Source organism: Stegodyphus dumicola, chromosome 4 (genome assembly GCF_044657685.1).
Source record: "Stegodyphus dumicola isolate Sdum_Otavi_A_Nest chromosome 4, ASM4465768v1".
NCBI lineage: Eukaryota > Metazoa > Arthropoda > Arachnida > Araneae > Eresidae > Stegodyphus > Stegodyphus dumicola.
Window position 1 is genome coordinate 213,587,306 of NC_140771.1, and position 288,358 is coordinate 213,875,663.

The following is a 288,358-nucleotide window of genomic DNA, read 5'->3' on the forward strand; positions in this document are numbered from 1 at the left end:
CTGCTTCTGCCCTTAGGAATGGCCAATGCCGTTATACGTAAGTGACCAGCATTGGAAAAAAAAAGAATATGTAACAAAAAAAGCAATTTTGTAACTAAATAAAGAAGGGAATGAAATAATTATTGTGTTGTCTGTCGCAAAATTTCTGAAGAGGTTAGATCCTAATCAGGAATTATCTCGGAGAAGCAAGCAGACTTTGAATGCACGCAAAATGTGAATAATTTGTAGGGGGTTAGAATGAAGAGATCTAAAACACTGTTGCCGACAAATTGAGGATGTTTTGCGATACACAGTAATACTGAAGTTACTTTCACTGCATGTGATATGAACGTCGAGGAGAAGAATGATAGCTTGAGTTCAGAAATGAACTGCAAATTCCTGGTTGCTGTTCTTGGTTGAGAAAACTTTAATAAAATCTTCTTTATCGCCATCAAATAGAGAACGTCATCAACATAGCCGTACTTAACTGAGAAATTCAATATTTTAAACAATTATCATTTATAATAATGATCGTAAATATCAGCAAGGATATACTCTGAGAGGTATCTCCGCATTTAAACCTCCATTCCATTACTTTAGAAAACAAAACGTATCTATTAAAACAAAGCTGAGTAAGTGAAATTAACTAATCAATTTCGATAAACACGAAAAATGAAATTCCCGAAATCTATGATTTCTATATAGGGGAAAGTTTTTCTATCGATGGGCCACTTTTACAAAAGGATCCTTAAAATCGTCAAATTTGGCAATATTACACATATCTAGGAACAGACATTACTACAAATATCTACGAATAGACGTTATAATTATGAAATTCCAGTAAATATTAAAAAAATAAAATTAAGTGCCACTGGCCCCAATGAAAGAAACCGATAGCCTTCATTGAGCCGAGGAGTTTCTGTTGATGAGACAGCAGCTATTTGCTTATTTGCTTTTTAATACAGTATCATCTTAATAAAAATGAATAAAATGTTTAAAACTATTTTGAGCATGATACGTAAATATAAAATGTTGGTTAGAAATCAATACAGACCACTAAAAATACGTTGAAACGTATTGATAGCTTTGCATTATTCACAAAGAATCAGGAATTGGATTTTAGTTTAGTCTTTATAGTCAAAACATAGGTCTACTAAATAACGTTGAATTTCGTTTATTAGAAACAATTTAATGAAAATGAGAATTTTAGGATAATTTATAGTTAGGCTAGTATAAAAAGAACAATAACCATAACTTGAAAACTTTCAAATAGCGTAAAATAATTATTAAGCCTACTATTAATAGTAGATCTTACACAAATTACTGCATCAATTATTCGCTCTTGATGAGTTCAGTTGCATTTTTCGCAATAATACATTTTGATCCGATTTCTGACACCAGCACACTTCTCATGAACCAACATTATGCACAATAGACATTAAATGATGTCTTCCTTGAAGTCATCACAACAGATAACAGAGAACCATGAATCCTCGTTGGAATGGATAGGCCTGTTTACTGAAGGCAATGAAAGTTTAGCTTATGCTGTCTTCTCCGATCCAAAAGTTTGGAGTCGTCTTTTCACAGCGGTGCGTCTTCTCCCTTTTTTTTAAGCCTCTTCCAGTATCTGCTTGTTATCAGTATTGTTTTTTCAGCTTTGTTGGAGCTTTTTCCAACTGATAATTTAGATAGAATCGAAAAGATTTCACTCAAAGATACTTTAACTTTTGACAACAACGTTGATGCACCAGTGACACTCCACTAGTAGAAGCAGTTAGGCTTGTGTCAGAAACTTCTACAATAGAGACATTATTTTTCTCAAACTGCACTGCTGCAACAAAGTTAGAGTCTTGAACTATATCTCTGTTCACTGGGCAAACTCCTGTTTTAGCAAAACCAATCATTGCAGTCCCTACTATTGCTGCGTGTCCACACGCATTCCAAACAATCTTCTTATATGGAACTGAGTGACAACTTCTAATTTTCCTTCTCTCCAAGTTCTCTCTCCATCGGAAATTGTTTCTTAATCTATTTATTGTACAGATACAATTTTGAAACTACAAATAGGCATAAATTACGCAAGAAGTAATGAAAATCATTACTACAATTTCAATAAAATATTCATTTCACACCCGAATTGAGGATACTCTGGTTTAGATTAAAATTAGATTAATAGCTCTTAATTATTTCTATAACAAAGAAAATGAGATCATTATCTAATTATATATTTAATTACTCCTGATAGCTTTTTATTAAATCAGATACAGCATCATTTCATTATTCAACTTGCAAAAGTTACAAAATATTACCTTCGATATGTTTTCCATTGCTGAGCCACTAACCCATTCATAGCAACGCTGGCTGGCTCATTGAAGGCGCCTTGCAGTCGGTATGTAATACGTTCGTGATTTCAGTTATAACTAAGTAAACAACTATTATTAATGTAGCCAAAAATAATGCTGATTTTAACACAGTTTTAAATGTTATCAGTAACAACTAAAACACTGTTAACATCTCAATGATATCTATACTTTCTTTGCATTGATGAATTAGAAGAAAAGTACAAAAATCTTACTTTTTTGTAAATCAATCTTGTTTGAGTGTACAACTTTGGCGGTTTTCAAGTTTTATGTAGCGTACTAAACAGCCAACAGGTAATTGAAAATTGGGAGCAGGATCCGAACACTAAAGGCTGAGTCAACTTTGCCCAGCCCGAGGATCGAACCCAGGACTTCTGGTGTAGCTGCGCGACCGCTAGCCACTTCACCACCGGGCAGTCGAGTCAACAGGTAACGCCTACTGTCCAAAAAGAATAACTAGAAAATAATGGAGGTGGCTCAACGAAGGAGCCGGCCCGTCGATAACAACCTTAACCTATATTTCGGCGCACCTTCCATTGAAACATTGATCAACAATAATTAAACTTTAGCAGAAATATTTTTTTAATTTATTAACAAACTTTGGTGAATTTTTTTAATTGTATTAAGTGTTCTTGATCAGCAAAGAAAACAATTCTGGGAATTAAATGCTTAACTAACAGAGAAGATCGTCATCACCATAAGAAAGGCTACGGCGATAGGCTGCAGCTCATAGCTTCGAAGCAATCTGGAGAAATGGAATATTGTTTCGAAATTTTCGAAAGGGCATATATAACTTACCAGGATTTATAGAGGATGTAATAAATGTCTTTTGTAACTGAGTTGGAAGGAGTTATGAAGATTAATCTCATCTTTTGTTTTTGAGGGTTCCTAAAATCAAGATTCTTTAGGGATTAGATCATATGGACCTCCATTTAAGAATTCAGCGACGCCTTCAGTCTAAGTATTTTTGTCCATGACAACTACCTGACCAACTTTATTGATCTTGTAAATAATAATATCTGGATCATATTGAATATCATATAAAGGGAGCTTTTTCTTTTTAATTTAGATTAAGATTTAATGAGAGAATCTACGAAGATGTAATCGAAATCTTGATTTGTTAAAGGTGACGGAAGTCTAATCCCGTTTTATCAAGAGTTAAATTTTTAAACTAGTAAAAATATTAGAAATCAGTGATGTTTTATATTAATCTGTATATCGGAAATCCATCATGTAGACGAAGCTTTCCTGTATATTGGCTTCTTTATAAAACTTGGTGCATTTTGATGCCAGTGCAAACGCCACATCCTGGTATTACCAAAAAAAAAAAAAAAGTTATATTGATTTTATGTCTTAGCGGTTGTTTTGTTCTTCGATTTAAAAAAATAGATGAGTTTTAATTTTACTGGGGATTCGTGCAATCAAGCAGAATTACGTGATGATTATTGGTTAAAAGCAAGTACTGCCATCGATGAATATTCAGTGTTCTCCTCCCTCAAAACCGTTAAATATTAAAGGAATTTAGATAATTTTGCTCAATTAAATTTATTTTTACCCGCTTATATGCAAAGTTTTCACAAGTTATAAAATAAACTTTGTTTAACTTTCTGATTACACATATTCTTATGAAAAAAGGAGCAGTGCTTATATCTTCGAAGACCTCATTTAATTTCTCTGCTGTGATAATATTGTCACTTCTGAGGAAATCCTCTTTGTTTCCGGATTTCCTGCCAAGCGTCTACTTTGTCCTTTTGTTCTAGTATTAAGCACAACCCAAAATAGAAAAGGCATTTTTCAAGCGGCCAGTGAGCAAGATATGATCGCAAAATGGATAAAACTGCTGATTATTCAATATTATTACCTCTACCATGTTAGCATGTAGTTTGGAAATACTCTAATTTTATTCTTAACGCTTAACGCCTAAATTTCTTCTATTGTTTAAAAAGAAGGTTCTAAGGAAAACGATTCATATTCATGTTTTGCATGGGGAAACCTATCAAGCATTCTTTTGTTGGGTTTCGAACTCAGATAAAAAAAAAACCCGGTATTAGAGAATCTTATACAATCAGTATTCTATGGGTTGACAAATATTTGTTTTTTCAAACTCATATGAAGAGCAAAAACTACATGTTATTACCACATGCCATGTGGTAATAACATGCCATGTAACCTGTGCACATGACATGGTAATAACAGCACCCCCTATTTTGAAATTGGGAATTACAAATTTGAAACTGTTGACAAATTTAAATATTTAGGATCAGAAGTTAATACTCTCAATGATTTAATGCTGAGATCCATAGTAGAGTCACAGATGCTAACCGATGTTTCTTCAGTCTCAAAAAATACTTGAAGCTTAACTTCACTAGCAGAAAAACGAAGATTTTAATTTACGAAAAGCTTAATCAGACCCATTCTTACATACTCTGCTGAGACCTGGGCAATGACAGAAAAAGTTAAAAGTATCATTTCTGTCTTTAAAAGAAAATTTTGAGAAGTATTTTTGGTGGCATAAAATGTAACAATATATGCAGAAGAAGAACTAACTCTGAACTCTATAAATCCTTTAAAGAAATAGATATAGTAAAATATATAAGGATTCAGAGAATTAAATGGTCACAACACCTGTGCAAAATGGATGAAAATCGAGTAACTAAAAAGATCTTCTCTGTCACACCATTCGGCACCCGAAAAAGATGGAGACCTAAACTTAGGTGGCTCAATTGTTTGGAAACAGACTTAAGAATTTTATAAATAACAAATTGGATGTCCATGGCCAGGTATAGAAGAACTTGGAATTCGATTCTGAGAAAGACAAGGGCCCATCCTGGGCTGTCTGGCCATTGAAGAAGAAGATGATGAAGAGCCTTAACCCCGTTTATAAACCTTCAGTTTACTGTAAAGTCAAATTTAAGTTTTCTTTTAAAATTCAACCTACAACCCTTTTTTTAATTCCTACGATGTTCTGTTTTTATGTGATATAGCATTTACATTACTGTAATGATCTATGATATATTTTAATAGATGTAATGGAAGTATACCAGTTGAGCAAAATTCAACCTTAGAAGGTGTTCATTTTAAGGAAACACTGTATTTATTTGTATACTTTCCTCCTCAGCATTTTAGGCCGTGGTTCTGATATTATTTTAATTTTTTTAAACTTCCACGTTATTTTCCTTTAAGGTGTTAGGAAAGCAAGCTTCCCTAAGTTTTAAAACGGATTTGTCCATGTTGTGATTGTTTTCCAACTGATGTGGTCGTAGAATTTGGGTGCAAGGGTTCTGACTGATGAAGTAAGAAAATGGGAACGTCTGATGCTCCTCTTGGTTTTGTAGATCGTTTCACGTGGGAAGACAAACTTAACGGTGACGAAAATGATGACAGAGATGACGAGGACTACGATCTGCAAGGTGTGCCACACAACATAGACAACAGTCAATAATTTGAGGCTAGAAAATAGTACTGAACAACAATAAGTGTGGATTAGATTCAACATACAGGCATTAAAAATGAAGATATCTTATTAGATATTGGTGACTATAGTACTGCTATGTAATCTTATTGGAATTTACGTTTCCTTTAATTAAATACCAATGGGACAGCTAACAGTAATTTATCTATGAATACTTTTCATTTTTTATGTTCTTAGTATTGTAGATACATTAGGTTGTGTCGAAGCAGGAGAGATGAAAATGAGCAATGCCCTCGTCGGGTCTCAAACCGCGGACCCCTCGAATACGCGCTGAGTGTGCTGACCATTACACCACGAAGGCATGCCAAGAAGGCGGGAGAAATGCCTTATATAATTCCCATTGTAGAGAGCAACTGGGGATGAGGGAACCCAGTCGCTAAATCCTGGTGGTGGAGAATCATCATTCACCACCTTTTAGTTCAGGCGCCACTGTAGAAACATTAGGATGTTTCAAAACAGGAGAGATGATGGAAAATGAGCAATGCCCTAGCCGGGACTCAAACCACGGACCTCTCGAACACGCGCCGAGTGTCCTGAATGCATGCTAAGAAGACGGGAAAAATACTTTTACTATAACCGTGTACTTCGGAAATTAAATTATTCGAATGATATTTCCGCTCTCGATTTTCGTACAGCAAAACGAATAAAATAACCTAATCCTTCGGAAATCAAATATTTCTCATAATTTTCCCCTTTGGATTTTCGTTCAATAATATTAGTAAAATAATGCGCGCGTTACGTTATTTTACTAATAATACGCGAAAAGTGCTCCTTCAAAAATTCTAACTTTGACGATTTACCGATCAACACATCCTAAAGAAATTTAGGTATAAGCAATATATCACAACCGCAAAATTTTCTGTTACTAAATACTATTATGTGAATCCACTCCTTCACGGCTATCAATCATCATGGGAAACGGAATCGATCCACTGGTAGAAGCTCTAATTTGTTTCAAAGACCATCATTTTCTCAGGTCGTTATCTCCTTTCTAGATAGACTTTCAAACATCTTCACAATATTTAAAGCTAAATTTCCTAATCTAAGACTTCATAAAGTATTTATCGTTACATTATCGAATTCTGCTTCATAATTTCATATCGATTGTATAATTTCTGATTCATTGTCATAGTTCTCCGTTGCTAAAGTATGCTTAAATAATGGTGAGTTTCACTAGTTTTAATAGCATCCGCCAACAGATTACTAGAGTGAGTATTTTTTTATCAGAAGTTTTAGCAAGTTTCTTAGTTTTAAGAACTGAGAACAGTGTACTCTTCCATCGCACGATAACTGACGCGCTTCTTTTTAGTCTACAACGCGTTCATAGCTACATGTTTACATTCAAAATTTTGACTTTTTTCTTTCATATGAAAACATTTTCCAGCATTTATTTTCTCTAATACAGTTTCTACTTTTCCTGCTGAAATTTTTGCTATCAATAATGCTTTTTTTAATTTTGAATTTACTATCTGTCATCTGTTTTTAATTATTACTTCCAGTGCCCAATATACAATTGTTTTTACTTATCTCATATTGGTTTGCACAACCCATTCCTTTGATAAATCATGTCGGGAAATGAGTTTATTTCACTTTCATCATAAACGTGCCAGTTTCGATAATATGATTATATATATGCTTGTTTTGTCTACAGTAGCCAAGCTACAGCTCAGTTCCCCACAGTCGAGCCTACTTTTTTGACTGTATATTGCAACTGTTTAATAAACGCAACCTCAAACCGATTTTATATACACGTACCCCATGTAGATGACATGATCATAAACTTTCAATCTTTATTCTTAGATTCAAACTCAAGGTTATCGCGTCTGTCTAACTATAATTTAATTAACAGAACTAGCTAGCTATTAATGCATTGAAACTATTGTCGACACTTAATATGCAGTATTCTCTGAAAGCCTCAGACAGTCATTGGTTGAGCGAAAAAGAATTACAGAACACTTAACTACGTAGCTTTTCTCAAGTGTAATGCGGATACAAATCAGTTTGTACTGTAAAGTTCTCCTCGGAGGTTTACTTGTAAGGTTCATTTTAATTTATAACCCGTTATTTTATATTGATTCCCTTGCCTATCAAGCCTTGTTTCATTTTCTTGCCAGAATGCAAATTCTTAGCGCGCGTGATATTCAAATCAGGTAGAAAAAAGGAAGTGTTTAAAGGAAGGTTTTGGAGGGTGAAAGCAGAGCGTGCTCTGTCTGCTTGAAGGCTACGTTGCTAATTTTGATTTTCTAGCGCAGAGTTTCTTAAACTGCGGGTTGCGACCCCCGTGAGGGTCGCGATACCTACAGCAAGGTCTCGTCAAAAAATTTTAGATATTTTGATATTTCTTTAACTTATTATATTATAATAATTTTACAATTCCCAAATATTTTAAACTATATATCTGAAAATAGATAAACACTGATAGCCTTCGTATTGTTATTTTTCGTTTACGCAATTAACAAAGTGAACTTAATCTAACCCTAAAGTTTCAGTTTATGAGACATTTTTGGCCCTTTTCTTTAAGAAAAAAAAAAAAAAAAAAGGTATCTTAAAAATTAACCACACACTATTTTTTTACGTGTGTGTGTGTAATGTATGTATAATACTTTTTCTAGCTTCAACTGATCCTAATTTGAAATTCCACTTCATCTTTGTAAGAAAATAAGAGACATAAAGACCTGTTTTCTTGAATATAGAGGAAACAATTTTCAAGATTAATACATTAAGATACAAAACAAGCCACGGTCCTAAAACTAACTGCGATAATATCATATACTTCCAATGCTTATAAAATGTTTTTAACGTGAAAAATGATCTTATATAGGATCATCTAAAAAGAAAGCCCAGCTCATGCAAGTCTTGTTCTAGAACTGCTGAAAATACTGAAATAATTCAAATGCTCGATTGTGACAAAACAATGTGTATGTGGTGAAACTTTGATGTAAATATATTAAAATAAAATCGATCGTTGTATGAGTCAACAAAAGTAGGCGAATTTAGTTCTGGTTAGTTGTTGCAGTTTGATAAAATGCCTTTGTTTCATCCAGCACTGTAGAAAAGTTTTAGGGCGTGCTATTTTAACTCGATAAATTTATTCTGCAATAATAAACGAAGAGCATTGTATATAATGATGTGTTACGTCCAAAATCTACCGTAAAGAAATACAACTGTAATTTTGTGGGGATCGAATACGTTCCAAGTTTGCTGAAGACTTGAATAAATCTTTAAAGGTTTTCGTGGTCATCTGGTTGCTGTAGGAAAAAAATACCAAAACCTATAAAGAACTGCGGCAATTCTCTGTGCTTTTTCTCGAGATAGCATGTCTAGCTATCAATAAAAAATCCATGGTTTGAATCACAGAAAGGAATAGTTGATACTTTGTGGCCTACTCCGAAAAATATCCTAACGTTTAAACCAAATTCAAAATCTTAATTCTAATATTTTGATTTCATTTATAAATATGTTTACGACGTTTTTTCGATGATACGATATTTCCTACGAAAATTAGTCTACCGATGCCAGATGCAAAATCAGTTTGTTATTTTTACTCAGTTAAAGTTTGTCCAAGATGTCTTTCTTCGGTAAAAAAAATATACAAGCTCGAAATACATGCATACAAATTTAAAGGTTAGAAAAAAATATCATTTAAAAATTCGACAAGTTTATAAAGATTATAAAAAATTTTCAGAATCTCTTTCTCAATATTTTTCTGCAGGACAATAAGTAATAAATAGCCTTAAACCATGCGTTTCTAAATGCAAAATCTGTTATGTCTTCCAGGAATCTTCCTTTCTTTTCTGCAATTTTGGATCAAAACTCCTCTTTCGCTACACATTCAAGAGAGAAGCATTAAATATTATTGCATGCGTACACGTTCGTAATGGATTGAATGCACTCACGGCTAATGATAGCTTCATAAAATTAATTTTCACAAAACAAACTCATAAAATTTATTTTCTCAAAATTAGTTCTAGAACTTTCCACAAAGGTACTCGTACAGGTCTTCTCAGTATGACAGAGCACAATCACTAGTTACCACTTCAACCACTAAGAAAGTTAAACACAATGCCAATACAAAACGCATCTAAAGAGCAAAGCTCGCTGGAAGATCTCTCAGTATTCATTCCAAAGTAAACTCTGAAATAAAAACTTCAGAACTGATACTCTCTGAGGTCTTATATACTAGTTTTCTCGCAGCCGCCAAGAAATTCCCGGTAACTTGGATTTCTCAAGATTGTTAGAGGTCATACATAGTTACAATTAAACAGGGCCGGATATGGTTACAGTTACATATACGGATCAGACCAATTACTCTTATACAGGCATCGAACCCAAATGTCGCCAAATGCTCGCCAAGATTGGCGACTTTTGGAGATTTTTCGACTAATTTGGCAACAAATAATAGGTTTCAAAACCATCGCCAGCTGGGTCCTATCTCGCAAATTTAGCGAGAGAGCCATTTACCTCAATATTAAGTGGACTTGCCCCTGTTACCTTATTTTTCTAGCTTAGCTTCTTCAATTGTTCAGGCATTTCATGTTAGATTATACATGAGATACTACAATTTCACATATAATTTCAGTAAAATTGTTGACATATATACAAGATTCGTAACAATATGCACACTATTGTAAGAGACTATCCTTTCTCGATTAATGGGCTCCTCCATTTCTATTAAACTTTGCTTCCTAATACTTTGCTCAAAGAATTTTACATTTAATCAAATGTTTCTGGAAAGCTTTTGCCATTATTCAATTATTTATTGCAAAGGTGTTCCTGCCTGAGAAAAGAAATATCTGCATTGAGGATTTCCAAAAAAGTTCGACTCGTTATGTTGTAAGTGTTATTTATATTCTTACGAAATGCAGGCCGAAAACTATCTAAAGCCTGCTGGTACGCTAAGGAGTGTCTGTTTCGTAGTCTATCGAATCGATCGCGAGTCTATTAAGTGTCTCGTAATCTATCGTGTTGATCGTCAGTCTAGTGTCGAGTTTTTCGTCGAGTAAATCGCGAGTTGGTGCATCCAGAGTGTGCATCGTTGAGGCTATCGAGTGTACGGTTGAGTGCATCGTGTTGTAGCGTGGAGAGTCTCAAGAGTATGTTAAGTTCTGAGAACGACCGAATCGAGTCGAGAGCTGTGCTCTAGTGCTTTGCCGTGAAGCTGTCTTCAGCGTTATAGCCTGAAAGCCTGAAGGCTGTTTTGCTGATTCTTTCAGCGTGTTTGTCGTAATTTTTCGATGACTTTAAACGCATTTTTGGAGCTGTTCTGAGTAATACTTGGCTAATAAATTGTGTTTTCATTCTTCATCAAGTGTTGTTCTCAATCACTCCAAATCCACGAAGACGTTCAGAAACGCAACAGTATTGCACATAGGAAATACTGAGAAATATCTATCTATACAGCCATCACATTCAACCGCCTAAGAATCTGAACTTGATGAAAACTATCAGTGTTTCATTGTTTTAACTACTCGATAACTAATTAATTCTTTTGGAAAGCATTTCGAATTCAAGAAATTCATTACTCCTATTTCTATACCTTCCTCTTTACTTCCACAAACATAGATGATTCAAAACGTTCTGAAATTGAGTGACAAAGTGGTGCTAAATTAAATTATCTTATTTCTCCTTTTAATTCTAAACTTCAAAAAACGTCAAATTAAATTTCCTATTGACCCAAACATAAGATGAATTATTTCCCTTCAAAATGCTTTATAAAAATGTTGTTACGAAATTTTTGTAACGATCAAGAAAAAGTGTCAGCAGTTAAAGATTAGAGACGCGCTGAAAATGTCCATCAGCTGAGAAGTTTCTTGGGGCGTTGCACCTACCCTCCGAGATTCGTGAAGGACATTTCTTTCGTCGTCAGACCCCTTTACAAACTAACAGAGAGTAAACAAATGTTCTTGTGGACAAAAGGGTGCGATGACGCATTTAACAAACTGAAAGAAGCTTTAACATCTACGACAATCCTGACGTATTCTCAGCTAGACAAACCACTTATTCTCGACACGGATGCGAGCAATGGGAGTGCGTGTCATACCGAAGCAAGTGCCTATCTAAACCGAGGAGGAATTACTGTGTCCGCAGGAAAGAGTTGCTCGCAATAGTTAAAGCCGTAGAATATTTCATCATTATCTCTACGGCAGAAAATTTTTACTCCGCACGGATCATGCTTCATTGACCTATCTTTTAAATTTCAAGATTCCTATAGTCCAAATAGCCAGGTGGATACAGAGACTCCAGGAATAGAACATCACTATCCTTCATCGGAAGGGATCATCACATGGAAACGCCGACGCCCTGGGTAGAAGACCCTGCGAAGAAAGCAGCCGATATTATTCCAGGGCCGAAGCAAAATACGAGCTGCTTGATCCGGTCATACTTCAAGTTACGAATTCAATTTCGTCAAACAGAAACAGGGCATGACGAAGAAGTCAGGAAAGACCAGCTGGAAGATTGCCACAGTAAACTTATGAGTGAATTAATGGAGTCTTCAAATAACGAAACCTGCAGGACATCTCGACCTATAGTTCTAAGACAAAACAATATTGGGCCCGGTGGAGACTCACTCCATATTTGAAGCGGTCTCTTGTATCGGAAATTCGAATAGGGTGATGGAAAGGTCCGATGGCAGCTGAAACTTCCAAGATCCCGGATCCAGGTCATCCTTAAAGCGTTGCATAGTAGGATAACTATAGGATTTGGGCTGCCCTGCTCCGGGAACTTAATCCCACTACAGGTCTACTCTCCCTTTGGGCACGTCGTGGAGGTTCAACCTCCACTATTACCCTCCAGAAGAGCAGCGCACCACCTGGGGACAGGCCCCAGGCAGCACCGGTCGTCTAATGCTCCTACCAGTCGCTTGGGCGAGCCCGTCGCAGCGGGACATTACCCAGCGACCCCGGGGGGAGACCCCCGGGTTACTAGTACCACGCCGCGCTAGGACGTGCCAGACTCCGAGGCCAATAAGTGACCTTTCCCAGAGCCTTCAGAACCACCAAGTTCATAAATTTTATACCCCCGTGGCCGAGACTGCCTAGGTACAGATCCTAGCCAGTAGCTTCGCGGAGTTCTCTACGTCGACCCCCGGGGGGGCGTTGCATAGTAGTCCAATATGAAGCCACATCGGAATAATGAAGAAGAGAGCGCTTCTACTGCAGTAACGCAAGGGAAGACGTGCAAAAATGGTGCCAAACTTGCAATGCCTGTGCGGGTCGGAAAGGACCGAAGAAACGCAGCCGAGGGAGGCTGAAGCGATACAATGCAGATGCGCTTTTTGAATGTATCGTCTTTGACATTCTTAGACCTTTGCACGAAGTTATGATGGCAACAAATGCATCTTCGTTGGCATTGATTACTACACCAAGTGCCCTGAAAAGTATTCTATTCCTAATCAAGAGGCTATCAGGGTAGCATAGGTAATGATGCAGTCCTGTATTTCCAGGTTCGGAGTGCTCTTCAGTTACATTCCGATCAAAGAAGAAATTTTACATAGGCTGTAATTAAAGAACTCTACCAGCTACTGGGCATCGACAAAACCCAAACGACATCTTTGCATTCCGAGTCGGATGGCATAGCAGGCAGGTTTAATCGTACTACCCTTAATAACCTCTCCTGGTGGTTTCTAGAAACCAAGAGCGCTGGGATTAGAAATTACCACTGTTCTTATTGCCCAATCGCAGTGCTGCCCACGAGACTACCAGATATTCCTCATCTCAGATGCTCTTCGGTCACGGTCTTCGTCTGCCTTGTAATCTCTTGTTCATTTGCCCTTCGGATGCGCCTTCATTGCCAGAGAAGTGCATCCAAGATATCCAGGCCCGGTTTGAAGTGATGCACAATTTTGCACGCGAGCGAGTCAGCTTCACGATGGAGAAAGTCAAGACACGACACGAGAGCTTCACGACATCGATTTAACGAAGGTGACAAGGTATGGTTATGGAATTCGATTCGACGGAAAGGAGTTTCTACTAAACTACTCACCTTGGGACATTGGGACGTCCCTTTCACAGTCCTAAACAGGCTGAACGACATCATAGCTCGGATCCATAAGTCATCAAATTCTAAGTCAGATAGTTCGTTACAATAGGCTAGCCCTTTACTATGGCCATACTGCGTTGTCCCCATAGTGTATATAATGCAAATACTCTATACTAAGACAAATGTTCTGTTTGTATATACATTTGTTAATTTTCGCACTCATAGTATTTCTTGATTTGGTGTTTGATTTGTTATTTATTGAAATTATTCTTTTATTATTTTTATTGTCGCACTGATTTTCCTTAGTTGTTAGCATCGCTTATAAAGTGACGCAGTCACTAAAGTCAGATACCAAGGCGATGCCCTACGCTGTGTGTAGCAGATGAAAAATGTTTTAGGCATATCTTTTCTTGTGATAGTATAGTCCAATGAAGAGTTGGCAGCAGAGGCGTAGCTAGAGGGGGGGGCAAGGAGGGCATCTGTCCCCGGGCGCAGAATCCAAGGGGCGCCAAACTGATGTTACGACATTTTAGAATTAAATGTTTTACATCCTTGGCAAGCAGTAGGGGGCGCGAAATCTTCAGTTGTCCCTGGGCGCTGAAAACCCTAGCTACGACTCTGGGTGGCAGAAATTTCGTTAAATGAAGAAGTAGAGAAATATCGCAGTCTTGTAAGTGAAAGCAATTATAGGCATGTAGCGTCGAATACTGAAGTATGCATAATGTAGTTAAAGGCATATCTTGAAATTAATTGCGATACACGATAAGATTGATTTTGCAGAGCTCGAGAAGCATAGTCACTGGGCTGACGTCTGTCCCTGCATTGAGAGAACGTTCAAACTGCCACTAAGTCCAAGAGGTCATGTGGTCTAGAGATAAAGCTATTGGGGGAAAGAAGAGAGAGTACAATGTAGTCAGACTATCAGCAGGGCATTTGGGGGGTAGGGCCATACATAATTTAGAGATTGGTTGAGCCGAAACGGGGGGGGAGAGGCTAAGAAGTCATAAACAACCAATGTTATGCTAACAAAACTTTTTTACTTTAACTAAGTGCAAAAACAACTAATTTAGATTCTCTTTCAATATCTGTTTCAAAGAAAAATTCAGGGATTTTTGTACAAAGTTTTCAATCAGTCGTCGGATATAAAATTTACTGGGATCTGATGTTTTCGTTTATGGTAGTTTCACAGTTTTCAAATAACTTTTTTATAACAATATGCGACCTTTAATTTACATGTCCTATCATAATAATGAACGCAGATACTTGAAAGTCATCTTCGATTTCAAAATTCATTTATTTTGCATAAGATATGCTGAGGCCGCTTACTGTCGTTGTAAAATATGTGTAGATTATATATAGAGTCTAAATAGTACAATAATGAAATATTTAGTGTTAAGAATTTGGAAATGCTTAGTTTTGGAGTCATACATCAATTTTATTTTTTATCATCATTTTAGTTATATGAAATTCCGGTTCAGAAGTTTGGTGAAAAGAAATTTGAATGGTCGCCATACTCAGTACAGTATAATTTAATATGAGGTTATAAGGTATTTCTCCTCCTTCTTAGCATGCCTTCGTGGTGTAATGGTCAGCACGCTCGGCGCATATTCGAGAGGTCCGAGGTTCGAGACCCGGCGAGGGCACTGCACATTTTTCATATCTCCTGCTCCAAATAACCTAATGTCTGTACACGGTAATAAATTACCAGTTACCACTTCTAATCAAAATTATTTCAATATTTGTGATTTTATAAAAGAAATGAATATCATTTATGTGTTCGTTTTTTCTTGATAAGTTCTTGATGAGTTCTTATATAAGTGGCTGGCTACAGAATATCTTTACTGCCATTATTCCCTTCCTTTCTTTCTTTTTTTCCTATATTCCTCTGCGTTCTAACTTTGAATTTGTTCTGCTGTAGTTACATATCGTATTTTTAAAAGCTATGCCAATTTCCACAAAAAATCTTATTGTTGAAACATATATCAAAGTCCGGAATAATGTCCATGTTGTCTAACTTGAAAATAAGTGTTAACTTTGCTTACTTTAAAAGCTTAGCTAAGTTTTACCATCAAACAATTCTTTTCTGGCAGTTTTACAAATTGCAACATTTTGTTTGAACACGATTTCAAAAGTTAACGGGAAAAAAAATGTAGAAAGATGCGTAGAAGTGCGTCACAATGCTTTTGTTGGTTGACTGCACATTTCAGTGCGCGGCTCAGTCACGTGTTCTTTTCAGTGAGAAGAAGGGCTTTGACTTCTTTTGCATATCGCCACTAAGTTACTCCTGTGGCTTTTCGCATCACAATTCTCAACGAACAGAATAAAGCCAGATCACAGAAATATAAATTAATCTATGACTCATGCAGAATATCTGGAAGAGATAGGGGGAAAAGCTGCAAATTCTGGCGTCATCTTCTTCATCTCCTCTTCTTTGGAAGAGGAAGAAAAACTATTCTGGTAACGCTCAAAATAACTGAGATTTAGTTGAATCCTAGCCTTAGAAAGAAAAGCTGAGGGTGTGCTAGAAATAGTACAGCACCTGCCTTCAGTCGTAACGTTTTACGCAAAGCGAGTCCCCTGGTTCGCGGTTATGTGGGCCTAGACACCCACAGTCTTAGACGATTGCCTTGATGCATTCTGGCATTTCAGTTATCTTTCCTGTAGTTGGATTGAGAATGCTGGCACGCGGCCAATTAGATGTTGTTCCAAACCTTTAAAAATCTGCAGCAACTCTCTGCATATTCATGAGCGATAATAACTAGCTGCACATGAAATGTAAACACTATGCATTTAGAACACTGAAAGGTACGAACAATCGACTCATTTGATACCAAGTGTTTTCTAAATTTAAGGATTTTAAATACTGCTTATCAAGGGAAGGTGAATTGCAAGATGGCAGCATACATATTAAAAGCTAATTCCATGAGATATCTTTTATCGTGGCCATTTTCTAATTTGAAACTATTTGAAATTAAAATATACGTTCGAAAAGCTAATTAACGAAGCAGTACAGGCAATTTTTGAAATAATTTTCCTTGAAGGAAATAAATCCTATTTAAGTAATTTACAGAATTTAGAAAAGGAAAATATATTCCGTTAAGTGCTAATTTTATTTTTATAAATGATAATTAAGGTCAAAAACGTTACTCCTTACTAAAACAAAGTGCTTGAAAATGCAAAAGTATAGAAACCACTTTCTGCTTTTAAGTTGTGTAGCATACATTGCTACTACATTTAAAACTTAAAAGCATTTAAATTAACTTCAAGATAAGTACACTAAAAATAGACAAAAATAAGATCACATGTTGCAGTAATAAAAATTAAATTTTTCTTTTTTGTCTCTGTGGTAAATATTCGTGAAGAATAAGACAAATAATAAAATATTAACTATTCCTGTAAATAATTTCATACCTTTCTTCAAAATAGAGGAAAAACAATCAACTAGAAATTTAAATATAAATAAATCTGAACAAGATGTATAAAAAGCTACGAAAATGATCAACAGGAGTACAACTGTGTATGTTTATTCAAAGTATCAGTGCAATCGGACTCATGTTATTTTTTTATGATACACTTTTCTAGAACACTGAGAGTATCAGAAAAATATTGGATTTATCTATCTCTTTTCCTTGCGTTATGTTAACATTCATTTATCAAGCTTATCTTTGGAAGGCAAAATTTTAATACTAGTATTATCAAAAGATAATTTTTTGCCTTTAATTTCTACCCTAACGCACGGCTGAACAGCTTACTACTACGATCAGCTTTATGAATAATCAAAGTGGGGTTGAAAAAAAGGACTTGTCATTGTACAAAGGTTTAGCTTCTGGGTCGCTGCCCAAAGAACATTTTTGGTCGACTCTAACCAAGTTTTCACCGAGAATCCTTCAAGATAATGAATTCCAGATTTCTAACCCCTTTCTCTACCGTCAACATCTTGAGAGAACTTTCGGACTGACACATTTGAATTGTCACGTTACGCAAAGGTATTATATAGCCAGAGATAAATTCTCTTTTAAGTCCTGTTATTTAGCAGCAATTCTTTACGCTTTTTTTCCAGTATTTGAACTCTATCATACAGATAAGGCGGCAGGTGTCCAGTAATCATCAAACCATTCGGAACGGCTGTTATTTTTGGAATATTCCCTTTTATATCTTTTTTAAGCTTTTTAAAGAAGTGTGAAGAATGATCCCGAGAAAGAATATTTTGATTGCAAAAGTTTTCAATACAGAATCATTAAATTTGCAATAAATGTAGAAACATTTAGCAGAAAAAGATCTAATTTTGCAAATTAAGTTAACAAAGTTTGTGACTCGAGCGAAAAGAATTTGATCTTGCTTAAAGACTAAAATTTTGTAATAAATTAAAAAAAACCGTTCATATTTCTGTGTATCCAAGGTTATGACATCTAAGTAGCTCGAATAATAAATGAGTATAATGTTTCAGAACTCTATTACCCACGTATATAATACCATCAATAAAACTATAAAGAATTTAACAAATTTAAATCGCTAACTAAGCTTTCAGGAAATGTAACAGTGTAATCATATTTATAGCATAGTGGTCTCTTTACTCTAATTTTATTCGATGAAGCTCATTTTATTCTTATGCATCTTATTTTTATGTTTGTAGATGCAGCGCGACAGAAATTTTGAACGAGTTCAAGAAATAAGTTGTTCTTCATGTAACTCGAGAGGAAACATCCGACTTATTCGAAGGTCATCAACTTCATTAATAACGAATCCGTTACAAGAGAAAAGAAATTCGTACAAATAGTTGGCAAGTAGTAGGCAATTTGGATCAGTAGTTAATAGTAGCAGCCCACTCCCTTTTAAGGAAAACTGAACTGTTTCTTTGACGAGTTTAACAACAATAATAAATTATTAAATTAAATACAACAGCAGTACTGTTGTATTTATGGCTAGAATGGCTGTACTGGTTAATTTCATTTTCATTTATCATAAATGCCAGCTGCTACGCACACTTCCAGCGTTTTATATTGTTTGCTTGGGTGGCTAGGTATCGTGATTCTTCTACAACAAGATGCACTTTTTTAATGTAAATTGTTACTATTTTTCCTGCGCATGAGAAAGAATGTATGAATTGGCTCGAAACTGCCACATAAAATAAAAATGGAAATAAATAATAGATTGAAAAAATCTATAGCATTGCTACATAATTTGATAACAAAGTTCAACATTCAAAATAATTCTTTAATACTTGCTGAATAATTTTCTAGATTTTAAATTTATGATGTAGTGCCCAAATAAATTCATTGGTGAAGAATTTATGTATCAGTTACATTTGGTAGTTTCAAAAACAACACTATAGTTTTCTCTTAGTTTACTGTACTACTCTCCAAGGCCAGAAATCATTCGATGTATGATATCACTAATTCATAGTCTCTTCCAAACCAACTACTATGTACTCCCTTTGTGTTTTCGTTTCGCTTATTTCTGGAAGTCAAGTGACGTCATTGAACTCAAGCGTTGAGAAGAGCGTAACCTTGTTTGTCGATTGACCTTGTTTTTCTCCTTTTTATTTTATGCAGATGGTACTAAAATAGATGGAGGGAAAAGTAGGATTCGAGTTATAATCGCTTTCGATTTTCAAAGGGTTCATTTCCCACGTGATTATAATTAAAACGGTTCGCTTAAAAATTCGAATATTTAATCATAATCAGTTATTCTGCACGTGGGAATAAATAGGCAAGGACAGTTAACAACTACTGGATGTCCTTGCCCCTGAAAATAGGCAAGGACATCCAGTAGTTGTTAACTGTCTGGAATTCGTAGGATCCGTTTACTAATAAGATGAGTATTGTTTTTCTTTTAGTTCCTTCTCTTCTAATAAAATTGTTCTACGCATTTTGTCATTACACTCCGTAGGTTTACTGATGTTTTTAATACGAACTGTACAGTTGTACTATTCGTACACAACGTGTTATGTGAGATGGAACAAAAGAAAAAATTCCAACGCACATGAACCATTTTAACATTGCTGTATATAACTAATTATGCTGAAATACCAAAAACGTCATTAATATTTAGTACGTCTGATAATGATTTGTGCTTTGCTGCTGTTCCTATGTGACAAACAGCGAGCCTCCTGGCGCTGATTGGTGCAGATGGTAACGTGAGTTTAACATTCTGTCATAAAATGGCTCATTTAATCCCGTTATGTGAGAAGCAGTGAATCACAATATGAAGTGGGGTACAGAAACCAAGTGTTTAAAGGGTGCGATAGAAAATAATACACGTGGTAAAAAAATGGACTGCATGGTTTCTTTCGAAAGAGAGGCAATCAGCAACACAAATTTGTAGGATGATAGTGGTTGTATGTGAGGAGAAAGTTTCTGTGTGAAGCTCAGTAAGATGGATTAGGAACTTCAGCATGGGAAATGAAAATGTAATGAAAGGAATGAGTAATAATAGATAGATCACTAGCGAATCGTACACCAGGCGATCCGCCTAACCGAGATGGTGGTTAGTGACTCTGACTGCCGTACCGTAGAGCCTGAGTTCGAATCCCGGAGATGGCATGGATGTTTGTAAATGTATAGTATCTGTACGGCATGGTGACACTGTAACATGCAGCAAGCCAAAAGTCCTCTCGAGAGGTTCTTAGTAGCGAAAGAGGGGCATGTGTTCAGAATTCCCAATGCAGTTGGCATATATTTTTATACTTTTTTCAGTCTTTCCTCAGTTCATCATATCAATATTCAGTAACACGGCTAAGAAATTCTTTTTTGCCTTTTTATTATTAACTTTTTATGTGTTAACTAATTGATAGTTAATAGATTTAATTTGATCTGTTAATTAATTAATTTAATTTGCTAAGTATCATGATACTTACGCAACATAAAATTCAATTCAATACCAAAATCATAAACTGTTTTAAAACAGCATTTTTTTAGAATTTCCGACATCATGTTAGAGATTGCCGTACGTACTTTTATATTCTCTATATTATTTTTTAAAAAACTGATTTAAAAAATAATTACGAGGGGCTGATTACCATACAAAATAAAAGTTATGTAATTTTTCAATGAGTCCAGATGGTGTAACTTTAAATGCATTGAATATATTTAATTAGATAACTCATGTGCTTATTTAAATCAATTTTTAATACGTGTTTATTTAAATCAATCACATTAAAACGAAGAAAAAAGTGTTCTTAAGAATTAATTTATTGCTTTTAAATCGCTTAGTTTATTATTCAGTAACTTTCTAGATTAAATTTGAAAGTATCTTGGGTTTTACCGAACGGCAACATATTGGGTATGGAAGATAAAGTATTTTATTTTTGGCAGCGAAAACACATTGCTTTCATAAAGCCGAGTTTGTTAGTTAAAACTTGAAAGAATGACAAGGTCTTTTCCGAATGACAAGGTCTCAAAAATTAATTAAAATTATATAAAACATGAAATAAATAATAAAAGTTTGAAATTCAGAATTTAGGCTTCCAGGGTCACATGTTCGGACTGCATTATTCAAAATTTGATGGCTCTAGGTACAGTCGTTGTTTCATAGTGTGAGGAACATACAGATATGCAAATCCTTCATTATTTAATTTGTTTAAAAATAATACAGGGCGATAATTTTGGTGACAACAATTTGAAACGTTATACTCCGTTTATAGTGAACCAACGTCAAAACCAATTTCGAGACTAGTAGCCCCCTTTTGGGCTAAAAATAAAAATTAATAAATAAAAATTTTTAAAAATCTGAAAGTGTTCAGATTTTAACGATCGCTCAGAAGTATTTATTAAGGTTTTTTTTTTTTTGTACGCTCTCACTGAGCTCGAAGTCTACCAGTCTACTTCTGTACTCACTCCTGCTAGCTGTATTAAGCACCGTTTAATTCGTACTTACGACGCATACAATTCGATAGCAAAACTGCAAAAATTTTAAAAGAAGCAGAGCAACATATTTTTAGAATTCTCGGTGCAGTGTTTAAGTGTTAAGCTAAGTTTTTCTTTTTTTTTCTTTTTTTTTTTTTTTTTTTTTTTTTTTTTTCAGTCTTTTCTCAGTTTATTATATCATATCAATGTTCAGTTTTTTTGGTAAGATGGCTTGCAAAACTTCGTCTTTTGTCTTTTTATTATTAAAATTTTTGTGTTAATTATTAAATATCACATTCTTCGTACTTGCGCTACATAAAATTCAGTTCAACAGCAAAATAACAAAATATTTAAAAATAGCATACTTTTAGAATTTCCGACAAACAGTTTCACCTGCTGGAGATAAAAGCATTTTATTTCGCACAGTATTGCTACTGCTGGCTTTCAGATCGTTGAATTTGTTAATGAAAAATTCATTGACGTTTTGCAAAATATGAAATATAACATTCGAAATTCAAAATTCGAGCTTCCAGGTGTACATATTCGGGTGGAGGGCAAAGTTATTCAAAATTTAATGGCTCTAGTGCTGCCGTTTTTTCACAGATCAAGCAGATTCTTTATTATTTAGTTTCTTTCAAGAACTGACAAGACTATAGTATTTGATAGCAACAATTTGAAAAGTGATTCGTTTATGGTTGACGACGCAAAATCCCGTTTGGAAACTTATAGGCGTTTTGGGCTAACACCCTTTTGGACTAATAAATAAAGAAATAAATAAAATTTCAGCAATGTGTCAGAATTTGTACAATAAACTAAATTAAAAAGTAAAAGGCATATTAGAAACTGCTGTTGTTAATTCTGACCCAGTTCAATGAATTCATTTTATTTCAGTGAATGAAGCTACCAAAATCACTGATGGACAAAGCTATCAAAATGGCTTTTTTGAAAGGATTACTATTATATTCACGTCTAAACCTTTAGACATCAGTTCACACTCTGAGATACATACCAGAATTTATGCATCAGCAGTCTTTAATGCAATAAATAGATAAAGCAAACTGATAAAAACCTGAAAATCTGTGCTTTAAACTGCAAGGAATGAATGATTTTTTTTAATAAAAAAAAAAAGTATTGGATTGCAAAGCAAAATTTCGTCTAAGTGATGTCAGTTAATTTTTATTATTATTATCATTATTGCTTATCGCATTTAGAGTGAAAGAAGTGAATAGTGTAAAAAGTTGTAAATATTTTGTCTAACTTGAAATTCTGAGAAGCATAACGGAAGTGAAACATTGCACCGAGGATAAAAAAAATAAAACAATGATTCTCTGTCCGTTAAAATTAGCGTGCAACTAAACTAGTACTAATCTAAAAAGTAAGTTGAAAGCAAATCGCTGTTATAAATACAGCATGTAAAGCAAAACTAACAAATTAGAATATGGATAGTGATAACAACAAAAAAATGACGAAGAAAAAGAAAGAAATCCGTGGTTTAGGTAGCTCAGTGGTCGAATAATGAGGTAATGATTTAAATAGCCTATTGATATACAGATTAAAGAAGTTTCGCAATAGATCTTGGATGCAGCAAATTCTTCACATTAGATCGACTACTAAATAAGAATTGTGCCTAATGTAGGCCAACTTTCATTGACATTTTATACAGAGCCTAACCCACCCAGATTTACATTAGCAAGCAAAATGTAAGGGCACTGTGCCAGCTAGGACAAGGAGAAGTTAAAAAGGAAATATAAGCGCCTTCAAAAGCTTAAAAGTACTTTTGCTTAGTGAGAAAGACAAAAAAGTGCATTTTCCTACTGAAACAAAATTTTTATGAGCATCTACGATAGGCTTGTTCAAAAGTTTAAATTCTAACAAAACATAATGGCAGGGCAGGACTTAATTTCTAAAATTATAAGTGCTGTAGCCTTATGGAAAGCTGTTAGGAAATGTGAACACAAATAAATAAATATATATATATATATATATATATATAAAAATTAAATCTGAAAGGCTTCATATTTTAAATTACGTCCAAAGAGGCGTTTTTTTAACATTTTGTGTGTTACCTTTATTTCTTGAATACCATGGTCTTCGCACTTAAACCATAAAATTATGTTCAAGAGCAATATCGCAAAATAATTTTAAATTGAGCATATCTTTAGAATTTGCGATACACAGTCTCGCGCCCTAGAGATAAAAATTTATTTTCTGTACAACGTTGCCATTACTCACTTTGAAATCTTTGAGTTTGTTAATCAAAAATTCTTTAGACTTTCACAAAATATGAAATCGATAATAAAACAAATTCCATATTTAAAATTAGGGCTTCCAGATGCCCATATTCGCAGTAGGATTACATCATTTAAAGTTTGATGGCTAGGTATTGTTTAATCACAATGCGAGAAACTGAAGAAATAAATGAGCCTAAATAGATTGTAATATCAATGAACATTTTTAATGACAGAAATTAAACATAGTTGCGTACAGCAGAGCAAAAAGGCGAAGAAGTAAGAATGGTATACATATACATACATACGTAATAAACAGTTACGTCATCATTCATCACCGCGCGGATAAACGCGAACGGCGCATGCGTCAGGAGAAGCTCTCTTAAGCTAAACGTCGTATTATAATTTATGATACAACAATCCCCCTTTCGACGTTTGGCGGCTGAAAAGAAATAAACATTAATCATTTACAGTTATTCCAATTAATCATTTACAGTTATTCCAATTAATTTACAGCACTTAGAATGTTTCGAAGCAGTCAATGTTTTTGTCAGTACATCTGCAGGCATTTTCTCTGTTGGCACATATTTAACGTCTATTTCATTTCTTTCATAAATTTCACGAATGAAATGATGTCTAATATCTATGTGTTTAGTGCGTGAGTGATAAACAGCATTTTTCATAAGCTTCTGTGCACCTTGATTATCACAATATATAATGGTTGGATAATCAGCAGTAAAATTTAATTCTTTAAGAAAACGACGTAAATAAACTGCTTCTTTGGCACTTTCTGAAAGACTGATGTACTCTGCTTCAGTACTTGATAATGCAACAGTTTGTTGCTTTCGTGATTCCCATGTTATCGGATTTCCAGCTAGCTTGAATAGGTAACCTGTATACGATTTTCTAGTATTAATGTCAGACGCCCAGTCGGCATCGGTATATCCAATAAGTGCTTTTCCAGTCTTTCGAAATTTTAAACAATAATTTTTAGTTCCTTTTAAGTATCGAAGAACGCGCTTTGCAGCCAACCAGTGTAATTTTCCAGGATTGTTATTAAATTGGCTCAGGTGACTGACGGCATATGTAATATCTGGCTTTGCATAGCCTTATGCCATTCTTCAGCATATCTTCCATTTAATGCTTCTTCTAATGTCGGATTTGTATCTTCTTCAGCAATTTGTGCTTCTTCCTTTTCTATGTTTATATTGTGGTACTCCTTTTTTGGTCTTCCTGGCTTCCCAGTCTTGACATTCTTCGGACGACCTGGCCCCCTTTTAATCTGCATTTCAGGTATTGCTTCGGAATCAGAATCTTCATTATCAGATGATTCAGCAGATGCTTCTGCCATATTTGAGGGGTCTTCTGTTATTTCATCAGCCGATATTTGATTTACATTCAGAGGTTCTTCCTTCTTTTTATCAGGAATATTTTCGAGAAATAAAACTTCTAAATCTTTATCATAATTAATACAGTTTTCAAATTCATCAATGAATCTAACATCTCGGCTTATAACGATTTTTCTGGAATTTTTATTCCACAGCCTGTATGCTTTCGATTCATTTGAGTATCCTACAAATATATGTTCTTCTGAACGAGGATCGAATTTCCCTTTAGACCTTTTATTAAGTACAAAACATTTCTGTCCGAATACTTTGAAGTGAGATACAGTTGGCTTGATGCCAAAAAATAATTCATAAGGTGTTTTGTTTACTCCCAGGCTTCGATTCGGGCAACGATTACGAATATAAACAGCACAGTTCAAGGCTTCAGCCCAAAAGGATTGGGGAAGATTACTTTGTAATAACAAACATCTGGCCATTTCAGTTAAAGTGCGGTTCATGCATTCAGCTCTCGAATTCTGTTGAGGAGTCATTGGTGCAGAGAATTCTCGTTTAATCCCGCATTCTTGAATATATTTATTAAATTCTTCTCCGCGATATTCGAGGCCGTTATCAGTCCGAAGGATTTTTATTTTCTTTTCTAGACGATTTTCGACCGCAGCTTTGTATTTAATGAATGCATTTTTCACTTCATCTTTAGTTTTAAGAAAACTGACTTCGACATAACGCGATTTGTCATCTATGAAAGTAACAAAATAACGCGAACCAGCATGGGATGGGACTCTCATAGGTCCACACAAATCTGAGTGAATCAAGTACAGTAATTCATAACTTTGAAAATTTGATTCTTTTTGAAAAGGTTGCACAGTTTGTTTACCTCTGATACAGACTTTGTAGTCTTTTAGAGATTCAGTGTTATTAAAATTTAAATTTCTAACCATGTTATCAGACTTAAGTCTTTTCAAATCAGACTCATTTAAATGACCTAATTTAAGATGCCACTTTACAAAATCACTTACCTGTGCTATTGCAGCTGTTTCAGTGCTTGGATGTATATAATAAAGATCACCATGACGAATAGCCTGCACTAGTATAGATCCATTTGGTTCTATTATTCTAGCATGTCGTTCTGTAAAAATCACTGAACGATTATTTGCAGTAGCTTTAGATGTTGACAGCAAATTACATTTTAATTCCGGAACACATAACACATTTTTGAGCGTAAGTTTAATTGTCTTATTTCCGTTAGGTACTGTTATAAGGACAGTTCCAATTCCTGTAATTTTTGCTGTTTTGTCAACTGCTAACTTTATGGCTGAATTCGTTCGAGGGTGAAATTCTGAAAATAACCTTCTGTCATTGCACATGTGAGATGTACAGCCACTATCTAAGCACCATGAGGAGGTCTTCTGATAAGCATTGTTTACTGCTAAACTAATCTGCTCTTCATAATTAGAAGCCATCATAGAACCTTGATTTCCCTTATTTGATTGTCCATGTTTTCTATCAGCTATTTTCTTTCTGCATTCAGATGCCTTGTGCCCAATTTTCGAGCAGTAATTACACTTCAAGTTTCAAAAATTTCTTTCAGCTGGAAAATTTTTGTTTGAATTTACCTTCCATTTTTCATTTTTCTTCTGTTCTTGATTTCTTCTTTTATAATCAGTATAGTATGCATTCTGTGAATCTTGAGATGTCTTCCCTTTTCTTGCTTCCCATTCTTCTAACATTTTGATTTTCAAAGATTCGGGACTAGGTAACTGATCTCTTGATTCGATGGCGCATCTAAAATTTTCAAAATTTTCTGGAATACTATAGAGCAGAAGAATCGATAATAAATCATCAGCTATGTCAATTTCCATTTGTTTAAGCTTATCAACCATTTCGAAGAAATTATTCAAATGTTCAGACATCGTTTCGCTTTCCACCATTTTTCTAAATAAAAGCTGTTTTAATAATGTAGCCTTCTTCGCAGGTCCTTTCGATTCATATACGGCTTTGAGTTTATTCCACACAGCATTTGATGTCACACAATGCTTTATATGACACAGTTCACTAGGATTAATAGCAAGAATTATATCTGCGCGAGCTTTTTGATCAGCTTGGAGCCATTTCTTTTCGTCTTCGGTTCCTTCAGCAGGTTTTAGCACTTTACCGGTTACATAATCCCAATGGTCGTTTTTAATCAATACTGCTTCTATTTGTAATTTCCAACTGTCAGAATTATCTTTTCCGAGCTTTTCTATAGTAGTTAAATGCGACATAATGTAATACAGTCTCTCACAGCCAAAAAACAAGATTGAGCGCTATAAAAATAGGCTTAACTGAACGTTGATCAGTTCTTACCGTTGATTAGACGTAACAGTTTTTGCACTGAATTAGGCTTAAGAGTTCAATGCTCGAAAACTTCAAAATGTTCATTTTAAAATAAGTATTTTGCTAATTAGGCACAGTTGAAACGTTCCTGGGCCCATAACCATTGAAGAAATAAATGAGCCTAAATAGATTGTAATATCAATGAACATTTTTAATGACAGAAATTAAACATAGCTGCGTACAGCAGAGAAAAAAGGCGAAGAAGTAAGAATGGTATACATATACATACATACGTAATAAACAGTTACGTCATCATTCATCACCGCGCGGATAAACGCGAACGGCGCATGCGTCAGGAGAAGCTCTCTTAAGCTAAACGTCGTATTATAATTTATGATACAACAGAAACATATATACATTTATGAAAATATTTCATTATTTAATTTTTTCAAATATAATGCCGGGCGATAGGATTTGGTGGCAACAGTTTGAAAAATGAAACGGACATTCAGAATGATTCCATGCAAATCGCAAAACGAAAACAAAGTCCCTCAGGTATAAAGCCCCTTTGGACTAAAAATTATTAAGAATTAAAATTAAATAAAATGGGAAGAGATAGGTAAAAAATAAATTAATTAAATTAAATTAATGACGAGCAGTTAAGTAATAAATTAAAGTACAAAAGCTCATCTTATTTCAGGCTCCGACCGGAATTATTTTACTTGGAAACTAAGAAATACTGGAACCGGGTTCCGATAAAAATTTAAGCCTGGTCTTCGGAGATTTTTTTTTTTTTTTTTCCTTTTCTTTTTTTCATTTATAACGTTTTCGTTTATTTATTTCTCGGTTATTCATTTCACTGCAGCTCTCTCGATTCTTTCTTCCTTGATTATTTTAAGATTCCTTTTCATAAAAATGTTATATCAAGATAAGAAATTTCTGTATGTGCTAAATACGTTTTAAAAGTGCTTTTAAAACAGTTAATTATCCTACATTGATATTCATTTAAAATTTAAAATGTATACACAACTTTTCAGTGTAGATATACCAACCGAATGAATCAATACAACATTGCTGTCAGATAAATTAATTCTTAAACTGTTATAATTAAACTAGTATATAAAGACTTCTTGGAAAATTTTTAATTTACAATCTTATATTAGAAAAGGGCGAGAGAGGGGGGGAAAATTGTGCGTTGCGTGGACGCACTCAACTGGTGTTTATATTTAATATTTTTACTCGAAACATTGTGTATTATGAAGTTTTCGATTAATTTCATATTTTTTTTTGTTAGCTTTACTGTCAATATTGCGCAAAGTATCAGTAATAAAATAAAACAACAAATAATTTATCAGTCTTTGTTGTTTATTTATTATATAACTTCGTTTAAGCTTATCGCCAAGTTTCAAAATGTATATATAACTTATAGCTGTAGTTGTATATATATATATACAACAACAACTATAAGTTATATATATATAATGTATATAGTTATAGTTGGATTTACTTTCTACTTTGTAACTCTCCTATTCTCATTGCCATGCATTTCATACGAGCCCCACCTGCGGCCTAACGCTGAAGTTCGGTCCGGGCTTCGAATCCGGCAATCAGGCTGGCTGCATGGGCATTTTCGTGGTCTTCCTCATGTATAATGTGTATACGAGCCAGCATCCCTTTGAAAGTCTTCCATGAAGGCATCTCTCCCCGAAGAAGATAGCCTTCGAGTACTTTGCCATAATTAAACTCACCAAACCGCACCGTTACAAGGTTCACGCGTTCGCTTATTCGATTCGTCAGAGAAGCGGAAGCTTACTAGTAACTAATATAAATCATACGAACCGTGGTTCAGTTGTCGATCTGTGGTTTTTCCTTTTGTAAACAAAATAATTTAAAATCTGTAGACAAATTTAAAGACTGAGGGGACAGGGATGCATTGTACATACGAAGAAAACAGTAGAAGGGCATTTCTACCCTTTCGTTGGCATTTGAACTGCAGCCCGACATATTTCTTAGGGTCTAAACTGATTTAGTACTAAATCGTATAAATGGTGACTTCATTACAAAAAATCAAAGTTTTCAAATAAATTTGTATTCATTTACATCAAAATACTGTATGGTTCTTCTAATGAAATGTACAATTTTAACTAATCCCTATTAATAAAAATTAATTAAATCCTTTCAAAATTACCAATTATTTTTAAAGTTACATACAACAATGAATTTAGTCTTCAAAACCATACCCTTAAAATATTTCAAATGTATATTGCATATAGCAACTTAAATTACAAACTTTCTAGTCGAAATTTCCTGAAACCCTCAGTCCAAAAACTTCCTCAATGAATACTATATGTTTGCACACTAGGAATGATGGCAATACCATACCCGAAAGGCGATAAGAAGCTTAAGAGTGACTCAATAATAATCCCAAGTTGAAATATAAAAGTGGGGGAAAATAAATACAGGAAATCGAAATTTCGTTCGCCCTCATTTTATTCACGTTCGATAGGCAAACTCTACCTACACCTCCTAAAAAGGCTATATGCCCCATAGCAATATCTGATTGGGTCTCATTTTTAAAGCAACCGTAGCATGAAACAACGGCGTTGTTCGGCCGCTGACTCACCTAAAGAGGGAGTCATCTCTTACTGCAAGACAGCTTCAGATAGCTTACATAATATAGTGCGCTTTCATTTTACTTTTATTATACAAAAAATCTCAAAATAAAAGTTAATAAGTAATTCTTCGGGTGTTAAAATTTTTATCACTAGTTTTTAGATAACTTTCGCAAGTTTACACAACTGCGTAAAAGAGGCGTTGAAATGCAAATACACTATCACCTAGATTTTTGTAACAAACGATCTCATTGGATGAGATCAGGAGCTCGCCACTTAAACGTTTTGATTTCGCAAATGACGATGCGCCTGACATTCTAGGAAAACTGCGTGCGTAAGGATACAGTATTCCAGCACCTTGCTGAACCCTCCCGTGTCTTGTGTGAAAGAAGCCGGTGAAAATTTTGTCTTCTGTAATTTAAATAGCTTGTGGGGTATTTAAAAAAACACCATGGTGAGTTAAGTTGTTGATTTTACAATGCATAATTTGTTTCTTTACTAGGATAGAAATTTATTTGTTCATGCATTCTGTGTATTTATTAATTTACGAAAAATTTGAGTTCTGCCGGTGTTGCATTAAGCCTAAATCGTACCATTGCTTAGCACTTGGATGATTTCTTAATGCAGATTTCATTTGAGAAAGTTCACTGTGTTTGCTGATTGATGACTACATCTTCTCTCTGAGCTAACAAAGACTAAAGTAAATAAGAATAGCTGTTTATTTCTTGTTTTGGTCGCTCGAGCTATATTTAGAATCGCGTGCGACTGTTTTTCAGGGCTTGGCCTGTAGTAGTTTCTTTGGCAAGCGTTAGGTGCTCTGCTCAGGGAAATTTTAGATCTCTTCACCAATCTTAACTTGATCCAAAAGAGGGCAGTGCAATTTAGCTCACGTCTGCATTGCGTTTCAAGCATAGTTTTCGTCTTGGAAATATATAACGGATTCTAAATTATGTGTTTTTGATTGGGAAACATAAGTTATTCTAAATTGTGTGTATGAAAAATTTCAATATCATAAGCTTGGAGTATAGTTTATTTGCCCACTGGTACGTGATTGACATGCATTTGGACCTGGATAAATTATAACAAAGGATTAACCACAAAAGAAACGGAAATATTACCTTTTATGTCATCTAGCTGTCTAAGGATTACTTAATTCATTACACCTGTTAAGACTGCAGTATATGATTTAAATTAGCCATGCCAGGTCCAGTACGTTAAATTCTGTGTTATTTGTCGTTTAATTATATTTTTGATTTTGTCCTGCATCTGTTCATAGCATGAAATAATGCCTGGATATATATTTGAATCGGTGGTGCTTTTGATTTGCAGTCCATCAATATGAAAATCAATTAGAGAATTTTAACTGAAAAACGTTAAACTTCTGAGTAATACCTTTGTATGCTATTCACGTTTGTTCATACGTACACCAGTACAAGGATAACACTTCCATAAACATAACCACATAAGTAGGTTAATAATTTTGGTATAATGAGGAACATAACTTAGCTCTCAGTTATTTATTTCTATTCTCATTAGCCCATTAAGTTTTACTAAACATATAAAGTAACTTTTGTGGAAAGTTTCAGATTTGATATTGTTCACTTAATTAGGAAAACTAGTCCCCCCCCCTTTTTTTTTTCTTCTATGCATCTTTATCCTGCATATATTTACAACAAATTTTGGCCCAAGATTTTAGACTTGTATGAAATTTTCATTATTAAAAAGTAGAAATGAATATTCTAAAAATGGTAGATCAGGTTTTTTATCTGTAATCTAAGTAAAGTTATATTTTCTAGACTTTGAAATAAGTATGATTTTAAAAAAATAAAAAAAAATCTTGCTATCTGAATGATTTTTCTGTTTCGGTTTGAGATCTGATGTGACATTTATAGTTTTCATTTTTTTAAAGTTTGTAACACAATCTTGTATTAATATTTTTATAGTTATTTTACTTTTCTATATCGTTTGTCTTCATTTTCAAAATAGCAGTTGCTTGCATTCTCATAATCAGTAGATCAACCACCATATATTTAAAAATTTTTACAAATACTGAAATAAAAATGGAGTTAAAGTATTTTTTTAATGAAGACTTCCTAATTATTCATGAAGAGGAATTATATGTCACTATGATCTATTTTGTTATTTGTCAAATTGAGGAGATTAAAAAGTTGATTTCAAACTTGTAACATTATAGATGAGGCTGATTGTGAAATTTGTGATGTTTTATTAAATTTATTTCATAGGACTATAATGAATAAAATTTCAATATAAATGAAATTTCCTTCTTCGTGAATAAAAGTTCATTTAATGAACTGACGTAGCATTATAATAGCTTTTGTAGAATCGCAGTAAATAAAATAATTGCATCGTTCTTTTAAAGAACTGGTGTTATGTTTTAAAGCAAATCTGATAATGATTGGGCATAATTGGTGATTTCTTCAAAATGTATCAGTTGAAATTATGCTCAGCAGTGTTCTGCGTTGTCATAATTTTGGGGGGGGGATGGGCCTTTCAAAGAAGAGTGCATATAATTACTAAAATAAATACTTATGATGAGAGTAGATGTGAGTCATTTTGGTGTAGCGATATTTTCAAAATCGTCGTATACTAGGATTTTACCGGGCTTCCTTTTGATTTTATACTAATGTATGCTCTAAGTATTCATTTGCGGAATAATTATAGCTGTGACGACTTTTCTATAATTAAATCAAGAATTGTGAAAGGCTTGCTTATTAAATAATATTGCCCAAGTAATTCTTCTCCTAATTTCATTCAACTGGAAAAAAATTAATACCATTGAAAAAAACAAGATATGCATATATTATTGAATTAATTCAATGTCATGTTTATTTAAAATTGCAATTTTCCTTTCCTTTTGCTAATAAGAAGTACACTTAATATATTCATGCACATATTATGTACTGTGGTGATAATGACAAGGCAAATTGTGTGTTTATCTACAGTTGTGATACAAATGTGTTAAGCACAGGAAGCAAGTAATGTTTATTTAAAAAAAGAGATTAAAACATATAGTTGTGTTTTCCAGTGGTTTAAGATCATTAAATGTTTCTAGTTTAATTCAGTTTGAATCTTACTGAATTATTGCATGAATGTTTACATGAAATGTGAATGTACAAGCTATTTCCACATTGCGAAGCGAGTCGGATATCTTTCCTAACAGTTCATAAAGAAAATCATACTGCCAAGTTCTCAATAAAAGCATCCTTCTTAAACATGTGCTCCTCAATTTCTTTGCTGCAATCATTTAAGCAGTTATATTTGTTGTAATGAATTTGTTAAATATACAGTAACATAGCACTAACTGTTAAGAGAAGGAATTTCTTCACATTAAGATAGCATTTGATTTTTCTAATTTAACATTATTAAAATTGTCTCTATTTGTCTGGAGTTTTGCTGTGTGTTTTCAAATAATATTTTTAATTATAAAATATCAATTCAGAGGTAGCATCATTGGCTGTTTTATATAGATATGTTTTACATTAGGTATGTGATTGGTTTGGCATGTTGCCAGATTTATGATTTTTGTTTAAGTATAAGAATACAGGCAAACTTTTTCATGTTTATTTAAAAAGGAAACTTTTTTAGATGCTAAACATATTTCCGTTTAACAAAAAAGTTAGTATTTGGAGACTGAGATGGGTATGTACAGAAAAGTTTTGACGTAAGTGTAATGAATCAGTTATCTTTGCTTAATATTGTGAATACAGTCAAAAGTCGTTAATTCGGACACCTATAATCCGGACCTCAAAGCTAAAAAGTTTCTGCGCATGCGCCGCGTTGGCACAGGTGTTTTACGCGTGCGCGTAAGATTTTGACTACTGCGCATATGCGTGTGCGCAAGTGCAGAATACGTTTTCGCCTGCGCGTTTAATGTATAACGGACGGTGTAAGCTAAAATTATCTAATTATCTATTTCAGTTAATATTAATGATTGCATTGTTCCTTAATCTTCGAATTGGAACCCGCTTATTATTTTTTGCAGACTGTAAGAGCAATTTTATAAAAGTAAACTTAACTTTCGATTATGTCAAATAGAATTTCCGATGCTGGAACTTCCAAAGGATCTACAAAACGAAAGTATGTTTCGATGTCCAACAAACAAAAAGTGGAATTGCTGCAAAAAATGGATAAAGACATGAAGAATGTGACAGGTTAATAAAAACGAAAAAATTTCGATTGACAAGTTAGTCGGTATTCTCGGCACAGCAATTAACGGGACTTGAACAGCGGAACTTTGTAACTGAACAAGAAATTATGTCTTTTTATAGAATTAAAGAGAAAGTATTATCACATAAAATGAAGCAACTTAAACAACTTACATTGAAAGAAATGTTTGATAAAGTAAATAAATATTAAGCTTTTTTTTTTTTTTTTTTTTTTTTTTAAATTTTGATACCCTTTAGATCATAATTGTTCTTTATTTCATAAGTTACGGTTTCATATTTTTAATTTTAGAATTTCTGCATGCCATCTTACGAGATTTAAACTGATGATCTATAATCCGGAAAAATCGATAATCCGGAATCGCCGAAGTCCCGACGAGTCCGGATTAACGACTTTTGACTGTAATTGGCAATCAAGTTGAAAATTAAATCCACCTGTCAGTCATAGATGATTTGAAATATTTAGGCTATCTGAAAAGAACTAATAATAATGAAACTTAATTTTGCGTAAATTTCATTCCCTTCATCTCTAGTTATATTTTGCATAATTTTTCTTTTTAAATTTTCCTTGTTTTACTTTAACATTTTTAGAATTTCGTATGAAGATTCAACCAAATGTTTAAAGTAACTATTTATATTTAATTTTATATTAATAACATTTTTGGCAAACTAAGCTCTCAATTTTTCACATTTCAAAGTTGGCAGTAAGGTATGTTAGCACCTTTTATAATTGGTATAGAAATAGTAACATAATAAATGGTGTAGTGTCTGAATAAAATGTTAATTTCCTAATAACAAAATTTCTAAATGAACAATTATTAATTTACGATCTTTTATCTTGTAAAAATTGAAATGTGCATATTTGTCTTAAAATACATACTTTAGTTCTCTAAAACTAATCATTAAGCAGACGTATGGGAGAAACGTATATTAGAAAAGCATTCGTCTTCTATTTGCTGATAAATGTTGTGAATATCTGTATAGGGTTGCCACCCTTTTTGTTGAAATACGCTTCATGCAACATTGTGAATTTTAAGAATGGATTTAAAAAAATCCTGAGAGCAATTGTATGACTGTCAAGATCCCGTATGAAATTGCATCTTTGGCTGCAGCCTGAAATTGGGAGTTGTTCTTCATGTGTATTATCAAAATTAATATTGATTTGTTGCTGAAACATCATTAGATCCAATTTATAACATTTGTATCAAAGAAATTTAAAATTTGCTGTGTGTTAATATTGGATGCTGATATGCTGAGGTTAAAACTAGGAATTCTCTTGATTTATCACAACTTTAGCCTAAATTGTCGTTATGTGACAACATTTCTCACGTTGTTGATTCCCATGAAACTTTTATGCTTAAATGAACAACATTCTTTACAAAAATCCTCGTTTGTTAGAACTGAAGGTAGACTTTGAAATTAAATTTGACTTGTCCAGTGTAATGCGAATAATGCTCATATGTTCATTTTGCTATTATGAATATGTAGATGTTATTTATAATGAAGAGATTCATTAAAATTTTTTAATTTGAGAGGATAAGATTTTTTTGTAGTACTCATGATTAACTTATGCCTTCTTTAAATTGTAACTACAAGTGCTAGAATTGCATGAAACAATTCTACAGAATTAACCATTGACTACTAACATTAGTGTTAACTCTTTGAAGGGCAGGAAAAGGCAATTAACTTTTTCAGTAAAACTCTTGTCTTATTTACTTACTCGGGTGTTACAATGAAATTATTTGCGACAGTTACACATATTTTGTTCAAGATGTGTGAAAAAATGACCACTTCTTGTGGTTAGTGTCAGTGACCACTGCCCACAGACTCCTACGGATCAGTCTCTGTAGCAGTGCTCCGCAACCTTTTTTCACCTGCGACGCACAAAAAATCTTTCTGGAATTTCATGGCACACCAAAGAGTTCCGAGTTATCAAGGAAGTGCCGAAAAAATTCAAATGCTGACACACTTACAATCACACACACAACCACACAACAGTGAAATATATAAAAACATTTAAAATAGACATTATTAAGGGAAAAAAATTGTCATTGTGTATTAAATACATGATAAAAAATTATAAAATATCAAATACATGTATTTGATTACGGCACACCTATATCCTACTCATGGCACACCGGTTGCGGAGCACTGCTCTATAGCACTTGTGCAAACAGTTTTTCTTTTTCAAGCAGAGTGAAACTTTGCATGTGCTGCATTCCCATGCTGTTCTTACAGGCTTTTTCTTGGTGCTGCAGAGTGCTCATGGTCATGATGTCTTTGATGGCTGATGCTTATTTTCTTGAAGACGAATTGCTGTATTAATTATTGGCATATGTTTCTTGATTGCCATCTAGTGAGCTACTAGAGAACTTCAGAAATAGTTGGTTTTGAAAACCACTCATGCGAGTGAGTAAGATGTATTTTCTTAGGAACCATGAAATCGGCATCATATTTTTGTAATGGTATAAACAGTTTCTTCTACTTCCTGTTCATTAGGTGGTAACAAATCGGAAGTTTTTTTTTTTTTTTTTTTTTTTTTGCTTGAGTTATCAATGTAATTTCCCTTTTTGGTGAATGTTCAGTTGAAGAAAACTGGTTATCTGCTATTACATTTATGTTAAGTATTATGTAATGGGTTTTATTAAGTAAACAAGTGGAGTTTGGTTATCTTTCCTGCTATCTTGATAATAAATTAATAAGGCTGTTAATAAAATTGAAATGCTCAAGACACAATTCCTCTAAATATCCCCTTCTGATGTTCTGTTGTGTTGATTTTTGTAAAATTAGTATGTCTGATTTTGCCTTTTGTAATTAACATTGCGTTGTCTTATTTGTTCAAATTGGTGTTAACTGACACATAAACAGTTTGTTAAAAAATAAGACTGTTCTGATCATCAATATGTGCTTGTGAAAGAGTGAGTATTTGAATTATTAATACATACAAGAATGCAGGGACTTAAAAACCTTTCTATTAATGTCTTGTTTTAAGACTTTTGGTGTCAACAAAAGAGCAAAAATATCTCATTATCCCAAGAAAAATTTTTCATTTTAATACATCTTGTGACTGTTTAAGAAAGGAAAGCATGAAATGCTTTTTTTCTTTTTTATTTAAAAATTTATTTAAAAAGGCCAAACTACAAATCCAAAGGTGATGCTCGGAACTGATGTATTTTTTTGTTATGGATTCAGCCTTCAATCTTTCAGGCACATCACAACAAAATTGTTTTCTTAAAAGTTTATTTGTAGTTCATGTTGCTGTAACTGAGTTTATATCTCCGTGTATAATAGATCACTGCTAACTCTTCCGTTTTTCCTAATTTACCATTATCATATGGGTAATGAAAGTAGGTGATGTTGTTATACTTATGACTACATTTTATTTTTGCTTTTGGTTGTAGAATCCTGTGAATAATTTGTTACTGCTCTGATATGTTAAAGTTGTATTTAACAAAGTGAGTTATGTGATTTATACTTGATTATTTCCAATGGGATTAATCCATACTTCTTGAATTTATGATAAGTCTTAAACATAAAATATCTCTTTTTAGGCTGAGATTTAGATCTCGCTGTGTAGTGTTGCTATCATTAAAATATAAGACCTTCCTGTACCTCTTCCCCAAAAAAGAAAGTGCAGTGCAAAAATCAAGAAGTTAAAACTAAAAGCAAGAGTAGGAGCCATTTTTATTGGTATTGAAGTTATGTTGTTGATATTAGATTATAGAATTGTTCAGAGATTAACTTCAAGCAAATAGGTTTTTTTTTATCTCATTAATGACCACACTATTATAACTTTTTAACTCATTAATGACACACCTGAATTAAATGAAAAAGCTTATTTTTTTGACATATTAGTCTAAGAAAAATATAACGAGGAAAAAAAAAATTGTTGAAGATACAAAATGTTGTGAAAACGCAGTGTATATCAAAACCAATTACTTTTGGATAGATAGAAATCTGGAAGATATTTGTTATACTAAGGCCTATAACATTATTACAAACAGTTATCATTTGACTACCACAGTATTTGCATCTTTTAGGTTTTAGCATTTTACGTGGAATCACTGTAAGCGGCATATCACATTTCAAACTGTTGCCACCAAATTTTAGAGCCCTGCATTATATTTAAAGAAATTAGAAAGCCAAAATTTGGAATTTGTTTTATTATCGATTTTATATTTTGTAAAAACTTAATTTTTTATTAACAAACTCTATGATTTCAAAGCAAACAATGGCAACACTACAAGGGGAAAAAAAATTTTATCTCCAGCACGCCATCTATATATTTGTTGCAATTTCCAATGAGTTTAGGTTACTTTACGGATACAGGTTTTTTCTTGAATACCTAATGGTCACTGAAGGTAGATAAATTGCATTAAAGTTAGTTGTCATCGCTATGACCAAACTGTCGTTCTATCAAATTATGCAATACCATTCTCTATATCCAATGCACTTCATATGTTCAATGTTCTTTTATTTTCCTCCATTTTGTTAACAGGTATAATAGGACCATTTCTTAATCTGTACTAAGAATTGCTTCAGCCACATGAAATTTCAGCTCATTGAATTTTGACAACCACTTGCATTATGTAAAATGTTGTAGACATATACGTAATGATTTGAAGAAACTTCCACTACTCGTAAATGATTTGTTACATCTCTACCTAATCCAGGATCAGTCAGATTTTGAAATTTTTTCTAAATATGTATCAAAATGATACAAGTACTCTTCATAGGAACGTAAAACAGCAAATTTCATATTCGAAATGATGGGGTTTTCCTTCGAGAAGCATTTTGCATGGATGTCTACCAGAATAAGGTATTATTTGCTCATCTATAGGAAGATCTGTTGAATCATGTGGCATAAAACTGGCATTTAAAATATTTAAAGAGACTATTCCTGGCCAGTTTTTTGGTGTTAACCCCAATTCTTCATAAATTAGAATGCTTCATTCAACGTTAAAATTGTTGTCATGAATATTCGTTATTTTGAAGCAGTTGTATTATGGAATCTGTAAAAGAAAATACCACTGAAAATCTATATGTGCTCGCAAAGATATTGCTTTGAACTGACGTGTTTTCACAACATTTAGAAAACATATTTTACACTAACAGAAATTAAATTATTATGTAACCTTTTGATGCCATTAATACAACCAAGTGTTTCTAGAAAACTGGTGTATCTTCATAAAATTGTTTGATTGCTTATGCTTTTTATGAGATGTTCAAATTAAAAGAAAAAGAAACTGAAAAAAAAAGTGGAGAAACAACAAAGTTTTATTTGCAACATATGAAAAAAGTTATAGAAAAAAACACTATACAGAAGACTTAAAAAAATGAAGCAGATTTGAAATACAAGTGTGATATTACTTTTTCAGGTCTCGTACTGTGTGTTGTTAATATAATCTCGGGGATTTAATCAGACAGAAAACTAGCTGAAAATTTCAGTAGAATATGGAAGTTGATGTGTAAGTGACAATTCTTGGGTGTTGCAAATCTGAAATTTTATACATCATCACATAACACTTAAATTGTGGTCATGCGAGTTTGTATTGACAGTTAATGCTGTGTCATAGAAATAAATTGAATCCATATGCTGACTTACGGATTATAAAAAAATAAGATTTAAAAGAGGTAATGTGTTGAATTGATTGATACACATTGATTACTAACCCTTTAAGCATAGAAATGTATCACTACGTGCCAGTGCATGATTGGCACTTTGAAATAAAGTTACTTCTGCAATGTTGTATTACGTGCTAGCATATGACATTTAAAGGTGAATCAAAGTAATAATAATGTCTTATTTTGGTATGAAACTTATCACGAATAAATATGTTTTAAATGAGTGTATTACAAGATAGTTATAATGGTATTATTGCAAACTGTATATATTTCAGAATGTTATTCATTTATGATCTTTGCTCAAAATGAAACTTTGTTTCCATTCCATACTGCGTACATTCGCAACTAGTTTCTAACCTTCACTCCACGCCAATATCAGCATATATATTCAAAACATAATGCCAGTTAAATTTGAAAATAAACAAAGCGTTGCTTTTCTCACACCTGTACGTGACCGAAATCACACCATGTCCAAGAGCATAATTGGCTCTTTAGCAAAAGAGCCAGTACATGATCGGCAGCAAATATGTTAATGTGATCATATTTGTCCAGGAATGTTTTATGAAAACAATATCCTACAAAATATAAATTGGATTTAATGAGTTTAATATAAATATAACTAGAAACATAAATAATTACTTTCACAGTGTACCCAAAAGCTAATTTATGAACTGTTTATATTCGTAATGTTTTTGGAAGTTTTTTAACCAGTGCTATACCCCAAATTTTTATACATGTAGTGCATCTTCATTTGGTAAAAGTTTACAATTGGGTGCCCCTTGTTTATTGGCGATTCTTTTTTTGACGCCAGGAAGGCACAATTTCAAGGTGGCTGCTCACAAAACCAAAATAAAAAGTCAAAGAATTGCACAAGATCTGTGTCCATGTACACATTGATCTGTTTTTACTTAAAAAAAAAATCCTAGAATTGCACAAACTAGGCATTGCGCACTGCCTTAAATATGTCCATGTACACATCAATCTATTTTCATTTAAATAAAATCGGGAAGCTAAAACAAGGTTAAAACTATCGTGGTAACCACAAGTGAGGTTTTATCGGCAAAATTTTTAAAAAATTGTCGCCAATCGAATGGGCACCCAATTCTACACTAGAGCCCTTCATTTTCATGGGAGAAATTGAGGCATGTTATATTCAAGAGCCACGTTTTGCTGACTGGAAGTTTGATATAGCAGTGAAATTGATCTTATCCCTTAGATCATTGTGCTTTTTGCTAGACTGTGATAAAAATGTTTAGAGAGAAAAAAAAAAAGATAGTATTTCGTATAACAGAATGTTCATTAAAATTCAGCTTAAAACAAGCAATGAGATTGTGATTCAAAAAAGCAAAATCATCTAGAAATTTTACCTTGTTTTTTGGTAATTCTATATTGCCACCTGACCAAAACTTGGAAAACGCTTTTGTGCGTGCTTCCCTTAAATCAAAATCAAAAGCTGCTTCATGACAGTCTCTGTCATTTGGCAATTTCTATGCTGCATTTCGACGTTATTTATCTACTATAATTCAGCTTTTTTAAAAAAAAAAATCATTCTGTAATGATTTTATAACATTAACCAACTTGTTGCTCACAGTGAAGGATGTATTTTTTCATATTTTTATATGCAAATGGGCAGAACTTCAATAATTTGATAACATTTAAAGGCACCAACTGTATCTTATTTTCTTTCTATATTTAAAATGGTAAAAATATAGTGTTATTCTTATGCAGTGAAAGAAATCCTTAGATTAAATAAATAATAAATGTAAATATAAATAAAATTAAATAATAACAGTAAAAGTTTAACGTGGCATAAAATTCTAATCAGAATGAAAAAAAATTAACAAATTGATTTTTTGGCATAAATACCGTATTGAAATGTGTGTATTAGTTTTTGTTGCTGTCATTCTTTTTTCTTCTGAAAAAATGTACAGGCATCAAGGGCATTATATGTAATTAACTTGCATTTTTTTTTTTTTTTTTTTAATTCAGAAACTTTCAGTAGAAAGTATTTAAAATGTTAATTGTTTAGCTGAGAAACGTAATGTTTTACTGAATAATTTGTGCATCTCTTGTTATACTTAGATAATTATTGTTTTATTATATCTGGATAAAGTATTCATAAGTAACATACTGCAAAAGTTAAGAGAATGTATCTAAACATGTCAAAATTATTTCTCTTGTGGATTCATTATGGCAATAAAATATCTATATACTGCCAATTAAAAATTTACTTTAGTAATCTTCCTTAGTAAAATTATTGTAGGATTTATATAGTTTTTATTTTGTTTCTAAAATCATGCCAATTTATAGTATAGCTACCAAGTTTATAGAATTTGTTAATAATATTAATGCATAAAATTTGTAACGTACTTTGATTGCCTTTAAATGGTACTTGTTTTCTGCAGTGGCCTCAGCAAGAATTTTGGCACAATTCTGCATTGGCAAGAAAAGGCTATAGATTTGTGCATGGGTGAAAAACAGACATCATTGTGCGGTCAATATAGTGGTTTTTTATTGCAAAAATGCTCATTCTGCTTTTTATTTTAAATGAAGTGATCAATTAATAAGTATTAATTATAATACACACTTTGTTAGTAGTTTATTAAAAAACATACTTGCTAGAAAATTAATTTTTATAAGCTTGTTTTAGTGGGTACAACTCTGCAATTGTTGCTAATAATGCTTTAAACATGTTAACAGGGCTGTGACTTGGTGCCTGAATATGAATTCTGCTAGATAAGAGTCTGGTGATGGCGAGCCATACCTTTTGTATATTACATTACCAAATGGTTTCTTTTCCAGTATATAACTAACTACGTGTTATGTCTATTTCCACAAATTCTTTCTTTTGGTAAAATGCATTTTTATCATAAAAGAACATGAACTTCATTTTCAGTTGATGGCCAGTCAAAAATAGTAATAATCATTAAGCATGATAAATATTTTCAATGAAAAACTGCTGGGATTTAAAAGTTAAAATTTTTATTAGCTGAAAAAAAATTTGAACTATGAACACAGATTAAAAAGTCGTTATATTTTAAAATTAAAGAGAGAAGAAGTACATATGCATGCATATTTGAAAAACCACTTTATTTTAAAAGCAAAAATTATTGCTAGTTATACATGTATATAGATCAGTAACTATAAAAGTTTGTTTCTCGCCAATTCAGAAACATGACAATTCATTTTCAACAAGACAAGTACCTTTTAAATTTTCAATCCAATGTTTTTAATATATGCATAAATTAGGGGAGCTTGCTGTGCTTTTTATGGTATTGTTATTGAATAATTTTTCCTACTTTTTTATTGCAAATGTAATTTAAACATTACAAATGCTTTGCTAAAACTTTTATTTTCCTGCCTAGTCTTCTGGAGTAACAGTATCAACAGCTGCCAAGACTGTTTATGAAGAAGTGAAGAAAGATAAAAAGTACAGATACATCATCTATCATATTAAAGATGAGAAGGTGATTGATGTAGAAGTTACTGGTCCCCGTGAAGCTACCTACAGTGAATTCCTTGAGCAATTGCAGAAATACAAGAATGAATGCCGATACTGTGTATTTGACTTTCCAGCTAACATTCCTGTTGAAAGTGGAGGCCAGGAAAAATCATCCATGTCTGTTGATAGGCTTGTTCTCATGACATGGTATGTTTAAGTTTCTTTTGTTCAGTTTAATAACAGAGTAACTAATACAGTAAAGGTGATTTTTAACTTCGTGTATTTTATTTGTAACTTCATGTACTTGATATTTTTAATGTTTGGAAAAAGCTGATTTTCTTTTAATTGTTGCTGATATTTAGCAAATTTGAGCCATGAGTTAACTTTTGATTATTAAAAGTAACCACTTCAGTATTTAAAAATTGCTTTTTACAGATTTGGCAGTTAAGTTTTTTAATTTCAGCAACTCTGTGGCTTCTTTATGAGCAATAGCAATTATTTTTACTGAAACTGTGTATTTTCAAGTAACGCGTATGACAACAGCCTGCCCATACGTGAGCATACTACACATTTATTTGAGTATACAGCCAAAAGTCTTTAATCCGGACATGTCAGGACTTCGGCGATTACGGATTATCGTTTTTTCCGGATTATAGATCATCCGTTTAAATCTGGTAAGATGGCATGCAGAAATTATAAAATTAAAAATATGAAACCGTAATTTATGAAATAAAGAGCAATTATGATCTAAAGAGTATCAAAATTTACCCAAAAAAAATCATTATATTTATTTGTTTACTTTATTAAACATTTCTTTCAATGCGTGCATGTGTAAAGCATACATTAGGTGTGGTCAAAATTAGAAAATTGCAACCAGAAAATTATTTGATGTGTATTCGTATAATGACGAGGAATTTGATTTAAATCATATCAAAGACGTAGTACATAGAGAGAAATACTACATTTAGTAAGGAATTATAAGCCGAATAAAATAAAAACATTTGCCTTGAAGATAAGAATGACAGATCAACTTCCAGTTCATTGCGTGCCACGTGTCCCCCCCCCCACAGCAGCTTGAAATTGATAGACATATTTCGGAATGATTACAGAATCAAAGGATATGCCTTTATCCATTTTTTTCAGCAATTCCCCTTTTTGTTTGATGGACATCGGAACGTGCTTTCGCTTTGGTAGCTCCAGAATCGGAAATTCTTTTTGACATAATCGAAAGTTCAAGCTTACTTTTAGAAAATTGCTCTTACAGTCTGCAAAAAATAATATGCCGGATCCAATTAGAAGATTAAGGAACAATGCAATCTGCAACATTAACTGAAATAGATAATTTTAGCTTAGCTTATACCGTCCGTTATACATTAAACGCGCATGCATGACGCATGCGCAGAAAGTTTGTAGCTTTGAGGTCCGGATTAAAGACTTTTGACTGTATATGAATTTGCATGCTTTATAATCATTTTGTTTTTATTCTTTTCTTATTTTGCTGACAGTTTAGATTTAAATTTTTTCTCATAAAATTTTGTGTTTCTTATAAAATGCTTCTTTTTATAATTTTTATGAATATAAGAACACTCTAAATAAAGATAGCAATTTTTTTTTGCTGGTGCTGATGATCAGAAAGTATCCTTCTCTGTATAAAGTGTTTTTTTATCTTGTAAACTTTTTTCCAACATTGAAATTACTTATTAAAAATGATTTCAAATGCAAAATTTTTTCTAGGAGAATTTTATCAAAGTGTTGGGTACTTATACCGTCCGTATATTATTTATTATAGCAGCCCTTAAAATTTAAATCATTTATCAGCTGAGATGTGACATGTAGCAAGGAATAAGAACAACGGGCAAGTTATCTCAACTGATTAGCGATTCAATCCCTTGCGAGCCACTATAATAAGGAAGAACAAAGTGTTGAGTTTTGGCTGTTGAGACTATATTTATTTTTTAACTTTAATACTGTGGACCGACACCAGCCAAACGAAAATTCAAGTGCCAGTCCCCAGGCCACGCAGAAAGTTCACTGCTGGTCCCGAGGGACCGACGCTGCACTCAACATGTTAAAGCTTCTCATGATGAGGAGGCTGGATTTAGGGCTGCCTGTTGTTTGCCTATAATTTATGAACTGTTTCATTTGGGGTTGATGCTTTGGTACAGTTCATTAACCAGGGAGCCTTTGTCACCATTTAAGTAACTAAAGGCCATAATAGTTACCATTTATATGGATATTATTGTAAGTGCAATTATGACACAATTTTTATATATCCTGTTTTCTGTGGGTGAAATATGAGGTAGGCAATCCTCTGAGATGCTCTGATTTAATCAATCTAAAATGCACTTTTCTAACGTGACATGTCAGAATATCATGTGATTAATTTGTGTAATTGATGTTTTAAACTAAGATGAAACTAATATATTTTTATGTTTTGGTTAGTTAAATCATATTTTGGATAACTTTCTGAATAGCCTTCCATAAAATTTAAGTGTAGTTATAGTAGGATACATTTGTATTATACAGAAGTCAGTTGTGTATTTCTTAAAGAACATAATTGAATTAAGACACAATAACACGCCGAATAAATACTAATTCAGAAGTCAAACAACAAAAATCAGCGTTATATTTACAAAATTTTCACAGGACTAGTTTCGATGGTTTTACTGAACCACCATCCTCAGCTGCAAATGAATTTCATTTGCGGTTTTGCAGCTGAGGATGGTGGTTCGGTAAAACCATCGAAACTAGTCCTGTGAAAATTTTGTAAATATACAGCTGATTTTTGTTCTTTGACTTCTGAATTAACATAATTGAACTTTCAATCAGTTCCCCCCTGCCTTAGTTATAGCTTAATTATACATGTCTTACTCGGAAGTTATTGATTACTTTAGCTAGCTGTTAAAGTTTCCATTTGAATTTTATTATATGAGAGAAAATGTGTGGTTTTAATGAGTCCGGTTAGTGTGATTTATAAAAACATTAGACTAAAAAGTAGATAAATTATTAAGAACTGTGTATATTGCTTTTAAATTCTTTAGTTTGTTAATTATAGCAGACTGATTGAATTTGAGAGTTAAATATCTTTTACTCATTGTGTCGGCACACTAGAAGATAAAAGTATATTTCAAGCAGTCGCCAGTTGCTTTAAATTGCTGAATTTTTTATTAAGTTGAAACATAAGTATCTTGCATTTTGTCGAAGTGCAACAGTCTAGTACGCTAGATATAAATGTTTTATTTCATGTTTGCATTTAAATCCTGGAGTTTATTAATCAGAATCTCGCCAAATATGTACATATAACATTCTAAGAAAAAAATTCAAAGTTTTGGCTTTAAGATGCACATGAACAGGTAGAGGACTAGAAATGTGTAGAATTTCGTCGCTGTTATTCCACAGTACAAGGAACATGTATATAGGTTCTTTGTATTTAATAGTAGGAAGTGGTCACCATGAAAGAAAATCTCCGAGCTGAAAATGCATCAAAATAGAAAAACGCTATAGAGAACTCGATAAAATCGCATTTATTTCTTGCGTATAATTTCTCACTTATATCTTCTATATGATTTCTGATGGCTTTCTTGTGTAGTTTCTGTAATCGTTGTTCATATGATATCAGGTTTTTCATTTCTTATGTAATTGTCTCCTTGACTCCTTGAGTTCTGTTAACTGTGATCCCAAGTTATGTTGAGCTGTATCTGTATTTTTTCAATCAAAGGGCATTTTATCTTGTAATCTAATATATAAAAATGATCATCAAGTTCACTTTACATCACTGATAAAAACAATCAGAGATGCAGAGTTGTAAGCTCTACGAATATTCTGTGTATCTTTCCAGCATAAAAACATGCTTAAAATTGTGTAATCGGGGTTCGTACGGTCCTTAATTTTTTGGAATTGATTTTTGGTCCTTAAAAGTCCTTAATTTTGACCAAAATCAGTAGAAGGTCCTTTACTTTAATCATCTGAAATTTTTGCCTGTTTTTACAACTGCCATTTTGAGTGTGAATTAGCATTTTGGAGGAATATTTCTGGCAATTTACTGACATATAAGGGTGAGTCAAATGAAAGTGAGCCAACCCCTCCTCAGCAAGAATGGTTCGGTCCATCACTCGCGGCGCATGCGAGTTGCACAGAGACAGCCTTCATTTACGAAAGTGGCGGGAAAATGTGAGGTTAAAGTTCTTTAAGGCGCTCTTACACTGGGTTGAAGACGGTAGCGTGACATAATGGACGCTCCAAAAGAGGAACAGCGTGGTGTGGTCAGGTTTTTGACAGCTGAAGGTGTTTCCCAACATGAAATTAGTCGCCGTATGACTGTTGTGTACGGTGAACATTGCATCGCATTGGCCACTGTGAAGCGTTGGAGCAAACGGTTCAGAGAAGGACGTGAAAGTTGCAAAGACGATCCAAGACCGGGCCAAAGCCACCTTGCAATCCCTCCCGACACAATTGCACAGGTTGATGAGCTGATTAGACAAGAATGGAGGATAAGCATCGATGAACTGGCAGAGCGTGTGGACATCAGTCACGGTTCGGTTCACACCATAATTCATGATCATCTCGGTTATCGGCTTTTGTGTGCTCAATGGATGCCCAAGATTTTGAACGACCGCCAGAAGACGGAGAGGTTCGGCGCTGCTTTAACTCATCTCGTACGGTATCACAATGAGGGTGACGACTTCTTGTCTGCAATTGTGGAGACGAATCATGGTGCCACCACTACGAACCTGAAACACGCCGGCAAAGCTTACAGTGGAAACATTTGAATTCACCACCCCCGAAGAAAGCAAAGGCTGTCATTTCCTCGGGAAAGATGCTATTGACTTTTTTTTTTTCGATCGTCAGGGGCCATTACTGATTGAATTTGCTAAACGTGGAGAGATTATCAATAGTTCGCGATATTGTGCAACGCTGGATCGGCTGTGTGTCGCAATCAAGAACAAACGACCTGGAAGATTGACGAATGGTGTGATCTTGCTACACGACAATGCTCGTCCCCACGTCGCTGATGTGGTTAAGACACAACTGGAAAAGTTCAAGTGGGACACGCTGCAACATCCTCCATACAGCCCAGATTTGTCGCCATGCGACTTTCACATTTTCGGGAAACTGAAAAAAACATCTCAAGGGTACCAGGTTCGTGTCGGACAACGCCGTGAAGGAGTCGGTTACAGACTTTTTGAATCGACAGCCCGAGGAGTTTTATGAGACGGGGATCACGCGGCTCATTTGTCAATGGGATAAATGTCTCAATGTTCATGGAGACTACCTTTAAATAAAGTACTCTGTTTGTCATATATTCGCATTGGCTCACTTTCATTTGACTCGCCCTTGTATATGGTTATCTTTTGAATGGGTTCATGGGTTATAATTTGTTTCTATTTCTAATATAAGGGATGGGATACTAGAGTTTCTAAGCAAGAAGTGAAACATAAGCATCTCGAAACCCATTTTTTTGTAATAAAGAACTCTTAAATAATTTTCACTTTTGGGAATGTGAATTCTTTTATTAAACGGTTCTAAATTTGGCGATTTGAAGGTCAATTTCTGTAGAAAATTTTTAATTCCGAAATCTGAGAATTTTTCGATTTTTTTTAAAACATCATAACATTGATAAATTTCATTAAAATAATGGTTAATATATTAAAATTATATTTGAAAAATAACATTAAAATAAAGCATTTATATATTTCGCTCTCATTATAAAGTTTCATTTTGGCAACTTATACAATATTTTGAATCTGAAAAATAATCAAGGTATAATGCTAAAAGGCATAATTTACGAAACAGCTCTTAGCAAAAGCAAAATTAGCTGTGTAATTAATTAAAAAGTCTTTTTTTCCATGTAATTGTCTCGGAATATTCAAAATTCTCAGAATGTGCATCAGTTTTCTCTATAAAATTAATTTTGCACTCCTCCCCTCCCAAATATTTCTGGTTTTTTGCTGTTACAGAATTGGTTGGGATAATTTTTCTTTGGTATTTTTGACATTGCAGCTTGGAAAATTTAGAAGGATTAAGGCAAGATTTATAAACCCACAATTCTAGAAGATTTGATTCTATGTGAGGAAAGGGAAAATGTCTCCATGTTATCAACACGTTAACGGATGTATTTTACAGAAAGTTTGCAGTGAATTTCTTACTTTTTAGAGAACGTCTGGAAGAACAATGAAGACATAATATTTGAAGGTTTTACTCCTGATACTAGAATCTTTTTTCTTAACATGTTTATCTTCCTTTATTTTCTTTACTTTTCACTAGACACAAGCATGGAAAATATCAAAAATGCTTCTAATCTTATCACTTGGGCAGGCATTATAGAAAAGGATTTTTTTATTAATAAGGAAATTGAAAACTTACAATTTAAAAGATCCATCTAACATGTCTTAATGCATCACACACAGAGCTGGCACTAGGCATTTTCCCATCTGATGCAATATCTGTGGATCCTAAGTTCGACTGTATAGTGCCTTGTAAGGATTATGTTAATTTTATTAACAGTAAAATTTTGAGTTAAACTTCCTTTCCTATCGATTCTTAATTTCAACTTACCACTTCCGGCCAGAATGTAGTTTTAGAATCACGTCTGAATGCCAGTGAGGAAGAGTAGTATTTAACCGCAAAGTTCTACTGTCTTAGTCAGAGAGATACTAGATATTCTGGCTAGCACGTGTCTGCCCTTTTAGGTTACTCTCTCGTAAGCTGTTACGCTCAGCTGTACTTTAGGCCCTTGATAGCTTCGCATTAATTCTTTCCAAGTTTCTTCAATCTCGCGAACTGAGGCGATTATTCGCTTACTAGTTCTTAAGATTCTTCACTTTTCACTGTAACTTAGAATTATACAGTAGAGAATCCTACAGCCTTTTTAAATTCTGCTTCCAGTGCCTGCTTTTAAAAAAAGTTTTGCCATTTTTAGATTTTGTTGTTTGGTGTTACTAAATTCTAAAAATTCTGCCACACTAGCTCTGTAATCGGCCTTTACAATATATATTTCATATTTCTTCTAAATTTCATATTACTAAAGAAATTAAATTAGTCACCTTTTCTATACATTCTAAATGTCTTTAGTGTTTTTAACAAAAACAGAAATCCTTAATTAAATCCAAAAGTTCTAAAATGAAAAGGAAGCATGCTGAAGGGGAAAAAATATGAATACATAAAGAAAATTATTTTTCAAAGATATGTGCAGTTATGTAAATTACCCAATTGTTTATGATTTCAGCCTTTACTATAATTTTCCATTTTTATTTCCTCATATGATAGTGAACCAGGTTAAATTAAAATTAAATTGAATAATCTTTGACCACTAGTTCACATTTTAGTTTAAATTTGACTGTTTAATTACATCATCGTGAGATGTAATTGACTACTTTGTTAGCATCAGAACATGCCTTTATGTTTGTTCTAAGTTCTTTTTAAATAAGAGGCTTATTTAAACCTTTGTCTGATATTGTAGTTACTTTCAGATGTAGTGATAATTTGCTTCATGTCTATCGGAGGTTTTGGACTACAGTCAAAAGTCGTTATTTCGGAATGATCTATAATCCGGACCTCAAAGCTAAAAACGTTCTGCGCATGCGTCGCGTTGACACATGCGCATAGGCGTTTACGCGTGTGCATAAGACCTCTTATGAGTGCACATTTGCGTGTGCGCAAGCGCAGAATACGTTTTCGCGTTTTATGTATAACAGGTGGTGTAAGCTAAAATTATCTAACTATCTATTTCAGTTAATGTTGATGATTGCGTTGTTCCTTAATTTTCGAATTGGATCCGGCTTATTATTTTTTGTAGCCTGTAAGAGCAATACTATAAAAGTAAACTTGAACTTTCGATTATGTCAAATAGAATTTTTGATTCTGGAGCTCCCAAAGGATCGTACAAAACGAAAGTATGTTTTGATGTCCATCAAACAAAAAGTGGAATTGCTGCAAAAAATGGATAAAGACATGAAGAATGTGACAGAGAGGTCAGTGAAAACGAAAAAGTTTCGATTGACAAGTTAGTCGGTATTCTCGGCACAGCAATTAACGGGACTTGAACAGCGGAACTTTGTAAGTGAACAAAAAATTATGTCTGTTTATAGAATTAAAGAGAAAGTATTATCACATAAAACGAAGCAACTTAAACAACTTACATTGAAAGAAATGTTTAATAAAGTAAACAAATAAATATTAAGCTTTTTTTTTTTTTTTTTGTAAATTTTGATACCCTTTAGATCATAATTGTTCTTTATTTCATAAATTACGGTTTCATATTTTTAATTTTTGAATTTCTGCATGGCATCTTACGCGATTTAAACTGATGATCTATAATCCGGAAAAATCGATAATTCGGAATCGCCGAAGTCCCGACGAGTCCGGATTAACGACTTTTGACTGTATTTAACTTTTATCAGATCAAGTAAGCCCTCATAGGTATATTGTGGAGAGGGTTGACAAGTTAGGAGATAAAGCACGCAGAAATTAGCAAGAGCATTGGTTTGCATATTGAGACAAATCTCAAATTATTGTTAGAAAAGATGCTTAAAGAGAAGAAAATCGATATAAACTAGCTAAAATGTTTGGGAAGGCGTCAAACTAAAATGACGGATAAACATTTTATTGAGTGTTGTTACAAAACATAAATGTTTTGTAGCTTTTAATGTGTAATTATTCTGATATCGTTTAAGAATCAGTGTCATAAATTACATGTGTTTTAAACTGTGCAATTTTATTAGATTTTGATTTTAATAGGGCTTTTTTTAACAAATATTGTTAAAGAAATATAATTTAATAGTTGCCATTTAAATCCATAATGACTGAGGTTACCTATTTACCTAATAACTAACTGCTTAGCCTTAAAAATTATCTCTACATATTAAAGTTGAGTTATTGCCTTTCATTTATACTCACTGTGGTCACAAGATAACACAAAAAGGTTTAAATTCAAGTAAAACTTATTCTTTGCATTTAGTGAGACTTTAAATAATACAAAACTTATCACCTCTGGTTCTTTAATGGCTTATTGGAAACTGAAAGTATATTAACTGGGTTACAACCCCTGGAACTCTACGCAAAGCTATGACACTAACTGTATCAAACAGAGGCTAACTTTCAACACTTGCCAACCCTACCTACATCAGGCCTTTCAATTTTGTTCTGATCAGCAGGTCTCTCTCTAGACAAACAGCAGTGGTGATAACATTCAGTCTTTTGTTATGAATCATGCTGATTATGATCTTGCTTCTTATTATAACCTATGTCGTTTGACATAAAATCTACCTGCTATTTATTAAATCTCTAGACCAGTGGTTCTTAACCTTTTGACTAACGTGTACCATCTAAACAAAAACTGGAAACCTTTAGTACCACCACTTTTGAACAAAGTTCAGATTGCATAAATTTGAGTGTTAGCGAAAAACAGTTGGGATGTTGGGGTTTTAATTTTTGAAATATAGTTTGAAATACTTTGCTTCTTTGCGTACGACCTATTTTTTCTTGTGTACCACCGGTTGAGAACCTCTCAACATATTAATTTATTCTCAAACTTATTAATAATTGTTAATTCATGTTTAGTTATAATGCATACTACTTAGGGATCTATTTTATTCTTAGGATGGTATTACAGAAGTGAAATTTAGGCATAGAATAATATTTTTATTGAATTTATTCAGTTTCCATATGCTCATTGGTCCTTAATTTTTTTCATTAATGCTCCTTAAAATGACTCAATTTCCGTGTGCAGAAATGTGTACGAACCTAGATAATCCTTTCCTTAGAATTTAGTGTCAAGCTTTCTACTGAACAAATCATTCTTTGCATCTAATGTTGGAATGAGAAATTAAGTTGCTCTAAAAAACTGGATGTATTTTCAGTACTTTTAACCTGCACTGCGAAAGTTGACTTTGTTAGTAATATACATAGGCAAAGTAACATTTTAAGTAGCAGTTAATTTTATGTTTCACATCTGATGTTTTAATGTCTGGATAATTTTTATTGCAAAACTATACTTTTATATGTAGTCATGACTGGATATTTTTATAAGTGGTAAAACAAGAAATGCAGATACTGTGTACGTTCAAGTTATTTCTGTAATTTGTTGAGTAAATATGTTAACTGTTATAAGTATCTTCTTTCTTGCATTAAAAAATGCATTTAAAACGAAAAAGTATTTTGTTTAAAACAGATTGCAAAATGCACGTATCTAATAATTTAGGAATACGAGAAAGAAGATGCAAACAATCGTAATAACCGATTATTATAGATGATGCTGACGTAATTGCATAGAAAAAGAAACTTGCAGATGTTGAATACTTTGTAGATAACAAGATGCACTGCATCACTGTGGGTGAGACAAGCACTCCACAATTTTAGATACTTTTCACGTTTTTAAACAATAGGTCCTAATCAGATTCCTTTAATTTACGACATTTATCTGTTCAGAAATTAACTATCCAGAAGAATTGCAGCACATATTTAAAAAGCCATATTTTATTTATTTCCTTTATAATTAAAGTTAAAAAGTTTATCACTTTAATCCAAAATGAAAATGTATTAATGATTTGCTTGGGAAGAAGCTTCTGAATCTGACTTGTATCTGATCCACCTCAAATTTGATAATTTTAATTTTGTTCAAAATCTGGGCCAAAATAGGCATGTCCCATAATAATAGTAGCAAACGAAAATATAGAACATAACATTTATTATCAAAAACTAGATTAAATTTAAAAAAATGACTCCTAATTTTTATTTTGAGTCTTCAAATAGTACCTGGATTTTTCAGTAATTTTGTTGCTGCATTTTAAACTTTTAGGTTTCCAGCATAACCTGAAGTGACCGAAATGTATTATCTAATATTTTGGGAGAATTATTATTCAAAGGTTATATTTACTGTTTCTGTGGTGCTTCTCTTAAGAGGAATAAGTCTTAAGTTTTTCAAGTTTTCTGCATAATTTTTGCATTTATGTATTTAGCTTTGCTTTTTCAAAGAATTAACAGCATAAGATTCATCCTGACAATTATTTTTGGAAGCACATTTCCAAATTCTTGATATGATCGTTCTGTTGCACTTGTAGTTATTTTGCAGCTAACCTAATTGCACCTTTCTACAATCTTTCGCTTTTCTTTCAATGTATCAAGAACTGGACAATCTCAACTCAAATCTTTGTTTAAAAACTAGTTTTTTTATCTTGTTTTTCAATGGGTTCATGTTAGCTGAAGTAAAACTGGAAAGTATGGTTTCAGTGAGCAGATGAAATTTATAAAACAGTTAAAATTCATAGTAACCTAAAAATTAAAAGGTGTGTCAAATAGATGTCAAAACAAATAAAATGTCATGAAATATTGATTTTGATTGAAGGCTTCGTAATTTTGCATTATAACATAACTTATAGTTGCACCCACCAATAATTCCTGTTCAAATATTCACTTGCTATTATTGTTATGGGTGAGGAGAAGTATAATATTTAAATTTTTATAAATTTTAAAAGGCAAGGATTTACTGTATTTATAAATTTTTCATAACTTTGTGTTAAAAAAGCTAAGGGGGATATGTGAGTAAATAGTGTGTGTATACATATATCCAAGTATATTGTATATCAAGATTTTGGAGGTAAACTGTACAACAGGGTTCGTAGCGGTCCTTTTAAGTGCTTATAAGTCCTTATATTTGAAAATAAAATATAAAGGCCCTTATAGGTGCTTATTTTTTCTTTAAAGCCCTTATGTTTTTGTTTTTAGTGCTTATTTTTTGCTTTTAGTGCTTTTTTTTTTTTAATGAACGCGTAATTTCCCCCTGTACCAAAGCCGAAACTAAATAAACAACTTTTCTTCTTAATATGGAATGTCAGATGGTGAATCATACTTCCGGAAATAGCTTTTCCCTCTTTCTCTGCATTAACATAAGCTTTGGTGTGTGCGGAGAGTACAGACAGGTGCCCGTCATTCTATTGGGCAAAGAATTGCGAAAGTGGTAGAAAATTCTGGTACATTCGGCATTCTTTATCCCACCCAAATACTACATATGTTTGAATTTCTATCAAGATCTTAATGATTTGCATTTTCGTTCCACTTGGTCAGTTCATATTCGTGTTTATTATGATCATTATGCTTATATTATGAGCATATGTATGAATGTTTATAATAACATAGTTGCAGTAACTGCTGAAGTATAGTAAACTTCCAAAAATGGTTGTGTTTAACACAGATTAGCTTTCTAAGGAATAATATTCGGAATGGCTTAAAGGGAAAGTAATCGAATAGTCAAAATAATTTAATTTTCTTAGCCAATACATTATACAGTACGAAGGTTGGGAGGTTCTCCCCTTTTTCCGCAAAATCTTGAATATTGAAACTGTTACAGGTCGCTGCAAAACAAGCAACGGACTTTTTTGTTTTGTTTTGTTACTTTCCAATCTGGATTGAATAGGACTAAAAAGTTCTGGGGTCTACCAACCCAAGCGAAGAATGATTCTACTCCGGAAATTTAACGCAGCCTAATGAAAAACACCCCAGATTTGTAAGTCTCTTTCTTTTCCTTTAATAGTTCTTTATTCTCCCAATACCAGCAGCTGTTAATTCCAATTGCGTAATATCACGTAGGGAAGAATTACGACGCACGTATTGCGCAATAACGTTTGCGATATTTTCCAGAGATAATATTAATTTTGATGTTCTGTCCGAGATTTGTTTATAAACACTTAAAAGAGTTTTACTGTGCTTGCTAAGCAGATTATTTTTCAGTTCCATTGGTTTATTTTTATATGATGCACATATCAAAATGTCAAAAGCATTTATTTAGCGGAAAAATCTAAAGAACGGCTACAGTCTACCCCCTCCCTCCACTCCTCTTTTTCAAGTTTCGCTCGACTGTCCGAATATTCGCCAATTTCCAAGTGTGCGAGTTAGTTAAGCTTTTACTGTTAAAGGATGACTGCATGAAGCAAATTTCTGTCTTCTGATTTCGGAAATGTTCCTCTTTTTTTACTTAAATTACTTGGCTTGCAATATCTGTTAAGGGAAAACTGATATACAATGAAAATGTAGAAAATGTTTAGAATTTAGATTTAAATCATTTAAATATCAATATGAGTTGAAAAATAAATTGTATTTATTATTAGGTTCCAAGCGAATATAATAAATATGCCTTATTATTATTTATTTTCTCTATTTTGAACTGAAATTTCATCATTAAATCTTGTAATATAGTTTAGTTCTGCATAGCTTTTCTTCTCTCATTGTAAACTAGTTCTGTAAATTTAACTGTTATTTAAAATTTAAAAAAAAAAAGTAATTATTTTTCATGGTTGAGGTAATGATTATTCTCTCTTAATTAGTACTGAATTTCTCATATTTTAAATTACAAGTCTAATTTTCAAGGTTATGTAGTTGTGTATAATGTAATTAGGTGCTTATTTTTTTCCTTAAAATGTGCTTATAGGTGCTTATTTTTTTAACTAAAATGTGGCTATGAACTCTGTACAAGTATATCTCCATATCTGGGTCATAATCCCGACAGTCGGAATACCGACTTCCGACAGGGCCGAAATCTTGACAACCCAAAGTCCCGACAGGGTCAAAATCCCAACAAGTTAATATCTAAATACAAACACTCAATTTAGCTTAATAAAATACAATTTTTAACTATTACATATTACTAATTAAAAGTTTAAATAAAAAAAAATCATAAAAATTATGTCATTACTTAAAATAATTTTTAACAAATTGAAATGACCGTTAAAATTTGAAATGAAGTTTTATAAAATTCTTTTTTTTAAGAAAAAGAAAACATCACTTACACATGCAAACGACACATTGCGAGCGATAGCACGAAGATATTCCATCACAGGTCGATTATCACGATTGTCCACAACAGTCATAATTCTCCTTTCTCTGTCATCATCTACCTTCCTACGTTTTGGTTGTTGTTCTCCGCGAAGAATGCATTCAACTTGGTATTCTACATGCTCCTGTTCTTTTTGAAATGATGTTATAAACGCCAACATGGGCCTGTCCAATTAAGGTCTCCCATCTTCTGTGCCAAGCCTCGACAGCATTTTGAGTGTGCAGAGCTCCCAGTTGTAGGGAATCAAACACGCTCCAGAGTGCTGGTGGGAACATCGGAGGAACGCGAACGGCAATGCCATTACACAAACAAACGGCGCCGCATTCTTCCACGAACGTAGTTGTCTTCGAACCACTGAACGACTTCTTGAGCATCGGGTGGCAAGTGAGGAAGTAAAGTGTCAAATGCTGCTGAAATTTCGTCAGCTGGTATAAATGCTAACGCAAATAAATGACGAAGCATTAAACTAAATCTCATCTGTGCCGTAGTGAGAAGCCAATCCACTCGATTGAATTTTTCTCCAACCACACTGACACAGATGGAAAAAACAAGCCTTATTAATAACGTCAGGGAACTCTGATTTTGAAGCATTTATAGCTGCCTTTTCTAGATCACTAATGATTCTAGATGGCCTCAGTTCAATATTATTTTCTTCAGCGAAATCAATTAAATCTTGAAATAATCTTTTGTAATTTTCTTCAGATTTGCTAGTCATCAAAGCGTATACTAGTGGAAGAATTCTAAAATTTTGAGATTCAACAGGTGCGTGAATTGTATATAGCTGGTAAAATATTGTGTGCACCGTTTTAAATGTGCCGTCCATAATCCAATAAGGTGCCTGTGATAAATGTTTAACATTTGCAACTGTTGTAAACATTAGAATTCTCTCATCTCCAACTGCAGAATCTCTCACTAAAAATAATTCACCAGTTAAAGTATTTCTTAAAGTAGCTGGAATATCAATTTCATTCAATGTTTTTGGTTCTGGTGGCCTTTCGTTTTGCCTGACCCGTTTAATTTTTTTTTTTGTTGCTTTGAATTATCTGACACGATTCACTTCACGACTGACACGATTCACGTATGCCGAGCATCTTCTTTCAATGGGCTAATACATTTTGCGATAGCTGCTGCACTCGCTTGTGGAGCATGGTTATGCTGAGTAAATTTACGGAGATGATGTTGTCCATTCAGAAATATTGTTACTCGACCTTTGCACATATTGTATTTTCTTTTTTCGCAACACCAAGGCCCACTAGCGGCCAAGCGGTAAAGTCGCTGAACACTGGTAGTTCGGTTCGAGGTTCGAATCCCGCGAACGTGCTGGCTGCAAGGGCGTTTTCGTGGTTTTCCCCATGTGTAACGTGTATATGAGCTAGTTTCCCTTAGAAAGTCCTCCACGAAGGCATCCCTCCCCTTAGGCAGATAGCCTTAGTGTGCTTTGCCATAATTAAATACACACACACACACACATTCACAACACCAGTAATATAAATCGTCGCGATTCTTATTTTTCACCATTAAATAACCACATGCATTAATTTTATTGCTTCCTTTTTGAGACGGAACAATTTCACAAATTTCAGCCATATTTTGGAACAATTTAATGAGCAAAAAATAAACCGGCAAGTGAGCACTGTCTATCTCGAGGCAAACGTAACCCTATAGCATGTAGAAAGCCTAGAGCTGTATCATTCCGTCATTGTGAAATAGTTCCCTCTTTTTCCTATTCACATAGATTATAAAAGGCCTAAAAGATAAGAAACCAGTAAGAATTCGTTCCAGAAGGTTCTCCAACCATCCATGGAATATCACAAATTTTGTCGCCAAATGTGGCAACCCTGCCTTCCCTTGCTATGCTATTTTATGGCAACCCTAAAACTGCTTTGCAGGGAAGCTATCTTACCGCTCCTGTACATTTCATAACAATATATATTCTCCAAGAAACTTTCAAAAGTTTTATAGCCAATTTAAGGCTTAACTCGCTTAATTCCATCACTAAATACAACTGCATTTCCATTCATTTCTTTTTAAATTAAATTTACAGACTAGCAAGTTAATTTTAATTCCTTTCTGGATTTGATTTAAAAAAAATATTTTTATTAACTAATTTTTAGGATTTTCTCAATTTTGATCTTTTGATTTTGAATTTACTTTTGTTTTAACTTTGTATTTGAGTTTGAAAATGAGTGTTAGGGATATATCTTCTGAAGTAAACATCCCTTTTAGTTGTTTCCAGTTTAGTTGTGTTCCTTAGTGAGCAACTTAAATTTAAAAGATCATTTACTAATATATTTTGTTTATAATTTCTTTTGGCTTAAATGGACTAATCTATTTTGATTGAGTTTTATTCATGACTTATGATTTGGCTCTAGCAGAAATATGATTTGATACATACTTGGAAGAAAGACTGAATGCTGTCGCTTATTTATTGTTAATTGATGGTAGATTGATCTCAAATTAATCGACTTATCAAGGGTATTAAACCAATGACAATGGCTGTTTTTTAATACTTAAAAAATGTTTTCTTTTGATTTTGATATTTTTTGTTTAAGGATTTTTCTTTTTAAAGCAATAGAGGTTTAGAATATGCTAATTTAAAATACTAATTATACTGACTAAAAAGGTTAATTTCAGGGTTTTAATTGAATTTCTCTTCCTTGGAGATGGTATATGAAAAGTTATATACAGTCACAAGTCGTTAATTTGGACACCCATAATCCGGACCTCAAAGCTAAAATCTTTCTGCGCATGCGCATAGGCGTTTTACGCGTGCGCGCAAGACATTTACGACTGCGCATATGCGTCTGCGCAAGCGCAGAATACGTTTTCGCGTGCGCTTTTAATGTACAACTGACGGTATAAGCTAAAATTATCTATTTCAGTTAATGTTGATGATTGCGTTGTTCCTTAATCTTCGAATTGGATCCGGCTTATTATTTTTTGCAGACTGTAAGAGCAATTTTATAAAAGTAAGCTTGAAAAGAGAATTTCCGATGCTGGAGCTCCCAAAGGATCTAGAAAACGAAAGTATGTTTCGATGTCCATCAAACAAAAAACGAATTGCTACAAAAAATGGATAAAGGCATATCCTTTGTTTATCTAACCGTTCCGAAATCTGTGTATCAATTTCACACTGCTCTGCGCGGGGTGGGGTGGGGACGTCGCGGTGCCCAATGAACTGGAAGTTGATCGATCTGTCAGCACTATCATTATCTTCAGGGTAGATGTTTTTATTTTATTCGGCTTATAATTCCTTACTAAATGTAGTATTTAATCTCGATGTACTCCCATCTTTGATATGATTAAAATCAAATTCCTCGTCATTATAAATATCACGAATACAAATCAAATAGTTTTCTGGTTGCAATTTTCTAATTTCGGCTATGCGTAAGGTATGCTTTACACATACGCGTGTTGAAAGAAATGTTTAATAAAGTAAACAAATAAATATTAAGCTTCTTTTTTTGTAAATTTTGATACCCTTTAGATCATAATTGCTCATTATTTTATAAATTACGGTTTCATATTTTTAATTTTATAATTTCTGCATGCCATCCTACCAGATTTAAATTGATGATCGATAATCCGGAATCACCGAAGTCCAGACGAGTCCGGATTAAAGACTTTTGACTGTATTGTACTGACTGATTGTAAGGTATAACAAAATACAATGGTGGGTTTAAAAATAATTAGCGACCTCAAAATTAACTATTGTAAGTTTGAGATCATTCTATGTTATATAACCTCATATTAAGCAATCATAGCTTGTCTAGAAATACATCGGAGTATAAATACTCTTGGCACAAAAAACGTCATTCTTCTCCTAGCTTCGCTACTGCTAATATATCCCTGCTGCTTTGCTTCCCAATGCCTATGTGGTTTTTTTAAGAACTCAATGTACATAGATTTAATTATAATTGAATAAATGTCTTCCATAATTGATATGTGTGAAAAAATATTGGTGATTTGTCCACTTTCAGTTTTATCTTCATCTGTAAGCCTTAACTATCAGCCATGATGGATATAAAAAGCTGTTAAAGGTTCCAGTTTTTTCTAGTATGCATTAATTCATTGTCGACATTAAATTTTGTTATCTTCATCTCTAAGCCTTAACCATTAGCCATGATTGATATGGAAAGCTGTTAAAAGTTTGTTTCCTTCTATGCATTAAATCATTACACACACACATACATATATATATATATATAATCTTTGCAGCAATGCTAACGGCTCTGTATAATGTGCACAATGCCAAATTTATGTACTTCTGCGATTTTTTTGTTGAGAAAAGATAGCTAGCTATGTACATGGCAATATATTTTTGCTTTTAAAACAAAAATTGAAGAACTTCATAAATTTGGCATTGTGCACATTTAAAACATTATTATATGTTTATATTATTGTTATTACAAGTGTGCCAGTTCTGATGACTAAATCTTCCAATTTTGACAACTGAGGAAGGCAGCAGTTTTAGCAAAGAACTGTTTGAATTTTTTTATTAATTATTCTTAAGCATATTATCTAGAACAGATTTATCACCTACTGGGGCTTACTTACAAAATGCATTTTTCATTTAGCTAAAATAAAACTGAAAAACAAATTGCTTGGAGACTACTTGGGTTGGTTTTCTTTCCATATGTACCTTTCTAAAAAGTTGCAGACTTTATATAACCATATATATGATAAAATAGGAACTCAAATCATACATTCAAAATCCACTGCTGCTTAAAAATATAATCATACTTCAGTATTTCAGAAAAATGTTTTAGTTTTATGGAGTGAACAATTTTATTTATAGCTGTAATAATATATAAAAAAATAGGATCTGACCTGTCAGAATTTTGTTTAAATGTAACAGATTTGTAAATAAAGTTCAGTAACTCACAGGGGGAGATTTTGTGCAGTTTATCATTTGAAAGTGTGTTTAAATAAAAATAAGTGTGATCATAAAAGAAATTAATAAAGTGAAAAAAAACATGATGTGTTGTAATACCAGACTCCTCATCTATGAAAATCCTTCTTTAAGCAGTTATTTGGCAGTTTACAAATTTGCACAAGTTTTCATGTATGGCTAGGATGGTATGGCATTTAAGTAGAAGCCGATTGCTAATCTAAAATTTCTCCCATAATTTCCAAACAATATAATAGCGCAGCAGGCCATGAGATCTTTTCTGTAATGAGTACTTATTTGAATACCATTATTGACTCAATTTTGCTCATTTTTGTTGAACTTCATGACCAAAATATTTTAATAATTGATAAAAATTTTGAGTTTACGAAGTCTTTATCTAGTAAAAAATTTCAAAGAAAAATGTCTGTTTTCACTGTTTTGGGTCAGTTTTGAGTAAAGTATATTTTCAAATCTTATTTAAGAAAATATAGTCAGTTTTTAATGTAGTTAAGCAACTTTACATACACTTGTCAAAAGCTAAATTACAACACTATGAAGGAATGCATAGTGATCTGAAAATAACAGTATCGGTAGAGGTAAAACACATATGCAGAGAATTAAGGAAACAAAGATCTAAAAAATTAAGCTGTTTATTCAGTACGAGATGAGGCAACACCACAGCCGACTCTATCATGGCCTTGAAGCGAAATCAGTTTCGGAAGGTCACGTGACCAAAATAGTCTATCTTTTTCTCTTCGCTATAAGCGCGAAACTTAACTTGCCAAAAATAATAGTTTTCTCTTAATATAAGTAAAATTAATAAACGTGACTAGGTCGCATGACTTACATTAAATTTTTCATAGTGTAATATTTTCACAGCCGGTAAAATGAATATCTTCAATAATTTTTAAAACAATTGTACTTTGTTTATGTAACTAAAAATATCATTGAGAATCACCAGATAAAAACTTTATTTCTGCAATTTTAATAAAAATGGAATCCATTTATGTAATCTAAATCAAATTTGTTTCCAAAATAATATAAAATCCACAAAAGGGGAAAAATTCAATAGGTTTATAGATGTAAATTTTATTTAGATTTTCTTAACACTAAAATAAATATTAAGAGCAGAATATTTTGTAAAAATTCATGCCGCTCCCATCGCATCAGCTATATAAATTTTTAGAATGCAAATATTCATAGTCATCTCTCATCACTTCATTCGCTAATAAAATCTTTAAATATCACAATTTTATCAAAACAGGGAAATAAGTTAAAAATTCCTTAAATGCTAGGAAATTTGTGTATAAAAACAAACTTACATGCATGTTATGCTATAAATAAATCTTTCAAGAAAATTTTGGCAAATTAAATGCTAATTACATTCACAAAAAGGACAACCTTCTATTTGTGCCAGCTCCAATTTTATGTTGTATCACTTTTTCCAAACCACCAAAGAGGTAAGTGATTAGGCTCTTTTTTTTTTTTTTTTTTTTTTTTTTTTTTTTTTACAGTGGTGTCCCCAAATTACAGGCCTATTCCACTATCAAAAATAGATTCATAAAACTTGGAGCTGTGCCATATACACACATCCTACATATCATACATCATTTATGCAGAAGCATACATAAAAACAAACAGTTGTGACTTATTAACTGAAATTAACTGGTAAATTTTTTAACTTTTTTATATGAACATTTTATATTAATTTTGTCATTTTTATATTCTGTAATTATTTAACATCATTTTACAAGTTATCAAACAGATATTTTCTAATCGGGTTTGCAAAGTCATTCCACAAATGCAAGAATCTGTTAAATTAAAGTTAATTCTACCTAACTGTATGCAAGATAACTTATATAAAATACCCAGTTGCTTTCCCGATATAAGAAATGTATCTTCCATGCTTTCGAGAATTCCACCAAATAAGAAATGTACAATTGAAGATGTTAGTAAAGCAACTTCAGACGGTAAAGTTAATTTCCCCTTATCTAATTCTTTAAGAAAACCAAAAATATCATCTGCTATATCTACCGAATGAACACTTTGCAACCAGTCCTGGCAAATACTGCATTTTACTACCCTTAATTCTTTCATGGAAGCATAACCTGAAATATAAACTAGCACTGGTAAAATATCAGAAGGAACATTTTCTGTAGAAAAATCATTAACTAGTAAATTTGAATAATCATCAATATTCACAAAGGTAAAGATAGAATCCTTATCATAATCTGGTAAAAGAGAAGTTAAAGGGATATTGATATTTGATGATGAAATTATAATATTGCTTTTAAAACGAAGCTTCTTCTCACTTTCTAATAATTGTAGGTAATTTATGTAATAATTTGAACCTGACATTTGCCGATACATTCCAAAACGTGATTCAAGAGCATCAGTTTGAAATTTTCCTAATAATATGTATTCAGCCTCATACTTTTGAAACAAATATGGAATCAATTGAATGAATGCATCTGTAGTTATTATCAATGCCTGAAATGTTTGTGGTGATAGTTTCTTTTATTGGAACAGACTGTTTCTATATCTTAAGCCACAATACTAGTTTCTTTAAGAAATTAATCTGCTCAACATTCTGAGAGTTAATAGCACCACGAAATTTATCATTAAAGCGCTTACTTTCAAAATTGCTTTTACAGTTTACAATTTTCCACCATGTTGTGAATACTGAAATAAAATCACAAGTTTCATCTGAGTTCACAAAAACATCTGCATGATCCTTTGATATACATTTTAATGCTGCTATGTTTTTTTCATTTAAGACTTGAAGTGCTAGTTTCACGTTTTGTTTCTGAATTGTTGAAGGATAAAGAGCTTTATTTGTAAGTAAATGGCCATATTTAACAATGGAAGATTTCTCTATATCATACATGATTTCCAAATGCTTAAAGTTAGCTTTCTTTAAAATATCATTATTTTCTAGATCAGGAAATGTAATTAATTTTTTGTTGCACCAATTATTGCGTACTGATTTTAACATATGAACTGTGTCAAAAAGAAAGAAGAGAAGCCTTGAATCATCTAAAGGGTGCTTAATATATGGCTGCAAAGTTTTATTAGGGGTCATTAGTTCAAATGCATGTTTATTCACAGCATTATTATCAGAAATCAAACAAACAACTTTAAATCCTATATTTTCTAATGCTATTAAAATCTGCTGAATCATATCTTGTAACTCATTAGCTTGCAATCCATTAACTGGAACAATACTAACTACATCCTTATATGAAGAAAAAACTGATGTTATCATGAAAACCTGAGCTGTTTTGGCTGCTAGTGCTGGTTTATCATGAGAACCTCCATAAATAGAACCACCTTTAAAGTTGAACATAGGCTGAATGTAAATTTCATCTAATAAAACATTTACTACAAGTTCTTGTTCATTAAGAAAACATTTTTTCCTCTCTAAATAATTAATGCTGCCAGCCAAACTTAATTTTGACAATGAATAACTACTAATTGCGTAAGACTCGAGTACTTGGAATGCACAAATAGTCGCAGTTTAGTAAAGCATTGTATGCCGAAGAAGATTGCACAAATAATGTTGAAGCTAAAATTAAAGTTTTATTACTGTAACGCCTATTATTTTTTGATACTCTTAACAATTTTAATTGCTCTATTATAAAAGAAATATGTTCAGAATTATCTAAATTACAATCAACAGAATTTAGTAACGTAATTGCTGATTCTAACACAGATGGAAATGTTGTATTAGTAACAGAAGTTTCAACATTGTTCATTAAATCATGTAATACTGAAATTGTATCAACAACGGGTGATTTTGAAAATTTCTTCTTACTTTCTTTCCAATTTTCAATGTATACTTCAAAATTCGTGTCAGTACTTATAATGATGCATCCCAAAATTTTTGGACAATTTTCATGAGCTGCATATAAACATAAGCGAATTATATCATCATCATCGTCACTAAGTAAAACCATTTATTTTTATATTTACGTATGTTTTCCCGAAAGTAATTGACCACATCTTGAGGACATTTTAATGCACTTTTTTCTAAATCAGCTTTTTGCTGAAGTAAACTTTCCTGAACGGCTTTCTTATAATTTACTTCTTCTACATCAACAAGTCTGCGAGGTTTGGATTTATTTGTACTTAAATATGAGGGAGCATTTTCAAATATACATGGCACAGTGCCTTGAATGAGACCAGGGATTTTTCTGTCATATTCTTTATATTCATTTTTATAGATTACACAGTCCTTTCTTATTATCTGTGATTCATCAAAATGCTTAACAAATTACGGGGTTTTTTAATTTGCTTAAATCTCTCGGAATTTTCCTCAACCACTGAGCTCTTCTTTTAGGTGATTTAGGTAAAGAGTAAGTAGTGACATTCTCATTTTTGTCGTAATTGGATTTGCAGCAAAATACACTGCAATGTCGAGGCATTCTGTATTCCAATATGTTATTAGAAACAAATAATCAAAAATAATAAAGAATTCCTCATTTCCAAACAAATAGTCAAACCAATACTACTCAAAATGTTCAAACTAAAGTAAATGCATTCGCTGTTAAAACGAAACACTTGCATAGGCTTGAAAACAGCTACATATTTTTCCAAATAAATCTAAAAATTAAAAATATATAAAACGAAATATAGATAAAACTATTATTTACCATTACATAAAGCTCACGTTATTTAAAATCACTTAGAATACCAAAATAATCTACTTACATAACACTAATGGCAAAATATATATCCACAACAGTTTCGTAGCCACACGCTACCATGAGAACCAAGGGCGTTAGAATAGACCTCTGACCTCCTTGGTCAGAACGAATCGACCATCTTGATCACGTGACTTTTGCGCTTCAACGCCATTATAGAGTTGGCTGTGGGCAACACCTTCTTAAACAGAAGCCCAACTACGAGATCGTGACGTCACAAACTGGCGGCTGACAATCGCCGTTGGTAACCTACTATCTGCCTTTAAAGTATATAGGTTTTTAAAGCTTTACTAACAGGAGGGTATTTTCTAATGATGTAGATACATATTATTTTTCATTTTTTACTTTATATATATTGAAAATATATATTTCCAATTCGTTTGCGGATATAATATTGGAAACATTTTCCTTTGCACAAAATATATATTATTAATTTTTCTATGATCTTATATTGTATGTTTACAGTTAAAATAATGCTTTAAAGTACTGGTTGACTTTTGATAAGTAACAGTAAGGTAATGTTGGAATCTCCCTCCATATTAATAATATTCAAGTCACTTAACTGCATAAAAAATATATAAGAAGGATGTGTGAAAATATTTTTAAGGATATTAAAAGTTTTTAAATTTCAGCAGGGTAGATTTATAAGCACACATATTACACGAAAAACCTAAATTTTGTAAACCTTTTATTATTTTCACAATATATCCATGCAAAAACTGTGGTGATAATGATTTTACTGAGACTATACTTATAACATCCTTATATGAAGATCTAATACTCTGCAACATAAAAACACAAGCAGAATTAGCAGCGTGTTCGCAATTATATTTTGCTACATTCCTATTATATTTTCACCGTTGAAATCTAAGAATGGCTTAATGTGAATTTTGTCAGTCATTAAAGTGACATATTATCATTTTCGTCTAAAAAGCGGATTTTTTCCTTAGCATAATTCAAGAAATTTTCAGGAGTTTGCTCCACTTTAGGATCAACATTATATTCAGAACACAATCTTTTAAATGTAGAAGGATGTGGCAAAGTAACATATGCACTATTTCTTAAAAATTTATAGCAATATGGAGAAATTGAAAACATCAAACTTGAGATCAAAACTATACCTATTATTATTTTTATGCAAAAAATGAGTAATGTCAGCTCTGCTCAAATATAAACTGAACTACTTTTCTTTTTATGTTCAGGGGCATTTTTTTTTTAACTCACGAAGGCCTTGAGTTACGAATAAGAAATTTTTAAAGTTGTTTTCATTATTACCACCTTTAATTTTTGCAACTTCTTTAAGCAATGAACAGAGATTATGCACATCATTAGTTTTTAAAGAGAATTCATGGTTACTAATTTTTTTAATGGAATATCTCTAAAATATGCTTCCACTTGCAGATCATCATGGATAATGACTGATGCAGATATAAAAGGAACAAATTCTGTGCTGGATTTGCTCCTTTTATATCTGCATCAGTCGTTATCCATGGATAAAAAATATACTATTTTCTTTAATCACAACTGTTAAATCATCAGGTATCTTAACAGTTTTTAGACATGATGAAAGCTTAATCAGATTATTATAATTACCTAATTACTAATTTTAAAGTAATAAAAGCAGGATTTCTAGTAATTTATATTTTAACAAAACAGGTAATAGCAAGCATATGCGTGTTTGTCTCCCACTCGGGAAGGGGGGGAAGAAAAGGATTCTCTTAGTGACATAAGTTTTAATAATATTTGAATTTTCATGCATTAGGAATTAAAATTATTTCTTGTTTTACGCAAAACTGTGCACTTTATATTACAATTTAAAAAAAACTATAAGCATATTTATTGCCTTCACAATTTCTTTAGAAAAACTTTTAAAACCAAAATATATTAAATATTAAGCTAAATAATTTCATTTGCTGCCATATACGTATGAAGTTAAAAGTTCCAAGTTGTAAAATTAATCAAAAAGTAAAAAATTGGACATTTTAAAAAGTAAGTGAATATTTAGCATGCAATTCGATACATAATTATTAACCATACAATTCGATACATAATTATTAACTATACAATTCGATACATAATTATACTAATTGATACGTAATTACACAATATTATACACAATGTATTCTATAAAAATGAAATTCCTTAATATTAACGTATCCATTCTTTTAAATGTAGAAGCAAATACCTTAATAAATTTAAAGTTGGGCTTAACTTACCCGAGAATACTTCGAAATGGTAAAATTTTCTCGCGGTATCGATTTGAACCATCTATGTAATACATCTTGTTGCCTAGGAAATCTGTATACTGATACTTTAGAACCATCACAATAATTTTCTCGGCATAACGGCACATAGCACTTTAAAGGCATGATTGAAATCGAAAAAAAATATCAGTATCAAATTAAGGCGACATGGTTCACGCGCCTTCTCACGACCAAGGACGAATTTCCCCTAACTTGCTAATGTCATCTAGATGACCTTGGTTTAGGGGCAATTTTTCACACCCCATTGAGAAGGCCAACAGTTTGTGACGTCACTAAACTACGAGCCTTCAGTAGGTAGGCTTGTGTTTAAGAAGGTGTTGGATGAGGCCATCATGAACTGAAATAACATGCCGAGGCCGGCCCGCACAAGTGGCCAAACTACAAGTATATAATAATAACTTATGTTATATACCAGTCCAATGTTAAACTGCCAGTAATGTGCACAAAGGTTGTCCTCTGTCGGAAGAACATGCTACCCAAACCATAAATCCCGGTGTGACAATCAACAGTATAAGCTGGCTGGTGACGTTCTCCGGGAAGCCGATACACATGTCTTCGATTGTCATTCTTCCATAAACAAAATCGGGATTCTTCTGAAAACAATACCTGATGTCATTCATTCCTCCATTGGCGATTAGCATTGATGCTAGGCCAGATAGGCAGAGCTGTGTCGAGTGGTTAAAGGAATCTCAGTGGCTGGCTGCCATCCACGCATCCTTTCCTCATGCTACATGTTACGAATGGTTTGGCAGGAGAGATGGATGCTACTTCTTATAGTGATAGGTAGGCTTGAATATGATTTGTCGTGGTGAATGGGTCCTTATGAAACATTTGCCAAATTTGAATATCGGTGCAAACTGACGTGCACCTGGACTGCCTCTTTGGCATGTTCTCAAATAGTCTGTACATTGTTCCACACATTACTGAACTGTACTTATGTCCCACCCAGTGGCGGCTCGTGGCTAAAATTAGTGGGGGTGCTGTTCCAAAAAATTTAACCTTTGTTTTAAAATTGTCTAAAAGGAATATGAAAAGAAAATTTATTTTGAAACTTCATGAAATCTTACAAGAAAAAAATTAAACATTTCTTAATTACTTTAACCAAAATTGTTACAGTTCAATCTTTGTCTATTCATTCAAAAACGAAATCCATTTTTCTTGTTTTAATTTGTGCGAAAAGATCAATAATTTTCTCCTTCATCTCTGGATGACAACTGAGGAAATTTTTCCTTATTGAAATCAATGCAAGCGCATTTAGTCTTTCCGAATTCCTAGAGCTTCTTAGAAAAGTTTTCATTCTTTTCAATGTTGAAAAGCAGCGTTCTGCCTCTGATATAGTCATGGGAACTCTCAAGAGAATTTTTATCAGTTTTGTAATTTCACTAAGAACATCATCTAGATTATTTTCAAAGATAAATTTCAGTAGCTCAATTAATTTGCAGTATTCAGACCTACAAGAGAATACTTTTAGCTCAGTTTCAAGCTTTTTTTTTTGGTCAATCATTGGATATGCTTCAGTGGTCAGTACTATTTCTTCTGTAGAATGTTCATTCTTAAAACTAGCGAAGCATTTGTTTAACAATTTAGCAGCTGCTAAGTGTTTAGTGGAAGAATATCTGTGCATTATATCAATTCAATACATAGTATGAAGTCGCATAATCCTTAGCTTCTGCCATCAGTGTCTTTCGAAAATTCTCACAGTACTTTGAGTTTCTTAATTCTAAAAAAGCAGTTTTGAAATTTGTTATATATCCGTTAACTTTAAACACACTAATTTCTCTGGATTGCATTTAGTTGTATATTATTTTAACATGAGGCATTTGATAAAAAAGCTCTAACCAAAACTTGAAATTATCACCATTTAGATATTTTATAATTCTTGTTGCTTTTGCAATAGGAACAATTGTTTCATTTGTTTTTGTTGTTTTAAAGGTTGCAAATTTTCATGAACTCTGTTTATGGTCTGTATGATGAAGTTCCACCTTGTGGAGAAATACCACACGCGTGGAGTAAAAAGAAATCATGTTTCCAACAACATGCCAGAATTTCTGCACTGCAAGAGCGACAGTGCTATTCTCTCTGCCTGCCTTGCGTGCTGCTTTCTATGTGCGCATGCGCAGAACTGCCAAATACTATGTCACTGGAACTGTGAAGCGTGCACAGTTCCAAAGACTTTCGTACCTTTCTCACAAAGTGGGGGATGGCTACTGACATTAAGCATAAGGATTATGTATTGCAAAAGTATAAAGAATTAAAGACTAAAGGGCACATTATATTAAATATTAAAAATAATAACTGGAACAATTGGCAATGGTGTGCATCGACAAACTAAGCGTATGCAGTTCTAGGATATATCCTCGTTCTTCGGGCGGTAACTGTTGCTACCTCCAAGGCATTTTCTACCTTTATTCTATAGTTTTGTTATAACAATCTGTCATTGACAGCATATACAGAGCAAGCCAGCTACTGGCTTTTATAGCCTGAAACTGATAACCATGTGACCAGATGCACGTGTGAATTTAATCATTTGCGTATGTCTGCAATATTACTGATGCTGTTCTTTTTAACATCTCTACAAAACATTCCTTCGTGGTATCACAATTTCATGTTTGGCAATTGTACATAAATTTAGAAGTATTTTGAGTAGTACTCTGTTACCAAACTTAAGTGTTATTAGTTTTCCATTACAGAATAGCTAATCTTAAGTAGTTAAGTAATTTTAAAATATAATTATCACTTTTTACTAAACTTTTTTTCACTTAATTTGGGTTATATTCCTATTTTTGGAAATCGGCATCTAAAATTGTAAAACATTGGTAATTATTTCAAATGATACAACATAGCAACAAAATGCATTTGTTGTTGGTGGTGGTCAGTGTGCATAGTTCATCACCGGGCGACTAAATTATACACACAAGAAGTTTCAGATTTTATTCTTGCCACATTGGGCTTTTTATAACTTTTCTGTGTATAGTTTAAATGTTAATTTCCCAAAATCCTTTTTAAAAGCTTCTGTATTCTTTTACTTTGCTGTAAATAATCAGTGCAGTTTAATTTTTCTTTTGCGACTTCTCAAGATGAATTTTTCTTAGTTTTCTTTCTTCTTAGAGGTGATAAATATTTTAGTTTTCTTTGCGTAGTACCAATTAAATTTTCAGTATTCTTTTTGACACTTTTCATATTTAATATTCAGTGATTGGGACATCTTTAAGTGGTATTTTAGCAAAAGGAAATATTTTATGGCATTTAATAAAAATAAATATGAGAATCTTTGTTATTAATTTTTTTGCTGGAGGATTCAGCAATTTTATCTTTGTGAGATGTTATGATTGTAATTAATGGCTATTAATTGCCAGAACGCTTTATTTATACAATTTACTTATGTTCAAAAGTCTTGACAGTGTTTACCCTTTTAGTCGAGTTATCTTCAGCATGATTGTTTCTATGGCAGACTTGGTATTGATGATTAGTATATTTGATTATCAATGAGGAGGAAAATTTTGCATTTAATTTTTGTACAATTTATCAATTAAAAATTGAGAAGTTTACAGTTCTTAAATGTTATTCTTGGAGAACATGAAATGTAATGAAAGCTATGAAAATGTAATTTAATTTTTTTAATTGATCAACTAGAATAAGATCTTTTAATGTAACATTTCAGAATGCAAGTGCTTTCAAATTGATATATGTAAGGATCTTCCATGTTTCTTAAAAAATTTTCCTTTTTGCTAGGTGTCCTGAGAGCTCCAAGATCAAACAGAAGATGTTGTACTCTAGTAGCTATGATGCTTTGAAGAAGGCACTAGTGGGTGTATACAAATACGTCCAGGCGTGTGACTTTGAAGAAGCCAGTCAAGAAGCAATTGAGGATGCTTTCAGGAAAGGCAAATAGGATCACCCATTAAACATCAGTCTTTATGGTACAAGAGGAGCGATTTATCGCATTGCCTCTTGGCACTTTAAAGTGATCCCTCTTCCATGCTTCTGTTTTCAAAAGATGTGACTGGGATGCTCAGTGCAACATCGTATTCAGTATAAGGAAAAAATTCGGGAAGTGCTTGTAGAGCATGTTGATATATATTATTTACTGTACTGTATTTTTCATGCGACTATTAATATTAATGTGAAACATTTGTAGAAAAGTTCCTTTTTTTTTTTCTCTTTCTAACTAGATATTGGCAGTCATAGGAAAATCACATGGCTCTTCTGTTTGCTACAAAAATTTTTAAGTGAACTAATCTTTCGTATTTAAGAATTTTCTCGCATTGTTTGTAACTTAAGAAATGTGAAAATTTATCTGAAATTGTTAGTCACCTGGTTCCATTGCTGTGCAAACACTTCCGGTGTCTACATGAATAATTTATGTCATATCGTTTCCCTGTGTTTTTCATATGACTGTATTTGTATGTAAGCACTAAAAATAAAATAAACTTGATTTTTTTCAGCGAGCTTTCAAATGACTTGTGTCAGCTTCACTTCTTTCATCTTTTTTGATAAATTTATCATACATAGAGCATATTTGATACATTTTTCTCAGTAGCATGTAGTTAGTTTTATATTCACAGATTTCTTTAAATAAACTGGGATACAAAATTTTTATAATGTGACATTACGCTCATTATGCAGAATAAAGGTGAATACTTTCTTGCATATGGTTTTGATTTTATAAAATGTATTTTGGAATGAACCGAGGCAAATGGCATTTTAAATGTTTATATTGAATATGTCGATCATACTTATTCAGCAGAAAAATATTTGAAAAGCTACTATAATTTAATGAAAAGAAAGCCTATTAATATTTTTTATTTAATAAATTTGTTTTGTTCCTGTATTTTTAAAATGAATTTTTTTCTCTCTTAAAATATGTGAATGCTGCAAGAAAGTTGTATAATTTTGGGTATTTGTTAATAATTCACTCAGCATTTTAAATCTTCTGTTAAAGTTGATGAAACAGAAGCACAAGCATTCTTACTAAAATTTCTGCATTGAAGTCTAACAGTATTTGAACAATTTTTATTGGTTGAATATAAAAATAAATTTATATAAAAAATTAAAATTATAAATCATTGAAATTTTGTTCATCTGAATGTTTGTAAATCATAAGTTTTGCTGTTGAGTTTTAAATTATGTTATATTTGTAAAGTTATTCTTGACTCTTAATTTAAATCTGCGAAATAAATTCTAAGATATATATGTTGTGTCATTGTTAGAATTATCTTTTTATTTATTGTGTAATAAATAGCTAGGTGATACAAAAACTCATTGTTAACTACAATATAAAAGATAATTTTTAGTAAAACTGAAGTCATTTTCAGGAATGTAAGGAGTGATGTATTAAGAGAGGTACATTTGAGTTGATCTTAATAAATACTTCAGTGGTATTTATAGCCTTCTCGAAACTTTGTGTAAATTTTAAGTGTCGTGACATTTTCTGCAGTTTGTCAAAAAATTTGTGTCGTTCATAATATTCGGGAATATTATTAGTGTACATTATAAGGCTTTAAAATTAATATATTTGAATTTGTGTACATATTAATAAAGATACTTCTTATTCTTTCTTCAAATGCAGTTTTGGTGACTACAGGAAACTACATTTGAGACTTCTCATTTTAAAAATTCTTCCTCTCCAAGGTTTTTAATGATCATGGGCTGTATTAATTTTTTATAAGCCAAGTGAAATATTGGCAAGTTGTGTACCTCTCCTCCACCTATTTTAAAAACCAGATTGTAAATATTTTTAGGCCTTTGAATAAAGGTATTATGAAGATTAAAAATTCTTAACTAACATAAATTGGAATGCTTTTTAATGTGTAAAAAATGTTTCCCATTATCAGAACTTGTGTAATTCATGTAGAACTCCAGTGATTTATTGTATGAAATTTAATCTTTTAAAATATCTTTCCTCAGAGATGACTACAGTATTGAATACCATGAGCATATGGTTCTGTAATCATGTTAGTCGCTTAAAAAGCATTTGTAAATGTTTTTAGCAAAAACTGAAATTTCCCATTACTTTCAGTTGAAGTGAGAACATTTAGTTTTTGTTTAGTTTTCCTTTCCTAATCAAAGTTCTAAGTTGTGCTAATGTAAAATCTATAAGTATTTTTAAATGCATCAATATAAATTTATTGCAGTATGCAAACTTCTCTAATGGGTGGAGGGGTTTATGGGATATCTTTGATAAATGTTAACATCTTTTAATTTCCATCCTAAAAATTCGCGACATTTTATATTTAATGCAATAATCGTTTTTATAAAATTTGTCTGTAAATAAAATCCTTTCTATGAAAATAGTACGTATATTATGTAATATTTGATACGTATAGTAGGAACTGCGAAATAATTATCTTTATGTAAAATGTTTTATCATGGACAAACAAAAAGGAGAGAGATTATTTCAGGATGTGGTGAAAGAGTATTCATGTATCGAACATGGTTAACAAATCGATATGTACTTTATGTGTAGATGTAGCTACTTCCAAAATTTGCAAATCTGAGTGAGTTTTTCAAAGCTTAAAAATGTAAGTAAAATGTCAAACGTGTATTAAATTTTGGAAAATAAATTAGTTTTGTTACCAGACATGATCATGCTACATCTGTCAGCTTTGTTAGAGCTGTTAGCATTGGTATCAAGGGATATGTAAATAAAGTGCAAGTATCAAAATCTATGAATAAAATGGATTTTGATACTTGCATTTGATTTACATATGCTCTCAGAATTTAAATGATATTGTAGATTAGTTCTCAGCAATAATTAATCATTTATTTGTTTGCATTAAATTTAATTAACTTTGAATTTGCGAATAGAGAATGTTAAATTCAAATTTCATTCCTTGCAGCAATGGTGCAAGATAATTATTTAAATTAAATTTAACTTTAGTATTTATTCTTTTGAAACCCTGTACATATATATATTAGTTTCACTTTTATGTGAATGTTTATACAGTGGTGGCCAAAATTGGGGACACTTTTGGAAATTTTTATGTTTTTGAACTTTGTATGCTTATAGAAAATGTTACGTTCCGCAAAATGCAAACTTGTATATATCATAAAGAGAATTTATTACTGAATTCAATACAAAACACAAAATTCAATTATTTGCAATACAAAAAAAGTTATATGTACTTTAATATAAATAAAAAGTACAGTTATGAAGTGGTTTGTAATGTCTAGCTTTCCTGGCCAATCACTGTTCTTGTTCTGAGAACCAATCAAATGTTAGTAACTGCCAGTAGAAGCTGACATGTTTACACTTGAAACAATTCATTATTTTGCTTTGTTCTGTAGAAAGAGGACCTGTTTCTTATACACTGCAATTACAAGTAGGAATTTTTGTAAAAATTTTTAATATTTAGTCAAGAAGCAATGACATCAAATAAAAGAGTAGATTGGACACCTAGAAAGAGATCTAATATTATTGTGTTACGAGAAAGTGGTCTTTCCTATGCTGAAATTGCAAGGCAGGAGAGTGTTTTGACATCTGGAGTCCGAAAGTTTTGTTTACGATATCAGGAGACAAATTCAATAAAAAAAAACAAAGAAGGAAAAGGCCGAAAAAGGTGCACCACATCTATTGATGACAGAAGAATAAAAAGACGGTGTCTCCAAGGTAGAAAAATGTCATCAGCGGCTGTCAGAAGTTATCTGAATGATGCTGGTGTTTCTGTCAGTTCAAGAACAATCAGGAGAAGATTAACAGATGTTGGACTGAGAGTTAGAATTCCATGAAAAAAGCCTCATCTTAATTTTCAGCAACGAAAAAAATGACTACAGTGGGTAAAGGAACGCATTAATTGGACAGATGATCAGTGGTCGCAAGTTATATGGAGTGATGAAACTAAGATATCGTTATTCAGTAGTGATGGGCGAAAATACGAGGGTTGGAACTTTAATAGTGAACTATTTATTTACAAGGAATACAAAAGTGATTCATGTCAGCATGTTTTACAGTCCTTCAATATAGTCGCCAGCATTGTGTACAACCCGTTTCCAACGATGTGGAAGTTGCAGAATACCTGTAGCAGCACCTGTTTTGTTGATAGTTTGAATGGACCGGTTTACTGCCGCAAGAATCTCGGGAACAGTTTGGAAGCGAGTGCCTTCATCTTAGGAATTAAGTCATAGTCACAAGGGCTTAGATCTGGGGAGTATGGTGGATGGTAAAACACTTCCCAGCCCCATTGCTTGAACAAATCAATCGCAGCTCACGCTGCATGCGGCCGAGCATTGTCATGCAAAATGAGAGGAGCGTTCTGCAGAAAGTGTCGCCGTATTTTTCTCAAAGCTGGTTGGAGATTGTGCTCCAAAAATTAGCAGTAATACTGCGCACTGATGGTCTGCTGTGGAGGAATGGTATGCGTTAAGATGACACCATCACAGTCATACACGAGAATCACCATAACTTTCACATTGCTGGGGTTCTGATGAAATTTCGAACGTCGCGGTGACCCGTGATGACGCCATTCGTTTGATTAGCATTTCAGTTCTGGCTGGTACGATCGGGCCCAAGTCTCATCCAGCGTAATGATACGGCGTAAAAAAGCATCTCCTTCGCGCTCATACCGCTCCAAGTGGGTTCGGGCAGCATCGTATTATAGCCATTTCTGCATTTCCGTCAATTGATGTGGAACCCATCGTGAAGCAATTTTTCTCATGGACAGGCGTTCCTTCAGAATGTGCTGCACAGTCGTATGCGCTAATCCTGTTTGTCCGGCCAGCTGACGAATCGTTTGGTGGCGATCACTGTCCATTAGTGCGGCAACAGCTTGCACGTCTGCATTGCTGACACTCGGATGACCTGGCCGCAGCATGTCTGCCACGTTTTGCCGACATTCATTGAATGCTTTCACTCATCTTGCTACGGTTCTGTAAGGCAAGGCAGATTCCTCGCAAGCCTCTTGAAGCCCATGATGACACTGTCGTGCTGTACGACCTCTGGCACATTCAATTTTTATTCAACATCATTGTTCTTGTTTTGAAAACATCCTGACAACCCTTACTTTAGACCGCGAGCTAATACAAGGATCCATTCTTCGCGTCACTCCGCATGCGCGTGACGTAGGCAGGACGAGTCTTTTTGCTGAGAAGTAAGTAAGGTAGGTATGTAGTTCACATGTGGTATACACGATATTCTTTGGTTTTGTTGCATAGCGTTTTTTCAGCTGTGTTGCCACTATTAAAGTTCCACCCCTCGTATGTAAGACGTAGAATAGGAGAAGAGCTACATCCTGACTGCATTCAAGCAACTGTGAAGAACCAAGTTAGTGTTATGATTTGGTCATGCATGTCAGCAGATGGTATGGGTCATCGATGGGACACTGAATGCCAGAAAATACATGGACACTATTCTAGAACCAAAACTTCTACCTTCCATCAGATATCTCTTTTCCAACAATGCTTCGTTTATTTTTCAGCAGGATTCTGCTTTTTGCCACACGGCCAAAATATCAAAATAGTGGTTTCGTACAAAGAGCATTAAATTGTTGTTATGGCCAGGAAACAGTCCTGACCTCAATCCTATCGAAAATTTGTGGCATCGTTTGAAAACTTGTCCGAATGAGGCGCCCATCAAATAAAAGAGAACTAATTGAGGCTATAATTGTTTTCTGACATCATGTAATAACGAAAGAAGAGCTTAAAACTCTTTTCAGCTTGATGAATAGTCGATGTGAAGCTGTAATCAAAAATAAAGGGTACCCTACTAAGTACTGATAACTCGCTGAAATCATCACTATCTAATGTATATCAATAACTATTATCGTTTATCTTTTTTTTTGTATTGCAAATAATTGAAATTTGTGTTTTGTATTGAATACAGTAATAAATTCTCTTTAAAATTATATATAAAAGTTTGCATTTTGTGAAATGTAACGTTTTCTATAAGCATACAAAGTTCAAAAATATAAAAATTTCCAAGTGTCCACAATTTTAGCCAACGCAAAAAAAATTTTTTTTTTAAATTTATTTCAGCTTCTATGGAATTAGTGATGTTCATAATATGTATTATAACCTTACTTATCTAAAAATTGCTAGCGTACTTTACTTTCACAGTTTATAAGCAGAAAAAAAAAATTTCCAATAACATGGAATTTAGCAAATAAAACTTTTCTGCATTTTACGTCAGGATCCATACCAAATCCAAAACAAACAATACTCGCTTAAGCGGGAAAAATTCAGGTGTTCAGTGTCGTAACTTGCGAACTGCTTGTTTGGCGCCAAAATATTACAGTGACACCTAGTGGCAGAAAATGAAAATATTCTATGGACACGCGGCAGTGGAAACACATGTACGGATGCCGTAGGCGTGTTTTCAATTGACGCAACACATTCGTACGCAGTAGTGGAAACAAGCCTTTAATCTTAAATTTCCAAGTGTTCATATGGAATTTCTTTTCATGCTTATTAATTGTGCATAAATACTATTTATTAATAATATATGGAAAACCAATTTTAAAGTTATAAGGAATGTTAATCAAATTTTTAAAAGTTTAGTTTCTCCCTTTTTAAGTTTGTAAATTTTTATCTTCACCTTCTTACTGTCTGTTATTTCACTTTACACTTAAATTGAATTTTCTAAAACTAAGGAAGTTGGTTTAATAATAAAATTTTAGAAGTAACTAGAGGGATTTAGTTTCTTAACATCTTCTAGGTCGGCATCGCATCTCGTACGTTCGGCGTTTTTGTCCCCATAAGGTCGGCATCGCATGCTATGTGATGAATGAAAAATTGTATCATTGAAACTGAATTTGTCACTTTAAATTTCACTATTATTGCTGTATTTCTGAATATTGCCGAGAGATTTCTCTCTGAATATCCACATGATATCTGTTAAAATTCCATTCAAGATATTTTTGATATTCATAACAAAGTTTTTTGGTACAGTAAGCAAAAAAAAATTTTTTTATTAAATTGGTTTTTGATAAATGAGGTGTTTATGCTTTGATGTCCAAGGCAGGTTGTAAAGCTGTTTTAACGGTAAGGTTGGGAAACCATTTTCTAAAGTATTTTTTACATAATTTTAGTAATTATTTTTATGTAGATATTTATGTTAAACACATCAAAATAATAGAGTTAATAAATATAGTATCACAGTGTATTTTTTTTTATTTATAACTTGGGTGCATTGCAGGGAAAACTGGTTATCAGCGGATGAGATAGCATATTTTACCACCTGTAAGTCCATCAAAAACTGCTTACTGTCAAAATTACTTTGCATTTTCAAATTTAGGATGGAAGATATACTAATTTTCAGTGGTAGAAAGAAGGCTTTTTCTATCAGAAATTTGAAAATAATCCATCCAAAAAGCGGTTAAAATACAAAATCTATCGGAAGTATTCTAACTTAATAAAATTGTAATAATTTATGAAAAGAAATTGTATTGATGAATAAGTGGATTGAACTTTATTTGGAATTATAGCTTCATTGTATAATTAATTTAAAATTAATGCACTACCTGCTGCTTATTAAGATGACTTCCATTCCAAGCATGTTTGAGTTTAAATAGCCAAGTTTAGTAGATGGCGATTTGTGCACTGAAAAATGTGATACCAGTTTTAATCTTATCTTGTAAAATAATAACTAAGCTAGTATTTAAAAATTAAACTATTTGTGCAATTTTGAAATTTAATTTTATAAAAATATTTTTAGAACTATATGTGATGAAATTTTAAGCTTTTTAACAAACAATTCTCTTCTATAGATCAGTTTTGTATTGTTCATCGACACTTGTATTCTCAATTTCGTAAAATTCCTGGTAGCTTTTGGTTAGGAGTTTTTCCTGGATTTGCAGTGTACTAGATGTTGGCATGTCATCACTTTCTTCTGTGTTACCTTCAGTGTCTTTCTGCAGAATTTTTAACACACACTGTAATATGGTCAGCTCTTACCCATATTTTCTCAATATTGTTATCAGTTGGCATGTATTCTAACAATGAATCTTCATAATTTCCCTTAGTGATTGCTCACCAGTGGCTGAGCGGTAGAGTTTCTGAATGCTGGTAGGTCAGTGTGGGGCTAGATTTGCAGTGGACAGACTAACTGCATGGTCATTTTTGTTGTTTTCCCCATGTGTAAAGTATGTAGGATCCAGTTTCCATTAGAAAGTCCTCCATGAAAGCATTCCTCCCCTTAAGCAGATAGCCTTTAAGTCCTTTGCCTTAATGAAATAAGCCAAATCCCTAGTGATGTTTGAAACATTAGCTGTTGCTTTATAAAGTATTACCAGGTCCGTAAAACTGAACTGACACTTTTTAATAAACCAACATTTATGTTTTATTCCATTTCTTATTCTACAAATTTTTAAATGCAATTTTGTTTTAAAACAGAAAGGAATACCTAGACGTAATGCATCTGCATACATGATCCTCATAATAGATGAATTCATTCTGGTTGCCACATTTATACGCTCTTCAAAAAACTAAATGTGTGTACAAACAAAAGTTTTGTCTCTAATTTTAGTCATAGTCATCGCCTATACTTAAGGCATTATAGTGTTATAATGGCACTCTACTTGCAAATGGTAGTACTAGTACTTCTGTCACTGAAAGCATTACAGGACTTCAGGTGGCTACACACTCAAAACATAAACTTATATTAGTACAAATTGGAATTATAAAACAAATAGAAATATTAAATACTTCAATCTCATTACTCAAAAGCAAAATTAATATTGAGAATAATAATACAGTACAAGAAATTAAATCTGAGTAACTTAAACATTATTCATGGTTTCTCAACCAAAGCCACTACTGGTGGTGAAAGGATTTTGGTCGTCTTGAGTATTATCTGTTACGTTATCTAGTTCCAGTTTTGTAGTAGTCTCAAGAACTCAGAATTATTGATTTTTACAAGAGCACCTCTTATGGGGCCGAGGCATCTCAACCAGGGGCTGTGCATACTAAATTCCATTATGCATGGTTTTCATTGTGATCCTCCAGCAAGACAATTTCTTACAGAGAGGTTTATTTTTGTAATTTTTGACAGATTGCTTCCTTAATTGCTCTAGATATAGAGAGCAAAATCTCACTCTTAACAATTCTCTCATTCTCTGGAGATATTTTGCTCTTTTACTTAGTTTTTCCACTGTCGATGTCAGGCACATTGGGCATGCAGAAATGTTTCAGGAGTTAAAGGTAAGGTATCTTCAATACCGTTAGACCTGTAGGTGAGGTCTTGAAATAATAGCTCTTTCACAGTTGCACAAATATCTTCATAATTCCTCATAGTCAAGAGAAGCAGGACCTTTAATTTTTCTTAATATCTGTTTTGCAATTTGAATTAAATGCTCCCACCAAGCTGTGGATAGATTAAATGTCTGTTGTATTTTTTTTTTTTTTTTTTTTTCCAGTAACTTTAGAGTAAAGACATTTCCAGTCAATAGTTTGCAGAAATCTATCTGCACCCACAAAATTTCTCCCATTATCAGAATATATGATGTAGGGGCTTTCACTGCATGTGATAAAATGTCTCAGAGACTGGTAAGATGATTCAGTTGTTAAAGACTTCATCAGTTCCATATGGGTTGCATGATACACCACATAGGTAAAAAGCAAAAGACTGCTGAATCATGAACTCTGTCATTTGGAAAATGCCTGGGATAGTCTCACCTCTTTTAGCCTTGAATCTTTATTGCACACTTTAAGAGCAGAAAGTTTGTGTATTCTTTTAATTCAGTCTGCTGCTTTATTATTATAGGCATTTTTTCTTCAGTGCAGTTGTAATTTTTTGCAAATTTGCTACTTTTCACAAATGTATGTTACTCAAATTTGTGTCTGTGATTTTGCAAAATTTTTGCTGCTCCATCATTTCCTTCTGCTACTTTTCAAGACTTAAAAAAAATTTTAATATATCGTAAAATGCTTATAAGTTAAGATAATGTATTTACTAAAATTATTTGTAATAAATAAAAACTTATTAAGCTTAAATAAAAGTTGACATCTGGCAATCTTGAAATCCTAAAGCAGGTGCAAATAGATTTCAGTTCCAGTGGCTGGTGTTTTTAGGTGTTTGATTAATTGCTTTGTTTATTCTTTAAAATTTGCCAATAAAGGAATGCACACCTAACACCAAAACCAAACATGAAAACAGAATTGTCTTTCAAACTCTTGAAGATGTCATTGGAAGAAAAAAGACATTTGCTGTGTTTACTTTGTACCTTACCAGCCATGCATACATATAGCTCAGGATATTTAAAATATGTTTTGGGGCTCATGGAGCAAAGGTTGTATTGCATGATTGATAGACAGGCGAATTAGGTGAAAACAGTAGTAATGAAAAAAAAAAGAAAAAAAAAACATATTACAGATGAGTGCAAAACAGAGTTATGCACCTTAACACTATGGTTTTATTGCTTTAGAAGTTTTGTTTTTAATTTGCTTTTTACCCCAGTTCTATGGTGATAACGAAGGGATTTGTAGCCTGAGTGTCATATATTGGGTACTCAAAGAAATGAAATTCATTCTCCTGATTATAATATCACTCAGAACTAGTCATGTGGTATGACTGAAAAATCAAATCAAAATGATTTTCTTTTCTAATTAACAACAGAAATTTGCTACTTTTTTATTCTTCTCCTGCTACTTTAGGTGAAAAATTTTCTGGCAGCACTGCTTCAGTGTCACAGCGAAGTTGTGTTTGCAGTTTACCTATTGAAATCTATAAGCTGTGATCGACCATAAATTGCTTGCTATCCACTTGTTGCCATTCCTGGTTTATACTATGTTTTGTTTAATGAGCTACACCATAATAGGGAAAAAGACTGCCGACTTCAATAGACTGAGAAAATACTGTTAAATATTTTATATAATTTACTTCTTGTTTACTTCAAGTATTGATGTTTCTACACAGATCTCGAGTATCGTATTTCATACAATGAAGTATTATTTGAGAGTATAAAATAATAAGGGTGCACTTTCAGTTTTTAGAAACTATTTATTTATAATCATAGAATGTATTACATTAGAGAGAACTGCAATACCAACATAGTTCTATTTTCATATATGTAGCCCAAGTTACTAAATATTAAATGTTGCCATTTACAAATTATTAAATATTACATCTTGCATTTTTGAGTTCAAAAGTTTGTTGTTGTTTTTTTAATTATTATTAAGCAGTTTAAAATCAATCCAAATACCTGGCCGGCTTTCTAATCATTCTCCCACTTATAGTTCTTTGCTCACCGTCCTTTGTTTCTGAGTTAACATATTTTGGTAGTTAATCTTTTAAACTTTGCCCTTGAGAATATCGTAAATCATATCCTTTTACATCTGCTTTCTATGCGTTAACTCCTTGTTTTATTCCTCATATATTCTCTTCAACAGCTAAGCTGTTTTCTTTAGTGTCTCTAATATCTTTTCAATACTGATCCACCTGATCTCAGTATATATGATCTAAGCGTCTTATATATATACTTCTACAACTGATGGTTTCAAGCGATTATCTTGATAAACCCAAACACAATCTCCTTTGCTTAGCGACGGTAATGTTTTTGTATGACGATCATAATATGATCACTTGGTTGTTTTTTTTTTTTTTACAATTTCGCAATTTGGGGTTGTAGTAATTTTCAGATGTAGGAAGAATCATTCTTGTTCTTCTACTCATAATTTGTTGAGCTGGTGATTTCTTGTTCTACTCATAATTTGGTGAGCATCTCATTAGTTTGAGTGTTCCTATGAGCTAACAATGCTAAGTAAGAAACAGTATCATCTGCTTGAGCTTTCTTCAACAATTTCTTCGCCGTTTGTACTGAACGCTCTGCTAGTCCCTTCGACTGTTGATGGTATGAACTGCTTGTTATAGTGTTACGAATTTGGTATTTAAAAAGCTAATGTTAATTCAATTATAAATTAAATGGTTTTATTTCTCGCGCAGTGCAGCGCGTGACGAATATTAAAAGAAAGCTAAGCTGGAAAATTGAAAATACAAGAGCGCGTGCATTAAATAAATAAATAACTCTTTTTGATTTCGAGAAAGTACTGGAAAATTCTAGCGCGTGATTTTAAAATATTATAAAAGGAGGAAAACATCTCAGTTTGTAGGAGTTGCTTAGTTTGTTGTTTAGAAAACTGCTTTTGTTGATTGTAGCGAATTCGCGGATTAGCGTTCTTTAGCTGTTTTGAATTACGTTCTATTGAACATTTGAGTAGTTAAAAGATAACTACTGTGAGATATTGTAATACTGCATGATAATTTGAGAAAATTTAAGCATTTTTGTTGTGATAATAATAAATTTTTGTTCATTTTTCATCGGACTTGTGCATTCATTTCGTAACGAACCTGTACGCACGCAACAATTTTTGGTGTCAGGAGTGGGGTTTGAATGCCAATCACAAGAGAGATGGAAGAGCAGTTAAGACAGCTGATATCAGCCTTTGCTGCATTTAAAGAAGAAATGAAAGATGAGATGAAATTTGGTCAGGAAAAGATGGAAGCTGGTCAGAAAAAGATGTGGAAGAATCCGTTAAAAAGGAAATGGAAGTCGTTCACGAAAAGTTGGAAGCTGGTCAAGTAACTTTTAAGGAAGGTATGAAAGCTGTACAAGAAAAGATTGAAGCAGGTCAAGACGAAATGAAAAGAGAAATAACCTGCGTAATAGAAAGTAAATTTGAGGCTATGGAAGACAGAATAGGAGCTGTCGAAAATAAAGTCGGGCAAATTGAAGAAAAGGTTTCTTCTGTCAAAGATGAAATAGAAGATAGAGTGTCGGCTGTGGAGCAACGAGTCGAAGGAAGAGTTTCGGCCGTCCAACGACAAATTGAAGAGAGAGTTTCTGCAGTTTCCAAAGAAATGGAAACTTCAAAAAAATTCGTAGCGACGGCAGGGAGCAAGAGTGATGATTTTAAATTCTTACCGATGCCTGCTCGTCCATCTCCGAAGCTAGCCACATATGATGGGAAGACATCCTGGCAAGTGTATAAGACCCAGTTTTCTATCGTTGCGGATGCGAATGGATAGGACTCCCAAGCTAAGGCCTGTCATCTCGCCGCTTCTCTGAGAGCAGACGCTTCCCGAAAATCAAAGGCTAGATTTCGAAGCTCTGTCCGGCGCCTTGGAGCTGCGCTTCGAGAAATGTTACTACAGCAGGCTCCAATTAAAATCCCGTCAACAGAAGCTCACCGAAACACTTCAGGAGCTCGCCACGGATGTTGAAAGGCTGTCACGTCACGCCTTTTCGGAGTGCCCGACAGAAACAAGGGAATCGATGGCATCCGGGACCCTGAAATACAGAAAGCACTGCGAATGGCGGATGTTAAAGATCTGAAAAGCGCTTTAGTGTACGCCATGAAATTTGAGGCAGCCCAGCAAGCCACTCGTAGAGACCGCCACCCAATCAGAGCTGCTCATGTCCAGGAACCAAGGGATCAAGTTACTGTTCGTCTAGACGATATAACCAGACAACTCAATGACTTAAGAAGAAATAGAAATATCAGTGAAAAGAAACCGACCTTAAAATGTTGGAACTGCGGTGCTGAAGGACACATACGACGAAACTGCAGAATACCCCAGGGTACGGATGTTAAGACCGCTCCTAACAAACAGCAGGGAAACTAATTAGTGGCCATCTCGCGGGGCGGAGGTTGACAGATAATGAAAAGCCGCAGTTTAAAGCGTTTCAGATTTCTGCAGTGAGAGGCGGCAGTAATGGACTTTTCATAATAGGACATATTAATGGAGGTCTCTGCAATATGACTATAGATACAGGAGCCAACGTTACCATCATCCGAAAAGATTTGGCTCAACAACTGGGAAACAAACTTATCTGGACGCCGCCCTGCGTTACCCTCCAGTCTGTGTCCGGTGAGAAGATCGACATCGACGGAAAAGTAAATGTTAACATCACGTTTGGAAGTGCCGCTTACTATCACACGGCATATGTAGCAGAGATCACTGATTCTTGCATACTCGGATTGGGCTTCCTAAGGAAATACAATTTTTCTTTGGACTTACAAAAATAACGAATTGCATTCTAGATCTGAGGACATAGCGTTATTTGAAGTTAATGATGAAGAAGTTAAATCTGTCCATAAAATCATAGCACAAGACAATATCACAATACCGGCAAGAACAGAAATTTTACTTCCTGGATCCATAGCCGAAAACAAATTTCCGCTACGGCATCATAGAATATCCCAATAACTGTAATAGCCCAAAAGGAGTACTAGTAGCCTCAACACTCGTCGACCTATCCAGAACGGTTATCCCGGCGAGAGTCGCCAATGTTACTGAGAAGGTGAGAATTATTAAGAAAGGTGAAGTGGTTGCAGCATGTACTCCAGTAACCACCGTTGAAAGAAAGAGTAACATTCAAGAATCCGTGTCTTCAGAAAACATTACATCAGAGTTACTTCAGAATGCGCAATAAAACGATGAAGAGAAGAATGCTGCCGATCAGATCTTCAAGTTGTTTTCTCCCGCTCGTCTTCTGACGTGGGTCGAACCAGTTTGACACAACATAGAATTGATACCGGCGATCATCCCCCGATCAAGCAACATCCAAGACGTCTACCGTTTGCTAAACAGGAAGAGGTGCGAACACTGTTAAAAGATATGGAAGAAGGCGATGTCTTCGAGCCTTCAGTAAGTCGATGGGCATCTCCCATCGTCCTAGTCAAAAAGAAAGGCGGCTCAACAACATTTTGCGTTGACTATCGCCGGTTGAATGAGGTTACGAAGAAAGACAGTTACCCTCTTCCTAGAATTGACGACATTCTAGACACTCTTTCTGGAAGCAAGTGGTTCTCAACACTTGATTTAAAGAGTGGGTATTGGCAGGTAGAAATACAGCCTGAAGACCGAGAAAAGACGGCATTTACTACGGGACAAGGGCTTTGGCAATTAAGGTAATGCCGTTTGGACTGTGTAATGCGCCGGCAACATTCGAACGTCTTATGGAGACTGTTTTGAAAGGCCTTGACTACGAAGCCTACCTGATATACCTGGACCACATCAGCATCGTCGGAAAGAGTTTTGAAGAACATTTAGAAAATCTTAGGAAGGTGCTTCAGAAACTGAAAGAAGCCAATCTGAAGCTGAGTCCTGCTAAATGCAAATTGTTCCGAAAGGAAGTGACTTACCTGGGACATGTCAGTCATCTCTGCAGAAGGTGTGCGCACGGATCCTGAAAAGGTATCAGCGGTTAAATCCTGGAAACGTCCCGAAAATGTCATCAGCTGAGAAGCTTCCTAGGGCTTTGCACCTACTATAGGAGATTCATGAAGAACTTTTCTTCCATTGCAAGACCCCTTCACAAGCTGACAGAGAGGAACCAAAAGTTCTTGTGGACAAAAGAATGCGAACGATGCATTTAACAACTTAAAGGAGGCTTTAACATCTGCTCCAATCCTGACGTATCCTCAGCACGACCGACCATTTATTCTCGACACCGACGCGAGCAATGAAAGTGTCGGTGCTGTTTTGTCCCAAGAAATAGACGGCCAAGAACGTGTAGTGGCGTACTTGAGCAAGTGCCTGTCTAAACCGGAGAGGAATTATTGTGTCACCAGGAAAGAGTTGCTCGCCATAGTCAAAGCTGTAGAACAGTTCCATCACTATCTATACGGCAGAAAATTCCTGCTCCGCACCGATCATGCATCATTGACCTGGCTTTTAAATTTCAAGAATCCTGAGGGTCAAATAGCCAGGTGGATACAGAGACTCCAAGAATATGACATCACTATCCGTCATCGTAAGGGATCATCACACGGAAACGCCGACGCACTGTCTAGAAGACCTTGCCAAGAAAGCTGCCGATATTGTTCCAGGGTGGAAGCGAAATACGAGCTGCTGACTCCGGTCGCAAGACAAATTACAACATCAACATCGGCTGATCGAGAACCGTGGAGTGATGATGAAGTCAGGAAAGACCAGCTGGAAGACAGAAGAACGCGACATTAAACCCATAATTGATTTAATAGAATCGTCAAACAGAAAACCTACCTGTCAGGACATTTCTATCTGTAGTCCTACAACCAAACAATATTGGGCACTCTGGGATTCACTTCACATTCGAAACGGCTTTTTATACCGGAAATTTGAATCGGATGATGGGAAGACGTTTCGATGGCAGCTAATACTTCCAAGATCCCGGATTCCTGCTGTCCTTAAAGAACTATATAACAGCCCAACAGGAGGTCACTTTGGAATAATGAAGACCTTGCAGAGAGTTCGTGAGCGCTTTTACTGGAATAATGCGAAGGATGACGTGCAAAAGTGGTGCCGATCTTGCGATGCCTGTGCAGGTCAGAAAGGACCGAAGAGACGCAGCCGAGGCATACTGCAACGTTACGACGTATGCGCGCCTTTTGAACGTATCGCCTTTGATATCTTGGGACATCTGCCACGAACTGCTGATGGCAACAAATAAATACTCGTTGTCGTTGATTACTTCACCAAGTGGCCTGAAGCGTATCCTATTCCTGATCAAGAGGCTGTTACAATAGCTGAGGTGATGATACAGCACTGGATTTTCAGGTTCGGAGTGCCTCTTCAGTTACATTCCGATCAGGGAAGGAATTTTACCTCGGTAGTAATCAAAGAACCATGCAAACTACTCGGCATTGACAAGACCCAAACGACGCCATTACATCCCCAGTCGGACGGCATGGTAGAGAGGTTCAATCGAATCATCCTTAATAACCTCTCATTAGTGATTTCCAGAAACCAGCAGGACTGGGACAAGAAATTATCGCTGTTTTTACTGGCTTACCGCAGTGCTGTCCAGGAGACTACCGGCTATTCTCCATCACAGATGCTCTTCGGTCGTGACCTTCATCTGCCTTGTGATCTATTGTTTGGCCGCCCTCCGGATGCTCCTTCATCGTCTGAGGAATATATTCAAGATCTCCAGGCCCGGTTTGATGTGTTGCACAACTTTGCACGAGAGCGAGTCAACTTAGCGACGGAGAAGATGAAGACCCGATACGACACAAGAGCTACTGAACATTCGGAAGCTGCCGAAATCATACTAGGGTCGAAAAGAAACGCAAGACTACCAGCTCTTCTCCAGCCCAGATGCTCTTCGGTCGAGACCTTCGTCTGCCTTGTGACCGCCTGTTTGATCGCCGTACGGATGCCCCTTCATCGCCTGAGGAACACATCCAAGATGTCCAGGCCCGTTTTGAAGTGTTGCCCCGTTTCGCACGAAAGCGAGTGAACTTGGCGACGGAGAAAGCAAAGACCAGATACGACACGAGAGCTACTAGACATAGATCCAACAAAGGAGACAAGGTGTGGTTGTGGAATCCGACTCGACGGAAAGGACTTTGTCCGAAATTACAGTCACCTTGGGATGGCCCATACACAGTTCTAAACAGGCTGAATGACATCGTGGTTCGGATCCGTAAGTCTTCGAACTCTAAACCTAAAGTCGTTCATTACGACAGGTTAGCTAATTACTATGGCCATAGTACGTAATGTAAATAATTGTGAATAGTATAAGACCATGGTCCTTTTTGTTTTTAAATTGTATTTGATTTGATTTGTATTTAGTATTTGATTTGTATTTGATAGCATTTGATTTGTTTTATTTATTGCATTTATTGTTCATGTTGTTTATTATTGTAATGTAATGCTTATTAATGCATTTATGCCACAGTTGTAAGTTTAGCTTCCTGTCCAGGGATTGTACTGCCCGGAACTTACAGTCCTTGGGAAGGGGGCAGTGTTACGAATTTGGTATTCAAAAAGCTTATGTTAGTTCAATTATAAATTAAATGGTTTTATTTCTCGCGCAGTGCAGCGCGTGACGAATATTAAAAGAAAGCTAAGCCGGAAAATTGAAAATACAAGAGCGCGTGCATTAAATAAATAAATATGTCATTTTGATTTCGAGAAAGTACCAGAAAATTCTAGCGCGTGATTTTAAAATCTTATAAAAGGAGGAAAACATCTCAGTTCGTTGTAGTTGCTTAGTTTGTTGTTGTTTAGAAAACTGCTCTTGTTGATTATAGCAAATTCGCGGATTAGTGTTCTTTAGCTGTTTTGAATTACGTTCTATTGGTCATTTGAGTAGTTAAAAGATAACTACTGTGAGATATTGTAATACTGCATGATAATTTGAGAAAATTTAAGCATTTTTGTTGTGATAATAATAAATTTTTGTTCATTTTTCATCGGACTTGTGCATTCATTTCGTAACGAACCCGTACGCACGCAACAATATGTTTAAATTGGTATTTCTTTGCAAATTCTTTACTTGCAAACTGAGGCCATTATCAGATGTCACTATCAATGGAATACCATATCTTGCAAAAGGAGATTTCATGTAACTGATCACTGTCTGACTTCGAGTATCCGGTAACTTGGAGATTTCAAAAAAATTGAATAGCTATCTACAATTAATAAGTATATATCTTTGTTAATCTCAAATGTAGCTGTTGCAACTTTATACCAAGGTAAATTGGGTTCTTCATGTGGTATCATAGGCTCTCTTATGTTTTTGTTCTGGTATTCATTACCTATAGGACATTTGAAATTTTATCTTCTATTTGCTTATTCATAAGTAGCCAAAACAAAACATCTCTAGCTCTTTTCTTACATTTTTCTATCTCAAAATGATCCTGATGAACTAAATTTAACATCTCTTTTTGCATAGATAAAGGAATAATTTCCTTTGAAAAATAAGTCATTTTCCACTATCAACTCATCTCTATAGTCCCAAAGTATTTTAACCTTGACGTCCACCTGAGGTTTCCTTTGTGGCCAACCTCTAAGAATAGATTTCTTTAAGTATTGTAGTGTAGCATCACATTCACTTTCTTTCTTCAGTTCATAAATTTTGTCATCAGATGCTGGAATCAGTACAAATTTCTGCATCTTCATCCTTACCTTCTTCTGTTGTATTCAAATATGCTCTACTATTAAGTGTCTGCTATTAACAAGTCTTTACCCTTTTTGTATCTTATATCTAGATCATATTTTTGTAAATTTAGCAGCATTCTTTGTAATCGCTGTGGAGCTTTAAAAATAGCTTCCTTAGTAATGCTTTCTAATGGTCGATGGTCAGTTTCAACTGTAATATGTTTGCCATTTGTGAAATTTAAAACATCCAAAAGTAATAGCTGAAAGCTCTTTTTCTATCTGAGCATACTTTTTCTGACTTTTCGTTAGAGCTCTGGAAGCAAAAGCAATTGGTTAATTTTCTTGCAGTAAAACAGCACCTAATCCTTTAGAACTAGCATCTACTGAAAGAGTTAAATCCTTATTAACATCATAGAATTTTAATAGAGGTGCTTTTACAACCAGTTCTTTAAGTGTTTCGAAAGCTTTTTGATGTTTTTCAGTCCAGTGCCAGAGAACATTTTTCTCAAGTAACTGTCTTAATGGTGCACTAACAGTAGTTAAGTTAGGAATAAATTTGGCTAAATAATTAATCATTCATAAAAATCTTTGTAGTAATAAATCTCTATGATACGGTCAACCGTTTCCATTATTCCTATTAATTCATTGTGAGACCTTTATAAAAGTCTTAAGAAACAGAAACTGGTTCATATTGCTGATACAGTGATCAAAAGTATTGATATGCTTAGTTTTCTTGTTAACAAAAAACAGCAATTGTGCATGTAATAGTCTAAAAAATAATGAAAATTAATACATGTCTGTATTGTCTAAGCAGAAATAATGCATGATTAAAATAGAATCTAGTGATTATATATGTACGATTTAAAATAATAATTACATAGAGCACATGAGGAAAAGAATCATTGAATTTTATTTATTTGAAAATTTCGTAATTGATAAACAACGTCCAGTTGCTTATCGATGATCGGTCTGTCTGTACCATCCGATCCGAAAAAGCGGCGAACCACCACTCTCTTCATCTGAAAGTAAAAGACGCCAAGTTATTACACCACAAGAAAAACATACAGATAGGGGATTGTGGTGTTGCTATGGGAATTAAACAACCAATAAGATGAAATGCTATGTTGCTATGCTATTCAGAAAAATCGAGAAAATACCAGAATGTTCTCGTGCATTTAAATAGCTTATAAAAGCGAGAGGAAAACATCTCACATCGGTTGTTTTACCTAATTCTTGCTGTTGATTGTAGCGAATTCGCGGTGAGATCGGATTAGCTTTCTCTGATATGAATTGAGTTCTATTGAACGTTTTAGTCGTTTAAAATATAATTACTGTTAGATATTGCGATATTGTACGAATATCTCTGGGGAAATTTAAGCATTTTATATTTATTGTTGAGATAATGTATTTTATTAACTTCTCGACTTTTGCATTCAATCCATTACGAACCAGTACGCACGCACCACTTTTTGGTGTCAGAAATGGGATTTTTGAATGCCACTCGCAAGAGCGATTGAAGAACAAATAAGGTAGTTGATGACTGCATTTGCTGCATTCCAAGAGAAGATGCAAGAGTCCTTCAACTCATTTAAAGAAGAAATGACTGTTGGTCAAGAATCCCTATAGGAGGAGATGAAAGTGGGTCAAGGAAAGATTGTAGCAGGACAAGAAGAGATGAAAAGAGAAATTACCTGCATAATAGAAAATAAATTTCAGACTCTGGAAGGCAGAATAGACGCGGTTGAAAACAAAGTTGGGCAAATTGAAGAAAAGGTTTCTTCTGTCAAAGAACAAATAGTGGATTTCGGCCGTAGAGCAATAAAGCGGTTATAGAGTTTCTACTGTAAAAGATCAAATAGAAGAAAGAGTTCTGCTGTGGAGCAACGAATAGAAGGAAGAATTTTTGCCGTCAACAACAAATTGATTGCTGGGTTTCTGCTGCCGTTGCCAAAGAAGTGCATAGCGACAGCAGGAAACAAATCTGATGATTTTAAATTATTACCCATGCCTGCTCGTCCCTCTCTGAAGTTATCCACATATCTTGGGAATACCTCCTGGCAAGTGTATAAGACGCAATTTTCAATAGTGGCGGAAGCGAACGGATTGGAACATCAAGCTAAGGCCTGTCATCTTGCCGCTTCTCTGAGAGCAGACGCTGCTGATATCCTTCAGACTCTTTCGGAAACCCAAAGGCTAGAGTTCTAAGCTTTATCCGGTGCGTTGCAGCTGCGCTTTGGCGAAAAATATGTAAAAGATTACAGCAGACTTTAACTGAAATCCTGCCAACAGAAACCCACGGAAACACTCCAGGAGCTCGCCACGGATGTTGCCGTGGCCTGGAAAGGCTGTTCCATCTCGCCTTTTTGGAGTGCCCTACAGGAGTAAGAGAAATGCTCTCCCTGAAGTACTTCATCGATGGCATCTGGGATCCTGAAATACAGAAAGCTCTACGAATGCCGGATGTTAAAGATTTGAAAAGCACTCTAGTGTACGCCATGAAATTCAAGGCAGCCCAGCAAACAACTCGTATAGATAGCCACCCAATCAGAGCTGCTTAAGTTCAGGAGCCAGGGGATCAAGTCACTGTTCGTTTAGACAATTTAATCAGACAATTCTTTGCCCTAAGAGGGAATATTACTGTGTCAGTGAAGTTCCTTGCAATATGACCATCATTCGAAAATATGTGGCTCAATAATTGAAAGGCAAACTCATCTTGACACCGCCCTGCGTTACCCTCCAGACTGTGTCCGGCGAGAAGATCGACATCGAGGGAAAATTAGACGTTAACATCACGTTTGGAAGTGCCGCCTACCATCACACGGCTTATATGTACGATATTACAGATCTTTGCATACTCAACTCAAACACAGGCTATTTTCGAGGAAGCTTACTTGTATGAGCTGGGATAGAAACGAACGGCCGTACTGACGTGTTTGTGATTGTTGGTAGTTCCACCACAGCCGTTCGATATCGCGACGAAATATTAAACACTTCTTGTGCATGCAATGGGTACCGACGTGATTTATGAACGATAATGCCCAACCGCAGAACTCGAGTAGTGCAGAGTTATCTGGAGAGTGAAACCTTTCCACACCTGCAGTGGCCTGGTAGATTTCAGACCTGAATCCCATAGAACATGTATGGAACCTGCTGGGATGACGGAGAGCAGGTCAGAGGGTACCGCCAGGCATCCTCCAAGTGCTGCGACATGCATTTATACAGGAATGGGCGCTGCTGCCACAACAGGCAATCAACGACAACTGTTACCATCTTGCCTTGCCGTTGTCCAAACATACATTATCTGGAGAGTGAAACCTTTCCACACCTGCCGTGGCCTGGTAGATTTCCGACCTGAATCCCATAGAACATGTATGGAACCTGCTGGGATGACGGAGAGCAGGTCAGAGGGTACCGCCAGGCATCCTCCAAGTGCTGCGATATGCATTTATACAGGAATGGGCGCTGCTGCCACAACAGGCAATCAACGACAACTGTTACCATCTTGCGTTGCCGTTGTCCAAACATACATTTCAACTAGAGGTTATCATACCTGTTCCTAGTTTGACGTTTCCACTGCATATTCTTCCGAGCCATTTAGTCTTTGGCAATGTGATGGTCTTAATATGTGGATTTTTGGATGTTTTTAATATGTGGTTTTTTGCATGTGGTTTAGTAACGCCACACCAACCTCTTGGATCAATTTCGCGTATATACATTAAATAGTTTTTGTTTGATTCCGTATTTTGTGTTTGTTGTTTATTTTTTTAGCTTAAGATTAATTGGAAAACCAGTTACAACAACAACATACATGCATAACTTATTCATGAAATGTCATTCTAAAACATTGTAACATATACCACAAGGTAGAACTTTGAATAACAATGAGCTTATTCAGGGGCGTAGCTAGAGTTTCCAGCGCCCGTGGACAACTGAAGAATTTGCGCCCCTTTCTGTGTGCCAAGAATTGAAAACATATCATTAAAAAATTTCGTAGCATCAATTTGTCGCCTCTCAGGTGTTGCGCCCGGGAACAGATGTCCCCCTTTGCCCTACCCTAGCTACGCCACTGAGCTTATTGGCCCCACTGCTGCTATTTCAACTAAATTCATTATTTAAAAAAACTAGGCTAAATTCATTACATTTGATGTAAAATTTAAATTATGTTACTAAGTTGTATAGAAATGACAAATCCATGTTAAAAGAGATTGTAAGATAGGCATATTTCATAATCCAAAGAAATGCATATAAAAACAATGTAGTGCTATTTACAACATTTGCCAAGAACGCCATAATGTAATACTTTAAAATATTTCAAAAGTACGAGATAAGTTCATCAAAACTAATGCATTTGAAAGCAAGGATATTTATACAAAAACCATGCTAAGACCTTAGGAAATCTTATGATCTTCCGAAATTTGCATAACTAAGAAAAGCGCGGTAATAATTTCATTTTAATTAAGTTCAATTTTAATTAAGAAAAGGACTTCTAAAAAAATTACTTACAAAACACATTATATAGTACAATGCTAGCCAATATGCTCTAAGCATCATTATACCACTGTTAATTGTTGCAATCAGTCATAAACTTAAACGGCTAGCCATAACTAGTTGTACGTCACAGCGTAATATTGTGATTTATAATAAGATCTGAGTTTTAATGTAATTATGTTTAAGTGACACATCCATCTGTCGAGATCATTGCAGCTTTGTATACCTTGTAATTATATAATCGATGTGGAAATGTTCAGCATTAATGTTAAGCATTAATGGGAAATATTTCACTGGGCCGGCTTTTAGTGCGTCCAGTACATACAGTAGTGCGGTGGAGCAATATCTGTAAAATCACCGACGAAGTTCTTTCCTTGTCCCTGTTAAAAAATAATTTTCAAACATGTAAGCTTTTAAAAATTTGCATTTAAATCTGGCGAAGGAGAAAACATGAAATTATACATGTTTTCCACCCCATATTTGCACTTTGGGAGGGCCAGTTCCTCCCCCATTTAAAATAAAATATTCGATAACTCTCCCAATTTCCTTCTTCTTCCTTTTTTTTTAAACCAAATTTCTCTCTGTTAACCAAATGTGTTCCTTTCGCCATCCCCAGCGAAACAGCTATTTTGATTTTACATCCTCTGAGCCTCAAGCAATCTAGGAGTCACAAAGACTCGCTATATGTAAAAAGTCACTTTCGGACGAAGTTTCCATTTGATTTTTCTGCGATTAAATTTATAGGGAGCCATAGATGTAGATATTCATAAGCCATCGAAATAGATGTTCCAGATAGATATTTTGAAGGGTAATGTTCAGAGAAAAGACTTGGTGATGGCCGTTGGGCTGTTTTTAAGATGTAAACTACCGTATGAGCTCTCTTGGCGCTGAACCAAATCAGTTTTATTGTTGAGTGTAAAATGAAATTATTCATCGTGAGAATGACATCATTTTTTGTAGATGGAATAATTAAAAGAAGTGGAGTCAAGAAAGGTTGCTTGGTATTTTATCTTTTGAACACACAATATAACATATTATAAATGGAGAAACTACTGAATGAAACGAAATTCAGATAGAGTCTCAAAATAACTAGTGACCCGGAGGACGTGATCATTTAAAATAAAAGGTACGTGTATTTTTACTAAAATAATTCTTTTAAATCTAAATAAAAATGGACATATTAGTTAAGAAACGAACAGCTATCAGGGTTAAATTTACTAGATCGTATACTGTTTTGATTGAAAAACTAAATACTGATGATCCTCAAGAAAAGGAAGTTAAACCGCTTTTCGCCAATCTGGAAAGGATTTATTCAACTTTGGTTGAATCAAGTAATGAATTATATAGCTTCGTGTTGGGGAATTCGAATAACGGAAAGTGTGAAGCAGAATATGCGGCAATCGAAGAGTACAACATAAAGTTATTGATGCGAAGGGTTAGTGTAGTCATATACTTGAATAAACTTTCTGTCTTGGAAAGGAGAAGCGTTGACACAGATTCTTTACAGATTAAACAAAAACTTAAACTACACCACCCCAAAAATCGAATTTAACGGGGAAATGGATAGCATTTTGGAGCTGTTTAAACATATTTATGATGATGATACATTAGAAAACGCAGATAATTTCAATATTGAATCCAGAACGTATGTGAAGGAACGAGAGCACATGAATTATAGCCAAGTTACCCACTGACAAACGAAAATAATTCTAAAGCAATAGAAAGTTAAAAATCGCCTTTCGGAAAAAATGATTTGCTTATTGAATACTAGGTTCGTGAGCTACTAAAATTAGTTATAATCAAGGTTACGGAAGCAAAAAGAAAACTAAGCACCTCACAAATTTATAATAAAATTAAGAAGCATACTTAAAAGCTTTAGAATCAATTGATTTAACATTTGACAAGTATTCGGCAATGCTTTTTCCACTCGTTGAGTCCTGTGTACTAAAAAAATACTGGAAGACGTTTTTAGAGTATGGTTACACAATCCTATTAGAAATTCCACTGATGACGCATCAAATAATGTTTATATTGAAAAAATAGTCTGCGCTGGCAACTTTAATTTCCTACAGACTCAAGTAAAAGCAAACCCCATAAAAAAGATAGATTTTTTTAACTTCTCCTTTTGTTTTTCGTTTAGTTAAGTGAAATATCTTGGTTCAATTAATTGTGAAGTTTTTAAAAAAATTTGCAGCGTTTCTGAGAAGAGGCCGCGATACAAAGTTTAGGAACTTTTGGAGAAAGTAAATATCTCTAAGAGATATAAGTATAAACAAAAATTACGAGATGACTTGAGACAAAGATTGCTAGAAGAATATTTAAGCATGTCACTACAGTGACCAAAGAGAAGTGAAGCGAGACGAATAAAATTGGGTTATATTGTTATAATTGAAAATGATTTTTTAAGCATTGGCGATCATCTAAATTGTTAACTGGTTTCCATTTGCCGTTGTTTAACATTGTAACATGATGTCTTCAAACATACGGGTCAACCAATCTGGAAGGTCGGCATAAGTATTTAAATTATGACACCACTGGTATTTAAATATTTATTTATATACCAGATTAAAATATCTAAGTACAGGAAAGAAACATATCATGATGGTACAAACAGAAATATGAAATATATATATATATATATATAAAAGGAAGATGTCTGTGTGTGTGTCTTTCTTTCGTGCTGCGCGTAAGCTAATAGACCCAGGGCAATGAAATTTGGTATATAAGTGCATCAAGAGACAATGTACCTCGAAGTGAATTCTTCCGCAAGACCCACTTTTTTAATTTGCGAATTTCCTCAAATTTTAAGGAGTTTTCGTAATTTTGCCACATAATAAATAAAAAGCAATCTCGAATTTTTCTGATTTATTTTGAAGTTTCGAGATGGTTTCCAATGTTTAAATGCTTTTAATATTTGCCGGCGACCTTGAACAATCCAGTTTCGAATACAAATCACGTTACATAATAGCAGATTAGGTCACCGACGACCGAGCGGTGACGGTGGGCCATCTGTTATCACTGATCACTGGTAGTCCGATCGGGATTCGAATAGCAGCGAGTGGTCTGGTTGTATGGGTGATTTCATGATTTTTCCCATGTATAGCATAGTACAAGCCAGTTTCACTTAGAAAGTCCTCAACGAAGGCATCTCTCCATTTATGCAGATAGCCCTTGTGTACTTTACCGTAATGAAATAAATAACCAAACCAATGATGATAAGAGATACCAAATAAAAAAATAATCTGTGGGGCGTATAACATATTAAATTATATTATCAGCTTAAATCAAGATCTTGATCTCTTGTAACAGTTCTATTAACACTGGCAAAGCTTGATTGTTTGAAAATAAATATAACTTAATGCGTCGTTATCTAACAGATTCTTTGAAAGAAAGTGTAACTGAAAATTCTCGGCTGCTAAATATTCGCCGAATTTCACGATTTATCTCTCAAGATGTTTCTTAATTTCTAATTATGCCATGCTTCCGGCGATGAAATAACTTATACTATGTGATGTAAGAAAACATATTGAAATATTAAACAAGAATTGTCGTATTGTAAGAATTATTGAAGAGGCAAAATTTATTTTAACGAATCTTGATATAAAATAACACATTATCCCTAATATTTGGAAACTATTGTAAATCCGTTTCAGTTATACTTATTTTCAATGCATTCAATGAAGTGCTGACCTAATATGTAATCAGATTATTAAAAATATGAGTATAATTTGAACGCATTCTTTTTCTATGATTAAGTTCTATAAATTACTCAATGTAAATATCAGTTCAGCATTCAAGATTTTACGTATAATGGTTCAAAATTGGTAACTGAGGCAGTTTTAAAGATATCCCTAACGCTCTCTGAAAAAATATCAAATGATCTTTCCACGTTCTCGCATAACTCTTAGCTGAATATTTATTAATAGTATTAGTCAAAGAATTTATAATTTGAATTATCTTTAGCGAACAGCCAAACATTGTTCTTGAGAAATTTTTCGTTGAATGCACTGACTCGTTATATGGTTTCCAGACTCTACAGAGGGCTCTTTATTGAGGGTTACTGAAAGAGTTCAACACTTTGTTGGCAATTGAAAGCTTTTAAATATCTGTCCTCCTAAATTGCTTGAGGCAGGAGGGTATATACATTCAAATCCTGTTCAGGTCTGCAGACGATCTGCAACACAGGAGTGAAAAAAATTCGCCAAATTTGCAATGACGTTACCGAACCTTTAGGTTTGTAAAGTATTTGAATATAATGCATGTATATGCACATTTTGTGCTGTAGAAATAACATTTTGATGAATGAATCGTGTCATGGTGAATCTGTAAATGTTACTTCGTTTCCTAAGATTAAAAAATTAACCATTTTAATGCAGAAAAATTAAATGCTTCCCCAAAATGAAAATTGACTATCCTCCCAAATGGAGTTGTGGCGCCCTCTATTTTTCAATATTGATACTAGTCGAAAAAAACACTAAAAAAACAAATGTGATATTCAGCAAATATTTATTAATAATATGATAAAGTAGGCTATTTTTTTTTATTTAGCAGAATTTTGAGGATGTATTCTATGTAGCAACATACTTTTTCAGTACATCAATGCATTTTTTTATGTGATAATACAGGGCTAAATTTGCTTATGTTGAAAGAATAGGCAGACATTTATCAACAAACCGCCTTAAAGGCAAAACTTTTTGCCCGAGCGGACAATCTTTCTATTTATACCATAGATATATGATTTATTTACTAAAGAAATATTGATTATATTATCTCCTAAGATTAATTTTAGTAGAATTATCTTAAAAGAGTGAATCCATAGTTAGTAAGTTCAATTCCGAAAATTGTTTTAAAGTAACTTGAATGTGAATTGTTAAAAATAAGGCTCCTCTAGGTATATAGGAGCTTTAGTTAAAAATGTTTAACGGGGACTTGAATTAAATCATGAATAACAAAATTTCAATTGTAAAAAGAAATAAATTTAATAAAAATAAAATAATTAAATTAAAAGCAAGTAATCATTGTCATTGATCGGAAATTTAGTTGACTTTTCAAGGGGAACAAACCAACTCCCGTTCAATGAACAATAATTAAGTAATAAATACGAAGGCGTCCTTTACTCAAGTAATAAGGCGATGCCAAACCTGCAATTCAAGCTAGGCCAAACATTTACGTGAATTGAAGGGATCAGAACCAATGCAGAGCACCAAAGAACTCATTCTGATTAAGTATTTTCGCTAATTCAATTTTGAGTGAAAAGCAATTTCTGCAGTAAAATTGATAAATTACTCGAGTAATTGTCCCCCGACACCCTCGTGTTTATGCATTTTAATTCAAAACTATTTGTAAAAATTAAACATTGGAAATTGGAATTATGAAATAGAACTCAAAGTAATTGAAATAAACATTAGAAAATTACGAAATATAAGAAATATAATGGAATCTTTGCAAAAACAAATCAAAAAATAAAAAATAAAAATTTGAAATATATATAATAGTGGGAAGTGGGCAAAGTGTTTTCTTCGCGTCTTACTCAGAAGAATTTATTTTCGTAATTTTCTAATGTTTATTTCAATTACTTTGAGTTTCCGAAATTCTTTATCGGCAACGGGGGCTTTGAATTATGTCAGTCGGTGAGACAATGCTTGAGGGACCTATGTTGTGGAGGGGGGAAATTACGGGAAAAAATCAGAAAAATTGTAGCTCATACAACATAGATTCAAATATAAACCACATCTTTTTCCCATTTTCAAATTACAGCATTTGGTTTTAATTCTTCTAATAGTAAGTTTAATTTAAAATTTAAATTTGTGTTATATTTTTATTGTTTAATGCAGATGCATGATTCTTCAGTGACAGTAGGCATGTTTACTATATGAAAATTAACTAGTTCTTGAATTATATAGTAATTAATAAGCCCATCTATCTACAAGCAGATAAGCCTGCTGAACACCGCTATCCCAGTCTCTCTTTAAATCCAGGTGAAAAAGCTGGCTGCATGAGTGTTTTCTTCATTTTTTCAATGTATAACATGAATACTAAGTTTTCCTTAGTCTTCCACGCAGGCATTCCTTCCCTTAGACATTCATTATGTGATGAAACAGTTAAAAGCAATTTTTAGATTTATATTGTACATCGTTGGGAAAATATAAAAATGAAATTAAAGGTATTTCAATGTAATACAATAAATAAAAAATTATATGAAACCCTGATAATTCTAATGTGATATTAATGTAATATATACATCCAGAGTAAAGGTTAATTTATAAATTATGCTTTGTGTTCTGCTCATTATATTGTGCATTTACAGTACACTTTCTGCCTCTTAAGTGAAAGTTTGGACCCATTCTCATTTGATATCAGTTATGTTCAGATTTATTTATTTCATAAAATTTCAAAAAACAATTTTTGGCTATTAAAAGCTACAAGTGCAGAAACATAAGCTTAATTTCTTTACTGTAACTGTGTCATGCTTCTCTGCTGATAATGAAAGTCGTCTTTTAATAAGATTTCTTTCATTGCATATATTAATTATATCCTTTACCATACTGGTTGCCATCTTTCATTGTGCATTCTTCGATATTTTTTGGTACTTACGTATTAACACAAACACCTGGATCAGTTTGGTGGTCTTTATAAATGAAAAGAGAAAAATACTTATCAGGAGAAGTACGTTGTTTTTGGAGCTTGCTTTTAGCATAAACAAACTATCAATATTTATCTAAGTTGGCAAAATGTTATCAACATATCAAAGGAAAAAACATTTAACAAATTTTAAAATACTAATTTGAATTATTAAATAAAAATTATATGATAGTTTAAAAAAAATACATTTTCCACAAATTTTTTGTCTAATTTTTTAGCACTTGTGCCAAGTGATCTGTTTTCACTTAAAAAAAAAAAAAAAAAAAAAAAAAAATCAGAGAATTACATAAACTTGATACTGCATGCCTTGTCTATGTACCAAATTCATCTCATAATTGTTTCCATTAGAAATTTTTGTACTAAAATGTTCTATTCCTGCAGAACTTTTAACACAGCTTCGTCTTTTGATGGTAAGCTCCACAAGCAGTATTTTAAATCTGAAATTAATCTAAAACAACTATTCGTATCTAAAATCCATTGGAACTTGAAATACAACATAAGAAACACATATGAAAATGGTGACATTGCTTGAATGAAAAATTTTCATGAGCATGTTACCTGAAAAATTTTGATACATAATCGTTGCCAGAGTTTGGCACATTTTTGAAAATTTGGTAACTTTTATTAAGGTGGTTTCAATAATATGCAAATATCTTTTATTCTTATGATTGCTTCATTGTATACTTTTTCCCTTTCCCTAGAGTGTAGCACAATACCACAAGTTTTCCAGCCAAATGCGGTATGCATTTCAAGTTTCTATACATTTATATAAATTTTAAGAGAGTAAAATATTGGCAAAAACTGCATTAAGTTTTCAACTCTTGTTTTGTTTTTCATTAAAAATTTGCTACCATTATGTATAATTCATTTTGGTTGATCTTTACAATATGGTAACTGGTAGTTTGGCGACATTTTGGAGGCGATAAAGGTTACTACCTGGCAATTTGGTAATAATGTGAGCAGTACTCAGTTCCGATTACGCATTATTTTGTGTGAGGAAAATGAGAGATCATGGGATATGTCATGTGATATTAATGGACGAATTACGGTTCTTTAATCGGAAAAGGGGGGAAATCGGGAAAAAATCTGGAAATTTTGTATTTGGCTTTATTCTGTGTTGTGTGAAACAGTGTTCGTGAATTTTTGGATCCCATGGCCGTAACTAAAGTGAATTCGAAATGGGTATTTATGTATGTATTAATTTAATGTATGTGCTCATTTATATTTTAAGTAGTGTTTTTGAATTTAATTATATTTTAATTAAATGATAGTTATTTTGTAAATTTTATGTTTGTAGGAATTTCGTATACGTTTTAGTTGAAGTAAACGTGCATGTAAATAATATAAATATCTGACATATATGTTCTTTTTACCGGGTTTAAAGATGGAGAAAATTGTCATGTATTTTCTTGAAATTTTTCTAATTTATGAGAAAAAAGCAGTGTACATGGATATAGTGAAGAGTGTGCGCAATGCCATTTTTGTGCAATTCTGGGATGTTTTTTTAAGTAAAAATAAGTCGGCGTGTACATGGTTTAGTGATATTTTAATTAAATGATAGTTATTTTGTGAATTTTATGTTTGTAGGAATTTGGTATACGTTTAAGTTGAAGTAAACGTGCATGGAAATAATTTAAATATTTGATACTAAGTATTTGTAATGCTTGCGGTATGAATTCGTTGGTGACGTGTATAATGTAATAGATGATTTAGAGGTAAAAGTTTTTGGATATTTTATTTATTTTATATGTGGAAATGTTCATATTTGGAAAGGGTAAATACTTTTTCGCGATCAGGTAATTTCATATATGTTCTTTTTACCGGGTTTAAAGATTGAGAAAATTGTCATGTATTTTCGTGAAATTTTTCTAATTTATGAGAAAAAAGCAGTGTACATGGATATAGTGAAGAGTGTGCGCAATGCCATTTTTGTGCAATTCTGGGATGTTTTTTTAAGTAAAAATAAGTCGGCGTGTACATGGTTTATGTGTATGTGTTATTTTGAAAAACGCGTAAGGAGTATGGTATTGTGCACGTTTTCCCAATTTTGCAGTGAATATTTGTCATGATTAAGCAGTTTTGTTAGATAAAATTTCTAGCATAAGTGTAATTCGGCTAGTAGATTGTTGGAAGAAGTGTTCAGTAGATAAAAAGAAAAGAAACATGTCTTTACTTCGTGAAGACAAAATGGCGGCGGGAAAAAAAAATAGAGGGTTGCTGTAGGAGAGTTGGTCGCCAAATTTTCGCCAAAAAAACGCCAAGTTACCATAATGTAAAGATCAACCCTCATTTTTTTTTTTAATGTAAATGTTTTTAAGTATTTGTAGGATAAAGGCAAATTACACTTATTCATTCTTTCTTTGATGTAATACATGTAGCTCTTTACCTGAAATCAATGTTTGTCAAATTATTATGCATAAATTAGAAGTACGCATGTTTTTCTTAAGTCAGTTATGTTTCAGGAACTATCTTTAATGAATTGTATAGAAAATTGTGGACAAGGTGTTAGGTGTACAGGAACGTGGTATATTATAAACATGTATAGTATCTCATAGTATATAAACTCATAACTTTGATTATGCAGTATGCTTTGTATATTATTTCTGAAAGCATGTATATTTCAATCAAGATTGTTGAGTAAACTTTTCTTGCTTTATGCTATCTCTGAAAGCATGTATATTTCAGTCAAGATTGTTGAGTAAATTGTGCTTATTTTATGCTTTTTTCTTTTTTACATTAGAAAATTCCACACCTTTATCACGAGGAAATCTGCAATGGCATTTAGGAATGACAAGTTTGTATCTATTACATAAAATCTAATGTTTTCTGGATTCTTCTTTTCCTTTTCCTCCCAACAGAAAAACTTTAATGGTATAAATCAGCGGTTTTCAACCTTTTGACTGTAGTGTACCATCTAAGCAAAAACTGAAAAACATTAATACTACTACTAATTTTACAATGATTATTTTTCAATTCCTCAATAGAAATATTAAAAACATATATATATATATATATATATATTGCCATTTGCACACTCTTTGTATTAAATATGTACACATAAAAACTATTAGATTAAAAACTGATGATTACTTAATTATCAAAATTAAATTTAATTAAATTAATTATTCACTTGATTATCAAAATTTCAGTTATAATACTTTAATATTTAATTTCTTTATGTCTGCTCTTATTTCATTTAATGGTAAATTAGGATCCACTTTTTTTTTTGGTGAGTATTTATATTTCAAATTTAACATGGAAAAAATCATTTTTCACACAAACAGGTTGTGCCAAAAGACAATACAAATTTGATAGCTTTATTTGAAATGCCTTTAAATTCGTTTTTTCGGTTCAGCCAAAAGTTAACAAGTGTGTCATTTTCTAAATCTTCAAGTCAATTTCGATCGAAGGAAATTTTTATTAACTATTCTTTTCTTTATGAGATTTTTGAATTTCATAGTTAAAAATATTTTGTTTCTTTGCATACCACCGGCTGAGAACCGCTGGTATAAATTAATTATAACAGATGTAAATTAATATTTCTCATACAAAAGAGCTATTTCAATTCTTTATTGCGAACATTATATACAGAGTATGTCTTTTATTAAGAACAAGATTTTAAGAATTTAAAATAATAATCATTAAATCCTCTTGATCTATAAACAGTCTTAAAAATTATAAAGGGGAAAAAATTGAAAGTTAAAGAAATCAATATTATGAATTGTTCCTTTTTAGAGAAGTTTCATTGTTTAATTAATTATAAAAAGTGTTTTACATTATGAAATAGAAAAATTAAGAATATTTGAATTTGAATGAATATTTTAAAATTTTCCCTCAGATAGAAGCTCAACTATTCGAAGCAGGAGACCGAAGAGAAAAAAGGAAGAGAGATGATATTACAGCTGCAGAAAAGAAAATAATTGAAACGCAGAAGAATATATTAATGTACTGTGTGAAATATGTGACTTGTATAAGCAATCAGTTGCAAATCAGTCTGCTGTCATAGAAAATCAAAATATAATTATTAATTTATTAAAAAAATAAATCATGCATTTCAAATATTACAGTGTTTTCATTCTTGTATGTATTTCTGCAGTGTGGGATTCATATTTTAATTGTAAAATTTACTACTTTCTTAATTTTATAAAATTTTGTGATTATAAAAATTATTTAAAAGAAATTCACAGATCCATTATATAACATAAACATTATAATAATTTTAATACCACTATTATAAGTCTCCTGAAAATATTTATGCATTTTACACAGCAATTATCTTTTTCCTGGAGGAAAATGGGAATAAGACCTGTAAGAATCTTTAGTCAATGTATTACAAATTTTAATTTTCAGATATAACACGAAATGAATTAAATTGTTTTTCAATTATGTTAATAAGTTATATGAATGAGATGTGGTATTAAAAATTTCACTTCTTTTTATCATTGAAGAAATAACATTCGATATCCTACAGCTCTATAACAATGGCAGATAAAATTGACATTCTAATTTCGAAGTTCTAAAAATACAGAGATGACAACTATTAAAGTATGGCTAATGTCTAGTTTACAATAACAATGTTGAGTCGCGTACTAAAAATTAAGTGAATCAAACTGTATTTATTTTCCCCCTTCTCTTTTTTTGGCTGAAAAACAATTTATTATACACTCATGATTTTACTTAAATGTATTTCTTTTAATGGCAAACCCACTGAGGTAAGTATGCAGTAAGTTATTATAGTGAATGCGTAATGATGATATAAATCTAAATTCAGCAAACAATCTTTCCCTTACTTTAATGTTTTAAAATCTAGAATTAAAAGAAAAATGTGTGTTCTTTAAATAATACAAGAGGATATGGAGGCATAAATCATAGGCTGTTTATTCTTTACATATTATGCTAATCAGGAATTGGAGCAAAACCCTGCTTAATAGAAGAATATGCTCACAGGAATGGTGAAGGAAAATTGAACTGTCCAATATTTGTTTTGCCCACCCCCAAGAAGACATAAACAGTATAGAGTGAAATAATTGTTTTTAGGAAATACATTTAAATATCTTTGACAGAATATGTCAGTTTTAATTTATACTATAATAAATAAGCATGAAGTTCTTACATTTGACTTTTTGGAAGAAACTGAATTTTGGTGCAGTAAATCTTATTGCTAAGTTTAAGATAAATTAAGTGCAATGCTAATTTATAGTGACTTACTATTGTAAATCATGACTGGCATACCAACACTAAAATATATATGTATCAAGCCTATTAAGTTATTTCTGGTAGTCAAGAGTTTTTAAACATAAATGATGGAAACAAGAAATTCAGAGGGAAGAACAATAATGATAAAAGTTGTCAGTATGCATTTGAAACCAGGACTAATAAAATTATTTAGGATTATTATTATCAATTAAAATCATTTAGGGTTGTGCATTTAGTTACAGGTTTAAATATAAACCATGGCTTGTGGGTCCCCAAGAATATATTATGAAAGTAATTTTTTTTATAATATATTCTTTATTATCCATGAAGGGGGTTTCACCTTTGCCAGAGGTTCATTGTTGCCCACTTTGGGTTTTTATTATCGAGTTTCAAAATTTAAAGATAATTCATTGTGCAATGCAATTTCAACATGCACTGACTGAAAACTTTCTGAAGGTACCAACTCATCATCTTCAAACACATCAATCTCAGGATTTTCAACACAATACCTTAAGCATATATTATGTAAAATGGCCACCAGATATGACCATTTTACATATTTTGCTTTGTGAATACAATAGTGTTCCACCAGTATCGTGCAGTACCCTAAATCTTGATTTGATCTCTATAGCTGCACGAACTTTTCTGTGCTTCTCATTATAGAGATGTTCCCGTGATAAAATGGGAATATAATCCACTATCTCCCAAAGATATGCACGATGCGACAAAATACTATCTAGATTTTGTTTCAGTCCACTCCATATAAATGCATCATGAGTATTGCCTGGCCATTGTCCTATAGCATAGAGAACCCTCAGACCAGCATTCCATACCTAGAGAAACATAAATCCTAAGTCAAAAGAAAGTTTCATCTGAAATTTTAATACACAGATTTTTAACATTAAATATAGTTGACATATTAATAAATCAGTCTTTTTAAGGAGTTTACTTTCCATGTTTAACAAAAATATGTCACTGTTTTTTCATTATTAAAAAATATGCAATAAAACATTAAAACACACACACACACAGAAAAAAAAAAAAAAAAAAAAATTACAGCTACCCTTTTTTCATTAAATTGTAGTAATTATAGTAATGAAACATTCTTGCAGTAATTTGAAATGACTACAATGTTATACTTATTATCATATATTTCTTACCTTTTCACCATTAATGGAAAATTTATTTTTCTGGTTAATGAAGACAAAACAAAAATTAATATCACCACACTTGCAACATCTGCGGTTTCATTTGTATGTAACCCAAAATAATTCTTGGTAAGCTAGGTAGAATCACATTTGTGATTGCACTCCAGTTCTTTTACAGCTAGTCGAAAGAATTAACATCTACTGTTTGTGGAAATAGCGAACAAAACAATAAGAAATTGGAACAATTACCTGTGGACAACTTGTATTCATAGCATTCTAAAATGAGCTTTTGGTAAAATTTGATCGCAAATAAAACGGTAGTAATGAACGAATGTTTTTTCACGAAGTGGGTCCAATACTTTCACAGCAGGGTTATTTCATGTATTCTGCAGAGAGACTGATGTATGGTTTGTTGTAACTGCTGTATACAAATGTCTGGCTCAGAATTCCACAGCAGTAATTAGCACAACTTTCATGGTTGATGGTATAATATGGAGGTACCAAAAATTAGTATTATCACAGTAACTGCAAGATGGCTTATATTTCTAAAACTCAGTTAACACATTTCATGCAGAAAGAAAATATTATCCAGTTTCATACTTAAATCAAGGTCACTGAAATGTGGTAAAAGCAATCTGCTTAAGAAAACAGATGCCTCTGTAGAGGACTTTCTATGGAAAACTGGCTTTCATTCCCATTATACATGGGCAAAACAATGTCATGTAATATAATAATCTATTAGTACAGTAAATACATTTAATTTCTTTGTATTTATTTATGTCATGCTGCTTTTCGTGTAATTTAGTATGATAACCTTATAAGTTTATTTAATTTTGATCATGGTCTACGGAAGTAAGGTAAGTCACCTGTTATCGAGAATATCAAGTTATTAATAGTTATGTGAAAGTCTGCAATAACTTTTCATATCATAAGAGATTTATGAATGTGTATATAACTTACATGTGTAGTTATTATGCAAGATCTATAGAAAGTATCCAAAATTACCATGACATTAATCACACTGTACGAACAGGCAAGACATTATACATTAGGAGAAAATTAACTAATATTTTGGGGGATGAAATACTATTTTACACATGGGAACTGTTTAAACAGCTGAGAAAAATTCATGCTTTTTCCCCCTACAGTTACAGAATATATATATATATTGTTTCATAAAAATAAAAAGTAAAGTTAAATTTAAATAATTCTCATGCGCCATTGCTGCAAAGAATGAAATTTGAATTTAACAAATATTCTCTATTCATATAAAGTTAAATTAAATTATGAAATTTTAATTGCATACATATCAAAGATTAATTATTGCTGCAAACTAATTTACTATATCACTGAAATTCTGATAGCATATGTAAATTAAATGCACGTATCTAAAACCATGAAAAATATATAATATTCCAAAAAACTAATCCCTAATATATACATATACATTTATATTAAAACGATAAATTAATGGTCATATTATTACTGTATTCCAAAATTCGCAGTAATTAACGATTTCGATCATTACTACGAAAAAAAAACGAGATGAAAAAGAAAGAATCCTGATACAATAACATTAAAAATTTGTGTGTTTACGTATAAAAATATATAATATTCTCAAATAGGTCATTTAAGCATAGTCTTTGATTCGGAAACATTTCCAGAAGTATTTCAGTTTTCATAATCTAAAGTAAAAACAAACCTGCTTTTGCAGAGAATATCCGTTGGCAGTTGCCTTCAGAAAAGGTTTCAGTTCATTGAAGAAAACCGATTTAATCTGAATCAACTGATGAATTCACGCTCCGATATTTCAAAAGCATTACGACTGTCTCTTAAATGCCAAGGAATTTGATCAGCATTTCTCTGATATCTTAAACGTCTGAGAAAAATCACTTCACCCATCTTGTTTACATTCGCTGTTAAGAGTTTGCGGCAGGTCAGGACAAGGAGGTTAGAATAGAAGGAGGGAAGGTTCAACTTAAACGGTGAAGCTGGACGGCCATGTTACTGTTATCGCTGTGACTTGCGCAAGGAAGTCTGTAATTGTAACATTTTTTTTTCCTTTTCTTTTTGAAGCTTGTCAGCTTATATTGCATATGGATGCAAAAATAGATTTTCGAAAAATATTCCTGGGATTACTGTTCATTCGTAAGTATTGATTTTCTTTTTTTTTTTTATGTAATTTTATAAGTATGTTAAAAAATATCACAATGTCATGTTGTTTTCTTTCCAGATGTGACAAAAATGACTTAATAATAATCGAAACATGTTAAATACATTTTAATGTTTTTGCTTACAGCTGGTATCTTCGTTCCTTAACATACAATGATATATGCTAGGATTTAAACTGTATAATTTGAACGTTTAGATAATTCGTTTTATAATTTTCATGAAAAGTAAGAAATCAATTGTTACCATTTTTATGAATTGTGAAGGTGTTAAATAAAGCAACGCTTTTCTTTATGTATTAATTACTATTCATTCTTAAGTTTTGTGAACTGTTACGGATATAATTTGTGCATTTGATCAAGATAAACTGTTCTGTAGTTAAAATGTTTTTGCATAAGCTTAGAAATTTCTGGGCAGTATAGCGATAAATGTAAGTAAAATATTTACACAATTGAACATGTGAAAAGATATATCCAAAAATTTATATAGGTATATTTCTGTAATTCAGCTTAATTCAAGGTAATATCTTTGAGATTCATAAATATGAAACGCGCATAAACTGAAATCATTGAATTCACATAAATCTGTTTTATTTTATTAATATTTATTTTCTTGTTGATATAAGTTGATTATTGGTTGTGAAAAGAATCGATTTAAAACTTTCATTAAAAAAAAAAAAAAAAAGCAACATGTTACCATTTTTTTAGATAATTATCTGTTATTAATTTCAGGTAAAAATGATTCTTTAATAAATTATAATAATATTGCGAATAAATCAGAAATATCACTTCTTAAAGAAACAATTGGAAAGTATAATACCCGAGAAGTTGCTAATAAAACCTAAGCAAATTCTTGAAATTATGCAGAATCATAATTTTTAAAGGCTTTAATGTTATGCACATGCATTAAGATTTCGAAATATTTCTTAATGATTTTTTGTACTTAGTAAATTACGGATATCATCTTTATATCTTTAAAACAAAAAACTAACAATAGCGAAGCATTTCATTATAAATTTACCATATTTTTACTGGAAAATGCATGCATAGAACAGCTTACAAACACGTACGTTTCACTGCCGTATTGCAATGTTTTGAAGTAACAAACATGGACGCTGCTTGTTCCGTGGAGTTTCATTCGACGATAGTGGAGGAAACTGCGAAGCCTCCCTCCTAAGGCTCCTATATACCAGGCTGAATCATCAGGCATTCGCGCTCCCAAGTGGGAGATTTAATGGCGGCTGTGTAGTTACGGTGCAACAATTTTTTGTGTTTCTTTTGTGTAAAATGGGCGGATGTACAGCTGTTAATTGTTCAAATCATTCACGGAAAAGTCATACATTGGTAAAATTTCCTAAAAATGAAGAAAGAAGAAAAATATGGGTAAATAATTGCCGAAGAGACAATTGGAAACCTGGTCCAGGCGCTGAACTTTGCTTAGTAAGTATAATGTTAATTACGCCTTCATTTAGAGTTTATATCTTCTCTGATGTTTATAATGTGCAAGTAAAGTGAAATTCTTGTGTACAATAACCTGAGTATTTGCTAATTTCTGTAATAATAGCTATAATTAAATTAGTCTAGGGTTAATGTACCAGTCGCCAAACATCGCCAATGTAGATGTTTTGAATGTGGAAAAGAAATTTCTCTTCTAATATACAGCGCGGATTTTGTTTTCCTGTGCTAATTGTGGAATTTATACTAATGTAACATGAAAATCATTAGCATATTGAAATTTATTAAAAAATAAATAATAATTTGGAAAGTCAAGATAAAATCTGAATGTTTGCTAAAGATATATGTAACATTACACTATAGTTGCAATATCGTTGGAATGATATATAATTTTTTCCTTTATTTTATAATCACTATTGTTAAAAAGTTAGATGAGTTGTTTATGCACGGAACCCACTACTGTTTCTTGGTTAAAATAACTTCCAGAATTTTGACATTGACATCTGAAGTCAATAGAATAAATTGAATAGTGTGAGACAAAATATATATAATCTGACTTCAATAATTGCAAGGATTGTGCAAGTTTATTTATAATCACAGTATTATACAATTTGGCAATGGAGTAAAGATTTAGAAATGAATGCAGAACATTCAAATTAGTATTTTCTTGTTTCTAATATATAGAAATATAGTCTATTTTCCAGTATAAAAGTTTTACTTAAAAGTATGGGAAAGCAGATTTGTTTCATGCATGATCTTTATAATACTGGTATGAAATGAATGAATTTTAATCTGTAAATAATTTTTTGTTAATATTGAAATGCGTTTCTTTGGGTACATTTTTAGGCACTTGTGGATCATGTCAGACAATATGCAATAGAAAAAAGATGTCCGTGTGCATAAATTTTCCCATTGTGTTACTTCATTTTATCTAAATTTCAAGGGTAATTCTTTTCATTTTTATATGGCATGTTATCAGTATAAAGGCTAGTGAAAATAAATTGGTATGTGTATCTGTTTTTGAAGTGTAATGCTTAAATAAAAAGATGGTGTGTGTTTCTTCATTTAAACAAAATTTCAAGGATAGTATTTTTCAGTGTTTGTTATTTCTCAATGTAAAGGGTAACAAGGGGAAAAAAACTGGTATGGTATATCTGTTTTTTAAGCATGATAATTTTATTTATTTCTTTAGTGATGCATATATAGAGAGAGAAGGTGTTTGGTCCAACTAAAGTTATAATAAATCTAATTTTACTAGATCTCTCCCTCCCCTCAGGTGTAGAAAATTTTCAAGTGCAGAAAGTTTATTTGCAGAATTAATTCATTTCTGATAAACTTATTATCATTAATTTTTTATATAACATGTTATTAAGTTACACATTTGACTACTGTGTAATAAAATTGTATTTAGGGCAAAAAATTAACTATAATTTTGCATCTGGTGACTAATATCATATGCTTCTAAGAATATTACTTTAACTTTTTCCATAATTTTTGTATTTCAGGAACATGAAACTGTTATTTTGATATACTTAAATAATAAAAGTGTGTATCTGAATCAATTAATGGATACAAATATTTTACAGTTATTTTTAGAAGATATTTGCCATATCGCTTCTAATACTTCATAAAATATGTTAAAATATAGGTAAATAATTTGGTGCAGAATTCAAATTTAGGGTTTAAAATATAGTGAATCATAAGACTAAATGATTTTTATTGTCATGATTTGCCTGGGCTTAAGAATGTACTTTTCGCCCGGTGGAAATTGTCATCAAACTGTCCTGAACAGGCTTTTTGTTGATAATAACTTCCAGGCTTATCAGTACCTCCTTTTGAGTGGAGGGTATGCAAATATAGTACCCAATTTAAATTACATTGTGATTGTAATAATATTGTGGTATTAAATAAGTGACTATAATTACAATTTAGATAATTGCATTGTAATTATATTACATTGTGTCTGTGAACTCTTAATTTCATTACTTTATGCAATTATGTTGTAAGTGCATAATCTAATTGCAATAATATAATCTATTCGCAATTACAAAATAATTATAAATGCAGTTACATCTTAAATAGAGGCCATTTTAATACTTTTAAATTTTCGCAAGATAACTTCCCATTAAGGTTCATTTGGAGGAAACTATGCAAATACTAAAAAAGAAGTTATGCTAAATTTACATATTTTGTACAGTACTTTCTTGTTATAATGCTGTTCAATATATCTTCAATACTTTTGTAAATTTAACGACATTCTTTGCAATCACTGTGGTGCTTTAAAAAGAAGTTTCTTAGTTATGCTTTCTAATAAGAATGGGTTTAAAATTAAGTATTATGTATAATAACTAGCAGTTAAAAAAACTTGACTGCATGAAAATGCTGTTGCTGTGTAAAATAAAAAATAAGCTTTCTTTTATGCTTTGAAATGAATTACATTTGATTAAGTCGTCCTTTTACAATTTAAGAATGTGGTTAACACACATTCTTAAATTGGACAGGTTTTATCTAAATTATTAGTATAAAATATATAAACTATGAATTATTTTGTAACATAACTCAAATTACAAAATTCATTCTATATACGTTCAAAGTTATTATCTTTTATGGAATAACTGTTTTTTAATTTAGGTAAAAATTGGATTTTTAGAAGTATTACAAATACAATGCAACACAAAGGTGATCTGATTGAAGAGGAAGGACTTTTTATTACGGTTTCAGCCTGGTTTAGAGGAGCCTTACTCCTGACCCAAGGAGGTTAGAATAGAAGGAGGGAGTAAGGCTCCTCTAAACCAGGCTGAATCACCAACTTTTCTCTCTTGGCGAGGGAGTGAACGCGCTGCCAATTTTGGCGCGTTTATCGCACACGCTGGCTGAATGTCTGCTGTTTTTTTTAAAGATTTATTTTATAGACGCGCGGCATTCAGCGCATATAAACTTTTCGGATAATTTATTAATTCTCGAATAGTATATAGACGTTTTCACTTAAATAAAAATTTCGCGTATATTTTGTAAACATATTCAAAATAACTTATTCTTTAGATGTTTCAGTTTCGTTAGCAGACTAAAATAAATAAGATATGAATAAAAACTTTCAATAGTGTCAAATGGGGAAATAGTTAAAGCGTAGAGTGTGCAAATAAATTTATCTTAATGACATTTTAACAAAAATTTCCATAAAAACACTGTAAATTCATACTAAAAAAATAGTTGTCATTTAAGTCTGAGGTATATGGAAATAATTGTGCAAGATTCTGAAGAAACACTTTCTTTTAAATGTGTGAAATATTTCATAACATATATGGAAGAAGAAAGTACAGCATTCTCTGTTTTGGATGCTTTTCATCAAATGTAATATAAATACGAACTAGAAACCGTAATAAAAAGTCCTTCCTCTTCAATCAGATCACCTTTGTGTTGCATTGTATTTGTAATACTTCTAAAAATCCAATTTTTACCTAAATTAAAAAACAGTTATTCCATAAAAGATAATAACTTTGAACGTATATAGAATGAATTTTGTAATTTGAGTTATGTTACAAAATAATTCATAGTTTATATATTTTATACTAATAATTTAGATAAAACCTGTCCAATTTAAGAATGTGTGTTAACCACATTCTTAAATTGTAAAAGGACGACTTAATCAAATGTAATTCATTTCAAAGCATAAAAGAAAGCTTATTTTTTATTTTACACAGCAACAGCATTTTCATGCAGTCAAGTTTTTTTAACTGCTAGTTATTATACATAATACTTAATTTTAAACCCATTCTTATTAGAAAGCATAACTAAGAAACTTCTTTTTAAAGCACCACAGTGATTGCAAAGAATGTCGTTAAATTTACAAAAGTATTGAAGATATATTGAACAGCATTATAACAAGAAAGTACTGTACAAAATATGTAAATTTAGCATAACTTCTTTTTTAGTATTTGCATAGTTTCCTCCAAATGAACCTTAATGGGAAGTTATCTTGCGAAAATTTAAAAGTATTAAAATGGCCTCTATTTAAGATGTAACTGCATTTATAATTATTTTGTAATTGCGAATAGATTATATTATTGCAATTAGATTATGCACTTACAACATAATTGCATAAAGTAATGAAATTAAGAGTTCACAGACACAATGTAATATAATTACAATGCAATTATCTAAATTGTAATTATAGTCACTTATTTAATACCACAATATTATTACAATCACAATGTAATTTAAATTGGGTACTATATTTGCATACCCTCCACTCAAAAGGAGGTACTGATAAGCCTGGAAGTTATTATCAACAAAAAGCCTGTTCAGGACAGTTTGATGACAATTTCCACCGGGCGAAAAGTACATTCTTAAGCCCAGGCAAATCATGACAATAAAAATCATTTAGTCTTATGATTCACTATATTTTAAACCCTAAATTTGAATTCTGCACCAAATTATTTACCTATATTTTAACATATTTTATGAATTATTAGAAGCGATATGGCAAATATCTTCTAAAAATAACTGTAAAATATTTGTATCCATTAATTGATTCAGATACACACTTTTATTATTTAAGTATATCAAAATAACAGTTTCATGTTCCTGAAATACAAAAATTATGGAAAAAGTTAAAGTAATATTCTTAGAAGCATATGATATTAGTCACCAGATGCAAAATTATAGTTAATTTTTTGCCCTAAATACAATTTTATTACACAGTAGTCAAATGTGTAACTTAATAACATGTTATATAAAAAATTAATGATAATAAGTTTATCAGAAATGAATTAATTCTGCAAATAAACTTTCTGCACTTGAAAATTTTCTACACCTGAGGGGAGGGAGAGATCTAGTAAAATTAGATTTATTATAACTTTAGTTGGACCAAACACCTTCTCTCTCTATATATGCATCACTAAAGAAATAAATAAAATTATCATGCTTAAAAAACAGATATACCATACCAGTTTTTTTCCCCTTGTTACCCTTTACATTGAGAAATAACAAACACTGAAAAATACTATCCTTGAAATTTTGTTTAAATGAAGAAACACACACCATCTTTTTATTTAAGCATTACACTTCAAAAACAGATACACATACCAATTTATTTTCACTAGCCTTTATACTGATAACATGCCATATAAAAATGAAAAGAATTACCCTTGAAATTTAGATAAAATGAAGTAACACAATGGGAAAATTTATGCACACGGACATCTTTTTTCTATTGCATATTGTCTGACATGATCCACAAGTGCCTAAAAATGTACCCAAAGAAACGCATTTCAATATTAACAAAAAATTATTTACAGATTAAAATTCATTCATTTCATACCAGTATTATAAAGATCATGCATGAAACAAATCTGCTTTCCCATACTTTTAAGTAAAACTTTTATACTGGAAAATAGACTATATTTCTATATATTAGAAACAAGAAAATACTAATTTGAATGTTCTGCATTCATTTCTAAATCTTTACTCCATTGCCAAATTGTATAATACTGTGATTATAAATAAACTTGCACAATCCTTGCAATTATTGAAGTCAGATTATATATATTTTGTCTCACACTATTCAATTTATTCTATTGACTTCAGATGTCAATGTCAAAATTCTGGAAGTTATTTTAACCAAGAAACAGTAGTGGGTTCCGTGCATAAACAACTCATCTAACTTTTTAACAATAGTGATTATAAAATAAAGGAAAAAATTATATATCATTCCAACGATATTGCAACTATAGTGTAATGTTACATATATCTTTAGCAAACATTCAGATTTTATCTTGACTTTCCAAATTATTATTTATTTTTTAATAAATTTCAATATGCTAATGATTTTCATGTTACATTAGTATAAATTCCACAATTAGCACAGGAAAACAAAATCCGCGCTGTATATTAGAAGAGAAATTTCTTTTCCACATTCAAAACATCTACATTGGCGATGTTTGGCGACTGGTACATTAACCCTAGACTAATTTAATTATAGCTATTATTACAGAAATTAGCAAATACTCAGGTTATTGTACACAAGAATTTCACTTTACTTGCACATTATAAACATCAGAGAAGATATAAACTCTAAATGAAGGCGTAATTAACATTATACTTACTAAGCAAAGTTCAGCGCCTGGACCAGGTTTCCAATTGTCTCTTCGGCAATTATTTACCCATATTTTTCTTCTTTCTTCATTTTTAGGAAATTTTACCAATGTATGACTTTTCCGTGAATGATTTGAACAATTAACAGCTGTACATCCGCCCATTTTACACAAAAGAAACACAAAAAATTGTTGCACCGTAACTACACAGCCGCCATTAAATCTCCCACTTGGGAGCGCGAATGCCTGATGATTCAGCCTGGTATATAGGAGCCTTAGTCAGGAGTAGCCGCAAAATTCCTCTATGGTAGTGACGTATTTTCAGTAGGCGTGTCCGAAAAGCGTTGCTCTTGAATCCGATTTTGCAATGCAAGTGCGATTACCATGACAAGCGTTGCACTTGAATTCGCCCCTTATACACAGAAAGAATCTGAAACTAATATTTTGCTATTTGGTAGTGGCAACGATATTTTGTTTTTGGTTATTCTGAAATATTTACTTGTTACCCGCGAGAAATTGATGTCGGTAGCTTATGTTAATATGTATACTAATGCATCTCCATAAAAGGAAGAAAAACTGAAGTAAGTTTTCTGAAAAATTAGACCGTAACTTAATTATTTTCATATATTTGTGCTGTATAAAACATCGTGTTTAATAATTAAACATGATTGCATTGACACATTTTTATTTCATTTTTGAAAAGCGGTTCAAACGTATTTCGTTAGATCGCGTTTGCGGTGTGGGTTAGGAATTAATAAATATTACTCTAAATTTATTGCTGTTTCGTTCAACCCCATCTTTTTTAATGTGAAACTTAAAGCCATTAGATTCATTGGCTCATTCAACTAACTGGCATGATTCCTTTTCGTGATATAAACTCATATTAGTATTATTTTAAATAAGTTTAAAGCAGATGATTTTGTTGTTTACGGAGAATAGGAAAGAAGCGAAGGATTGTTTTGTGGTTTTAGGAAAAAGTTTTTCATGTATTTATATCTTTTTAATTATTTTGCTTAATATCCTGTATAATTATTTTGAATATTTGGTTTTAAATGCATTTCCATTATAATTCAGGCTTTCATGCCTTGTTATAAATAATTTATCTAATTCCTTATTGGGTAGTATTTTATTAAGAAATTAATTTACAGTTACTGATTAAGTGTAATACTGTAACATACTAAGATTTCTTTGCACTAATCAGTAATGTTGATAAAGAAATATAAGTACTTTCTTAATCTGCTCTCACACCGAAAAGTTGTGTATTGATGATGCAACACATTAAGTTACCAAAGAATATGATATTTTCTGATTATTCGTAATTTCCACGTTCTAAATTCAATGGCCATTTTTTGGGATTATTATTTGTTAGATTGCGTGCATTTTTTCTCTTGTAATAAATTATAATGGGAGAGTAGAGTTTGCCAGTTGATGGAAGTATTGCATTTCTACAGAAATATGGTATTGTGGAGTAACAGCGGAGAATGCAAAAATTTGCATGATATGAAGTTGTGCTGAATGCAACCCCAGTCATTTGTTCATAAAAATAAAAATCCTCTGCAGCATTTTTACTTAATCAAAACAGCATTGTAGCCGCTTCTTAAAAGTAAATTCTGCCTTTTCATCCTAACATTCCAATGCATTAGCATTCAGAAATTCAGTAAGAGTCGTTAACTGAATTTGACATTTTTTTCAGTCATTGGGAAATTAAAATATGGCCATTCAAACCACGATCAGAATATTAGAAAACAAATGGAGTAAGTTTGAATTTATATTTGTTTCATTCGTAATTTCTCTTTCCTATATGTGAAATTTTATTGAACCTCCTTCACAATAAGTGATAATGAGTGACTATTTTGAAAGTTATTTTTACCTTTGGCAAACAGTGTTTGTTGTGTGTATATATTCCTAACTATCTGATTTTTGTTTAGACTAAAACGCTTCAAATCCTGTTTCTCATCAAAAGCTACTAAACCCAGCAAGTACTTTAAAATTTCTCTACGATACAAATCATCTATTAAAAGAACCTCAGAATAAGCAGAAAAGAAATTCTTGAGCTTTCCAATCTATAATTTGCATTGTTCATTTATTACATCACTGCCATTTTATTATGATTTCAAGGAAATATATTCAGAAATATTTTTTTGATTTAATTACATATGTAAAGCCTTCAAAAATTCAGGGAAATGATTACTTGGGATGATGCTTGACCTAATCAACATTATCATTAAACTTACTATTCACTAACTTAGATGCACAGTCTCTGACAACAAAGCACACTTTTCCTCCCATTTTTCTCCTTGTCATATTCAGCATTTAAAGGTTTTTCAACTTTGTAATATGTTTTACACAGTAGCTTAAGAACAGTCCTCTGCGTACATATAGCAAAGAATGGCAGTTACTAATGAACATACCATTTTCTTTGATCATGTATTAGCAGAATGGTTTTTTGCTCGAAAAGAAAAATATTTCAGAAGATTAATTATTGTCATTATTTAATAGAAAAAATTTTCTAAAAGATTTTAAAATTGTGATATCATTATCATCTATGAAAATATTTCATATATGTTCATAAATAAATTCAGATCATTTAAAGGGAGGGAAGCAAACATAACAATAATTTATGAAAGAATTATATTATTATTTTTTTATATTTGACATATGTTATACAGTACAAAGTCCGTAATCTGGACTCGTTGGGACTTTGGCGATTCCGGATTAGGGGTTTTTTCGGATTATAGATCATCAATTTAAATCTGGTAGGATGGCATGCAGAAATTATACAATTAAAAATGTGAAACCATAATTTATAAAATAAAGAGCAATTATGATCTAAAGGTTATCAAAATTTACAAAAAAAAAAAGCTTAATATTTATTTGTTTACTTTAGTAAACATTTCTATCAATGTAAGTTGTTTAAGTTGCATCGTGTTTTGTGCTAATACTTTCTCTCTAATTCTAATAATATAAACAGACATAATTTCTTGTTCAGTTACAAAGTTCCATTGTTCAAGTCCTGTAATTGCTGTGTCGAGAGTACCGACTAACTTTAACTTGTCAATAAAAATTATTTCGTTTTCAATAACTTTCTCTGTTACTTTCTTCACTATCGGAAGTGCGCATGGGCACTGTCTTTACTGTCTTTATGTGCATGCGTAGCGCATGCAAACGCGTCAAACGCGCATGCATAAACGCATTACATGTATGCGTAAGTTTGTGGCTTTGAGGTCTGGATTATAGATCATTCTGGATAATAGACGTCCGGATTAGAGACTTTGTACTGTATTATTTTATATTTCACAGTAGTGTGAATTTCTAGTTAATAATGCAACATATATTTAAAAGATTCAGAGCACTATTTATAAGGTATTCCAGATTTATTTTGAACTTGGGCATTTTGTAATAAAGAAATCAATTTATATTTATCTATATATCATTAATCAGTTGAAAAAAGTTATGTTCATAAATAGCATTTGCCCCTGATAAAGGAAATATCAAATTTGGTTTTATTGCAACATTTAAATAATAAAAAAGAAAAATAAGAAATTTCACTATCTGTTTAATCAGTTGAATGTGCTTTAGGATTTCTGTTGCTGACTACATTGTTAGAACAAATATATTGTTCCTCCAAACTCATTTCGGTAGTTTCTGATTATTCGAACCCGCAACGAAAAGTTGCAAAAATATATTCTGGCAACGCAGTATGTTGCCTCGCCCACAATGCTGTCAAAATGTATTTATGTGGCAAATCAAGTATGTGGGGTAATTGATAAATGTCTGGTTAAGTATATGTGGATGTGCACTTTTGAGGTCTAGTAATCATTTTCCTGATTAGTGTTTCTTTTTTTAATTGAGATATTGCCTAGTAAAGAATCATGATGGAACTCATAGTTAATCAGCTGATGAAAATGAAAGCATTACATTTCTACAGAAATATTATGTTTTTCCCCAAAACTTACTTTCTATGAAGTTGCACTTCTTAAACAACTGAATTTTATGGAAATGCAGCATGAAAAATTGTAAGCAAAGTATTACAATACAGGATAGAAAGTTTGCTGTTTCTCGTTTACAACAGTTATTGCTTTATTTATTGTCAGCTAGTATGCAATGTCAAAATTATACATGATGCCGAGTTTATGCAATTTTCTGATTGAAATTTCTGATGTTTTTGCTAGCGAAAATCGATTGCTGTCTTTATGGAAAGAATAAAACATTTTTAAAAAAGCATAAAATTTAGCAGTTTTATTTTTGATTTTCCCTGCCTTTTAAAAAATTTTATTGGTATTTCTTTGTTACAGTGGCCCCGAGATTGAGTCACCAATCAACCGAGATATCTTACCAAAATCTGGCTGTGTATTCTTATATCTCCATCACGTGATCTATATTAGCAACGGCTGCATGTACTTACTTATACTTCACTACATAATTGTGTATTAGTACTGTGTTGCATTTTTACTCTTGCTGCATGTTCTAGTATTATTCAATGGTTAGAGTAGATTAGAGTAGTGTTTTTTGTATAACAAATCAAAGAATTGCACAAACTCGGTGTCCATGTACTGCCAAAATCGCCAATTATCGCCAAGGGGCACCCGTAAATATATTTATACCTATTCATTTTCATGAGGTTTTTATGAGGTTTATTTAAAAATATATCCATTGCTTCTTTTTTATGATGTTAAAAATATTTTAATTTACCAACTGATGAGGTGAATATTATATCATTTTTTAGAGAAAGAAGTCTTTTTACCTGACAAACGAGTATGCTAAAATTGGCCGCAACGTGAAACTTTATGTTAACAATGAAACCATTTGGAGGTGCAGTGTTAAAAATTGCAAAAAGAAGAAGAGTCTCTATGGTTGAAATTGGTTCAGTGGTTTCAGAATATCATTTGTCACTGCTATTAGATATATGTAATTTTGGGCAGAGTCATTGACGTTCAGGAAATGGTGTAACAAACAGCTTAATATGTGTGAAAGGGCTGCAGTTTACTGGAACAGTTACATAAAATAAAATTATAATAATAAGGATTCTTAAAAATTCTTAAGAAATTATATGCGAGTATTATTATTATTATTATATATTGTGCTGTTTATTTTTACATTTGCATTTCACGAGGTGGGAGAAATTATAGCTGAAATCTTGGTACAAATCTGAAATTGCCAAATATGATTTGTGGGCTAACAAAGAAGTACAATTTTATTGATTGATCATGGTTTTATGAAATTCTTTATGCATTGGCCACTTTGAAAAGGGCTCTTGATTTTTTTTGCATTAACTTGGCGAAAACTCAGCCCTCAATGAATTATTGAATTCAAAGTTGCTGATAAATTTATGACTTTTTGGTAGGAGTGGGGATAATCAGAAAGTACCAAATTGTTTTTAACTTGCGAAATGCTTGCTTTACGAAAAATATCACACTGAATTGGAAGCTCATGTGCAAATTGTTATTTTGAGAGAACAAAGCATGAAAAAAATGTTTTTTTAGTGCTTGAAAGGAAATTTAGCCCTGAATTGAAAGGTGGAAAAAGTTCAGGTACCTTTAGTTTGAAAAATGTTAATCTTAAATTTAATCTAAAAGTATCTGATTAAATGGAAGAAAAAAAACTATAAATCTTATTTAGTCAGTCATAGTCCTCGTTGAGTAAAATATGAGCATTTGCAAACTGACTTACTGGTGGATGATTACTGGTTTATTGCAGTCATGCTGGTGCTTTATTCAGTTTGTTTTCCAGAAGAAACATATTTTTATGTGAAATTAATAATTTATGAATATATTTAGAATGTAAATTGAGTTTAAATTATAACTAATGATTTAATAAAAAAAGAATAGTTTAGATATTCATAAAAAAGTAAGATTTTTTGGTACTTTTCCGTTTCGCCGGCGCAAATCTCGCCAAGCAGACATTATTGGCGACAACATACAGTATACAAATAAAAAATGTTAACAAATGTTAGTTCTAAGACTTTTTTATTTTGAAGGCATAAATATTTTAATAGAGCTTAAAATTTTGTAAAAAGCCAATAAATAAAAACAATAAATTTGTAAAAAAGACATTAATTTAGGAATTTACTATGCTTTCATTGTTCAACATCCTGATTCACCGGTTCGTATCACGTGACCCCAAGAGATCTCATCTCACGTAAACTATACTACCGAAACCTAATTCTCTCAGTAATTATCTAAATTAATTTCAAGTTAAATCTTGTTTACAAATCTTGGAATACAAGTTTAAATGCAAGAATTATTTCAATTCGTACGAATAGCTTACTCAGAAATTATGTAAAACCGCAGTGCTTTACTTCGCTGGTGCATTAGAATTGCTGAATTTAACTCTTGACTTTGCCTTTACTATATTTTCGTCTTCAGTGAGTGGTGTGATAGCTTCCTAATTGACTTAATTACCGAGAATGGTCTTGGGTCATAAAATTGAAGTATCTGGTAAATATTCTATGTAATTTTATGCCAGTATTGAAGGAAAAAAAAAAAAAAAAAAAAAAAAAAAAATAATAATCTGATAAGAAATGGCTGCGACTTGTTTTGAAAATGAGGCGTAAAAGGTTACCAGTGAGGATATTCCGTTTGGCATTAGTTGTACCATTATTGGCGACTTTATCGCCTGCGCCGGCAAAACGGAAAAGTACCTATTTTTTTTTAATTACATGAAAATGTTGTCTTCTGCATTGAAATTGCAAGGTGGCAGTATGGATAAATATAGAGAAGGAAAGTTTTTTTCTTACATTATATGGAAACAAAATCAATAAAAAACAGAGGAAAGGAAGAAAAAGTATACTTCTAATGACAGAAGAATAAAAAAAGACGTGCCTTAAAGACTGAATAATTTGCTTTGAAGCTATCATAAATGACCTAAGTGCAATTGATATTCTTGTGAGTTAACAGCAGTAAGTAGAAGGTGATCAAATTTTGGACTTAGGAGTAAGATTCCAAGAAAACCATTTCACTTTCTACAGCAGTGCAAGAAAAGAATTCAGTGGGAGAAAGAACATTGATTGGACAGATGACCAGTGGAAGCAAATTATTTGGTCCAATAAGATGTCTGCATTTGGAAGTGTTGTTTGAGAATACATGTGGCATAGAGTAGAGAGCTACAGTCTAATTGTATGGCTTCGTTCAGATGAGGAGGGAGATTCATAAGGAGCATAAGCTGACCTTTGTTGCTTGGCAGCTAGATTGTGCTTTGTCATAAAAACTTGTTTAATGATTTTATGTAAAAAATGTAACCCTTTGACTTAGAATGTGAACTGACCAGTCACAGCGAAACAAATATACACTGACGTATAGCCTGTGGTTTCACTGAGTCAGCTGCACATTTATGCATGTGTTACTTTACCTTCCTTGACTGGCACTGGTTTGAATCCTTTTAACAGTTTTGAACAGACTTTAGTGATTTTTACACCTTAAGCCACAAAGCTGTCATATGAATGCAGCCTACTGAAGGGTGACTATATGTAACTGAAAGCATGCTGTATTTGGAGAAGTATTTTGATACTATTCTGATACCAAAATTTGTTATTATTTTTTTCTCAGCAATGTTAAATTCCTATTTTAACAGGATTCAGCACCTTGTTGTATAATAAAATTATGTAAGCAATGGTTCAATGCAAAAGAAATTTAGTTGTTGCCTCGGAAACAGCTCTAACATAAACTCGTAGAAAAATCTGTCGCATGTTTGAAAAAATTTTTACAGATGAGCCATCCATCAACTATAAGATAATTAATAGAGGCTACATACATTAATTAATTTGCATTCTGGTGAAAATTGATGAAAGTAGCAGAAAAAATAGAATAAAAGTAGTAATATGTTATTTGATTAATTAACATGTATATATCTGGTTAATTAACATAAAACCCTTCAAATTATTAGAAATTTATTATTTTGCAGTTTACCCATGTTTTATAGCAGTTGATTATAAAATGCTTGAAAAATGACACATTTGATTACATAAATTAAATAATCAATATTCAAAATAAAATAAATACATTACAATTAACCAAAGAATAAACATCATCAGAAATGAAGAAATTAATGTGTAAATGGTATTGAAGAACAATATTGGTGAGAGAACTGTTTGTTTGCATTATTCTCATATTTGGAGGGAAGTCAGTGTGAAACAGATTAGTTGATGTACTCTTGATATATTTTTATGATTGAACAATTTTTTAATGTATGATTTAACAATATTTATATATTCTAAATTACGTACCAAAAATGGCATACTATTTTGGGTGAAAACTAAAATGCTTATGACCTCATTTGCTTTTTACCACTGTCATCACAGGCATTTTCTTTTCCTTTTTGTATTCGTGTAGACAGTTTTCAGCAGAGTTCAGTACTTATTAAACAATAGAATTTGTAATAGTAATTCTTGTAAACTGGAAAATGACTGTACTATTGGAAAAAAGGGTTGGTTTGAATGCTTAGCTAGCACCGGACCAAAGCCCGACAGTACTTTAGAGATGACTGTATTCAGGGTTGGATCAAGACATAGCTGCCAACTCTTCTGGTTTTCTAACTCATCTCCCATTCTGTCGGTACATCATCAAATCTCCTGTTTTTCTAATGTTTTACTTTTACTAGGGAAAGCTAGTAAGCAAAATACTTCCTTGCAATAAATAAAATTCATTCAATTAATGAAAATTAAAATTGTGCAAATTGCATTACGCCATCCATAGTGAATTTCAAAATAAATTTTCCTGTTAGATTTTATTTCATCTGAATTGTATTATCTTTTCTTGTCACATTTTATGGTATAATATATTATTAAAGTTTTTTATTAATGCTTCATTTGATCTGAATTGCCTTAACTCTTTGGGAGTAACGAGATCAAGCAATTCTTTCTTCCCAAATGCACATGATATTCGTCAGTGATAAATTTATAATACAAGCTGTATTATTTGTGTCCACTATGATGCATAATTGGAAGGCAGGCTGAGTTCGTTGATGACCGTCAAAAGATTAATCTGCTATAGATATTTGTAGAATTTTATATGAAGATTTCAATCATATTTTTAATCAGTAAATGTTTGTATTTAATTTTGTTTTACTTCAGTTTATGGTACATTTTTAAAGTTTAGACAAAGAAATACTATGTACACTAATTATTAATTTTATTTTGATCATTTTAAAAGTGCTTTATTAAATAAAAGTTTTCCTTGCCCAGTCGGGATTTGCTCAGTATTAAAGTGTAACAATGTTAAAAATTGAAATTAGTCAAATAGCATTAAAGTTTAGAATATCTGATATATTTTACTAACAGAATCACATTATTAAATTTCAATAATCTGAATCATGCATTTATGTATTTTAAAGTGAATTTCAAATACATTTGGATTTCCTTCGGAATGGCATTGCCATGCAGCTTGAAAACCTCCCTGTTTTTACTGATTTTCGCTCAAAAACTCAGCTGGTTGTTCAGATTTCAATACTGGCAGCTGTGGATCAAGGCTTTTACAATTTCGGGCAGTGGTGATATTTGTACATTTCGTTTAAATCGCTGAGTAATTGATGAATAAATTTGAAAGAACAAATGTTTTACACTTCGCATGGTGGAAACATATTTTTTTTAAATCGCTGAGCTTTCTGAGTAAACTTGAATATTACGCTTTGCCGAGTGGCAGGGCACTTGTTTTAAATCGCTGAGTTTATTTATCAAAATTTCTTTAAGTTCGCACAAAATATAAAATAAATGAATAAATAAATAAAAATTCAAAATTCGGCCTAGTAGAAGTTCAGGCGCCGCGTTATTCCACGATGTGAGGAACATACGTAATGGATTTTTCAATAGGGATTTTGATGTTTTTACTAGAAGAGGTTAGGAAGTTTATTTTATTCATGGAAAGTCTGTTAATTGCAATATTGCATTAATTAATATTTATAGTCTAGTCATATATCAACAACTTTTTGTTAGGACTCCGTAAAAGATGGTTAAGCTCTTTTTAATATAAAATGTCTGTGGTAACCTTGAATTTTCTGCTTCCTGCATGCTCTGCTTGTTTCTTTTCATTCGCTGGAAGATGTTAGCAGCTTCACTGATTTTTTTTCTCTCTACACTACTCGGTAATACTTTCATCCCAGCTGTCGGAGCATGAAGGTCTGTCTGTGCAACACTGGCTTGAATCCAATTCAAAAATAAGTGAGAGTTCTTGCATTTTCTAATCGATTTTAATATCTTTTGACGTAATCGTTTACCTTGTAAATCCGACAGGAGGCCACTTTCTAGTTATTAGCATTTACCTTTCACCGTAGTCCGTGTAATGACAAATTAATAGAGGAATATTAATTTTAATATTTCAAGTTTCTAAAATTTTCTGCATGAGTTTCTGGAAATATAATATTTAAATGACCGAATTAAAATGAATAAGTAACAATAAAGGGAGCAAAAATTCCTGCGCCACCTATGTAAAAATTATCAGAAAAGGGTAACACTTTGGGAAAAAAAAAAAAAAAAAAAAAAAAAAAAAAGAGGGATTGGAATTAAATTATTAATTGACGTCATAGTGAATGCGAAAGGCTTCAAGGATTCAAATACAGTTCTTCTAACGAAGATTTTTTTTTTTTTTTGGCTTATTTTAGTGGAACTGAAGCTAAAAGAAGAATGGTCAAGGAATTAACAACGATAATTTTAGTAGAAGGGTCAAGGAATTAACATTGATAGTTTTCGGAAAATTTACTTATATCTTTTCTTTCGGGCACAAAGCTTGTGTTCTGTAATGTGAAATTTAACTCTATCTTAGTTTAGCTGCTGCTCCAAGACATGCTATAAATTTCTTAAAAATTCGTTCATACAGTCTTTAAATACTGAATTGTTTTCACTAACAAGGCTGAAACTTTAAAATGTAAGTTATTGAATCTGAAGGTTTTTGCTACTAGTAGAAGGGAACGTCTATTTACTTTAATTTCGTTGCAGTGGCTTATGATTAGTAAAAAAGCGAAAGCTAGTAACACGTTTTCGGAATAGTTTTATAGAATATTCAAGAGTTTCAAAGCTTTAAGATTAAACATGATAACTGGATACGCTATTTGCACGCATTTCGATAAATGCTTCCGTTTACATTTTGCGAAGATAATCAGATTTTTCTTTTTTATAAGGCATTTTCAATTATTGTGTTTTTTTTTTTAATTTAATTTAATTTTTATTTGTTTTTCTGGCGGCGAGGAACGCTTTTGAATTGAATTTACAGGAAGATATCAGAGATCCCTTCCTCTTACGGGAGGGATGTCAGAGAAAATGAAATTAAAAATTACGAACCCGCAACCTTTTCGTAATGCTCAAAAGTAATTTAGTTTTACAGGCGACGTTTTGTCTTCATGATTTCTTTTTTAAAGTAGGTATCTTTAAAACTCTATAGTTGAAATAAAGTTTGTGCTATTATATGTTAGGAAAGGGCTTTCTCCATGTAACTATAATAATTAATATTAATCTACAGAGTTGTGGAGGAACTATATTAGAGGACTTTCTCGCAGCTAATGGGCTAAACATTCACAGTAATCCTGAGGAATCTCCAACTTTTGGAACAGTTAATGGAAAAAGCTTTCCAGATCTAATTATTACTGGTCACTTCACTAATGCAATTACAGAATTGAAAGTACGCGAAGAGACCGCAAACTCCGACGGAAAATATGTAAGTTATAATGCGGGAGAATCATTATCAGAATCTATGATTAGAAGATTTAAAATTTCCAAGAGCAGAGGAAAACGCTTTATCGCATGTCTCAAGCAAGAAGCTGATAATATAAGAGAAGAAATAGAAAATTTTAAAAACAAGAGAGAAATTAATGATGCAGCAATATAGCTAATTAAAATTATTGGACGAATTTCTGTAACAACGCGCCTAATTAAAAAAGACAAAAATTCGTTTCAGATCAACAGGTGGACAAAAGATTTAAGGGCAGAGAGGAGCAAAACCCATGCTGTGAAAAGAAAAATGGAAAACACTAAAGACAGTTAAGTAAAGTCAAGGCCCTGTACAATGAATAACGTGCAGTTTAAAGAAACAAGATCAATAATGCTAAATTAAAATAACTGGAGGCAGCTGTGCGCAGAAAATAAGAATGCTTACGGAATTCCACATCAGATTTCAACGCATAAGATTTTCCAACCAACAAAAATTATGCTTCCAAGAGATTTCCAAAATACGCAGTAATTACAACAGAGCAACAACATCTGAGGTGCTGTTTTCCTCATCCGGAGAAAAATACTCCACAATCAGACGACAAATCACTCCCCCACTCCCTCTCCAACAAGGAATGACATCCTGTTCTCACGGAAAGAAACAAGAACTATCATTAAAAGTTTGGCAAGAATGAAATCTCCAGGCCCCGATTCAATTGATAATAACACAATCAAATTACTAATTAACGAAGCAAACGAAAATATCTTGTTCATCTTTAACAAATGCGTAATTATTGGCGTTTTTCCGGATTATTTCAAAAGGCGACGTACGGCACTTTTTTGGGGGGGGGGACAATAGTTTTACTTGTATTTTTGCCATTTTTCCTTGCTTCGGGAAGACCAGTCTCCGGATAAACTGCTAAGATTAAAAAAAAAAAAAAAAAAAAAAAAAAAAAATTATTGGAATGCTTCATCAGCTAATTCTGGAAATAGAAAAGCAAGGATTTTCTTATGGAAGAGGAACTGTAATCAATTTTTGCGTATCATCCTTCTGAAGACATTATCTCGGAGTTGATTGGATTCCTGTTCTGTCATGTTCTTTTTTACATTATTTATTTTACGTTTTTCTTGTACTGTATTAAACAAAAAAATTTTAATATTTTCAGAATTCTAATTCTACATTAAATTTTTTTTAAAAATTTATTTATTTGAATTTCGATTTTTAGCCTTTATGATGAATTGGTTCTAAATTTATTCTTTTGATCAATTTTCAGCGGCATAATACGCGAAAATTCTCGATTTTTTTTTTTTTTTTTTTTTTTTTTTTTTGTGTGTGTGTGTGTGTGTTTTATAATGTTCCTTCTCCTGACGAAGTGTCATTGAAGCTGATTAAATTCCTTTTCTATTATGTTCTTTTTTCTTTAAATTTCATTGATTTTTTGAATTGGGTTGTTACTCGTTTGAAGTGTTTTGGCTTTAAAATTATTAACTTATTTTTTGCATTTACAGAATTATTAATAATTTATTTACTAAAGAAATATTGATTCTGTTATCTCCTAAGATTAATTCTAGTAGAATTATCTAAAAAGAGTGAATCCATATTTAGTAAGTTTAATTCCGAAAATTGTTTTAAGGTAACTTGAATATTTAACGGGGACTTGAATTAAATCATGAATAACAAAATTTCAGTTCTAAAAAGAAATTAAATTAAAAGCAAGTAATCATTGTCACTGATCGGAAATTAGTTGACTTTTCAAGGGCAACAAACCAACTCCCGTTCAATGAACAATAATTAAGAAATAAATACAAAGGTGTCTCGTCCTTTACTCAAGTAATAAGGCGATGCCAAACCGGCAATTCAAGCGAGGCCAAATATTTCCGTGAATTGAAGGGATCAGGAAGCAATGCAGAGCACCAAAGAACTCATTCCGATTGAGCATTTTTGCTAATTCAATTTTGAGTGAAAAGCAATTTCTGCAGTAAAATTGATAAATTACTCGAGTAATTGTCCCCCGACACCCTCGTGTTTATGCATTTTAATTCAAAACTATTTGTAAAAATTAAACATTGGAAATTGGCATTATGAAATAGAACTCAAAGTAATTGAAATAAACATTAGAAAATTACGAAATATAATGCAATCTTTGCAAAAACAAATCAAAAAATAAAAATTTAAATTTAAAATATATATAATAAGGAAAGGGAATGTACATGAAGATATAAAAGGCCAGAAAAAGCATTAATTAACTTACGTTCTTTCTAGTGGGAAGTGAGCAGTTTTCTTCGCGTCTTACTCAGAAGGATTGTGTTTCCGAAAATTCTTTAGCGGCAGCAGGGGCTTTGAATTATATCAGTCGGTACGACTTGTGTGAAGTAATTTATGGTAATGAGTGGGACTAGGAATTCTTGAGGGATGTATGCTGTGGAGTTCTTATTTGAGTGAAACCATCTGTTAAATTTTTTTTGAAAATACTAGTGAATGGAAATTAATTAATTTCTGGCTATTTGTCCTGTCGAAACGATTAAGAATTTAAGAAAGGAAAAAAGGAATTTTCATTGTCATAGAGCTATTTGACAGACTAAAGATTATGAAATAGGCCCATTTTTTTAGTAACAGCATAAGTCTGAAGACAATTAGCTTTTTACATTATATACAGCTTTGTTATTACACTATGTACAAATCCTTCAACTGATAGTCATCTATAATATAATCAATATTTCTTTAGTAAACAAATTATTATTAACTTACTTTGCAGCTATTGCGCAAGTAGTAGAATAACTCCATTTCGCACTAAGTGAATTTAAGATCATACAACATTATATATATATATATATATATATATGTGTGTGTGTGTGATATTTTAATGTATAGACGAAACCGACACTTTTGATTTCCGACAGTCGATTATTTGAATTGGTTCTAAATTTAATAGAGGGCCTTTAAAGGGCGGAATGTTGTTGTGGCATTTTTTGTACCTTTTGACCTTTAACGATATAGAGTTATTATCTGCAGAGAGGGACTCCAGGTAGTTAGCCCAGCGGAGTTGTGGATAATAATTAGTGCGAAACTTGACTGCGTCACACAGCCTATTGAAGATTATTTTGCCCTGTCTGGATCTGGTTCTCTGAAATTGCCTCCTGGCAGCACTGCGTTTTTGATGAGCTGGTTAAGTTCCTTGGATCTGACAAATTTAGGCTGTTTCACTTCTCTCTAAGCATTTTTGTAAGCATTTTGCTCTGAACAGGTAAACTCCTTGATTAAACTATCAATGTCATTGCCTGACTGTATTGTTGGGATAGTGTACTGGATGTTGTTTAGAGCTTTGGCATAATATTACCAATCAGATTTAAAGGCTCTTTTGACTGGTGTAGTATAACTACTGATATCCAGTACCAAACGGACGGGATTGTGGTCGGAAGATTATTCGTCCAACACAGAAACATCCAGCGGAACACTGGTGTCTTTGAGGAGGAAGAAGTCTAAGATATCGGTGGATCTAGTAGTGGGGGTAGTTGAAGCTGCTATCTGGAAAGGGACCATGTGGGCCAAATTGAATATAACATTGCGAATTGTGTTAGAATTATAGCAGTTCCACGCGCGGTGTCAAGCCTTCAGGTCTCCACCTACGATTATGTGTGTGCCAAGTGCGAGTAATATGTTGAGATCAGCCTCAACAGCTGTACGGAGTTTTGATGGTGCTATGTAAGTGGAGACAAACGTGTATGTTGTATTTGTGTTTGTTTTGATAGGAATAGCTGTAGCTTCAATGGCTGAAAACTGTGGAATTGTTATTTGATAGTGAGGAATGGAGTTTAACAAGGACAGCTGTGCCACCTCCTCTCCTCCTGTCAGCAGATATATCTCTGTTGGATCCGTATACATTAAGCATCACATTTAGAACCAAAAATATTTTCGAATATTTCAAACAAAATAATATCTTATCAATAGTGTGCTCTGCAGCTTGAAGCTCAGGCATCTTATCTGTAATTTTAATAATATTGGCAAATGAAAAACCTTTAAAAATGTCCAAATTTAAACATATTAGTAAAAACATTCTGACCGACCTCAGTAGATTTTCCCCTGCTACCACTACTACCACTAGCAGTTGCATTTTTAACACTGTAATCCGACAATTGATTGTTTACAGTAGCAGACTTCTCACTAATTGCATTAGCATAGCTAATGCCTGGTATTACATTACTTTTATTACCTGGTATTACATTACTTTTTTCCTTCATCTGACACATTAACTTTGCTTATTTCATTACTTTGTGCTATTTTGACGTTCTTAGCAGTGGAAAACATTGGACAACCACGGTAATTGTCCGTGTGCCCTGGTTTTTTATAGTAACAGCACATGACATTATCTATACGTTTGGCTTTACAATTTTCAGTTTTGTGCGCGCCGCGCATTTGACACATCGAAGCTTTAGTTTACAGTTATCTGATGAATGGTGGAAATGCTGGCAGTTATGACGCTGCCCAACACTTCCGACAGAATTATAAGGGGTAACATAAACATAAAAACACACGAAATAAGTTAAATTATGAATTTCCTCCACCCCTGGTACGTTCTCTAACTGAACTTGAAATAGCGGCATCGGAACCTTTGTTGTTTTTAAGTTATGCATTTGCGAAACTTCGCGTACCTTATAACCAAGAGCAGCTACCTCTACATGTATTTCGTCCTTGGGGGGACAATCTATGGGAAGGTCCCTGAAAACAACTTTAATGGGTTTATCCACTTTACCGATTATCAAATAGTGATCATGTGGTTTATCTTCCAGGTACCTTGTAATTACCCTATGGTCACTTTCAGTTTTCGGGAAAACCTTCTAGAATTCGCCATTAATTTTAGCCGCAAATTCTAGTTTCAAGTCGTTTTTTAATTTCTTAATAAAATCAGAAAATTTATCTGCCGGTTTAACCATAATAGGTTTAACTTCTGGGGGCTCAATTTCAATAATCTCAAGCTCTCCCTGATCCATATTGTCATTATTATTATCATTTGCATCCAAGTCACTGAATTTATTGCTAACGGGGATTTCCACATTACATTAAATCAATTTACCTTTACCAAGCCTGACCGGATTTTTTTGCAAACTAAAGCGTCAGAATCAGTAATTGAAGATGAATCAGATGATACATTTGAAATTTAATTAACAGCTTTTTCGACAAATAATGAATTGGGGGGAGGATGGTCATTCAAGTATCACGGTATTATAAGGGGAAAAAAAGTGGTAAAATTCCAGCTTAATGTAAGAAACTATTTTAAAAAAATCGAAATGTGGCTTGCAATGTTTTCAAAATAAAATTTAGCAGTGAAAAATTTATAGCACACTTATTTTAAAAGAGAGGGAGGAGGTTTAAAGGAAAACATATATCATATTCTTGCTATTCATGGAAAAAGAGCTAAAAGTCCCATGCAGCATTTCGTTCCCCATGATTTGAACCCACGACGAATTAGCTATGTTCAGTGGTTTTACCGCTCGGCCGCCGATGACATTGTTGGCATTTTTGAAAAACGTTTGTATTCCGTTTCAATTCGTTAATTGCATTTGGTGTAAAATCGATAACTTTTTAATCTATATATAATAAGTGCAGTTGCACTTTATTCATGCATTCTATTCCTAATTAGTGTATTTATTATTACTTAAAGTAAGTAGTGTTTGTATTGCGCTAAAATGACTAGAATATGACGCGTCTTTCAACAGTAAAATGATTTCCAGAATTTCTTGTACTTTGACCTGTTTTTTCCAAGGATTAAATTTTCGTCAGTTCTATTAAACCTTCAGTTTTAAATTTGTGTGTATTGGCAGCCATAATATTGTTGCGTTCGTAATGGTTCTTAATAAATTGAATGTGCAAGTCCGATAAAAAGTCAATAAAATTTATTCTTATCACAAGAAATAAAACCAAATGCTGAAATTTTTACTCACTGATATTCGTACAATATCGCACAATAGTTATATTTTAAACTACTAAAACTTTAAATAGAACACAATTCAAAGCGCAGAGAAAGCTAATCCGATCTCAAAATTACAGCAGCTTAGTAAACAGCTACAGCTCACTAAAACAACTGAACTGAGATGTTTTTCTACGCCTTTTTAAAGCCTTTTAATCAGTCACGAGAAGCTTCTGGTATTTTCTCGAGGTTTCTGGAAAGCAAAAGAGTCGAATTACAGTTGCAGCTAACAACACAATCGCATTTATTCAATTTAAATATAAATTACAGGATATCTATTTATTAAATGCGCGTGCTCCTGTATTTTTACTTTTTCGGCGTAGCTCTTTACTCGCCACGCGCTGCATTGCACGGGGAAATAAAATAATTTTAATTACAATTCTACTAAAAATAGTTAACTAAATACAAAATCCGTAACAATTTGTTTGCTTTTTATATTGTTACGAATTTGGTATTTAAAAAGCTAATGTTAATTCAATTATAAATTAAATGGTTTTATTTCTCGCGCAGTGCAGCGCGTGACGAATATTAAAAGAAAGCTAAGCTGGAAAATTGAAAATACAAGAGCGCGTGCATTAAATAAATAAATAACTCTTTTTGGTTTCGAGAAAGTACTGGAAAATTCTAGCGCGTGATTTTAAAATATTATAAAAGGAGGAAAACATCTCAGTTTGTAGGAGTTGCTTAGTTTGTTGTTTAGAAAACTGCTTTTGTTGATTGTAGCGAATTCGCGGATTAGCGTTCTTTAGCTGTTTTGAATTACGTTCTATTGAACATTTGAGTAGTTAAAAGATAACTACTGTGAGATATTGTAATACTGCATGATAATTTGAGAAAATTTAAGCATTTTTGTTGTGATAATAATAAATTTTTGTTCATTTTTCATCGGACTTGTGCATTCATTTCATAACGAACCCGTACGCACGCAACAATTTTTGGTGTCAGAAGTGGGATTTGAATGCCATTTACAAGAGCGATGGAAGAGCAGTTAAGACAGCTGATATCAGCCTTTGCTGCATTTAAAGAAGAAATGAAAGATGAGATGAAATTTGGTCAGGAAAAGATGGAAGCTGGTCAGAAAAAGTTGGAAGCTGGTCAATTAACGTTTAAAGACGAAATAAAAGTTGTTAAGGAATCTGTTAAAGAAGAAATAAAATCCGTACAAGTAAAGATTGAAGAAAGTCAATACGAAATGAAAAGAGAAATTGCCTGCATAATAGAAACCAAATCGATGCTATGGAAGGCAGAATAGATGTGGTTGAAAATAAAGTTGGGCATATTGAAGAATAAGTTTCTTCCGTAAAAGTTCAAATTGAAGAAAGAGTTTCTTCGGTGAAAGAAGAAATAGAAGAAAGAGTTTCTTCTGTAAAAGAACATATAGAAGAGCGAGTTTCTACCGTCGAGCAACAAATTGATGATAGGGTTTCAGCCGTTGCGAAAGAAGTCGATACTTTAAAGAAATTCGTAGCGACGGCAGGGAGCAGGAGTGATGATTTTAAATTCTGACCGATGCCTGCTCGTCCACCTCTGAAGCTATCCACATATGATGGGAAGACATCCTGGCAAGTGTATAAGACCCAATTTTCTATAGTTGCGGATGCGAATGAATGGGATTCCCAAGCTAAGGCCTGTCATCTAGCCGCTTCTCTGCGAGCAGACGCAGCGGATATACTGCAGACGCTTCCCGAAAACCAAAGACTTGACTTCGAAGCTCTATCCGGCGCATTGGAGCTGCGCTTTGGCGAGAAATGTTTAAAAGACTACAGCAAGCTTCAATTAAAATCCCGTCAACAGAAGCCCACCGAATCACTCTAGGAACTTGCCACGGATGTTGAAAGGCTGTCCCACCTCGCCTTTACGGAGTGCCCGAGAGAAACGAGGGAAATCCTGTCGCTGCAATATTTCATCGACGGCATCCGGGATCCTGAAATACAGAAAGCTGTTCGAATGGCAGATGTAAAGGACGTAAAAAGCGCTCTGTTGTACGCCATGAAGTTCGAGGCAGCCTAGCAAGCAACTAGTAGAGATCGCTACCCAGTTAGAGCTGTGCGAGTCCATGAGCCAGTAGATCAACTGATGGCTCGTTTAGATGATTTAGCCAGACAATTCGACGCTTTGATACGGAGTAGGAGCGAGAAGAAAGTGGCTCTAAGGTGTTGGAGATGTGGTAGTGAAGGTCACCTAAGACGGAATTGCAGAACGTGGGGCGAATATAAAGCAGATGATTTTACCAGACAAGTCAGTGGCTTGAGACGGAACAGAAGTGAAAAGAAACTAGTTCTAAAGTGCTGGAACTGCGGAGTTGAAGGCCACATACGAAGAAACTGCAGGACACCCCGAGGTACGGAAAATAAGACCATTTCCCAGCAACGACGCAGTAAACAAATTAGTGACCATATCGAGGAACGGAGGTTGCCAGATAATGAAAAAACTTGTTTTAAAGCCCTTAAAATTCATATAGTGAGTGGCAACAGTAACGGACTGTCCATCAATGGGCATATCGATGGAGTTCCTTGCAGTATGATCATTGACACAGGAGCTAATGTTACCATCATTAGGAAAGATTTAGCTGAACAGTTTAAAGATAAACTTATTTGGACGCCATCCTGTGTTACCCTTCAGACTGCGTCTGGTGACAAGATCGAGATAGCTGGGAAGTTAAACATAAACATCACGTTTGGAAGTGCCGCCTACCATCACACGGCATATGTGGCGGATATTACAGATCCATGCATACTCGGATTGGACTTTTTAAGGAAATACAATTTTTCCTTAGATTTCAAAAACAATAAGCTGTTCTCAGCATCTGAAGACATGACGATCCATCCTCAAAAGGAATCCTCGCTTGGAAATGCCGACGCCTTGTCCGAAAGATCCAGCTCGGGAAGCTGCCGAAATCATACTAGGGTCGAAAAGAAACGCAAGACTACCAGCTCTTCTCCAGCCCAGATGCTCTTCGGTCGAGACCTTCGTCTGCCTTGTGACCGCCTGTTTGATCGCCGTACGGATGCGCCTTCATCGCCTGAGGAACACATCCAAGATGTCCAGGCCCGTTTTGAAGTGTTGCCCCGTTTCGCACGAAAGCGAGTGAACTTGGCGACGGAGAAAGCAAAGACCAGATACGACACGAGAGCTACTAGACATAGATCCAACAAAGGAGACAAGGTGTGGTTGTGGAAGCCGATTCAACGAAAAGGACTTAGTCCTAAATTACAGTCACCTTCGGATGGTCCATATACAGTGCTGAACAGACTGAATGACGACGTGGTTCGGATCCGTAAGTCTTCGAACTCTAAACCTAAAGTCGTTCATTACGACAGGTTAGCTCGTTACTATAGCCATAGTACATAATGTAAATATTTGTAAATAGTATAAGACCATGGTCCTTTTTGTTTTTAAATGTGTATTTGATTTGATTTGTATTTAGTATTTGATTTGTATTTGATAGCATTTGATTTGTTTTATTTATTGCATTTATTGTTCATGTTGTTTATTATTGTAATGTAATGCTTATTAATGCATTTATGCCACAGTTGTAAGTTTAGCTTCCTGTCCAGGGATTGTAGTGCCCGGAACTTGCAGTCCTTGGGAAAGGGACAGTGTTACGAATTTGGTATTCAAAAAGCTTATGTTAGTTCAATTATAAATTAAATGGTTTTATTTCTCGCGCAGTGCAGCGCGTGACGAATATTAAAAGAAAACTAAGCCGGAAAATTGAAAATACAAGAGCGCGTGCATTAAATAAATAAATATGTCTTTTTGATTTCGAGAAAGTACCAGAAAATTCTAGCGCGTGATTTTAAAATATTATAAAAGGAGGAAAACATCTCAGTTCGTTGTAGTTGCTTAATTTGTTGTTGTTTAGAAAACTGTTCTTGTTGATTATAGCGAATTCGCGGATTAGCGTTCTTTAGCTGTTTTGAATCACGTTTTATTGAACATTTGAGTAGTTAAAAGATAACTACTGTGAGATATTGTAATACTGCATGATAATTTGAGAAAATTTAAGCATTTTTGTTGTGATAATAATAAATTTTTGTTCATTTTTCATCGGACTTGTGCATTCATTTCATAACGAACCCGTACGCACGCAACAATATGTTCACTCATTATTTTATATTTTGGTTGCTTGACGCGAGCTTAGCGACTTTCGAATTTTTCAGTTGTGCATTTTGAAGTCTTCTGAAAGTCCCAAAACTCATTATTTTAACTGTCTATCTATAGCAGCGTTTTCCAAACTGAGAGGCGCGCCTTCCTAGAGAGGCGAGGACTAGTCTAAGGGGAGGCGCTAATATTAGCCAGGATTGGTGCACGTGCTGCTAATACAATACGTAACATACATATAGGTACATATTAACTACTATGCTGCTCTGCCAACCAGTAACTCTCTAAAAATCGAGACAATATCGACTTCAGTTTAGCTCAGCAGTGTTAGATTGTGTTTCTTATTTTATTTTGACGTACCTAATTACTCACTGATCACAATAGTAAGTAATTTAATTAAGTTTAATTTTTTAAGAACAATAAATTAATTATCCTAATATTTTTAGAGAAATGGATAAGTTTTTGACTGGTTATAAGAGAAAATCCTCTAATAATGAAGAATCTGATGTTGGCACAAGTAGTAGGAGTCAGGAAGGGAGAATTCCCAAGACAAGAAAATACGATTCGTCCTTATTTATCGTTCGGATTTACAAGAATACCGCTTGCTGATAACACTGTTTCCAGAAGAATCGATGATATATCTGACGATCTTTTCAATCAATTAGTCTCTCAGATGCGCACTTCAAAATTCGCCTTACAAGTAGATGAAGCAACCGATATAGCCGAAGACGCATATTTAATTGCATATGTTCGATATGTTGAAAAGAATAATATAATTGAAGATATATTATTCTGCAAACCCATTCCTGGCAAAGCCACATCAGTGAAATTTTTAATATAATCGACAATTTTTTTGATGAGAACGGCATATTGGGGAATAATTGCATTGGGCTTTGTACAGACGGTGCACAGTCAATGTCAGGACACAAAACTGGCCTTCAAGCACTAATTAAAAGGAAAACACCCGATGTTCTCTGGACGCACTGCATGCTCCACAGAGCAGCTCTCGTATCAAAAAATATGAGTGAGGAACTTTTACAAAAGTAACGGAAGTTGTAAACTACATAAAAAACAGTCCATTAAAAGTTAGGCTATTTGCAAAGCTGTGTGAAGATATGGAAGCTGCTTACACCTCACTTTTGTATTATTGTGAAGTACGCTGGCTATCTAGTGCAAAAGTGATTCAGAGGGTACTTGAACTTGAGAAGAAATGGCAATTATTCTCGAAGAAAATCATAATGAGAATGCAAATATGTTTAGCGATGATAATTTTATTATTAAACTTACCTATTTGGTGTAAATTTTTGGAAAATTGAGTGTTTTGAATAAATCGATGCAAGGGCCACAAATGTATTTATTGATTCAAAAAGATAAAGTGAAAGCATTCATTAAAAAAATGGAGATATGGAAGACAAATTCGGAAAAAAATAGGTTCGACATGTTTCCACTTTTAAATTTATGCTCCCAAGTTAATATAGAAGCAAACAAAAATCTATTTGTTGAGCACTTGGATGGTTTTTTAATTCATTTTTCGAATTATTTTGATGATCTTGATTTTAGAAAATATGCGTCGATACAGAACCCATTTATCGACGAAGAAGATGACGAATTTGAATTAACAAGTATTGAGAAAGAAAACTTGATTGAACTATTTTGTGATACTTCTTTAAAACAAAAATTTCAGAATGTATCTCTGATTCAACTTTGGCTAGATATTAAGAGTGAATATAATATTTTGTCAAATAAAGCTTTAAAAGTATTGCTGCCTCTCGCAACATCTTTTTTTATACGAAGCAGGATTTTCTGCATTAGCTGCAATAAAATCGAAATATCGTGCTCGTTTGGTTGTAGAAAAGGAGCTTCGTGTAGCTATCTCATCAAATGACACCGAGATTTGATAAATTTCACGCTAATAGGCAAGCACATCCATCTCATTAAGCGATACTAATAAAATATTGTTATTCGTTTTTTCTTGTGTATAAGAGTGTATCGTAATAAATTTTTTAGTACTAAAATTTTTTGTGTTTGTAGTATTTTATAAAATGGAAGGGAGGCGCCATATGATCAAATATTTTTAAGGGAGTCGTTATAAAATATAATAACAGTACTGTCTGCTAAGAAATAAATAAATTACGTACCTAAATTATCTGAATAGCTGATTTGTTGTCATCACTTGCTCAACTAGCACGCAGTACGATGTGTATTATCTGAGAGACAGTTTTTCGTCATTGCAAATGCCAAAAAGTGCCAAACAATGCTGGTCGAATTCTAACAACTGATCAACAATGCGAACTTTGATAAGCAGTTCTCGATAATCAGTCGTCAACAATTATTTATTATTAAAATTTAACATTATAAAATTAACAAAAATAATACGAGACTCGTATTCTGGCGAAGTAGCCACATGGCCGCCGAAAAGTGCATTCTCTGGCCGTTCCCTAGCTTGTCGTGCATTCTTTCCAAAAAGTCGGGACTTTTTTAAACCGCTGCGGGACGTGGGACAAATTGTTAAAAGTCGGGACTGAACCACCAAAAGCGGGACGTCTGGTCACCTTAGAGGGATCAGACGTAACAAAGAGCAAACAAAGAGCTTAGCTTTTGAACAAAGAGCTTAGCCATTGCGTGTATCGTCCATGTTCGTTTTAATATAAGAATTGAGAAATGGACTCTTTAAGGAAAGAACAAACGTTTTTTGCGGTATTAGCCTGCTGATATACTTTTATTATTCTGTACTGATTTTAGTATCTCCTGATTATGCTCGGAAACAGTATTCCAGTTTGTTGTTTTTGATGTATCAGTTTTCCAGTCTTTGTACGCATTGACTGTTTCGACGGTGTATGCAGTAGGTTATCTTCTTTTTCTATCAAAGACAGCGTCTGCACTATCTTAGCCCTATATTATTTTCTTCTGCTTAGTCGGGCAGTGAGCTTAATCCATGCTCTACGATCATTTTCTCCTTGTTATCCTTGTTATGATACACATTGGCTACCATTCTTATGATTGGTGATATCTAGTAAAAGTTTGATCATTGTATCATGAGGTTCTTGTATTTCCGTAGCGGCTACATAATGTTAGCATTTTCTGTGCCATATATATCGCCATATAAATAAATATTTAAATTAAATAATACAGCGCAACAGCACATTCGAAATGCAGATTTAATTTAAATTGTCTTGCCACAACGTATTGAACATATGTTGCGGTGAAAGACCGAAATCAGGAGAATGTCGACTTTCACTGGTGAATGTCAAGATTCACATAGTCGCTTGGTGTACACTGGTGCGTAAAAATTAAGGACGAAGTCGAAAATTTAGCATATCAGCTGAACGCAGAGGCAGAGCGGACAGAAAGACCAATCAGGAGATTAAGTAAGGTGATGTACGGTAGCACATGCGCAGGTATGCAGGTAGACGTAATGGGGGAGTGTCTGAGTAGTATAAAGCATGTTGTCGGTGTAAGATCAGTATTTCTGGCAAAGAGATTGCACGCCGTATAGCAGTTAAAATCACACCGAGTTGCTGCCTCAGCGAGAAATGGCGAATAATCAATCTGTTGGACGACATCTGGATGCTTTTACCCGAGGTCGAATCATTGGGAAGTTGGAGGAAGGCCGCAGTGTGACAAGTGTGGCTGCAGAGTTCGGAATTGCTCACAGCATCGTTTCACGACTTTGGAGACAATTTCAAACTACAGGAACAGCTATCCGGGGGTTTAGTAGTGGTTGTCCACGAGGAACCACACCCGCAGATGACCGGTATATTGCCTTACAGGCCAGAAGAAACAGGCGGCAGACAGCGGGAGAAATCGCTAGACACACGACACAAGCGACTGGACGACCGATATCGCGTTTTACCGTGGCCAGAAGACTGCACGGTCGTGGTCTGTTTGCACGACGCCCTGTACGGTGTGTACCTCTAAGGCGTTCCCATCGGAGAAGGCGTTCTCTGTGGTGCCGGGAACATCGGAATTGGAGAGACAATGAATGAGGACGAGTACTCTTTACAGATGAGAGCAGATTCAGTCTGAGTAGCGATTCTCATCGCATACTCATCTGGAGAGAGCGGGGAAGCCGCAATCATCCCTCGAACATCATTGAAAGGGACAGGTATGGAGGTGGCGGTGTTCTCGTTTGGGGAGGCATCATGCTTGGTAGTCGTACAGACCTTCACATCTTCGACGCAGGTTCAGTCAACGGGACCCGTTATTGTAACGAGATTCTTCTTCCATATGTGCGTCTTTTTAGAGGCGCTATGGGTCCGCAGTTCCTTTTCATGGACGACAATGCACCATGTCATCGCACAGTAGCTGCCGAACTGCTCTTAGAGAGTGAGGATATTGAACGTATGGATTGGCCGGCACGATCTCCGGATCTCAAGCCCATCGAGCATGTATGGGATTTTCTAGGCAGACGCTTGGCAGCTCGTACCTTACCACCAGTAACGATTCCGGAGCTTCGATTGGCGCTGCAAGAAGAATGGGCAGCAATGCCTCAACAACTCATTGACACCCTCATTCTCAGCATGGGCAGACGCTGTGAAACCTGCCTAGCAGGCAGGGGAGATCATATCCCCTATTAAAGACCGGATGTCTTTTGCAGGACAGCCATCACAGGGATGTTTCGGCCTTCAGTCGCATTGCGCTCCATGCTACTTTTTCAATAAAGCTTCTTTTTATCCCTCTGATTTCTTTTTTAGTAAGTGTTGCTTACATTACTCATGTGCTTACGTATTGGGGATCTTACAGTATTAAATGTGTTGATTTGGAAAGCTTTTGTACAAAGTTATATTGAAAAAAACCGTCTCGTCCTTAATTTTTGCACACCAGCGTATGTCCGAAATATTTTCCAAATACTCTTATTTCTGACTTACACCGGTGAATGTCGACATTCACCATGTATTAATGGTGAATGTTGAACATATAAGAATATTATAGTTCCTTCTCCGTAATTCATTCTCGAAAAAACGCACTTGGGACTCAGAATAAGAACTTAAAACACACAGTACATTCAAAATGAGAAAGGAAAATAATAGAAGTTATAAACTTACCAAATTATGTGATTCAAATCTTATTTATTGCAACAACTTAAACTATTATGACATTTTGAATTGCACAAGAGGCCCTTGCTTTTACAACTGCATTTATTTGTGGAACATTTCCTTTTGGAATAGCAGCGTGTACATATACTCCTCTCTTTTGGACCTACACCAGAGCATATCTGTGATTGTCGACATACACCGGTGAGGGTCCGAATGTACAAGAATGTAAAGAAATATTCGATCTTTCACCGACGTATTTGGTGAATGTTGACATTCTCCAATTTCGGTCTTTCACGGTAACATGTACACTCATGCGCGGTTCTGTGCGTTCATAAGCAGACTTAAAATAAATAGTAAAATAAAACATAATGCTTGCAAATAATGATCACTGCATAAAAATAATCCTTTACGTTTTTCGTCTTTTTTATAAGTTCTTATTTAACTCACTCAGAGTATTTGTCGCTATGGTCAAAACAACTGTCATTGATTTTTAAATTACTGTACTTGATGAGCTATCAAGCTCGAATCTTGCACGTACTCTCTTTGTGAATGACAATGCAATGTGTTAAAGCAATTTTTTCAAAATTCAGTTTAGATTTTTTTTTTTTAAAATTTAATGTTCAAACAATTTTTTCTCTTAATGTTGTTTAATGAATAAACTAAAACACTTAAAATTTTACTGACGGGAAAAAATCTTTCAGATGAAGTTTATTTAAATCCTCTAACCTTGCTTCCAATTTTCGGGCGAATTTTCGAAAATTGCTGTGTTTTTTGCGACTGTTTAACGCAGTATAACTGTTGAAAATAGGAGTAATTATTTATTGTTGTAAAGTGATTCCAGTTGAATAATTTGATTGAAAACATGCGATTGAAGACTGAAAAGATAAAAAGTACAATATAAATTTTTATAAAATAAGCTGTTATTTAAAACTCATAATATCATTAACGAACTGAAAGGACAAAAATAAGTTTCATGGAAATAAGAGATTAAGTAATTCTCTTTAAAAAATTAATTTACAGTTTTATATCAGGAATAATAAAAGCGTGGGTGCCCTTTAAATAAAAACTAGATAGACAGCTTCCTGTTCTTTCTAGCTTTTCTCTGTTCTTTTTAAAACTGTTTTACATACGCTTATGCGAGAACATCTTCGACATTTGCCCTCTGCATGGAAAATGGGTTAACTGGTTCTCAAGTTGTGTGTGTGTCCTCTAAAAGTTGGCAAATGACGTCATTAACTGCGTGGGGGGGGACTTTTCACTTTTGACGTTATAGTAAAAAGATATGCGATGGAACCAGATCTTTGACCTCTTTTTTGCAGTTTTCGATTGTCAGAAGGGAACTTTTTACTTCCTTGTTTGCAGTGTCTAGCAGTAAACAGTCTTTTAAAGAACAGACTTTTTGGTCGGTCTGTGTATGTATGTATTTTTGTTTGTACACATGGTATCAGCAAAAATGCAAGAAAAAAATATAAGACCATCGCACGAGTAATCAAATTAGTTAATCAATAAAAATAGGAAATTAAGCCTACACTGTTTGAATTTTGTTTTGGAATTATATACGTTTTATAAATATTTAGGACTAGAAAATGCGAAAAATAAAGCAGTTAAAATTTTAAACATTAAAAGGTTTGATGGGAGGAAAAAGAATCATCATCAATTCATACATGCATAAAGATTTTCTACATTTATAAAATATTACTAGGCTGGAGGTTTTTTTTTTTTTTCGCATTTAAAAAAATATTAAAAAAATGTAGCTGTTTTTATTAATTGTTAATTATTATTATTATTGTTACTTGTAATAGGTAATTTGGAGGTGAAGTATGAATTTTCTGAGAATTTTCCCTGCCTCCAATAGTGTTCTGTTTGTAAAACTTGTTATAACAAGCGAAAATTAATGGGAGGGGGGGAGAGCGAAAGGTGCCCTTGAAGAAAATTGGGAAAATGTGTTTAAGCCGAAAACAAATTTGAAACTATGATTTTGATTTTTTTTCAATGAATTCATCTATTAACATATGTTTAATACTAGAGAGTTCATCGTAAATGGCTAAACTAACAAAATCTAAAACATCATAGATTAAAATAAATTATAAAAGTTTTTTACACAGCATTAATTAATGAATTTTTGGTCTTGAAATGAAGGGTAGGCCAGGGTAGAATGAAGGGTAGATCAACGGAACAATTTATTTTTATTTCTTTGAAATTAAAATTTCTGAATTAAATGTTAAATTTTAATTAAATTTAAAATTATTTAATAATTTTTAATTTAATTAAATTTAAAATTTCTTAATTTAAAGGTTTAATTTTATATTTGCTTTATACAAATAGAGAATATTTCTTAAATTCAAATTTCATTCCTTGCAGCAATGGCGCAAGAGAATTATTAAAATTGAATTTAACTTTACTATTTTCTTGTGAAACAAGTTCATTCAAGATATTCTTTCCCCCCATCCTGTGGCGCAAATAGTCAAATTTTAGAGTTTTTGTTAAATGAAAATATGAGCGAAAATAGCTTCAACATGAAAAAAAAAAAAAAAAAAAAAAAAAAAAAAAAACTGAAATGTTTCAGATTTTAAATTACGTCCAAAGGGGCGTTTTTTAACATTTTGTGTGTTACCTTTCTTTATTAAATATCATGTTCCTCGCACTTAAACCATAAGATCCAGTGCAACAGCAATATCGCAAAATAGTTTTAAAACGAGCATATCTTTAGAATTTCCGATACAGAGACTCACGCGCTGGAGATAAAAATGTTTTTTCTGCACAACGTTGCCATTGCTCGCTTTGAAATCCTTGAGTTTGTTAATCAAAAATTCGTCAAAGTTTTAAAAAAATAGGAAATCGATCATAAAACAAATTTCAAGTTTCAAATTTGGTCTTCCACATGCTCATATTCGTTGGAGGATTACGTTATTCAAAATTCGATGACTCTATGTACCGTTGTTTTATCACAATACGAGAAATATACATACATTTATGCAGATTTTTCATTATTTAATTTCTTCAAATATAATGCAGGACTCTAACATTTTGTGGCAACAGTTTGAAAAGTGAACCGACATTTATGAGTCCGACGCAAAATGCCAAAACGAAACTAATAGTCCTTCGGGATTCAAATCCCTTTGGACTAAAAAAACCCTAAATCAATTCTTTTGGGGGGGGGGACGGAACTGCATCATATTGTAATATTATCCACAATTGAGTATGTGTGCAAAATTTGAGCGCAATAGCTTAATAGTTTAGAAACGGTTGCCAAAGTTTTGACCATAGCGGCATGCATCATGAGTCTGTGAAATAAAAGCGTATAAAAATGCGGCTAGTTTTAAAAAATTCTACTTAATCACCTAATTAATATTTCTTTTCTGCTTTGAAGGAGAGTGAAGAATTTAACGCGCGCTTTTAATACAAAAAATAAAGTCGAGATTTACGGATGCTCTTTATACGCCGGATATAAAAATTAAAAGATTTAAAACTTCCCGTTAAACCCGAAATGTTAAACCCAATAATGAAAAAAATTGGGATAACGGGAAAAGCTCGTCATATTTACCTTCCGTTATATCTTCAGGCACGTCGTCGAATTCTATATCATCTTCACCATCGCACTACTCTGATACATAAATAAATAATGATCTTCTGTTTCACCTGTATCGTTAGATATCCTACATTTTTTTAAGTGACTCTTGAATTATGTCGGCTTTAATTTCATTCCATGCTTTATTATTCATTCACATACTATTTCTAGACTGCTACGATGTATTTGGCAAAAGGGTGCGCGGTATATGGCGAATATACCTAAAAATTAAAAAATGTAGTTTGAAAATAGGTGCTTGTTATATGCCGGAAAATATGGTATGTAATATAAGTTTATGAAATAGGAAAAATTAAAAATGATGTGGTAGATTTCATTACAGATTATTTTAAACGTTAATCAATCCTGTTGTTTTTGTGATTAATAAAATAAATACGTGTGATATAATCAGATTAAAGGCATTCCTTTACAATGTTTGCACGGTCATCCATAAACACAAATTCTGCTCTCATGATACTTCTAAATAAACATACATGTTGTTCCAGAATGATGTCCCGATAAATTTGGCCTGTCATGGTTCCGATCTGAACATGCAGCTCTGTTTTGGAGCCCAGTATAGTTCCAGCTCAAACGAGCAATCTTGCCACCACCGTAATGGTGTCGTTCAATAATGATGTTTTGGTGTTAGCGGGGATCTGGAGTTCTCCATATGAAAGTCTGACTTGAATCAAACTGCAGGACTGCAACTTAATCAATCTTAACAATCAGCAATTAGACTGCAACTTTAATCTGAAAACATCATTCAAGGTCACTGTGACGATATCCGCATTGCATGTTCTCTACTCCAGGCTAACCGCTGGCGACAGTGAGTTGCTGTAAGCGGAACACATCTGACAGGCCTGCGAGCTTATAGACCAATCTGTCCCAAATGCCTATACACGGTTTGCCTTGAAACTGTAGTAACTGGCTGAAGAGAGCTGACGAGACAGATCTGATGTTGTGCTCTGTCTGCTTCTTTTGGCAGTCACTGCCAAATACCAGTCGTCATCCGGCATTATAATTCCGGGGGGGGGCGACCTGTACTGTAACGTCTACTGACATTTCCATCTTTGGAATCGTTGTCTAAGCCTAGAGATGACACTCCAAGGAACTTGGAATAGCCTAAGCCATACTTCCATGTGAGTGCGCGCACATTCCAAGAAGCCCATAATTCTATCGCCTAACAAATAATCCACATTCGTCTCTGTGTCATAAGTATTCGGTTTCGCACTGAGCGGCTTGCAGAACGCTTGTGAATAATTCTTCTTCTTTGCTATCATTCCTTACAGACACTTCTTTTACACTTTCGTCATGGTGACGTATTATCGGCGTCATCTGACGGCTTCCTGTAATTTGCCCATTATTCTTGAAGACATGTGCGATAATTCTACAGGTGAAATTTTTACTTTGGAGTTCGATTTCCATGTGATTCTGAATTATCCTTAATTTATGGGCATGAGCGCATTTCGGTTTTTCTCCTCTGACATCCTACCAATAGCCGATAGGCTAAAGCTACGAAATTGATTAGTGTTTCTTGAGAAATACATCCCGTCGCTAATTTAACTAATACATCCCGTCGCAAATTATAACTCGCCTTGCTTCCTTTCCATTCAATGACAGAACTGCTTCATAGAATTTCATTAGCTGTTTCCATTTGGAATGTAAGTAACGCTCCCTTCAAAATGTTTTCCATGAAGGCGTTCCTTTTCTTAGATAGCTAACCATAATGTGCGTACTTATAATGAAATAAATCTGTTCAATCGAATTACATGTGACAGGGTTTTCACCTTGTATACTTTTGATTTCGTCATGTTTTAGATACATTCGAAAGCTTTTGAATTTGCGTGTAATCGTGCTTTTATGTGATGATAAAAAAGCATTAAAAATATGTGATTTAAAGACATTCATGTTTGTATTGTGCGCGTGACCGCGGAGTTTGTTCAGAATTACATTGCATAACTCAGCATTGGCGGTTAAAATTCATTTGTATTATTTTTTCAGCCATGACTTGTTCGTAATATTGACGTCATTGGGACGGTTGTGGAGAAATATGCTCTAGGAGGAAGTTTATTTAGTGTTGGTTGTCAGTGTCATTTCGAAGTAGTATTCTCTTGTCATCACTTTGGCGTAAAATAATCAGATTTGTCTTTTGCTTAATTTAAGGATATTCGGGGGGGGGAGGAACTATTTAATACTAAAAGAATTATATAAGTGTAATGCTTATTATGTGAAATTTAAACTGAAAATTATACTTTTCATAGTATATGTGTACTAAATAACTTTCACAAAGTAAAGTAGGCAACGAAAAACTTAAAATAATGAAGAGAAGCAATATTTTAACAAGTGTGAGCTGGGATTGTGTTTGTCATACCTCTTTCCCACCAGATGGCTCTCTGTGCTTTTCAGAAATACCAGTCATAGTGGTACTGGTAATATTTACACAAAACGCATGCCCTGAAACAAAAAGTAGCTTATTAAATTTAGTATTTTCGATATAAGAAATTCTGTCTTATTTTTATGTGATGGAAAATTAGGATTAAAAAATTTGTAGAATCATTAAGCAGGAGACGGGAAAAATGTGCAGTGCCCTTGCCGGGACTCGAACCCTAGATGTTTTGGATACGCTTCGAGTATACTTCCAATTATACCACAAAAACATGCAAAAACGAAAGAGAAAATACCTTATATACTCCCCCTTTTAAGTGGCGACTGGGGATTAGGGCACCCAGTCGCCAGATCCTAGTGGTGGCGAATTATCGTCCACCACCTTTTTATTTCGTGCGCCGCTTGTAAAGACATTAGTTTTTTTTTGGGGGGGAAGGAAGAGACGGGAAAAATTTTTAATGTCCTCTCCAGAACTTCAACCCTGGACCTCTCGATTACGCGTAGAGTTCGCTTCCAATTACACCACGAAGGCATACAGAAACGAGGGAGAAAATACTTTTGAGTTGGAGGACAGTCTTCATCCTTAACGGGAGCCCTTCGTGGTGATGTTAAGGAGCCTCGTCCTTAACATCACCACATTGCCAAAGGAGGGTTTATTTGGAATGTTTTCTCCTTCAAAATTTTTTACGTGTCTGATTTTTTTTTTTGGGGGGGGGTTATTATTTGTCTCCGATTTACTTAAAAAATTAATTGTGTTCCTACCTTCACATACAAAGCATTTTTATGCGCGTTCATAAAATTAAATAAATCTAAGTTTCAATAAATAAAGATAAATTTGAGCTTTAAATATGAAAGGAAATGTGTATTACATTTGGACTTATTGTTCTCATTCATAAGATTTCTTCGTGAAATTTTAATTCCTCAATTTTTACAAATAATCCATTCAAAATGAAATATAAAGTTAGATGTGTTAAAAATACAGTTAATTGAATATTTTTCTGTTTGTTTTACTTTATGTGTTTATCGAGTGTAAGCGCATGCGTGTTGAGTAAATATTATCAACTTGACTGTAGTTGATTGAAGTTTAGTTAAAGTAAGATATATCATTATATGATATAAATGATTATTGAAATTTCGGAAAAACAGAGTAATAAATAATTGAAATTTTGATAAAAACAGAGTAACAAAATAATCCTCTTTGAATTATAAATAACTGATATATAATATTAACCTTTAGTGAAAGAAATAAAAAAAACTTGATTTTTTGAGAAATCTTCCATGTTTATTGTTTGGATGCCATCTTAGAAAGCAATCCTATGCTGGGAAGAACGTTTTTAGGGGGAGCAGGTGATTTAAATGTATTCTTTCAAATAATTCAATCATTTCTTGTAAATGTCATTTCCATGAAAAAATATGTATAGAATATGTGTGAACTTAAGCACAGCCATCATATGAACTGCTCATGACGAACCTTCTTCACTGCTGTATTTCCGAGATTTTTAATTATTTGCATGCCAAATTAAGTTACAGGTTTAGCAGTTTCTCTTTTCTCTCTCTCTCTCTCCGTGTTGTGAACAGGAAAAATAGGACTTCCATAAGGGGAAAATAGTCTTTGTACCTGATTACAGTCTAAGTCGATAAGTGGAAACTGAAGAAATAAAAAGAAATTTCGAAAATCAAAAATTTGACGCATGAAAAAACGTATCGAAATTCTTATGTGTTAAATTCCACTTGCCGTGCATTTTTGTTTTCTTTTTTTGAAAAATTTTCACATTCATTTTCACTTATGGATTCATCTGTACATATTCATAAATGTGATATGCAGAACGTCAAGTAATTTTTAAAAAAAATTTTAATTGAATTATTATTCTTTCTGCGGCTAATACACGTAGGAAACTTAAATCAAAAATACTTGCAGATGTCTATTTGTATTAACTGATAATATATATTTTTTGCTGAAGATAAATTATTTTAAAAATCAGTTACTTTTTAAAATCTATTGTTATATAAAATACTAAAATAAATTATTACGTAAAAATCTGAAAAAAAATTAAATTTAATAAATGTTCGTATTGGGCGAATATTCACGGCAAAACTGTTAATCTGCTCTTGCATAAGGAATTTACTATTAAAACATAAATTCTGTTTACTGTCTGTGATTTTAATGTGCATGTGTATCTCCAAGGAAAGTCGAATCATACTTGCGTGAAACACCAGACTTTCTCTTTTTCTTCCTTTACGCCTGATTTTTCGTTGTGTTAACCAGTGCGCGAAAAGAACATACCTGCAGTCCCGCATACTGAGTCTGCAACGCGTGTAGTTCCTCGATTCGTTAGTTCCTGAGGAAATTCTTATTGCATCATATTTGATCCAGCGCCAAACAGGATCCTGACGTTTTCTGCCATTATGGTCTGAGTAGTTTCGTTAGAGAAACATTTTTCATTGCTTTCCTGGCAACAGAGCGGAAGAAAATGCCATAGCGTAATTGTCTTCTCTATTTTCAGTGCAGCCTTAACTCTTTCACGTGATGTCTTTCATCATAACGGTAGTATTCTTTATTGAAGGATTCGGATGTATTTATTTATTATACGCTTAATGAATATACATAGGATTGTGCACTTTAAATTTTTGTCTCTAATTTTGAATATACTGTATCCCAAAAGCGGTATTTTAATGTTCAGTCTATTATTTATTAACAATCAAAGCATAACCGTGTTATTCATCGAAGAATCAAGAGTAATATCATTTTTAAGTTCAAATAAGATATTTTCATTGCAGTTTCTTTGATGTATACTAAAGAACAATGCACACTTTTTTTTGAGCTAGGATACGTGTTCACTTTTCATCATCTGTAAGCTATTTAAAGCATAAAATTATTCTACGTGAACGCAACAGCCGACGAATGAATTTCAGTTTTAATTTTGGATTAACAACTGTGCCAGAAAACTTTTTACATTTAGATAGAACATTTGGATGAAGACTTTTAATATTTGGTTAGAACATTTGACAATGAAGACTCAATATTTGGTAGAAGAAAAGTCTGGAAAATACATGGCGCTTCTGCTACAGTTTGCTATGCCATGCATTGAAGAAACTATAGTTATCATTACGTAAAAAGCACGAATCTGCAATAACACCAAAAATATCGAAGCATAAGAAAAAGAAGAAAGGGGAATAATCATGACGCCTAACTACATTACTAATTGTGTTAGCTTTAAATGACCAAATATCCAATTAATAAACTTCAAAAACTATCTTTTATAAGTTTAATTGATTAATGCTTTTACATTATAAAGTAAGAGAATTATATTTATAAACTTGAATGATATCTGATTTGACATTTTTATTGCTTAAATTACGAGCAGGCGTTTTGACAGTGGTTGTGAAAAGTAGTGGGTTTCACTATCGCATTGTCATATATTGTATACGTACGCGCACCGCGAACCTCGTTGGCAGTTTGCCAACATGTCTAAATTGTCACTAAACATGTCGGTACTTAATGTATTAACGCAATCACCGTAGTAGAGGTCGCCAAATTTTCAGAACGTGCCAAACTCTGGCAACCATGTTTGTAATAATCCTTTAAGCAAGCAACACCGCCAGTTTCATAGGCGTTCTTTTTTTTTTTTTTTCCCTGTATTCTAAGTTCCAACAGTTTTTTTAACCATGACATTTTTTGCCGTAAACTTAGTTTTCAACATGAACTTGTGAAATTTGCCAACAACGGAAGTATTTGAGATAAAATTTCTGCAAAATTCTGCGCAAATACGGAATTTTGCTGAAAATTTTCTGAAGGGAACAACGAAGAGAGATATATTTCCTACACAGCCGCTGTTGCCGAGGTTTGCGCAAAGCCAAGTCTCCGTTATTCTGTGATTTTTTTTAAGCGAAAACAAATCGCGCTGTGTTTTTCGGAAGAAGAATGACGGGGGGGGGGATGCAGAAAGAATTTGAATAAGAATGTAAGTGTTTTATTTTTTTAATATACCATGTAATCCTTATAATAGTTCAAATTTGTATTTTAAAATGCTAAAGTATGTTTTCTTTTCACATGCTGATTATATTTACCGACTTACTATTAATATCAGTAGTTTGGGAATCTTTCTAAAAAAAAGTCGCGAAAACTACCAGTTTGCGCCCAATAAGTAACGTCTGTCGTTTCATATGAAAAAACGTCGCCAAACTGCTTCATGCTAGTTGTGTTAATATGTAAACACCGAGATGTCAAAATAGATAAGCTTTTACCTGTATGTCAAGGGACTCAAATTCTTTTAATAGTTAAAAATTGCTTTTATCAGTTTAGTGAAGGCCGAAACTTGATCTTTTTCTGCTTTACAGAATCTTAAATATTGCATAATAAATATAATAGTATAATAGAGCTACGTAACATAAATACGCCACAGAATCATTTTACATAATATACATAATTCAACATATATACATTATATACGAGAGAACAGAAATACTATTCACTTAACAACAATTATAGACAGAAATACTATCGTTTACACGTATTGCTAACCTTTTACATCATTAAAGCACGCACGAAGAAATGCGATATTCCCTTACATTTGAATTTAATGCATATTTTTAGATTTTTTTGGGGGAAAATTATTGCTTTAGCCGATGTGAATTTCTTTATCAGTTTATAGTTTTTGACGAGGAGTTTATTTAGAAGGACTGAATTATAATTTTTATTATTTGTTGCACTACCTGTCCATAAAATATATCAAGTCAACAGAAAAACTAAACACGCTCTAAGTTTCAAGAAAACAAACATTGCATTTGTGTAGAGGAATTAAACGTGGTGAGTTGCAAGAAAACAAACTTTCCATTTGCTTGTCATGCTTAGTAATGAAAACGACTCAAATAAAGAAGGAAAGAAACTTAACTGGCCTTTCATTCCTTACATGACATTCCTAACTGTGGCCGTGCAAACATCAGCAAGGTCTAGAACAATGCAATTACACGTGTCACTAAATTATACGCGATTCGTGACTTAAAGATTTTACTTCAGCTCTGCCAGGATAGGAGGAGCATTTATTTCAATCTTCAGTTCTGCTATTTTTAGTTTCTTGATAATTTTATGACGATATCTTGGATGGTGTCCAACCTACCATTTTCTCGTCGAAGCCATATAGTGTTAATGTGTTAAAGCTAAAAGTGAAATGATAGTTTGCCGACTTATGCTCAGTGGACTTCATTTTGCAAGCGATCGTACGGTTTGTATTCTGTTCTGTTTAATTTAGTAGGAGCAGTAATATATGCATTTTTTTTAGAAAAGGTTAGCGATTTATTTTCTCACTGTTAGAATGAAGCACTTTTCTGGTTTTGATATCATTGTTTATTTTAATTATTTCATCATCGTGTATTCGGCTTCCCAGCAGAATCCCATTTATACCCATTTTTAACGACGTGGAACCGTTTTTCATAAGCCATTTTCAAACTGGTTTCTCTCTTTCTCTCTCTTTAAATGATTCTTTATGTACGCATCATTTTCGACTATAGTGTTATTTCTGAATACATTTGGCATCAAACATCACAATGCCTCTTTTGAAATTTTAGTTTCTTTTAAATCACCCGAGGGATATGTAATATGCTTCCTTGAAAAGGCAAAAATTATTATAATTTTCATTTTCAGCTTGTGTGCTCATGTCCCGTAAATTAAATAAGAAAAATGCGCCAAAAATTAATAATACTCTTCTTTAAATGCTCGAGTATTTATAGAAATGTATAGTTTGCAAGAAACACGAAACAGAAACAAAGTACACAGTAGCTTATAAATAACCGCGTGTTTCAAATTTCAGAATGCTCTTCTAGTATACTGTTAAAATAAATGGTAGTTTTTAGCCATATTTCTCTTCTAGTATACTGGTAAAATAAATGGTAGTTTTTAGCCATATTTCTTCATAGAATGGCAAATGTTTACTTGAAATGTGTTGCAGAATTATTTTCTTAATTTTCTGAAATGTTTCGATCTTCTTTTTTGGTAATTATTTCGCTTTCAGGGAATATTTTTAACATAAATCAGTTTTAGATTAATGTAATTTTTCACTGAACGTAGGCACGGAAAGCTATGTCTTGGACAAAGATTTCAATGTGGTATTTTTAATGCTGTGTATAGAGATCACTTATTGCATTATGCAATATGAGGTTAATTGTAAATGATGAGAGTAAAATAAAAGATGACTAAAATAATAGATGAGTGGTTTCAGACTTGTGATTCAATATTATTTTTCTGTAAGCCTGATTTCTGATAGGCCAATTAAATAGAGTTTTACTGTACCGAAGCAATTTGTTAAATCTTGACTATTTTCTAATAATGTGGAAGTGTTCTAAAAAAATGATGAAGACAATTTATCGATTGAAGAATTGTTTTATGTAAGGGAAAAGTAAATAGAATTTTTATTTAATGAGCTACCAGCTGATTCTTTGTCAATTTAAGTTACTGGAAAAGCTTACATTTTGAAATTTTTATTATATTCTTCAGAAGTTTTTCTGTGTGGAGTTGGATTAAGGCCAGTGCTAAGAGATGCCAGATCGTTTCGAATGTTGCGGTAAAGAACACTATTTCTTATTTTCTTAGAAATGCATTCAAATTATTTCTTTCATTGATTTTGTTTGTTGTAGTTGGTTATGACAAAGCATATAAGGTCTGTCATGTATTAGAAAGTGGGTTCGAGTTACAAAAATTCGCATGAAGTATGTGTGTTAATTTAGCGTTGATCGGAGTTTCACTGAGAAATTTTCATTTTTTTATCCTCTAGGTATATGATCCCCTAGATGCAGACTGAAAACTAACTTTATTCAAATCGGAATAATAGTCATATTCTCTATATAATGCTGAAGTTGTAGAAGTCCTGCAGCACAAAGATGCTTACTATTTTATATATTATTTAATGGGAAATTTAATACTACATACATTGTGCATTGTTTGTTCGGATCGACTAGGGCATATTTTTTAATAGGAATTAAAATGTTATATATTTAAAACAGAATTCTTACCTGATTTTGAAAGAATAAAGTCTGATTTTGAATGAAGGAAATGGCTCAAGATGTGGATGTTCGAGGTGTAGAACTGGTTCGTTAAAGAATGCCTATTTTTACTTTGATAACAGAAATTTTTCGCATTTTATGTTTTGGAATAAATTTTGAATTTTTTTTCCATATTATAATCAGATTATTTGAAATATAAATAGAAAATGTGAAAAGAATAATTTTTTAAAAAGTAAGATAATCTTTTGAGTTTTCTGTTTGTGGTGTGATATTTGTTGGATTGTTGAGCTACTGTTGATGTTTTACTTGAACTTGAGTTTGTTCCATTTTTATCCTGTTTTTAGCAGTGTTTTTTTGTCTCCAAAGTCAGTAATATAACATCTTTTATAACATAATCAAACTGTATTTATTTTGTTTTTATCTCGGCAAGTGTTTTTTTGGCTCTGGCAGACATTTATTAAATGATATGGCAAATAATAAATGCTTATGGCAAAAATTTATAAAATATAAACAACTAATTTTTAAATATGTTGCTTTTATCTCATGCTGTTTCCTTTGTACTTATAAATAAATTTTGGTATATGATGATTAAATATTTCTTTGAATTCCCGCCTCCCCCCTTTTTTTTTTCTTGTTTCGCGGTTGCGCAGCAAACAGCAGTGCAGGTAATCACTCGCAACTTTACCTGTTTTCTTACTCTCTACGTATCAGTAATCAGTTTTGCCTGATACAGCATGTCGCTTTATGTACGAAGGTTGGATAGAATAAATTTTTTGCTTGTTCGTAATCTAATATCTGAATCCAGATATGGCTGGTTAAATTCACTTTGTCGCCGCATGTTAAAATCATGATCCTTATCATCAGTCTGCATTGGAAATAAGGACATGTAATTTACTGATCGTTATACATCTTTTATTTATTCTGATAATAATTTTTCAAAACTTTTTTTAAAGGTAATGGGTTTATATAAAAATTAGGTTCCGTTAAGAATTTTTTTTCCTCCTCAAAATATTGTATTACAAATAGTACCTGGTCAAGGATTTCCTTGAACTGTTAGTAATCAGATAGTAACATCCTACCTATCCCCCCCTAAAAAAAATCAGTCAAACATGTTTTTATATTATTCTAAAATTTTAAAATTTTAATTAAGGTTGAAGATCACGCCAAATGCGATTGTTGTTCATTGCTTGAATGCTGTAAATAAATTACCGGCAGATATTCACTATTAGGTTTGCGAAGTGCATGAATCGCATATCATGTCTGATTCGGTGGTGAGAAAATGTGTTACAGAATTTAATAGAAATCGTGGTACATTCAAGATAAAGAAAGCAGTGGAACACCGTTTCTTTTGTAAAGACAATTTGTTAAGGCTGTTAAAAAATCTTGCCAGGAACAACGCTTCACAATTTCCTCGATTTCCTGGCAGTTTCAAGGAATGTCGAGAATTGTGATCCAGTCTTATTGAAAATCGATATTGAAATATTCTTTGCAGTAGAGTAGTGATGGCGAACCTATGGCATGTGTAACACAGTCGGCACGCTACTAAAATATTACTTCCTTAATCAATAATCACAATAAAATGATATTATGTAATTTAAATAAGTGTTTTAGTCTGTTTCTTGAACCGTTCACTTACTTACTTATCGTATAATGCGACTGGCATGGGGCCTAAGCCTAGATATAAGATTTTCATATATCGCTATAGAAATGATATACATATTGATTGACCCAATTTATGACGCTTCAGTTATTTGGACCAATCATATTACTTGTTAAATGGCAATTGAATACGCCAAAATTGAAGCAGTTAATGTTTGCTAAACGAATTCAAATTTCTTGCAAACTGCCGGTGAGTTTTAATACTTTTATTGTTAAACAGATTTTCTATACTCCAGGTCTTGAACCCTCACAAATGACTCCAGCAAAAAAGACAAAAGTAAATATTGATAGTGGACGATCATTTCAAGAGACCTGGACAGAACAACCACAAGATTGTTGCCGAATTTGATAAAGCTGAGCAGAAGTTTTTATTGATGGGAAATTGAGTAATTATAATTACTAGAAAGTTGGTTTTTGCAATTATCTTTCCAAAATAAACCATCTAATAATGGTCAGCTTTCAAATTTCACTGTGCCTGGCAAAACATGATAAACCTTTTTCCGATGAAGATTTAATCAAAGAGGTTTGGGGCTCGCGGTCCCACCTCCCAAAAAAAAATGTTTTGGGCACGCGGCTCCAGAAAGGTTCGTCACCACTGCAATAGAGAAACTTCGGTTAGGTTAGGATAATTAGCCGAGGCAAAGCAGCTGAAGGCTGTACCCGAACAAGAGAGATTGAGGCAGAATGATAACCCAGAAGTGTAACGTGAAATTTTAAAATAATTATGTCGAAGAATTCGAAGCAAATGGCTTAGAATTGATTCTAACATTGTGGTACTACTTGATGATAATGCTAGCCCACGAAGCAGTTCTAAATTGTAGTACTTTTCCAGGAAACAAAATTTATCACCTACCACATTACCGAGATATGATACAAAGTGACTTTTAGTTTTCTTTGCTTTGAAGATATTCCTCGTCAAATAGTAATAAGTAAGTTTGGCAGTAAGTTTCCGAGAGAGGGAAACGAAAACTGTTGCCTCGGTGTGCCAATGATCCATTAGTAGCCTAGATTAAACATAACAAAAGTTTAAAGAGTAAATAAATATTTTAAAAAATTGTATTTTTTAAAAGAAACTGGTCGGAGAGCTTAATTACTGAATGCACTTCTTACTTTGATTTATGAACATGCGCGCATGTTTGAATGAAACGCTTCCTAAATAATTCCATATCACTATTTTTGTATTTGCAATTTTAAAACCGTAAGTTAATTCAACGTTAAAAAAATTCGAGAAATTATGTCTTGTGTCATTAAAGAGAAGTTATTTAAAGTTTTAAATCCAAGTTCAACAATATTTGCATGAGATACTAAAGACAGTATAAACTTAGGGTTTCGTTATACATGATATTGATGATATAGAGGCTATTAGCACATTTTTTAGACGATTCTTTATTGTAATTACAGAAATATTTTACCTAACATTTTAAGGTTTTGAATGTTCAATTTGATATCCCATACTCTGCACTATCTTTATACACCCTAATTTCCAAAACAAATAAAACCTTTTGTAGTATCGGAAGAGGTATTTTGTCCCATTTTGCTGTCCAGTAGCTTTCTAAGAAGGTTGTAGGTCGACATTTGGCCTCCGATTCTTAAAAGCCTAAAAGCGCAAAAATACTTGGTAATAGATCAGGAGATTCAGTAGGGATATGAGTGAAGGGTTATGGCCTTGATAACTTGTTTCTTGTTCCATTTTTACATGACATTAACAGTAGATTTTGACGTGTCGCTGCTTGCTCTTGATGCAGTTCTACTTATTAATCACACTGTGTGTGAACAGAAAGTATTTCATACTTGAACACTAGGTAAACATTTTTGATAATATGGAGTTGATTTTGACATTTTTCTCAACTCTCTTTATTTTTAATTTGCCGTTATATGAAAAACCAACAATAATCATAAATCCCTTAGAAAAACTTAGATTCCTTGAACTATGTTTTAAGATATTTTTCTCCTCTTTGATGGTAAGAAACGGGTCTCTTTTTATCGCAGTCATTTAAGTACAACCAAGATTCGTCTGTTATGACAGCATTTTCCCATTTTTGTCCGGATAAATGTTTCCCTGAAGGAATTAGGCAGCGCATTCTTGCGTTCGGCAATATGTCATGGAGAAAGACGATGCACATTACGTTTTTTCGCGTTTTTAAGATTCAAATCAGCATTAATCACTTTGTTTACAGTTGACACTGACCATTTTAATGATTTTGCAGTTCTCCTTTTGATTTAGCGGATTTTCTTTTAACATTAAAGATCTTTTGCAACATTGAAAGCATTCCGTTTTTTCCCTTGGATACGTATTTGGAACAATTTTTCCACTCGAAGCTAAATTTTGAAGTTTTTTCCCTTTGTTGTTGACAACATTACCTTTTGTAGCTTTAGAAATCGAAAAACCATGGCTTTTTTTAATAACTAGATACGAATAATTTTCTTCGGAAAGGACACAATGATAGCCTTTCGTCCATTGCTTCTAAAAGCTACATTTTGCATGAAAACAAACTGTCAAGTAACAATCAACAATTTATCTTGCAAAAATGTAGCTGCTGTTAAAAAAAATCTAAGCAGAAGATTTTTTTTACAGCAAAGCAAGGTCGTCTAAAAGTGTACGAACATCCGCTGTACGTCTTGGAACTTCTATTCAGCTTGGGTTGCTCATAATTTTGCGTGTGTATGACAAGAATACAATCTACTTACTAATTCTCTTTTGCGAAGGGATCCTTCCTAATGCAGATATCTTCGAATGCTGAGTGTAAATACGTAATATAACGAAACTAGAATTTGGATAACGCAATTTTTCTTTTAGCCATCATAAGCAAAGTTATTTGTAAAATTTGATTTTCTGGAGAATTGTAGGCATTGACAAATACGAGTATATTTGTATTGGCCCATCTATATTTCTTCGATAATGTTATCAGTTGCGATAGATTAATGATTATAATATGTAGGATTCAAATTCTGTTTCTTGACGAGTAATCTTCATTGTAGATTTAATAATCTTTTTTCTTTTGTAAAAAAATTTGTAATATGTTAAACTGATAATACATTTGCTTATAGACGAAGCATGCATTTCTTTTATAATGGCGCCTTATATGGAATGCATTTTCCCGTTTTACTCTTCAAAACAGTTATATCAAATGCCGAAGTTTTACAAAAATGTGATTTTTTTTTGTTCCAATTTAAATATTTTTCATTCAGTTGAAATTCTTTCTGGAATTAGCTGTATTATTACTAAAATCTTAATTTGTGTTGTCATTTAACCTTTACTGCCATTGCCAAACGTTAATTCTCTTTCAGAGTAACAGATTTTTTTTTCTTATTTTAAATTGAGCATTTTATAGAGAAGGAAATTAATAAAACAAAATTTCATTAAATAAATTTTAATTCTTTAGCACATTGAGTGATTTATCTTTATTTCGGATTTTTAGATCAAAACAGTATTTTCGCTCGCTGATTGCAGTAACTTGCGTAAAGTTTCGTCCATTGAATCTCTTAATCCTGTATGACAGCTTTAACAGGGTAATTCTTTTGATAATGTATGATACATGGTAGTGGTGACAGTACCGTCGTGTTCATGGGGACCTAAAATTGACCACAAGGACCATGTGTAGCAAAACGCAGTCAGCTATTTCAGTGATATTCCCAGAATAGATCCACTCAGGATCAAAAGGATGTTCTCCAAGAAGAATCAGGGACCTTATAATCGTGGGACAGTCAAAAATACGGTTAAGATTTAATGCTATCTGGTCACTATTCCAGAGATTCTAGATATTGTTCTATCACTTTCTATCTTCATATCCCTAAAGTGCTGGATTTTGAGTCGAGTTATAGTTTTCGTGATGTGTTTATAAGCCTTAATTTCACAAATCTGGTAGTTTTTTTAAATGGTGTTTTCTCTAAGTTGATATTAATTTACGTCAAGAGTAATTTAATTATTATTGCCATCATTTAGATGTCTTGCTTCTTTGACAAGCATGTCTGCGATTTCGTTTCCAGGAATGCCAACGTGGGGCATCCACTGCACAATTCAGATCTTATCTAAACTTTTAGTTTCCTTTCATTGATGCTAAATAGCTTGAGCAGGTGTTGATTGACCTTTATTTATGCTCTCTAAGGCAGCTATGTAGTTACAGAAGACAACTAAACCATTTGCTTTTTCCGTATTCTCAAGTAAATAATACTCACATAGGCTATGTTTACTGCTTTCAGCTCACTAGTGAAATGTGAGGCGAGCGTCTCTGTGCCAGTTTTGTGGTTCACGGTTATATGATTCGGTAGCATTATATGTATACCAGCTCCACCGTTGGATAGTTTCGTCAGCTGAGCCGTCAGTATATGTATGGAGAAGTTACTTTCTGATATTGTTTAATAGTCTGCATTCCCTTTGCAAAGTTAGTATTTGTTTATCCCTTTTGTTACTTTCGAATTTGATACGTGGTGAGAGAGATATGTAAGAATTTCTGAGATTAGGTGAGAGAGATATGTAGTCTTTAAAAGTAATAATAATTGAGAAATGTACTCGGCGCACATCGCAGGATATTTTCTACAGCTCTGTATTACTTAAGAATGCATTATTAGGAATACTGTTTCGTACTTATTGTTTCATTATAAGTGCTTTAATTTAGAAGGGTCGTATTTTATAAAATTAAAAAGTTTTATTTGCTTAAATGTAATAAAATAATTTATCAGAATTTCGACCAAATGTTTTAAAATAATTTTCTTGTTTTGTCCACAAGTTGCTGTACCGTGGTACTCTTCTGAAGAGTGGTAGGAAATTTCATTCTTTTTTTTTTTTTTTTTGGAAGAAGGGGAGGGAGATGCGATTTCGCAAGTTTTGTGAAACTCATTGTGTGTTGCATTGCAAATGAAAATATTTTTTCCAAGCATGATAGTGTAGTAAAGTGACGCCGGAAAGAATTATTTGGTTTTCGACCGTAGATTTAGAACATGGTTCAGCAGTATGATTATTCTGTTCTCTATCAGGAATAGTGAGTTGGCTTTGCATTTTCGATGCTTTTTTGTACCTATTGTTACGTTTTTCTATGCGTACGGGTACGGCTCCCGACTCCGTTCAGTCGTTCTCGGAACTCTACGTACTCTCAAGAATCTCCACGCTACAGCTCGCGAAGCACTAGACGGTATCTCGATGCACCAAGTCGCGATACGTTTAAAATCGATGCTATATAAACCGATAATATTAAATCGAAGGACTAGGCACTAGCTGACTGACTATCAACTGATTCTTAACTGACTTAACTAGGCACTGAGCTCTAACCGCGTACCAGCAGGGTTTACATAGCTTTTGACTTGTGGTTTGAGCACATTCTGGGCCAAACCGGTAAAAATTCGTTTCAGAAGGTTCTCGTTCCGTCTATGGCATATCGCCAGTTTTGTCGCCAAATAAGCGATTTCTCGCCAAATATGGCAACCGTGACTTTACTTGCCATTTTTTGGCAACCCTAAACCTGCTTTGCAGAGAATCTATCTTACGCGGCTGGATATTTCGTATATTTTCTTAATTTCCTGCATATTAGAAGAACGTATTACTATTTCGTTTTTAATAATGCTAGAAGTATATAGTTTGGGATCTGTTTGTTCTTTTTTTCAAACTACCAGGAATGCACAAGCATCCCTGTTATTATGAAATTAAAGTAATAAAACTGCTAGTCCTAGCAGTTTTATGCGTTTGAGTTAATGTGTTTGAGGTTTTAAAGGAAATCCTTCTTGTCCCCACCCTGTAACTGGAAAAGTTCCCAGAATAAAATTTATTACTAAATTGGAGGGAGGGAAAGGATGTCCTTCTTTTTTATCATCTTATCTGTAAATCTTTATTTAAAATAACTAATGATTAAATGGAATTCAGATAAGCGCCTACTCCATTTTACTTTCATTATTTGCTTTGGGCTTTCATCGTCTTATCAATAGCGGTACCAACTGCTTGGACTTTGATGCAATTGCAGGCGCACCTGTTATCTTTTTGAAGTAACTATCTGTCATAGTGTGATGTAACACTGGTTTGTTTATTTTCTTGGAGTAAAACCGAAGTTTTTTTTTTTTTTTTTTCCTCCCAGTAGAAAATTAAATTTGCTTCCTCCTGTCGAAGATCTATTGTAGCTGCTCGCAGATTTTGATAAATTTTTCCTCATCTTTTTTGTTCCGTTAATCATGCCAGTTCTTTACTAATCCTGCCTTGTAAGTTATTAATATGATCTGGTGTGCATTTTTATTTGATACTTGCATTCTGTAAAAGTAATTTCTTAATTTCATTCTTTTTTAAAAGTGTTTTATTGGATGTTTTCAAACTTAATTCTTCTTTGTAAAGTATATAATTTATTGTATTTGTGATAATTTAGAAATTATTTTCTTTTATTAGAACTAGATTAGATTGTATATATCATACGTATAGTAGTAGTTATGAAAAAAAGAATTTGTGTCACATTGCGCTAGGACTGAAAGGATGAAGGGGAGGGAGATTGAACTACTAAATTCGGCATCGGAGTTGACGTGTTTTTTAGCAACTCCAACTCCGACTCCTTTTACCCAAAAATCTACCCGACTCCGATTCCGACTCCACAGCCCTGGTATAAAGGGTTTAACTTATTCTTATGTTGTGGTACTATGGTATAAATCAAGTGTGATGTGAATATTAGTTTTCTCATAGGATGTCCTCTGCGAAGATATTGCTTCTGCAAAAAAGGTAATTCTACTGACTTCTTCAGTTATCCAAAGTATTCTTTGAATGGGTCGTCCGTGGTGGTTTCTCCCCCTTTCCTTCAGAGAATTAGATTTACATTTTAAAAAATTTAATGGTGATGTGATATTTTGCAAATTTTTCATTTATATTCTTGTTTAACAATCGAACTAACCATTGCTGAATTTGAATTTTGCAGTCGTTGGATAGACTGGAAAATAATAACTAAACCTCCAAATAAAATTTATTCTAAATCTTTTAACACAATTTTTTTTAGATTATTTTCATTGAATTCCGGATTTCGATCACTGTATCTCCCATACTGTAAAATTCCGACATCAGAATTCTAAAACATTTGGAATTTTTTCGTATCATAATCTCTTTTTTAAAAAACTGGAATGAAATAAGAATGTTAATTAGAAGATTTTCTATAATTTTTTTAATATCACGTTAAGAGTTGAGAACACTGTGGAGTGAAGTTTCGTTCCTTCATCGATCAAATGAATTCACTTACAAAAAGTATAATGTCTTGTTCTCTACTACTGAGAATGTTGCATAGTGAATGATTATTTGCCTTCACTGAATTGCAGTAGTTTACTTTTTCTATTATTAATTTACCTTCTGTTAACTTTTCTAACACTGTATGTGTGTTTTGTAAGTAATTTTTGTTTTCCGTGTTAAGAATAGATGTATTACTAGCATACAATAAATTTTTTAAAGGAAAAATTAAAGCTTAAGAAACTGCACAAGTTAAAAGTCAAGAGTATAAAAGTTGGCTGAAATTTATAGGGATAAATAGTGGATGAATAAAAGTTTGAAATTTGAATAAATTTGTAATATTCAAAAGTGAAAATTAATATAGGCAATAAAGAAAATTGAAATCTTTCAGATTTTATGGGATTTCACAGACATTCAAAGTCATTCAATGCAAAATATCATTGTAAAGTCTTTGCGTTGCTACGCTACCAACGTAATACCAGTAAGAAATGTAAAGAAACGTCGCGTATAAAATATCCGTACTTGGAAGATGCACGCGATGTAAATGTTAATGGAAAGCTTTGAAATCGTTGAGTTTGTTAATCAAAAATTCGTTGAAATTTTACAAAATATGAAATAGGTAATAAACAAACTCCAGATTCAAAATTTGGGCTTCCAGACACTCATATTCGAGTGGAGGACTACGTTATTCAAAATTTGATGTGTCTAGGTACCGTTGTTTTTTTACAATGCTGGAAATATACATACGTTCATGCAGATTCTTCATTATTTAATTTTCTTAAATATAATGCAGGGCTGTAATATTTGGTGGCAACAATTTGAAAAGTGATACATACTTTTATAATGATGCAACGCAAAATGCCAGAACGAAATTAATAGATCTTCTCGGCAAATTGTCCCTTTGAGCTAATAATTATTTTTATAGAGGTTAAGCAATAAAAAGTTAAGTGAACCAGTTTAACTAATTTGGCTGTTTTAGCTTTTATTTTTCAGTTTTAGCGCAGAAGGGCATTTTCTTAAGTGGGGGTATTAGTCTGGAAGCAGGATTTTGTGATCACCAAATATTATCGTCCTGTTTTAGTTTTAAAGAAATTAAATAATGAAGAATCTGCGTGCATGTATGTTTCTCGCATTGTGAAAAAATGATGGTATCTAGAGCCATTAAATTTTGAATAACATAGTTCTCAACCCCAACATGTGCATGGAAGCCCGAATTTCGAATTTTATATTTCATATTTTGTAAATCTTTAATGAATTTTTCATTAACAAACTCAATGATTTAAAAGCGAGTAATAGCAACACTGCACGGAATAAAACATTTTTATCTCCAGAGCGTAAAACTGTCTATAGGAAATTCTAAAGATATGCTATTGCTAAATATTTTGTGATTTTATAGTTGAATTGAATTTTATGTGGCGTGCGAAGAACGTGATATTTAGTAAATAAAGTTAACACACACACCAAAAAGAAAACAAAACAAAAACAAAACAAAAAAATTAACACACAAGACGTTAATGATAAAAAGGCAAGGGAAAAAAGTTTTATCTTATTAAGAAAACTGAATACTGATATGATGAAAAAGGGCTGAAAATAATAGAAAAGTGTTATGCCAACACTTAACACTATGTGGAGAATTCTCAACAATGCTGCTATGCTGATTTATTAATATCTTTGTAATTGTGTTGCTGAACTTCATATGGGGTATGTGTGAAGAAATTTGGTCTTAACACTTTAACCCTAAGTGTTAAGACCAAATGTCCCTGGGCGGTTGGGTCACTTAAATTTGCGTTTTTCCATTGTGACTTTCTAGGCTGGACCGCATAGATTTAAGTTTTTCCCTTGAATTTTCAGTACGCTGCGTTCGTTTTTCATTTTATGCACATTGTATTATTTTTTCTTTGACCTTTAAAATGGCTACTACAAGTGTTGTTTGTGGAAGATGCGGAAATCTACTAGGAAATTTAGCAGATAAGTTTTCTGATGTAGGAAGTGATCACGAATCAGAAATCAGAAAACTGTAAGCGAAACGAAATACGTATGTCAGGTCTCTTAGATTCCACTTCACAAGGGTGTATGTTTTATAAGATATCACACTCGTAAAAAATACTAGACATGCTAATAAATACTTTTGTAAAATGTTATAAGAAATGGTGTTGATTTAATAAATTTACAACGCTTTAAAACCATACATACATTATTTATTTAATTATGCTATAAAATACTTCGAATATGAGAAAGACAGAGCATATTCTATATGGGTAAGCAGGATTGAGTGCAACAGCAGACTGGTAGACTGCGAGCTCAGCGAGAGAGTAAAAGACCTTAACAAATTCTTTTGAGCGATCGTTAAAATCTGAAATCTTCAATTTTTAAAAAATTGTTTTGACTGCTTTGCTGGTTGGAACATTATCTCCCCAAACTATATTAAGTTTTTTTTTTTTTTTTTTTTTTTTTTTTTTTTTTTTTTTTTTTTTTAATGTCATGTAAAATGTCATCACTCGCGGCAAAATTAATAGTTTTGTACATATTAGATTTCCCCCCCCCCCGAGAGGTGTAAATGGTAGCCATCTTAACCCTTTCCGGCACGCTACCTTTTAAAGTTGGAATCTTGATTAAAAAAAAAAAAAAAGAGTAGGCAGTCTAATTAGGCCTAGAGGAGTACACAAGTAAAATTTTGTGAAGATAGCACTTATCGTTATAATTCTGTGGGTGTGACCAAAGTGGCACACTGATTGAATGGAGCTTCGAAAAAAGTGCTGAAACGAGCATTGTTGTCAATGAACTGACCGATGAGATGCGGAGAAACAAAGAATACAGACTCTCAAGCCCGGTCTGGGCATACCTAGCGTTCGCTATTTGATTTTAGGCAAGATTTCAAGGTAACAATTTAAAACTAATATAGAATAAAGAGATTAGCATACAGCCAAAAAATATTCTTTTTAAACAATTCCTTTTATACCCTAAAAAAATCTAGAAGATTTCTTTAAAAAATGAGGGTCTTAAAAACCTAATGGCTAATATATATGGACTGGTTTGTGTTGAGCTGCCATCTACTGTAAATAAAGAAGGTTCAGAGTAACCTATAGTAACCTATTAATCCTTTTTCATTCAATTTTTCTGTGCGTACAGAAGGAAATTTTTAGGTGTGTCCAGACCGGACACACTGTGCCGCAAAGCGTTAAGCTAAATTTGGCGTAGTTTGAATCAATTGGTTATCAGCTACGTTCAGTGTCCCTGGGCATGAGTTGGGTCGTCGAAACTGTTGTATGAATACAGTCAAAATTCGTTAATCCGGACTCGTCGGGACTTCGGCGATTCCGGATTATAGATCATAAGTTTAAATCTGGTACGATGGCATGCAGAAATTATAAAATTAAAAATATGAAACCGTAATTTATGAAATAAAGAACAGTTATGACCTAAAGGGTATCAAAATTTACAAAAAAAAAAAAAAAAAAAAAAAAAAAAAACTTAGTATTTATTTGTTTACTTTATTAAACATTTCTTTCAATTTAAGTTGTTTAAGTTGCTTCGTTTTATGTGATAATACTTTCTCTTTAATTCTATAAACAGACATAGTTTCTTCTTCAGTTACAAAGTTCCGCTGTTCAAGTCCTATAATTGCTGTGTCGAGAATACCGACTAATTTGTCAATCGAAATTTTTTCGTTTTCAATAACCTCTGTGTCACTTTCTTCTTTATCCGAAGCGAATTATAATGACGAGGAATTTGATTTAAATCATATCAAAGAAGGAGTACACCGAGATGAAATACTACATTTAGTAAGGAATTATAAGCCAAATAAAATAAAAACATCTGCCCTGAAGATAAGGATAGTGCTGACAGATTAACTTCCAATTCATTGCGCGCCGCGGCGTTTTTCCCCGCTCCGCTGAGCAGCGTGAAATTGATAAACAGATTTCGGAATGGTTAGACAAACGAAGGATATGCCTTTATCCATTTTTTTTTTGCAGCAATTCCACTTTTTGTTTAATGGACTTCGAAACATGCTTTCGCTTTGTAGATCCTTTACATATTAGTAAATATATATCGGAAATTCTATTTGACATAATCGAAAGTTCAAACTTACTTTTATAAAATTGCTCTAACAGTCTGCAAAAAATAATAAGCCGGATCCAATTCGAAGATTAAGGAACAACGCTATCTGCAACATTAACTGAATTAGATAATTTTAGCTCAGCTTATACCGTCCGTTATACTTTAAACGCGCAAACGTAAACGTATTATGCACATGCGTACACGCATATTCGCAGCCTTAAAGATCTTACGCGCATGCGTCAAAGTGACGCATGCGCAGAAAGTTTGTAGCTTTGAGGTCCGGATTATAGATCATTCCGGATTATGGGTGTTCGAATTAACGACTTTTGACCGTACTTATTTTTTTAATTCATTTTGTCATGCGAAAGTGCAAGAATAATGGCATTTTTTTAAAATCAATTTTAAAAATACTACATTTTGCATACTAAAAAATAAATTTTTCTCATTTAGATACCTTTAACTGTGTATTGACTGCAGGACTTCGAAATCAAATATACATTTAATTTACATCAATTAGTTAGAAAACAAACTTAAATACCAACTGTTTAATAAGTAACAATGCGCTTCTTATGTGTACTAATTAAAAACAACTAAATTAATAGTTTTCTTAATAGAAATTCAAAATTTGCAGTTGTATTATTTAAATAAAACTCATTAAATTTTATATTTGTAAAACTGAAAACATGAATATCTAGTTAGAAAAAAAAATCTCTTGAAAGATTTTATACAAATAGTACAAAATTGTGATGTACTGTCTTAAATTACTCTTACTAATAAATTCCTCTTTTTGTTGATTCTGAAAAGAAATGCTGATTCAAATTTAGATAAAAGCGAGATCGAAAACAATGAAACCAAAGAAATGGGTTTGTAGAACCAAATGAGTAATAAATTCTGAGCATGGCAACCAAGATCTTTCACATTGGCGACGTCATTAATCTGTTATATTGCAGATTCCAAAATTAATTTAGTTCTTTAGTTTCTTCATTAGGCTATCGGAAAGAAGAGAGAATTTAGTGACAATTTCATTATCGCTGAGTTCTTGGACTGATTTTTTTTTTTTTTCCCGTTCACCATTCCATTGATTTCTGGGAAGACAGCAGGATTGAGTTGACTTCTGTATTTCTTTAATTAGTTTCATGTCTAAGAATAAAGAAAAGCATAGCATATAAAAGCAGTATCTACAGTAGTGAAAGGATTTCGAATTACATTTCAGCTTCGTTTTATGTAAAAGCAGGAGAGAGAAATGTTTTTATTTAATTTTAAAAAGAAAAGGAAAAAGGTTTTTATTTAATTAAATTTGATTTTTGATTAGCATGAATTTCTCTGTAGTAGAAAGAGAAATTGCACTATTCATTTATGTAGGCCCCAACTTCACCGTTTTATTTAATTGAACTTGAAATGGGCTGTGTGTTTGGGCAAATAAATAAAAAAAAAATGTTCTTGAATATTTTATTAATAAGTGTCTTGTATTTTGTGTAATGTGAATAAAAACATTATTTTATTGTGCTTTAATTATATAATCTGTTTTGAAATAGAACAGTATAAAAAAAAATAACCTCATTTGCGTAGCTGTAAATCTACGTCATTATACAACGTTGTTTTTTCTCATCATTAATCACATTCGCCTTCTGGCATATTGCTAATTCTATACTAATTGCCAATCATGCAGTAGAATATCTTTATCTTCCTAGTAAATGGTCAATCTAAGACTGTGTTGTTAAAATCCTGCAGGGAAGTCTTCCCCCCCTAACTTTCGAATTATAAAAGTGTATTGCGTATAATACGACATACTGGGCAATTTATAATAGTTTTTATCTTTATTTTAATCTTTATAACATTACTTTTGGTATAATTTACGTAAGTGATAATTTTTATAAATGCTTGTTTCATCAGTGTAGTACATAATCCGCCCACCGATTGTAGACCTGCTATAGGAAGCACGCCATTAAAGTTTGATTCTAATTTTAAGAAGCAAGGAATGCTTCCATGATTTCCGTGTACTTACACAGTAGAGAAACTATCTCGGTAAATTTCGAAGATTTTTTACTGAAGGGGAAAAAATGGAAAAAATCATTATATATTTTTCAATTATTAATATCGAAATTTTCCTTGGGAATGAAGAGTAAAAACTGTTGTAATTATGAAACTTATTAAAAGTTAATTCCCTAGTAAAATGGGTTTAAAGTAAGGAAATAAAACTTGGTAAAAATGTATCCGAATTTTTAGAATATAAAGATTAAGAAATATAAAGGCAATAAAAATAAAATTAATTATTGTTAATTCCATGGAAAAAGCTGACTTTTTAATGGGAATTAGTCTTTTTAGACAAAACCATCAATAATTAGGAAATTTGATCGCGTTTCATCTTTTTCTTATATTTGAATGAAATTCAGTTAATAAAAGGCTAAGAAATATTTCAATCTGATTTTAAATAAATTTATTTTCAGACAAACGAAAGAAATTCTGTGACACGATCCGAAATAAAGAAAATTGAGAAAAAACGATTACCGATCCCATTATGATGGATCGCACCCGTGAATTTCTTTCTTGTGTTTGAAAGCCTTTTTCCATGAAATCAACAATAATTAATTTGATTTTGTCTTTATGATTTTATCTTTATATTTAAAAAATTGTAATATATTTTTACTAAGTTTTATTTTCCCAGTTTTAACTCATTTTCCTAGGGAATTCATTTTTAATAAGTTTCGTAATTACGTTAGTTTTTATTTCAAAGGGAATAATCGATATTAATAATTAAAATTTATATTCATAATCATAGCTGCCTTGGTGCTGCATTTTGACTTTGAAGGGCCATTTTAACCTTTTTCACTTAATGTGTTAATTAAATATTACATGAAATACTTATTATTATATAATTTTATTATAAGCGGATATTATCTAGCGCCAAAATCAATCAATAATTCTATTTACAAGCGGATTTTTATTTCTTTCATTGTAGTAGAAATTTCGTGGTGATTGCTTTAAGAATGAATTCAAATCAATTGTTCCTATTAGCGATTTTGTAGCAAAATATTAGTAGTTTTCTGTAGAAATTTTACTGCAGTTATTTTAAAATTGAGTTTAGGACAAAAAAATCACAACTTGTTTATTAAAACCTTTGAAACTTGGAATACAACAAAAAGAACGCACGTGCAAATGGTGACGTTATTTGTGAAAACTGAAAATCATTGCCGATGGTTGTAGATTGGCGCTTAGTAACTGGGCCCGCCAATAGCTCAGTGAAACTCATAATTAAATAAATCACTTTACACAAAAACTCAAAAAATGGACTGTATACTATATTAATTACACAAAAAGCCGCATAGTTAGTTCAGATCTCTCGGCGGCGTCTCAGAACACACTCAAACTCAATACAAGTGGCCGCAAGGTCGCGCTATAAACAAACATCAGCGTCATCGTTCCAGAACAAAAATATTACATATTTTTCACAGATGGAGCCTCTGCCGTCAGCATCCAGCCTGGCTTTGAATGTTACATTCAACAATAAATTTAGAACACAAGTTATAAAATACAAACACAATACTCCAAGATAATAATAATGAGGGTTATACAATTATACAAACTCAAACTTGATAATTAACTACAAATAAAATTTAAGTAACTGAAACTTTTTCATTAACAAAAGGCAAAGGTACAATTTTTGTCATTGCCCTTTTTATAGGTTCCACTTTTATCTTTAAGTGTCACAACTCGAATAATATTATCTTAACCTGGATGGGTTTTAATAATTCGTGCTAAATGCCACTTTAAAGGAGAGAGTTATTCGATTTTTAGGAATTTCTGTAAAATTAAGTTCAATGCAATTAAAGATGAGCCAATAAGAAAGTGAGCAGGTGTCAATGCCTCTACATCATTTGGATCATTTGATATGGGACAAAGAGGGCGAGAATTAAGTACAGATTCAATTTGAAAAATTAGAGTAAAAAATTGTTCATAAGTTAGACTTGATTTTCCCACCACATGTTTCAAGTGATATTTAAGGGATTTCACACTAGTTTCCCATAAACCTCCAAAGTGAGGATTAGAGGGACGATTAAAATGCCAATTTATGCCTTCAGTAGCCAAATAACCTTTGATTTTTCCCTCCCTTTTATCCTTAAATTAAGATTTTGGAATCGCTGTTAATTCGCTATGAGCACTCACAAAATTTTTTCTATAATCACTGAAAATATCTGAGGGTTTACCTTGCCTGGCAATAAAGCGTTTAAGTACTGCACTTGTTAAATCATTTACAATCTCAAAGTGCAAGACTTTCGTAGTGAAACATACAAAAATATGTACAAATACTTTTCTTACCTGTTTACTTCTACCTAGAAAATTTTTTACTAGAAATGGACCGCAGAAATCGAGTCCTGTTCTAGTAAAAACTCTTGATATGGTCACTCTCGCAGCTGGTAAATCAGCCATCTGTTGCTGCGCAGACCTAGAATTTACCTTTTTATAAATCATACAATTAAATATAATTTTTCTAATTACATTTCTTGTAGAAACAAGCCAAAATTTACTCCTTATAAGTGATAATGTTGTTTCAGCACCTGCATGAAAATAAAGAACATGAAAATGATAAATCACAATTACAGTAAAATTATGTTTAGTTGGCAAAATCATAGGATGTTTTCTCATTTCACTTCAATCACTGTTTTTCAGTCTGCCACCCACTCTGAGTACTCCATCATGATCTAAAAATGGACACAAGTTCAATAGTTTACTATTATTAGGAATAGGAGTACCCTTCTCTAAGCACTTGACTTCTGTCAAAAATGAAGTCCCTTGAGCGTTTTTCACAATACACAATAACGCATTAGAAAGTTCACTGGTTGTCAACCTTCCGCGTGTAGCATGCAATGGATGCCTGGTGCTATGCAAGAATCTCTTGCACCAAGCCACTACTCTTAGCAATTTGTTGTAAGATGAACACTTATTGATGACATCTAATGGCTCAGAAGTGTTAATAAGTGCACATATTTCACTTACTACTAGTGGTTTTAATTCGCGAAGATACAGTTCTACGAACTCCTCAGGGATATCATCTTGCCACTTAGTCATCACAGTTTGAAGAAGAAATGAGGGACCACACCAACACAGTTCACACAGTTGAAGTTTGACCTAATCAGCACCTCTTGATATGAGATCCGCAAGGTTCTGTTTAGATGGGACGTGATGCCACTGTTGCACCTCTGTTATTTCTTGAACCACCGCAACTCGATTAGCAACAAACGTTTTCATACAACAAGGCTCCTTTTGCAGCCAAGCCAAGACTATTATAGAGTTATTCCAGAAAAATACATTATTCACATTAAGTTTCAGAGCAGATATTACTCGAATCATTAACTTCGCAAGCAATACAGCTGCCATACCAAAACAAAATTAGGTGAATTTGAAGTACCACAGGAAGATTTTCTGTAATCAATGCCGATTTTATAGGACCACTTCTCCCACTCAAAGGAAATATTTACTGTCTTACTTGCATTGACAGGTTTACAAATTGGATGGAAGCAATTTCTTTAGGTAATATTTCAGCTGATACTGTAGCAAGTCTTTTACAGCAACCGGGCTGCATGTTTTGAAGCGCCAAACAAACTTGCTAATGATTGTTGATCCCAAGCTTTGTCCAAAATCTGTGGTATCAGTTTGCAACATACTACTGCCTACATCCATCGTGTAATGGCAAAATTGAGTTTCCTAGAACATTAAAAACAACATTAAAAGCTCACAATAGTCTGTCTTGGACCGACGTATTACCAACAATACTTACGGGTTTGCATACTACTATTCAACAAGATACAAATCATTCTGTTGCGCAGGTAGTTCATGGCCAGAATCTCAGATTTCCTGGAGAGTTTTTTAATTAATTAAGTATCCAAGACAGCATCGGAGACCTTTACTCAGGGTTAAGCAGAAGGCCTAGCTCATTCCGTTGTACGACTCCTCGCCGACGCGATCTTCATAGGAGGAGTTAACAGGAAGTGGTATGACGTCATTATGTTGCATCTGCTCTAACTTCACTTCTTTAAAACTAGAAATGTGGACATCCCAACTTAATTTTAATCACAAATATTGTTTTCTAGTAAAGCAGTGTCAAAGATAAGCTGGCGAACCCCGAAGTAATTTTATGCTGCCTGCGAATACATTTCCTGTAAATTAATTAGCTTTATTATGACAAGAATTTGAAGAAAATGTTTAAGATTTTAATGGTCTGGAGTTCAGTTTTATGTTATATTCATTACCAAAAACGCAGGTAACTCTTCAGAAAATCTAGAAATAGAGCTAATTAATTTCCACTGTGATATAAATCTTGTTCAAAGATTTTAAGATACAGTATAAAGTCTTTAATCCGGACCTCAAAGCTACAAACTTTCTGCGCATGCGTAAACGCATTAACGGACGGTATAAGGTAGACTAAAATTATCTAATTATCTATTTCAGTTAATGTTGCAGATTGCGTTGTTCCTTAATCTTCTAATTGGATCCGGCTTATTATTTTTTGCAGAGTGTTAGAGCAATTTTATAAAAGTAAGCTTGAACTTTCGATTATGTCAAAAAAAGTTTCCAATTCTGGAGCAAAGCGAAAGCATGTTTCGATGTCCATAAAACAAAAAGTGGAATTGCTGCAAAAAATGGGTAAAGGCATGAAGAAAGTGATAGAGAGGTGATTTGCTTCTCTAACTATTCCGAAATCTGTTTATCAATTTCAGACTGCTCTGCGGAGGGGGAGGGGGGGTACGTCGCGGCGCGCAATGAACTGGAAGTTGATCTGTCAGCACTATCCTTATCTTCAGGGCAGATGTTTTTATTTTATTCGGCTTATAATTCCTTACTAAATGTAGTATTTCATCTCGATGTACTCCGTCTTACGAACTTCGCGGCGCGCAATGAACTGGAAGTTGATCTGTCAATACTATCCTTATCTTCAGGGCAGATGTTTTTATTTTATTCGACTTATAATTCCTTACTAAATGTAGTATTTCATCTCGATGTACTCCGTCTTTGATATGATTTAAATCAAATTCCTTGCCATTATAAATATCACGAATACACATCAAATAGTTTTCTGGTTGCAATTTTCTAATTTCGACTATGCGTAGTGTATGCTTTACACATGCGCGCGTTGAAAGAAATGTTTAATGAAGTAAACAAATAAATATTAAGCTTTTTTTTTTTTTTTTTTTGTAAATTTTGATACCCTTTAGATCATAGTTGCTCTTTATTTCATAAATTACGGTTTCATATTTTTAATTTTATAATTTCTGCATGCCATCTTACGAGATTTAAACTGATGATCTATAATCCGGAAAAACCGATAATCCGGAATCGCCGAAGTCCCGACGAGTCCGGATTAAAGACTTTTGACTGTATTTGTAAAAATTCATCTTTACACAAATTTGTACATAAAGACTTAATAAACTGTTCTCATATGTTTCATCAAAAAGATCATGTGGAAAAACTTTTGAAACCTCTTTATGAAGGACTATACCCTATCATTGATTGCAAAGATAAATATTTTGCTATTAGCATAAAAGAAAAAGATGTCAGTGTATTCCTCAATCGCTTGAAACCAGCTCATGTTTTAGTTCATGAGAATTGTCAGTTATCAAAACCTGACCACAACAAATTGCAGGGACTGCACTCAGGTCTAAATGTGGATCAAAAACATTCTCGCACAGGCAGAACTATATGTTTACCTGTCAGTTTCAAAGATTGTATTTAAATTCTTCAGACAATGGATTAATTCTCTAACAATGGTTAACATTGCAGTGCTAATCACCACCTGTTTCTCAACCTTCATAAGGTAACTTAGTTACTTGTGGGAGAGTATAGTGGTTCAGTTAATTGCACAAGTACTAATTATTTTCAATTTCAAGTACTTTATATTTTTGCATGTGTTTAATTATTTTGTAAAATAAACTTTAATTTCTTGTTAATATTCATATTTATTTATTTTGCTGGATGGCAACGAGTAATTATTCTTTATTATTTTATTTTCAAATTTCGATTCTATTCTTTAACTATAAAGAGCACCTCATTTCGCTAGCTAAAACTTAAAAGCAGTAAACTTAGCTATTCTGTAGTGATTCTTGCTGTTCCTAAATTGTAATTCAATTTGAATACTGGTATTCAAAGGCTATAATATAATACTGTCTGACTACAAATAGCTTAACCCTGGTGGACCAAAAGATTAAGGCCCCTTGGGAAAGGATATCAACTAGATAAATGTGCATCTAAAGGTAATGTAGAAATGTATTTAAATGACCTAATTACATCATTCTCCTATTCTTTAAGTTATATATATAACTTATATACATTATATATATACATTATATATATACATATATATATATAAATTTAAACAAATTAAATTTAAATTTTAACAGACACACACACACACACACACACACACACACATATATATATATATATATAGTGTATAAAAATCGCTCACACATGAATCACATCGATCCTCCTTAATAAATCCTTTATAAATCAGTCCAACTCTTGTGTGAATATTTATGCTCATAATCATGGTGTTCATCCAGTAATTCTTTAATTTCTTCTTCTGCATTATATTTGTGCATTGAGTGCAATGTTATTAAACAATATTCTTCCAGTTTTTAAAATAAATTAATTTTTCAATTACGTTTGTTTATGCAAATCATTTAGTTTATGTAATTATCTTTATTTTGTTGCAGGCAAGAAGTTTCTTGACTACCTCATTTGGACCATCATACATAATTCATGAAGTGTAAATTATAGTACATTAAATGCCATGGACGCACAGCACAAACTCAAGTGGTCATTGTACATAACACTTGCATCTTTATTTATTTTTTTATCCGTAACAGAATTAGGGCATTTTTCATCTGCAAAGAAATCATTGTTTCCAACTCAGATTCCAGAAACTTCTGATAAACATGTGATTGTCTTTGATGGGGGTAGCACTGGTACAAGGATACATGTGTTCAGTTTTGTAAATAGTTCAAGTAAGTTTATGTACTTTTGATATTCTGCAAAGTGTTCAAAAATATCTTTTGTTATACTTATTACTTTTAGGTAAAGTTTTTATGCTAAGATATCAATGTGACTGAGCAGTATAATATTACTTAAATTATACATATCATGAAATAAGTATTTTGAAACATATATGAAAAAAAGGAAAGAAAATGTGGACCGGGAACTTCAGATTGCAGTCTAACAACTTAAAAAAGTCTACCATTAAAAATTCAAAAATAAGTGGGAAAGATAAAATATGCTGAAAACTTTCATAAAAATTATCATTCAGATATACAGTGAAGCACAATTTATGTGTCTCATTTTTGCATCTTTTACATTTGCCTATATGTTGTTCCAGCTTGGCACCAGTTTATTCCTGTTCATGCTAATGATAAAATATTTCATTTGAATGATGCATAAATTTGGTTATATGGTGTTTCCCCAATTTGTTCATCAAATTTCCTTTCACAGTCTCGAACATATTTTCTTAAAATTAGTTCTTTCTTTCAATAGTATATGGAAGTTATGTACGAGGGCAATCCCCAAAAAAAGATCTCCTATATTTTTAGATATTCAAAGAACTGTTTATTTTCTATAATTGCTATATCACTTTAAAGATTGAAGAATGCTTTATTTTTCAACATAATCGCCATTTCGCTCGATGCATTTTTGTAGACGCTGTGGCAGTTTTACAATGCCCATGTCATACCAGCTTGCCGCCATGCCCTTCAGGAAGCGTCGATCGAGTCCAAGAAGTTGTCCTTTTCGTTTCCATAGAGGCAAAGAAATTCGCGGGATGAATCAACCCGTTGCCGTTTGTGGTCTTCTGTCAGCATACGCGGCACCCATCTTGCACACACCTTCCAATATTGCAACTTTTTCGTTAAAATCCTGTGGATGGTGCTTCTGGAAACCTCAGGAACCAAAATGCAGAGAGCATCCAGAGCGATCCTCCGATCTTTACGCATGAGTTCCTCAACTTTCGCGATTGTCTCGTCGGCAATTGATGGCCACCCGCTCCTTTCTTCGTCATGAATTTCAGTACAACCTACTGTAAACTCTCTACACCACTTGCGAATGTTTTTGACATCCATGCACGACTGTCCATACACTTCCGTCAATAGGCGGTGAATTTCAACCGGTTTAACACCTTTTGCATTCAAAAATTGAATAACTGCGCGCACTTCACACTTGGCGGCAATGTTTATCGGGAGCTCCATTTCCAATGGCTGCCAAGCCAAGACTGAGCATCCGAGCGAAGCGCCTGCGTGCTTCTGTGGTAGCGGAAAAGGCACCACTCACAACAGTGTTGCCAACAACCGTATTAAAACTTTCTGTACGTCCCCCCAAAATAGAAGACCTTTTTTTTGGGATTGCCCTCGTATTAGGGTATGAGGGGTGGCTTATCAGATAACACTTAAAGAATTTTTCTTTGGATGGTGGTGAAAGCAGCTGAAATAAATCTGTGGCTGCTCTCATTATTATGTTAAGAGTTATGCAGCTTAAATTTGTATAATTTTAAAAAGGAAGTAGGTTAATTTTTGTAAAAATCGGGATGGTTCTTTAAACAAATTAAATCAGTATGTTAAAATTAAATATTATAACAGTATTATGCACACACACACAAATATATATATGTCCACCTGGTCAGCAACACATTATGTAACTTTTGGCCTGCAAAACAGCTGCAATTCGCCTTGGCATGGATGCTACAAGTTCTTGGTAGATGACTGGAGACAGGTTGTACCAAATGTCTAAGCAGCGGTCATGCAAAGTCGAGATATTCCGATATGGTGGTGTCTGAGCTGCCTCTCCATGACTTGCCAGATGTGCTCTATCGGGTTAAGATACAGCGAGTTAGGTTGCCAGGACATTAACTGGAATTCATCCTTATGCTCCTTAAACCACTTCAACATGATTCGATTAGATCGCTTAACATCAGCAGCCTTTCCCATCACTCGCAAAAGTAAGGGTAAGAATGATTCTTTACCTTCTCCAACAACAGTTAAATACCATTCCCACTTAATCACATGCCCTCTATGTCACCCAGACGAGTTAATTGAAAAATCTGCAGATGGTTGTAATGTTTTGGCTTGCCAGAGTAGTTGTAGGATTCAGCTAAAATATGCATATTAAATACTTAAACTGAAATATAATTTGTAATTTTTTCGTTCATATGCCTATTTTGAGTGGTTCATTACTGTATTACTGTATTATAAATCAAATTTTAATTATATACTAATTAAACACATAATTAAAAACAATAAAATATTGATTATTGGGTTGCTAGATAAATGCATTTTCATAAAATTCTGGGTTGCCTAGATTGGTGCCTTAGTGTTTTGCCGAGTGATTCTTGTCCAGGTTGAGATGATAATTAGAGAGTACCTTAATTTCTTGTATGGCTCTGAAAATACTCTTATTTTCTAGAAATTTTGTAATGCTAACAAAATTGCCATTCAGTATGAATGCATTTTAAAGTGTTTGTCATTGATTTTTCATAGGTGGCCTTTTAATTCTTAAAGATGAATACTTCGAAGAAGTTAAACCAGGTCTTTCCAATTTTGCCAATAAACCAAAGAAGGTATGTTGTTTTAAATCTTATGTTCTTCAAGCATGAATACATGGAATTTAAGGTAGTTTCTTAACAGAGTTTTTGAATATTCTTAATAAGATTCAGGAACATACTTGTAACAGAAGATTTTAAACACATTTTTTTCTTCTGTTTTAATAACTGAAAATTTTAGTCATATCGAGAAAACCATGTAAACTTTTCTGTAGGTTTTGAAAGTTTCATAATCATCTGAGTGGTATGGGTTTTCACTAAGAAAGCCTGAATTTTCCAAAACTTGTGCAAGAAAGTATTTTCTTGATTTTAATGCCAAAATGCCCCTGGTACTGTATTTGGATTCATTTACTTTTAATATATTGCTTTAATTTTTTAGACATATTTCAAGATGCACATACACATACTTTTGTAAAGATGTCACAAAAGTATTCTAATCTTTAAATAAATATATATAATTTATTTACTAAAGAAATGTTGATTATATTATCTCCTAAGATTAATTTTAGTAGAATTACCTTAAAAGAGTGAATCCATAGTTAGTAAGTTCAGTTTCGAAAATTGTTTTAAAGTAACTTGAATGTAAATTGTTAAAAATGTTTAATGGGGACTTGAATTAAATCATGAATAACAAAATTTCAATTGTAAAAAGAAATAAATTAAAAGCAAGTAATTAAATTAAATGCAAGTAATTATTGCCATTGCTCGATTTTACACCAAGTGAATTTAAGATCATACAACATTTAATATATATATATATATATATATATATATATATATATATTAAATGTTGTATGATCTTAAATTCACTATATATATATATATATATATATATATGTGATAATTTAAATGCGTAGATGACACTGGTACTTTTAGCAGCCTGCAGTAGTCATGCCTGAAGATGGGTATTTTGATGTGCTGCAGCTTGAAGTCTGCATAGTTGGATAGATGGATGCATAAACCAAAAACTTACTGATGTGTCCAACACCCCACTTAATAAAGTAAACAAACAAATATTAAGCTTTTTTTTCGTAAATTTTGATACCCTTTAGATCATAATTGCTCTTTATTTCATAAATTATGGTTTCATATTTTTAATTGTATAATTTCTGCATGCCATCTTACCAGATTTAAATTGATGATCTATAATCCGGAAAAACCCCTAATCTGGAATCGCCGAATATCAGCGAGTCTGGATTATGGACTTTGTACTGTATATGTATATATTTGCCAATCAGAGGGTTAAATACATTTTTTTAAATTAAAATTATAGTTTCTGAATAATTTGATTTTCATTCCCAAATTGATAATGAAATAATATAATTTTTTGAATCAGTTGGCCATTTTGAATTGTCTATTTAAGATAATATCATCTATTGGAGTGGCCTCAAACCAGGGGCCAAATTTATTTGGCCTTCAAATACATTTTCTGTAAATTAATTAAAATTATTTTAACAAAAATCATTAAAAAAGTGTAAGATTTTAATGCTTTGAAATCCAATTTTATGTTATTTTCATTACCAAAAATGAAGGAGGGTATTTCTCCAGGAAATCTAGAAAGAGCTAATTAATTTGTACTGTGACATAAGTCTTATTCAAATGCTTTAAGAAACAAATTTAATTAACTTTTATTAGCACTTGTCAAAAGATAAATATCCTTAGGTGCCAATTTTTGCAATAAAAATAATTGCTTTGTTTGAGAGTACATTTACATGTGAACAGTTTTTCTTTTCTTTTTCTTTCATTCATTCTTTCTTTCTTTTTTTTTTTTTTTTCTTTTTTTTTTTCTTTTTTTTTTTTTTTGTATTAAAAAATTCTACCAAGAGAGCCAGGCTGTCGATGAGTATCTACAATTTGTGATGATTTTATTGTCTAGCAGTTTTCCTCCAAGATAACTAACTTTATGCAAACTGAAACACGATGAAGTGTAGCTGAGAGGTGTAGTAAGAAAAAAGGAAGGCTATTAGGAAAGCAAAACATCTCAAAAAATTTAAAGAAAGAGAATAGGTTCTCATTATTTATTCTCATGTTTTTTTTCCTTTTTATGACATTTTCATATATTTCTTGTTAGTTTATATTAAAAGTAAGTCATTAGTGGTTGCTTCAATATATTGCAATTCCTTGAATAAATGTCAGTCTGAAATTTTAATATTTAGCTGTTAATACATTTGAATTACAAATTGTGACCAACAGAAATTTCTTGCATATACCAACTTTTAGATTTCTGGCAGAAAATGAGTATAAATCTGAATTTTTCTTTCCATTATTTTCATATCTATATTTTATATTATTTTTATATGTATGTTTAATATTTATGTATAAGTAAATGATAAAAAATAATACTTAATAAATTTAATATTATTTAAATTTATTTAATTTAAAATTATTTAAATTTATTATTTAATTTTTAAATAATAAATTTTAAAGAATAAATTATTTAATTTTTAAATAATAAATTTAAATAATACTAAATAAAGTAAAAATATTACTTCATAAATTTTGTCTTGTTAAATACATTTTTTTTTAATTGTGGCTCATCAGCTACTTTCATATTGTGCATTTGGCCTGCATGTAGTTTGAGATCACTGATCCAATTAATTGAGATTAGGGCATATGGAAAGTAGTGAAATTTGGAACTTTTAGAAGGAGGAACTTAAAGGAAAAATTCTCGTTATTGAAATCAAATTTCCTTTCCAGTTCGTCACTGTGTCAGATATCAAATATTATAATCTCACTCTCAGCTGTTGATTGTATGTATAATTTCATTGTGATAAAGTATAGGTAAAAAATACACGTAGTTAAAAGTGTCATGAGATAATTGTGCTAATGAGCCTAACTGTAAAAAATTCCTTTTTATTTTAATTCAGTTAACATAAATAAATACTAGATTGTGTTTGTTACTTTTATTTAACTTATGAACTAGGTATAATAGTTTAACTGAAAAATATGTCCCAAACAGTTTAAAAAAAGAAGAAGTGTATTCTAAGAGATGAAGAATGGGTAAATTAATCTTATAAAATGTTACTGTTTGTAGAACTTTTGTTTACTAAGAGATGAAGAATAGGCAAATTAATCTTATAAAGTGTTACTGTTGTAGAACTTTTGTATAAACTAAAGTTATATGATATAAAATAGATTTTTAATATTAAATGGTTGATAAATTTTTAGCGTTTGCTTGATTGCAATTATGTTCAGAATTAGTGTTATAGTTTATCTTCAAACATAATATTATAACAAAACTTACTTGAAGTTGACTTTGCGTAATTTTACATAGCGTAATTCAATGTTTTGCCTTTTTATTTGAGTATCAATATACTAGAATTTCAGACCATCCAGAGCAATCAAACTGTAAGGGGATTTTAAAAATCTGGTAAAAATAACTTTTGCTTGAAATTAAAAAGGTAATGTTTCTTTGTCTTCACTGTATACTTGCATTTAAATATATTCCCTTAAAATATATTTTATACTTAATTTATGTTTGTTTATTTTTTAATAGGCAGCAAAAAGTGTTTTTCATCTGTTAGAAAAAGCGAAAGCTTTTGTTCCTCCTAATAGCTGGGATCAAACACCTATTACTTTAAAAGCTACTGCAGGTCTTAGGTTGCTACCCAGTTATATGTCAGATTCCATTTTAGAAGAGGTAAGTAATGTGAACAAATGTGATAATATGAAAAATGAACTGAGAAATCAGAAATCTGTATCTACTGTATTTTTTCAAAAATAGAAGATTCAAAAGATAAAAAAAGATATGATTTTCTGCTTACTTAAATTTTAATGTTTATTAAAAAGAATTTTTTTTAAAAATTCTGAATTTTCTTGTTCTTCAGTGTATTTTCAGATTTTTAAATCATAGGTTAAAATTGTTAGTTGTGATTATGTAATGGCATAGATTATATCAGAAATATACAGGGTAAACCAAAAGTCCATTAACCTTTGAAAATTCAATAATTCACAGAATAATGTAGCTAGAGAGGCAAAAATTGACACACATGCTTGAAGTGACATGGGGTTTTAATGAAAACTGGCTAAAACATGTCACTGTGCAGCAAAATGTCAGTGATGCTGCATGAGAATCATGTATGAAAGGAGTGGTAATGAGAAAGGGAATCTGTCCTTTCATGACTTTGCCACTTTTTTATCCTCAACTCTGGGTATTGGCACCATGTGATGTAGACTTATCACATCAGTTGGGATTGGACCCTTTTTCTTGGAGCAAATGCTTGGTTCTGCTATTCTAACTGTCAATGTGACAGGTGCAAGGTGCACTGATATGTTACAGAATCGCATCATCCCTATTATGGCTGATAAACACCTGTTGGAAGGTATGACTTTTATGCAGGGTAGCACTCCACCCAGTATTGCTACATGTGTGAAAGATCTCTTGCACACATTGTTTGGTGATAATCGCATGCTTCTGTCATGCTTGGCCACTCAGGTTTCCAGATTTCAATTCCTGTGATTATTGGTTGTGGGGTTACTTAAAATCTCAAACCTACCACAATCGTTTGACCTCATTAGCAATGCTAAAAGACTATATCTGATGGCAATTTCTCGCCATGTGCTGTACAGTGTTCACAACATTATCCCTTAACTACAGACTTGTTGATGAATACAAGTTGATGATACAGACAGTTGATGAATGACAGCTGACATGTTGAACAGTTGTTATGAAGAATATAGTTTTTGCTAAAAATCAATTGTTATTAACCCAAAGGAGCAATTTGCCCAGAAGCACTATTAATTTCATTTTGGCATTTTGCACTGATTCACTATAAACGGTGTTTCACTTTCCAAATTGTTGCCATGAAATATTAGAGCCCTGCATTATATTTAAAGAAATTAAATAATGAAGAATCTGTTTGAATGTATTCTTTCACAGTGAAAAAACAGTGGTACCTAGAGACATCAAATTTTGAATACCGTAGTCCTCCACTCGAATATGGGCATCTGGAAGCTCAAATTTCAAATTTGTTTTATTATCTAGTTCCTATTTTGTAAAACTTTTTAAACCAAATTAAAACGAATTTAAAATGAATTTTTGGTTAATAAACTTAAGGATTTCGAAATGAGCAATGGCAACTCTGTACGAAAAAGAAAAACATTTTTATCTCCAGTGTGCCAGACTGTATATCAGAAATTCTAAGGATATGGTCTTTTTAAACTATTTTTTGATATTTCTATTCAATTTACTTTCATAGTTTAAGTGCAAAGAATATGATATTTAATAAAAAAAGGTAACACACAAAACGTTGAAAAAACGCCCCTTTGGGCATAATATAAAATTTGAAAGCTTACAGACTTCTTTAAAATTTTTTTTATTTTTCTTTTGCTAATTATTGCTTTTGTTATCATATGACACATCATCTTCTGGCTGTTTTAAACACTTTTTTGTTGACTTTCAGTAAAACCCGATGACATTTCAAACATATGTGTTAGTTTTTACCTCTCTACCTACATTATTCAGTGAATTATTGAATTTTCAAATGCTAACGGACTTTTAGATCATATATTTTCATGTAGCATGTGATAGATATTTTCTCACTGATTTGAGTTTTCTTTTAATGTATGCATATGCCGATGTCTATAGCTATATTTAAAGCAATAATTTTGTCACATGAAAAATGATAAAGTTTGGGGCTCAGTCATGAAGGAAATAGCAAAGTTTCATGAATTTTCTCGGCTATTGACAATTTCGCAGAAACCAAAGATTTCTTATAGCATATAAAAAGAAATGTTTCTCAAATAAAAAGCAATAAAGCAAATAATTAGTATATAGCTAATTATTGTACTGTGTCCAAAACTACAAATCTACAAAACAGTGAATTCTTGATTCAGGATGCTTCAAATCCAGCCATGTCAATCTTTTTCTGACTCAGCCCAAAACAAAATATACTCTTCCCTCTCATTTCACATTCAATCTTTATTTCTCACTCCTTGGTATAAGTATAATAAGGTTGAATTTGTGATTCTTCATTTATAATTTTTTTAACTAAAATAATCATGTGATTTATACTGGGAGTACAAATAGGTCTCCACCATTTTAAAAAAGTGGCACCACCAGTAAGTTATGGTTAAAATTGTCTGATGTGAAATGTCATATCTGAAGATTGGACATCTGCTAACAACATAACCTTTAAATATTAGTGATTTTATATCAGCATCATATGTTGCTTTCGTGCAAAAATGTTGAGTTGTGAGGTGAATGAACATCATTTGCGGGGATGGGGATGTTAGATGTACTTCTTTAATTTACAGAAATCAGCTGCTGAGGCACATCAGTCGATTGTAGAAGCATATGATAAGGCTGCCTTAAGTGAGAGAAGTTGTCATGAGTAGTTTCAAAAGTTTAAGAATGGTGAATTTGATGTCGAAGATAAAGAACATAGTGAAGGGATGAAAGTGTACAAACATGCGGGATTCGCAGCATTATTGGATGAAGATTCATGCCAAATGCAAGTAGAACTTGTCCTTAATTAGGAATGACTCTACAAGCAATTTTGCATGATTTAAAATCATTGGGAACGTTTAAAAAGCAAGGAAATTGTGTTCTATATGAGCTGCAGCTGTGAAAAATTGAATGTCAATTTTTTACATGTGAAATACTGCTCACCAGGCATAAAGGGTTTTTTTTCCATCATATAGTCACTGGTTATGAAAAATGGATCCACTATGATAACCAAAAGATGAAGAAATCATGATGACCACCTGGCCATGCTTCAACATTGACAACATTTAGAATATTCATGGAAAAAAAAATCATTTAATGCATATAGTGGGATCAATCCTGCTTTATGATTTGCTCTATTCAAACAAAACAGTTACTCTGGCTCTCTACCAAATACAGTTGATGAGATTGAGCTGAATACTCAAAGAAAAATGTCCCCACTATACTCCAGACATGACAAAATTATTCTCCTGTATGATAACGTCATCCACATGTTGCAGTGCTTGTGAAAACCTGCTTGGAAACACTTAAATGGGTTTTCCCCTCCCTGCTGTATTCACCAGACATTACTCCTTTTGATTATTACTTGTTTTGATTGATGATGCATGGTCTGTCTGAGCAGCACTTCACATCATATGAAGATACCAGAAATTAGGTTGATTTGTGAATAACATTGAAAAATGAAGCACTCTTCCGGCGAGGTATCTGTATGCTGTCAGAAAGATGGAAAAAAGTAGTGGCTAGCAATAGACAGTACTTTCAATAAAACATAATGTACTGTTCTTTCACAATAAATGCCCAAATTTTTGGTAAAAAATGGCAGAAACTTATTTGTACTCCAGATAATGCATTTGATCTTTAAGATCAAGTGTAATGGTAGTTAAAGATTAGATTTCTGAAAGGTTTTTTTTTCTCTTGTTAATTTATTGTTGTATATTATACTAGTTACAAAAGTTGTTTTAAAATATAATCTTAAAAAAAAAATGATGAACTATATTGATGGTACCAAAGAAGTACCAAAGCCCTAAATTATGATAGAAAGTCATTTGCATTAAAAAATGCCGTATAAAAATGGAAGTAAGCCGACTATAAAAATGGAAGTAAGCAGTTTATCTGCTGATTTATCATTTGTAATGGGACTATACTAATCAGTTCAAAGCATTAACTCTGCCTTCTTTTGCTTATGAAAGTGAGTGTAAAAGTGCTGTTATAAAGAAATGTGAGAATATTTCCAGATTGAGCTCACTTGGGAATAAAATAACTAAATGTTCTTTCTGCAGTTCGTTTATGAATAATACAGTTGAAGCTGAAATTGGAACCAGCTAACTTGATACTAACCCTTGCAAAACTTTTTTTTTTTAAGTAAGGAAAACAAATTTAAATACCCTAAAAGTGCTTGCTTTTCCAAAAATTAAGTTGTTGCTTCTACAGAATAGTTGTGATGTATTCATCTGAATAAAATGTGCATTAAAAATATGTAAAATTAAAAAAAAGTGCTTAGAAAATGCATATGAATAGAAACAGCAAAAGATGTATATTTATGGATGGCCTGTCTGGAGGAGCTGATGCTGATAGTTCATAAATTACAGAAATTCTAGCTGTGCTGTTACATCAGATAAAATCTGCATTTCAGATGATGGTAGGTATTTTGACACATTATATTTTACTCATGCAGATTTTTATCATCTAATAATATATTTTTTAATTTATAGAGAAGATAATTTAGCATAGACAAAACTTGTAGATACTGGCATACAATGGATGATGACTTTATATCATCCCTAAAATGTAGTCATCTCTTTCTGAATTGTTCAGTTCTGCCAAAAAACTAAGAGGCAATTCAAGCTTCAATTTTCTGGTTTGAATTCTGTTACAAGATTACTTTGCAGTTTAGGTTTGGTATAAATTCTTGATGAATGCTAAATGATTTTAATGAAATTTTTCATCATATTTTTCATTTGATATTGTAATTTTTAAATTAATTAAATAGGAAAAAATGAACAAAATGTGAAAAATTCTGAATTTTCTCAGCTTTCTTTTTGACATTCACATAGCATTTTAATATTTGTGAAGTTTCTGAAACTCTCCTAAAATTGACTAAGTATTATCATGAAAATTTTTGCTCCAATAAAATTACTGGTCTGGGTTATTCATAGATAAAGACGTCTAATATTTAATAAATGCAGTGTCCTTCCCTTTGGGATGAATCATTGAAAATTTAATATTTTTAAAATGGAACCAGATGTAAACCGAAAAATAAATTCCTTTCTCTTGGATGAATGGTTCTACTTTTTCTTTTGAGAATCATACTTGTATGAAATTCTAATAATTTTATTGTATGTTAGTTTCTTGTTGTTATTAAAGTCACTGTGATTATAAATCAACTTTTTCTGCCATTATAAATCACTGATGCATTTTGATAATAAGCTTAATGGTTAGAATTTTTATGCCTTCCAAATTCTGGTTGATTAGTTATTACAATTACCTTTGTATTTATGACTAGTCTAATCTGTATGATTAGAAAAAATTAAAACAATATTTTTTGTAATTCTTGTATGTAGAAAAATTATCTTGTGGAATGATTATCTTTGTAACTTATTTCTCGCATTGCAATATTGCTCAATGTGATGAAATTTTCTCATCAGTTTGGTAAATAAAATTCCATCTGGTAATACGAGAGTTCTCTAGTACCCATGTTTTTTTCTTTCTTTCTTTCTTTTTCTTTTTTTTTTTTTTAATTTTTGTATGTAATGGGTCTCTGGTTAATATTCTTATCTTTTACTAATCTTTAATAGCTCTTAATATATAAAACTGTCTTAAAAGTGTTTTAATTTGTATGTAATATGATGAAAAATGTAAGCATAGGAAAATGTGTGTATTATTTAATGGTATTCTTATTTAAAAGTGTATTTTTTTCCAGTATAAAATTTAATCAGTGATCTTCAAAATTTCTCTTTTTAGGTTTCAAAAACATTTCACAATTCTCCATTTCTTTGTGATAAAAACTGTGTTTCAGTATTAGATGGGGAAGATGAAGGTATGTTTCTCATTTTGTTACACATAATGTTTAATTCATAGGAAAGAAGGTTTAGCGTTTATTAGAGGAGGGATAGTGATTTCTTTTGCATTAATAAAGAAAATAATGAACAGTGGCAATTACATTGTGTAATATTATTACATTGGTAGTGAAACAAAAATACTAGTTTGGTTATCTGAATGGAGTGTAAGTTACTCAAGCGTTGTCAGTTTTTGGGTGAATTTAATGAATGGTTTTCTTTTTATGGCTTAGGAAGAAAGTTTTAAAATTGCACAAAAAAAATGAAAACCCGGGAAAACTGTAATGACTGATTCATGGTTCTCGTTTCATATAATTTTTTTTTGCTAAGCTTTCAAATTATTTTTTCATTTCTTGCTGTTTTCATTTCAGCATAACCTTTTTGCTGAAATTGTTTCAACATAACCTTTTATATAAACCTTTTTGGTTCATTTTACAAATTGTTTTATGATAATCTGTCTCTTTCTACTGTTATTTAAGACTGCATATCTCTTTTTAATTGCATATGTGCCTAGGAGACAAATATATGCTATCAATGTACTCACTGGTGAGCTATGAAAGTTGTATCAAACACTTTATTTTATAAAACCTTAAAAAAAGTATTACTAAATGTTTTTCATTTTGCAGAAACAGATAATACAAATAATTGCACCCCCCCCCAAAAAAATATTTGAAACTAAAGAAAAAAGCTTTAAAACTGATTTCTTTTAAATCACGAAATGTCATAGAAATCACATAAAATAATAAGTAAATTTAATTATACTGCACAGTTTATGCCAGAAACTTTTTATTATACAAATTATTTTCTGTTTTCTCATCAGCTGATTTTCTAGGAGGTTCTTAGTGTGCACTTTGCATCCATTGTCCTCAAATTTTAATAAAAAACAATGAGACTTTTTTTCCATTATCTTGATGTTAAACAGGTTTCTACCCAAAAATATATTTCTTCGAAACATGTAACATTTTCTAGTGCCTGTTGTTCCAATTGCTGTCAGTTTTTGATAATTTAAAATGCGTTTGATTGCACTTAAAGCAAAACCGAGTCTCTAATTCTTAGAAAATGAAAGATGAATGTAAAATCAAAGTTTGACTATGACATGCAAGATATCTTTTGCTAGAAATAAATAAGTTAAACAAACAAAAAGAATAAGTGACTTACAAATTAAGGACTTCTGTGAGCTTCCTAAAGCTGCACTGCATCTACCATACTAATCTGAAATTTCTTCATTGTCAGTTTCTTCATGTTCAAATATCCGTTATCAGTAGAGTTTCACCAGCAAAATTTTCAAAAATTATTGAATTTGTAAAACTGAACAAATGTAAAGTGTGATTTGTTTTTATGTTTCTTTCATATATAAACAGTATTTTAAAAGGCCTTCTGTACTCTGCATTAAGCTAACCTAATAGCACATACAAGGCAACAATGATCAAATCACAGTTTTTGCCTTTGTTCTTCAAGTTATCCATATGCTTGTGGACCGTCACAAATATCTGGTTCCTTCAATGTATATTTAGCAGTGATTTGTTGACTTTCGTGTGTTTAATCAGCAGCAATTTTTTTTTTCTGTGCGTATGATGAATCTTAAATTCAGCTGATATTTAATTATGGGACAGAGAATGTGCGTTTTCTCTATTCCTTTATATCATAAAGCAAATCGCTTAATCTTCTTGAAATTTAGTTCACAAACATTGTTCAATTCACAATATCAAAAGTTGAATCATTAACGTAAATTAAATTGGAATAATATTATTCTTTGCAGTTTGGGTTTAAAAGCAATTTAAATCGTATTAGAATTTCCGTTATTCTGTGATCTGAAGATTATAAGATACACCTCTTAATTTCAGTATAACCAGCAAAAGAAAATTTGGATTCAAAATAAGTAATTTAAATAAAATGCTAAAATATATCTAGCAAATAATATTTAGTAATTAGCTTTGCTTTATTTATTAACAGTAATATATTGTAAAAATTAATTAGTTTTTGGCATGTTATGTAAATAATTGGGATAGTCATGCAAAATTTTTTAATTTAAATTTTTTCACTAATTTCCTGTTATTTAAAAAAATCAAGTTAAATTTTGGTGAAGGGTTATAAAATTTATTTCATTAATATGTGCAATGACTCTTAATTACATATTATTTAAAAAATTAATACATACAGTAAATTTCTAAATGTTGCTAGTTTAGTTCAATCTCTTATTTAAAGTTCCCATTTTAAATCTAGGCTGCAGTCATTATTAATACATAATTAAAAATATAAACTCGCTCAAAGAGAAAAGGAATGAAAAAATGTAATTTTACTGTTTGAAGAGAAGTATATGGATGATTTTGAAGATAAAACCAAGCTCATATTTGATAGGAAGTGATATACATGATTAGATCAAAGGACACATTGGACAATTTTGAGAAAGCACTCAAACTCACAGAAAAGGCTATTCAAGATAGGGCAATTATGTTAAAAAATTGTTATCAGAAATGTATTTCTAAAGAGTAAAATTGATTTTTTATTTCCAATAGTGATGCTCCATTTTTAGCCCAAAGGGGAAATTTGCCCAGAAGGGTTATTAATTTCGTTTTAACATTTTGATTCACTATAAATGGCGAATCACTTTTTAAGTGGTTGCCACCAAGTATTAGAACCCTGTATTATAATTAAAGAAATTAAATAATGAAGAATTTGCATAAATGTATGTATGTTTCTTGCATTGTGATAAACCACGGTACTAATCTTCAAATTTTGAAAAACATACATCTCCACCTGAATATGGGCGTCTGGAAGCCCAAATTTGAAATTTGGTTTGTTATCTAGTTCATATTTTGTAAAGCATTTATGAGTTTTCGATTAAGAAACTCAATGATTTCAAAGTGAGCAATGCCAATACTGTGCGGGGGGGGATTTTTTCCCCCTCCAGCATGTGATATGTATTGGAAATTCTAGAGATATGCTATTTTAAAAATTTTGTGATATTGCTGTTGCATTGAATATTGAATTTTATGGTTTAAGTGCGAAGAACATGATATTTAATAAATAGAGGTAACATATAAAACGTTAAAAAGAAGCCCCTTTTGGTGCAATGTAAAAATCTGAAAAATTTTCGATTTTTTTTTTATTGTTTTTATTATTTAGATGAACTAAGGCACTGGTTAGTGTGGTTCTATCTTCAATATTAGGTTTAATACATAAGTAACTTAATGAAACATTCATAATGATACTTTTTATAAAACATTAAAAAAATTGCTAAACATAGAGGAACAGAAACTTCTTGTCTTTCTCCAGGGACATGAGAATGTCCTCTGCCACTTGCTTTCCATTCATCAGGTTGAGGGTTATTGAGCATTTTGTACTTTTCTTAGAGAGTGTGGGAGTAGGTTTGGGGTTACTGCAGTTTGCAGTTTTGTGAAATATGCCAAACACGGAATCCATTCTTATTGGTCTGCAGATAATTGACATGCATACTGCTTCAGTTAAAAAAAAATTAGGAATGAAATATTGTCTTCAAGATTCCTTTTTTGTTCAGTCTGTTTTCTAAAAAATATTCATATTTTGTTGTTAAATTTCTAAACAACAACTTCTAAAAATGATACAGCTAGTTTCTTTAGTAAATTAACTGGAAACATTAAATATAGCAAAAAAACATGTGCATTTACTAGCTTCTTTAGTAAACTAGTAAACTAGTATTTACTAGTTTGCATTTACTAGTTTCTTTAGTAAATGCACATGTGTTTTGCTATATTTAATGTTTCCAGCTTGGGTTGACTGATAGTCTAGTAATTAAAGCTTTTCTACTGCAATATAGTAACAGTATTGCTCAGTAAATATACAATGGTTGTATCTTTCCTAGTGTATTCAAGTTAATTTATTGTTTGAAAACACTGGGAATATGTATGGGGATGTTTTCTTAGAGTAATTTCTGTGATATTACTCACCAAATTAAACTATTGTTTCAGCACTTTTAGTGTTGAAGTTGTTAGTTGTTAGTTAGAGATGTTTAAAAAAAAGTGTTACAGTTAGAGATGCAGTTGCAGCACAGTTAGAGATGCTATAAATATTAGTTCTTTTTTATCATCTTCAAAACTTGCTTAGCTAGTAGATATTTTTATTGCAATCATCTGCCAAATCTTTAAAACAATTTGCAAGTAGTAAAGGTGAATTTAGTAGGGCAGCAATGAAACTACTTAGGCTGACTAATATTTTATTTTAAAATAAGGCCAATTTCAGTTCATATGAACTGTTCAGTTCAATAACAGTTCATAAGCCAAACTTTCAGTTTTGGAGAAGAAAAAAAACCCTTTAGTGGTAGTGAAAGCTAATCCACATTCTAAATAAATAATAGGTGTGCTTTTCCTGGAAGGGGAAAAAAACAAATACAATGAATACAACTAAAGAATACAATCCATATTCTTAAACAAATCATTGACTCAAAGCCTTAACAAATATTTTTTTGTTTCTCTCTTCTTAAAGATTTACCTTAAAAAAAATCCCATTTATTCTTAAAATACTTTTTACTTTTACAGTTGATGTTTTTCTCTCAATATATATACTTGTGCATTTTTTATATTAAATTATAATTATCTCACAACAGTTCTTTTGGAGACTTACAAAAATGCATTTGATAGTTTATTTATTTTTGTTTGTTATTTTTAAAGTTTGCAGCCTTATATAATTTAAATTCTTTTCAGTAACAAATATCACTTTGTTTTTCAGGCCTATATGCTTGGTTTACATTGAATTTTCTGTTAGGTAAGCTCATTTAACCATTCTGTTATATATATATATATATATATTTTTTTTTTTTTTTCCAGGAATGAATTTTATAAAAAATTGAGCAGTGCAAATAATGTCTATTCATACCGAAGAGTAATATTAATGTTATTACTGTGTATCTTAAAGCAAGCAGGATTAAGTGTGAAGTGTTAAAAACTGAAATATGAGTAGTAAATGAATTGAATAGTTCTTATATATAATAGTAAAACACAAGAGTTTGTGTTTGTGTATTGTATAGTGCAGACACATATAGGTCCAGAGGTATGAAATTTGACTCCAACTGTAGAATTAAAGAGTTGACCAGTTGATGAAAATGTGCATTTTAAAGTTCTCTCTCTCTCTCTTTTTTTAAAATTTGATTTAGATTTTTTTTATTTAAAGGGGAACTATTTTTTGTTTTTGTTTTATTTTGAAATTTTGATAATTCATTTTTATGTATAAAGAGCATAACTTCTTTCAGAAATCTGTATGACTGCCTTGATTCTTAACTGTAGCTCTAGCTGGAACTGCCCATGAAAATAAATTTCTTAGTACCTTCATGTCAATTTGATCTTTTCCCTCTTTGGTCATTTTTTTGCTTGCTGTTTCCTAACTCTTGTTTTAACGAATTGAAGATGCGGAAGTCCATAGGAGAAGTGTCAGGTGATTTTACAGATATTTATCAAAATGGGATACATTTTATTTCTATTTCTGATTCTTCCTTTGCCAGTAAGTTACAGTCAACTTAGATGTGTGATTAGAAGCTTTGTCCATATGAAGCTCACCTTTATTAATGTCCATTCCATATAAGGATGGAATTTCTTAAAAAATTTGTTCCAAAATATTTACTGATAGTTCAGTGAATTAATTTTAGCCTTACGTGAAACTTCTTTGAGTTTTAATTTGCCATTGCAACAAAATCCTTCAAATATCATGAATGCTTTTTGGGAATTTTCCTGTGCTTTGGTTAAGCCATTTGTATAATCATTTTTATCAGCTAAGTAATAGAAAATAAAATTTAAAAAAAAAAAAAAAAAAAAAAAAAAAAAAAAAAAAAAAAAAAACTAATTTTTTTTCCCTAGCCATTTAAATATAGCCATGCCTCATTGAGTGTTATCACAAATTTCCATTTATCGATAGCAAGATGTTTTTCGTATAATTTTCTGCAATTTTTTTCTCTTCACAATATATCGTAGTAAAAGCAGAATAATTTTAGGTTTAGTCACCTTTTTTTAACTTCAAATCTCATGAATAAGTTTACTTACAATTTTTACAACATTGTACAGTTTGTTGATATTATAATTTTTCCTAAAAAAAATGCATTACATGACCTTCAAGTAATCTATCAATTTTAGAAGCCATTTCCCAAATAAGTCTCCTTAGGCTGCTATCACATGTTGGTTTGTTTTGGAAGAACTACTGTTTGGAACAAATTTTCTGCTTTGTCACAACAGCTAATCAATATAGATTGCTTTGTGGTTAATACAGCGAAAACCAGTTCCCCATTACAAACAAGCTGATACCATTCGAAGCTGATAGCTGATAGGTTGAAAATGAACAACTTGCAATTTTTTTTGAAAAGAAGGAAAAAGTTGCACGTCTTTCTTTCAATAGTATACCAGGCAGAAAAATTGTCCAAAACAGTTGTTCGTGTAAAATAAATGCCATGTGAAATGGGCCTTACTCTGCATTCCATTAAAAACAAAACAGTATCAGATAATTAATATTGAAAATGCCAAATATTTATCTCAAAATGCTAACACAAAAATTTAAATATAAAATTTTTTCCAGAAAGTGACCTTCTGTATTTATATTCTGAGAAAGTTTTTCTTATTTTTTTAAAGCAGAATTTATGAAGTGGGTAAACATTTCAACTTCTTTGAAAAGTCTTTGTGTAGTAACAATGGAGATGATTTAAAAGGAAAACTGATTAAATAATAATTTATGAATAAATGTAGTATTATTACTTATTTTCCCCATTAAATGTATCTTTAAGATTACTGAATTTCTTTTCATTCCTGAATGCATTCAGTCATGGAAAAAATATCATTTTAGTCTTTGCACAGTTTTAGTCCAATAATTCAACATACTTAGTAAACCAACACTACAATTATTGTTAGACATTTGCTGTATTCATTTTCTTAAGCTTTCAATTATTATCAAGTTATTTAGCTTCCATTTTATGTAGTCTGTAATGTTAAATTATGCAGAAATTGTAAAGTCATGCACATAAAGTAAATGCCTCTTTTTAAGTTGTATTAAAGGTGTAAAAACTGTATCATCTGTTACTAAATGGTACTGTAGGCATACTAAAGGACATAGCTACTTTGTATCTAATAGTCTTGTGATGTGTGCATTAGAGCTCTGTTTGTGCTGCTAGACAGGCATGGCATTTTCTCAAAAGTAAAGAATTTTCATAGTTAGAGTATTTTGTTGTTTTCATTTCAAAGTGTGCTTGGAATTAGAGTGAACTGTGCAATTGTACCAAGATACCATTATATGGTTTATTGTACGTGTTGAACATGAGTTTGGTTCCAACAATATAGCGCCACTCCTCACGCATTCAAAAAACTATGCAGTTTTTACATGTTTTTTTTTTTTTTTTTTTTTGGCAACCTTATAATTTAGAAATGTTTTTGATCCCCATGTTTGTCTGATTTAAACCTTTTTTTTTTGGTGTGTGTGTGTGTGTGTGGTGCCTTAAGCAAAAGATCTATACAAATGATTCTTATGTATCGTATAATTTAAAGAAGAATATTACAGTGGCAGTTAACATTAGTGTACAGGCCTCAAATATAGCAAAAGGAGCATGCACATGCATTATTGTAAAGACATTTTGAGCATATGTTGTAAAGACATTGTTTGAATGTTAATTTTTATGATATAAGGCAATGAACATTAAGTATTGTAATTTTATGATATAAGGCAATGAACATTAAGTATTGTTTATTTTTTTAAAGCAGAATTTATGAAGTGGGTAAATTTAGTTTGCATTACTCCAGCAAACTTTACTTGCTTACTATGATGTTCATGGGCTTTTTAGTCACCCAATACTTTTGTTTGAAGCAGAAGATACTGTTTGCAAAAAATTGTAATAGAATATCTGGTGAACATTTACATTGTAATTTCATTTACAGCATGCTTGAAGAAAGCTGTTTTGCTCTATTTACTCATCATTTATGAAAGAAGTGAATTTACTCAGCATAGTGAACAACATATTTCAGTCCAAGAATTTGGAAACATTTCCATCTGAGAATCCATTGTCCTGGATTATTTTACTTTTAGTCACAAAGAAAAAATTTAAAAAATTAAAAAATGTGTAAAATAATAACAGTAAATATAAATATTTTTTCATTAATTTTTTTCTGTAATAAAAATTTCTTCATCCCTACTTGTCAACAACTGAAATTTAAAGGAGGTTAAGCACTGTTATTTATAATGCTAAAGTTGACCGCAAACATGTAGAAATTTGGATCGCATTTCCCTCATTTTTTAAATTATGAATTTATTTTTTATATAACTATACTGCAATTTTCGTAATTTAAAATAATGCATTTTAAAAAAAAATTCTGTATTTATGAATTAAATAATGAAAAATGTAGTTTTATTTTGTTAGGTCAGATTTGTGAATTATTAAGAGCAAATGTAAATTTTCTTCAATATAGGAAGACTACATGAACCAAATCATTCTGTTGCATCATTGGACCTGGGAGGTGGATCAACTCAAGTCACATTTTCTCCAGTTGATTTAGATACTGTAGTATTTAGTCCAAAAGATTACATAGTCAAGAGAAAAGTTTTAAATAAAACTATGTCTATTTATACTCATAGGTAAGTTTATTCCTTAATGAAAAGTGTGCAGTTTGTGGGGAAAAAAAAAAAAAAAAAAATGAGCTCACCAAGCCAGGTAACAGAGTTGGCTATATATATGCGTGTGTGTGTGTTTGGTGCAGCCTATTGCAACAAAAAAGGAAAATGCACAAGTACATGTTATAGTAGTCCCATGTACAAAATGTCAATGCTCTAAGGCAACTTGTTTTCGAGTTATGCAAGATACATACATATGTAGTTGCATACAGACATCACAAAAAAAATCTGTGAGTTCCTTTTACAATAGTTTTGAAAAAAAGAATCCTTTATTCTGTCTGTACATACAGATGTCATGCAAAATCATCATTCAAGTGGATTCAAGAGCAGTCAAAATGGATATTTCCATTGAAGTATGATACCCAAACTTTTCGCTATTACAGTACTTCATGCAAAAAAGTAAAAATATGAAATTTTTCTCTGACCTGCTGTCTATTATTTTGTACTGAATAAGATTTGTGAGGTCATATATGTATGATTTGCTAGCTATTAAAACTGTAGTGCCATAAAGGACTAAAAATAATAAAACCATATTCATTTTGTATGTAGTTTTGTAAATAGTTCCGAATACAAAAAAGAAAGTAATTAAAATTTCAGTTTGGAATATACAAAACATGCAGAGATTCATATTTGAGTCATCAAGTCAGATTCATGTGTATGCATACTGGACACAAGTTGGACTCATATGCCATAGCATATCTCCAGATGATAGATCAGTATAAGGATTGTTGTTTAGTCAGCTGCTGTTATTATTGTTGATCAGATTAACTTTCTCTGTGCTGTGAATTGCATTCTATTTAACATTTTAGTAGTTTAAAGCATAGCTGCTCATTATATTGCATGATATTGTGATATTGTACGAATAACTCAGAGGAAAAATCCAGCATTCTGTTATTTTTCTTTTGATAAGAATAGATTTTATTAACATTTTATACAATCTGTGCATTCAATCTATTACGGACCCATATTCACACACCAATATATATATATATATATACACAGTCTGTTACTCAACTCCATGAGCTCAGTTTTTTAATTCTTATATGTTGGTAAATTGTGCATTTTTTGCTTTAAAAATGATTGAATTAGGTTGTTCTTATCTTCCAGTTAAGGTTTTTATGCCTTTAGGTAATATGCTTGCAATAGTTGTAGAATTCTCAACCATTTAAAAGTTGTTTAACTGTGGTTAAGCCTAATTTTTTTACCACATCAACCCTATTTGTTTACATTTTTTATTTAGTAGTATAGTGAATTAAGTCAGTTTTGCATCTTCAGTGTCTTTTTGCCGAGAGGGACTAAAAATAAACTCACTTTGTGCACTTAAAAATATGCTTTCTTACCCGCTGGACGAATTGCTTGTTTTTGTGTAGAAGCTCTAATTTTAATTGTAAAAATTGTTTTTTTAATTCGTTTAATTGTATTTGGTGTTTTATCTTTTTCTATATTTTTCAATTCTGAATAAAGATATTTTGAGGTTAAGTTTAAATGAAATGCAGGAAGAAATGCATATAATTCCGTAAAGGAAGTCATGGTGTACACATCAGATTTTTTTTATTTGGTGTCATTTTGTTTAAAATAATATTTCATGTGTGAGATACAAGTTTGGATGTAACTTTTCTTCTATCATTTTGTGTCTTAAATTCTGTGAATCTGTTATTAATACAAATATACAATTTATATTGCATATAAGGTATTCATTAATAATTTTCTGATGTCATTTTAGTTACTTAGGTCTAGGTTTGATGTCAGCACGACTGTCAATTTTAAAATTATCTAAAGTAAAATCAGGTATGTATGATATTTATTTTAAATATAAAAATAATATTTATTTTAAATATTATTTTATATTTTTAATATTTATTTTAAATATAAAAATTCTATTTAAAGTACAACTGAAGGAACTTCCAATTAAAAGCAGTGTTCATTTATTTTACTTAAAATTAAACCAGGCATGTAATAATGGTAAATACAAGCCATTTCTTAACTTTTCATTCATCCTAGATTCTTGAAATATTTTTAATATTACAACAAATGTCTAATCTCTTTTTTACTTCACTTTTTATGGAAGTCAATGTGATTATTTTTGGCTTGCTTGAATATCCATTGACATTTTAATTCTGAAATTGCATCAAACATTCTGAATGAATTCCTTAAACTTCTGATGAGAATATAAGTCATCGTTGCACCTTCTCACTTACAGCAATATTGTTGGAATTGTTCTCCTCCTCCTTCTGATTTTGTTGAAGATCCTCAACTAAATTATTGATACCTATTTAGAGCTTAATGATGTAATTCTGAGCATATTTATGCTTGTCTTATGAGCTTAACTAAACTATTTGGGCAAGTTCTTTTTCTACATAAGCAGTACTTTCTTATTTAACAATCATGTGATTCTAAAATATTTTGCCACAGTCTCTGGAGACTTTTAACAGCCTTACTTAAAAATCCTAATTGATTGCACAAATAATCGTAGAGACAGCCCATAAGATAGCTTTCATGGTTTGACTAATGTACAGTATAGAATTCATACTGGTAAGCAAAGAGCATAATAGTAACATTTGATAATGTACTGAGACCCTGTTATTGACTTCTGATTCACTGATTTTTAAAAGTTAGTGATACTTAAGCGGATCGTGCATTGAAAAATTTAGTGGAAGCATGACATGCTACATTTCAAAAAACAACAAAACATTCCTCATTTTAGTATCCAGTGCCATGTTTGAAATTTCTGTTTGATGTAATATTAGTCATATTACATTTATGCTAATATTAAGAAATTGAGTGAATTTTCTGCTTGAGGCAAATTTCAACATGCAACAATTTTAATTTTAGAATGATCAGGGGAGCATGTTCAAATTGAAAGAGGAGTTAAAAGGCTATTGTTAATTTATTATTGGAAACTAGATATTTTATATTTTACATATATATGATTATTAAAGGTTACTGCTGTGGCATAGTGTATTTTTTCTTTAATTTCATAATACATTATGTAATTTGATTAGTTCATTCAGAATAATATTTAAACATTTTCATTTTGTACTCATTTTGTATAATCAGATTCTGCTGTAAACATTTCATTATATTCATAAGTCTGTTATACCTATATTAACATGTAATATACATATTCTTTGATATTATTTATTTCAATAGTGTAATTGTTGAAAAAGCTGTTTCATTCTTTTAAATTATTTTGAACGTATTCTGAGATTAATTAAAAATTTGTTATAGGGTACATAACTATGATGTTATCATTAAATTTTACAATAATTAGACATTATAACAAATTAAATGTGTACGATTTGGTGAATATTATTATTATGACTATGTGTAAATTGATGTTTAATTAAAAAAAAAAGAAAAAAATTTGGAGCACTGACACAGTTTACTTTTATTTAACCTTTTGTAGACGGATGGCCAATATATTGGCAGTTGTATTCCCTGTTTGAATGGACGGGGTTGCCCACTTTAATGGCCATGTCTTTTTCTCCCATTTTAGAGGCTGAAAATTGTCAAATTTGACGTGCCTGGGGTTTCAACCACTTATCTCTTTCAAAGATCTCCCTTTTGCGACATAGATACATCCCTCTGAGAATCCATTAAACTACACACAAGAATCTTTGTTGCAAATAGGAGGTGATTTCTTAAAGGGAGGAAAGCATTCCGTTCAAGATTTCCGGTCTTTTGGTAGCTTTTACTGCTACCAAAGCCCCGACCTCAAAAGGTTAAATGCAAAAGCTTATTCCACAAAGTAAACAAAATACAATAAATAAATGCTGTTTTAAGTATTAAAAATATTACAGTTAATCTCTTTCAAGATGCAAAGAGTTTTAATAGAAAAATGATGTGAAAGATTTGCCTAATTTTAAACTCCAAATTACTTATTTTTGCATATATTGCAAATACTTATTTTTGCGTATTTCAGTTACATATTAAAGTAAATGAGTTGCCTTCTTTTTCTAGATCACTCTGAAAATGAAAGCAGTTTTACAAGTTCCTGTATTCATCCAAATGTGAATGTAAAATGGAAATTTGACTTGAATGAATATAACGTCAGGTAAAAATCTAGTATAAATTATTTTTCATGTAGTTTTCTACATTTATGATACAAACGAACAAGAAAAAATAGTTAACTTCTGCAACAATATAAAAATTTCAAATTATAATCGTATTATTTTTTAAAATATTTTCTTTTATATATTAATGTGCATTCATCTGTAAAAACTCCTTTATATACATTTATTTAGTTATAAAGAAATGTATGAGATCAATTTTTAAAAAATTATTTGTAGTTAAATATTTATACTGTAATAAAAATTGTAATTTCATTAAATAATGATTTCTTGTGTATTTGTAATAATTTATGATTCTTAGTTACATTTCATTTAAATGGGTTCTTTTTTTTTTAGATTGTTTTTAATGTTAGAAAATACTCTTCGATTAGAAATCTTAATTTAGTGTATTTATTATGCAAAGCATCAGAATGTTTTATTCAGTAAGAAAATGTTTCATATGTAGGTTAAATGTTAAGGTCTTTAATTTGCCACACTAAACGAAATCACTGCAAAGCATAAAAAAAAACCTGTAATGACTTAAAATAGTTGTGTATCAAAAAAAGGGGGGGGACTTACATAAATTTGTTAATTTCACAAAGGTTTTCAGTTCTCATTCAAATTGAAGTTTTTATATTAAAATAAACAGAAAAGAAGTATGCTTTTCCTCTTAAAAAAATAAAAATTTCTTTTAACTTATGAGACAATTTTTCTGTGTGCAGTTTTTTTGTGCATTATTTCCAGTTTTTCATATTTTTCTTATAACAATCATATTTTTGTCCTTATAAAAGGATTATTTAAATTATAAATTTGGGCTTATTATTTAAAGGATCTTTATAAAGATCCTTTAAATTTCAATTAATTTCATGGTTTTTCATTACTTAAAATACTGTCTACATTTTTAAACAAAATTGAGTGTATATTTATTATATTATTTTTTTATATTTGTACAAATGGTAAATATGGGCTTTAACGAAAGTTTCCTGCCACCGCATGTATCGTCTGTGCAAGAACTTAGCATTGGTGTGTTTAATCATATTTTGTCAAACGATTTTTGGCACTTGAAACAAAGAGACTTTTTTTAGAACACTATATTGTGAAATTTGTAAGAAAATATCGTTATCATTAAGCATAAGGTGTCTGAAATGGAACTATCATGCTACCACGCTACCAGATTAAAATCATCTTTTACTTCCATTTCTGTTGCAAAAAGTCATCTACCAAATGTCATCAAACCATGTATACAGCTTAGAGGACTATGACATTCAAGAAGCAGAGCACTCTGGCTGGCCTGCTGATGTTGATGAGGTCCACCTATGAGAACTTGTGGAAGAAGATTAGTATGCAATCACTTGAGAGCTTGCTAAGGAGTCAGACATTAGTACCATGTCCATTAGTCATGCTGTATGTTGCATAAACTTGACATACGAGTTCAGTCACTGAGTGCTGCATGAGCTGAAGCAGATAAGGACAGGTGTGTTCGGGTCTGCACTGATCTGATCAAATATCAATACAAGGGAAAAATTCGGGACAGAATCATCACTAGTGATGAAAAGTGGATTTACTTCAACAGTACAGGTTGAAAAGGGGATTGAATAGTGCCCAGAGAGCCTGACGGCAGGTCAGAAAGTACAATTTGGCTAACAAAAAGATCTTACTTTGTATCTGGTGGAATTGCTGTGGTATTATCCACAATGAGTACCTGGAAAAAGGTAAAACTCTTGACAATAAGGTGAGATGGTAGTCTGTGTTGATGTTGCTTGCTATCAAGGAAAAAATGTGAACTGAGTTCCGATGCAAAAAGGAAATGTTCCACGAAGATAATGCAAGACCACATGTGTCTGCATTCACCAGCTGGACTCTGTACGGATTCGAATGGGATCTTTTGCCACTCACACCGTATAGCCCAACATCGCTCTTTTGGACTTCTAGATTTTTTCACTCCTGCAGCTACATCTTGCTGATGCTTTCTTCCATTCTGCACAGGGTGTCCAAAATGATGTTGATCTGTTTTCTGGGACAAAGTTTCTGCGCCAAAGGCATTGAAAAACGATCAACTAATTGGCAGAAAATCTTAGATTTGGGTAGTGATTACTACCTGCACTAAAGGTACGGTTTCCATGTTTTTTTTTTTTTTCCCTAACTTTGTTGAGAAGGATTTTTGGTGGAAAACTTTCGTTACAACCAGATACATTATCTAAATCTTCATCCTCAATAATTTTTGATATTACATTTATTGATTTTTATAATACAAAACATTAGAAAAGCTGACAATTATGAATTATGTTTTTCAGTTAAAAGTCAGTGTTATAATTTTAGTGCAGTAAAAGAGATTCCACATCATAGTTTTCTAGAATGTTAATATTGATGCTAAATAATTTTTTTGATGTTTTTATTGTGTAATTTGTCTAAAGATTTTTTTTAGCACTTTTAAGTGCTAAAAACTGTGAGGGACTAAATCTAATGTCATGATTAACAAGTTTGGGGAAATATTTCATTTGATCAGATGGATCTAAATTTTTATTATACTTTAATTTGTAAATCATTTAGTTAATGGAAAAATAGGGAAGTGAAATTTAAATTGTATTTATTTTTAGAATCGACTTTTATGGATTAAATAGGATAAGTGCTAAAAAGGAGAATTATCATATTGGATATATATTTTTTAGTAAAATCATTTAACCTGAAACTGTAAGTTTTTAAGCTGTTTGATGTTGTATTTAGTTATGAAATGCCATATCAGTTTTTTAAAATGGTAAGCTCTTGTTAAAAAGTATATCATAATGAAGATACCGTATTCTTATTAAGAGATTTTGAGTCTTATATTTCTGCAATTTTCATAATTAATCTGAGTGGTGGAAATGAGACTGACATGTTAATACACAGTTTTTTGCATGCATTCTAATATGGCGTATATTTCCTACTGTTAAATAAATTTTAGTAATAATCTTAGTTAATTCAAGACTTAAGCATTTTCAAGACATGGATGCTTTTTAATTTAGTTGCAAAAAAATTACGAATATTCCTTTTTTTACATATAAAACTAACATTTTAAATTAAAAAATAGTAAAGAATAAGTGTTAAAGTCAAACTAAAATTTTGTTACAGGACAAAAGAACATACAGGAATTGTATATAAACATTTATAAAAATATATTACTTTTTCACAGGTTGAATAATGCTAAGCTATTTTTGCTAAGTCAAATTATGCAGGAAATTGGGAGGAAAAAAAAAAAAAAGAAATATTTCTGTTCTTAAAACTATAATTATTTAATTATGGGATGGAAACACTTGTGTTAGTAGAAATGGGCATTTCACAGTGGCTTTCGGTGTTATCAATAAAAACATCAATTTAATCCTCTGGATTCAAATGCTATTTTTTTAAAAGGACAGATCTAAGCTGATGGAACTTCCAAGGAAAAGGCTAGCATGCCACAACTGGTCAATCTAGGCTATTTGAAATATTTTTAATCAGATTGAGCTTAGAAGAATAGGATAGCCAGTAGGAAATATCAGAAGTTTGGAGATATTTAGTTATCATATCAGCTGATTAAGATAAAGATTATCATGACCGCCCCCCCTGAAAAAAAAAAAAGAGAGAAAGGAGTCTTAGCCCATAGGAGTCATTAATAGCCTTACTTGGGGAGGGTTACTTAGCCTTATTTTTTTATATCTGTATGGTTACAGAACCTGTGTCATAGGTACAAGTGTTTTGTTTCTAATAATTTTTACTTTAACAAGTAAACTGCCATCATGGAACCAGTGTGTTCCATTAATATGTAGTCAAAGATTGATTATACTAGGCTATCTTTAGATGAAAGTTTATCCAGAATCATTATTTAAACTGCATCTGGTTCATCTGTGAACAAACAGTACTAAGATGCAGACATCTTGGCTGCATTGATGATGAAGAGAGATTGTACCATCTTAAATACAGACACAGAACACAGATCATGACTATTAGTCTTTACCAAAAGACCATAAAGCCTTCAGGAATCAGAAAATCTGTTTTTTCCCCCTTCTTTTTCTTTCTTTTCTTTCTTTCTTTTTTTTTTTTTTTTTTGTGTGTGTATGTGTGTGTATGTGTCAGTGGCTGTGGAGAGCTTCTGCTCTAGCTGTCTAATCTTATGTAATGGTTTCCTTAGATCAGTAATGACAAATAAAGTTTTTTATATGCTACAGTTGTTATTGGATGCCTTGATCTGGAAGTCAACTAAACTGTATACATGCTTAGAGAGCCGCTCCATATTTTGAGATAAAATTTTGGAGAATATTCAGGGATTGAGAGGTGTCTAGCAGCACTTGACCCACCTTTAATCTATAAACTGCTTGATATTTTTGCCTTTCATGTAAATGATGTCTCTCAGACATGGTTAGATATATTTCACTTCTTTCTTCACACAACATTTTATTTAATAAGGATATGTTCGTTTTGTAGATGCTGATCATTTGCATGTATTTGCCTTATTTACAAATTTTATGCCCAAATTATAAACACAGTAATATGCTTTTGTGTTCTGTAGCATATAATCACCATAAACAATTGCACTTTAGGCTTTGTTTAGGGTTATCCAAATAATTACACTAAGTGGAGTTTTAATCAGTTTGTGCATTGTTAGCATCACTTTTGCAATTATCTTTTAATTTTGAACATCTCTATAAATGTACATAAATTTATATACAGAGTGAGTATTTATTCATAGATTTACTTAAAGAGGTTAGATTATATATATATATATTTTAAATTTAAGTGACCCTATAGTTATGGAAAATAGCATTGATGGTATAATTGATTTATCCATCTTTGTATGCTAAATTTCAAGAGTATTTTAAAGAAAAATATAGGGAATATTTTTATTTTATCAATGAACTTGTTATCTGAAGGAATTAAGTGTCATCATTCAGATGACAATTATAATGTTTTGCTAATATATGGTTCCTGTTCATCTGTAAAGTCTTGTAAGTCAGAAACAGTCGGAAATGAAACATGGAATGTGAAAATGCGAGGGCATTTCGAAAAGTAATCCTTAAAAAAACATTTATTTAGAAAACGTCAGTTACATCTTATTAACTGGATTATTTATTATTTTTCGACATAATCATTCCCGTTATCCGAACATTTGTTAAGTCGGTGCACAAGCTTTTGTATCCCACAGTCATAGAAGGTTGCCGCCTGCTGGAACCCAGCGCGCACACAATTTCCTGCGCCCTAACTTGACAGTCGCAACGTCACAAAGAGTTGTCTTTGACACTTCCGGTATGATCTGATGCAATTCTTTCAATTTGAGACGTCTATTCGCACGAATTGCTTCCTATGTTCTCTGAAGAAGGGCATCAGAGATCACAGATGGCCGACCTGTTCTTTGTTCGTCATGCACATCGGTCCTACCTTCAGAGAAATGACGACACCATTTCGTTACATTTTGTCGATTCATAATTGTTCCCATAAACAGAAACAATTTCTTTGTGAATATCTGCTGGTCACTGACCTTTTGCATGAAGAAAACATATGACGGAGTGCACTTCGCATTTGGCGGGATTCTGAATCGGCGCAACCATTTTAAACACGACCTACTCCAACCAGAAATAACGTCGAAATGTCGAACGACCACGAGGAGAAAGCTAACGGTTCAAGGTTAACACCTGTGTTGCCAACTTGCTCACCAAAACTTTTCTTTTTCTCTGGCGTGTGGTGTATCTTTACTTTTCGAAATGCCCTCGTATAAACTTTTTTTCAAAAAGTCAGTGAAAATCTTTAACTTTTTCTTGCCAAGGAAGACTGATCTTCTCAAAGAATGAAATGTTCATGCTTTAACAGGGTTCGTAGCGGTCCTTATAAGTGCTTATAAGTCCTTATATTTAAAAATAAAATATAAGGGCCCTTATAGGTGCTTACTTTTTCTTTAAAGCCCTTATTTTTTTGTTTAATAAACTAAATAAACAACTAAATAAACAACTTCACAACTTCACACATTCCTAATATGGAATGTCAGATGGTGAATCATACTCCCGGAAATAGCTTTTCCTCCTCACTGTGCATGAATGTAACTTTTGGTGTGCGCTGAGAGTACAGACAGGTGCCCGTCGTTCTGTTGGTCAAAGAATTGCGAAAGCAGTAGAAAATTCTGGTACATTCGGCATTCTTTTCCTCCCACCCAAATACTACACACGTTTGAATTTATATCAAGATCTTAATAATTTGCATTCTCGTTCCACTTGGTCAGTTCATATTCGTGTTTGTTATGATCGTTATGCTTATATTATGAGTATATGCATGAATGTTTATAATAACATAGTTGCAGTAACTGCTGAAGTATAGTAAACTTCCAAAAATGGTTGTGTTTTAACACAGATTAGCTTTCTAAGGAATAATATTCGGAATGGCTTAAATAAAGGGAAAGTAATCAAATAGTCAAAATAATTTAATTTTTTTGGCCAATACATTATACAGTATGAAGGTTGGGAGGTTCTCCCCTTTCTCCGCAAAATCTCGAATATTGAAACTGTTACAGTTCGCTGCAAAACAAGCAATGGACCCCTCCTTTTTTTTTATTTATTTTTATTTTTTTGTCACTTTCCAATCTGGATTGAATAGGACTAAAAGTTCTGCGGTCTACCAACCCAAGCAAAGAATGATTCTATTCCGGAAATTTAATGCAGTCTGTTGAAAATTAAAATGAAAAACACCCCAGATTGGTAAGTCTCTTTCTTTTCCTTTATTTAGTTCTTTATTCTCCCAATACCGGCAGCTGTTGATTCCGATTGCGTAATACCAAGTAGGAAAGAATTACGGTGCACGTATTGTGCAATAACGTTTGTGATATTTTGTAGAGATAATTAATTTTGATGTTCGGTCCGAGATTTGTTTATGAACACTTAAAAGAGTTTTACTGTGCTTGCTAAGCAGAATATTTTTCTGTTCCATTGGTTTGTTTTTATATGATGCACATATCGAAATGTCAAAGGGATTTATTTAGCGGAAAAATCTAAAAAACGGCTACAGTGTATCCCCCCGTCTGCTCCTCTTTTTTAAGTTACGCTCGACTGTCTGAATATTCGCCAATTTTCAAGTATGTGGGTACTTAAGCCAAAGAATATGTATTGACAGTACATAGAATATGTACATAGACTTTCTTTGGTTAAGCTTTTACTGTTAAAGAATGACTGCATGAAGAAAATTTCTGTCTTCTGATATCAGAAATGTTTATTTTTTTCATTTAAATTACTTTTATTGCTGTTAAGGAAAAACTGATATAACAATGAAAATTTAGAAAATGTTCAGAATTTAGATTTAAATTAGTTAAATATCAATATGAGTGGAAAAATAAATTGTATTTATTATTAAGTTCCAAGTGAATAGAATAAATATGCCTTATTATTATTTATTTCCTCTATTTTGAACTGAAATTTCATCATTAAATCTTGTAATATACTTTAGTTCTGCATAGTTTTTTTTTTCTCTCATTGTAAACTAGTTCTGTAAATTTAACTGTTATTTAAAATTTAAAAAAAAGTATGTAATTGTTTTCCATGGCTGAGTAATGCTCATTCTCTCTTAATAAATACTGAATTTCTCATATTTTAAATTACGAGTCTTATTTTTCTTTTAAGGTTATGCAGTTGTGTATAATGTAATTAGACAGGTGCTTATTTTTTTCCTTAAAATGTGCTTGAAAAGTGCTTATAGGTGCTTATGTTTTTTACTAAAATGTGGCTATGAACCCTGTTTAAATGATACACTGTAAACAAAAATTCTGTCCTCCTTAAAAATAAATAAATAAATAAAAAAAATACTGCAGTTTTTGTTTTTCTTGTACAAAGTATTTTATTCAACTTTTATTGGAAAATATTTATTATTATAGGAATAATAATTATTGTGAATGATGTGCTGTTGTTGTCAGTTTCTTTCAGAATATGAATTTTTTTTTTCTAGAAGATATTTTTTTTTAAAAAACAACCTACTTTTCCGAATGGTTTTAGTTGTATTTTTCCTTCCTGTATGTATACATATTGTTGCATGCTTATGGGTTATGTATTGAATGCACACAGAACCAGTTCTAGCTTTGTAAAATTTATTTACCAAAAGAAACACTTTAACAGTTCTGAAACTTTCCACAAAAACAATCGTACAGTTCTTCTCAGTATCACAGAGCACAAGTAGTAGCTGCATTTTAAACTACTAAGAATGTTAAACACAACACACTGCAAAGCACATTTAAATTGCAAAACTCTCACTGTATCTCAATACTTTGGATTCAGCTCTGAGAGCAGATGTTCTCTCCAGTCTTATATACTTTTCACCCAGCCACCAAGATATCTCTTATACCTTCCATTTCTCAAAATTACTGGAAGGCATATACAGTTGAAGTTATATCTAAGGGCTGGGTATGGTTACAGTTACATTTGGTGATCAATTACAGTTTTTCAGTTACAGATCAGTTAGTTATATAGAGACTGGACTGAAATGTTACCATGTGGTTGCCTAGTTTGGCAACTTTTGTGCAATTTCTCGCCGAATTTGGGGACAAAACGTAGTTGTCAAATCCATCGCCAGCGTCGTGATATCTCTCCAATTTAGTGAGAAAGCCATTTACTCTGTTAAGTAGACTTGCCTCTGTTATCTTATTTCTTAGGCACAGCTTCGTCTCTCAAGCATTTCGTGTTACATTATACAAAAACTACTATAATTTCTCACATAATTGCACTAGAATTACTTGCATGTGTACAAAATTTATAACAATATATTTGCTTCACAATAATGAATAAGAAAAATTCATTTTTGTTTATTATGCTTGGTCACAGAAGTTGTGTTCTTTAGTCTTGAAAAATTAGGAGAATTAAAAGTTGAATTTCATTGGAATTCTGTAATAATTACCATTTTTGATTTCATTGTTGATTATCTGCTAATTCACATAGAGTAATAATAGTGTCTAAAAATGTAATTGTTTTAATTCTATTAATACTTTAAAATGTTTGTTATCTGAAATTTTATTGCTCTTATTTTGATTGAAATTAAACTTGATAACATGGCGCTTAGTAATAAAAGTATTCTAACTGCTATTGATTATAAATGCAAATTACTTGTAACAGATATATATTATTACTTTCTTTTAATTTTTCCACCATAGTGGTAGAGCTGATGGACAGTTTGGCTTTAAATATTGCTATGATAAGGCTGTAAAATTTCTTGGTGATTCTGTTGATCAGCCTGAAGAACTATTAAAAAGAGAAGTTTATGCATTATCATATTATTATGACCGAGCTGTTGACTTAAAAATTGTTGGTATGTATTTAGCCTTAATATTAAACTGCAGAATGGACAAAATTCAGAGTACCTGTTTACGCACTAGGATATCTATAGTTAACGTTTTACATGAATGATATCTATGTTAATCTAGTTATTTGTATATGAAAGTATTTTTTATTCCGTAGTGTTTTTTTAAATTTTATTTTGCAAATTTGTTGGTAATAATTTGATGTTTTCAGAAGAATTTATTCATTAACATTAAACGTTTGTTGTAAATTTTAAGTACCTTGGTAATATTATTTCAAAATATTGATGTTACTTTCGAATTTCTTTAATTTGTATTATACCTAAGATTAGGTATTTCATTTTTCTTTGAATATTTTTAGTAAATTTTTTTAATAATTCTTTTCACAAAAATTATTAAACAATTTACTGGTTCATTTTTTAACAGCTGTGTTTTTACAGGTATGTCTGATATGTGAACTTTAAGAAGTAGTTGAACAGTTTTTATATGAGCAAGTAGTGCATAAAACATGTTTAAAAATGAAAGTTTTTGACCTACTGTTTTTAGTCAGAAGATTTTGACTTAATTAGTCAAACTACAGAGTTGAATTAATATCTTGAGAAATACGATTTATGCAAAATAATGTGTGTAATATTTGCTTGCTTGCTTTATTTAATATTTGATTCTTTATTTTATATTTGATTTTTTTCTGAAAGCTTCAATTCGATTATTTATTATACACTGAGGATTTGGTATGTTTATGCAGATCAGTTTCTGAATTTAGTAAGAAATGTTAAAACTCAGCATAATCCATTATTTTTACTCTTCTTTATTTGTCAGTCAGCTTAATATATAATTTTTTAATCAATCAGTAAAGACATGAATCCCATAAAATTCCTGTTTTAGGAATTGTCTCGTTATACCTATGAACTGATAGCTGTCAAGGGTGTTATTGTATCTTAATTATCAAGGGTGCATTGGATATTTTGCTGTCCAAAGCAGTTCAGAATTCTAATGTAAAATAATTTTCTCTGATTCTAAATCTGCACTCTGGGCAATCAAGAGGAGCTACTCTGAACTTGCCCAGGACATTCTTGTGCTCATAAACACAATAATAGCTGTCCCAAAAGCCTACACCCTACAGTCCCAAAAGCCTTTTCCACACTTTATTTGTGCGGACATCAGAAAAATCACAATTAAGTGTTGAGACTTTGAAAGCCATTTTATGTGTGAAATATAATTTAACAAATTCTTGTGAAAAAAAATATGATCTTTCGAATAAAGACAGCAATCTACTAAACAAAATTCACTCAAATGAGAAATATGCCAAAGAATAAAATAATACTATACGTAATTTTTGTAATGTATTTGTAAATTGTACTTGTGTTGAAATTTTGAAAATATATAACAATACTATTTTTTGTTCTATGAAAATTTGTGTTGCTCTGTATAGACTAAATGTTTAAACATCCCCCCAGTCAATGGTGCCCCGCTTTACCAATGTTAAAATCTGGTCACCTTACCCTAGAGGTTATTGCTGAGTTGCATTAGTAACATTAATGATGCCAGCTTACATAAGATTAACCTTTTAACTGTCATGCCCAAAATAATCTCGGGCACAGCACAGGTATTCCAAAATGTCATGTCCGAATATAACTTGGGCTATTTATTTTAATGTATCATATTTTTATACCTGAATATATATCGTGAGAAGATTATTTCGGCTTCAATTCAACAGATGGCAGTGCTTTACTGAAGATTTCAAAGGAAAGAGGTTAAAGTTCAAAAGTGCGCAGCATTTTTTTTTTTTTTTTTTTTGTTGTTATTGCTAGACAAACAATTCATTTTTGGAATAATTAAAAAACAAATGACAATTTATGCACCCAAATCATCAAAATAACTTGGCAGTTAAAGGGTTAAATAAAAGTTTGGCAAATTTTTTCTGTATTTTCCATATGAGAAGGACTAAAATATCATAGATAGATGTTATGTTGCTGAAATGCATATATAAAGTCAGGTATATATGTTTATATACACATATATATTTATATATGTTGGATAAATATGAAAATTACGTAGGTAGCTGTTGAAACATGCCCATAATGAAGAATAATTTTGGTAGTTGAGCAGATTTAAATATTCATTTTTATTTGACATTTGAAGTTGCAAATAACTGAGCTTGTTTGACAACATTTACATTTTCCATAAGTTTGTGGTAAGAAGAAAAACAACAGGCAGCATATTAGCTAGGCTGAGGAGCAGAAGAGAAATTGTGGTATTTAACATGAAATTGTAATTCAGAGATAGGTTAGTTTCGATTTTGTTATCAATTTGATTGGAATTAGTAAAGCTCTAAAATTGTTATTGGCTTATAAGTTTGTTTCATCAGAGCATTTTGGAAAAGTCATATGATATGGATTATTCTAGGAATGATGCAGTTCAGAGTACGTTTATTGTAAGTGATTATCATTTTTAGAACAGAAAGAGGAAGCACCCAAATTAAATGGAAGAATTAAGGATATTGCAACTTTAAGTTATGACATTGATTTACATATTTTTTTATCTTGCATATGTATATAAACTTAAATAATTTAAATTAATGGAAATATTAAATTTAAAAACTAAAACCCAAATTATGCAGTTGTAAGCTGCATTAAGTCATTGGTAATAATTATTAAAATCAAAACATAACAAATTCATACATCATAATCAATTTGAAATAATAATTTGGCACAAAAATAGAAAAATCGCTAACGCAAACAACTACTATAAAAATGGACAAAACTGATATTACAGCTGTTAAAAATTTTTCAGACAAACCAATGTTGTGGGAAAAAAAAAATTGTCCAATGTATTTATAACTTCATACAATGAAAAATCTGAAAAAGTAAAAGCAAGTGGGTTTTATATCTAACTGTGCATCTTCATCAGGGGTTAGTGTATTGCAAATTGTAAAAGAGAAAGCCTGTTTCTGAACTGACAAATGCACATATATACAGAATTAGGCTTAAATCAAAAAAAATATAAATTAAATTTATATGTGCATTTATCACTACTACACTCTATTCCAATCGCTACTGGCTGGAATAAAAAAAAAAGCTTTTTCCCCAAATTTAATGAGATACATTCCGATGACCTCAAAGATCACTTGACTTATGCATAGCTTTTGTAAAGAAACAATGCAGAGATCATGTGACTTATGTACAGCTAATGCAAACAAGCAAGGTCGTTCACTTCAGAGTGAATGCCTTGCTTCCTGCCACTTCAGAGGCCACCTTAATGCTCCATTTCAGTATTAATATTCCATAACAAAATCTGTTTATTTTGGTCCCCTTCTGCCTTTTTATGAGATATTCTGCATTTTTATGAGATATTTTTTAACCATCTTGAATGTACATTTATATATATATTGTATACAATATATATGATATTCTTAAGGCATTCTACAGTATGTATGTATATATATATATATTATATACACACACATACTTAAGAATACCTTCCATATTTTCTGATGATTTTGTTTTTCCATGCAAGTACACTTCTTAAAGAATAGGATTATCAGTAATGTTTAGTTCATTATTAAACTGCATTCAAAAGAATCTAGTCACTTTCAAGAGTATTTATTATGGAAAATTTCTCAGAACTTTCTGATGTAGATGCGTCATTAAGATATTCATATTGAAGATAATTTTCATCCATACCAAACATAGACTAGGGTAGTAATGCATTAAAAGAGGCCACCATGAACATGCATTGACTAACAAACCATCTTTCAACCTAAATCTGATGAAATGTTTTTGGAATATTCTGAAGAGTGCTGTTACCCTGAACTGAGAAAGAAATAGTAGCTGTTTTTATACTCGTAAGGCCTGTTTCCACTGCTGCGTGTGTGTTGCGGTGCATATGCGTTTCTCCAATTAGTGAGCGAATTCACTTTGATTGACATCTGCAATCCGGTCGATGTGTGGTGACGGATGATGTACGGATGGAGTTCAACTTCTATCCGTATGTCTGCGGATGCGTTGGGGTTACGTAGTAAAAAAGGAGCAATCAGGTGTAGTCACCAAAAATTAATCGTGGCAGAAGTAGCGATGAGCGCTCGCTTAGGGAAAGAATGTTTTGCTAAAAAATACTTATTTCTGAATTAACATTATAGCAAGAAATCTGCGTGCTGAAAAAGTCAGCAATCAGCTGAATTTAGTTAAAAAAAGATAAGAAAAATAAAGTAACTGCAACTACAGTACTTGTTCGCAGATAAAATCAGGCATTCAAGAAAATCAGCAGCAAAAATTATAATTTCAAGTCCATGAAATAACAAAATTTGTCCTGACAATTATTTTCTAGTTCTGCATACACATTTACCTTTAATGAAAATGAATGTCTGACTATAGCAAATCAGATATAGCATTAAAAGATTTGTTATTTTTTTCTTTTGAAACAGGTAAAAACTAAAAGCATTAATTATAAATTAAATCTAATAGCTTTTTAAATATTCCACTGCATTAAAGAGTATGTTAAATTTGTATTTCTCTATTTGTAAATATATCTTTTTGGCTAACATATTATTTGTAAGCACATGAAATATATTTTTAGCAGCCTGTTTTAACTTCAATCGGAATGCCACTTTAAAAGATAATGTTTTTTGTAAAAAATGTACTAGAAGGTGCAGAACAAACTCTGGTGAATTTTTTAGATGATAGCACACCGAAATAGAACCAAAAATTTTAGTTTTAAGAATTGATTTACTTGATGATGTATAGAAGTCAAAATATGCATATCATTTCCGTGTGATGTTAGCTTAGTGGTAAAGCTGACGTTAACAAAAATTAAATTTTGGGATCGTGAGTTTGAATCTCTTACGCTTTTTCCACCCTGTCTGCAACTTTCTTAGCTTTTTGTTCCAATTTGATCTATATTCATGTTTTATAATTTATTTCTATTATTATATGCATTAAATATATTGTTTTATTTATGCTCTTATTTATTTAAATTTTCCCCGTAAAAAATTTTGAAAATTATATAATACGAATTTAAAGCATACACTTTACTACATATATATTTGAATTTAACAAACATTCTCTATTCGTAAAAAGGAAATTTAAAGTTAATTAAATTTAAATGAAATTTAATGCAAACAAAGAAATGATTAATTATTGCTGCGAACTAATCTACAATACCATTTAAATTCTGAGAGCATATGTAAATCAAGTGCAAGTATCAGAATCCATGAATAAATATATATAATTCCAAAAATTTATTTATCCTATTATTCACTTATGCGTTTTATAAATTTTTTAAAATTTATAAAAAAAATTATAAAAATGCATAAGTGAATAATAGGATTAATCCTGAAAATTTATATCGTATAAAGGGAAAAAGCTTATTTTTATAACTTCTTCTATAAAAAGAGATATGAATTAAAAATTTTTAAATAAAAAATAATATTTTATGGACTATGCATAAAATATAACTGCCCATAGTGCATTTTAAAACAAACGAGATTTCTAATAAATTATCCAGCTATGACCCTGAAGTCGGCGGTATACAAGCATAGCAAGTTTTGTGTAAAGATTGTGAACCTTTCTTTACAGTTGCTCTGTATTTTTAAAGTACTAACTATTTTTTAATTCGTTTAACTTTTTTATTTTATTTATTTGTTTATTTTTTCACTAACAGTACATTTTAGCTTTAATAATATATATATTATTTCATTAATATTTAAGGCTTCTAGAAATGCAAAGAAATTATTAAAATTTACTTCAGCTTCTCTGCAATTAGTGATGTTCATAATATGCATTATAACCTTACTTACCTAAAAATTGCTAGCACACTTTACTATACTATACTTTCGCAGTTCATAAGCAGAAATAAAATTTTCCAATAGCATGTAATTTAGTAAACAAAACTTTTCTGCGTTTTACGTCAGTATCCGTATCAAATCCAAAACAAACAATGCTCACTTAAGCTAGAAGAATTCGGATGTTTAGCATCGAAACTGGCGAACTGCTTGTTTGGCACCAAAATATTACAGTGATACCTAGCGGCGGAAAATGAAAATAATCTACGGATACGCGACAGTGGAAGCGCTTGTACGGATGCTGTAGGCGTGTCTTCAATTCAGGCAACACGTTCGTACGCAGTAGTGGAAACGGGCCTTTAAGATGATCAGTAATACTAGCAACATGGAGAACATCGTGATTGAGCTTGCCTAGCTATATGGAGTACTGAAGTCCTTTGTTTAACTTGTGCATTCTGGATGTCATTTTAAGACAATTTATTGTTTGTACTAATTTTTCTGCTGAAAAATGTTAATGGTGAAAATATTTTTATGTGATTCTAAGACTAGTTATGTAATTTATTTTTACCAAATTTTACCTGAATCTATCGTATAGCGTTTTGTCCATCATGATTTATTTGGGGTTTTCTGTAATTTTAAAGAAATTAAGACTACTCTAGAGTTAAACTTTGCTTACATTTGGAATATAATTTTAAATTTTGTAAAATTATTTTGTTGTATACAGTAATAAAAGTATGTTTCTATATTTTTGCATAAAACTATAAGTGCAATAATCTAAAATAAAATGAGTAGTTAACTAATTCTGAAAATTTTTATTTATAATTTTAGGTGAGAAAGGTGGACTTGTTACTGTTGGTGTTTACCTAGAAGCTTGCAAAAGCATTTGTAATCAGAAAACATTAAGTGATCCCTTTCTGTGCCTTGACTGCAGCTATATTACTGCTCTTCTACATCATGGTCTTGGATTTAATAAGAATAAAGAAATAATGGTTTGTATTAAATTAAGGATACATTATTAATGCTTGGAAATATCCATATTTTGTACATGCATAAAAGAGCCAGAGGCATTCACAACATGTTTGTGAAAATTAAATTTGAGAGTTTACCTCTGTCACTATAAGTTTGAACATAAAATTGTCTGCCTACAACTTAGAGTCAGTTGGTTTCTGTGAGGAGGTATTCTCACTTTACTAAAAAGACATGTATGTTCTGGACACTTTTCTTAAAATTGTTTATGTGCTTTGCATATAGTCTCATCCCATCTTCATGTGTACTCTGTTCAATCTAAATAATGTCTAGGTTAATGTATTAGGGCATTTAAATGTGACGCAAACTGATGGGCCTTTTTGTGCAATTTTTCCTATGGTACTGTAAATGACCTTGATTTGTTTTGCTGATTGTGGCAAAGCACATAAGGACCGTTATCCTAGGGAAGAGGTGTCGTTTTGGAGGACTTTTAAAGGAAAACCAACTCCTTTTCATGTTACACATAGGAACAAACACGAAAATGTCAATGTGGGCCATTTATTTATAGTATGAAATTAGGTCAAAACTTCCAGTGCTAAGTAGCCTTATTCAGCCAGCCACTGCTGAGCTTGTAAATGACTATAATTATTCCAGCTGGTATGTGTTTACCTATGTGCAATAAGAGTTCAGTATTATCAGTCATGCTCATGAGAATAATATGAATGGGTAAGAAGGGCCTTGATGTCTCTGGAATAAAGGATTATCAAGTTTTTACTGGGGGGAAGGCAACTGAAGCTGCTAGATTTTGACTGCGATAGATTTTGCAAACAACATAGGGAATAATATCTGTCATATATGCTAATGAGATTTAGTGCTGCATCCTTGATATTGATCATATTTAGCCCCTGAAGCTCTTTAGCATTATCACAGTATTTTACAAAAGGATGCACATCCAACCAAACATGTTCCCTTAAGAAAGGAATAATAACATGAAATAATAACATGTCTTGCAAATATGTAACTATTTCATTTTTTCAATCATTCCATTCATCCAGGTCATATTTAAATGCCCTAGTATTTGTACAGTACTTAAGTAATTTTAAATTGTGTTGTCCTAGTATTTGTGCAGTACTTAATTTTAAATTGTATTAAATATAATATAGTAATTGTTAAGATTTAGAGAGGAAAAACAAAAGGTATATGCAGTTTATTTGAAGTTGACATTGAAAGGTTTTAGATCTATCAGCGTGAACCAAACCTGGGTGATATTACATCAACTATTTTATAAGCAGGAGGTTATAACAAGTACCCTTGCAAAAGAACTGAACCATAGATTTGCATTTTTATGGATTCTTTTGATATGTTAGCAGAAAATAGAGTTCATATGAGAGCACTTTTGAGTGAAGATTATGTATGGTTTTAGGCAGGTCTGTTGCCCCAGGTTAAATTATAAACAATTCCAACTTGTATTTCAGATAGAAACCCATGTTGTGCTACTGTTTTTAATTGATTTGATGAGTTTCATCATGAATAACAGAAGCTAAGTCATAAACAAATGTTGGCTGTCCTCTGATTGTTACAGCACAGGAAAACATGAACAGGGTATATCATTTAGTTAAACAGAACAAACAGATGTATGTAGAAATTCTTGTATTCTTGGACATTGATTTGAAGTAAGTTAAAATCGTTTTGCATGGTCATCTGACTATTTGTAATGTATGAATCCCTTACAAACTAGCAATGGTGCAAAACTGGACCCAAGTTGATTTGTGCATGGAATTGCCTGAAAAATTTCTTTAGGAGTAAATTTGTGCATGGAATTGCCTGAAAAATTTCTTTAGGAGTTTCTTTAGGAGTCTTAGTCCATGGTATATGATATTTTAACATGTGTCAGAACTTTTGTGTACTGTTAATGATAGCTCTGGAGCAAGTGGCAGTTAATGCAATGCTTCCAGATGAATGGCCTCCAACAAAAGTCGAGAACAATCTTGACAAATTATTTGTCATGTTCTTTTATCACAGAGACCAAGTTATTAGAGTACTTTTAGAGGAGTATCGTATCAGCAAACGCTGCTAAATAGTATGTAAGTGTTTCTTTTATAGTAGTTATACAAAAAATCACAAAGTCAAATAATTCTCTACTCTGACAGTACCAGAGGAACACCACAAAATATGCAGTAGAGTTTTTGAGCCTCGGGCATCAATGAAAAAATTAATTTAGTTTACAGCCTACACTGCTAATTATGATTTTGTATTCTATAAAATTAAGGACCAGATGTGTAAACTTCATTTCCTGTATTCAACATTGCAGTGTTTTTATTGTAAATATACCTTCTGATAGCAGGAACTAATGTTTTCAGGAATAATTTCAATAGATGATAAAAGTTTATCAACATTAATGAAGCATATTTAAAAAAAAATATAGTGTCCACTTTTCGAGTCTATTGTGAGTCAAATTTGTTTATCTGAAACCATCCAGCGTTACCTATGTATGCATTCAAGACAGAAACAGTTAAAATAAATTTAAAGCCTTTTGTAATAATCTAAAAGCTGAATTATTTTGACTGAAATGGGCTGATATAATACATAAAATTCCACAAAATATGAAACTTATATCAATAAAACTTAACATTAATTTAATCTGGAAAAAAATTCAAAAATTATATTTAACGAATAAAATGAAATAAGCTGCATGCATATTGGCATAATTGGTATTTTAAAATTGTCTATGATCAAAACTGTATTATTTAAAACTGCTTGAGATGTAGAACTGTTATAGTGCTTAGTAATTTTATCTCTGTGACATAAGTATAATAAGACTAGTATAAGTATAGTAAGTAAGAAAAAGTGAATTACAAAATTGTAGAGTATCATTAATTTAGTACAAAAAAATTCCTCATGGATATGAATGGTAAGAACAGAATGTTTTAAATGCACATTTATTTGTTCTTGATTTTCTACATTGTGATGTGATCTTAGGAGGGGGGACTAGTTATCACAAGATACCTTTATTTTCGATGTTCAAACATCTCTCTGTCAGCTGCAATGCACATCTGGACCTTTGTTAGAACTTCATGTTGCACATGTTGTAGCATAGTGGGTGACATGTTTACACAAGCATCTGTAATACATCATTGAAGATCCTGCGATGTTTGTAAGAGTGTTCGCATACATCTGCTGTTCGAGGTATCCACACAAGTCTACCGGAGTCAGATCAGGTGAACATGGAAGCCCCTTTTTGAAATCACTGTAGCTGATTATTCATTCTCTGAATTCCTCCATCAGGTACTGCTTTGCAGATGATGTTTTTTGCACAGGCGCCCCATCATGTTAGAGTTATCCATTCATGATAATACTAATCCAGTTGAAGTAATGGCAGGTTCTCAACAAATTCGTGTGTTACATCTTCCAGAAGTTGTAAATATGATGCGGCCATTAACATATCCTAATAAAATATTGCATTTATTAGCCTGTTATTGTAAATTCCACACTAAACATTAATCAAAAACTATATTTAATATAGAATGTCGACAGAATATGATAGATTTTACATGTTGGATATGATGTATTTTCACTAATGAGTGTTCTTCCTGTTGTACATTTTTGTACATTTGATTCTGTAAAAAGCTTGCATCATCTGTCCACATTATATCTGCCAAGAATCTTGGCTGGATGTCTGTCTGGTTCATGATGAAGTTTCAGTATGTCTCTCAGCATCCCTCCATTAATGTCTGGTTAGGTGTTGGCCAATATGGGTGAGTGCCTAATTCATTTAAATTTACCAAATGAGACTTTTGAGAGGCCACAGTTTTCACTTATCTCTCTTTTGTGTTGCTGTACAGATATGTGAGGGTATATGATAATGTATCCTAAGGTTTTTCTTTCCGTCCTACTTTAGCTGGTTTGCTAGATGGAAGTTGGCTAGTCATGCAGCCTCTCTCCCTAAATCGTTTCACAATCTGTAGAAAGATTTAGTGTGAAGGATGCGGGCCTGCAAGAAAAAATTGCCGATCATGCCTTGTTCCCACTTTCACCATAAAGTAGGATTATCTCACAATAATCGTTTTTTGAAAATCACTCCATGACCATGACCTTCAACATACAACCCCCGAGGAGAGCTGTCTTTTATAGTGGTCTCAAATGAACAGGTGTGTTGTTTCATACACTGTTTGCATAATGCACAAATTTCACTCGTTGCATTGAGTTGATGCATTTTGCACCATGATGGTGTATGATCTGCATGATGTTTACTCTCTATATAAAGACAATCAGTACAAGGAGGTACCGCGGGGTATCTGAACCACAGTCCTCTTGACTGTGAATTACAAATGATACCACTCTGCTGCAATGCGGGCTCGTTTTTCATCTGAAAGATAATCTTTTTTCTTTTTGTCAAAATTTTGTGAAGTCACAGTTTTGAAAACTGCAAAGAAAACAAACACACATCTCCACCATTTTGTTCTTAGCATTCATTTCACAAGGTGTCTTTCTGTAGTAAACCAATGATGCTCAATAACTTTATAATTCACTTTTTCCTCCTATCTCGCACTGTTTTTGAGATAGTAATGCTAACTCTGCTGTTTACCACGAGATGGCACTGTAAGTGGTCTTTTCTAGTAGTGCATACATAGCCAGTTTACTATACCTAGCCACCATGTTTATCACCGTAGCTGCAGCCATTCGGCAGTTAACCTCTTCATCGTCCGTAACGCGTCTAGCGCGTTCAAGTGAAACTTCCGCAGGGCGGCCGTAACGCTCCTCAAGCGTTCTTCTACAGTGAGAGATGGCTTCAACGTCTACTCAGCAGAAAAAGAGAAAAAATGAGGTTGTGAATTGGGGAGACAAGAAGGATATACGTTTGATGAGTACAGTCCATAATAACTTGATGATTGATGTTGGAACACGGAAAAGAACTGTAAAAAAACCAATAGTTGTAAAAGATTACTACAACAAAATGGAAGGGGTGGACCGCCTGGATCAGATGTTATCAAATTATCCTGCTGTTAGAAATAAGAAGAGATATTATTATTTTTCCATTATGCTTTATTTCCTTATAATTTTATTTAATATTCATTGACATTCATCCACTATGAAAGTCATGTATGGAAAGTTATGATGTACAGAGTACACAACATTACACGCTACGGAAAACAGACGACCGCTGGGGGGGGGATTTTCGCGGACAGGAGAGGACGGCAAAAGGGTTAAACAGATGGTACTGAAATTCAGTTGGCACCCTGTATATAACTTGTAGACACATCCGATTTTTCTGTTAAATAATTGATTTTGCAGCATGATTTAATGAAGTAGTTTAGATTGTTTCTCTCTTTTTTATGGTGCGTTAAATTCTCTTAGCTAGCCTGATCTTAATATCTTTATTGAATTTGTGTGGGGTGTTAAAGTTATGTAATTAGCATGGCACTTATGTATTATCCTGTCTACTACAAAACGGCCTCCAGTTAGTGTAATTTAGTGCCATCAATAACATGACAACACACGTTGCCATGTTATGGGTATGATGTGACAACACACCCATAACATCTTCGCTCTCATTTGATGCAACCCGAATAATTATCAGCGTTGTTTTTGAACAAGGATATAAATTAATTGTTATTGTTCTATCTTTGTCTTGCATTTGAAAGCAATTACAGTACAAAGTCCAAAATCTGGACATCCAATATCCGGAATGATCTAAAATCTGGACCCCAAAACCACCAACAACATTTTTCTCGTAGGCTTTACACATGTGCATTTGATTCACCCTCTCTCCGTGCATAGTAAAACATCTGGAGAGTCCCGATTCTTAATTTCACTTTGACACTAAATAAAATACCTTGTTATTGAAGAAACAATCATTTTAGAATACATTTGTACGATCAGTAATTTGGCTCGATTGCTGCATATCTGCTTGGCACACATCACAAACCAAAACATTCCACATAGATACATCATTGATCTGACGCCATCCTGGTGAATCATTATTTATTATACTTTTCTTTCATCACCGCATGTTTATCAACACAGGACAACTTGAGACTTGTGTAGCGATGCTTAAACATTTTTTTTTTTTTTTTTTTTTATGTTAGTAACTGAATAATAAAGGAATATGGTAATCTTTTATGTTGACATTATGCTTGGCGATGATTACAGATTTAAGATAAATGCGTTAAAATATGTTGATAAGGAAAATTTTAACAAAAATTTCTTTCCAAATGCTAAAAATAGATTTTGTTGATGATACTCATAGACCCAAGGATGACATTTAGGGCTATTTGAATTAAGAATAACTGATTTGTTATTCACTTAAACTCAGAAACAGCACCAGTATAGTTTGAGTATGTATGGTCGCATTGAGTCACAGAATTTAGGACCTACAGAGACTGCATCAGGCGGTAAGATATCTAGCGCCGGCCCTCAATAAGGCTTAAGTATATATATGTAGGAATTTACTTATTCAGAACTCTAATAAGCCTTAAGCATGTTCAAGAAATAGACATAAATATCATAAATAACTAAACTAATACAATTCAGACTTAATTGTCCCAGTGCGTGATAAAAGCAAGATAAAATTTAACGGAACAATTTGTGGTTAGCCGCCAAGCTCATGATGCATAGCCAAATATGTATAGTGAACGATAGCTGAGTTTGATGATGATAGCTGCAAATTTTAAAGGTTTTCGGATATCGCAAAACAAAGGTGAAATTTTCCAGTTAATGGATTTTGTAAAGAAATATGGAGAAGCCGTAATAAATGACGAGACTATAAAAGAAGTTTTTCATTGTTATGACAATGCTTTTCAATCATCAATAAATTAATGAATGGTGAAATCTGTAGTATGGTTCTAGATCAGAAAATACCACTATTGATAGTTAAGAAAGTACAGAAAAGTTACTGAACATGAAAAAATTTCGATTGATAAGTTAGTCGGAATTCTCGACACAGCAGTTACAGCACTTCAACTATGTAACTGATCAAGAGATTATGTCTGTCTACAGAAATAAAGAGAAAGTATTAGCACAAGAAACGAAGCAACTTAAACAACTGACATAGAAAGAAATGTTTAATTAGGTAAACAAATAAATATTAAGCTTTTTTTTTGTAAAGTTGATACCCTTTAGATCATAAATACTTCATTATTTCATAAATAATGATTTCATATTTTTAATTTTATAATATCTACATGCCATCTTACTAGATTTAAACGGATGATCTAATATCCAGAAAAAATCCCAAATCCGGAATCGCCAAAGTCCCAACAACTCCGGATTTCGGTCTTTGTACTGTATTAAAATTTGGGACTTGAACAGCAAGTAGTGGATTATTTTCAAAATTATGGTATGCTACCATCAAGATAAGTGTGCATTAATAGACATAATGTGGTCAACTAAATATGACTGACAAAACAATAATAGATTGGAACAATTAGTTACTTGTGGGAAGTTTATACTCATAGCATTCTAATTAGAGCATATAGTAAAATTGCGGAGCTTAACCAAATAGTAGAATTCTTAGCCTTTCTACAAAGGGCAAAAATGAAGGAAGTCGAATACTGATTGTTTATTAGATAAAGAGAATTCCTTTTCCTTCAGAATTCCATAAGGTTCCACATTTTCTCATGGAATTTTGACTTTTTTTAAATCAAATTTTGGCATTTAGATATTTTTTTATGACTACACATTCCTGTTCCTTTATGAAGTATAATCATTAAACAAAAATGAAATCATAAGTTACAAGAGCTAATTAAAGCGGTGGTTTCAAACTGGTGGCCCGTGGGCTGGATGGAGTTCTTGAAAACACATCAAATATATATCTATTGTTAAAACCATGCTCATAGATTTAGATATAGCACACATTTGTCACACAGTAGATTGGAATATGATTTTTATTAGGAGAATGGTAAAGTACTTGCAGTATTCCTTCTTAGTGAGTTGAAAGCTAACATTGGTGTCTAGCAAAAAGTACACACATAATGCATATACCTACACTCTAACAGGCACACAAAAAAAGTTAAGATGAAAAAAGGATATTATTCATTATGGCAGTTTGAAACAGAAACAGCATTATACAGATATGGACTCAGGTTGTCATTATGTATTATCAATTTGAGTCTCACCCAGAAAGTTTTCTCTTGAGAGAAGGAAGGAAAATTTTATTAGAAAAGTTTTCCTAATTGATTTTTTTTTTCTTTTTAGTTTATGTAAAAAAAAAAAACATGTTAGAATTATTTAAAATAAATGCCTTTACAAATATATATATTTAGCTGTTAGTATGTTTGAATTACAAAATGTAACTAACTAATGCATGTATTTTCTTACTGATAGAAAATTAAATACTCTAAATTTGAAATATTTCTTTGCCTTGTTATTTATGAAAGTTTTGGTAAATATTTGCTAAGTGAAATTTGGAATTAAGTTACAAATTAGTTATTACTTGAAATTTAGTTTATTTGGTTTAAAAAAGGTGACCCATCAGCTGCTTTCAGGTCATGTTTCAGGCTTGAATGCAATAAGAGTTTAAGAGTACTGGCAGGTTCTTGGAATAGCACTCTTAGTTTGTAAATAGAAAGTGTAAACTAATGGTAGTGTAGATCTGCTGATCTTTTCAGAGATTGATCAGTATTGTTCTGTGATTATGTAAGTGCAGATGGAGGACAAAATAATGCAAACACCTGTGAAAAAGTATGACGTATTTCACACCTGCAGTACATCCGAGCCACCTGTAACAGAAGTCTGCCACCTAGTGAGCGTGAAGAGGAAGGTATCAGTCTCTCAACATCAGTCACCTGCGTTGCATGCTTCGATCGAACTGTCTGTGAGAAGTTGAAATGTCAGGCCTGTCAGAGTTCCAAAGAGGAATGATTGTTGGAGTGCATTTAAGTGGAGCATCGGTTATGGAAACAGCTAACCTTGTGGGGTATGCAAGGAGTAGGGTATCAACTGTCATGACAGCGTACACGAAAGAGGGTAAGACGACGTCTTCAAAGCACAACAGTGGCCGAAAGTCAAAGCTAGCTGATTTAGATAGACGGGTCATGAAGTGCATAGTAGCCCAAAAGCACAAGCAATCGTTATCCGAGATAACATCTGAAATGAACAGTCATCTTCGGGACCCCGTTTGAACAAAAACTGTCAAAAGGGAACTTTATGCTGCAAACATTTATGCCAGAGTGGCAATTCGTAAACCCTTGGTGACAGCAACTAATCCTTTCAAGCGACGCTAATGGTGCATAGATCACAAAGGCTGGTCTCCACAGCAGTTGCAACAGATAATGTAGTCAGATGAATCGTCATTCACCCTATTTCAGATGACCAGACGCGTCTATATATGTGGAGAACGACGTCATTATGGTATGGGATGTGATATCCTGGTGCAGTCTTAAGCTACTTGTTATTCTGCATAGGAGGATCACTTCCAATCACTATCTAAGCATTCTAGGGGATAATGTCCAGACTGTATTCCCTGGAGAGTGACGACTTTACCCAAGATGACAACGCCCCTATCCACACTGCTAGGTGTATTCAAGAATGGTTCGAAGAGCATGACGATGCAATTGAACATCTCTCTTGGCCCCCTCAGTCTCCAGACTTGAATATTGAAGATTTATGGGCATTCAAAATCGTAAAAAACAACCTTATATTTAGCGTAGGTATAATGAAACACTCAATCGATTTCGAGGGCAGCTAAAGGTCCCTCCTCATCAGGAGAAAGAAATACATAGAAAGAAGAAAATAGGAATCACAGAAACACGTGGTGCTTATCAGCACTGCACGTGGTTATAACTAGATTTTTAATCAGAGTTGCACTGGCCGCCTACTTTTACTGAGCCAGGCTGTCTGATGCTGGCTCAGTAAAAGTAGGCGGCCAGTGCAACTCTGATTAAAAATCTAGTTATAACCACATGCAGTGCTGATAAGCACCACGTGTTTCTGTGATTCCTATTTTCTTCTTTCTATGTATTTCTTTCTCCTGATGAGGAGGGACCTTTAGCTGCCCTCGAAATCGATTGAGTGTTTCATTATACCTACGCTAAATATAAGGTTGTTTTTTACGATTTTGATTGTCACATTAGCGTGTTTCTCTTCTAGTCTATTTATGGGCATATTTGGAGTCCAAACTTCTTTCTCGATTTCCACCTCCATCCGGAGTTTCGGAATTAGAGACTGCTCTGCAGGAGGAATGGCTTAATATTCCTTTAAATAATTGTCCATGACCTTTGTTCATCTATCCCACGTCACATTCAATCTGCACTTCAGTCAAAGGGTGGTCCAACACCCTATTAATAAAGATTTTCCATTATTTCACAGGCGTTCCTATTATTTTGTCCTCCATCTGTATAATAACTGATCAGTATTGTTCTGTGATTATGCAAATGCAGGTGGGTATTTCTGTGATCATTTTTGGTGATGCCAAAAGACTGAAAATATCCATTATTTTTTATGGTTAAAATGCAGATTTAATCACTGTTGATAATTCTTGAAGATGAAATACATTTAACATAAGGTCTTAAATGATATTAGGAACAAGCTATCAACAACTGAGCAAAAGAAAATCTTTAAAAGCTTTTCTGAAGAACATGGATTTTATTCTAAGACAAGCTATGCACAAATTAATCTGAGATAAATTATGATGCACAAAGAAATTAGCATATTAAAAAATTTGAGGCATACTTTTCATAATTTTTTAGATGCTTCTAGTGCCATTTAACATGTCATTTGACAGTTTTCATGTTTTTTCTGTTTCTTAAATGCTAAAATAAAATAGATTTCATTAAAAAAATCTTAATACATGTATTTTATAAATATTATTTGTCTTTTACATTTTATACTCAACAATTGGGTACGTGTTCTTGACAAATGTTATGCAAACAAAATCTGTTAATGCTGGATCATTTGCTTAGATACTAAAAATACATGTGGATAAGCTTGATCATTGTTAGCTTCTTATTTTTGTGTATTTTCAGAAAATAATCATTATATGTGTTTCGTTATTATACCATAGCTGTTCAACAACAATTTTGCATATACAGAAATGCATGCATATCAGTTAACAGAGACTGCTACTAAATTTCCGAGACTAGGAATCATTTCGGCATTCATTATATTTTTTTTTATTTAATTGCCCTTTTATAAGTGTGTATGCTGCATTTCTTATTCACTTTTTCCAGTTGAGTTTTTTTTTTGCACGGGGGGGGGGCATTTACTTAACTGCATAAATCATGTAGCATTTAAAAATTCCTTAAGTTTGTAAATGTTTAGAAATTATTAATCCAAACCAAAACAGAACTTTATTTTGTTGTAATTTGTGAGAAAAATTTAGTTCATACCCTTCAAAATTTGGCAAGTCATGTTTGTTTATGTCATGTATGATGCTTGTAGATAGCTTTTGTCTATATATTCTGTAATTTTTCATTTTCATATATACTTTGAAATATGCATGTTCATAACTTGAAAGCAGTTGAATATACTTTGAGTTGTTATTTGTTTCTTTATTGTTAAATGTCATTTTTTACATTATTTTCTTTCTTCTTTTCTTTAGCTGGTGAAAGAGATCGATGGAGTGGAAGCTAGTTGGGGTTTAGGTGCAGCCTTTAGCATGCTGTTATAGTAAATTTTATGCTTGCAGCATTTCCATTTTGTATGTAAATACTGTATAGCAACAATTTGTATCAGATCTGTTTTGTGGCATAGTTTTTTCTCATTTTTCATCCTTCAGAAGAATTCTTAGCTTTTCTGTGATATGCTTATTTATTGAAATTCATGTGCACTAAACAGAATATATTTCTTAGCTAAAAAAACGACTAAAGTAAACTTGTTTTTAAAAATGTAAAGAATATAACTTAATAAATTATTTTTTACTTATGAGTGACTGTTTTTTTTTGTGTGTGTGTTTACGTTACCTGTACAGATATCAAAATGTAAATGAAGTTTAATATATTGTAATTCATGTATGGCTGTGTTATTTAGTTGGAGATTGGGTAAGAGTGTTGATATATTTATACAAGTATTGAAAATATTTCTTTTATTTTTTTAAATATTAGTTTTAAACCTTGGAGGCTAAGTGTCACACATAATGTTAAAATGATAAACAGAAATATTTATTCATATGTAAGCTAGTTTGAAATCTAGAGTTTTACAGACAACATCTCTGCCTTGCCAGCCAGAATATGAATGAATGACCTTATTATATTCACTCTTTTTAGAGTTGTACTACAGTACAAAGTCTGTAATCCGGACGTTCATAATCCGGACCTCAAAGCTACAAACTTTATGTGCATGCGCATAACGCGTTTGCGCATGTGCATTTAATGTATAAATGTATTTAATGTGATGGTATAAGCTAGGCTAAAATTATTTAAGGCATTTCAGTTAATGTTGCAGATTGCACTGTTCCTTAATCTTCTAATTGGATTTCGCTTATTATTTTTTGCAGACTGTTAGACTGCAATTTTATAAAAATTAGGCTTGAACTTTTATGTCAAAAAGAGTTTCCAATTCTGAAGCTGCCAAAGGATCTACAAAGCAAAAGCATGTTTCGATGTCCATTAAACAAAAAGTGGAATTACTGCAAAAAATGGATAAAGGCCTATCCGTCTCAAAATTATGTGAGAAGCATGGCATTGGAAAGTCCACTATATATGCGACAAGAAAAAGGAACTTTTTGAATTTTTTGTGGAAGCATCTTAAACGACTTACATTGAAAGAAATGTTTAATAAAGTAAAATAAATATTAAGCTTTTTTTGTAAATTTTGATACCCATTATACATAATTGTTCTTTATTTCATAAATTACCATTTCATATTTTTAATTGTATAATTTCTGCATGCCTTCTTACCAGATTTAAATTGATCCATAATCTGGAGAAACCTCTAATCCGGAATTGCCGAAGTCTCGACGAGTCCGGATTACGGACTTTGTACTGTATTTGCAGTTTCATTTAAGCTTACTGTCCTTTTTCAAATAGATGTCCAGAGATGTTGTAGACTGAAATGTAATTGTCTATTACAACATAACCTTATGGTGATTTCCATGACTTTTTTTTTGACATTTTCAGGCCATGTTTTCACCATGATTTGTGGATGATTATATCCCATTCTGTTATACAGTGTGAATGTCTTTAATATACACTAGTTAGAGTTTAATTAAAGTTACAAACATAAGTGATATCTTGAAAAATGTTTGGTTTATTATTATAATGAAATTTTGTATACAGATGCCCATTACTGTGAGGCAACTAATTGTAAGATAACAAAGTAATCAGGATAAATGATTTGTGATATGGAAATGAATATAAAAATGCTCAGAATTATCTAACTAATAAGTAAGGTGGTGATCTCTTTACAGCTTAATGTGCCTCGCAATTTGCCTTAGAGTAAATCAGATGTTTTATCATAGCCTGTAGCACTATGTACCTTTCTTCTAAAAGTGAGGATTTTAATATTTTGAGGGTTCTAGGAGAGTGTGACATCATGTAAATGCTTTTCATAGGGCAGGGGCTCTCAACCAGAGGGGAATTTTTTCTTGAATTTCATAGTTTCAGGGGGATGCGGTTTGCCTTTTATTTACCTGTTATGTATTTAGTTTTAGTTTATGAATATAAAAAACTTATTTTGTTCCATATTTAGATATTTATCAACATTTTCTTGTTTAATTTATGAAATGCATTAAAAAATAACTAAATTTAAACAAATATATTTTTTGAGTTTTGGAAAAGGGAGGGATGATTGTCTTGCAGTGGAAAAGGGGTACATGGGGCAAAAAAGATTGAGATCCACTGTCCTAGAGGATTGCAAACTTGTTCTATTGAATTTGTCTGTCGACTTTGTTTTGCCATATCATATATTGAATACTTTCTTCTTGCAGAAAACCATTGACCATTTAAACTCTGCTTGGCTTTGCATTATCATCCATAAAAATAAAATTTTTTCCAGCAGCTTCTTGTAAAAGCCTCACATTATATTTCAAAAGCCTGCGCTTTTACCACTGAAAGAGAACAAATCCTGTGTTGTAAATATGCAATAATGTTCCTCTTTCTGGTGTGATGTGTCTTTTCGCAAGGATTTCACTTCTATCCAAATGATTGATTTTTCTTATGTCTGAAAATGATAGCAATCCTAAGATTAAACCTCATCGAGAATCACTGTGGGTATTGAATCTTGACTCATCTAGGAAGAGAACTTCAACTCTATAGATGGTTTTCCATTACAGTTCAATGTCTGAATAATTCTAGGAACTCACTTTTAACTAAAATCAGTCAGTCTTCTGATTTTGTTGACATGAAATACGATTCTATGGACAAATTTCACATATTCGCAAATTAGGCACTTTCACATTGTGTTTAAAAAAACTCTTCTTCATATTATATTTATTAGCTTTTAAAGTATTAACAGTAACTGTTTAAAATTATTGCAGAAAATGTGTTTGTAACTTTAGTTTTGGACACTAGTATATTTTATTGACAATATATTCTTTTCATTGGTACACTTAATTATCAGAATGTTTATATATGTGAAGTTCTGATTATTGATTCCAGTGTGATGCTGCATCGTAAAATATAGGTATAATTTTATTCTAGCATAATTTTTGTAGACATTTTATTTATTAAAGAGAAGTGCTTTAAAATGTTTCCCATTGTTGACACAGTTGATCAGATCCAAATCATTAAGCTGCATATACAAATGACATTTTAGAGATTGAAAAGAACATGTAGAGTTAAAAAGTATTCATTTTATGCCATTTATCATGGCAGAAAGGTTTTGATTTCTATGGGTACTGAGTTACTCAGCATTTAATAGTAAAAACAAATGCAGAGAAGGAATTTGAAGTGCTTATTTTAAAGTGAAAGACTAAAAGAAAAATAAACAAAAGAGATAATTTGCTATTTCTCAGTATTACAACTCAAGATTAAGGTGTTATTTTATTTATAAATGTATGTGTCTATATTTACATTTTAAATATGACAATGTTTTTTTCGTATCATTTATGGATTTTATGTAAATAGCAAGCATTTTATATGTTTTTCGTGAATATTTTTATTCTTTAAACTGATGCTGATAGTTTTCAAGAGATTAAAAAAATTAATTTATAATAGTTTTTATAAGTGAAATACGAGTAATTTCTTTTCCATAAGAAAGAGATTTAGAACAGGATTTTCTTTTATATGTATTGAAGGATTTAAAAAAGAGTTTTTCTAAAGTAAATTTTAAGAATTTAAAATTAATTTTTGTTGTAATGTTGCTAGATGATTTTTTTTTTTGTGATTTTTGATGAGCTCTTATTAAATGTATTTCTTTGCAGAACTGAAAATTTCCATATTATGGCGAAAAGTGTCATTGTTCAAAATCTCACTTTGAAGGAAAAAACTTCTGGGCAAATTTAATAATCGGCATAATCTTTCAGAACATTTAATAATCAATAAGTGGGACATAATCTTTAAAAATTTTTCTTAACATAACTTGCTATATAAACAATTGCTCTCTCTATATATATTCAAATGTTTGTTTAAAATATTTAGGAATTCATCATTTGTGCAATTTAATTGTTATTATTTATAGTCTCTTAGCTGTTGTATTTTTAAATGCTGTAATTAATTTAAATGCTGTAAGTACATTTTTTTAATAATTAATGACTAACAATTTAATTTCTTATAAGCTTAAATTTTCAACAAATGGAATTTTCTCCCCCCCTCCCCCCATATCTAATGTTCTAGTTACTGAAGTTCTTCTGTATATACCACCGGCTTATTTAGAATAAGGAAACTTACTATAATCTTTAAAATGTGAGTAACATTCAGTTTCAGGTAGAAATCCAACTGAAAAGAATTCAAATTCAGATTTGTACATATTCATTTTAATTTACTAATTTTACAAGTTCACATCTATTTCAAATTTTTCACATCCACTTCGATTTAATATATTCAATATAATAAATATTTACAGCACTTAATATTAGATACAGAATCTGGAAAATGGATAAAATATCCCTAACAGTTTTCATATTTCAAAATACCACAAAAGAAGGCAAACGATGTGGATATTACTAAGGTTAGTTCCTCGTCAGTGTCAATTCATTAATGAATAATAAAATAAATACTTCATTTGGTTTCCTTTCATTGTTTTCTTGTAACCTTACTATCTCATTTATTAAATAACAATTATCACTAGTTAAAATCTGATGTGTACACCACATTCTGTACAGTTCCTTGTACGAAATATTAAATTATACACATTTTTTCCTGCATTTCGTTTAAACTTATTTCTTCGAATTTCATTATGGATATATTTTTCATTCAATTAATTCAGTTCTCACTTTGCGGCAAGACAAAACTATTTATATTATTACATATATCTTCATTTAAAATTTAAAGATATTAAAAAACATAAAACACCAAATACATTTAAAACAATTAAAAAAATTACAATTAAAATTACAGTTTCTATGCAAAAACAAGCAATTCGGCCAGCAGGCAAGAAGACAGATTCTTTGGTGCTCAAAACTAAAAGTTTCCTTTTGGTCCCACTTAACAAAAAGACGCTGACAGTGCAGAAAGACTTAATTCACTTTCTGGTAAGTTTCAAATGTAAACAAATGTGGCTGCTGTGGTTAAAAAAAAAAAAATAGGCTTAGCCTTACTTAAATAACTTAATAATAATTCTACATCTATTGCATGCAGATTAACTAAAGGCATAAAAACCTTAACCGGAAGATAAGAATAACATAATTAAATCATTTTATTTTTTTTATGCAAAAAATGCACAATTTACCTAAATATAAGAATAAAAAAACTAAGCTCACTGAACCGAGTTACAGAGTGTGTATATATATATGTATATAAGAATAAATAGTAAAGTTAAAATAAATTTAAATAATTCTTTTGCATCATTGCTGCAAGGAATGAAATGAATTTAACAAACAGTCTCTATTCGTACAAAGCAAATTTAAAGTTTATTAAAACTATGAAATTTTAATAGCTAACAAATAAATGATTAATTATTGCTGCAAACTTTAAAATTTAAATAATTTTAATTAACTTTAAATTTGCTTTGTACGAATAGAGAATGTTTGTTAAATTTATATACATATTTTCATACTTTTGGTGCATCCAATTGAAACCAAAATGGGAGGTACACAACTACATGTTATAGGAGTATATACAAAATTTCAACATTCTGAGGTTATTCGTTTTTGAGTTATGCCAGTATATATGTACAGATGCCATGATAAAATCTCTTTTGAATCTATTTTAAATAAGGTTTATAATTTGTTTGGGAAAAAAGAGCCCTTTATTCTGACCTTATGTAAACATTGTTTGCTTAAATGGATATTTTCATTGAAATGTGGTACCCAGAATTTTTCGCGATTACAATACTTACTTTCCTTCGTACAAGGAAATAACAATAAATGAATAAATTGCAAATCTTTTAATGTTTAATACAGCTTTTTTTAATGTTGATTTATCTCAACGGAATTTTTTCTTAGCATTTTCAGAGTTCTATGGTTGTTTTGTGAACAAATCTGAGGTTCTTCTTACACTTCATACTAAAAATGTTGGATAATTATACTCGTATATTACCGCAATAACTTTAGCAACTTTAGCAGAAATCACCAAAATTTCACAGTATGTGAAACTCTGGCGTTTTTTTTTTGTTTGTATTTCAAATTCCGAGGACTTTCATAGACAAATCGTGATACTTTTTTGCCCCCTGAAACTGTGTGAGAATTTAGCACAGTATTTCTGCAGGAATATAGTATTTTGCAGTAAAATCGTTAAAGAAATCAGCTGCTTTGAATACCTTTTCAAAGCGATCGCCTCAAAATTTAAACCAAAACTAGTGGGGGGGTCTTTTATTGATTTTTTTTTAGAAATAACTATTAAATGGTAAAATGGTTAAAGCGGATTTAAGGGTGCCCCTTGGAATTATCGCTAAGTTGTTTCATTTATCGTAATCTGAGTAGTTGAATATTATGGAAACTCTATTATGATGTAATTGGGTGCCTGGGAAAAGATTTGAAAAGCGTGTGTAGGATTTTGGATAAGAAATACGTTGTTATTTTGTAGTTTGCACGGTAAAATGGCTGAATGTGGTAAGATTAATTTGAAGTTTCTGTACGATTTGGAACGAAAGGGGAAAAAGCAGTAATTGACTGGTGTGTAACTGAGGTTTACTTACTAGTTATTATTAAGTATCCTGTCTGTGGGAAGGAAATGCGTTTGGTCGAATGTTGGAGGATACCGTCACTACGCAGGATATTTTTGTGAATTTATGTGGCGACGCCAGTATACAGATTCTAATTCAGATAATTTTAGGAAGTTTTTGGGTGCTGTTAAGGAATTTTGTTTGACTGAAGACACGTAAATTCGTAAATAAAGGTAAGTGGATATTTCCTTTGTGTAGTGCTATGATGAATTTCCTTTTTTATGTTATTTCATTGTTTGATTTAAAATGTAGTTTATTGAGATTATATACTTTTTGTTGGCTGTTCCTTTGACTTTTTAAGTGAATATAGATCGATGTGTACGTGGATAAAGTCAAGGGAGTGCGCAATGCCTAGTTTGTGCAATTCTCTAATTTTTTTTTAAGTGAAAATATGTCCACGTGTCCATGGATCTTTATGCAAATCTTTTATTGTTATTTTGAACTTGTGTCGCCGCTACACAAGCTAAAATAACAAGTAAAAGAATTCATAGACTCGGTGTCCATGTACCGCCAATTATCGCCGAGGGGCACCCGTAAATAATATTTTTACCGGTAAAATATTTATATATATATGTACTAATTTTTTACATTCATAAATAATCATCCTTTTTCTTCCGTAAAATTCGCCAAACTGCGCTAATTTTGTTGCGCTATTTATGTACTATTAAATATGAGCTGTTACATTTAAATATACTTTTGTGGGTCTGAAAAATAACGCAGTAAAAAGTAATGTGAATTTTTACTTTTACAATTCCCCCTGCCTTTTTAAAATGGAGAATTTCACGAGAAAGCCAAGGTTAGTTGGTCTGCTAGTGTGTAATATTCATGTAGTATTTAGATGACATGTTTCTGATTAAACAAAGAGATGTTTATTTCCCTTATACAAAAGGCCACACTCGCGGCAGGAGACTGCTGAATGCTGGTAGTTGTTCGAGAGTTCCAACCCAGACGAATGGGATAGCTGCGTCTCTAGTTTTCGTGGCTTTCGCTATGTACACGCGAATACGAGCCATTTCCCATTTAGAAAGTCCTTCGAGAAGATATTCCTTCCTTAAGCAGAAAGTTTCCGTGTGCTTTTTCGTATTCAAATAACCAACCAACCTTTATATCAGTGATTGATGAAATACATCCACCTTTAAATAAGTATGTAAATTTTTCACAAATCTTCTGAAAATAAAGCTTTTTTAGTCTTCTTGCTATTTATGTAATTGTCAAAGGACATGAAAAGCAATCGAAAAAATTCATGCATTTCATTTTGTATAAATATCTGTTAAATTTAGAATTATAAATATTATTAATAATAATTTAAAACAAAATGTACATAAATTTTAGATTTAATATATTGTAACGTCGTTGCTACGCTACCAAAATTATAACCAGGGAGAGAGATATGGAAGACCTCGCGATTGAAACATCCTCGTTTAGAGATTCTCACACTAAAATTAGTTATCTGTAGTTTTATCTGTGAGAGAGTAAATTGAGTTAGTTATCTAAATTTTTGAAATAAAAAGATAATGTTATCAACAAAAAATGGTGTACTTTCTCTAATATCTTTGTTACAATATTTACATAATTGTTGTAGTGCTACTTTTTTATATTATTATTATTCCTTTGTAAAAGTAGTCAGTGTATAATGTAAAATGCTGGTCATTAATATTAAGAAATCTTAATCACATGAAAATTCCACGCAGTTGCTTTCAGTAAACAGATTATTTTCTTGTTGCTGATCAAACATTTTAAGGTAGTGTTCAATTACTGTCATAAACTCGAGAAAAATAAACTTGCTGTAATGCAATTTTTAGTTCATTATGTGGTTATGGATTTTTTATGGTTGAAATATTTTTAGAATGAATCTGACAATTCCGAAAGGAAACTAATAATATCCGTTTGCGTGAAATTTTACAAAATTTTTACTTATATTTGTTTTAAAGTGCGTTTTTACGTTTGAGGAAGCTGTAAAGCAAAAGTTAATTTTCCTTTATCATTTCTTTCAAACGTGGCAGAGCGCACCAGCGGGTAACGTGTCGCTGAATACTGGTAGTTTGGCTGGAGTTTCGAATCCTTGACAACGGGCTGGCTGTAATGAGCGTTTTCGTGGTTTTCCCCGTGTGTAATGTACACTACTGGCCACCGTAAATGCAACACCCTGAAGGAAGCATGCAAATAACATGAAATTTACAACATGCATTAGCGGAGGTGAGATATGCAAAAGATTAGAATTTCAGCGCAGACCTACATCACGCGCGCCTGCGGCGCTGCTTCAAAGCGCTATTTAAGGCTTGGAGTTTTTGACGATTTCAAGTTCGGCAATTATGTTTTTCTTGTGGTTTTTTTCAAAAAGCGATCAATTATGTCTCGTAGTAAACAGCGATCATCGTTTGATCAAGTATCCGAGTTCGACAGAGAAAGGATAGTGGCCTACCGAGAGTGTGGATTATCTTTCAGGAAAATCGGTAGTAGTGTTGGACGAAACCAAACAACTGTGATGCGAATATATGACCGTTGGATGCAGGAGGGTACGACGGACCGACGTGTTCGATCGCATCCACCTCAGTGCACCACTTCACGTGATGACAGGAACATTCTGCGCATGGCAGTGACGGATCGCTCAGTCATACCACGAACCATAGCACAGCACATTCAGTCTGTAACGCATCATTCAGTGTCTGAGCGTACCATTCGACGCCGTTTACAGCAGAGTGGTCTGTCCGCAAGACGTCCATTGCTTCGTCTACCCTTGACGCAGAACCACAGATGTCTCCGCCGTCAATGGTGCGATGAAAGAAGGATATGGACGGCAGAATGGAATGAAATTTTCTTTACTGACGAGTCACGCTTCTGTCTGCAACACCACGATGGTCAAATTCGAGTCTGGGGACACCGTGGGGAGAGGATGCTGAACAGCTGCGGCATGCACCGCCACAATGGTCCTGCACCGGGTATTATGGTATGGGGCAGTATTGGATATCACTCTCGCACTCCTCTAATACGCATTGACGGTACTTTAAACAGCCAGCGCTACATGTCCGAGGTGTTGGAGCCAGTTGTCCTTCCTTACCTTCAGAGCTTGCGCACAGCCATATTTCAACAGGATAATGCGCGACCACACGTGGAACGCATTGTCCAAGGGTTATTCGTCAATCGCCAGATTGAATTGCTTCCCTGGCCGGCTCGCTGTCCGGATCTTTCGCTGATAGAAAACATGTGGTCCATGGTTAATGAACGATTGACCCAGATTACATCCCAAGCTGCCACACCAGATCAACTTTGGCAATGTGTGGAATCTGCTTGGTCTGTTGCACCCCCAAGAAAACATCCAAAGTCTCTTTGAATCAATACCGAGGCATGTGGAAGCGGTGATCTCCAACAATGGCGTCTACTCTGGCTACTGATTCTGGAAGGAACCACACTTCACAAAAGTCGATAAATTTAATCATTTGATACTTGGTCAACATGTTATCTACTAAATAAATTTGTTGTAATATCTCTTGTCTTTCTTGGTATTGCAATTTGGGTGACCAGCAGTGTAGATGAGTCAGTTTCTCTTAGAAAGTCCACGAAACACACGAGGAATGAAATATACCAAACTAGTGGCAAAAATCCTTTCCTTACATTTAAATTTGGCGTGGTTTATAAGAAGTTCTACCAGTCTAGGAAGTTTACTAACTCATGAAAATTGATTGATTCCCTTTTTAAAAATTTTATTGCTATTTATTTGACTAATTACTACGCTTTTTTTTTCAAGTTTATTTTATAAAAATGTAACACGAAGTTCTTTTATTTCTAATAAGGCTGTTATTAGAAAGTTGATTGCGAAATAAATTAAATTTTTTAGATGAAATCAATAAAAAATAAAACAGGTATAAAGAAAAAGCAAAATATGTAATTAAAAAAAAAAAAAAAAAAAAAAAAAAAAAGCTAAAATATGAAAATTTAAAAAGAAAAAAAAATATAACCATATTAATAAAACCTACTGGATATACAATATTAATAGCTTTTTGCTTTTAATCAAATTTTAAAGTGGTTTAAAAAGAAATTAGCATTAATTTTGAGTCGGTTTATTACACGAAAATAGACAGTACAAAATCGTGATTAATGGTGCAAAATATTTTGCCATCTTGGTTATGCAAAGCTTTTTAAGTAGATTATTTTCTTAGGCAATGCATTATAATTAATAAAAACGGTATAAAAAGTGAAAAAAGAAATTTACTTTAATGTGTATAAACTTTTTTTTTTGCAAAGTTCCTGCATGTTTACTTATATATAAGGGGGGGGGGAGTGTTCAAAAAAGTCGTTACCTGGTCCTTTTGTGTCCTCAGCCGTCGCCAATTTAAAGAAATCAGTTTTATAAAAAATATGAGATCTAACATTTTACATGTTCCTTTGGTCTCTATTATTATGTTTAGGAAAATGTTCTACTCGTTATAGAAACTGAAACGCGAAATGTCGTTATAAAAAAGAAAACACAAAAAGTTTGACTAGGAAAATTAACCGATATATTTCATTTAAAAATCTGCGATTTTTGACGTCACTTTCAATTTGCGTGTCTTTTGTTTATGTATTTTGTATGCCAAAAAACATTTCAAACAGTCAATTTATGGGCTTTCAAAGCTTAAAAATACGTTATTGATGTCATGGAGGTTTATTAATATAAAGTCGTAATCTTGTAGTCGTAAAAGAATTCATAAGCCTATTTTTAATTTTACGAATATTTTTATTTTTAATTAACGTAAATAATATTATGAGCTGGCTACTTACTAATACCAAAGTCTGCTAGTGTTTTCTAAAGCACTAATTCTATTAGATTTTGTGAATTAGGTCTCCGTTAATATATATATCTAGGTTTTGTCTTGGGCAATCACAATTCATATTGAAACAAAACACCTTTAATGAAACATTAATACATATAACACTTCTTAATATGACATCGTTCATCTCTTAATACATATAAAACTTCTTCATATGTCATCAATCATCTATTAACACATATATAACATCGTTCATCTCACTTTCCAAAACAAAGTGGCGAGAGTCCCATCATTTTTGCTCTTGCAGTAAACAGTTAAAAATTAGATGCCTCGGAAGAAAGATGTTAGGCTATGGAGTTAGAATCCTATATGTAATATAATATATAATATATAATATATGAAACATAATATGTAAATATGTAAGATAAAAAATATGAAAGCAAAATTCTAATTTTAATTGGCTGTAACCTCTTTTATTTTTATTTAAGTTGGTGACTTCATCTCTCTGTCTTAGAACTAGCGCCATAAGTCTAAACTGCGTCATTCAATTTGTTATCTTAAGACTGCTGTCAAGAGGATGGCCAAGCCATCTTATGCAAATACGCTTTTTCCTCGTAGATTTGTTCTGTTTCTTTAAGCTTAAAATTATCCGGTACACTGATTTAATAATATAAATACTTTTAAGTACCTCTGAAAATTAAAATTAAAAGCTTCTTCTTACAAAAAAGGTCTTGCTCCTACCCCCCCAAAAAATAAATAAAAATCAATATATATTTTTTATTTGAAATTTGTTCACTTGTATTCCCAAGGAATGATAACTATTTGATTTTTTTTTTTTTTTTTTTTTTGTGTGTGTGTGTGTGTGTGTGTGTGTGTGTGCGGGTAAGATTGATTTTGTAGTACAGGAGCTTTTAATTTTCAGAGGTACTTTTAATTTTCAGAGTGTTATTTCAGTACCTCGGATAATTTTAAACTTACTGAAACAAAAATCTGCCAGAAATTATCATTACCTCTCATAAGAACACCATATGATAGCTAATCATCTTATTATCAAAAGATGGCATAAAAGATATTTTAGAAAATCGTAGGTCAAATCAAAGCGAAAAGATTTTGCATGGAATTACCTGCACAATTACTGGATTTACCTCCTTTCACATTCTGCCGGAATTGTCGTTGATCCTATTTAGTTAGTTGGTAGAAATTAAAAAAAACCGATAATCATTAGTGCAAGATAAAAAATATTTTAGAAGACTGAGATTCACTATAGAAGAAGAACTGTGTAAATACTCACGTGTTAAGTATGCAAAGAAAAACAGGCAAATGGAATTTGTGGCAAAATAGTTGATTTCGCATGCATGTGCATAAGATACTTAGGGAATGCATATTCATAAGGTATTTCGATTTCTTTTTGGCGCTTTCACGAAGAAAACTAAAGTAAGTTTCCTTCCTTTAAAAGAAATCCTTTCTTTTCAGTAACCATAAAAAAAGAAGCTAAATATTAAAAGTACCGCATTAATTAATTAATCAAAACATGGTACAATTCGAACGTTTTTTCGATTTAATATCATCTACTTTTAAACTTTTTTGTGTGCAATAGAGTTTTAATGGGAATATGGTTTTGTGAATGAGAAAAAACGTTAAACGCATTAAAATATCACCATTTTTCTGTAACTGAAATCATTTAAAAAGAAAATTCTAAGAATCTGTAGTGTAAGATTTAACATCTTAAGTATTATGTTTACTTAAATTATTTCAGATAGAGTGTTTTTCAAATATTTTCAGTTGTTATTCAAAAAATTATCTAATATTGCATCAGAGGAGAAAACAGGTCTATAAATTAGATGTTAATTAATTAATTAATCAGCGCAACACTAATTAAGTATATTCTTAGCTATTTGTATTTTTTATGTTCACTCAGATGCGTTGAGATATTTTCAGGTCATAGCATTACTCGTTGTAAAATAAGACGAAAGATGATTTTGCTTTGCATAACTGCAAACATAAAAGCATTTATTTAACGTTAAATTCATTTAAAAACATCAGAAATTTTCCATTCGTATTCAGTATTACCTTCATTATTGTGTTTTATCTATCTGTTGTTATATGTTGAGCAATCTTTCTGTATGACTACTAAAAGTGTCTTAAACACGTATTTGAGCTTATAAAGAATTAAATACTTTTTTTTTCGATATTTCTGAATCGACACTTTCACAATATTTTTTTTATTTTTATTTTTAAGGACAATCCTCAAAGATATTTCACTACTTTTTTTTCAAGCACGTACAAATAAAATATTTAGAGTTCTAATCTAAAGGAAAATCTTGATCTAATCGTCAGCGATGGAAATGGCGGAAACATTCCTGCGACTTCCCTAAGAAGCCTCAGCAAGTCAAAATATTGTGTCAGCCAACGCCGCAAGAAACCGTGTAGAGCATGTTTCATTAGTGTCTACAGTTCAAGCTTTGCATACCTCATTAAGTACAGGCATTAAAACTACCGACAAATAAAAATACAAGAGTGTTTTTTTCCACGAATTTTTCTTCACCATTACTGTGTTCATTTAGCTTGCCGTGTTACCTGAGTTGTTACTGCCTTTGTTGGAAGAAGTACCACATTCCATTTTGCTGCAAGATGATGTTACACAACAGTACAGACACATACATGTGACTAAAAAGAAAGACACGTAAGAAAATTGTTTGGTGGAATTTAGAATTAGACAGATTTAAAAGAAGGATACGTGCTCTTAGGAAAAGTTTTTAAGTCCCGAATATTGATGACGCAATTAGAGAAAGGAGAAGAGTTAAATATAAAAGAAAATTGGCACTCTATAAGCGATCAATCAGAATGGCAAAGAAGAATAGTAAAATGCAATACTTTTTAAATAGTGTTGGTCACTATAGATTTTACAAAGTTGCCTCTGGTAAAAAGAAATGCAGACCTATAATTAAGAGACCGGAAGGTGTTTCTGGCGGCTTTGAAGAGGTTAATAGAGCGTATGCTGAGGTTTAGTTCGATTTGAACACTGACTTTGTCTTCGATCTTTCATTGATTTGTGATTCAGATTTTGGAGAAGATGATCCTGATTTTGCAAGAGACGAAATCTTTGGCGTAATTCGACGTTTGCGAAATGCTGCTGCGGCTGGACCTGATGGTGTTCACGCTCAAAGCCCATGTTGGGTATGCCGGAAATGAGAGGGCCGACATTCTGGCCAGGAAGGCTGTTACTAAAGAGAACATACCATTTATGGAAATATCTGGCTCTAAACGAGTAGCTTTAACTCTCATGAAAGAATATTTTAATTATGAGTGGAAAGAATTGTGGGAAAACTCTGATAGGAAGAAAAACCTACTCATTAATATTTCAAATAAAATGTTTAAGTAATTGTTAAGACCATTTTTGATTTATATCCTGATTTCTTTTATGTTTTGTTCAATATGTACTTAAAGTATTCTGTTTTTCCGGATAATTGGAAGATTTGTAGGGTTATACTTATTCCTAAGGATAACGGTAAATCTAGACCCATCGCACTTTTGAATATTATTGGAAAGGTACTGGACAAGTTAGTGACAAATAGACTTTTACATTATATCATGAAATATAAACCTTTTCACAATAATCAGTTCGGGTTCGTGGCAGGGAAAATGCACAGATAAGGCCTTGTTTGAGGTTATCTCATTTATACGAGAATATAGGATAAAACAACATGTACTATTGGTGTCATTCGATATTGCCTCAGCTTTCGATAATGTTGATTGGAACTCCTTGTTGTTGAACATTTATGATTTGCATATTCCTAGGAATTTGTTTTATTTAATATTGGATTATTTTAAGAATAGAAAGATTCTTTTTAATTGTTTCTCCGATGATAGGTATGTCTCTAACTTTGCTATAAGTAGAGGCTGCCCTCAAGGCTCCTGCAGCGCTCTGGAACATCATTATGGATAAATTGTTGAAACAAAATTTTGCTGATAATGTAAAATTGATTGCCTATGCTAATGACATAGTTTTATTATTGAGAGATGATTCACTGGAAAAACTGGAAAGACTGTTTGACGAAACATGTAAAATCCTTGAAGATTTCAGTAGTAAAGAAAAATTGAAGTTCAATATGAATAAAACACAAGCTATGTTTTTTCCGAGAGAAGGTCGAACTGTCAGGCCTCCTCGGATAAAATATGATAATAAACGAATAAAATTTACGGAACATATCAAATATCTTGGTGTTATCTTTGATACAAAACTAACCTTTATTGAACATTTTAAGTGCATTCAAAGAAGAATGGATCAACTTTTACTTTCCTATAAAAGGAATTTTCCAGGTGACGTACTCGCAAGGTAATTCTCTACCTTACTTACTATATATAATACAGTTGTATTGGCAATTATCATGTACGGCATTGGCGCATGGGGTTCCAGGGCAGGGGAGTTGGTAAGGCTCAGGATGAAATTAGATTCAATCCAGAGAGCTTGGGGTTTGGCTATCCCACGGAGTTCCCACGGAGGTGGTGTGTATCTTGGCCGGTTTGCCGCCCTATCAGTCTTGTATAAATTATATTATCAGAAATATTTATTACGATCCGGTAATATGGACTTTATTCAATATGATTCAAATATTGTTACTAAACATTCTTTTGAAAAATTTAATTACCATCTGGTTCATCCGACAAAACGTATTGCTTATACTTTTGATAAAACTTTGCCTAAAATTGATATGTATGATGTCTATACGGATGGTTCGGGGATCGGGGGTCGCATTGGAGCAGCTTTCGTTATTTACTTTTATGGAACAGAAGTTCATAATTGTCAGTATAGACTGAATTTTTATAATTCCGTTTTTCAAGCAGAGTGTGTAGCGGTCTTACAAGCTTTAAAATGGATTAAGATGAATGTTTACAATAATGCTATTGTCAATTTATATACTGATTGCCAATCGTTGCTTGAATTGCTCTCCCTCCCCGACAATACAAACTTGCTTATTCTGGCTATAAAATTGTTGCTTGAAAATATGTACCCTAAAATTGTGTTGCACTGGATCAAAGCCCATGTTGGGTATGCCGGAAATGAGAGGGCCGACATTCTGGCCAGGAAGGCTGTTACTAAAGAGAACATACCATTTATGGAAATATCTGGCTCTAAACGAGTAGCTTTAACTCTCATGAAAGAATATTTTAATAATGAGTGGAAAGAATTGTGGGAAAACTCTGATAGGAAGAAAAACCTACTCATAGATATTATTAATATTTCAAATAAAATGTTTATTTACAATGATATAGATATGAATCAATTGATTACGGGACATAGGAGGTTCCCATATTATTTGAATAGGTTTAATATACAAGACAATGAATTATGTTTGAATTGTGGTGTTCCAGGAAATGCCAGACACTTCGTGGTGGACTGTCCGCTAATAGATACTATTAGAAAAAGTTTTAATAATGTATCATTTGAGTTTAAGAATTTGAATTTTAAACATTTTTCAAGAATTCTAATGCGCTTTGTTAATAATAATAGGCAAGTTGTTGGCATTTTGGTTTGAGGGATTTACTTTGGTGAGCATTATTGGCGGTGCAGTAATTTTTAGAAGTTTTAATTAAAATTTTTAATTACACTTGGGATTTAAAGGGTTTTAATTCTTAGTTTTTATGTGTGGTGCCCTGTCAATTCCAATGTGTTGTTTGTTTGGTAGTATTTTATGTTTGTGTTGTCCTTATATATGTACTTTTCCTTATTTTTGTTTTCTTATACTAACATATATTTTTCTTGGTTAGTTATTTTTGGTTTTATGGGTGCCCCTTTAAGATCATAAGATCACTTCGTGATCAGGTGGGTGGGGAGCACTCCAGCAATCTCATGTCACATACATGTGATTACCTGAAACAGCATCTCCTAGGATGTTGAATTGACCATGCTCTATCGTATGGTGTGAGATTGACATTTTGATCGCCCCAAAATCACTTTGCTTATGTTATATGATTTTTTCCAATGAAGTTTAAGGAGACTCGGTACTCCAAAATCTATGAAATCGATTTTTCAATTTTTTGCTGGAAATACCCTTACTACACACCTTAATACCCTTACTTAATACCCTTACTACAAACCTTAATACCGTTACTACACTGAAGAGAAATTTTGAAATGATCTGACGATAATAAATGCTATAAAAAGGTTTCTAAAAGTTTTGACACTCCTTTAAATGCCACACCCCTTCAGTGTTTATTTTTTTTACTTCTTAATTTTTTCAGTAACTTACTAAAAATCAGTGTAAATGAAAAGGAGTGTAATTAAATATGATTTCATCTATCAAAAAACTCTGTTTATGTGTATATACTGATTTATTTAAATACAAATTAAAGTTGGGAAATTTTTTTTTTCACCTTTAAACTGGCAAGTTTATATATTTATACTGAGCTCAGCAAATAATTTTATGTGTATTATGTCAACTTTGCTATGCTTATTCAAAACTTGAAATTATCTGTTATTGGACACGAACAGAAAGAGGTGGTGTAATGAAAGTGATCAAGTTTCTGATTGTAGCATTATTGAAATAGTGCTGGAACAAGCATTAAACTCTTTAGTTAATTAAAATGCACATAAATTAATTTAAAATGCAATTTTTATACGAGAACAAATGGCTAAAAATAAGAGAAGAAATCACATAAGCTGCTGAGTGGTTTTAAATAAAATGTTTTATGTCCGTTAAAATTTCAAATTTTGCTTTTTAAAAATTAATAAAACGACAAATTAATAATATTAATAATAATTATAAGAGTTTTAGAAAATATATTATAATTAATTCATGGCTTAAAATTGTTTTGAGCGTGTTTTAAAAAACAAAAACAGGTAAAGAAAAACTCTACTTGCATTTTAAGATTTTTTTGCAATATTTCTAGCCCGAGAAGGTTTTAAACAAAAGCTTGTCATTTATGTTCATATTAATCAATTGAAGAGTACGAAGTTTTATTTTATATATAATATGTATTGAAATTCAGTAATAAAATTTTTAAGAATTTGAAATGATTTAATGACCGTTCAGACAGTTTACATTCTTTAAACTGTGTTTCCTCAGTTTGCAATTTTTCAATATATCCTTTTACTTAAAGTCCTAAAACTTGTTCAGCTATGGACCAAATTATTTAATAATTTTACTGCTTATATAAAATTATATACTAAATAGAATCAAGGATGGGTTATGAAAAATAATGAAAAGGAAAATCATTGGAAGTGAAAAAAATGTCTTAAGATATTTGTACTCCATTTCCATAGATTTAACAGCGGTTAGAACTTCGGGTGGCGAAATGATCTTTCAAATGTTCAGGCTATGATAGACATGAACATGGCAAGGACTAAACTGTTGTGACAGAGACTTCCTGTAAATATTGGTTCCACCTCATTTACATAAAACGCGATCCTGAAAACATTCTGGCATGGAGCTGTAGGTGGGAAATAAAAGAATAAAGGAAAGAGATTCAAATAATAATTAAATAACTGTTAGGAATTCAAAATAATCCCTACAATTTTTTTTTTGTGAGATTGCAAAAAGCGTTACTTATGATCAGCTTAAACACATCGAATCATAAATGAAAGCCATGAAAACATTTAGCAAAATTATTGTGAACATTGAAGGAGATGTCACAAGTGAAGCTACCGGCATTACTGAATCAGAAATAAATAGTTTTTTTTGCAAGTGAATGCCATGCCTCACGAAGTTCTCTTCACAGGATAGATTATAGCTGGCTGAAAGTTCTCATTTACTTTATATTTCTCCAGCAAATTGCTATCCTTTTCGCATATTACAAAATGTTTAAATAAGCGGGAAATAAAAGTCTTCAGTAAGTGCAAATTTTCTTGCCAAATTTTTTGAACGATACCAAAATCAATTATAAGTAAGTGGTTATAATGAATTCATAGGTAAGTGTCTAAATAATGAAAAAAAATTATATTATTGATTAAATAAAATATGAATACATGAAAATTATGATTAAGTATTATCATAATTTTTATTGCCAATAAACGAAACAGCTACAAACTCAATAAAAATTATTCTCTATTTTACGTGAAACTTTAAGTAAATGTTTAAACAACTACTAGGAAATGATCTTAATCGTGAATCGTGTGACTCGAAAAATCTTGTATGGCGTCGATGGAGCAAAAACGGATCTTTAAAATGGGTTATGGGTTGTATCTCAAAATTATATATTTGAGATCGATGTCCTAAGAATTAAAAATCTGGTGTGTTCAACACATGACTTCCATGTACGGAATATTAAATTATGTGCGTTTTTTCCTACATTTCATTTAACATTTTATAACTCGGAGATCGGAGATCATCATTCGTTAAGTGGTGTTCGACCCGAGGGCCTTTACCACTACATGTTTATCAATCCCCTAAGGACCTGTAAAAGTTCGTTAAATTCCATAAACTGGAAAAGTCCTGTGCACTTGTAATAAAAGTGCAAAGTCTTCAGTAGTGATGAAGTTGATCAGGGGTGGCGACTTATATCGGCCACAGATGAAGTCTTCGTTGGATAAGCTATAATAGCAACTAAATTTTGGCATATCTTTTACACATTATCGTATATTTGACACAGTATCGTACATTAGTAAGATGAAAAGGATGATAAAGATGAAACAAAATCTAGATTAAATAGTTGAAAATAATAAAATATATACAAGAACTACCATCTAACATTATGATGTATAGTTCTGGGCCGTTTATGCGGCTGTTCGATTAGATAGTCGTACTCCCCTATATTTTTAATAACTTCGTGAGTGGAGGAATCACATTTTTCGTAGAATTTGAATGTAGTCTTTAGTAATTCAGCATCTAATGGTAAAATCTTTAAAGAATTATGGATGACAGTGTTCCTAACGAACCATGGAGAGTTCGAGAGGAATCTGAGAGTTTTACTCTGAAAACTTTGAAGCCTTGCTCGGTTTGAACGTGCAGTAGCTGCCCACGCCGGAGCGGCATATAGAATTATGGGTCGAATTGCCTGTAGATAAAGTGTTCTTTTAGTGTTGATATTTAACTTCGAATATTTGCACATCAGAGGGTATATGCTCATTAAGGCACGTTGTGCTTTGTCTCTGATATAATTAACATGAAATTTGAAAGTTAACTTCTGGTCGAGATAAACACCTAGATATTTTACTTGGTGGTCACGTGACACGATTTGTCCGTCCATTGTAATTTCTTCTAAGTCTTGAGGGATATTTCCTTTTTTAAAGTAAATCACTTTTGATTTTTCGGGGTTAATTTTAATTTTCCATCCTTTAAACCAGGGTGAAATGTAATTAATGGCATTCTGTAGTTTATTTCTTGCATGATATGGATTAAGTGAGTGACATAAAAGTGCCGTGTCATCGGCATAGCATGCAGTGAGAATATTTTCAATATTAGGAAGATCATTAATATATAAATTATAGAGAAGCGGGGAAATTACCGACCCCTGTGGTAAACCCGCGTGAATTTTTCTTGTGGTAGAATAATTATCTTGAATCTTAACTTGAAAAGTTCTGTTCTTTAAAAAATCAGCGATTAGATGGATGATGGCAGGTGGGAAATTATAGTTCATCAGCTTGATGATAAGACCGTGATGCCAAACTTTATCGAAGGCTTTCTCTACATCCATAAAAATAGCAGCAACTACTTCCTTTTTATTAAAATTTTCGCCTATGAATTCTACGATTCGGGCGATCTGCTGAGTCGTTGAGAATCCCTGGCGAAATCCAAATTGATGGTCTTTGATGATGTTATTTTCATTAATAAAAGTGGTGAGTCGAGACTCGATAAGCCTTTCGAAAAGTTTGGCAATCGCAGGCAGAAGACTGATCGGTCTAAAGTTATTTGTGAGATTTCCAGCTTTGCCAGGCTTTTTAATGACAGTTAGAATGGCGTGTTTCCAATTTTTTGGGAATGTATTAAGTCTTAAACATGCGTTAAAAATATTTGTAATAAGAACGATGCCTTTCCTTGGGAGGTATTGCAGGGCCTTATTAGTGATATTGTCATATCCAGATGCTTTCTTTGGATTAAGTTTCTTTATAATTTTCTGTATTTCTTTGGGAGAAGTCGGGTTGTTTTGATTTTCAGGATCTTTGCAGAGGAAATCGGTCACGTGATTGATAATATTGATATCATTCGGGTGTGGGAAATTATTTATATTAAACTGTTGTTCATAGTTATCAGCGAAGAGGTTGACAATTTTCTTATGATCGTAAATTTTGGTATTATTATCATCAAGAATGGGTCCAATATTGGAGGGAGTGCTTCGGATAGCTTTAGTAACTTTCCACACAGAGTGGTCGGTGTGCGAAAGACTTTCAATGAAGTTATCCCAGCAATTGTTTCTGTACTCTTGGATAAGTTTTCTGAGGTTTCGATTGGCAGCATTAAATCTTCTTTTGTCTTGGGTGGAGTGTGAACGTTGATAAATTTTTCTTAGTCTATTTTTCTCTGTAATTTTCTTTCTAATATTGTGTGGGAGTGTATAATTAGTCTGTTTTGGAATAAATTTGGCGTGGTTGATGGCTTAGTTGATTTTACTGCTAAGATAGACTGTGGCATCATTAATTTCGCTGTTATTAGTTATTTTAGTGGTAGCAGATATGTTTTCTTCAAGGTGATAAGCATAGTTTTCCCAATTAATGCGACACTTTATAGGCGGAAGACCATGCTTTAAGCCATATAAAGTGAAGCGTACTGGTAGGTGATCTGAAGAAAGTTCATTATCCACTTGGAGAAAAGGTATTTGAGGAACATTGAAGGTAATTAAGATGTCTAATACATCAGAAGTATTTGAGATTTGATGAAGATGCGTAGGTTCATCTGGACCATAAATGTTGATATCAGGGTTGTTGATGATGTAATTATTAAGAATAATTCCTCCTGGATTATTTCGCCTGGAGTTCCAGTTAGCGTGTTTACAATTTAGGTCCCCAGCAATAATAGTTGGATAACCTAAGTTGTGAATATAGTCAAGATCTTGAGTGTTGAGGCTATTGTTGGGTGGCTTATAAACAGCAATGATGAGATATTCTTTATTGTCACTATTCAAAATACATGCACTTGCTTCAAAGCTCATAAGGGGAAGAGGAAAGATGGTACTGTTTAGGCATTTTTTCATGAGAATAGCTGTACCACCACCACGGTTATGAAGACGGTCAGATCTATAGATGTTGTAGTTGGGAATTTTAAATTTGTCATTCGGTTTGAGGTGGGTTTCACTTAATAAAATAACATCCAGACTGTGCTGGTTGATGTAGTTTTGAATTTCAATTTTTTGATTTTTAATACCATTACTATTATAAAACATAAACTTGGCATAATTAATATGTTGCATGGTATTTGGATTATCCGTATGGGCGTAATTATTCATGCTCGTTCTGGATGAATATCTTTAGTGCTGTCATTGCAGTCTTGAGCCTGGAGTCGGGGCTAGAAGCCTGCTTGTATTGCTGGTAAATTTGGTAAATTTCAGTAATGAACCCGGTGAATTCTTCAAAGGATTGTTCTTCTGTGTCTATGTTTACTGATTTTCGTTTATTTTTGGAGGATTGATCTTCTTTATCGTTATTTACAGATTTCTTATTATTCTTGAGGGATTTCCTGTCGTTAACCGTCTTCGGGTTGCTCTTGGTAATCGCCGCATATGATTGGTTGTACGGGGCAGTGCCCAAATTACGTGATTGGCTGAGAGTAGCCGGAGTCTGTTGATCTTGCTTATTTTGGGAACTTTTTGGTGTTTCTTCTTCATTAATTTTTTCAATAGCTGTATTTCCTGGTCTTTTGGGGCATTCCTTACTACAGGATGCATGTCCTCCTCCACAGAGGACACATTTCACAGGAAATTCTTTACCTTTTTGAGGGCACTGGAAGGATTTGTGATTCTCGGCGCATCTGAGACACCGGGGCATATTTTTACATGCACGTTGAGTATGCCCGTACCGTTGGCAGTTGAAACACTGCGTCGGTCCGGGCCTGCTTTTGTACGAAACCACTTTTACTCTAATATTAGTAATGTGACGTACATGATTAATTAATTTTCCAGCTTCAGTGCGTGGAGTTTCAACATAAAAAACGGGTAGGTTCACAGCTATGCCATCGCGCATGCGCTGTATTTGTTTGCATTTTAGTACTGGAATGTTTTGAGATTTAAGATCATCTTCAATTTCTTTTATGTCTGTGTCATTTGATAACCCTTTTATTATGCTTCTAACCATTTTGTCAGAGTTCAGTAAAAATGTGTGATAGGGAATCTTTCGAGAATCAAGCCTATCCTGAACTTTGCGGTAGTCGTCGGCAGAAAACAGCTTAATCCTGAAGTTTTCGCCTTCTATTTTTCCTTCAACTTTTTCGATGCCTAAATCTTCTTTTATTTCTTCGCGTAATTCTTTCCAATTTATTTTAGGGTCTGTGATAATAAGTGGTGGAATTTTGCCAGCATATTTACGTGGTTGTTTAAATCCTGTGATACAGTAGTCGTGGTGGTTAATTGCAGTAGTCGTGGTGTAACTCGCAGAAGTATCAATTTCAGTGTCTTGTTCCATATTATCTAAGTTTTCTTCGCTAGGAAGAGAGTCAAATTTTGATTGAGTTTTTAAGGGGGGTAAATCCTCTTCAACCGAGGAGTTATTGTTATTTCGTGTGTGTTTTCTGGGAACTTGTTTCCATTCATCTTTGGTTTTAGTGTTTTGTGAAATGGCTATTTTTTCGACTTGTTTTACAAGGCTTTCGGGAGTGTTATAAGTATCATTAAGGGTTTTATGATACTGTTGCCTCAGATTGTTTAGCACAGCTAGTTGCTCACTATTCGGTTTGCTGTCGACGAAATTCGCCGAATAATTTGCAATTTCTTTTTCCAGGGTAAGAAGTAAGTCCAGATCCTTAAGGTGCGTATCCTTTACCGTTTCCATATCGTCTTCGTAAAAAAAAAAAAAAAAAAAAAAAATTATAGCGCGTGAGACGGACTCTCAACTTAGAATCAGGATGACCAAAAAGAACGAATTACAGCTCGGAAATGATGTTGCACTTACTAAGCCTAATTAGGCTTAGCATCGCGCAGCACAAAAAAAGTTAATTATTTTACCAGTTTCGCTCAAAATCAAAAATACTAAGTCACACTAGATGAAGTAACACTTAAATTATATGAAACACATAAAGTCACAATTCAAATGGACTTAGAAATACAAAATGAAAGCATAAATTGAAGAGCTCACCAACTTCCAAGTAACATCCAAGTCGCTAGGTGAAACTGCGAGGATTTTATAACTCAGAATGCAAAATAAAATTACATCACCTGAAGAATTAGGTAATCGTTGCCATATGTTCTATTCAAATACTATAATAAATCTAAAACGATGTATAAAAGAAATTTAACAAATAAAAAATAAACAGTTTTTCACAGACGATTCAGCGCTGCTTACCTAATGCGCATGCGCTACTCGTAAACATTCTTTTCTGTCCGAAACAGACTGACGATATGAAGCATTCCTCGAATTTCATTAGAGATGTATTTGTTATTCAATTAATTTAGTTCTCACTTAGCAAAATAATAAAGGCAAAATAATAAAAACACGAAATATCTTCATTAAAAATTTAAAGATGTAGAAAAACATAAAAAACCAAATATAGCTTAAGAAAAAAAATACGATTACAGTTACAGTTTAAGCAAAAACAAGCAAGTCGGCCTTCAGATAGTTGATTCTGAAAATAGAGTTGAATTTCTAAAGCAGCTTCAGAGGAAGAATTTATTGGAATTAGGTAAAGGAAGCATTTGTTTTTTACCGTAACTCCCGACTGCATTTACAGATCCAACGGTAAAGACAAAATTCTGATTTGTGTATTATTTGATGCATCTCCTCTGAACTCACATTAATCATTCTTTGTCTGTGGGCTTATTACGATTGTTTTAACTAGACTCGATCTTCAGTTCTATCGTTTTAAAAATAACATAATTAAGTTTGCGACTCCGATATAACTTTCTGAAACTTAAATCTTATATTTGGAATAGTTACTCCTGGGTGAAGATTCTTTTTTGAGCACAAAATGGTTATAAACAGGAATTAAAAATAACCAATTGAACAAAAGTAAAAAGAGAAATATATTGTAAATTTCTGTAAATATTTAAATCTTTTTGATTGCATTATTGGTTTTGTGATATTGTTGTAATATTGTGTAATATTTTATTTATTTAATAGCGGAAATAAACGATGCCAGTTAAGTTAGATTGAGAGTAATACATCTAACAACAGAGGGGAGGATACTGTTGTGTAGCGAATTTAATTTAAGTGATTCATAAAAATCAAAATTTTAATTTGTAATTATTCAAAATTTGAGCTACACAAGTTTAGTTATATTCTTTTTTGGCCTATTAATTCTAGTGTAATATATTTTGGCTTTCCGAGTTTACGCGAACTGCGTCTTCAATCTTGTACACGCAAACAATGGATAAGTGATTTTTTTCACGTAATAAACTCAGTTTTTCATGTCAAAAATTAATTTGATTTCATAGTATTTAATATCATTAGTTGCAGAAAAATTAGCTCTTTAATTTGGCATAACTTTCGTTTTTCTAACTTTAATTGCATTTCAGTTATGAGCTTTAATTAGTAGATTTTTCTTCGTTTCGCTTGTGATTTAGTTAAAGGGGGATGAAATGCCTTCTTTCCGGTTGAAAAGTCACTTTTTGCGAGTTTCAGCGTTCTTTCGTTGGGACCCCTTGCAGGGTTGTAGAAATTCCTAATTTTCCCCTGTCACAGGTGGTGTTTATTTGACGAGGGTTTGGCGACATAGATTTTCCGTTGAGGTTTCAAAGTAGTGGATTTGGCGAGTTTGATAACATGAGGGTATGCTGTTGTTGCAACTATTTTAACTTTCGGCGAATAGTGGGTTGCGCCAACTTGGCAGTCCGGCGCTCTCCCTTTTAACGGGTTGTTTTGTGGGACGAGGACACTTTTTGACACTTCTTTTGCCCTTTGAATTGCTTACTGATGCTGCCGAGGAGACAGCTGACTCCGACGAAGAAAATGGAGCTTCGCCCCTATAGACCTACGGGCCTCTTGGCTAAGCGCTTTGAGCGCGGGCCGTAGGTATGGGCATCTATGTCTTCGCAAAAATTCGAAATTCTTTCATCAGTTTTTTTGTTGTGTGTGTTTGTGTATCTCAAGAAAAATATACAGAAGTAAATTTCTAGAAAAATGATGCGTGCTCCCAGCTCTACCATCTGATTGTCTTTATACTCTGAAATGGAGCGTTAATTTACAACCGTTGCTTTTGGAACCTGTTAGAATTTGATTCGTCATTTCCCGCTGAAGATGTCCGGGAATTGGTTTGAAAATTAGTTCCTGTTAATCTCCTCGTATCTCCAAATCCGGGACTGTATTCAATTATTTGGCCTGTTTAGATCCTCATTTGTTCATCTAAATCTTCTCGTATCTCCACATCCGGAACTGTATTTCACTTATCTTACCGTATTGGAACCTCATTTGTTCATCCTAAAATCTACTAGAACTTCTAGGCTACCGTAATGACTCCATACAATTCGACGAACATTTTTTTTTCCATTCAACAGGCTGCCAGCATTCCTCAGGAGCTTCAATGAATTTTTTTTTGTTGTTTGACTTTCCCTCTGCTCAGCGAACAGATAAGTTCTTTTCTTTTTTTTGGTTAATTCTTGGATTAGTTAAATATTATAGATTTCTGCAGTTAAAATGATTGAATTAACTTAATTTGTTGAACCTTAAAAATTTTTGTAGTTGATAAATTTATCCTAACTCTATAGAAATCATTTTTCTTTGGTGTATCAATTAAGTAAAAGCATGAAATTGAATAAAGATTTATAACCTTATTAAAATTATTGTAACTTAACTTAATGGTTAAGAAAATTAAGTTCTTCAGGAAATTATTTAATTGAATTTTTTTTGAATTACTCATTGGTGAGGATGATTTGTAATAGTGCTTGTATTAGAGCATTCTTGCTTCTCTCAGGACGAACTTGTTTGTAGAAGAGTAAATGTGTCAGTACTTATCTTATCCGGTTAAACCATATTTAATTAATCAAAGTAAAAAAAAAAATTAAATAATAAAAATTATTATGAGCAATAATAGTATTTAAATGATGGTACTGAGTGCAATTTTAAGCAATATTTTTTGTTGTATTGATGAATTCTGTGTGAAGTGGAAAGTGTAACTTGTTAAATTTATTTTTTTTTATTATTTTCTCCCCGGGGAGGGTACTGTTCTTAAATTTATAGTTTGTTTTGGTATGTTTTACCAGATTTGCAATATTAAATTTAATAGTAATTACAAGGATGTTAAAAAATAATTACTCAGAAATGTTGGATGTGTAAAACAATAGTTCAAATTTTGTTGATTATATTTTGATTTTTTTAACTAATGGATATATATATAATTTGCATTAATAGTTAAATAAATAAGTTTTTCTAGATCATTCTAAGGTTAAATTTATTTTGTGTGTTCATGATTTTTACCAGTCTTTACTCAAATGAATTTTAGGGTTATTCCGAAATAAACACAACGCAATTAGAACAGGTTATTGATACTGGAATGTTATGGTAGGAAAGAGTATTCTGGTGTTATGGTAAATTAGTAGGGTACCCTTTTTGGTAATTTAGGAAAATTAGAAGGTAAAAATTAGAAAAAAAAAATTTAAAAAAAAACAAAAAAAACACCATAACATTTTTGGTGCCGTGACTCTAGACCATAGCATTTTTAGTGCTGTGACCAGGATCCATAACATTTTTGGAGATGTTGTGTAGCGAATTTAATTTAAGTGATTCATAAAAATCAAAATTTTAATTTGTAATTATTCAAAATTTGAGCTACACAAGTTTGGTTATATTCTTTTTTGGCCTATTAATTCTAGTGTAATATATTTTGGCTTTCCGAGTTTACGCGAACTGCGTCTTCAATCTTGTACACGCAAACAATGGATAAGTGATTTTTTTCACGTAATAAACTCAGTTTTTCATGTCAAAAATTAATTTGATTTCTTAGTATTTAATATCATTAGTTGCAGAAAAATTAGCTCTTTAATTTGGCATAACTTTCGTTTTTCTAACTTTAATTGCATTTCAGTTATGAGCTTTAATTAGTAGATTTTTCTTCGTTTCGCTTGTGATTTAGTTAAAGGGGGATGAAATGCCTTCTTTCCGGTTGAAAAGTCACTTTTTGCGAGTTTCAGCGTTCTTTCGTTGGGACCCCTTGCAGGGTTGTTGAAACTCCTAATTTTTCCCTGTCACAGGTGGTGTTTATTTGGCGAGGGTTAGCGACATAGATTTTGCGTTGAGGTTTCAAAGTAGTGGATTTGGCGAGTTTGATAACATGAGGGTATGCTGTTGTTGCAACTATTTTAACTTTCGGCGAATAGTGGGTTGCGCCAACTTGGCAGTCCGGCGCTCTCCCTTTTAACGGGTTGTTTTGTTGGACGAGGACACTTTTTTGACACTTCTTTTGCCCTTTGAATTGCTTTCTGATGCTGCCGAGGAGACAGCTGACTCCGACGAAGAAAATGGAGCTTCGCCCCTATAGACCTACGGGCCTCTTGGCTAAACGCTTTGAGCGCGGGCCGTAGGTATGGGCATCTATGTCTTCGCAAAAATTCGAAATTCTTTCATCAGTTTTTTTGTTGTGTGTGTTTGTGCATCTCAAGAAAAATATACAGAAGTAAATTTCTAGAAAAATGATGCGTGCTCCCAGCTCTACCATCTGATTGTCTTTATAATCTGAAATGGAGCGTTTATTTACAACCGTTGCTTTTGGAACCTGTTAGAATTTCATTCGTCATTTCCCGCTGAAGATGTCCGGGAATTGGTTTGAAAATTAGTTCCTGTTAATCTCCTCGTATCTCCAAATCCGGGACTGTATTCAATTATTTGGCCTGTTTAGATCCTCATTTGTTCATCTAAATCTTCTCGTATCTCCACATCCGGAACTGTATTTCACTTATCTTACCGTATTGGAACCTCATTTGTTCATCCTAAAATCTACTAGAACTTCTAGGCTACCGTAATGACTCCATACAATTCGACGAACATTTTTTTTTCCATTCAACAGGCTGCCAGCATTCCTCAGGAGCTTCAATGAATTTTTTTTTGTTGTTTGACTTTCCCTCTGCTCAGCGAACAGATAAGTTCTTTTCTTTTTTTTGGTTAATTCTTGGATTAGTTAAATATTATAGATTTCTGCAGTTAAAATGATTGAATTAACTTAATTTGTTGAACCTTAAAAATTTTTGTAGTTGATAAATTTATCCTAACTCTATAGAAATCATTTTTCTTTGGTGTATCAATTAAGTAAAAGCATGAAATTGAATAAAGATTTATAACCTTATTAAAATTATTGTAACTTAACTTAATGGTTAAGAAAATTAAGTTCTTCAGGAAATTATTTAATTGATTTTTTTTTTGAATTACTCATTGGTGAGGATGATTTGTAATAGTGCTTGTATTAGAGCATTCTTGCTTCTCTCAGGACGAACTTGTTTGTAGAAGAGTAAATGTGTCAGTACTTATCTTATCCGGTTAAACCATATTTAATTAATTAAAGTAAAAAAAAAATAAATAATAAAAATTATTATGTGCAATAATAGTATTTAAATGATGGTGCTGAGTGCAATATTAAGCAATATTTTTTGTTGTATTGATGAATTCTGTGTGAAGTGGAAAGTGTAACTTGTTAAATTTATTTTTTTTATTATTTTCTCCCCGGGGAGGGTAGTGTTCTTAAATTTATAGTTTATTTTGGTATGTTTTACCAGATTTGCAATATTAAATTTTAATAGTAATTACAAGGATGTTAAAAAATAATTACTCAGAAATGTTGGATGTGTAAAACAATAGTTCAAATTTTGTTGATTATATTTTGATTTTTTTTCAACTAATGGATATATATATAATTTGCATTAATAGTTAAATAAATAAGTTTTTCTAGATCATTCTAAGGTTAAATTTATTTTGTGTGTTCATGATTTTTACCAGTCTTTACTCAAATGAATTTTAGGGTTATTCCGAAATAAACACAACGCAATTAGAACAGGTTATTGATACTGGAATGTTATGGTAGGAAAGAGTATTCTGGTGTTATGGTAAATTAGTAGGGTACCCTTTTTGGTAACTTAGGAAAATTAGAAGGTAAAATTTAAAAAAATTTTAAAATTAAAAAAACACTATAACAATACCGCTGTAATCCTTCTCTAATAACAATGCAAAAATACGATTCATAGTTATACATTTTTCAGTCTGATGCGATATGGAACCCACATAAAAAATTTCGATTCAAAAATAAGCTAATTCTTTCTCATTATATCAGCAACAATGGCACGCAGTTTTTAATGATTTTCCTCTTTCTAATCAAATGGTCATAAAAGTTCCATCCAGTATTTCATCTATATTCAATTTTAGTCCATTAAATGTGGGAAAAAACTAATAATTGATCAGAAATGAATAACGCTAACAAACAATAATACGCACAAAACAGGCATTCTTATATAATTAACAAATTTTTGATTAACAAACTCCACGATTTGAAAGCGAGCAGTAGCAACACTTTTTGAAATATAGCATTTGTATTTCCAACGCGCGAGACTGTTGCCACTGGGAAAAATGAGTGCGAAAATTAGCGTTTTCAGAGTTTTTAATTAATATTTCGACTGATTAAATTCATACCAAGATAAGAATAGTCGAAATGGCTTCGCAAGAAGTGTTGGAATCGGGAATAATGTATTTAATGTTTGGCAATGCTATTTTTATTTCATTGTAAAACAGAAATATTTATTAACTAACTCTAAGATTTAAAAGCGAGCCGTGGCAACAGCTTTCGCAATAAAGCATCTCTAGCTTGCGAGACTGTTGCTACTCGGAAAAATGAGGGCGAAAATGATCGTTTTTCCGAGTTTTTAATTAATATCTCCGATTTTAGTTTTTTTTTTTTTTTTTTTTTGTTGTTGTTGTTGTTGTTGTTGAAAAAAAGTGAACATCGAACTTTTAAAGGACTCAGAAAAGAATTGTAGTAAGTTTGGTGACGTTAGCTATATAGTAGTGACTGAGTTATTAGAGGACAAACAAACAGACTTTCTTCTTTATATATATAGATTAGTTTAAGTTTTGCATTAAAAGAAGAATTGTAATCGCGAAAAATTTCGAGGATCATATTTCTGATGAAAATATTCGTGAACGGTCTATTTTGACCATTCACGAATCCATTTGAATCCTTTTTTTGCGTGATATTTTTACGTGTGGGCAGAGTAAAGGATTGTTTTTCCGAAAATGGATTGTAAAATGGATTAAAATAAATTCAAAAGGGATTTTTTTCGTGAAGTCGGTCTGTACGTACGTGTGTATGTATGTACGTATCTCTTATGACTAAAAAGCAATTTGCCGTTGAGCGTTGAAATTTTGTATCCGAGCTGCTATAAAATCTAATTGTGCATCTCCCTTTTTTATTGCAATTTGCACATCCAAATGTATTTATCTATCTGGTCCATCTCATTATCTCTCTCTCTCTCTCTCTCTCTATATATATATCCACCCTTTAACTGGCATAAAAGGTTTTCCCGCCTTTATTTTCGAAATCGTTGGTCGTACTCATATACTTCCAGTTACAGAAGTGATTCAAATTACAAAAATATTTATGTTTTGGTAATGTCAAATTGGAAAAAATATGTAACTTTCAATGCTTTAGTATTTAAGCAATACAATTTTTTTTTATACAGCATGATAATAAATCTCTATCCTCTCAGTTTGCGATTTCATTTATTGAAACACTCTATTTATTATACGATCCTATAAATTTCTGAACGAAAATGTAGGAAATAAAAAAAGAAAAAAGAGGGGTCTTATTTTCGAGCAAATAACGTACATGCTGTTAGAAAAAAATTCATCGTTACAAATCTATATTATTCTAAATCCATTTGGTAAAGTACACAAGAAATGAATTCAGAAACTTTCCATTTGGCTAATTATAGGATGTTAAAAATTTTATTCGTTTACGACAATCATGAAGCGAAATATTACTGTTGAAAATATACCGAAGAAATACAAGTGAATTGTGTTTTTTAAACGATTACTTTACTCAACATTGAGAACACATTTATAATATGAAAGATAAATGAAAGATTTCATGCATCTCAATCGTCAACAGCCTCTTAATTATCGCAAATTTGTTTATATTGCAAACTGAAACGACAAACATTCAAGCATTCACAAATATTCCTTTTAAGTCATTTCAAAGTTTTTACTTCAAGGTGTTTCGTCTCCCTACAATTTGCATAGTTTTGAAATTCTGGTAAATGATACTGTTATAAAAATATCCTAAATTTTCCACCAGTGAGTTTTTTACCTCACCGAATTCGGTTAGCTTAGATGGTGAGTAGTTTGGTTTATTTAATTATGGCAAAGCACACGAGTGCTATCAGCCTAAGAAGAAAGACGCTTTCGTGGAGAACTTCCTAAGGGAAACTGGCTCGCATGCATGTTATAGACGGGAAAAATCGTGAAAACGCCCATCTATCTAGCCTCTTCACCTGGAAATGAACCCAGATGGGGGGCGGGTGCTTCTCAGAGGCCAAGTGGTAAAGTCGCTGAGCACTGGTAGTTCGATCCAGGGTTCGAATCCAGACGAACGAATTGGCTTCATCTCGTTATTGTGTTTTCCACATGTGTAAAATGTATACGAGACAGTTTTCCTTAGAAAATCCTCCTCGAAGACTCTCCTGCCCTAAGGCAGATCGCCGTCTTTTGCTTTGCCGTAATCAAATAAACTAAAACAAACGAACCCAGATCCGTAACTACCACTTATAATTAACCGCTCGGCCGCTGGTAGGTCTGGAGTGGTGACTACAAAGCTTCGAAAACGAAGACTGTCATGTTTAATTTCTTACTGCACTAATTATGTGAAAACATTTACTTCAGAGCAACTTGTACAGAAGTACTTTTTTTTCTTTGAAGCGAAAGTAAATATTAAAATATTCAAATTCCCTTTAGGAATCTTATTAGTGGTTTCACTTTCCAATTTTTTCCTAGTTTTCTGTGTCTGACATAAAACAAATTTTTAGTCTCTTGCTGTTGAATATTGCATATCATGTAGGACAGATAAACTGGGTAGTAATTCCAACTTCAACTGTAACAAGAATAGCTTTGAATAGCGGATGTTGTACTTTTTGTTCCCTGCGAGAGAATAATTTAATTTTTTTTATTTAGCTGTTTGGTAACGAAGTTTTGTTTTATCAGTAAAACTAATGAGATTTTAAAAAGGAATACATTTTTTTTTGAGCTAAACATACATCTTGGAATTCGTGAATTATTTAAAAAATATTCTTAACTTCCAAAAGAATTAAAATCCAGTATTGTATATTTAAAATCATTAATATTAATGATTTTTAAATTAAAAGTTTAGATATGTTTTCTAATTCACTGATTTAGCTGTTTCAGTCATTCGAGACCTCAAAAATTTTCAAATTCAAAGAGAAAAACAATCATTAATTACAATACGTGCATCAAGCGAAAATGGGACTTAACAAGGTGAAAAAAACCATCTCAAAACAGCATTGTAATGTCCTTTTAGGCCAGTTATGATTATGAGCACATGTAGAGTTGAACGATTTTGACACACGGGTTTTTGCGCATGCAGTTCTTAGACGGGAAGCACGATTTTTATTATTTTCCCATCTCTTGAAACGACGCTGTACATGATACTTAGTGTAAAAAAAGTAGAGATTTTGTTTCTAAAGATTTAAGCTACAATGTGGGAGGTCCCTTATTTTTACATATATGACAGAGAGCAAGGAGAAATCATATTATTAAATGCGCAGTGCGTCCACAAATTTTAGGAATTTTTAAAGAATTTCCAGTAAATCTGGAAGAAGGAACTGATAGAAATGATTACTATTTCCTTAAACTGTCGACCACTTACGTTGCAATTTTATATGCAGTTTGCTTTCATTCCAAAGTTAGGCAAACAATAGAGTAACTTTGACTAGATAAAGAGAAGCTAAAATGTTATGCAGATCATATGAGAACCACGCATCAACATGATCTAACGGATTTCATGAATGTGGACGATTTCCTGGTGGACGCGATGTTGACGATGAACTCAAGAACGTCGGTCGCCCTTCGCAGTCTCGAGTGGTTGAGAACATTGAAAAGTCTGGCAATTGTTGCTGAAAAATCGTCACCTGTTTCGAATGATACTAATAGGTCAGTAAAACATGGGCCTAGAAATTACCGCGAAAAAAATATTCTGATTTTGTCCTTCTGGCGTTGACTGCAACACAGAAGCAAGACTGAATTTCGGCATGCCATGATATGATCCAAGTGGTATACGTTGACTTTCTAACAAACTGGGGCTGAGATGAAATCTGGTTTGGTTTATTTTTTTATGGCAAAGCACACTAGGGCTATCTGCCTAAGGGGAGGGATGCCTTCATGGAGGACTTTCTAAGGGAAACTGGCTCGTATACACGTTACACACGGGGAAAACCACGAAATTGCCCATGCAGGCAGCCCGTTCGCGGGATTCGAACCTTGGACCGAACTACCATGAGAGGAAATCTGATGCTTTGCTAGAGATCTTCGGACAAAAAGGCAGTCATCTGCTTAGGTTCGAGAAAGTTTTCCACGGTCTTCAGAAATCTCGAGTGAAGACCGTGTTGATGACGTTTTCTGATTGAAAAGGGATAATTCACAGGAAAGGTATTCCTGAACAACAAAGGATGAATTTCATATTTCATAAAAAATATAATGGAGGGATTTTTGAAGAGAATTTAACACAGCAGGCCTAAAATCTCAAATGAATAAACGGTTCCTGCTGAACGATAACTCTTTCACCCAGTTCGTCCTCGCCAAGTAAAGTAAATGAAAATGACAGGGAGAGGGAAAAGTCACTAAATTTGGGCACCTGCAGACTACTTTCTCTTCCCTAAAGTTTTAAATTAGAGGTTAAAATCCAAACACAGTTTAAGTTTAACACAGTTTATAATAAGCACAGTTTATAATACTTCAATAAAAATCTTAAACGGTATGATTTTCAAGTAAATGTTAGTACGCTATTGTTATGAAACTTTTATCAGTTAAAGTTTACTCGTTTAAATGATAAAGAATTTAAAATAATAAGTGTAATATTAAGCATAACTGGAAACGTTTTGAACAGAGTATTATAGTGCTGGGGTAATATTAGTGTTGTTAACTTAATATCGTTATATTATTTTATCATCACTGCAAATGAGGGTTGATTTTTCATTCTGATATATTATAGTGCACGTGCTTATGGTTCTTATAAACCTGATTCAGTCTGACATGGTGAAAACATTACTTTTACATTCTTTCAATTTGAAGAAGTATTTTTATACTTTCGAGAATTAAAAAAAAAAAAAAAAAAAAAAAAAAAAAGAAAAGATAATTTAAATACTTATTAAAAACCAAAAGATCAAAAATTGTACCTTGGGTTTAAAATTATTTATTAGTTTTTAAGGAGGAAATGTTTCATATTTACCCGGATATAATGTTTAATGTGTTTTTCGTATGCAAACTTGCAAATTGAAGTTCAGAGAAGGGTACTTATTTAGTTTTAAAGTAGAACTCGAAAAATCACGTATGCGCAAAATCGGTGACTTTGCCAAATCTACTTAAGACCGAGAAGGTAATCCAGTGTTTGTGCTTGAACGTTTAATATTTGCATTGTAGCTAACTTTTGTTGATTTTCCATGGTTCGTAGGAGAGTTAATACAAGCAAAGAAGCGTAATGTTTGTACTTGACTGTATAATGTTTGCATTGCAGCTAACTTTTGTTAAGTTGCAGTGATTCACAGGAAAGTTATATACAAGCGGAAAAGGGTGGTACTGAACACTTAACAGTTTCTTGAAAATAATTTCAGTAAATTGATGAGTTATTTGGCAAATCAAAGTTTTAGAATTCGATGCTTTTAAAGCAGCTGTGATGGCAAAAACAGGCTTAAAATGAAAGACTAGATCAGCAGAAATTTCTATTTCTGAAAGTCGACAACACAGGAAGCAATAAAAAAGAAGTCGGTATGTTTGAGCTTGTTTTGCTCAGAAACAACTATCTGATATTTTTTCCAAATCATAAATATTTCTTCTAAATACACCAAAGTACACTTAGAAATCAGTTCTTGCTCAAAGACATTAATTCAGTGGGATGCAAGACTAATCATGATCATATAACGTAATTAACGACTAGAAATTTTATATTTTTAGTGATAAGGGGAAGTTTGATCTGAATAGCCCAAAACTGGATTTGATTTCAACTTAGGTGACCTTGCTAGTGGCACCATTTTGAAGATAGGTCGGAGTAATAAGTTAAACAGGTCAATTTAGTGAATCTTCAGTGATGGAATGGGTCACGTATTGACTAAAAAAAGATGCTTATAAGTCCCAAACGAAACTTGGGAAAAGTATTACTAAAAATAAATAAAGAAAAGGGTTTTAAAGTTAAGAACCCACATACTTTGTACATTTAATTTATGGCGTTGCTAACGTTTTATTAACTGTAGGCTACTATAAAATTGAGGAGCTTTGGAGAGGCTTGATTTCGACTTAAGTGATAGATGAAAGAGCGCAGTGTCACATCGTTATCTCACGATGAAGATAAAGTCCTTTTTATCTTCAAAAAAATGCTCTATATAAGCTATATAAATTAAACAAGGAGGATGACTGGGTTGATTATTATGATAAGGAAAACAAATTTAAGTGACAAGGAAATTAGAACTTAAATATAAGAATACTCAAGAACTTAAATATAAGACTGAATGAATATTTCTGGTGGTCATAATTTATCGTTGTTTGAGGAAAAATTATTAAACGGAAAAGAGATTTTGTTAGCTAGATTGAAACAGAGTCAATAAATGAAATAGATGCAGATTCAAATGTAATATATTTTTTTTCCTGTAGAAGGAGAGTGACAGACCAATAATTAAGCCTGTAGACATTAGGTATTTTTGGAAGCAGACAGGATGAAAAATTAGCAAACGCCTTCGCCGGTAATCGAACCACGAACCTCTGTAATACCGGCCCAGCATGCAGAACTACTGCACCACAAAGGCACGCTAGGAAAGCGGGAAAAATACCTTATATACTCCTCTTTTTAAAAAGCGATTTTTTTAAGGGACCCCGTCGTCAAATTCTGGGTGTGGAGAATCCTCATCCAACACCCTTTTAATTCGGGCGCCAGTAATTAATTCGGGCGTAGAGACATTAGAATTTTTTGGAAGCAGACGAGATGAAAAATTAGCAACCGGGAATCGAACCACGGACCTCTGAAATATCAGCTCAGTGTGCTGACCATTACACTACGAAGGCACGCTAGGAAAGCGGGAGAAACACCTTATAAGCGTAAAGACCAACTCAAAATTGTAGGTACTTTAATTTGAAGACGTAATAAGAAAATGTGATTAAGACAAAATAATCAGCGGGGTGATAATCGTTTAGTAACTGAAAGAAGAATTATAATAGCAATAGAGATATGTATAAAATTATTGGAATGAAGAATAGTGTTTGGTATCAGTTTTACGTGAAGAGAAAAAATATATATTAATATATAATGAAGCATGAGACTAAGTCCAATTGATAGAATTATTAAGATAGCACAAAATGAGGAAAGCATAGTTACGATGATTGCACCCTTGGAGAAGAATCTTGATGTAAATGGAATTCCTGTAAGGGTTAAACTGGAAATTCCTAGAATCCATGATAGAAGAGGAATATTATATATCATTCTTCCTATGAGGAAGAATGAATAGTAATGCTAGCACAAAGGAATAATATGACTTTTGATTGTGCATGAAAATTTAACACATTAACTACAGGTGATTTAACTACAAGATGCAGATTTCTAGCTATATCTGTATTAATTATTTATAATAATTTCTATTATATCTGCATTAATTATTTATAATAATTTCTATTATATCTGTATTAATTATAAATACAGATACTGAAAAAAATATTATTGCTATTTGACGTAGAAAGAGCGATCATGTTTTTTTACATCTTGAAAATCCTGCAATAAATATTGTGATAGAGGAAATGGATATAATAAATAAGGAGAGAGGTTCGATGGGGTTATTTAGGATTCAACTGAGAAGATGCATTTTTGCAAGTGTGGAAGGGTGGGATATTAACCTGTTTATTCAGATTAATGTCTTAATTTTCATCCTTCTTAAAATAGAAATAATGAAATCATTCCACGCTATTAGTTTATATCGATCTGTGGAACTGTCAATGCAATTAATGCTCTTTACCTAGGTCTTTCTTAATACTATTATTTTTATCTTTATCCTAATTTATGTTTACTAATTCTGTATTTATTTCTCTTCATTTATAATTAACTTCTTTCCTAACATTTTATTTTCCTATTAACCTCTTATTTGCGTTTTCCTTTTCACAGGCAGTCTTATATCCAGCCTTATTCTAACTTTTAAAATATCCATTATTCCAAAAAACGAATTTAACCACTTTCTCTCCTTTTCCTATTCTCAATAATTCTCGTTACATTAAGAGATTGCAACGAAAGAATATTGTCAACAACGCCCTCTACCAACGATACGGAGAAAATAATCAGTTCGACACGAGCTGCAGACCTGAACTGTTGCACTGCTTGAACTCACTTCCTAAACTTAAATTGTTTTATGAAATTCATGTTCTGTTTGTCCTTTTGTGTATATTAATGTTAGGTGTTAATAAAATGTTATTTAAAATTAATTCCTGATTTTAATGATTAATACAAGATTTAATTTAGTAATTTACTATTACCAAAATTACTCTACAGCTGCTTCAGGCTGTATCACAATTATTTCTAACCAGTTATAGACATTATAATCATAATAGCTATAGGTTTAATAGTATTATTCTTTGACTGTAAATTTTCGCTTAATACTGTAAAAAGCCTAAAAGCCAAATTACGCATTGATATTTGTTGAGTTTTTATAAAATCTTACAAATTTTGAACCTAATAAAATGCCTGATATTTTCTGAATGGAGCGTGAGTCGCAGAATTCCAATAAGCGGAATAAAATATAAGAACTGAACAGTGTTCAAAATAAATTCTAAATAAAATGATCAAATTATGAATTTATCCAAACATTAGTTTTTTTAGAGCTACAACAGGAAGCTTTCTGAAACTCGGAAACTTCCTCTGAGGATTTCTCTGTTTCTGTGTTGTTTATAAACCATGGTAATGTTATTATAAATTCAGTTTTTAGGATTACTTCAGAAAGTTATTTGAATTTCTGAATTTTCTCTTGAGATTTTCAATTCCAATAATGCTTATATATCAGAAATTACATTCATTTAAATCTTGTTATCTGTATAAATAAAAAAAAATATGAAAAGGCCAAAAAAGTCTGAAGCTAATGTTATTTGAATTTAAATTACTATTAAACTTCTAAAAATGATACTCGCATATACTTAGTAAGTGTGGAGTATTGAGCATATCCAGTTAAAAATTTTTTATACCTAATTGAAACGTAATTAATATTATGTGTTACCAAGTGTTGTCTCTCGAGTGATTTATTTGAAGAAAATCGTTCCACTTACAGATTTTTGAGACTTCAAGAGACACGTACGTACACAAATTTTGACATTTATATTTTAAATTTCGAAATGTCATTTTCTCCACTACGTACTTTAATTTGGTAGGCGAATAACAAGTGCCGCAAGGGATCTGGTTATATATTCCACAAAACACGTCATTTGAAATGCCATAAAAGAAAAGAATGATTTTAGCTTTTTGCTAAGGTTGTAATGTGAGAAAATGAAACCTTCTTTAATTTCCTTTTCCTCGAGTTGCAGCAATTTTCTCGGCAAAATATGGGGAATACAATATAATAAATGTTGTGAGTTATTGTGATTAATCAATTTATGCAAAAGCAGTCTTGGGTTATTTTGTATAGTTTCAAATTTTACTCGACTTGTTAAAAAAAGATTTGAAAAGTGATCAAATTATGTTTAATCCCCAGATTTTGTAGTTAACAATACAAAATTGCTTCCGAAAGAACAAGCTTTGAAAAGCGTAGTACATTTTATAGCTAGAAATTTTACTTTACATTAGTTTTATGACTTTTTTAGGGAACATGATTTTTTTCGTCTTTTCTTTATTTTTCTTCGCCGCATCGTTCTAAACTTATTTTTTCGAAAGGTTGTCGGATAATATTAGATTGTTACCAAATGTCCAGTCGCGGTAAGATAGCTTCCCCGCAAAGCAGGTTTAAGGTTGCCAGAAAATGACAAGGGAAAGCAGGGTGGCCATATTTATCGAGAAATTGTCCATTTAGCGACAGAATTGGTGATATGCCATAGACGGTCGGAGAACCTTCTGGAACGAATTCTTACCGGTTTGGCATAGAATGTTCTCGAACGCAAGCCAAAAGCCATATAAACCCTGCTGGCACGCGGTGAGTGCTCAGTGCCTAGTCGAGTCAGTGAGCGAGTGTCTTGTAGTCTAGTGCCGAGTTGTCGTGGAGCGTCGGGAGCTGTACTCTAGTACTTTGCCGTGAAGCTGTCTTCACCGTTATAGCCTGATAGTCTGAAGGCTGTGTCGCTGATTGTTTCAGCGTGTTTACAGTAGCTCTTCGAGGATTGTAAACGTGATTTTGAACTCTTGAGTAATACTGGCTAATAAATTGTGTTTTGATACTTCATCAAGTATGTTTGTTATTCACTCCAAATCCACGAAAACAATAATCCACGTAAGAAACATGGAAAAAAAGGTAACAATGTTTATGTATCTTAAAATATAATTGTTGATGTATATTAGCTTTTATAAACACCAATGATATTAAATTTTTGAGGCTATATTTCATATTTTATCAGCAATAGTCCTTCCAGATGATTAAAAATGACAAACTTTTCATTTAGCACACACACACAGACATACACACCCCGGCACTTCTATATTAACCTTTAGTAACTCCAGTGCTAATCTATGAAAAGTTTAAATTGCTTTTTCTTTCCAATTTTTCTTTCATTTCGTCTTCTTACTTTTTACGAAAATCACATCATTTACTCTAGATAAATAAAGATTCATTTGTTATATAAAAAGAAGAGATTCACGTTTAGAATATAGAAATAAATCCAAATCGTAGTTAAGTGACTGCCATTTTGAGCGATTGCTTACATATCTTGCCCCAGCTGTGCTCGTCATAGAATCTGATTTAGTGGATAAACAGAATTATGCGAAAGAGTTCTCAAAAATAAGGCTTTGGTTTAGTTTATCATGGCAGAGCACACTGAAGCTATCTACTTAAGAGGAGAGATGCCATCGTCGAGGTCTTTCTAAGGACAAACTGGCTCGTATACTCGTTACACATGGGGAAAACCACGGAAACGCCCATGTAGCCAGTCCGTTTGCCTGAATTCGAACCCAGGTCGGAACTACCAATGTTCAGCGATTTTTAGACCGTCAAAAATCAATTGTCTAAAATGATGATATCAAATATACAACTATGTAACATTTTGTGTGTAAGATGCTGCTGATCTGCGAGCTGATGAAATTTAAATTACATAGATTTTGTCTTTCATCGAGTTGACAGAATTGATTGCAGCTCGGAACATAAGTTTTAAGGTTGGTATAGCTGTATGACATAACTCGATGAAAGTTCGCTCGGAGTATTGGCATTAAGGTTGGTACAGCTGTGTGAGATCACTCAATGAAAGAAAAAAAACGCTGAATTTCCACTACCTAGTAGAAACGAGAGTTTCTCATTTCTTAGATGGACGGAAAACATGATTTAGTCGGTAAATATGGCATGTGTTTTGTGCTAGGGAGCCCGAGAGTTCATACCTCTCCTCTAGTATGCAGCATGATATACAAAACGGCAAGTGCGTTAATTTTGAGGCGAGTTAAACAATTTCGATGAGTTTGGAGACATGTTGTGCAAGTTGAGCCGTTAGCGAGCAAAAGAAGTGTGCGTGAGGTGATTTTCATTATGTTACAGATGATGCGTGGGATCTCTGGCGTGTTGAGAAATAAGTGAATGAGACTGCCATATCACTGTGACATAGTCATCATTTTACAATGATAAAGGGACAAATCCCTCCCACTGCCATCACTTAGAAAATTCGCTATTGGTTGCTCAAATTTAAAGCACTGCGTCTCATCGTCTGATATCGAATCACAGGAACCATTGCATTAGAGTGTTTCTTCATATAAGCACCAGTGCTCGTATACAGATGCATCAAGGTTAGTTAGAATAGAAAATTTTGTAATTAATTTCTAGCACAAAAGTATGGGCATTTTAATGAAAATCACTTAAAATGATTTTCACAGAAGTGCTGTCACCTTTGTGCCAGCATTTAACCAACAAATAGGATTTTCGTTTATCTTACTGCTCAAAACAGTAGACAAAAAATGCTACTTGCATAAAACTGTCCTTTAGAACTACGAGTCTTATGTAAATTGCTGTTTTCAAGATTAAAAATGATCTTCATAAAGGTGCTAGTATCTATATTCTGGCTAACACATCTGAAAGGTTTTGAGAAGTAACATCTTATAACTTCTCTGAATAGATATTTAGTTATTAAAGACTTGCTGAATGATCAATTAATCTTAAAATTAATTTCTATGGAAAGGACATACTATCTCTACAATTTGGTAACAGTTCCTTTTTACATTTAGCGAAAAGCAATCTTTCGCTGTTCGTTGGTTCCCGTCATGCTTTGTGTCTGAGAAGCTAGGGGGGAAAGATTTAATGGTAAAAGTTGTTGATTTGAAGTTCGCCATAAGGAAATATCGTCGTGGCCATCTTGTTGAGGGGCAATGGGTATTTGGAGGTGTGGAAAGAAGGTATGGGAGATTATTTTAGTGGCTGTGCGTGATAGAAGTAGGGATTTGTGATTATTTGTTATTTTATTTATTTGTGAACCATAGTATGATTTTCTGGATAGTGTGTCTGGCTGTCCTATAAATACGATAGTGATTACGTGGCGGCATGTTAAAGGCGGTATGAAATTGGTATTTCTGCTTTTCGAAAAAGCATTAATGGTAAGTGCATTTTATTTTATTCTTGTTCTTATTTTGTAGAATGTTATGATCATTGTTTTTTTAGTATGAATTTCTGTCGTTATTGTTTGAAATTTATTTTAGTTATTTTGTTGATTAGTGCGTACCGTCTAAATTGTGCAATTCGTAGATGTTTTTTAAAGTTGAAACAGAACGCTGTGTACATGGTATTCTTTTAAATTTATTGTCATGTTAATTTATTAAAGCAAGGTGTACGTAGTTCGTAAATTCGTTCGTTGCCTAGATTGTGCATTCGTAGATGTTTAAGTTAAAACATATCGCTGTGTACATGAACTTTGGTCAAATAATTTTAGTTAGAAACTTCACGGTTTTGCTATCTAAATTTTTTGTTTTTGTTTCGAATTTTTAGCTTAAATTGTGTGTTCAAAACGTGGTTTTTGCATTCGCGAAAACCGTGTTTTGGGAGACATTTTAGGCTTAAAGTTTGAAATGTAGACAAAAAATTTAGATAGCAATATGGCAGCGTGGAGTTTCTCCCCAAAAATATTTGGCGAGAAATTTGGCGCCTTGAGGGCGCATATCAGAGTAGTTCCATTGCCATAAAAGAATTTATAAAATATTACATAATTCCTTTTGTATTAAAGGCGGAGAAAAAGAATTACTTTAAAACCTGAAAGTAATTTCTTTAATATATTTCTTAAGGACAAAGTGGAAGAAAATAAAGGTACTTCGTTGTTTTCCACTTCTTAAATTAAAAAATTACATTAAATTTCATTATTATTTCTTTTGATATTTGATATGGTCTTAAAGAATTCAAGGTGTTCTTAGATCTATGGAAAATACTAAGAAAAAAATATTGTACTTTATTTTCACGTTACACATTTTAGAATAAAACTTAACAAAAAACTGAGAAAGCCAAGTTCTTACTCTTATAAATATACGAATTTTCTCCGGTTTAAATGAGAAAAAATGAATGAAAAAAGTGAGAAAAGCTTTGATATTGAAGCAACAATAGAAATCGGTAACTTACCTGAAAAAAAAAAAAAGATGTAAAATTGCATACTGAGCAAAATTAAATATTCCTTTTTAACAAAATTAAAATTGATAGTCTAATAGTTAGCAAAATCCCTATTATTTTCCACTGCTCCCATGATTTTAATTTACGGAATTTTGTTTCGTTCACTACAAAAAATACACAGGAAAAGTTGCATTATTAGTACGTGTATCTGATGAGATCAAAGCACGAAAAAATTCACTTAGGAAATAAAGCAGAAGGTTTTAACATGATTATTTAACATTAAATACGTATTCATATGATTTAAGGGTAAGCGAAGGTTGTCTGGATTCGAAGCTTGGATAAAGTATGGCCATTTGTTGCTTTAGTATCTAGTAAAGTAAGACGTTTCAAATTAGTCGACCCAAAAGTCCTGCCGAGGAATTTATGATAGGAGAATGTTGGTGTAAGATTCTCGGATTTAAACATTTCTGTCGGAATTAGGATGAAGCTGCGAAAAATACCACTGCCGTTTTCTGACGATTAAGATTTCTGGTCAACAATAGTGTAAACGGCCTTGCTCATTATTCAGGTCGGGTAATGTTGAGACTCAAGATAATCAACAAATACATATATCTCTTTTTGTTAGGTAATACATAAAATGCGAAAAAGTAATGTTATATGAGAATATTTGAAATAATGTGATTTAATTTTAGCCTGTTTGTCTTCGTTTGAAGATACAAACCAGAGATTGCAACGGGTCGGTATGGACCTCCTGGCGGTCGATGATATTTTAAAGGCAGTCTATGATGATCAATGGCCGAATATGCACCTCATAAATTATAGATATAATCATGATCCCATTGATTACAAAAATGTATTAATAAAATTCAGATTTTATTGTTTATTGATATAAAGCTTTATGTTGCAAACTACTCAAGTGTTTATTCAAAACAAATAGATAAGGTAAATTTCGGAATTTAAAAGTAATTCGAGAGAAGTAGCTCCAAATTAAATTTGCTAGCGAACCAACATTATTGACTTTTCCCTCTTCCTTATTCAGTGGTAGCAGAGTTTAGTCAAGTTACTAATTTACTGCGAAAAACAAGAGATAGGTTGAATATTTCTGCACGAGGTGATCTAAGAATCAAATTAAGCAGTTTTGTGCAAAATATTAAAAACACTGTATACGAAGCCCCCATGTTTATTAAAATGAAACTTTTAGGTATTTAGAATCTGTGATTTTGTATCTGATAACTTGTTTATATTTGTAAAATTAAAAATAATAAGAATACAAAAAATAATAAAACGTAAGAGTAATAAACCATTTTCTTTTAAAACTTTGATTCGTATTCTTATTTTTATCTTTATCGTTATTATAAAAATTTATGCGCAGTTATTTATAATATGGGAAAAGCTTTAGTATAGCCCACCTTCAAAATTTGGCGAATTTTTTTGACGCCAAAGCGCGTCAAATACCGTGTTTTGAAAAATGGTTAACGATCAAGATTTACGACGAAACTGCGTGTTTCAAAGGGTATACTCGGCCTACGCAAATGAAAATCCTCCCCTCGTCCTGGTATTGTCCAACTGCGCGAATCAAAATTTTTTCCCCTTGTTGCCTACAGGGTTGCAGTTTTACTTTTAGCCAATTGTACCCAAGAGAAAAATAAAAATAAAGAAATAGAATTACATATCACAATCACAAGAACAAGTAAAGAATATTTAACAAGCAGGCTAATTACTTGAATAACAGTAATAAATGCGAGAGCTAACAAAGAAAATAAAAGGTATTAGTAAACAAACATATTAGCATTACAAATATCTTTCATTAATTATAATATTACAGCAAAGAATATTATAATAATATCATAAATTAAATAATTATAAAGCATACCAATTGTATTTTTTATAAATGACATCAATAATAGTCATGATGTCTGAACTAGACCGGAAAATTTAGTATAGCTCACTGGCGTGCAAAAAGTTATTCCGTATCAAAGTGTGCTAGAAATATTTTTTGTTAAATAAAGTAATCATGTAAATGTTTGCAGAAATTAATAGTTAAATTAAAAAAAGCTTAGCACGAAATCTATTATAAAAACATTAGTATGCGTGTGGAACTCTGACGTAAAAATGGTAAATAAATTTTAATTATTATGATAAAATACATATAAAACTTGAATACAGTGCAATTGAAAAAGGAATGGATTAAAAGGGAACTGAAAATTCCAAGATATGAATAATAATCCCAAGATAAGATATGAATAGGAAGTTTGATTTTTTTTGTTAATTATGAAAAGTTTGCAGACACTCATAATTATCAATTTATTAATTAAATGTGCATTAGAAATGTATGCCAAAGTATATCAGGTAGAGTAACTGGAAAACAGAATAAATATTTAAACGTTTCTAGTATTAAAATATGGAATTTGTAAGAAAGTTAAATAAACTTAAAATAACCATAAATAATAAACCATAAATAGTTAAATAACTTCAATGACTGAAAATGGAAAGCTTAATACGGCAATATATTGCAATAATATTAGTGTTAATTTAGAACCACTTAAGAAATCCAATTTTTAGATTTAATAAAGAGAATTGTCTAAATTAAATTAGAACTGTTTACCTAAAATGGTACATTTGATAGTTAAAACCATTCTGCTATCTAAGATGATTTGTTAATATTTATCTAGACAAGAAACTTATTTAAGGTGAACTGCAAATCCGATATTTGATACGTTGATTATGTATCAGTTTTGTGTATGTCATTAATCTATCAATTTTACTATTCAAAACTGATATATATATCAGCGACTAAAATCTACAATTTGGAAAGTTTTTAATTCTTACAGAGAATAAAAAAATCTGGCTCATCATTCCTTTAAGCATCATAAAACTTTAAAATGAATGTAAAAGAAATTTATTTTTACTTTAGCACACGCCAGACTTTAATATTTGTTTCGTATGCACAATTTTTTCAAAATTGATAAAATAAAATAGAGGCTTGTCTCAATAAAATGTCCCATTAATGGCGATAAATGACTTTTTGTATCACCCAATCTTCTTGGTAGGAAAGAGGGGACAGGAAACGTCGCGCAGTTCGGGGATTAGATAAGAGAGGGGAGGGGATTTTCGATCAAATTTCGCGCAGTTCGTACCCTACCGTTTCAAAAATAGCGACCATCTTGTTTTCACCAAAAATCATGGATAATAGAAATAAATTTACAGGTATTATATACGATTTTAAAAGAAACACAAATGATAAGGAATGATTAATGAAAATGATTAAGGTTTAAAGTAGTAGGTAAATTTTAAAAACAATGCCGAAAAACTTTAGATATTTCGCCTTTAACAAGTAATTATGCAATTAAGAATTAACTAACTGTAAATTAAGCTTACTATAGGATAACCAAGATCTTAGCCTAATTAATTTCTCAGCCCCACACTTTTTGCATCTCCAAATACTACCATTGAATGACCAGAAATCAGAAAAATTGCGTAACCTAGCACGATTTTGCCGATCACCATCTGAGCCAAAAAACTACCTCCATTAGAGCGGGGCCCACCAGCGGCCGAGCGGTAAAGTCGCTGAACACTGGTAGTTCGGTCCGAGGTTCGAATCCCGCGAACGGGCTGGCTGCATGGGTGTTTTCGTGGTTTTCCCCATGTGTAACGTGTATATGAGCCAGTTACCCTTAGAAAGTCCTCCACGAAGGCATCCCTCCCGTTAGGCAGATAGCCCTAGTGAGCTTTGCCATAATTAAATACACCACCACCACACCATTAGAGCGGTGCTTCGTGACACCCGGGGTACCTAGGCCAAAGGCCCTACCCCCCGTAGAATATAATTAAGACGTTTCGAATCACATTAGGGTTAGTCAGAACTGATATATATGATTTTTTTTCCTATTTTTTATAAGTACTTAATTTGAATCTATATTTTTAAGGCAGAATGTATATATCTGCAGGCCAGAAAACGGTCGAGCTGGTGAAGTGATTTCTGAAAGGCAAGAGATAAGTACATGACATGACAAGTGTGCGAATGAGGGCGCCAGAGTGTACTAAAGGATGCAAAAGATTACAAGAACAAGGTTGCAACAAGGAGTACAATTACAAGGAGCATGACAAGCGAGAAAGTTTTAGCAAGGTATAATTTTGTGAGACATGTTACATATGACACACGCAGATACTCTACAGAATAAAATACATGATTCATATATTAACATGTACAAATATAAGGATAAAGGGTACAGTAAGCACAGAACAGTATTTACATTATCTATTTGTTTAACCCTTTGCGGCAAGAAAAGAAAGAAAGAAAGAAAGAAACTAATCTTTTCATTATTCTTGCACTTTTGCATGACGAAATGAATAAAAAAATAAGTATTCATACGACAGTTTCGACGACTCAACTTACGCCCAGGAACACTACAAGCACCAATTGATTCAAACTATGCCAAATTTAGCATAACCCTTTGCGGCAGAATTAGTCCAGTCTGGACACACCTAAAAATTTCCTTCCGTACGCACAGAAAAATTGAATGAAAAAGGATTTATAGGTTACTCTGAACCTTCTTTATTTATAGTAGATGGCAGCTGAACACAAACCAGTCCATATATTTTAGCCATGTTTAGTTTTTTAAGACCCTAATTTTTCAAAGAAATCTTCCAGATATTTTTTAGGGTACAAAAGGAATTGTTGGAAAAGAAATTTATATGTTATTTTTTTGGCTGTATGCTAGTCTTCTTATTCTATATTAGTTTTAAATTTTTACCTTGAAATCTTGCCTAAAATCAAATGGCGAACCCTAGGTATGCCCAGACCAGGCTCACCGATAATCTAGGACAACTGAGATTCTGTATTCTTTGTTGCATCTCATCGGTCAGTCCATTGACAACAATGCTCGTTTCAGCACTCTTTTCGAAGCTGTATTCAATCAGTGTGCCACTTTGGGCACACCCAAAGAATTGAAACGATATGTGCTATCTTCACAAAATTTTACTTGTGTACTCCTCTAGGCCTAATTAGACTGCCTACCTTTTTTTAATCAAAACTCCGACTTTAACAGGTAGTGGGCCGGAAAGGGTTAAAATAGCTAGAGGCCTGTCCATATTACTGAGGTCATTAAAATTGTAATCAGCAATTTTTACGGCAGGGTTGGTCAGAGAACGTTGTTTGGTATGAAATTTCTTTGCGATTTTGTAATAAAAAGGTCTTAAAACTTGTACATCTAATTCTTCATGAATACGATTATTTATGTAAGAAAGGGCATTGATAATTTGCCTAAGGATGCCGTTTTGCGCTATTTGAAGTTTGCCTCTATACTTATTACAAGCATATGCCCAAACAGGGCATGCATAACATAACAATGGACGCAGAATGGATTTGTAAATGATTAATTTGTTATCAATGGATAAAACACTGTTTCGAGCAATTAAGGGGAAGAGTCTAGCTTTACGGGTCGAAATTTCTGTATACTAGCTGTAATGTGTGGGTTCTATGAAAGTGTCTTACTGAGAATCACCCCAAAGTAAGGGACTTGCTTGGCCCAGGGAATAGAACTTCCGTACAAGTGAAAGATTTCTTTTGAACTTCTGTTTTCTGGAGAACCTGATGGCTTGGGTCTTGTTCACATTGACTTGAATTTTCCATTTGATGAGCCAAGCTTCTAATGTATGTATGTAATTTTGAAGGTATTGTATGACTGAACCAGCAAATGCACTTTAAGAGAGGATCGCTGTGTCGTCTGCATACATAGCTAATGTTGTGTCATGTGTTGTTGGGATGTCATTCACGTAGATATTGAAATAAGTAGGACCTAAAAGGGACCCTTGCGGGACCCCAGCCCTAATGGATAGCTTGATGAATTTGTGCCTGAAACATGAACAACAAAGTTTCTACCTGTCAGGCAGGACTTGGTGATATTTGTGATGTAGTCTGGGAAAGCCAGGCTGTGTATCTTGTAAGTGAGGTCCTCCAGCCAAACTCTGTCGAAGGTCTTAGCTATATCGATGAAAATTCCTCCTGTGAATTTTTGACTCTTCATGCCCTCAGAGATCATTTCTACTACTCTATACAGTTGATTGGTGGTGCCAAGGTTTTTTCTGAGTCCAAACTAACACGGAATTATGATGTTGTGCTGTTCAAGTCGGTCATTTATGCGTTTCAGCAAAGCAGCTTCAAAGATCTTTCTTAGAGATGATAGCAGACTAATAGGCCTATAGGAGTCAGGACTAGAAGATGGTTTTCCCGGTTTGAGAATCGGAATAATTTTCGCAGTCTTCCACGCGTCAGGGTAGCGTTGCAACTGTAGGATACTATTGAAGATTTCATGTTGAGCATTTAAAGATGAAAATAAAATACACAATAAAATGAAGCATGAAAAATATATACTTTATTCACACTCTATAATTAAAAAAGCATGCGATTACCCTGACGTGATAAAGTCTGGCACAAATACATCTTTAGTACATACTTTTAAAAATAAAATTACTATAAAAATATATTGCTATGAAAATGCAAATAGTAATTGAATAGAAAATCTAGCAAAAATGCGTCAATTTACACTGAAAATACAGTGATCAATTTAACGGTAGAATTTAAATTTACTAAATATATTTGACTCATAAAAAGTTTGCCAATTATGATGCTGTAAAAAGCATTTTTGCATAAGATTAAACTCTTTAAATTCCTTTCAAATTACTAATAGTGAAAATTAACGCTAAACTTTCCTGTACTAATGAAAATATATAAGAAATTAAAAACAATTATTTATTTATTTATTTATTTATTTACCATCAGATGAGAAGCTGCGCCGCCTTTAAGATATTTAGCTTTTTCGCTCAATTGATGGAATCATCTACCAACTGTGTCGTTATGTAAAATACAATAATATTTTAGAATTTTGATAATTACATAATAAAAATTAAATATCAAGAAATAAATATATAAATAGTACAATAAATAATAAACATAGATAGATACAATAAATAAAAGTTAAAAATTTAGAATAAGATAAATACAGAATAAGATAAATTAAAAACACTTAGAAAATTCTGTAATCAGCATTCAGACAATCTGTAAAAATCAAAATGACGCTATTCCTCTACTCTTGTTAAGAACTAGTAAGTAGCCAGGTTGGCAATTTCTGTGATCTTCAATCAAACGTAGATGACCTGAGAATGCGTTTTAGCGGGGTTTTTTAAAGTAAAATGCATTGGCAGGTTCAATCAAACCTGAGAATGCATTTTGCTTTAAAAAAACCCTGCCAAAGTGTCCTAAAATGCCTAAAAATTTCCAGGCAATTTCTTTAACCTAGAAATTTGGAGTTACAAAGATGAAAACTGGCGTGATTAGGGGAGATTTTAGAAAGAGTAAGAATCCCCAAAAGCTAGAAGTGAATTTTAGGTTTGTCAGAATGTGAGAAATATGTTTGTGGGGAGAACCTAATGGCAATAGATCTGAAACGTTAGTCGAAGTGCAAACTATAATTTAAAATTAAATTATACTACTGTATTCTGGCAAAGTTACTGAAAAAGAGAATGGCAAGTTTAAAGTAGAAAGTCTTCGCTCAAATACGGCACTTGTTGAGACATTTTAGAAAACAGTGGCCAAGCAGAATGACTTACATATTAAAATAACTCTAAATTTATTTACCATCTTGTATTATTCTTCTCGCACTTTAAAATAATCCAGTCATTTTGTGACATAAAACAAGAGTTTAAAACTTGGTAAAAATTAGGCTGCTATCACACATCTGCTTGTTTCGAAAGAACAACTGTTTGGAACAATTTTTCTGCTTTGTCACAACAGCCAATCACCACAGATCGCTTTGGGGTTAACACAGAAGAAACTGGTTCTCCATTACAAACAAGCTAACAGCTTTCTACACTGATAGCTGATTGGTTGAAAACGAACAACTTGCAACTTTTTACGAAAGGAAGGAAAAAGTCGCACGTCTTTCTTTCAATAGTAAACCAAGCAGAAAAATTGTCCGAAACAGTTGTTCGTGTGGAAACGAACGCCGTGTGATACGGGCTTTATAGAGAGAGGTTAATGCAATATCTTGGAAGTTTATAAGTGTTTAGTAAAGAATAAATTCAAAGGTTGATCTCTTCTTGAAGATAATTCACTTCAGCACCTTTTTTTAATTATATGAATTTGATTTATAATAGCGTTATAAATAACGTTTTTTGAAATATTAGAGTCCCAGTGAATTAATTGAATAGTTTTAAAACTGAAGTCTCTTCTATCATAAAATTTGATCTTTTTGAAATAAAAAATATGTAAATCTTGTTAATTTTGTTTTGAATAGTATAAGGCTTCTAAGGATTAAACTATTTGGCTAAAAATATTGTGTTCTCCTGTTTTCCTGAAGTTATTAACGGCAATGATATCATCAATACATCTGAAAATATTACTGGAGAAAATTTTATCATATTGCTCAATAGATATTTGGGAAATAATGTTCTTTAAAGTTAAATAAAGTAAAGGTTGCAAGCAAAAATGAAGAATGATATTCCCACAGGTCTCCCATTTATTTTCTAGGAGGTAGAGTCTTCGTCGGAAGAAAATATGTTTTGGATCCACAGAAGAATATCAGAAGATCTGAACACACTTCTCGCCTATAGAATGCAATAAAGGAACATAGCAAGTGCGCTCATTTCCTGTAAAAAAGCACAGAATACGTTTTGAAATTAACTCCATTACACAAATGCGTTCTGAATATTTTAACTGCATTTAATGCGTAAATCCGATTTAATTCACATGTGAATAGCAATATATATTAGTCGAATAAAGTTGTGGAGACATTCCCATGTTTAGAGTTTCTACTGTAATGTAACCTACTCACAAAAATTATGCTTCGCAATCAGGAAATTAGCATGCATTCCGAAACTGCGATTAAAAGAAGCTTATCTTTACAAGGAAATGGTAGACAAAGAAGTAGAAAACATTTAGAAGGAAAGAATCTTCCTATTATTTTGGCAAAGCTAAGCAACTAAGACTTGTTTTTTTTTTAAACTACACTTCAGAAGATTACCTCAAATTTATGATTCAGCTCTTTCTTTATGCATTCATTAGTCAGCAATTTTTGTCTTCGGTTTGCCAATTCACAGAACAATGTTTTGGAAGATCCTAATGACTTAAGCAATATGTTTATTTAATTATCTTTTATCTCTTGTGTTGTGCATGTATAAACAACTGCGAGAAACATTAATTATATGACCTAACACTTATACATGTATGCAAAGGTAGTGTTAATTTTGGTTTACGAAGGCAGAAGTGAAAATTTGCTGAGTATTATTACGCAGAAGAAGGAGAGAAACAGATGCTGTAATGGAAGAACACACTACCTACGCATAAGAATTGATTCTAGAGCACTTACAGCTGAACTTATTTATTTACTTAACTTTTTCTATTTAAATTATAAAACAGTATAATTAAAATTTAAATACTATTACCTGGTTGCTTTCAGCTTCGCAGCCCTAACAACACAAGTTTTCATTAACAAGCTGGCTATTTGCTTGTTATCATACGTAGCTTTATTAATTTATGAATTTGCATGAAAGGTATGACTATTACTTAAAGCAGTAGTTTTTTTAAAATTTTGTCTTTGCAATGAAGGCGAAATTATTAAATATCTTGATTTAATTTTGTTGCTTTTATAAAATCATTTTGAAAGTAGGAAAGATATTTTGAAGCATTTTATTCCTATTAATAAAAATTTCTTTTTTGTTTCTGTTAATGAATATTCCGTTTTATTTTCGAAAAAGCCATGGTTAGCAGTATTACCCCTAGTTTTTGTGCTCTTTTGCTTTTAAATTGACTTAGAAGCTTATGTTAAAAAAATTTTAAGCATTAAAATATTGTCAATTCAACCGTACGATTGCGTTCAGCTTCAGATCTTTTTCTTTTGCTTAATTTCCGAAATTCTTTGTAGTTTTCTCTTTGCTTTAGAGTTTCAGCTTCTTTGAATGAATTTTCATGTACTTCCTGTTGAAAGTTCGTCAGAGTTTTCCAGCGAATTTTTTCAATTGTTTCTTTATTCAATTTCTTTAACTTCCTGCAGTGATTCCTTAGTAGACCTAGATGCACTTCCGTTTTAATATGTATATAAATAATTAAATTAAATGTGTAATTTAAACAAATACTAAGTTATTTGGAAGAGATTATTGAAATTCCTGTATATCTGGCTTTGAAGTCCTTTCCAAATGTTGCTAACGTAATAGGAGAGTGCAACAGAAAAGAAAGACACCAACTTATGGCATAAATTTAGCAAATTATAACTTGGGGAGGTTTCAAAGAAAAGTAGTCAGTAATTTAGAAACAGGAAGAAAGAGTAATTTTCTGCCTAATTAAAAGTCGTCTTCTTCGTCAAGGAACGAAATTAATAAATTTTCGTACCTTGATGTGGATAAACTCATGCAAATGCCACTTTCAATACATAAAATTCTTGAGTAAAATGAACAATAAGGAAAGGTTTAATTTTGCCTAATTTTGAGGAATTTTAACTGATGCTGAAATATTGAATTTTGTCTATGAAGATAATAAAGCCTAAGAATTTAATGCATTATTTTAATAATCAGTGTACACTGCGAAAAAAAAATGATACAGTTTATATCTCCCGTTCCACTGGGCCTATTGACGAAATTTGCTTTTTTCATATCTCGAAAGCGCGACTTAGAATATGTATTAGATTTATATATAGCATTGTTCTAACATAGGTATTTTGACACAAAATAGGACTTTTTCTGCAATAACATATCAATGTTTTTCCATATTTCGATTCTAGGACTCAAATTATGGCTAAATTTTATATTTGTAAAATTTCGTGCGAAATTTACATAGAAATTCAAAACCATATCTTGGCGTATTTTTCCCAGTTAGCACCAAGAATTATTCACTTGGCAAATTTCTTAACATATAGCAATCTAGTTTCCTTTCTCTTCCATTGTGCAGTAGGGGGGAAGTCACATCGTTTCTACATTTTTACATTGTGCATAAGCGGAAAAAAGTCACATCCTTCTTACCTTCAAATAAT

At 32.4% G+C, this 288,358-nt stretch overlaps 2 protein-coding genes and 2 long non-coding RNA genes across 10 annotated transcripts; all 4 read left to right on the forward strand.

Annotated features, from left to right (window-relative positions):
* The first annotated feature begins 30,429 nt into the window (after window positions 1–30,429).
* Window positions 30,430–73,525, forward strand: tsr (Cofilin/actin-depolymerizing factor homolog tsr). 2 transcript variants are annotated; one of them, XM_035372584.2, is made up of 3 exons: window positions 30,430–30,588; window positions 43,309–43,592; window positions 72,801–73,525. In XM_035372584.2, the coding sequence occupies exons 1-3, from the start codon at window positions 30,586–30,588 to the stop codon at window positions 72,958–72,960; spliced, it is 447 nt and encodes a 148-aa protein (XP_035228475.1). In that variant the 5' UTR covers window positions 30,430–30,585; the 3' UTR covers window positions 72,961–73,525. The 2 variants fall into 2 exon arrangements, with proteins under 2 accessions (XP_035228475.1, XP_035228474.1); XM_035372583.2 differs by lacking the exon at window positions 30,430–30,588 and adding an exon at window positions 30,986–31,343.
* Window positions 73,526–105,015: 31,490 nt separating this feature from the next.
* On the forward strand, window positions 105,016–107,057 carry LOC146997816 (uncharacterized). The gene is made up of 2 exons (XR_015040876.1): window positions 105,016–105,790; window positions 106,835–107,057. It is a non-coding gene; the product is annotated as an uncharacterized LOC146997816 (long non-coding RNA).
* A 5,640-nt stretch (window positions 107,058–112,697) lies between these two features.
* Window positions 112,698–114,462, forward strand: LOC146997817 (uncharacterized). The gene is made up of 2 exons (XR_015040543.1): window positions 112,698–112,948; window positions 113,810–114,462. It is a non-coding gene; the product is annotated as an uncharacterized LOC146997817 (long non-coding RNA).
* A 5,018-nt stretch (window positions 114,463–119,480) lies between these two features.
* LOC118193348 (nucleoside diphosphate phosphatase ENTPD5-like) lies at window positions 119,481–233,244 on the forward strand. 6 transcript variants are annotated; one of them, XM_085815960.1, is made up of 12 exons: window positions 119,481–119,636; window positions 180,343–180,633; window positions 183,148–183,227; window positions 186,706–186,849; window positions 192,616–192,691; window positions 197,415–197,450; window positions 201,119–201,284; window positions 203,044–203,108; window positions 205,281–205,374; window positions 214,497–214,651; window positions 221,248–221,408; window positions 232,922–233,244. In XM_085815960.1, exons 2-12 carry the CDS (start codon window positions 180,420–180,422, stop codon window positions 232,988–232,990), a joined length of 1,260 nt encoding a protein of 419 aa, XP_085672086.1. In that variant the 5' UTR covers window positions 119,481–119,636; window positions 180,343–180,419; the 3' UTR covers window positions 232,991–233,244. The 6 variants fall into 6 exon arrangements, with proteins under 6 accessions (XP_085672086.1, XP_085672087.1, XP_035220313.1 ...); XM_085815961.1 differs by lacking the exon at window positions 119,481–119,636 and adding an exon at window positions 129,104–129,205; XM_035364422.2 differs by lacking the exon at window positions 119,481–119,636 and adding an exon at window positions 154,135–154,285.
* Window positions 233,245–288,358: the final 55,114 nt, after the last annotated feature.

Excerpts from the sequence above, each read along its gene's own strand:
- LOC118193348 (XM_085815960.1), top strand. The coding sequence starts at position 180,420 with ATGGACGCACAGCACAAACTCAAGTGGTCATTGTACATAACACTTGCA. Across the intron at positions 180,634-183,147 it reads CAGTTTTGTAAATAGTTCAA|GTGGCCTTTTAATTCTTAAA; the intron begins GTAAGTTTATGT and ends GATTTTTCATAG. Across the intron at positions 201,285-203,043 it reads ATGTCTATTTATACTCATAG|TTACTTAGGTCTAGGTTTGA; the intron begins GTAAGTTTATTC and ends ATGTCATTTTAG.
- tsr (XM_035372583.2), top strand. Across the intron at positions 43,593-72,800 it reads AGGCTTGTTCTCATGACATG|GTGTCCTGAGAGCTCCAAGA; the intron begins GTATGTTTAAGT and ends CCTTTTTGCTAG.